Below are 286,371 nucleotides of genomic sequence, written 5' to 3'. Positions count from 1 at the left end.
TACTCTGATCAAATGGATAGGGCTTCCTGGAAGTGACTATTCTGTGAACGTTTAAACCAAGAGGACTTGTACAAGTCGCCCTTGCCACCAATGCAGGGCTTGTGCTAACTGTGAGATCATGACCTGACCCGAAGTCTGACACTTAACAAACTGAGCCACCAGGCACCCCAATAAATGATAATCTTAATGATAATTATTTCTAATAATTAATGGTTTTGTTCAAATAATAGCAAGATAAATGTTACAGAATAAATACACAATGGAATATGAATTATGTGTGTTTTAATTTTACCCTTATCCAAACATCATTAGATCACCAGTCAAAAATCTAGACAAATGGAATGTTTAAATTGTCATTTTTTACTGTTTATTTATTATTGAGAGAGAGAGAGAGTGTGTGTGTGTGTGTGAGAGAGAGAGAGAGAGAGAGAGCAGGGGAAGGGCAGAGAGAGAGAGACAGAGACAGAATTTGAAGCAAGCTCCAGGCTCTGAGCCATCAGTGCAGAGACCGACACAAGGCTCAAACTCACAAACTGCAAGATCATGACCTGAGCCAAAGTGGGATGCTTACCTGACTGAGCCACCTAGGCGCCCCTTAAATTTTCATTTTTGACCTTTCACTTCATTATAAAAACAATAGCATTGCTGGTATTTTCCCATTTGATTCTTATAAATGTTTATTTATTGAAGTAGAAGGATATGTTTTATTTGATAGTCTGTGTAAACTTGATTCATAAATTTTATTTTATTTAAAGATTTCATTTTTAAGTAATCTCTACACCCATCATGGGGCTCTAACTCACAACCTTGAGATCAAGAATCACATATTTCACAGACTAAGCCAGTCAGGTGCCCCTGATTTATAACTTTTAAAGGATTAAACTTAAGGCATGTGAGCTTTAATTTGTTCTTTGGTCCTCAATCCCACAAATGTTACCAGTGATCCTATACAGCATATGTCTTCTGCCTTGTTTACAGTATATAGATAACTGTAAACCACCTTCTCCAACTTCCCACATATACCGCACACACGCACAAATACACACATAACATTCTGTATTGCTTCTGAAGAACAGAGATGGTCTTACTGATTCTTGATTCCCCTATATAGTATCCATCACCGCGATTGTAGGCACCAATAAATAGGTTTTGAATTTAACTGAATCACGTGTATAGGAAGTAGGAGGTATACTTCAAGTGGTTTTCTTTAGATATGGTAGATTTAAGAAATCCAAAAGCAGGGATAGTTATGAAGAGTCAAGTCTTTTGTACTCAGGACATGTAAAGCATAAGCAATAGAGAACAAGTTTACTCAGTCTGCATCATTAATATGCATTCTTTGGCACAGTGAATAACTTCTATAGGTGAAAGTTTCACTGACTCGGAGTTGGGCTGGCCAGTGAGTGGTAATGAGACTTATGCCTTCTTGGTATGTTACTTAGAAAGAGGGGCAGGAAAACGTTAAACCTCATGCTCAGGGATAAAATCAACTCTCTAAAACTATATAAGATCCTCTATATAATATTCTAACTGTCCAGCTTTTATTTTCACTGGGAATCTAACTTTATAGAAATTATCAGTCAAAATTCAAGTAATAACTGCGGTGATTTTAGCCACCCACTAGGAATTTGACTAAGATTTCCTAATAGGTTCTTGGGGCTGAATTAATTTTAAATAATAAAAATAATATGAAACAACAACAAATTTCACTGATCAGCTATCAGTGCATGCTGTTACAGGATCAATATGAAACAATGGACGCAGGCCTTTACATTTCCTGTCAGAAGGCAGACTTGCACAAACAGAGGATTATCTCCCTTCTGCGGGAACAGAGAATGTAAATTAACATTGTGCTGGGTCTGGGCAAGAACAAATTGGCTTGTCATCTCCTCCATCTTACCAAGTCAATTTTTGGACTTGAAAGGTTTATATTGGAGATAATGGCAGGAGCAAAAGCATAGAATTCTGAAAACACACTATGTGTTGAAATAATGAGTAATCAAATAATGAGTAATCAAGATTCAGGGCTTCTCAACCTTTTCTGCCAAAAAATCTCTTGACAGAGAAAGAATAAACTTGTATGCCCCACTCACCAAGAAATCTAGGCGTTTGTCCCCATATCCTCACCCAATGTCTTTGATGTCTCATGTGTCATCTTTAAAATTAATGAGAATTGTGCATTGCATACCAGTCTATCATACCAGTGGTTTCCTATAAAATAATGTTTTAAAGATCTGTTGTCAGAGGAGAAAACAGGTTTCCTTTCTATCCTTGGCCAATAGACTTTCTTGGAAAAATAGGTTCCTACTGGTTTTACTCTGCCTTACACAATGACAAGGCTTTTATATAAATGCATATTTTTCTAATTTTGTGAGAATTATCATAATTACAAAAGTACCTATTCAATATAGGCATATGTTTTAAAGATTAATAATAAACTAAACGCTAAGTAACTAGCACTCAACGTAAGACATCCCAGAATCTTAAAGCTTCCAATATGCCCCTTCCAATATGCCTCTTTCTGCTTTATTCTCCACTCCTGAAGCCACTATCTTGACTTTTATATTAGCCATTTCTTTGTTTTTCTCTGTAATTTGCTGGTTTACCACAAATATAGATATTCCTAAACAGTATAACAAAGTAGCACAAACAGCTTTGTTTATTTGTGACTTTAATATAATATCAATAACATATGTATTCTAGAATTTGCTTTTTCAGTTCCACATTGTTTTTGTGATTAGTCCATGTCAATGGTGTGGCTAAAGTTCATTCATTTTCTTTTTTTATGTATCTATTCCAGTGTTATTTTCAGTTTTATGTAATTACAAAGTGATGTGTCTCCAGATGCTCCGGGGAAAGAATTTCCCTAGGGTAAATATCCAGAGGCGAAATTGTGAGTCACAAGGTATACACATCTTCTATCTTAGTAAATAGTGCCTAGGGCAGATACTATTTTCTAAAGGTGGCCACAAAAATATCTTCCGTCTGGGGTTCAGTTGGTGGAGTGTGCAACTCTTGATGTCAGGGTTGTGAGTTTGAGCCCCACGTTGGGTGTAGAGATTACTTAAAAAGAAAATCTTTAGGAATCTGGGGTCTCAGTGGGTTGCGTGTCTGACTTCGGCTCAGGTCACGATCTCACAGTTGTTGAGCTGGAGCCCCGCATCAGACTCACTGCTGACAGTGTGGAGCCTGCTTGGGATTCTTGCCTGCTTGGGATTCTCCCTCTCGCTCTCTCTCTCTCTCTCTCTCTGCCCCTCCCCTGCTCACGCTCACTCCCTTTCTCTCTCAAAAATAAATAAACATTAAAAAAATTATTTTTAGGGGCACCTGGGTGGATCAGTCGGTTAAGTGTCCGACTTCAGCTCAGGTCATGATCTCATGGTTCATGGTTCGAACCCCACATCAGGCTCTGTGCTGACAGCTCAGAGCCTGGGGCCTGCTTCGGAGTCCGTGTCTCCCTCACTCTCTGCCCCTGTCCCGCTCTCACTTCATCTGTCTCTCCCAAAAACAAATAAACATTAAATTTTTAAAAATTTTAATAAAATAAATTTTTTTTTTTAATCTTCCATGCTTTTTTTATAATGTGACCTTGACACACTTCCCATTAAGAAGTGGAGCCCATGTTCCCTTCCTGTGATAGTGGGTAAGCTTTTTAGCTGTTTCAACCAATAGAATATGGCAGAAGTAACAAGTCTAGTTCATAAAAGGCCACGCATCTTCTACATTGTTAACTCAGATACTTGCTCTTAAAAGACTTTAGCTTCTTGGGGTGCCTAGGTGGCTCAGTCAGTTAAGCTTCCAACTATTGGTTTCAGCTCAGGTCATGATCTCACATTTGGCGGGTTAAAGCCCTGCATCAGGCTCTCCGTGACAATGCATAGCCTGTTTAGGATTCTGTCTCTCCCTCTCTCTCTGCCCCTCTCTGTCCAAATAAATAAATTTTAAAAAATAATAAAGAAGCTAAATTCTTTTTTTGTTTGTTTGTTTATTTTGAGAGAGACAGAGACAGGGAGCGGGAGAGGGGCAGAAAGAGACGGAGAGAGACAGAATTCCAAGCAGGCTCCTCACTGTCAGCACAGAGCCCGATGTGGGGCTTAAACGCAAGAAATCGTGAGATAATGACCTGAACCAAAATTGAGAGTCAAGAGTCGGACGCTTAACTAAGCCGCCCAGGCACCTTGAATGTAGCTTCTTTACAAGCACTGTAGCCACCCTGAGGCCAGAGGCCACTATGCTCTGAGCTCAACCTAGCTACCCAGGAGTAGAGATCACATGGAGGGGCCCTGTGACACCATGAAGAGAGATCCTAGCCAGCTCCCAGGGGCCCCACCCCCCAGATGTCCCACTGTAACTAAAAGAATGATTCCAGAGCTGTCCAGCCAAGACTTCCAATTTGCTGACCCATAGAACCTTTGGAATGTTATTGTCAGTCCCTAACTTTGGGGTGGTTCCTATGCAGCAACAGAATACCAGAAAAACAACAAATTATCTTCCAAAGTGGTTGTACCAATTTACGCTAGTAGTTAATGAGAGCACCTGTTCTGTGTCTTCACTACCCTTTAGTTTTTGCATGTCTGATACATGTGATATGAAATATGATTAGGGTTTAGTTTAAATTTCTCTGATTGCTAGTGAATTTGAGCGTTTTCATATACTTAGTGGCCATCTGTGTTTTTTCTATCATAATATCAAGGCTTTTGCTTATATTTCTGTTAGATTTTCTTTGTAAGAGTTAAAAATATTATGAGTACTAGAAACAACAAGACTAAGGCAATCTACTGAATAGTAGATATTTGCAAATTACATATCCAATAAAAGATTAGTATCCAAAATATACAAAGAATTTCTACAACTCAACACCCAAAAAATAAGTAATCTAATTAAAATGGGCAGAAGACATGAACAGACATCTCTCCAAAGAAGATATGTAGATGGCCAACAGGCACATGAAAAGATGCTCAACATCACTCATCATCAGGGAAATGCAAATCGAAACCACGATGAGGTATCACCTCAAACCTGTCAGAATGACCCAGATCAAAAATACAAGCAACAACAAATGTTGATGAGGATGTGGAGAAAAAGGAACCCTTGTGCACTGTTGGTGGTAATGCAAATTAGTGCAATCTCTGTAGAAGACAGTATGAAGATTCCTCAAAAAGCTAGAAATAGAACTACCCTAAGATCCAATAATTGCACTACTGGGTATTTACCCCCGAATACAAAACACTAATTCAAAGGGATACATGCACCCTTACGTTTATTGCAGCAATATTTACAATAACCAAATATGGAAGCAGCCCAAGTATCCATCAACTGATGAAAGGATAAAGAAGATGTTGTGTGGGGCGCCTGGGTGGCTCAGTCAGTTAAGTGGCTGACTTCGGCTCAGGTCATGATCTCACAGCTTGTGAGTTCAAGCCCCGCATCGGGCTCTGTGCTGACAGCTTGGAGCCTGGAGCCTGCTTTGGATTCTGTGTCTCCCTCTCTCTCTCTCTGCCCCTCCCCTGCTCACACTCTGTCTCTCTCTCTCTCAAAAAATAAACATTAAAACATTAAAAAAAAAAAAAAGAAGATGTGTGTGTGTGTGTATACATATGTATATACATACACACACACACACACACACACACACACACACACACACACACACTGGAATATTATTCAGCCATGAAAAAGGAATGAAATCTTGTAATTTGCAATGACACGGATGGAGCTAGAGACTATAATGCCAAGGGAAATAACTCAGAGATTTCACTTATATGTGGAATATAAGAAACAAAACATTCAAACAAAGGAAAAAAGAGAGAGGAAGAGAGAGATTGACAAACCCAGGAATAGACTCATAACTATAGAGAACAAATTGATGCTTGCCAGAGAGGAAGTAGGTAGGGTGATGGGTGAAATAGGTGATGGGAATTAAAGAGGACACTTATCATGGTGTTCACTGAGTAAAGGATAGAATTGCTGAATCACTAAATTATATACCTGAAACTAATATAACACTGTATGTTAACTATATTAGAATTAAAATAAAAAACTTAATAAAAAATATTATGACTACTAATACTTTGTCAGTTATATACATTACAAATATCACTTCTGGTTGTTTCTTGCCTTTTGTGCTCTTCTTATAGTGTATTTTGATGAACAGGAGCAAGAAATATTTTCCTCAATGGTTTGAGTATTTTGTCTTAAATTCTTCCATCATGACATCACAGAGAGCTTCTGTAATTTATTTTAGGAGTTTTACAAGTTTTGTTTTTCACATTTAAGTGTTAAATCATCCATTCGGAATTTATTTTTGTTTGTTCAATATGAGGTATATATTTTATTTTTTTATTTTAAGTAAACTCTATGCCACCCATGGGGCTCAAACTCACAACCCCAAGATCAAGAGTCACATGCTCTACTGACTGAACCAGCCAGGTATCCCAACATGAGGTAAATTTTTAAAAATAAGTCCCATTGAGCATCTTTTCTCAACCAAAAGCCCTGTTGTACATCAAGGTGCCATAAAATGATCTGTTTCTGTGCTTACTTCTTTTTTTTAATATACTCTTTTTTTTTTTCTAGGTAATCTCCACACCCAATGTGGGGCTGGAACTCATGACCCCAAGATGAAAACTCACATGCTCCACCGACTGAACCTGCCAGGTGTCCCTGTTTCTGGACTCTCTTGGCAGTTCCATTAAGTTTATTTGTTAACCCTTTTGTCAATACCACTATTGACACTATTTCACCACTATTTCAACTATTACAACTGAATAATAAGATTTTTCTTAATCTAGTAGGGCATGACGCTATTGCCTGATTTTTCTTATTTGTTTTTTGTTTTTTTATGTTCACTGATTTTCAGAGAGACAGACAGAGCATGAGCAGGGGAGGGGCAGAGAGAGGGAGACACAGAATTCAAAGCAGGCTCCAAGCTCTGAGCTATCAGCACAGAGCCTGATGTGGGGTTCGAACCCATCAACCGTGAGATCATGACCTGAGCCGAAGTCAGACGTTTAACCGAATGAGCCACCCAGGTGCCCCTGATTTTTCTTGTTCATGATAGGCTATATCTCCCTATTTATTTAGTTTTCCTTAATGTCTTTCAGTAAACTTCTATAAATTTCTCTACCAAGATCTTGTACATTTTTGCCATATTTATTCCTGAATGTTTTACACTTTTTTGTTGCTACAATAAGGCTATCATTTTAAAATAAATGCTCTTATTTGTTGCTGGTATCATCTTATATCTGAGATCTTAATAATTGCTCTTATTAAGTTATCCATGGATTCTTTTCCAGTTTTTCACGTAGAAAATCATATTATCTCCAAAGAATTTCAGTCATAGCTTCCTTTCAAATTGTTACATATTTTATTTTTTATTTCTTGCCTTAACTTATTACACTGGCTAGAGCCTATAATACATTGGGGAGAAGAATGGGCATAGTGGGCATTTCTGCCTTGTTCCTGGATTTAAAGGGAACACTTTTTTTTTTTTAAGTTTTTTAAATTTATTTTGAGAGACAGAGAGAGACCAAGAAGGCGAGAGGCAGAGAGAATCCCAAGCGGGCTCCGACTGTCAACTCAGAGCCCAACAGGGGGCTCAAACCCATAAACCATGAGATCATGACTTAAGCTGAAATCAAGAGTCAGATGCTTGGGGTGCCTGGGTGGCTCAGTCGGTTGAGCGTCCGACTTCAGCTCAGGTCACGATCTCGAGGTCCGTGAGTTCGAGCCCCGCGTCGGGCTCTGGGCTGATGGCTCAGACCCTGGAGCCTGCTTCCGATTCTGTTGTCTCCCTCTCTCTCTGCCCCTCCCCGGTTCATGCTCTGTCTCTCTCTGTCTCAAAAATAAATAAATGTTAAAAAAAAAAAAAAAAAAAGAGTCAGATGCTTAACCACCTGAGCTACCCAGGTTCCCCTAAAGGGAACACTTTTATAATGACATTTCTTTTACTTCTTTGAAGGACAGAGAGAGGGTGCATCATGTGCAAAGGAGGGGCAGAAGAGAGGGGGAGAATTCCAAACAGGCTCTGCCCTGTCAGGGCAGAGCCCTATGAGGGACTTGATCTCACAACTGTGAGATCATGACCTGAGCCAAAATCAAGAGTCAGACGTTTAACTGACTAAACCACTCAGGCTTCATTAAAGGAAACACTTTTAATGTTTCACCATTAAACATGATGTTGAGGGTTCTGAAAGTAACCTTTATCATATTTTGAACTCCTTTTGTATTATTAAATTACTAAGAGCATATTTTTATGTATATTATATCACTATTATGTGGTATTTAGCCTCCAAACTGGCTCCAAATCATTCTTGCCTCCTACTTTTCACACCCTTAGGTAGTTTTTCCTGTATTGCACCAGGGATGACCCACGTAATCAATAGAACATGACAGAAGTGATAATACGCCACTAGATTACGTTATTAAAAATATTATGACATAAATTTAGACATAAAGGTCAATGGAATAAAATTGAGAGTCCATTAAAAAAAACCTTGGAGGGGCGCCTGGGTGGCGCGGTCGGTTAAGCGTCCGACTTCAGCCAGGTCACGATCTCGCGGTCCGTGAGTTCGAGCCCCGCGTCAGGCTCTGGGCTGATGGCTCGGAGCCTGGAGCCTGTTTCCGATTCTGTGTCTCCCTCTCTCTCTGCCCCTCCCCCGTTCATGCTCTGTCTCTCTCTGTCCCAAAAATAAATTAAAAAAAAAAAAACAAAAAAACGTTGAAAAAAAAAAAACCTTGGAGAAGGGTGCCAAATCATTTAAATGAGAAAGGAATACTCTCTTTCTTTTCTTTTTTTAAAAAATTTATCATTAAACTTTCTTTTTAAAATTTATTTTATTTCATTATTATTTTTTTAACTTGTTTTACTTTTTATTTTTTTAAATTTACGCCCAAATTAGTTAGCATATAGTGCAACAGTGATTTCAGGAGTAGATTCCTTAGTGCCCCTTACCCATTTAGCCCATCCCCCCTCCCACACCCCCTCCCGTAACCCTCAGCTTGTTCTCCATATTTATGAGCCTCTTCTGTTTTGTCCCCCTCCCTGTTTTTATATTATTTTTGTTTCCCTTCCCTTATGTTTATCTGTTTTGTTTCTTAGAGTCCTCATCATATGAGTGAAGTCATATGATTTTTGTCTTTCTCTGACTAATTTCACTTAGCATAATACCCTCCAGTTCCATTGACATAGTTGCAAATGGCAAGATTTCATTCTTTTTGATTGCTGAGTAATACTCCATTGTATATACATACCACATCTTTATCCATTCATCCATCGATGGACATTTGGGCTCTTTCCATACTTTGGCTATTGTCGATAGTGCTGCTATAAACATTGGGGTGCATGTGTCCCTTCAGAACAGCACACCTGTATCCCTTGGATAAATGCCTAGTAGTGCAATTGCTGAGTCGTAAGGTAGTTCTATTTTTAGTTTTTTGAAGAACCTCCATACTGTTTTCCAGAGTGGCTGCACCAGCTTGCCTTCCCATATTATTGTTTTTTTATTAAGCAATCTCTACACCCCACACAGGGCTCAAACTCATGACTCTGAGATCACGAGCTGGATGCTCTATCAACTGAGCCAGACAGGCACCCAAAGGAATGATGTTTTTCACCAAATGATGCTGAGACAACTGGACATCCACATGCAGAAGAATGAACTTGAACATCTACCTCACATCACATACAAAAACTCAATATCGATTAACTCAGTATAGACCAAAACCTAAACATAAGAGCTGAAACTATAAAACTCTTAGAAATAAACACAGGCCTAAATCTCTGTGAACTTCGGGGCTCCTGGCTGGCTCATTTAGAAGAGCATGTAACTCCAGGCACCTGGGTGGCTCAGTCAGTTAAGCGTCCGACTTTGGCTCAGGTCATGATCTCACAGTTCTTGAGTTTAAGCCCTGTATCAGGCTCTGTGCTGGCAGCTCAGAGCCTGCAGCCTGTTTCAGATTCTGTGTCTCCCTCTTTCTCTGTCCCTCCCCACCTCACACTCTGTCTATCTGTGTGTGTGTGTGTGTGTGTGTGTGTGTGTGTGTGTCTCTCTCTCTCTCTCAAAAATAAATAAACATTAAAAAAAAATTTTTTTTAAAGAAGAGCATGTGACTCTTGATCTTGGAGTCGGGAGCTCAAGCCCCATGTCGGGTGCAGAGATTACTTAAATAAACAAAAGTTTAAAAAGTAAATCTCTGTGACTTTACATCCAGCAATGGTTTCTTAGGGAGCCAAAGCACAAGCAGCAATAGAAAAAAGTAGATAAATTGTGCTTTTTCAGAAAGTAATAGTATTTAGAATATATAAAGAACCTTCAATGCAACAATAAAAAGAAAAATAACCCAATAAAAATGGGCTAGGGATTTGAATAGACATTTCCCCGAAGCCAAATAAATAGCAGGTAACACATGAAAAGATGCTCAACGTCATTAGTCATTATGGAAATGCAAATCAAAACCACCAAGCAATACTATTTCACACTGACTAGGATGTCTACAATAGAAAAGACAAATAATAAATATTGGCAAAGATGTAGAGAAATTGACGTCCTCCTACCTTATTGGTAGCAATGTAAAATGGAGTAGCCCCTTTGGAAAAGAGCTTGGAAGTTCTTCAAAAACTTAAAGTTACCATACGTACGCTCATATTCTTTGGGAAGTCTCCCAGACCGAGGTTTAAAGTGCATCCTTCCTGAGCGTATTTCAAATTGTTCTGCCCAGGGTTGCTCCCAGGTGGAGCCGGAAGAGTTCAAGGCCACTTTATTTTCTTTCCTTTTTTTTCAAGACCACCTTAAACTCCACGATTAGCTAGAGCCTTTTGTTTATTTTGTTTTTTGAATCGTCGGGAAATTCACAAGAGTCATTTTCCTCCGACAAAGCTCGGGTTGAGTCAGACAAAAGTCACTGGCAAATCCTGTGGAGTAAGTATTTCTTTTCCTAGTGTATATGCTGAAGAAAAGTACCTTTTGGGGGATTTCCAGAGTCACGTAGGAGTTTCTGTCCAGTGTTCCACTATAACAGGGCAAGTCTTCATTTTCTCCCCTGCTCACTACACCTTTTAGAACTCAAGCACTAGGCCGCCCATGTAGACAGATGCCTCCAGTTGCTGTCTGTATTTAAGAGACTCTTGTGGTTTGCCTCCCTCTCTGTTTTTTTTTATTGTGTTCTCCCTTCCCTTCCCCTATGTTCATCTGTTGTGTTTCTCAAATTTCACATATGAGTGAAATCATATATTTGTCTTTCTCCGACGGACTTATTTCGCTTAGCATAATATATTCTAGTTCTATCCATGTTGCTGCAAATGGCAACATTTCATTCTTTTTGATTGCTGAGTAATATTCCATTGTGTATATACACCACATCTTCTTTATCCATTCACCAGTCAATGGACATTTGGGTTCTTTCCATACTTTGGCTATTATTGATAGCACTGCTATAAGCTTTGTGGTGCATGTGTCCCTTAGAAGAAGCATTTTTGTATCCTTTGGTTAAATACCTAATAATACAATTGCTGAGTTGTAGGGTAGTTCTATTTTTAATTTTTTGAGGAACTTCCATACTGTTTTCCAGAGTGGCGGCACCAGTTTGCATTCCCGCCAACAGTGCAAATGTGTTCCTTGCCAAGATCTGCATGCATCCTCACCAATATCTGTTGTTTCCTGAGGTATTAATTTTAGCCATTCTGACAGGTGTGAGGTAGTATCTCATTGTAGTTTTGATTTGTATTTCTCTGATGATGAGGGATGTTGAGCATCTTTTAATGTGTCTGTTGGCCATCTAGATACCTTCTTTTGAAAAGTGTCTGTTCATATCGTTTGGCCAATTCTTCACTGGGTTATTCGTTCTCTAGGTATGACACATTCTCGATAGATTTAGGATATTAACCCTTTATCCCATATATCACTTGCAAATATCTTCTCCCATTCCATCAGTTGCTTTTTACTTTTGTTGATGTTTCCTTTCTTGTGCAAAAGCTTTTTATCTTGATGAGGTCCCAATAGTTCATTTTTGCTTCTGTTTCCCTTGCCTCCAGAGACATGCTTGGTAAGAAGTTGCTGCAGCCAAGGTCAATACTGCCTGTTTTTTCCTGTAGGATTTTGATGGTTTCCTGTCTCCCATTTAGGTCTTTCATCCATTTTGAATTTATGATTTTGTATGGTGTAAGAAAGTGGTCCAGGTTCATTCTTGTGCATGTTGCTATCCAGTTTTAGCAACACCATTTGCTAAAAGGGACTGTCTTTTTTCCATCGGATATTCTTTCCTCCTTTGTCGAAGATTAGTTGGTCATACATCTGTGGGTCCATTTCTGGGTTCTCTATTCTGTTCCATTGATCTATGTGTCTGTTTTTGTGCCAATACCATACTGTCTTGATGATTACAGCTTTGTAATGCAGGTTAAAGTCTGGGATTATGATGCCTCCGGCTTTGATTTTCTTGTTGAACATTACGTTGGCTATTCGGAGTCTTTTCTGGTTCCATACAAATTTTAGAATTCTTTGTTCCAGCTCTGTGAAGAATGCTGGTGTTATTTTGTTAGGCATTGCATTGAATGTGTAGATTACTTTAGTAGTATACACATTTTAACAATATTTGTTCTTCTAATCCATGAGAATGGAATGTTTTTCTCTTTCTTTGTGTCTTCTTCAATTGTTTGCATAAGCTTTCTATATTTTTAAGTGTACAGATCTTTTACCTCTTTGGTTAGGTTTATTCCTAGATATCTTATGGGTTTTGGTACAATTATAAATGGAATCAATTCCTTGATTTCTCTTTCTGCTGCTTCATTATTGGTGTATAGAAATGCCATAGATTTCCATACATTGATTTTATATTCTGTGACTTTGCTGAATTCATGTATCAGTTCTAGAACTTTTTTGGTGGAGTCTTTCAGGTTTCCCACATAGAGTGTCATGTTGTCTGTGAAGAGTGAAAGTTTTACTTCTTCCATGCCAATTTGTATGCCTTTTATCTCTCTCTCTCTCTCTCTCTCTCTCTCTCTCTCCTTTTATCTCTTTTTGTTGTCTGATTGCTTAGGCTAGGACTTCCAGTACTCTATTGAACAAAAGCGGTGAGAGTGGACATCTCTGTCATTTCCTGACCTTAGGGGGAAAGCTCTCAGTTTTTCCTTACTGAGGATGATATTAGCTATGGGTCTTTTGTATATGGCCTTTGTGATGTTGAGGTAGGTTCCTTCTATCCCCACTTTCATGAGGATTTTTATCAAGAAAGGATGCTGTATTTTGTCAAATGCTTTTTCTTCATCTATGTAGAGGATCATATGGTTCTTATCCTCTCTTCTTTCAATGTGGTGTATCACATTGATTGATTTGCAAATATTGAACCAGCGCTGCAGCCCAGGAATAAATCACACTTGATCATGGTGAATAATTCTTTTTTTTAAGGTTATTTATTTATTTCGAGAGAGAGAGAGCATGAGGAGGGAGGGGAAGAAAGAGAGGGAGAGAGAGAGAACTCACGAACTGTGAGATCATTATCTGAACTGAAAGCAAGAGTCGGACGCTTAACCAACTGAGCCACCTAGGCGACCTGTGAAGAATTCTTTTAATATACTGTTGAATTCAATTTGCTAGTATCTTGTTGAGAATTTTTGCATCCAATTTCATCAGGAACATTGGCCTGTAATTCTTCTTTTTAGTGGAGTCTCTGTCTGGTTTTGAAATCCTGGTAATATTGGCTTCAGAGAATGAGTCTGGCTTCATAGAATGAAATCACGGTAATACTGGCTTCATAATACTGGCTTCCATTTCTATATTTTGGGACAGCTTGAGAACAATAGGTATTAACTCTTCTTTAAATGTCTGGTAGAATTCCCCTGGGAAGCCATCTGGCCAAGGACTCTTGTTCGTTGGGAGATTTTTGATAAGTAATTCAATTTCTTTGCTGGTTATGGGCCTGCTCAAATTTTCTATTTCTTCCTGTTTCAGTTTTGGTAGTGTGTGAGTTTCTAGGAATTTGTCCATTTCCTCCAGATTGCCCAGTGTGTTGGCATATAATTTTTCATAGTATTCTCTTATAATTGCTTGTACTTCTGTGCTGTTGGTTGTGAGTTTTCCTCTTTCATTCGTGATTTTATCTATTTGGGTCCTTTGCCTTTTCTTTTTGATAAGTCTGGCTCAGGGTTTATCAATTTTGTTAATTCTTTCAAAGAACCAGCATTTAGTTTCATTGATCTGTTCTTTTTGTTTGTTTCTATAGAATTTATTTCTGCTCTAATCTTTATTGTGTCCCTTCTTCTGCTGGCTTTAGTCTTTATTTGCTGCCTGCTTTTCCAGCTCCTTTCGGTGTAAGAATAGATTGTGTATTTGTGACCTTTCTTACCTCTTGAGAAAGGCCTGAATTGCCATTTTCCTCTTAGGACTGCCTTTGCTGCATCTGAAAGGGTTTGGACTGTTGTGTTTTCACTTTCATTTGCTTCCATGTATTTTTTTTTTATTTCTTCTGTAATTTTCTGGTTAACCCATTCAATCTTAAGTAGGATGTTCTTTCACCTCCAGGTATTTGAGGGCTTTCCAAAATTTTTCTTGTGACCATTGCACTGTGGCCTGAAAATATGCATGGCATGATCTCAATCTTTTTGTACCTATTGAAGTCTGATTTGTGACCCAGTATGTGATCTATTCTGGAGAATGTTCCATGTGCACTTGAGAAGAATGTGTATTCTGCTGCTTTAGGATGAAATGTTCTGAATATATCTGTTAAGTCCAACTGGTCCAGTGGGTCATGCAGAGCTATTGTTTCCTTGTTGATATTCTGCTTACATGATTGGTCATTGCTATAAGTGGAGTATTAAAGTCCCCTACTATTATGATATTATTGCCAATGAGTTTCTTTATGTTTGTTTTTAATTGATTTATATATTTGGGTGTTTCCACATTGGGGACATAAATATTTATAATTGTTAGACATTCTTGATGGGTACACCCCTTAATTATGATATAATGCTCTTCTTCATCTTTTGTTACGGTCTGTGTTTTAAAATCTAATTCGTCTGGGGTGCCTGGGTGGCTCAGTCAGTCAAACATCTGGCTCTTGATTTCGGTTCAGATCATGATCTTGCTGTTGTTAGTGGGTTTGAGCCCTGCATCGGGCTCTCGCTGATGGTGAAGAGCCTGCCTGGGATCCTCTCTCTTTCTCGCTCTCTGTCTCTACCCCTGCTAACTCATGTTGTCCCTCTTTCTCTCTCAAAAATAAACTTTAAAACATAAATATCTAAAAAAAATAAAATCTAGTTTGTTGGATATAAGTACAGATATTCTAGCTTTCTTTTGACCTCCATTAGCATGATAGATAATTCCCACCCCTTCACTTTCAATCTGCAGGTGTCTTTAGGTCTAAAATGAGTCTTTCGTAGGTAGCATATAGATGGATCTTGGTCTTTTTATGCATCCAGATACCCTATGTCTCTTGATTGGAGCATTTAGTCCATTTACATTCAGAGTGGTTATTGAAAAATATGAATTTAATGCCATTGTGTGTAGACTTGGTGTTTCTGGTGGTGTTCTTTGGTCCTTTGTAGTCTTAGTTGCTTTGGTCTTGTTTGTTAATTTCCTCTACTCAGAGAGTCCTCCTTAAAATTTCTTGCTGGGCTGGTTTAGAGGTCATGAACTCCTTCAGTTTTTGTTTGTCCAGGTAATGCTTTATCTCTCCTTCTATTCTGAATGACAGTCTTGCTGGATAAAGGATTCTTGGCTGCAGATTTTTCCCATTCAGCACATTGAATACTTCCTGCCACTCTCTTCTGACCTGCGAAGTTTCAGTGGCTAGGTCTGCTACTAACCTTACGTGCCTAGCCTTGTAGGTTAATGACCTTTTATCCCTAGCTGCTTTCAGAATTCTCTTTATCTTTGCATTTTGCCAGTTTCACTATATGTCATGGTATTGACCTGTTTTTGATGATTTTGATGGGAGTTCTCTGTGCCTCTTGGACTTGGATGCCTGTTTCCTTCCCCATAGTAGGGAAGTTCTCCACTATAATTTGTTCAAATAAACCTTCTGCCCTTTTTTTCTGCTCTTCTCCTTCTCGGACTTCTATGATATGGATATTATTTCGTTTTATGGAATTACTAAGCTCTCTAAGTCTCCCCTCATGATCTAATATTTTCCTCTCCTTCTTCTTTTCACCTTCATTATTTTCCATAGTTTTATCTTCCATATCCCTTATTATCTCTTATCCTTCTCCAATCCTCATTGTGACTGTATCCAGTCAGTTTTGCATTTCAGTTGTAGCATTTTTTATTTCAGCCTGATTAAGTTTTAGGTCTTTGATCTCTACAACAAGCGTTTCTTCTAGGCTTTTTTTCAAGCCCGGCTAGCAGCCTTATGACTGTTGTTTTAAATTCCTATTCAGATACAGTGCTTACATCTGTTTTTTTTTTTACATTTTTTTTTAACGTTTATTTATTTTTGAGACAGAGAGAGACAGAGCATGAATGGGGGAGGGGCAGAGAGAGAGGGAGACACAGAATCAGAAGCAGGCTCCAGGCTCTGAGCCATCAGCCCAGAGCCCGACACGGGGCTCGAACTCACGGACCACGAGATCGCGACCTGAGCTGAAGTCGGACGCTTAACCGACTGAGCCACCCAGGCGCCCCTGCTTACATCTGTTTTGAGCAAGTCCCTGGTTGTGATTTCTTCTTGACTTTGCCTTTGGGGAAAATTCCTCTGTCTTGTCATTTTGGTTCAGTTTCTATCTTTTGCGTGTTTTAAAAGCTTGTTATGTTTCTTGTACCTGAGAGTAATGTTATGTTAAAAAGAGGTCATACACTGTCCAGGGCCTGGCACTCGAGGAAGTGTTTCTGGTGCATGCTGTGTGCACTCTGCTGTTGCCTTTTAGCTACTCTTTCCCACTGGTCAGGCCTCTGCAGAGCTCCTCCTTGCCTGCAGTGAGGGAGTGTTTGGACCATTAACTAGGCATGCTTTGATTTGTGGTTGAAGTTAGCCTCCTAGCTGCCATGCGGTCTCCCTCAAACTGTGGAGATCCTTCTGTCATATTGCAGATTGACTTTTGGGTGTTCCAAGTGACCTGACCTCAATACAGCTGTGCAGGGGACAAGGAAATCCCAGGGTCCCCCTACATCTCTGCCATCTTAATTCCTCCCCTCTGAGAGTCCGAGAATCTTAAGCAGGCTCCACACTCGGTACAGGGCCCAACACAGACTTGATCCCACTACCCTGGGATCATGACCTGAGCCAAAATCAAGGGTTGGATGCTCAACTGACCGAGCCACCCAGGTGGCCCAGCCATACATTTGAAAGCTATACGTACACAGACACACACACACACACACACACACACACACACATCCATGCATTTATGCACATATGTCTCTATGTGTGTATGCGTGTGTGTGTGTTTTAGCATTTTTAGATATTCTATACCTAGAGGATTTGTCTAGACGCTTAATCCGCCATAACACCCAATATGAAAAATCTGACAAAACCTATTTGTCCACAAGTTCACACTCCCCATTCCACCCCCATTCTAAAAAAAAGAAAGAAAGAAAGAAAGAAAGAAAAGAAAAGAGAAGAAAAACACTTTTAAAAAAAATTTTTTTTAACATTTATTTATTTTTGAGACCGAGAGAGACACAGCATGAACAGGGGAGGGTCAGAGAGAGGGAGATACAGAATCTGAAACAGGCTCCAGGCTCTGAGCCGTCAGCACAGAGCCCGACGCGGGGCTTGAACTCACGGACCGCGAGATCATGACCTGAGCCGAAGTTGGCTGCTTAACCAACTGAGCCACCCAGGCGCCCCAAGAAGAAAAACACTTTAAATAAACACTAGTCTCTGGGAAAATGTACCATATTCATTCTGTGATTTCATTTACCCCTGGACATTCTTGCATCAATCATGGATGAAAGAACACAGAGGAGTGAAAGATAAGATTTAAAAGTTAAGCTGCAGTCACATTCAAAGCAGTCTTAAATGCAGACGTAAGAATATTTGCCCTTCTAAATTGTCACTTTTGTGATTCCATAGATTGAAATTCACTGCCAGCTGTGCTTCGAAGTGGCAATAGTTGTTGACGTTGTTGTTGTTGTTGTTGTTTCAAATAGTTTCTTTCACTCAAAATGTTAAGTGGTTCCTGTGCATCTGACACTAGCTTCATGCTGTGAGTAGAGTGAAAGAAATTATAAAAGACAAGTTTTGCCCTTAGGTAATTCATAAGGAGCTCTGGGAAACATTTCTTGTACACAAAAAATTAACTGTGAAAAGCAAAACATGGCAGGTGCCGAATAAATGGTGAGAGTTGAGCAAGCTAAAGAAGTTCAAAGCAGGGAACCGAACGGCTAGCGTGGAGTGGGGGCAGGGTGACCAACGGTCCTGCTTTGCTGGAAGCTGGGGGGGCTTTCTCGGATGCCGAACCCTCAGAGAGAAAACAGGATAGTGCTGGGCGAACAGGACAGTTGGTCACCTTAACAAAGGCAATGTCGTAGGACGAGTCAGAGAAGGCCTCGTAGAGAACGAGAGACGAAAGTGGAAAAGGACCCTGTAAAGTTAGTTGGGTTGGATTGGCTACCCTCATAAAGTAACACCTGTAGCACAAATAGAGCTAACCCTCTTCTCCACTCTAGACAATAGGAGTTCCAGCAATCGTGTAGTGACTGTTTTCTTGTGAATACTTTGTTTTGATTGTCACAGGGATCAAAACCTTTCAGTCAACCATTGACTTCCACTTTTGCTACTCCAACTTGAGTATCCTACATGGTTTCCTGATTTCTGGTTGCTATACCTCCCTCCGAAGCTGTATGAAATGAGAGCTTTTTGTAATGCCTACTCCTCTCCAAATGTAGTCAGTCGCGGTGGAAAATTATTTGTGGCGGCAATGTCCTTGGGTCAACAATCTGAAGGAAGCCTGCTTAGAAGCATAAAACGGATCTCCTTTGGAACACCGATTCTCATAAGCAACAGGTGGCCGGCTTTAAACTACAGAGGGGAGAAGGTATTCACCTATGTGGAATCCTGTAAACCGGTGTTTCTCAAACTGCGCTATGCATCTGAACAAGTCCTCTTCTCTTGTTAAAAATGCAGGTTCTGACTAGTAGGGCTGACAGGGCCTGAGATTCTACGTTTCCAACAAACTCCCGGTGGATTCTGTTGCTGCTAGTCCTAGGATCGTACTTCGAGTAAGAAGGTCCCTGCTGCTGCTTGTACTTTCTGAAATTTCCCTCCATTCCCTAAAACTCTTTTACTTTGCCGCTGAATCTGAAATGTCACCAACTATCCTTTTCTGAAACGAGCTGCAGATTTGTTTATAACTTAATATTGACCCTTTCAATCCTACAGTTTTCCTCAATGTATCTGCTGAATTGGGAACTTTAAGAAGAGACATCGGTTTTTGTAAGCATGACAGAAGTTTTACAATGAGGGACCCTATCAAAGGATGAACACAAAGCCTGGGGCATGAGAAAGTTAGGAAAGGGAGGTGAGGTAGGCGTTGGGCAGCTGCGGGGTATTGAGAAAGCAGGGTCAGCTGGGATCAGACCAAAGGCAACATTAGGAGTAGGAGGAGGTGAAGAAAGAGGCGAGAGGCTACCCTGAACAAACCTCATGGTTTTAAAAGCCCCACCCGCCTCAGGCCAGTCTGAGGAAACTTGATCCTAATACAGTCCATAAATCTAATCCTTACTCTTCATAGAAAGATAACGTGACACCTACATAGGTCAGTACGATTCGTGGTCACTTCTTAATTTGTGAATGCGGTGACATGCAAGGAGTCGTTTCGGTAAATGCCCACGCCGGCTGAGACTGTCGGAAAGGTCTTTAATCAATATCAAAGATTCTGGGGTAGAATTTAGAGCAAAAGGTATGACGTGTGACTGACAACCCAGGATAATAGTGCTTAAATGAGTCAGAGATCACTCAGACCTTTTATTCTAGGAGGAAACTGAAAACTAGCAGGTTTAATTAGATTGCTCAATTTCATTCAGGTTGCTAATGAAAGAGCCTGGTTTTGAATACCAGGATTTTTGTTTCTCAATCAAGCGCTTTCTATAATACTATGTAAGAGTTGAAAACTCAGGTGAACATTTCCCTAACGGCTTCACATTAAAAAAGAAAAAAAATTTTTCAGGGCGCCTGGGTGGCTCAGTCGGTTAAGCGTCCGACTTCGGCCAGGTCACGATCTCGCGGTCCGTGAGTTCGAGCCCCGCGTCGGGCTCTGGGCTGATGGCTCGGAGCCTGGAGCCTGTTTCCGATTCTGTGTCTCCCTCTCTCTCTGCCCCTCCCCCGTTCATGCTCTGTCTCTCTCTGTCCCAAAAATAAATAAAAAAACGTTGGAAAAAAAATTAAAAAAAGAAAAAAAATTTTTAATGGTTATTTATTTTTGAGAGAGAAAGACAGAGCACAAGCAGGGGAGGGGCAGAGAGAGAGGGAGACACAGAATCGGAAGCAGGCTCCAGGCTCTTAGCTGTCAGCACAGAGCACGACACGGGGCTCAAACTCACAAACCATGAGATCATGACCTGAGCCACCCAGGTGACCCTAACAGCTTCACATTTTAATTTCAGTTAAGTTCTGTTTTTTAATGTCAAGATGCATTTTTGTGTTTAATGATCTTGTATTTAACACTTCAATTAATTCTGACTAACTTCCTTCTTTCTTTACTTTTTCATTTGTCTTTCATTTTTTCCCTTCCTTTCCTTCTTGCTTGTTTCTTGACACAAATCAAGAAAGAATCAAGAAACCTTGGCTCCATTTTTTATTTTTATTTTTATTTTTTTTTTAATTTTAATGTTTTATTTATTTTTGAGACAGAGAGAGACAGAGCATGAACGGGGGAGGGTCAGAGAGAGAGGGAGACACAGAATTTGAAGCAGGCTCCAGGCTCTGAGCTGTCAGCACAGAGCCCGACGCGGGGCTCGAACCCACGGACCGTGAGATCATGACCTGAGCCGAAGTCGGATGCTTAACCGACTGAGCCACCCAGGCCCCCTTGGCTCCATTTTTTAAAAATGGGGTCTGTTTTCATTTCTAGGAAACCCATACAATTCATTCTATTTTTCAATTTCTATTTATTCAATTGATCAATTCTCAATTTCTATTTATTCTATTTATTCAATTTATCCCAACTGAGATAAATCTGTTTATTTTCTGAACATATTCCATGGTGCCGAGAGCCCTCCTTTTGATAAAACAATAAAACCTACTTTCCTGTCCTGAAAATAAGCCCGGTTTTCTGCTGAAGTTTCCCCACCTGCTGTATACATACTCCACATCTGGATTTGAACAGCCAAAGGTAGACGTGAAACAGTAGAGCCAAACGAGATAACTTGCGAGTCCTGACCTCTGACATCACTCCGCCTACCCCTTTGGCCTACTTGACCAGAAATGTTCACACCTGGAAACATTTGGAAGGTAAACACTAAACAAATGAAAGGTAATACCACTTCACCACGAAGGTTGTCAAACAGTGAAATTTACTCCCAGAAAGGACACAAACTAATATGTTACCTTCCATATTCCCTCTTATCAAAAAGACATTACGATAATCAGACTCTTACACTCCCACATGAAGTTTACCCCAACTTACTGCATTTTCTAAAACAATTGGGATCTTACACCTCAGTGCTGCTCTGAGTAAGAGTGAGCAAAAGGTGAGGTCTCCAGTCTTACCTGTTGCTGCCATTGGTTTAGGGCAAGAAAGCATTGTTTTAACAGAAAAGCTTTCCGGAACCCCTGAAATCACATTGGGTGGAGACAGACTACGCTGGCATTACAGTTATAGTTCGTAGAAATCTTAGGAAGATTTACCATTTCACAGAAGATATGTCACTTCGTGTCCTTAGGAAAATCTGTCACTTCTTTTCTCTCTTTGATTAGCTTTCTCCCTTTAATTAGCTTTCAAATAGTGCTTATAGTTCAGAGAGTCCAACCCCCAGGAATCCTCTACTTCAGACACAGGGTTCAAATGGAAAAGAAAAATGCAGAATTCTTGCCAATTTCCAGGTAAACTTTCAGTTTTGCTTTCTAGGTATGATGAAAACGGTTCAAGTTGGCTCAGGGAGCTATTTTATGTTGATTAAAGAAATTGGATTTATTATAAAGAATTTTCTTGACTAACTTAAAAGAAAATTTACTTCGTGATACTTTAAAGACTTGTTAAGATAATTAGAATCTCACAATTAGAATCTCATTACCTTCTTGAAGTTAGGAAAGAAATCTGCTCACAAAACATCCTTTGGTGTCAATATTAGAATCAAAGCCAGCCTAAATGAGTCAGAAATGTTTCCATGATGGCAAATAAAATCATAGAATCATAGAGATTACCTAGTATAAACTTTTTTATAGATGATAAAGTTAACCCTTATGTTCTTGTGTACTTAATGTCCTACCATTAATGAAATAAAGAGGGGAAAATTAAATCTACACAAACCATAACAGAGAAAAAGAAGTCAGAACCCAGAGAAGTCAGAACCCAGAACGTTGTTATAGTCCACGTTTATTACATCTCTGTAATGCTTTTCACCCTATAAATTTCCAGGTAATTTTATAACCATTTAATTGCAAAGACCATTTTCAGTCTTTTTTGGAATTCAGCTTCAGCTGAGTTAATACACCTTAAAACCAAATTTGCTACACAGGACTCAATAGTGCCTTACCGTAGCTTAAGGGGAATATAAATAAAGAAAATAATAGGGGCGCCTGGGTGGCTCAGTCGGTTGAGGTTCCGACTTCACCTCAGGTCACCGTCTCGCACTTCATGGGTTCGAGCCCTGTGTCGGGCTCTGTGCTGACAGCTCAGAGCCTGGAGTCTGCTTGGGATTCTGTGTCTCCTTCTCTCTCTGTCCCTCCCCCACTCGCTGTCTCTCAAAAATGAATAAATGTTAAAAAAATAAAAAGAAAATGATCATATGTACCTGCCGAGGCTGGGACGAGTAAGAAGAGAAGCTATAAATATTATTTACATTGAAATTCATCAGCATCTCAATACGATCACATGTATTCCCTAAGAAATCGCAAAGCATAGGATGAGCCAAAGTGTTCAATAAAAAGTGAAAAAGAACTGGGGCGCCTGGGTGGCGCAGTCGGTTAAGCGTCCGACTTCAGCCAGGTCACGATCTCACGGTCCGTGAGTTCGAGCCCCGCGTCGGGCTCTGGGCTGATGGCTCGGAGCCTGGAGCCTGTTTCCAATTCTGTGTCTCCCTCTCTCTCTGCCCCTCCCCCGTTCATGCTCTGTCTCTCTCTGTCCCAAAAATAAATTTAAAAAAAAAAAAAAAAAAAGTGAAAAAGAATAGATCTGAGGAAAATCCATTATGTTTAAAAATCCACACTTTTTCCCAAAGCATAAGAGACTCTTAAAAAATGAGAACTGAGGGCTGAGGGGGGGTGGGAGGGAGGAGAGGGTGGGTGGTGGGTATTGAGGGGGGCATCTTTTGGGATGAGCCCTGGGTGTTGTATAGAAACCAATCTGACAATAAATTTCATATATTAAAAAAAAAAAAATCCACGCTCTTTTTGCCTCATAAAGGATAAAAATCACTTTTCTCTCGTTGATAAGGGCTCCCTGTAATTAGTGTTAAAAAATTTTTTTTAGTGTTTTATTTATTTTTGAGACAGAGAGAGACAGAGCATGAGCAGGGGAGGGGCAGAGAGAGAGGGAGACACAGAATCCGAAGTGGGCTCCAGGCTCCGAGCTGTCAGCACAGAGCCCGACGCGGGGCTCGAACTCACGGACCGCGAGATCATGACCCAAGCCGAAGTTGGACACTCAACCACTGAGCCACCCAGGCGCCCCTTAATTAGTGTTTAAACAGTGTTTATAGTTCAGAGAGTTAAATCCCCAGGAATCCTATACTTCAGACAGAGTTCAGATGGAAAAGAAAAATGCAGGGTTTTTGGCAATTTCTGGATGCACTTCCAGTTTTGCTTTCCAGGTACATTGGAAAACAGTTCAGGTTGGCTCAGGAATATATTTTGTGCAGACTGAAGAAAAGGGATTTATTATAAAATTTTCCTGAATGGTTGAAAAGGAAAAAAAAAAAGAGTTGCTAATTTCTAAAGATTATTTTCTCTTTATTTAATCAAATCTCTATGTAGCAAAATAATTTGTGCTCCCAACCGTGTAGAGCATTATAATAATGACAACCAAGAGTGTCACGAGCCCCTGTTTTCACAGTCTTTGGCAATGCATTGTTACCTCTCCTTCCATCAAAACACAGAGTCCATCATTCTACTCTCTAGAATTGGAATAGGTCTTGTGACTTGCTCTGACCAACAGAACATGCTGGAAGTGACTTGTGCATTCTGAAGCCTCTGCCTTTAGATGATTGCTGCTTCTGCCTTCATTCTTCTGGATCAAGGCTGCCATGGAAAGAAGCTTAAGCTGGCTACTGAATAATGAGAAACGACTGGAAGAGAAATGTTCCAGCCTTCCTGCTACCCCCTCAAGGTCAAGGAACAAATCCTATAATGAACCATGATCATGCATGATCTTTATGTTACATTTCTTGCTAAATGTGAAACAAATATATTGTAGAATACATATGTAAATAGAGAATAGATTTTTTTCCCACTCTCTTCTAGAGAATATCCATAGTATGTTAATAAGCCCGGAAGTTTTTCTGTAAAATGACCAGAGAGTAAAAGTCAATATTGTAACACCATCACTTAAAGCTGGTTAATTTAGGGGCGCTTAGGTGGCTCAGTTGGTTAGGTGTCCAACTTTGGTTCAGGTTATGATCTTGTGGTTCATGGGTTCGAGTCCTGCATTGGGCTCTGTGCTGACAGCTCAGAGTCTGGAGCCTGCTTGGGATTCTGTGTCTCCCTCTCTCTCTGCCCCTCACCCCACTTGCGCTCTGCCTCTCTGTCTCTCTCTCTGTCTCTCTCTCTCTCTCTCAAAAATAAATAAACATTAAAAAAAACTGGTTAATTTAATACAGATATGGTATAGCCAGGCATTAAAGAACTACTGACTTTTGACAACTCCAAAAAGAGACCAGAAAAGCCAGTTAGAGAGCAGGGGTTATGATTGTGCATGTAAGTGATGTAAGAAGCTAGTTTCTAAATAACATCTAAACTGAAGAGTCCCAGTAAAGAGAAAAGAGAAAATCAGTCTTTCTTAAGTTATGGTACTTGTTTTCTGGATATATTTAACTATTTTGTTTGTGATATCAATGTTTATGAGAATAAAATATTGGAAAATCAGATCATATGGATAAAGCCATGCCAAAGTAAAAATTAAAGAATACAGCCACTTGATGTTGGTGACATTCTCATGTACCTATTTCTTGCAAGGTTTGGATATAAACCAAGTACCTGTACCTGAAGGTTAGTTCTTGGGTAATCAAGCACAGAGTTCACTACAGTTCACCTATAAGGTGAACGTGAAATATTAGGTGTTCTTTTCTGAAGACAATGTATCTTTTTACAGGAGTTACTCAAATATAATAATGAGGTTTATGCTATACCAACAGGACTTTCTTTTCAGTACCTTATTCAATGGAATTTTATTTGGAATACTTCTGGATGGTAATTTATAATGCCTTTAGGATTTATGTTTGAACTGCATATTTTTAGATAGATTACCTTAGAGGCTGATGAGTTGGAATAACAGAAATACGTAATTCATTTTTGTAAAAATTTTTTTAACGTTTACTTATTATTGAGAGAGAGACACACAGAGCATGAGCAGGGAAGGGGCAGAGAGAGGGAGAGACACAGAAGTTGAAGCAGGCTCCAGGCTCCAAGCTGTCAGCATGGAGCCTGACGCGGGGCTCAAACTCACAAACTGTGAGATCATGACCTGAGCTGAAGTTGTTCACTCAACCAACTGAGCCACCCAGGCGCCCCAGGTACATTCATTTTTTCACAGGAAGGGCATTCGGTAAACCTGGAGTAATGTTCTTGTTTTTTTTTTTTTTTTTTTTAAGCTTGCTTTTTCTCTTCCTGGCTCAAGAAAACATATTTTATAACTTTCCGAATCTCTGTGAAAGTTTGGGTATCATTTCTCTATATTGAAATTTTAAGTCAGTTTTATTGAAATGTAATTTATATACAGCAAAACTGGCCCTTTTGGAGTGTACAGCTTGATGAGGCATAATAAATACAAAGGATAATCACCACGACAATAGAAATACAAAAGAGTTCAACAGGGGCACCTGGGTGGCTCGGTCGCTTAAGTGTTCGACTCTTGATTTCAGCTCAGGTCATGATCTCACTGTGCGTGAGATGGAGCCTTGCATCAGGCTCTGGGTTGGCAGCACAGAGCCTACTTGGGGTTCTCTCTCTCTCCCTCTCTTTCAGCCCCTTCCCTGCTCGTGCTCTCTCTTTCTCTCGAAAATAAAATAAAACTTAAAAAAAAAAATTGAAAACAGCCCTACAACTTCAAAAAGGTCCCTCGTTCTCTTTTGCAGTCAATCTCCTACCCCAAGCCCTGGCCGTTGCTGGTCTGATGTCTTTATCTATAGTTTCCCTTTCTCTAGAATGCCTTATAAATGACATGGCTTTTTTTTTTTTTAACATTATAAAATACTCTTGAGATTAACCTATATTGTTTCATACATCAGTTCATTCCATTTTATTGCCCAGTATGTATTTTTTTTGTGCAAATATGTCCCAGTTTGTTTAACCATTTACAGGTTGATAGATTACTCTTTTTTTTTTATTGTGGTAAATATACGTAGCATGAAATTTTGACCATTTTATTTTTTTTAATGTTTATTTATTTTGAGAGAAAGAGAGAGCATGCATGGGCAAGAACGCGAGCAGGGGATGAGGCGAGACTCCCAAGCAGATTCCGCGATGTCAGCACTGAGCCCAATGCGCAAACCCATGAACTGCGAGATCATGACCTAAGCCAAAATCAAGAGTTGGATGCTTAATTGACTGATCCACCCAGGCACCCCTTAACCATTTTATTTATTTACATATTTAACCTTTTTTTTAATGTTTTTTTGTTTTTGAGAGAGAGACAGAGTGTGAGCAGGGGAGGGGCAGAGAGAGAGGGAGACACAGAATCTGAAGCAGGCTCCAGACTCCGAACTGTCAGCACAGAGCCCTACATGGGGCTTGAACTCATGAACCGTGAGATCGTGACCCGAGCCGAAGTCAGACACGTAACCGACTGAGCCACCCAGGTGCCCCTTAACCATTTTAAAGTGTACCATTCAAGGGCCCTGGGTGGCTCAGTCAGTTACACGTCTGACTTTGGTTCAGGTCATGATCTAGCAGCAGTTTGTGAGCTTGAGCCCCGCATCAGGCTTTCTGTGGTCAGCACAGAACCTGCTTCAGATCCTCTGTCCCCCTCTCTCTCTGCCCCTCCCTTGCGTGTGGTCTCTCTGTCTCTCGAAAATAAAAATTAAAAAAAAAATAAGTGTGCAATTCAGTGCCACTTAACACATTCACAATGCCGTGCAACAATCACTCTCTACTTCCAGAGTATTTTCATCGCCACAGAAGGAAACCCTCTATCATTAAGCAATCACTCCCCATTCCTTGCTCTACTTAGCCCCTCATAATCACTAATCTGCCTTGTGTTTCGTGAATTTGCCTGTTTTTGATATTTTACATAAATGAAATCATACATTATGTGACTTCTTGTGTGTGGGCTATTTCACTTAGTATAATTTTCAAGGTCTGTCTATGTTGTAGCATGTGTCATTACCTCATTCCTTTTTTATGGCTAAATAATATTCCGTTATATGGAGATATTTAGTTTATCTATTCATCAGGTGACAGACCCTTGTTTATTTCCCCCTTTTGACTACTGTGAATGGTGCTATGATGAATGTTCTTATGTCAGCTTTTGTTGGAACACCTGGTTTCAATTCTTTTGGATAAATTACTGGGATGGAATGGGCGTATCACGTGTAATTCAGTGTTCGGCTTGTTGAGGAATTGCCAAACTGTTTTCCACAGAAGTTGCACCATTTTACCTTCCCACCAGGAATGTGTGAAGATTTCTCCACATCCTCACCAACACTTCTTATTTTCCCTTGTTTTGTTGTTGTCATCGTTGTCTTCAAGTGATCCTAGTGGTCTGAAGTAGTATGTCAATGTGGTCGTGGTTTGTGTTTTCCTAATGACATCGAGGACATTGAGAATCTTTCCGCGTGCTTATTAGCCATTTGTGTATCTTCTTTAGGAAAATATCTATTCAAGTCTCGCTCAGCTTTAAGCTGAGCTGTTTCTCTTTGTTTTGGAGTTGTGAGTGTTCTTTACGTATCCTGAATACAAACAAATTCTTTACAAGGTGTGTGATTCAAAACACTTTCCTTGGGGTACCTGGCTGGCTCAGTGGATAGAGCATGCAACTCTTGATCTCAGGGCTGTGAGTTTGAGTCCCACATTGGGTGTGGAGATTACTTGAAAATAAAATCGTTAAGGGAGCCTGGGTGGCTCAGTCATGATCCCACAGTTTGTGGGTTCAAGCCCTATGTCGGGCTCTGTGCTGATAGCTTAGAGCCTGGAGCCCACTTCAGATTCTGTGTCTCCCTTTTTCTCTGCCCCTCCCCCACTCATGCTCTGTCTCTCTCTCCTTCAAAAATAAATAAACATTAAAGATTTTTAATAAAAAAATAAATAAAATCTTTTAAAACAACAACAACAAAAAAGAGGGTGCCTGGGTGGCTCAATTGGTCAAGCATCTAACTCCTGATTCCAGCTCAGGTCATGATCTTATATTTGGGCTCCATGCTGACAGCACAGATCCTACCTGGCATTCTCTCTCATCTCTTTCTCTGTGCCTACTCTCTCTCTCTCTCTCTCTCTCTCTCTCAAAAAATAAGTAAATACACATTAAAAGAAAAAAGAAAATATTTTCCACCCTTTTCTGGATTGTCTTTTCACTCTTTTTGATAGTACCCTTTGATACACAAATGTTTCTAATTTTGACAAAATCCAATTTATCTATTTCTTTTCTTTTGCCGCATGTGTTTTTGGCGTCAAATCTAAGAAGCTATTGCCAAATGCATGGTCACGAAGATGTACTTCTATGTTTTTTCTAAGAGTTTATAGTTTTAGCTGGTATATTTAGGCCTTTGATCCATTCTGAATTCATTTTTTTTTTCTGTGGCGTGAGGTAAAAGGTCCAACTTCATTTTTTTGCTTGTGCCCATCCAGTTGTCCCAGCAAATGCTTTGTTTGTTTATATATTTATTCTTATTCATTCATTCATGCTATTAAGTGAATAATTTATGGTAATTTATGTCAAAAATATATTAATTAACAGTAATAATATATACAAATGGAGTAGAAAGTCAAGACAAAAACAACGAACACATATACATTGTAGTAACCAGTGTAGTTATCATCCCTGAAAATCAAATTTGACTTCAAACTCGCGGGCAGTCAAGTACAAAAGAAAAAGTAATCTTCTTAATGTCAATAATTCACTTAAACCACATTTTAACCCATCCGTTCATTCAGGGCTTAAAATATCTTTTGGCTATAGTTATTTAGAAAAAAGAAGTAAGGGCAAAAGATGTATTTTTCCATTCACTCAAAGCCCTTACAGACCGGGGGGGGGGGGGGGGGTGGAAATCAACCCAAGTTTAAAATACTGCTTCATTGCAAAAAAAGACCATTTAAGGAAATAATTCTTTGTAAGGTTTACAGAGCGCCTTTGCCTCTTCTGTAATGGAACATCCCCAAACCAAACCATGAAGTAGATGTGATTGATTTGTCTTTAGAATCTCCTCTCACCTGTCTGGGTTCCTCCTCCTAAGAAGCAAAAGCTTCCTCAAGAGTCCCTCATTCTCCTAACCCAGCACTTCAGAGATATTAGCTGTCTTGCAAATTGACCTGATAAACCAATCATTGCTAATGTTTTAACACGTCTGGATTTATCAATATGTTCCCTAATAGAATTTCGCTCTGGGAACTTTTTGAAACATTACCTCATCCGGAGTCAAGATTCTCCTAGAAGTGACTCCAAAGACATTGGCAGATCTGGGATCGGGGTATTTTAGAGACAACAGTTCTCAAAGAACTCTTACCACACAGACACTTAATTGCCCCTATGAAAAATTTCCCCGTAATAATAGAGGTAAGTGAGAATTCCCCTTTCTCATAACATAAGACCTTTTTATAGGTCAAGAATGAAATAGCATAAAACAAATCCCTTCAGTGTGAGAGCTGGACCATAGCATGTTGAAATCTGTTGAGTTTTCCTTTTTTAAAATAAGCCGCATATATTTTTACCAGAATATTTTCAAATACAATCATTTGGTAAATGCATGGATATTAACTGAGTACTTACTATGTGTCCAATACTGTACTATGTAGTTTCAAATGTGTAAGAGCATATTTCCTTATTCTTACTGTACCCATTTCTCCTTCTTATGAAGCCAATCCAGTGTTTACAGGATTCATAATCAAAACTCTAAATTTCATACATGTAAATATAGATAAAATGGTTGTATGATATATATCCATTAGACTGTACGCCTTGAGGAAAAAACTACCTGTTCACTTTTCTACCCTCTGAGCCTCTGAACTGCTCCAATGCCTGGAATTTAGTACATAGAATCTTGTTAAATCTTTTTTGAATAATTTTTTTAAGTTGTGTTTATTTAAGTAATCTGTACACCTAACATGGGGCTCGAACTCATGACCCTGAAACCAAGAGCCCTGTGCTCTTCTGACTGAGCCAGGCAGGTGTCCCATCTGTTTTGAATAATTCTTAAAGAAAATATGGAATGATTATTTGGATAGATCATTGTGATTAGTACTTCAATGAGTGGATCTTCTAATAGTATCAGTGTTCTGAGTTACTAGGATAAAAGGGATTAATATGTGAACTTGACCTCCCCCAAAAGTGCTTTGTACATAATAGGCATTCAGTAACGATTTAATTAAATGAAAAAATTTTAAAAGCATTGTGAGGGATACAGAGCTATATATGACAAACTTTTATAAAGATAGATGTAACCAGAGGCTCCACTCCCCTAGTCTCCAAGATTGGGGTTGACTCATGCCCTACTCTTTCCTCAGAGTATACACACTGGATCCCTGTAGTCTAGGACTCTTGGAGAATCCAGGGCACTCAGTACACAGAATTTATTGTGGACTCTGCTTGGGATTCTCTCTCTCTCTCCCTCCCTCTCTCTCTGCCCCTCCCCCTCTCATTTTCTCTCTCTCTCTCTCTCTCTCTCTCTCTCTCTCTTTCGCTCTCTCTCTCTCTCGCTCTCTCTCTCAAAATAAATAAACTTAAGACACACACACACACACACACACACACACACACACACACACACACAAAGGCGGCTGGCCTGTACAGAGTGCTGGGCTTTGTTCCGGCTTCTGCCAAGGCACTGGTAGGATGCCTGTTATTAAAAATCTCCTCCAACCATATGCACTGCTGCCTTATGGACCATAACCTGGCCCTGGACCCAGAATCAGGATGTGTTTAGGTATTTGCCACCTCATGGACCCAAAGCTCTGGTTAATTTTTCTCTTTTCCTCTTTGGGGACCTGGCACATTACTTTCAAATTCAGCTGTAAACAAAAAGACATGTTGATTTTCTAGCCTGAATATCCAGCCAAGTCTTCCTCATCCTCAGTTATCATCATCCCCTAAGTCTCTGAGCTCCACAGAAGGGAAGAAACAGCTCCTTATTTATACTTATGGGCCCTCCTTCCCATAATTTCCTTGGTTCCTGCCATGGGATTCAAAAAATGGACAATAACTACCTCTCAGGCGGCCAAATGGGAGGGGGTCTAGCTTGGATATGGCCAGTCCCCATATTTTCTATTGTTTTGTGAACATTCCAGCCTCTGTCTTCTCTGTCTTGGATCCTTTGCTACCCATGAAGGGAGGGAGAGCTGGTATCAGCCTTGCGATCCTCTTTTCTCTGGGTTTACCCTTGTTTTCTGAAAACTCCGTAACATACCCTTTGCTTCCATGTTCTTCTTTGTGCAGCCCCCTATAAAGACCCATCTTATCCAGACTGAATAAACACATGGACATAGCTGGAAAGTTCCTTCTGGCCTTAAGAGTCTTCGATGCTTACTCTCAAAGTTCTGAGCTGTATTTAACTGTTCCTAATTAGCTGCTAAGACCCTAGGGTGGGCCTTGAAGTCTCTTTCAAAAGGATTAGATCTTCTTTTCCTCTTTTAGAATTAGACTCCTTAATTCCAGAAATCTTAGAGGCAGTTTTTATAGCTTTAACCTTCATCTCTGTCCTTCATTGAGAGCAGTGTCTGTAATGACTATTTTTCTATGACATCCATTGAGGATAAGTTTTTGGAGCAAAGCCTCTAAATGTGGGTATTGTCTTAATATGCTTTAATTTGGGAATTCTCCTTTCTCTGGAGTCTAGTCTTAAATTTTTTTTTAAATGTTAATTTATTTTGAGAGAGAGAGAGAGAGAGAGACAGAGCACGAGCAGGAGAGGAGCAGACAGAGAGGGGGACACAGAATCCGCAGCAGGCTCCAGGCTCTGAGCCATCAGCACAGAGCCCGTTGCGGGGCTCGAAGTTATGAACGGTGAAATCATGCCCTGAGCCGAAGTTGGCCACTTAACTGACTGAGCCATGCAGGCACCCCTTAACGTTTTTGACTAGAGGTCTGATGATTCTCTGTACTCTGAGAAAAAAATTTAAGTTAAGGCCCCAAGTCCTAATACATGCAACAACATGAAAGAATCTCAAAAACATTCTCTAAGTGGAACAAGTCGCACTCACAACATTCCATACTATATGATTCCATCAATGTGACATTCTGAAAAAGGCAACGCCAGAGGGACTGAAAACATATCAGTGGATGCCAGAGAGTTGGTTTGGGGGGAGGGGGTGATTACAAAGGGACAGGGTAGTTTTTCGGGGAGATGGAACTGTTTCATGTCTTGCTTTTGATTTTTAAATGACTCAAAAACTCAAAGAACTATATTTAATGTATAATTTTAGTAAAGGGGGACTTTTAGTAAAGGGGGACTATATGTAATCATAGTTTTTAAAAAATGGAAAATATGGGGCACCTCAGTGGCTCAGTCGGTTAAATGCCCGACTCTTGATCTCAGCTCAAGTCTTGATCTCAAGGTCTTGAGTTCGAGCCCCATGCTGGGCTCCATGCTGGGCGTGATGCCTACTTAAAAAAAAAAATTGGAAAAAACTATTTTGCCCCAACCCTTTTAAGGACCTACAAACACTTCATAAAGGTATTTTCTAGCAAAGAGTCATTGATCACCTTTAGGTCACCACCACTAGAGCACTATGTCGATATCTGCCTCTTTTGCAGGACTTCCACAATTTGTCTGAACTTCTATTATCTTCTATTATCTGCCTCTTTTATAGGACTTCAACAATACGTCCCAATTAAAATGTTATTTGTTTCTTTCCTGGGGATGAGAAGGTCATTCCAGATAATACCCTCAGGTTCGGGAAAACATTATTTCCATCAGAGGCTGAATGGCCTTTCCCACAGACTATTGCAATATTACATGTTGGGCATGTCTCTCTCTGATGGGCTTGCCCAGGATTGAGATAATTGGGATTTTCTTGTGCACCAAGACTTGCTGCAGTCCATGTTTTAAGAAGAGTGCTGGTGTTTTTAGAAACTTCTAGAGTCTGAGTTAGTAATTTTGGAAACTATCTTCTCTATATCTACCTTATGCAAAATTCTCCAGGGATAGGGCTTACAAAAAAGAAGTTAATATTGTCATGTCTTCTCTCCTGCATCTTCTTCCAACCACTCTCTATCTACCTGGTTTTAAAGCATAGCATAGAATCTTTCAAACTCAAGCTCACCAGAGACTGCTAGTGTCTAGCGCCCGCATTAGCAGAGACTTTTGAGTATCTACAACCCCCCTTGTGTTCTAGCCTGTCTACAGCATCATAGCCTTTGTCTAAAAAATACCAAATACTTCCCATCTGAGCAGTTTGACTGGTCCATAATACAAGGATGTGCTAAATGGAAATTTATGCGTATCATAAATAAGACCCCTGGTCATGTAACGTATCGCCTCCATGAATACATGATACAGATATTGTCCCATCTCTTTATCTTCCCGAATAAATTGCTCTAGTCCCAATCCCCCTCATCAGGAAATCTAGAATATCCCCCTAGAGGCTTCCTTCTCCCCCTGAATTTGCAATCAACTCAAGGCCTTAAACAACTCCAAAGGGTCAGTCAGTGACAGAGACTCTTAGCTGATCAGCAAAGTAGGATTGCTAGAGTTAGCATATGAAAACACAGGATATCCAAATATTATATGGGACATACTTATACTACAAGATGCGTTGTTGTTTATCTGAGATTTAAATTTAACTGGTGTCTTATATTTTGTCTGGCAGCTCCTACATCAAACTCATTTCTTCTCTCTGGGCATACAGCTGTACTATACTTCCCAGCTCCTCTTACAGTTGAGTGGAATCACGTGACTGAGTTCTAGCCATAAAAATCTCTCAAACACATTCTTCCTTGCACTTTTTCTTGCTAGCCAGCTGGGGAATCTGTGTGCTAAGGATGAAGGAGTCACAAGATGGAAGGAACCTGGATACCTAGATTACTACCTGAGTGGGACTGCCCAGGAGATAACCCGTGAGAGCCATGTACCATGAACCCTGCATAAACTTATTTGAATAAGAAATAAGATTTCATTGTGGCAAGTCACTAGGTTAGGGGTTTATTTATTCTGGCAGGTAGCTTTGCCTTAACCAATACAGAACATTAATATCTTGAAATAGAGTGCCTTAGTCCATTTGGGCTGCTATAACAGAGTACCAGAGACTGGGTGGATTATAAACAACAAAAATTTATTTCTCACAATTCCGGAGGCTGGGAAGTCCAAGGTCAAGCCTCTAGCAGATACAATGTCTGGTGAGGGGCTGCTTCCAGGTGCATAGATGGCCATCTTTTTTGCTGTGTCTTCAAATAGCAGAAGAGACAAGGGATTTCTCTGGGGACTCTTGGTAGGGGGACAAATCTCTTCCATGAGGGCTCCACTCTCATGACTTAATCACCTCTCAAGGGTCTGATCTCCAAATACCATCACATTGGAGATTAGATTTCAACATATGAATTGTGGGAGGGACACAAATATTCAGTGGATAGCAGCTACCTGACAAAAACCTAAAATTTGTGACATCAGCTTAGTGGATCAGCAGGGGGAGGTAAGGAAACAGATCTCCAAACCTAGAGAAATGGAGACATGTAGTATGCAAAACACTTGATAAGATGTCACCTGAAATAACTTAGAAGGATGATAATGTGTCTAAATGAATTTACAGTTCCAGGGAAGACAGGTTAAACTTTTCTTTCTTCCTTCCTTTCTTTTCTTTCTTTTTGGTGCCATGTACCCCTTTGGCAGTTTGATGAAGTGTATGGACCCCATTTCAGAGTAATGTGCTTAAATGTATAAAATAAAATATATAAGACTACAAGGGAAACAACTGTATCAACAAATGCTTAGTAATATACTTTTAAAAAGCAAACACATGAGGGGCGCCTGGGTGGCTCAGTCGGTTAAGCATCCGACTTCAGCTGGGGTCATGATCTCTCAGTTCATGAGTTCGAGCCCCACATCAGGCCCTGTGCTGACAGCTTGAAGCCTGGAGCCTGCTTCAGATTCTGTGTCTCCCTCTGTCTCTGCCCCTTTCCTACTCATGCTCCGTCTCTCTCTCTCAAAAATAAACATTAAATAAATAAATAAATAAGGGCACCTGGGTGGCTCAGTTGGATAAGCATCTGACTTCAGCTCAGGTCATGATCTCATAGTTCATGGGTTTGAGCCCCACGTCAGGCTCTGTGCTGTCAGCTCGGAGCCTGGAGCCTGCTTCCAATTCTGTGTCTCCTTCTCTCTCTGCCCCTCCCTTGCTCATGCTCTCTCTCTCTCTCTCTCTCTCTCTCTCAAAAATAAACGTTAAAATTTTTTTTGTTTTAATGATGAAAATTTCTACCTGTCTTCAAGCTGGAACATTGGATCTTCTGATCTGGGACTCAGACCAAGACTGGAACTTTAGGTCACTGGCTCTCCTGGGTCTCAGGCCATCAAACTGAGACTAGAACTAAACCATCAGCTCTCCTGGGTCTCCAGTTTGCTGATTATAGACCTTGGGATTATCATAATTCCAAAGTAGTGATGTGGGTATGAGCATAAATGATATCTTGAGATATGTTGCAGTATGTGTGCAACTATAATATGCAAAATTGAGTGGAATCATTTTATAATATGCAAAAATATCTGTGACTTGTAATTCACAGGAACTGCTGGTACTACTATGATTTGCTGCCTACACTCAAAACTGAATGAAGTAAATGCTAAGTTTCAGCTGGGGGTTAGTAAAAATAAAGATGTAATTCATCCTCACTGTTGGTAGTCTGCCTGATCCTGTCTGATCCTTTCTAGGGCTTCATGTGCCAATCGTATGGCTTCTATTACCATTTCTTTACCAGCTCTCACCTGAGACTTACTTCAGAGGCCTGGCCCTGGGCTACTGTAGCTCTTTGTCTACTGATAAGAAAGTTTGAAAAGCATGGGTGTTTATGTCCTCAGAGGGCAGCCCATAGCCAATGACTGACTGGTGAGCATGTATGAAAACCCAGCTTCTTTGCCTTGGAATGAGGCCGAGCTTAGGAATTCGCCTAGAATTGCATCCTATCATTATTCTGCTTATCCCTTATTCCTGGTTACTCCTTGATAAATCACTTGCACAGGAGTCCTCATTTCAGAGTCTTTTTCCAGAAAACTTGACTTAATCCATGCTCCAAGTTATAGAACCCTTTCATCAAAACTCCTCGTGCTAGGGGCACCCTGGTAGCTTAGTTGGTTGAGTATCTGACTCTTGATTCTGGCTCAGGTCATGGGATTGAGACCCACGTTAGGCTCTGTACTAAGCATGGAACATGCTTAGGATTCCGTCTCTCTCTAAAATAAAAAACAGAAAGAATCCCTGTTCTAGGGGAAGTAGCTGGAAAGAGTTTGAGTGCTAGTGTGCTTGAGGTTTAAATTTCTGCTTTTAGCAAGTTATTACTAAGAGAAAGATAAATGTAGGCTACAGGTGAGCTGGACTCAATTGAAGCAGAGATTAGAAGGGATGAAGAAAACCCAGAGATCATGAGTTTTATAGGGCTGGAAAATCCTACTGCTTCTAGATTCCAAATTAAACAATTAGACAGAAAAAGCCTTGAGTGACAAAGGCTCATTAAGACTACTAAGTAAACAAAATCATAGCTATGTGGCAATTAGATTAAGGATATTCCCTTCTCTGCCAAGCCTTAAAGTAACCATCTTTTAGGTGAAACAGTAAATCGTGGGGTCAAGAAGCAAAGAAGTAAGACAGTCTTGAGAACCAGAACTAGACATGATTATCAAGTTTAGCAAATAAAAATATGGAACACTCAATATTTTATCTGGTAATTTTAGGTGAAAATATTTTGGGGCAGGGGGGTGCTTGGGTAGCTTAAGTAGGTTAAGCATTTTGACTCTTGATCTCAGCTCAGGTCATGATCTCATGGTTCATGAATTTGAGCCCCTAGTGGGACTCTGCTAACAACCCAGAGCTTGCTTGGGATTCTCTCCCTCCCTCTCTCTCTGCCCCTCCCATGACCGCATGCATTCTCTTTCTCTCTCTCTCTCTTTCTCTCTCTCAAAATCAATGTAAAAATACATATATTTTTGGCAGTAATTCCTGGCATTTGAATCTTTCGAAAGAAAACAAATAGGTGAGAAGCATCTGAGTTTTTTTGAGGGAATGGCATTGACAAAGAAGCCACAAGCCTAGTCTGTACAAACTTTTGCGTGTCCAGGGAACAAAAAAACAACCGTCAAGCTGTGAAGCGGTGACGAGCACTGGGTGTCGTATGGAAGTGTCGAATCACTATATTACACACCTGAAGCTAATGTTACACCGTATGTTAACAACTGGAATTTAAATAAAAACTTTATTATATTTTATTTTATTTTTTTAATGTTTATTTTTGAGAGAGAGATTGCGAGCGGGGGAGGGACATAGAAAGAGAAGGACAGAGGATATGAAGCAGGCTCTGTGCTGGCAGCAGAGAGCCTGACATGGGGTTCAAACTCACTCGCTGTGAGATCATGACCTGAGCCGAAGTTGGACACTTAACTGACTGAGCTACCCAGGTGCCCATTAAATGAAAACAAAAACAAAACAAAACAAAACAAAAAAAAAACCCAAACCAAACCAAAACAAAACAAAAAAACACAAAAAACATGGGGCGCCTGGGTGGCTCAGTCGGTTAAGCGTCCAACTTCGGCTCAGGTCACAATCTCACGGCTCGTGGGTTCGAGCCCCACATCAGGCTCTGTGCTGACAGCTCGGAGCCTGGAGCCTGCTTCCCATTCTGTGTCTCCCTCTCTCTCTGCCCCTAACCCACTCGCATTCTGTCTCTGTCTCTCTCAAAAATAAATAAACATTAAAAACAAAACAAAACAAAACTAACCTCAATCCTCCAAATTTGCGTGGGCAGGAAGCACACTACGGAAAGTCACCAAAGAAGACATGCTCTACAATGCCAACTTCAGATGGGGCCATGAAGGATAATGAAAAAGGAAGAGCCTCCGAGAAGTTGGAGCCAGGGTCTCCAGAGACAATGGTAACAGGAATTCTTCCCAAAGGGCGGGACCGGGTCTAATAAAGGAGATTCTCCCATCTCAAGACAGAGGTGGTCACAATGCCTGCCCAGCTGTTTTTCACAATTGCTACGGACTAGCAACTGTGTTATTTCTCTTGTTCTCCCTTTTCTTAACACGGAGTTTTGTTTCGTTGTTTCGTTGTCGATAGTGTGTCCTAGCTCTACCATTGTATGTGCAAGAGGGGAGATGGACAATTTACAGAAAACATTTTTTCCTAACTCCAAAGTGATCAGACCACTAGGCACTATCTCCAGACCTAATGCAGAAGACTATGTCGCCCAGAGATCCTAGGTTTTGAGCTTGATGTGACGACTGAAAAAGACTGCAGGGTGTTTCTTTTGGTGGAGAAAGAGTATTGTGTTCTATGTGTGGTAAAAAGGATGAGATGTGTATCTGATGACCAGGAGAGTGGGCTATGGCAGAGAACAAGCCCATGTTCTCTTTTTCCTGGGCACATGGCCGAACGGCATTTTCTAGCCTCCTTTGTCATTAGGTCTGGCCACGTGTCTCAGTGATATAGTGACTTCTAGACCTGGTCCATAAAAACTTCCCAGGAGTGACCCTTTATACTTCTCCCCCTTTTGAATGACTAGACGATGATGATTCCCATAGCCACCTTGGGGACACATATTGAAGACGGCAGAACCAACATGATGGAAGCTGGGTACGTGAATCACCACTCAGAGAAGAGCTGCCTAAGAGAAGCACCAACCACAAACATACGCTTTGGACGTTGGGTGAATGCTGATTACGTCAAACCACGGAGGTTTTGAGGGTTCACATGAGACAGTGGTTCTCAAAGTGTGGCCCCAGAGCAGCAGCATCAGTATCACCCGGCAACTTGTTAGAAATCCAAATTTTCAGTCTCTACCCCAGATCAGAACTCTGAGAGTGGGGCCCAGCAAGCCCTCCGGGTGATCCAGACACATAGTGAAGTTTGAGAACCACTGATCTAAGGAAACAGCTAGTGTTAACGGAACTAATAAAACAATTGAGTGGGGGAGCCCCTAAAGTTGACCAGTTTACCGTTCCTATTGTTTTTTACTGATAAAAGGTGATGCTGTTGACCTCTGGTCTAATTCTACCAACAGAAGATACCAACAGACTCCTGACCCTGATCTCCACACAGGCCATGATAGAACCTTGAGGGTGGATAACCCTTTTCACTTAGTGATAAGCTCATATGAGGTTGCTTTTCCAAGGGGTTCTGTTGGTGCCTGGTTTTATCAGATCCATCACGTCACCGGACACCACGGGAGCACTGTGTCAGTTGAGATAATCTACTTGTCTCAGTCTGTCCGGGACTTTTCTAGTTTTAGCACTGAAAGTCCCTCTTCCTAGTCCCAGGCCAGTCTGAGACATTTGGTCAACTTAGTGTGGGTTGAAATGTTCATCACTTGTGACCTTTTCTCTCACAAGGGTAATCCACAGTTCGACCGGTTAGGCAACTTTTTATTCCCAACTCCCAAACACAAAAGTCCTGATTACACTATCTATTCCAGATAATTGACCTACTCACCTTTGAAGCCAGATGCCCTGATTGCCTCCTGGTGTCTTCCCTTTTATGGACGTACGATGGAGGGTGAGGGAGGTCACTTTCAGGATCAATGGATAAAGGTGACCGAGGTAATTTTCTAGCACTTACTTCAGTAAAGGAAGGGAAAAGGGCCAGAGGCCCACATTTTCTGGTTAAACATTTACATATTTAAGGCTAAATAAAATGTTACCCTTGGTATGAATAATACACAGTAAAAGTTCGGGAAAAGGAAAGAGAAGGATTTCTTCTTTCCTTAATTTCCTTAGGACTCCTTCAGAGCACTGATTTTCAAAGGTGGGCCTGGGGTGCCTATCTAAAGTGGGCAAAATTTTTGTTTTTTGAGGTATAAATCTCCCATTGATATATCCTGGGTGGGGGAGGGGTAATGATGTATATTTTGAGAAAAAACCTCTCAGGTGATTTTGAGCCTTTTCTTTCGGAAACCATCATTTCAGAGCAGGGTTTCTCAACTTCAGCACTGTTGACATTTCAGGCCCAATAATTCTGTGTTTGGGGGGCTAATCCATGTGTTGTAGGATGTTTAGCAGCATCCCTGGCCTCTACCCACCAGATGCCAATAGCACACCCCTCCCCCCCCAAGTGATGACAGCCAAAAATGTCTCCAGGCATTATAAAATGTGGAGGTAAGGTTGCCAGAAAAACTACAACATGTAGGACGCATGCAGGGTGCGGGGAGTACTTCTACTAAAGAAAATCATGATTTGCCTGAAATCAAAATGAACTGGACAGCCTGTATTCCTATTGCTAAATCTGGCAACCCTACCTGGAAGACCGTATTTGTCCTAGCAAAGGAGCACTACATTGGAACAAGGCTGGAAATGGTTATGAAAGCCACACGTAAAAATGAAACCAAGTACAATTTAATATCATCTCACTAGAGACACATTTTAGACACAGGCTTTAAGAAAGACACATTTCCCTTGGGGCACCCGGGTGGCACAGTCGGTTCAGCATCAAACTCTTGATTTTGGCTCAGGTCATGGTTTCATGGTTCATGGGATCGAGCCCCATCTTGGGCTCTGCACTGACAGCGTGGAGCCTGCTTGGGATTCTCTCTCTCTCTCCCTCTCTTTCTCTGCCTCTCCCCTTTTTGTGCGTTCTCTCTCTCTCTCTCTGTCTCAAAAATAAACTTTATTTTTTTATGTTTATTTATTTTTGAGAGAAAGAGAGAAATAGAGTACATACACACATGAGCAGAGGAGGGGCAGAGAGAGAAGGAGACAGAGGATCTCAAGTGGGCTCTGTGTTGACAGCAGTGAGCCCGACGCAGGACTTGAACTCAAAACCTGTGAGATCATGACCTGAGCCAAAGTCAGACACTTAACTGACTGAGCCACCCAGGTGCCCCAATAAATAAACTTTAAAAAAAGAAAGAAAGACGTATTTTCCATATGCATTCTAAATAAACAACCAGAGAAAAATTGAATGTTAGAGACTCAAGAATGTAACTAGAGCCCATGAAACAACATATAGATTCTGTGAATGCAGGGATCTTTGTTTTGTTTACTGTCGTATCCCAGTTACCTTGAACACTGCCTGGCATGTAGTAACCAAACAATAAATATTTGTTCATTCAGAATGACTGAATGAAAGCATTGGTAGTGTTAGGTGTGGGATAAAAATGTCCATATGACTACATACTTCCCTGTAAATAATGGACACAGACATCCTTTCTCCAAGAAAAAGATGATTTTGTGTCATGTTCAGATGTTCTAGAAACAAACCAAAAGGACCATCATCTATTAGAACTGATCCAATCCTGGAGGGTACCTATCCTCTTTTTCTCTAAAACACAAATAGAGATCAAAGTAATTTGTTTTACTGTGATTTTAAGGAAAATAAATGTAACTTTTACTTTGGGACTTTAGAATATTTTCATCAGCAAGGGAAAGAATTCAGGCAGGTAAATGACAGTTCAACCAAGTCTGCCTCATTGCAAGCCCCTTCCTTCCTACTTCTCTGGAGTCCTCCCCCTTAGTGAGCTAGTACAGAGCACTGACTGGGTCTTAGATCCTGTCTTCTTCAAACTCATTAAAAAGCTGGGGCTGTTTTCCAAATGAGCTTCAGATTTGGGGATCAACTATACTTCAAATAAGAATCTTAATGTCCAAGTTTATATACAGTGACATGACATTTTGCCAATTTAAGAAAGGAAATTCTGAAAGGTGCCTGGGTGGGTCAGTTGGTTAAGTGTCCGACTCTTGATCTTGGCTCAGGTCTTAATCTCAGGATTGTGAGTTCAAGTTCCATGTTGGGCTATGCGCTGGGCATGAAGTCTACTTAAAAAAAAAAAAAAAAAAAAAAAGAGGCACTCAAATGGATTGGATTTATCCACCACTTAAAGATTTAGTGACCTCCCACACCATTCTATTCCTGTATTATGACTCTGTTATTCTAAGCATACCTTTACAGAAAAAAAAAAAAAATGATGCCATTTGAAGGTGAGCTCCTCACTTTGTAATGGCCTGGTAAGCATCATTACGAACTGGTCAAGTCCATGGACTCTAGAGCCAAAGTAGTGTGTTCAAATCTCAGCTCTGCTACTTACTAGGTATATGACCTTTGAGCAAGTAATTTAATCTCTCTGTGCCTCCATTTCCTTACCTGTAAAATAGGGATAACAATAGTACTACCTTGCAGGTTTATGACAAAGATTAAATAAATTAATATTTGTAAAAGACTGAACACTGCCTGGCAGCTAGTAAGCCCTATATAAATTCTTATTAAATGACAAAGCTAAAAATTAAAATCACTAAAGTGGATTAAATACCCTTTTGTGAGTATTTTTAGAAGCAGGATAGAAAACCTTAAGTTCCTAATAATTTAGATGAGAGAGATCATGGAGGAGGCGATGGGTACAGGAAGGTCGGGAGTCACTCTATCACCTCAGGAGTTCTCTTAGAACTTGTGATTCTGTTCCATGACCATCCCACACTTATAAAGGCATCTATAGCTAAAGGACTCAAAACTTTGTTGGGTCCCCTGGGGGGATCAGTCGTTGAGCATCTGACTCTTGATTTTGCCTCAGGTCATGATCTCACAGTTCACGAATTTGAGCCCTGCTAGGGCTCTGCACTTCCAGTGTGGAGCCTGCTTGGGATTCTCTGTCTCTCTCTCTGTCTCTGTCTCTCTCAAAATAAATCAAAATAAATCAAGAAGTAAAATCTTAAGAGAAAAAGAGCTCAAAACATTTTTTACACATAACCATTAGGTAGAGGGAGATTGTCAATAAAAATCATTCTTAAAAATGTGTAATACTTCTGGGCATGTGGGTGGCTCAGTCAGTTAAGTGTCTGACTCTAGATTTCATCTCGGGTCATGATCTCATGGTTTGTGGGATCAAGCCTCCAATTGGGCTCCACGCTCCCAACGTGCAACCTGCTTGGGATTTTCTCTCTCCCTTTCTCTCTGGCCCTCCTACTTGCTATCTCTCTCAAAATAAATAAATAAAACTTTTAAAAGAAATTTATAATACTTCCAATGACTGATTATTGGCATATAATTAACAGAAAAGAAAAATGTGTGCTTCCTCAGCCAATAGAAATGAGGGAAACAGGTAGTAACACTATGTGACAGGTACTCCTCTCCTTGTCCAAAGTCTCTTCCTTTCCCCAAGGACCGGGGAGCCTCGAATAGAGGTAACAGAGCAGATAGAACACGAGAATTCAAGGATGCGGAGAGCAACCAAAAAAGAAAAAGTGATATTTAAGGATGCTTTTTCAAGAGAGATGGGGTAGCACAAAATAATCATCTGTAAGGTCTCCAGAGCCAGACCTCAGCTCACATCTCAGCTCCAGCACTGCCCAGTTGTCTCATCTTGGGCCAAGGGGCCTCCTACATCTGGTAGCCAGCATGTAATGCATTATCTCACATTTCCTCACATTTTCACTTTCTCTTCTTCTGTCCTTGGCTGCCCCGGCTTTCCTTCTCCCAGGGAGAGCATGGGCGCTTAATCCTTCCCTTTGACTGCTTTCCAGGGATCCCAGGGTAAAATCAGGGCCACGGAGAAAAATAAAGCAGGGGTGCGGGGATACAGACAGCTTGATCTCTCTGGGCTTCAATTTGCTAATCTGTTGTGGGAATTACAGGATGTAATAAGCACAACCTCCTAGAACAGTGCCCGGCACGGGGCAGGAACAGTGTGCATTTTTATCATTATTAAAGATCTGGGAGGCTCTTGTTTCTGTTCTTGTAGAGGAGCTGGCCTACCTGAGGACTCTGCTCTCAGTCAGGCAGAGACTTGGGCTTGACCTGGGTTTGTGATGAGCAAAGAGTCAACTTCACTCTGATTTCATGGATTTCGCTCATGGATTTCATGCATCCCTACACTGGGCCTGTTAGTTTCCCTTCACTGCCGAAACAAATTTTAGAGGCCGTGGGGGAGAATCTGCTCTGGTCTTTTCCATCTTCTAGAGGCTACCCAAATTCTTTGCTTGTAGCTCTGCATTTTCCAACCTCTGCTTCCATCATCACATCTGTGACTCTCCTGCTGCTCCCTTATAAGACCTTTGTGATTATTTGGGGCCCTTTTGGATAATCTAGGAAAATTGCCCACCTCAGTACCCTTAATTTAATCACATCTGCAAAATCCTTTTTGCCGTGTGAGGTAACATATTCACAGGTTCCAGGGACTATGACATGGCCATCTTTGGGGAGGGGTAGGGATTATTTGCTTACCATGCTGAGCAAGGAATTTATTCCTTTTGTGGTGAGCACATTTTTCTGAATCATACATGGAGATGTAGGCCATTTTCTCACTGATGCTTTTTCCCAGAAAAGAACGGTGGGCAATCTAAAGTGCCTTGCTTTTGAGAGACAGAGGGTGGAGAGGAGAGGGAGGGAGAGGGAAAGAAAGGGAGGAAGAGAGATTGCTGGGGGGGGGGCAGTATACTGTCTGTCTTATATGAATGAGGAAGGGGTGACAGGAATGGCCATCTTCTAAGAACATGTAAGGACTTCCTAAAATCCTGCAAATGTTAAGGACTTGATGGCATGGAAGTCACAGTGGCAACTCCTGAGACAAATAGAATTTTGGCAAGCAGGGACCCAGATGCTAGAAGCGGGCTGCATGGCTACTTCATGCTTTCGCGCATGCATATGCACACAGCAGTGACAAATGACCCATGTTGTAGCAGAACACAGAAGAACACGGGTTCTGCAGTTAGAAAAGCCCAGAATTCTGGCTCTGCTGACTCTGCCATTGACTAACTACAGGAACTTGGATGATTTGCTTAACTTCCTTAAGCGTCAGTGCTCTTATCTGTAAATTGGGGTAATAATAGTTCACAAGTTTGTTACTAGGATTATGTGAGATAATGTGTCCCAAATGTTTGGCATGTGCCCGACACACAGTATTTGGTTTTCATTAACTAAGTAATATTATAATAAGTAACTCTTATTATAATAAATGCAATACATCTGAGCAAGATGTGAAAGTGGAATCACACCATCTGGGACGTAACAAAACACATTACAATACCATACAAATTTCTCCCCAAAGTCTTACTCATCATAGCAGCTACCCCTCAAGTTACTCTTTCTATCTCTTCAGAAACTCCCACCTTTTCTTGGTCCTTTCTCCTCTCCTCCTTAATCACTCCTGACGGTCATCTCCCCTATGGCTCTTTTTTGTTTGGTTGTTTTTTTTAAGATTTTTATTTTTAAGTAATCTCTACACCCAACGTGAGCCTTGAACTCATGACCCAGGGATCAAGAGTTGCAAGCTCTTCTGACTGAGCCAGCCAGGTGTCCCTCTCCTATGGCTTCTTATTGAGACCCATTCTATTTCTCTACCCATCTAACTGAGGAGTATAACAAAGGCACAATACTGAGCAATAAAAAGGTCCTTTTAAAAAAAGGCATGGGGGTGCCTGAGTGGCTCAGTCCGTTGGGCCTCTGACTTCAGCTCAAGTCATGATCTTGCCGTTCATGAGTTCGAGCCCTGTTTCCGGCTCTGTGCTGACAGCTCAGAGCCTGGAGCCTGCTTTGGGTTCTGGGTCTCCTTCCCTCTCTGCCCCTCCCCTGCTCAAACTCTGTCTCTCTGTCTCTCTGTCTCTCTGTCTCTCTCTCTCAAAAATAAACAATAAAAAAAATTGAAAAGACATGGAAGTAAGGAAAACATGTCTGTCACTACTTAACCTAGTTTATTTTTGCTCTGTCACTTTATTAACCTCACTCTCCCAGTTTGCTACCCAGTTCAGGTGTGCCCAATGTCGGGAGAACCAGATGAAGTGAGTTTATTTATGTGCTGTTTAGAATTCTGACACATTTATGAGACTCGTTGATCTACATTGACTAGAGACCAAGGAATCTCTTCAAATAGTGGCTGCTCCGGAAAAGTCTTCTGTAGAAACTAGCTACAGGTTTCCTCTGTCCAACGAGGACACCTAGAGGCTACCTGCGATGTGGTAGCCTGCCCTGACATACTTTCCAAATTGTTTTCTTCACAGATCCTATCGTAAATTACAGATCCCGAAGTTCAAGTAGAGTAAATGTTAATGTATGGCTAATCACTAAGGAGAGGAAACAGACCTACAGAGGTTATGTTCATTTTCTAGGCACAGAAGTACATCATAAGTACAGGAGAACTTTAAAAGATTTTCTTTAATGTTTACTCATTTAAAAAAAAAATTTTTTTTTTAACGTTTTATTTATTTTTGAGACAGAGAGAGACAGAGCATGAACAGGGGAGGGGCAGAGAGAGAGGGAGACACCGAATCGGAGGCAGGCTCCAGGCTCTGAGCCATCAGCCCAGAGCCCGACACAGGGCTCGGACTCACAGACTGCGAGATCGTGACCTGAGCTGAAGTCGGACGCTCAACCGACTGAGCCACCCAGGCGCCCCAATGTTCACTCATTTTTGAGAGAGAGAGAGAGAGAGAGAGAGAATGAGCAGGGAAGGGGCAGAGAGACAGGGAGACACAGAATCTGAAGAAGGCTCCAGGCTCCGAGCTGTCAGCACAGAGCCCGATGTGGGCCTCAAACCCGTGAACCACAAGATCATGACCTGAGCCAAGGTCGGACACTCAACCGACTAAGCCACCCAGGCGCCCCAGTACAGGAGAAGTTTTAAATGCGATAGGTGGGTGGAACATTCACAAAGGACATTTTGGGGACAGTTGGGGACATTTGAGTGTTGACCAAATGTTGTTTGATGTGATTGAGTTTGTGTTGATTTTCTTAGGTGTTAAGGCATTGTGCTTGTGTAGGAGATTCAGGCTAACATATAAGGGTGATATATATATAGGACGATGTTCTGGCAAAAGGAAAGTGTGTATACATACGGAGAGAGACAAGTAAGATGTTAACAGTGGGTGCATCTAGGTGGGGAGGAATATAAATTTTTTTAAAATAAACAAGTTAGAATGTGAAAGCATTAAACCAAGTCATGCATAACCTTAACTGAATTTGTATCTCAACCGTCATGATGTCTCTTGTGCTGTGATGTTGTTATGCTGAAATGTAACTTTTTTTTATATATAAATAATTTTATTTATGTTTGAGAGAGAGAGACAGACAGACAGAGACAGAGAGTGAGCTGGGAAGGGGCAGAGAGGGATAGGGAGATACAGAATTGAAAGCAGGCCCCAGGCTCCAAGCTGTCAGCACAGAGCCCGTCGCGGGCTTGAATCCACGGACCGTGAGATCATGACCTGAGCTGAAGTCGGACGCTCAACTGACTGAGCCACACAGGCGCCCCAAAATGTAACTTTTTGTACCTTACATTCCCGCCATGTTGTAATCCCTCCCATGAGTATTTGCTCCTCTTTGCATTTCCAATGGGGCACACAGTGAACACAAATATTTGCTGATGCTAGATTTAAAAAAAAAAAAAATGATAGAAAGCTTTGTAGCTCCCTGGTTGTGCTGTGATCTCACTGGCCTTACTCAGGGCCTGAAGGATGTTTCCTTGAGCCCTTTCCCCAACCCCCAGCTTCCCCTGGCTGACTCATATTCATCTTCCAGCTTCCCATCCTAGGAGAGGCCTTCCTTGACCTGCCTCTGTGCTCTTAGATCATTTCCCCTGCCTTAACACTTACCACACAGTGTATTGTAATATCTGTTATCTCAACTGAATACCCCATGAGACTATAGAGTTTTCTTGAGAAGGGAGTTTTCTTCTCCTTTTTATAGCTGTAAACTTAGTCCTTGATATAGTCTCTGGCACAGATAAGAACTTAACAAGTATTTAGTGAATGAATGCCCAGTACTAGGGTGACCAACTTTTTTTTAACGTTTATTTTTGAGAGAGAGAGACAGAGCACAAGTTGGGGGGGGGGGGCAGAGAGAGAGGGAGACACAGAATCTGAAACAGGCTCCAGGCTCCTACCTGTCAGCACAGAGCCTGACACAGGGCTTGAACTCACGAACCATGAGATCATGACCTGAGGTGAAGTCAGACACTTAACCGACTGAGCCACCCAGGTGCCCCAAGGGTGACTGAATTTTTAGAGAGCCAAACTGGAATATGGCCATACCAGACTCCCCCTGTCCCCAGATATATGTATATATATAATACATACTTAAAAATTATATATATATATATACATGCTGTTAGATATAAAATATGAAAAATAGGTGTTTATTTTATATCAAAGGATTTTTGTTAGGATTGTGGTAAACCAATTTCTTAGAAGTTATAATTTTGTAATATTCTTTCTCCCCAGGAAGAACTCTCTACATATTAATCTATGTGTTAATCTTTTTTATAATTAATCTTTTTATATTAATCCATTATAGAGAATCATTTATTGTTTATAATATTTACATCCTTTTCATTTTTAAAGAAAAAAATTTTTAAGTAACTCTATGCCCAATGTGGGTCTTGAACTCATGACTCTAAGATCAGGAGTCACATGCTCTACTGACTGAAACACCAGGCACCCCTTTATATTCTTTTTGTTTTTTAATATGAAATTTATTGTCAAATTGGTTTCCATACAACACCCAGTGCTCATCCCAACAGGTGCCCTCCTCAATGCCCATCACCCACCGTCCCTTCCCTCCCACCCCCCCATCAACCCTCAGTTTATTCTCAGTTTTTTAAGAGTCTCTTATGTTTTGGCTCCCTCCCTCTCTAACCTCTTTTTTTTTTTTCTTCCCCTCCCCCATGGTCTTCTGTTAAGTTTCTCAGGATCCACATAAGAGTGAAGACATATGGTATCTGTCTTTCTCTGTATGGCTTATTTCACTTAGCATAACACTCTCCAGTTCCATCCACGTTGCTACAAAATTATATTCTTTTTTTTTTTTTTTTTTTTTTTTTAATTTTTTTTTTCAACGTTTTGTATTTATTTTTGGGACAGAGAGAGACAGAGCATGAACGGGGGAGGGGCAGAGAGAGAGGGAGACACAGAATCGGAAACAGGCTCCAGGCTCCGAGCCATCAGCCCAGAGCCTGACGCGGGGCTCGAACTCACGGACCGCGAGATCGTGACCTGGCTGAAGTCGGACGCTTAACCGACTGCGCCACCCAGGCGCCCCCAAAATTATATTCTTAATTATAGTTTTCCACTTATTTCCCACTTCACACATTTTGAATCAACGTATTTCATACACATATATATGTGAATGTATATATTTCTCTATTTATCTGCAATTCTATTTTGAACTTGTTGTTACTCCTGTTAAGGCAAGTTGCTAAGTCTGTAAACCCCTACTTATCCGTAGCCATTTTAACTTACTGCATCAATTCTAAAACTCTTTCATGGAACACCTTAGGTTTTCTAAGGTTATGATTACAGGTGCAAATAATCAGTTTCCCAATATTTACGCCATTCCATTTTCCTATTACATTATCCAGAAGAATGGTCTTCAAAGCGACATACACAAACCTTGGGCGTAGGCCAAGACTTTGCCCGTGGCATACAGGCCGGGCAGCTTTATCAGTCTCTAAATCCTCAGCTTAGGTCGTTCTTTTCCCTAAAGCTGATGATCTTGTATTTCCTGTTCCCATACTTGGAAAGGTACTTTTTGGTATTGATAACCAGGATTGTAGTTAAATGTTCCAATCGTATATATATTCTAGCTGTCTAACCCATCTCATTTATAGTGCAAGAAACTGAGTCCCAGTGAGGCTGACATCTAACAGGTCATACAATTTCACATCACCTTCCTTTTATTTGGTGGAAGAATGTATGCATAATTTTTTCCAGCTTTACTGAGCTATAATTAACAAATAAAAATTATATATATTTAAGGTGTACAACATGATGTTTTGACATATGTTTGCATTACAAAATAGTTCCCACAGTCAAGTTAATTAACATGTCAGAAAAACTAAATGATTCTAGTTTTAAATCTGTAATTGGAATCAAGGAAATAAAATGAATGATTAGCATTCAGTAATCCCTTTTTCTTTGCTGTCTAACTTACCTAACTTTTTAGGATTATGGCATTTATTTCCTTATCACTGTCTTCATTCTATCTTATATTTCGATATGAGATTTCCATATTTTAATGTAGGTTATTATGCTAATCGTAGTAATTACTTAAGGAAATAATTGTGAAACTGATGGCCAATTTTCCCTTCCTAAGCTTTACAATTGACCTTTTCTGGTTTTTAAAAAAAATTTTTAATGTTTTTATCTATTTTTGAGACAGAGAGAGACAGCATGAGCAGGGGAGGGGCAGAGGGAGAGGGAGACAGAGAATCTGAAGCAGGCTCTGAACTGTCAGCGCAGAGCCTGATGTGGGGCTTGAACTCACAAACCATGAAATCATGACCTGAGCCCAAATCAGATGCATAACTGACTGAGCCACCCAGGAGCCCCAAGTACAGAGGTACTTTGAACATGTCAAATCAAAGTTGGATTTCAAATGGGTTACAGTTTTAGTAGTGAAATTGACAGTCTTGTTTAACTTGGCTATCCTTTTCTGGTGACTTTTGTTGTTGTTGTTCTGAAGCAGTCTTATTTCTAAAAATGAGTTTTTTCGTTCTTGTTGTCATTGCAACTTAACACATAACAGTGAACAACTCAGAATAGGCCATTTATTTTCTTTTTTTTTTTTTTTTAAGGCTCCTATGGCCTCTTTAAAAATCATCAAACAGAGGTGCCTGGGTGACCTAATTTCGGTTCAGGTCATTATCTCATGGTTGTGAGGTGGAACCCTACATGGCGGTCTGTGCCGAACGTGGAACCTGCTTAAGATTCTGTTTCCCTCTCTCTATCTCTCAAAAAAAAAAAAAAAAAAAAAAAAAAAAAAAAAAAAATCATCAGTTTTGGAGAAACAGCATATAAATCTCTGTTTTACTATAATCCCTTTCTCCATTCTCATCCTTAATATATTTGCAAATTACAGGAGGACATTCCTCTTGTCCCACACTTTGAAAACACGATAACAGGCCACCATCTTTTCAATGGCAAGCAACAATGATAGTCATCTTTTTTTTAAATTTTTTTTTTTTTTGAGAGAGAATGCAAGTCAGCGAGGGGCAGAGAGAGAATCCCACAAGGGGCAGAGAGAGAGAGAGAGAGAGAGAACCAGGGCTCCCTCAAAGTGGGGCTCAAGCTCACGAACCACAAGATCATGACCTGAGTCTGATGCTTAACCAACTGAGCCACCCAGGTGTCCCACAATGATAGTCATCTTGAAGGCATTTGTTCAAGGACACTATCTCTTTACATTTCTGTGAAGCAAACATCTCATATATCTCATTAAGTGCTTCTGCATGTTTTAAAGAAACTGAAAAGTCACCAGACACTTTTACAACAAAAGCCTCAACACACATGAAAACAAATCACTTTTTTTGTGTGTGTTGGGTACAAAGTATGCAATGAGGACACTTAGCAGGTGAACTTCTCTTCATTTTCTTTGGTAAGAAGTTTATAAACTGGGGCGCCTGGGTGATTCAGTCATTAAGTAACTAACTTCAGCTCTGGTCATGATCTCACAGTTTGTGAATTTGAGTCTCACATCTGGTGAGCACAAGCCCTGCTTCAGGTGAGTATGAGCCCCACTTCGGGTAAACAATGAGCCCTGGGGGAGCCCTGCTTCTCTCTCTCTCTGCCCCTGATTCGCTTATGTCCTCTCTGTCTCAAAAAAAAAAAAAAAAAAAAAAAAAAAAAAAAAAAATATATATATATATATATATATATATATATATATATATATATATATATAAACGAAATGGAATTTGCCAACATTTGCATTTACACTGTCTGCTGAAGATGGAGATACATGACCAAAGTGTAGTTTGCATTTAGACAAGATATAAACAATCTTTGATTTTATGTATTACACTGCTTCATTAAAATCTTCATCCAAATCGGGATGATCTTTTGAAACTCCTTGCTACAAACCAAAATGCCTAGCGGTGCCTGGCTGGCTTAGTCGGAAGAGCATGGGACTCTTGATCTCAGGGTCATCGGTTCAAGTCCCACGTGGGGGGTAGAGATGACTTAAATAAATAAGTATTGTAAAAACTCAAGATGCCTAAGAGCTAGAGAGAACATTTTTGTTGTTGCTCTGATTTGAGGCATCACTTGATAACTCTGGAGAAAGCATGACTGTTGGTAGGACCTGTCAGAATCAGCTGTACACTGAAAGGTTCCAACATATCTGTCATCAAAATTTCCCCTTGGTTTGCCAACAAGACATTTTAGTTGTAACCTCTGAATGGGAAATATGTATTTATTCAGTTTCATGAAACAATCAAAGAAAGATAGAGTAATGCATGCTAATCCAAGTTGGTTTGGGGTACCAATGCTAATTAAACATCAACTATTTTACACTGAATAATGGTGTCTTTTGAGGAGATGAAAAACTGTTAGATTTAGAAATACTTGCCTTTCTTATCCTGGGTCTGTGAGATTCTCCAAGCCATTACTTTCACTTGCTCTTCTCCAGGTTCAATCCCAAATTCTTTTCTGCAAATTGTGCAGTAGCCCTGATTTGGTTCTTCACCTCCTTAATCCTATTGTAATGGGTTCTCCTATCTGCTTCTCCTTAAAATAGTACAGGTGGTGAGCTTTCTTTTTCAGCGATGTGTAGGTCTTGCTGGTGTAGGTACTATAACTGTTCTTTTTCACTATCTGAATTATTAGAAAATATAGTCACAGTATTCACAATGTTAAAAATCAAACTAGCGCTATATTGATACAAAGCACAATAGTTAATCCATAGGCAAAACCAAAACCAGATTGTTACAAGGCATTTAAATTTTCCATTTAAATTGAATCACTAGGAATAAGGCAACAATGGATGATCTGTTACTGTGAATAGCTAATCAAGGTTGCCAACACCAGCCTCAGGGAAAAAACAGCAACCAGCGCTCCAGAAAGTGGATAACTTGTGTCCGAGCCCTTAGACACTAAAAACACTGTTGCTTTCAGCCTCTACGTTTGTGGGCTGCCTCATGGCTTTTGCACCTCTCCCTAAACCTACTGCAAGAGTGGGGAACAACCGGACTTTTCATGTGTCCATGAGGGGTTTCTCATAAAGTGGGACTTTCAGTGCTAGAATCAGGACATTCCCCAGCAAACCGGGAAGGTTGATCTCTGTAGCACTGGCAGCAATCTCTAAAATATCAGAGACATAAGCAGAGACTGGCAATGATAAATTTTTAGAAATATGTCCCTTGGAGACTGATATCTCAATCCCCAACCAAAAGCTAATTAATGAACTGTCAATATACATATGTGTGTTTTTATATACAGTATATATACAGTCTTTAGTAGCCACGAAAATCATGATGAGGGATGGAAGCAAAAAAATGTTCACCTTTAGCCCAGAAGGCTGAACTATAGCCTGAGCAGTTTCGATAAGGATCAAATACATGCTGGTTGCTACATTCTTAAAGGGTCTCATGACTGCCTGTATGTGTCACCCGTAGTTAATATCGAGCTGAATGATAAGCACCAGAGAAATCTTGCAAAAGTAGTTTATATATATATATATATAGAGAGAGAGAGAGAGAGAGAGAGAGAGAGAGAGAGAGAGAGAACCAGCAGAGGAGAGGGACAGAGGGACAGAGAATCCTAAGCAGGCTCCACACTCAGCACAGAGCCCTATGCGTGGCTCAATGGGGGGGTTGGAAGCAGGGCTCAACACAGGGCTTGACGAGGCCTCGATCTCTCGCCCCTGGGATCACAAACTGAGACGAAATTGAGTCTGTTGCTCAACTTACTGAGCCACCCAGACACCCCCCACCCCCAGTGGACACAGTTATTTATTTGTTTGTTTGTTTGTTTATTTAAAGGAATCTCTGCCCCCCGTGTGGGACTAGAACTCATTACCCCAAGACCAAGAGTTACATGCTCTACTGAGCCAGCCAGGCACCCTGCAAAAGTAGTTTTATGAGTAGAAATTTGAAGGAACATTTATGACCACATCATAAATGCACATCTCCCCCGTGAGCACTAAGCATATAACCCACCAGCTTCATAGAGCAAAAGTGCAGCCCTTTCTACCCATGGGTCCTGGCCCTTTGCTACTTAAATAGAGGTACTAAGTTGCACTTCAACAACCTGAAGACATTTTTGGTGACCGCACAGGGGGATTACAGAGTGAATCCATGAGGCTTGGTGTGACTTGGTAAGTCTCTTTTATTTCCTCAGCCTCTATTTCTTACTTGTTCTTTTCTGGAGATGTCCTGAATAGTATGATCCTTCAACCCAGTGTGATCCTTCAATGAACATAGAATCCAAGATAGGTCTGACAACGTGCTTCCAGAAAGGGACTGAGGAGGTGGGGGGGGACTATTACCCCATCGGGGCACTCACCCAACGGGGGACTGCTCCCTTGGGACTGGATCATGGATAAAGCTCAGGAGAAAGTTGCCCGGATTGGATAGGAGCTCCATACTTCATTTTCCATGTCTCTCATTTGTCCTTACCTGTGTGGGCTATTTTTGGCATTCCTGGTCTTGCTCTTAGATTGAAAGCACTTCTGGTTTAGATATATGACACTTAATATGATATAAAAGAGCTGCCCCTTCTTAACAAAGGCCGGGACCTCTGCCCCATCCATTACTATGAGGTACAGAGGCTTACAAAGGGTTTTGTTATGGGTCGTCAAATACATCAACTCCCTCAAAGTGTAAAGAGACAGCCCCAATCTCTGCCACGATTCAGTCCATTCACCAGCTCCTATGGTAATCTGGAATGCATGAGGGAAGATGAGGGAGGTCGAGTCCCTTCCCAGGTAGTACAAAGGTGTCGGAGCAGTTGACAAGAGGGACGCCTCCCCCTACTCTGAGCCCCAGGAAGCTTGGGCAATATTCCTGATGGGACACCATTCAGAAGCTGAAGGGGATTTTGGTAACGGACTCCCAGTTAATGTACTCTCCTCATTTTGTAGGCATTAACTATGGGATCAGTTTCATCAATCCCAGAGGATTCCCTCTTGGGCTATCTTCTAATATACTGGATTCAATTTGGATTTAGAGAAAAAGCACCAGGGGTGCCTGAGTGGCTCAGGCAGTTAAGTGTCCGACTTCGGCTCAGGTCATGATCTCATGGTTCATGAGTTCAAGCCTCGCGTTGAGCTCTGTGCTGACAGCTCGGAGCCTGGAGCCTGCAGCCTGCTTTGGATTCTGTGTCTCCCTCCCTCTCTCTCTCTGTTCCTCCCCTGCTCGCGCTGTCTCTCTCTGTCTCTCAAAAATAAATAAACGTTGAAAAAAAATTTTTGTAATTTAAAGAAAAAGCACTAAAGCTCACCTCCAACCCAAATAATAAATATTCTGCCCCCTAGTTAACAACTGTCAATAAAAGATAGAAACCCACCCCCCAGGGTGTACAGCTCTCTCTCTTCTTGAGCTCACCCATTCTCAGACCTTGAGGGTGTATTTTTTGCTTTAACAAACTTTCCCGCTTGTTACTCTTCTACTGTGCTGCCTGTCTTTCCTTGAATTTCTTCTCGTGACAAAAACAAGAACCTTCAGTGACTCCTTTGGGTCTGTCTGGGAAGAGGCTCCAGGGCCCGGGATCTTCCTGGTTCACTTAGCAACATCTTTTTGGCAGTCACAAAGGAACAAGGCAATCCATTGAGCGACCCTCTTCATCGGTAAGTCTCCAACTCCTGCTTTCTAAGAGTCGGACGTTCAACCAACTGAGCCACCCCCAGGCGCCCCTAGACTTTTTAAATTGACAATGTTGCATTAGTTCCAGGTGTATAACATACTGATTCAACAACTCTACATTATGCCGTGCTCACCACAAGTCACCATACAATGTTATTACAATAGCACTGACTTATTCCCTGTGCTGTACCTTTCGTCCCTGTGACTCATTCATTCAATAACTGGAAGCCTGTACCTCCCACTCCCCTTCACCCATTGTGTCCATTCCCTCACCCCCTTCCCCTCCGGCAACCATAAGTTTGTTCTCTGTATATAGGGGTCTGTTTCTGCTTGCTTGTTTGCTCAATTGATTTGTTTTTTCAGATTCCACAGATAAGTGAAACCATACAGTATTTGTCTTTCTCTGACTTATCTCACTTAGCTTTGTACCCTCCATATTGTATGTGTGCACACACACATACATGTTGCCACTTTTTTATCCATTCATCTATCAATGGACACTTAGGTTGCTTCCATATCTTGGCTATTGTAAATAATGCTAATGTGCATGTGTCTCTTTGAATTAGTGTTTTCATTTTCTGTGGGTAAATACCCAGCAGTGGAATTACTGGATTGTATGGTATTTCTATTTAAAAAAAAAAAATTTTTTTTTTAAGAGGGAGAGAGCACAAGAGGAGGAGAGGGGCAGAGGGAAAGAGAGAATCCCAAGCAGTCTCCATGCTCAGCACAGAGCCTGACATGGGGCTCAATCCCATGACCCTGGGATCACGACCTGAGCCAAAAACAAGAGTCAGACCATTAATTGACTGAGCCACCGGGCATCCCTCTATTTTTTTTTTTTTTTTTTTTGAGGTAATTCCACACTGTTTTTCACAGTGCTACACCAATTTACATTCCCATCAACAGGCGCAAGGGTTCCCTTTTCTCAACATCCTCACCAACACTTGTCATTTCTTATCATTTTCATTCCGACAGGTGTGAGGTGATAACTCATTGGGTGGCTTTGATTTGCATTTCCCTGATAATGAGTGATGTGGAGCATTTTTTCATGTGTCTGCTGGCCATCTGGATGTCTTCTTTGGAAAAATATCTATTTATGTCCTTTGCCCATTTTATTTATTTATTTTAAAAAAAAATTTTTTTAACGTTTATTTATTTTTGAGACAGAGAGAGACAGAGCATGAACAGGGGAGGGGCAGAAAGAGAGGAAGACACAGAATCTGAAGCAGGCTCCAGGCTCTGAGCTGTCAGCACAGAGCCCGACGCGGGGCTCGAACTCACGGACCGCAGATCATGACCTGAGCCGAAGTCGGACGCTTAACCGACAAAGCCACCCAGGCGCTCCTCCTTTGCCCATTTTAAATAAGATGATGATGAGGATGATGGTGATTCTTATTTTGGAGTTGAGTTGTAGAAGTTCCTTATACATTTTGGATATTAACCCCATATAAGATATATCATTTGCAAATATCTTCTGTCATTCAGTAGGTTACCTTTTAGTTTTGTGGATGATTTCTTTCACTGTGGAAAAGCTTTTTATTTTGGTGTAGTTGATGTAGTCCCAGTAGTTTATGCTTACTTTTGTTTCCTTTGCCTGAGGAGACATATCCACAATTATGTTGCTAAGGATGACCATCTTGAAATTCTTTTTTATTTTTTTAATGTTTTCATTCATTTTTGAGAGACAGAGAGAGACAGAGCACTAGCGAGGGAGGGGCAGAGAGAGAGGGAGACACAGAATCTGAAACAGGCTCCAGGCTCCGAGCTGTCAGCACAGAGCCCAACGCAGGGCTCGAACCCACGAACCATGAGATCATGACCTGAGCTGAAGTTGGACACTTAACTGACTGAGACAACCAGGCGCCCCAACCATCTTGAATTTTTTTTTTAATTTGTAAAATTATTATTATCATTATTACTTTTGAGAGAGAGGGACAGAGTGTGAGCAGGAGAGGGGCAAAGAGAGAGAGAGGGAGACACAGAATCCGAAGCAGATTCCGGGCTTGAACTCACAAACTGCAAGATCATCCGACCTGAAGTCAGATGCCCAACTGACTGAACCACCCAGGTGCCCCAATGTTGCTTTTAAGAAAGGAACACACAGGGGCGCCTGGGTGGCTCAGTGGGTTAAGCGTCCAACTTCAGCTCAGGTCACGATCTCGCGGTCCGTGAGTTCGAGCCCCGCGTCAGGCTCTGGGCTGATGGCTCAGAGCCTGGAGCCTGCTTCCGATTCTGTGTCTGCCTCTCTCTCTGCCCCTCCCCCGTTCATGCTCTCTCTCTGTCTCAAAAATAAATAAACATTTAAAAAAATAAAATAAATTAAATAAAAAAATAATAAAAAAATTTTAAAAAAAGAAAGGAACACACACCCACACCCCCCCCCCCCAACGGACCTATGTGAGGTGACAGATGTGTTAAGTTACTGTGCCAATCATTTCACAATATATACATATATCATCAAATCATCACTTTTAACAATTGGGAGGAGAGTTAAAGGACAACTTTCACTTTTTGATCTATGTCTTATGTTACTTTAATTCTTAAGACAGAGTAAGTTGTGTAATTTTTTTTTAATAACAAAAACTCAAATAAATGCATACGTATATATGCATAAAAGAAAAAAACTGAGAGGCAAACCACCAGAAATATTTATGGCTGAATGGTGAGATTATAGACAACATTATCATTCTTCTGGGTAATTTTCTGCATTTTTGAAATCTCCTAAAATGAGAATTTATTACTGTGATCGCTTTCCACTTAAATTTGCAAAAGAAATATTTTTGAAAAATTATTTGTAGGAAAGGTAGAAAGGAGAGATTCCTAATGTTCTATATTATTTAATAAATATTTAATGAGCACTTCGCGCATGCTAGACCTTGTACTCATTGCTGGCGTTACACTGGTGAATGAGACAGACACTCGCCCTGCCCTCATAGAGCTTAGAATCTAGTGAGGAAGACAGATACTCAACAAGGAATTACAGGAATGTGGGACATCGGTAGGGGATAATGAGTTGCTATGGAAGCTCTGTGAAGATGAGGCAATCTAACCTAGGCTAGGGGTTGGGAAGTCCTCCCAAGGACTAAGGCTAAAAGCTATTCACTTATTGGTAAAGCTTTCTCTTTAACTGTGAGGAAGGTTATTACTGATCACTTCAAAACATTTAACATGCTGGGAAAGGTCCGAATGAGGTTGCTCAGCTTATTTGCTCTACTGATAACCTTCTCCAAGTTACTGGTCATGCATGAGTAATTTGCATTAAGTAAACATGGTTATAGCAGAGCATTTACATTGATTGTATTGATTGTATCAGTAAGGATTATGAAAGTCAGCTCCAGCCAGCTGAAGCAAAAAATAGATCGCAAATATAAATACTTGGTTTTCTCCCTGCATACCAGTTCCCCCTTTTTCTCTACTCCAAATGAGGGGAAACATGGCTGCCAAAAGATTTTCTTCTTTATATCTCATGGTCTAAGTTCTTGAAGAGGGGCTGGCCCCTCTCAATATCAATGCCAAAATGTTTAGGGAGGGAAGGACTGTAATTTGTCAAACTTGGGTCATCTGGCCACCCCTAGACCAATCTCTTATGGCTGTTCTAAGAGCTTCACATGTATTAACTCCTCATACAACCCTTGAGAGTAGATGTTATTATTATTTGTTTTTTAATTTTTTTTTTAACGTTTATTTATTTTTGAGACAGGGAGAGACAGCATGAACGGGGGAGGGTCAGAGAGAGAGGGAGACACAGAATCTGAAACAGGCTCCAGGCTCTAAGCTGTCAGCACAGAGCCCGACGCGGGGCTTGAACTCACGGACCGTGAGATCAAGACCTGAGCCGAAGTCGGACGCTTAACCGACTGAGCCACCCAGGCGCCCCGTAGATGTTATTATTAACCTCATATGAAATGCGGTGGAAATGATGCTGTGAGTCTTGGAGCCTCGGCCTCAAGAAATCTTGCCCCTTCTACTGTTGCTGTCTTAAAATCTTGAGACCACCGTGCCATGAGGAAGTTCAACATTATGGGTTGAATGTTTCCCACGGATCCTTATGTTGAAGTCTTAATTCCCAGTACCTCAGAATATGAACTTATTTGGAAACAGGGTTTTTAGGGAGGTAATCAGGTTAACATCAGGTCATCAGGGTAGGCCCTAGCCCAATATGACTCACACCCTTAGAAAGGGGGGAAATGTAGATGTAGACACACACAGAAAGAACACCTCGTGAAGTTGCAGGCAGAACTGGGATGATGAAACACCAAAGATTACCAGCAAACCACCAGAAGCTAGGAGAGAGGCAGAGAACAGATTCTTCCTCACAGTCTTCAGAAAGATTCAACCCTGCTGACACTGTGACCTTGGAGTTCTAGCCTCAAGAACTGTGAGCAAATGAATTTCTGTTGTGTAAGTCACCTGGCTGTGGCATGTTGAATACATCTCTTATTCTCCAATAGATTAGATTGTATTAGTTTGCTAGTGTTGCCATAACAAAGTACAGAAGACTGGGTGAGTTAAACAACAGATGTTAATTTCCCTAAGGTATGGAAGGCTGGAAATATGAGATCAAGGTATCAGCAAGGTTGGGTCCTTGGTTTGTAGATGGCTGTCTTCTCCCTATGTCTTCACATGATCTTCCTCTGTGTGGTTTTTGTCCAAACTTTCTCTTCTTATAAGGACACCTTATAAGGTCGTGTCGGAATAGGGTTTACCCTAATAACCTCATTTTAACCTAATCACCTCTTTAAAGATCATACCTTTGAATACAGTCATGAGCCTCAACATATGAAGTTGGGGGAGGACATAGTTCAGCCCACAAGAGGCTGCACGGAGGAGAACAGAGATACTAACGGACGACAGCACCAACTGCCAGATATGTGAATGAGGCCATTGTGAACCTTCCAACTCAGCTGCCCCTCCCTCTGTCACATGAGTGAGCCTAGGTGCCATCAGGAGCAGAACCATCCAGCAAGCCATAGAATTGCAAGAAGTAGTAAATGACTCTTGTTGTAAGTAGTAGGTTTGGGGGTGGTATGTTATGCAATGGAAACAACCCCAGTACACGTGAATTCTAAACCAGGCTCAATTTCTCTACACTATAGTTACTGATAGGCTACATGTTAAGTGGATTGCTTAGTCAGTGATTTCATTATTACCACAGAAAAGGAGTAAATACTAATATATTAATTTACAACGAATGGATGTTATTATTGCTTCTCATAACATTTATATAGCACTTTGCTAATTGTTTGAAATAGTCCCTTAATAATTTATAAAGTTTGTTAATCAAAGAAACATTGAATCATAGACCCTTGGGGCTAAAAGGAACCCAAGAGGTCATTTAATCCAACTCCTTATCTTCAAAGAGAATGACTTTATCCCATCTAGATAAGAATACTCCTCCTCTTCATCATCATCCAAAAAAACTCTTAAAGTGTGGATCTATAAATGGAACTGTATTTGGCACTCTATAGCCCTTTAAAAATTTAATACAAGAATGAGGCAGAGACAAACCACACATAAACAAATCCAAAGTACTGTGTGCACATACAGCTTAAAAATAATGGGTAAAGATGTGACACACACATACACACACACGAATATTATTCAGCCATGAGAAAGAATAAAATCCTGCCATTTGCAACAACATAAATTGACCTGAGGGAATTATTATTATTATTTTTTTCTTGAGGGCATTGTTAAAGTGAAATAAGTCAGACAGAGAAAGACAAATACTGTATGTCACTTAAATGTGAAATCTAAAAAAGCCAAACTCACAGAAACAGAGAAGAGAGGTGCACCTGGGTGGCTCAGTCGGTTAAGTGTCCTACACTTGGTTTCGGCTCAGATCATGATCTCACGGTTTGTGAGCTCAAGTCCCACATCAGGCTCTGTGCTGACAGCGCAGAGCCTGCTTGGGATTCTCTCTCTCTCTCTCTCTCTCTCTCTCTCTCTCTCTCTCTCTCTCCCCTCTCTCTGCCCCTTCCCTGCTTGCTCTCTGTCTCTCTCAAAATAAATAAATAAAAAAGAAAAAAAAGAAATAGTCTAGAATGGTGGTTAGCAGGGGCGGGGGTGGGGAAAATGGGGAGATGTTTGACCAAGGGTACATATCTAGTTTGGGGATAAGCTCTGGGGATCTAATACACAGCATGGTGATTATATCTAATACTACTGTACTATATACTTCAAAGTTGCTGAAAGAGTAGGTCTTAAATGTTGTCAACACAAAAAAGAAATGGTTATTGTGTGACTTGACGGAAGTGTTAACTAAATCTATGTTGGTAATCATTCTGCAATATATGTGTCTCAAATCAACATCTTGTACAACTTAAAGTATGTTGTATGTCAATTACATCTCAATAAAGCTGGGGAAAAAAGGAAAAAATGCTACATATAAAATGACATTTTTTTCTTCCACTTTATCTACATAAACATTTTCCGCCCAGGTAGATAAAACCAATAGAGATAAACATAACTATACAAGCATATACATGTATACAAGTGGTAAAAGAAAAATTGGGGGAAACGTGACAGCTCTCAAATATTTGAAGGGCGGTTATGTAGAAGAAGAAAGATTTATTCTGTTCAGCTACTGCATAGAATTAGGACCAGGGTGAAGCAGGTAGAAGTTCAAGGATGCATGTGTCAGTTTAACTTTTGGATGGAATTTTCAACAATTAGAACTCCTCAAAATAAATGAGTTCCCTCACTGGAGTTATTGTAGAGGGAATTCCAGATTAGCCTAGGTGACTTCTAAGGGTCTTTCCCAAACCCTGTGATGCTGAGCCGCATGTCAAAATTAAACACATTTATCAGCCTGGAAATGCACACTGGTAAACACAGGGATCAGTGGAGCATTGCAACACCCGCCCCCACCCCGTCACCCCCACCCCCTCCCCTACCCCCTTCTGATTACCTTAGAGGAAGGCAATTGAATGTTATAGGCAAAGAATTGTTACCAGCTGTGGTTGTTTTAGGTAGGGACTGCGAAGGGTCCAGGGAAACTGCTAAGTCTGTGGATGAGTGTGAGATTCTCTTATGAAGGAGGCAGGATCTGAGTAGTCCTGAGTACTGTAAGAGGCGTCACTTGGGAGCCATATTGGGGAGAATATGATTATTGGCAAAGTCATAGCTAAGAAAGAATACACCATGAATTAGGCTAATTGGATAAAACATACATGCCTACAATAGGAGGAACAAGAGATGATGCCCATTAAGCAATTATAATCCAGGGTGTCCTGGAAAAATAATTTTGAAACATTAGGTGAAAAATGTTAACATTGTACACAATGAAGGGGAGCGGGAAGCACAGTCGGCAAAGTGATGAGAGGAAGAAACGTTTTTGTTTTAGTGAGTTGCTTGGTGCTGAAGGTCAGGAAGCTAGGCAAGAAAGGCTAATAGGAGAATCCAGCAGACATGACCTGAGTCGAAAGGAACACCGCGTTCATACAGATGTAGAGAAAGAAGTAGATATGAAAGACAATGTGAGAATGTGGCAATGGCCTGGAAATGTAGACTGGTAAAGACCGGGATCAGTGAAGTGTTGCTCCTGAGTCCCTTGCTTCTGGAAACAGTGGTATTGCTCCTATTACAGGGAAGGTAAAGATGATAAGCATCTGTCTTCGGTGTGCCTTGGTGATATGTCTGTCTGATCTTTCGTGCCAGCCCCTGGCTATTGGCTGGTTGAGGCTGGCCCTGTGCTACTATGTACCAGCCCTGCTGCTTTTTTTCACCTGGTTATTGCCCCCACCTGGAGCTCCCAGCTGCCCTCAGTTCGGTTTGAGACGGTACTACAGTACTACTTGGGATTGTTTTTAATGTTTAAAAAAATGTTTTTTAGTGTTTATTTATTTTTGAGAGAGACAGAGAGTGAGCGGGAGAGGCGTAGAGACAGAGGGACAGCCAGACTCCAAAGCAGGCTCCAGGCTCTGAGCGGTCAGCACAGAGCCCGACGCAGGGCTCAAACCCACAAACAGTGAGATCATGACCCGAGCGGAGGTCATGGCTCAATCGACTGAGCTACCCAGGCAGTCCACAAATGTTTTAAATGTTTAAATGTAATTGTCAGTCAAGTCACTTGGCTTTTGTTATATTGAGATGAAATAATTTCCCACACCTGATGAACTAGGTTTCTCCCTAGTCTTATCACCATCCCGCATTCTTAAAATTCCCATTTCACTTTGAAAATTAAAGAAAGGCAAATATCCACAAAATAAATGCACATATCCTAAGTCTCCACTTACAGGATACTTTAGTTTAGATAGGATCTTAAGAATCAATGGTAGAGGAATCTTCATATGCAAAACAAAGGTATTACATAACAGTGCCCATGTGCAAAACCACGTAGGAATGACTAATACAGTGATATATGATTCTACATGCTTTTTGGGGAGGGGTTTGTGTGTGTTTTTGTGGCTGGTGGCAAGTGGGGGTGTGGGGGGGCTCATCTGAACAAATACTGTAGAATTTGTTTCATAACCTAAGTTATACAACTTGAAAAAATTAGGTTTGGGAAAATCTTACTGACTTTGAAAACATTCATTTTTTTTGTACAAATAGTAAACGCTTATATGACACTTAATAAATGTCAAATACTGTTTTAAGTGTTTTATGTTGACCAATTTAATTCTAACCACATCCCTGTAAGATAGGTATTATTGTTATCATCACTTCACCGATGAGGAACTGGTGCACAAAAGGTGAAGTATTTGCCCAAGATTAAATAATTAATAAGTATCAGAGTCCAGTTTTGAACTCAGTCTGGCTTCAGAGTTCCTGCCCTTAACCACTGTACTATACTGTACTCATCTATTATGGAACATGCATGAATTAGCGGAGAGGCCATACCATTATCCTCAAATTAAAATTCTCTCAGATAGCAAAATCCAAACAAACCAAATTCTACTCTATGATAACCTTTATCCTGTGTCAATGATTTTTCCCCCTGTAGTTGCAAACACTTTGGGAATTAAAAGAAAAAAAAAGTATTTTAAACACAGGAAAACTTTGATACAAATGGAAAATTCACATTCTATCCAGTGCTAAAGCATAGTGCTTCTGTTCCCATTTGGGGGAGCAATTTCAGTCATTTCTGGTTACACCCTGGATGGCAATGGGATAATTCCATAGTGTTCTTAAAGTGGTATCAGTGTCAGGGGATGGTTCATCTAAGGTCATCCTGGTTCTCCGGAAGATGCAATAAGGAAAGCTGCATCCACCTTTCCCTCCAAACCTATCTTCCCAGTGGTTGTTCTGTTGCTTCTTTGCAATGCTTCCCATCCTGTCTGTTTTAATTTTAAGCAAAATTTCAGGGTGGTACCTGCAATAACTGATACTTTTTATCAAGGAAATACGGAAGTGAAGGGAATGGTAAGAGGGTAGTTATCAAGTTCTTTGAGAATTCAAAAAAACTGGATCAATATTAAGATGCAAGAATGTGCAGGGGCAGAATGATTAGTGGATATTTATACATACGTTATGTGTGTGCATGGATAAAAAACACTGCTGTTTTGCGTCACCCTCTTTAGACAATATAAGCTAATGATGAGTAAGTTCTGACTCAGAAACAGGGTCAAAGAGAAACATTTTTTTCCCCCTTTGTCATCAAAAGGAGACCTGACCACGTGCACGGTATATAAAGCATACCGGTGGGAAGATTAGCTTTACTGTCAAGCATTGTTAAGGGTAACAGGAACACACATGTGGTTAGACGGTAAAGGAGCTCAAGAGGAATTCATGGTAATATGAGGAGTGGGGCCACAACTGCTTCTCCAGTGAGAGACTTCAAAGTGCAGACAACCGAGGCGAGTGCAACTTAACATCATGAAATAATTTCAAAACACTACAATAAAATAATAATGTACCTTTTTTAGTATCTTCACGTAAATTTTGTATAATCTTAGACTCTAGGCCTGCTGCTGACAGTGGTGTTGAAAGGGAATCTCCTGGGCGTTTTAGGGAGCCTCACCTGGATGGCAAGCAGCAAAAGCCTCGTGCGTTTCTGTCCCGACTGTGCCTGCTAAAGAGCCATGCACCTGGGGCGCTCACCGCAACTGATTGATTTGACAGGTGGAGGTGGGACAGGGATGGCTTTAGACCGTCCATCCCCCAAAGGAGGTAGCATGTAGAGCCGAACTTGGGAGGGATCGCTAAGGCGGATTCAGACCTGGGAGGCCCAGGTGGCGCGGAGGCCCACCAAAAGACCCGAAGGAGCTGTGGACGTGCCAGCGAGGTGGGCTCTGGGGGGACCCACCCCGCGAGGAGGCGGGGGCGGGGCGGGCGGGGCGGGGCCGCCGGGAAGCCCTCCCTCCGAGTAGCGGAGGTGACTGGTCGGGCTGGGGGCGGGAGACGCTCTGTCCCACGCTCGCCCAGTGCTCGGTGGTTTAAAGATGGCGGCGGCGGCGACGGCGGCGTTGGGGGCGCGGAGCCGCGGGAGGAGGAGGGAGGAGAATCTGTGAGTCGCCCAGAGGCAGCGCAGCGGCTGCTGTGAGGAGTCCGCGTGCGGAGCCGCCGGCGGCCCGACCGCTCGGGGCCGGGGCCTGGTCTGGGAAGGAGAGGCCGGAGCAGCGCCGGGAGCCTGAGGCCGGAGCCGAGGAGGAATGTGACCTGGGGTCGGCGGGGGCGCGGGAGTACGCGAGCGCAGGGATGGGGCAGCAGGTGGGCCGCGTCGGGGAGGCTCCGGGGCTTCAGCAGCCGCAGCCTCGCGGGATCCGGGGCAGCAGTGCAGCCAGGCCCTCCGGCCGCAGGCGGGACCTGGCGGGGCGCACCACAGAGGCCGGCTTCAATATCTTCACCCAGCATGGTGAGTGTCCGGGAGCCGGCGTGAGGGCGTGGGGGAGGCTGGGGGTGGGGTTGGGGCGGGGTGGGAGGCAGACAGGCAGCTCTAGGGGGTCGAGGGGTGGCGGGGTGCCTGAGACTGGGGGCGGAATCCGCTGCCATCTGGGCCAGTCACGGGAGGCGAGTCACACCCCTCCCCCCCTCCCGTCTCCAGCCTGGCTGGCAGCTCCTGGGGGCGGAGAAGGAAAGAGAAGTGGTCTTAGGGACCGTGGATGGACTGTGCTGTATCTTGGGACACTGTGTGGCTCGGTGAAGACGGTGGATAGTATCCCCAGGGGAGGGAAGGATGCTGGGAGGTGTGGGCTCGATCCAGTAGGTGTTAGTGTAAATCGGTCGTTAGCGAAGGGAACGGGTTGTGCCTCAAGGGATTTGGAAATAGGAACTGAATCTCAGGAGATAGTGGCGTATAAAGTGTATATGTACGTATAAGTCAGACTAAGAGCAGTGTCAGAATAGTGAGCTGTGACCTGAAATACTATTCCGTGGCAAAGATAAGGGTAGTGTCTCAGTACTTTTGACGTCCCCACCCTCCCCACCCCCGCCCCAAACTGCACATGAAGGGCTTTGCTAGACCCTCCTATGTTCTGCTTTTTTTTGAGTAGGATACACTTCTGAGAAGCTGGTAGGGGTTAGAGGTTGGTGGTCATGGTTAGGACTTTGGATGTGAAGAAGAGTTTTCTTCCTTGTTCATATGCACATGTGTAACATGTATCCTGCGCTAGTCTGGAACCTATTGCTTTGGCTTCATTATCCAGGTATTTTTAGAATGGTTGTCTCCCAACTCTTTTGATCATACCCTCTTATCAGTAAAAGAGCATATACTCCAGGAACTTATGTATCTGTTAATTATATATGTACTTGTTCTGTACCGATATGTTATGTAACTTGTAAATGCACACAGAAATAGAATTTAAGAAAGGATGAGATGAAAAAACAAGTATAATGAGAATTCTGATATTTTTCTACCCTGCAGCCCACTGGATCCATTTGCACTTCCTCTGAGCTGCACCCACACCACTTTTGAGACCACTTTTCTAGAGGAAGGAAGAGTGGCGAAGGGGGAAAAACAATTGAGCTTCATGGGTTATCGTGAGATATCACAAGACCTTAGGCTGAAGAGATAGATGTCACATGGATAGATGTGACAAGGACTGCATAGTTGAGGTTGGATGAGAGGTTGGAATTTCATTAAGGAGGCATAAAGAAAATAATAAAGGATAAAAGATACAGGGTGTCTAAATTGAACAATATAGGGAGGAGAAGGAAGGAAAGGAAGTGTGACTGTTAGAAATGGAGTTTTGGAGGAAATAATGATTGTATGCATAGCATTATGCAAAGAAAAGAGATGAACCTGGGGAGCTGTGGCTGCTAGCTGAGTTGTATCATAGAGCTCTGGGTTTGGACTTTGTGAGCATGCTGAGTTGTTTCTCAGTGGAGGAGATACAAATTATTTTGGGCCATTCAAGTGTTACATGTCTACTATTAAAGATGTGAGTCAGCTTCTCTTCCAGGTATATGAACATTTTTATGAAAGTGCTATATGTGAGTTAGCTTTTATTGAAATCACTTTCTAAAACACAGGAGGAAAGAATGGATGAATAGTTTTCAAGGAAGATCATTCAAGTAGCCTCACTTTGTGGGAAGTGTTAGTAGGCATTAAACTTGGTCCAGTAGGGCAGCAGTGATTCTCTTCCTTTAGCATCTTACTGAGGACAGAAACTTTTCAGAGAAGGAGGAATGTCATGAAGAATGGAATGGGAAGAGATTTTGAAGGATGGATAGGACTTGGATCTATGGATCAAGAAAAAGAAGACAGGCTGGGCAGGAGAAAAGACTTGAGCATGAACAATGGGAATTAACATAATTTGCTGATGGGATAGTGAGGAGACACCTGTTTGGAGTGAAGCAAGTCCTCCAGGAGTAAATCTTAGAGCAAAAATGGCAAGAATCAAATTCTGGCCCTGGCTCCACCTGGCTGTGTGATTTAGTCACTTATCATCTTTGGGGTTCTCTATCTGCAAGATGTTGGATTGGATGAATGCTGAGGTACCTTCTGACTCTAAGATTTTATGATTCTAATTGAAGCAGTGGGAAGAAAGCTTTGAATATATTTGATTGGGCCTGGGTAATGGAAAATGTGGCAGAGGAGTTGATACCAGTTTACCTGATTGGCTAATTCATAGAATATATCATCAAGCCCAAGTGTGAAATGCTGAACAGTTGGCCTTAAGTGGATGCAATGGAAATGGGTGGGGGTGGGGGGGTGAGGGTGGGTAAGTTTGAGGGATATTTCATTCATTGAATAAACAAAAATTTTTTTGAGTACCTATTATGTAACTGGGCTCTGGGGATCTTGCTGTGAGCATAACAAGAGTCTCTGCCCTTGTAAAACTTAGAGGACTTCATGATTCAATATGGAGGATGAACAAGAGATCACTTTGGAATATTTATAGAGGGCATTAACTCTGGGGCCATTCTGCCTGGATTTGAAACCTGGCTCAGATGCTTATTATATATGTGACCCCTGGGCAAGTTATTTAACGTTTTTGTGCCTTGGATTCTCCTTTTGTAAAATGAGGATAAGAGCACCTAATAATAATAGTATGTAGATTAAATTAGTTAATATATGTAATGCATGATAAGAGCTAAATTTGTGTCAGCTGCTGCCATTACTAATATTATAAAAATAGGGGTGAGTCGAAGACTGTAAGGTTTTGAAATTGGCTGAGATGATGATTATTGACAAGTTTGGAAGTGAGAAGCTAATTGAAAGGATGGGAATAGGGTAAGTTTGTTGCCAAAGTCTAGTATGAAAAGAATGTCATTAGCAAATAATACAGGAAACAAAGGTGAAGTGAGTACTGTTTCTAGACAGATCAGTGTTTATAAACTTTTCTGTAGATCGGAGTTTCTCAGCCTTGGCAGTGTCGACATTTTGGGGTGGATGGTTCTTTGTTGTAGGGGGCTGTCATGTGCTTTGTAAGACATTTGGCAGCACACTGGCCTCTACTCACTAGATGCCAGTAGCAACACTGGCCTCCAGTTGGGACAACCAGAAAGGTTTACAGACATTACTAAATGGCCCCTGAGGCAGGGGGTAAAATTGCTCCTAGTTAAGAACTGCTTAGAAATACATGACACATTCTGAATTGAATGAATGAATGAATCAGATTCAAAAGCTCCTCAATCTATCATTTGACATTTACACAAAAAATTTGGATCCTGGAACGAGTATACAAATGGTGAGTTTCACGAGATATTAGCACATCATTTCATAGATGGAGTTGAAGTCTGGCAGGCTATTGAGTTTACATGTAGGTTTAAAGGTAGATCAAATGTTGTTTTGTAGTTAATCAGTAAAAATGTACAGATGTTATAGAAATGGCTTAATCGGAGTCCATGATTTTTCTTCTGTAGGAAGAAATATTTTCTCGTTTAAAATGAGAATGGTATTTTTATTGTTTTTTCTTTTTTTATTGTTAATGTATGGGTAAGTTGTTATAACTTGTCAAAAGTGATTTTTATGAAAATAATTTAGAAGGAATAAAAATAATAGGGCTGTTTTTGGTGTGAAAGGGGTGAGTGATATATGACTTTCCTGAACTCTGCTATTGGACCTTTTTGGTGAGCTGATGTTTTGTGACTAGCGATATGGGGTTGGATACTTACTTGTCTTTTTTTTTTTTTTTGGTATATTCTCCATTTATTTTTTAAATTTACATCCAAGTTAGCATATAGTGCAACGATGATTTCAGGAGTAGATTCCTTAATGCCCCTTACCCATTTAGCCCACAACCCCTCCAGTAATCCTCTGTTTGTTCTCCATATTTAAGAGTCTCTTATGTTTTGTCCCCCTCCCTGTTTTTATATTATTTTTGTTTCCCTTCCTTTATGTTCATCTGTTTTGTCTCCTAAAGTCCTCATATGAGTGAAGTCATATTTGTCTTTCTTTGACTAATTTCGCTTAGCATAATTCCACCCATGTAGTTGAAAATGGCAAGATCTCATTGTTTTTGATTGCCGAGTAATACTCCATTGTATATATATACCACATCTTCTTTATCCATTCATCTGTCGATGGACATTTGGGCTCTTTCCACACTTCGGTTATTGTTGATAGTGCTGCTATAAACATTGGGTGCATGTGTCCCTTTGAAACAGCATCCCTGTATCCTTGGATAAATACCTAGTAGTGCATTGCTGGGTTGTAGGGTAGTTCTGTTTTTAGTTTTTTGAGGAACCTCCATACTGTTTTCCAGAGTGGATGCACCAGCTTGCATTCCCACCAACAATGCAAAAGAGATCCTCTTTCTCTGCATCCTCACCAACATCTGTTGTTGCCTCAGTTAGTGTTAGCCATTCTGACAGGGGTGAGGTGGTAGCTCACTGTGGTTTTGATTTGTATTTCCCTGATGATGAGTGATATGGAGCATTTTTTCATATGTCGGTTGGCCATCTGGATGTCTTCTTTGAAGAAGTGTCTATTCATGTCTTTTGCCCATTTCTTCGCTGGATTATTTGTTTTTTGGATGTTGAGTTTGAAAAGTTCTTTATAGATTTTGGATACTAACCCTTTATCTGATAGGTCGTTTGCAAATATCTTCTCCCATTCTGTCGGTTGCCTTGTAGTGTTGCTGATTGTTTCCTTTGCTGTGCAGAAGCTTTTTATTTTGATGAGGTCCCAATAGTTCATTTTTGCTTTGATTTCCCTTGCCTCTGGAGACATGTTGAGTAAGAAGTTGCCGCGGCCAAGGTCAAAGGTTTTTGCCTGCTTTTCTCCTTGAGGATTTTGATGGCTTCCTCTTATTACATTTAGGTCTTTCATCCATTTGAGTTTATTTTTGTGTATGGTGTAAGAAAGCGGTCCAGGTTCATTTTTCTGCATGTCGCTGTCCAGTTTTCCCAGCACCACTTGCTGAAGAGACTGTCTTTTCTCCATTGGATATTCTTTCTTTCCTGCTTTGTCAAAGATTAGTTGGCCGTATGTTTGTGGGTCCGTTTCTGGGTTCTCTATTCTGTTCCATTGATCTGAGTGTTTTTGTGCCACTTATTGTCTTTTTAATATCTGACAGACCTTGGAATAGTTGAGGATTTCACTTCAGCTTTACTTTTCTCATTTGCTGAAAATACTATTAAAAATTAACCTTAAATTGTGACATTTTGAATAATAAAAATTTTCCCTTAAACTCATCAGTTTAAGTGAGCTGATTTGCTTATTTATTTTGGATCTGTACTTCATGTTTTAATGTTTGCAGAATGAAAGATTAGGCACCCCAGGTTGAAAATGATACTGTAGAAAGAATAGGAAGGCTGTTAAAAGGGAATTTTAATTATAGTGGCCTAGTCACTGATTGCTTGTGTATGTGTGTGTGTGTGTGGGGGGGGGGGGTCACTGATTTTTTTTTTTTTTTTTTTTTTAAGTAATCTCTATACTCTTCCTGGGGCTCAAAGTCATGACCCTCAGATAAAGAGTTGCATGCTCCAGGTGCCTGGGTGGCTCAGTTGGTTAAGCAAGCATCTGACTCTTGATTTTGGCTCTGGTCATGATCTCATGGTTCCTGAGGTTGAGCCTAGCCTTGGGCTCTGCACTTTGGGATTCTTTTTCTGCCTCACCCTGACTTGCCCTCTCTCTCTCAAAATAAATAAACATTTTGAAAAAAGAGTTGCATGCTCTTCTGACTGAGCCAGCCAGGTGCCCACTGTTGTGGCCACTGATTCTTAAGGGAACTAAACTTTTCCAAAGAAATAAACTGTTACATTTTTGTTAATCTCCAAATCTGCAGAAGTTACAGATGCATAACTGTGACTCTGCTTATAGCAAAATGACAAAATAAGTTGTGGTACAGATTCTCTTCTCACAACCCAATTGACAGTAAGGTCCCAGGTAAATTGTGAAGTCTGAAGTTCCTTATTTTATTTATTTATTTTTTAAGTTTGTTTTTGAAAGAAAAAGGATACAAGCAGGGCTGGTAGAGAGAGAGAGAGAGACAGAGACAGAACCTGAAGCAGGCTCCAAGCTCTGAGTTGTCAGTACAGAGCCCGACCTGGGGCTCAAACTCACAAACTGCGGGATCATGACCTGAGCTGAAGTCAGACTCTTAACCGAGTGAGCCACCAGGCTCCCCAGTCTGAGGTTCCTTCTTAAACGTCTTCAGCATGCTTAAAAAGAAGGCAAAAGCCAAACAACAGAAAAACCAGCGTCTTGCCCCCTCTAACCTCCTTTCAGTGTTTTTTGTTTTTTTTTTTTTTTTTTTTTTCCCTCATGTTCATTCTTTAATCGGGAATGATGATAATTATATTTGCATAGTTTTAGAGTTTATGAAGACATTTTATGTCCTTTATCTCATTTGAACTTTATAGCTACTCTGAAATAGGTGGGAGCAGGTATTGATCTTCCCATTTTACAGATGATGAAGAGTTAAAAGAATTAAATGACTTCCTAAGGTCAAGTAGCAGTGAAGTTATGGGATTGAAACTCAAGCTTTTGCCTCCAAATCTTTGTTCTAGTGTAGAAATTTAGAGAACATGTGTTTTAGAATTAGAATTGGATTAGTTTTATGTCTGACATTAGTAAAGTGTTTACAGCTCCCAACCTATAAAATTATATACTAAGTACTCAATAAGTAGCAGTGGGGTTATTTACCTGGAGATGGTTGTAGAGATTATATGAGTTGTGTGTGAAAATGTTTGTTTTGTAACCCATGTAAAACACTGCTCTTGTCTTTTTTTTTTTTTGCTCGTGTTGTCTTGAGGGTATGCTAAAATATAGAATTGTCTTACCATTTATATTTTAAGTCTCTGTGTTCTCTCTGTAAGTTCCTTCCCCCCCCCCCCCCCCAATGTTTTTTGATTATTAAAGAACTTTGAGAAAGCATCAAAAAGGTAGGGAAATTTTGGGGACTTGAAGTCACATTAGGCCTTCCTTTTTCTGAAAGTAAATGTCCTCTTCCCCTCCACACCGCGCCCCCCCCCCCCCCATTTGAATGTAGTTCACACACAACTATGAATTAGTTTCAGGTGTACAACATACTGATTCAACAATTTTAAACATTATGCTCTGTTCACCACAAGTGTAGCTACCATCTGTCACCATGCAGTACTATTGTGATACCAGTGAATATATTCCCTGTGCTGTGTTTTTTATTCCTGTGACTTACTCACTGCAAACTGGAAGTCTGGCTCTCCCACTGTCCTTCACTCATTTTGCTCATCCCTCCTCCTACTTCCCTCTGTTGTGGCAATATCAGTTCTCTGTTTATAGGTGTGATTCTACTTTTGTTCATTTTTTTGTTTTTTAGATTCCACATATAAGTGAAATCATATGGTATTTGTTTGACTTCTTTCACTTAGCATAATAGCGGCTAGGTCTGTCCTTGTTGCAAATGACAAGATCTTCTCTTTTTTTTTATGGCCGAATAATATTCTGTTGTTTGTGTATGTGTGTGTAATGTATATATGTGTACATCTGTATACACACCCCCACATATTTATCCATTAATTTATTGATGGACACTTATATTGCTTCTGTTTCTTGGCTATTGTAAATAATGCTGCAGTAAACATAGGGGTGCATATATATTTTTGAATTAGTGTTTTAAATGTTACCCTCTTAGAATGATTTGTCTTAGAGGCTGGTTCTCAGAGGACCCACAGTCCATGGTTATTTTTCACTCACTCTTTTCATAGGGTTGACGTTTTTTCTTCAGAGAAATTGAACCAGAAACACAGGCCAATGCAAATGTAACGTTTAGGTAGACATCTCCTAAGCTGGCACAGTTGTTTGCTGGTTAATATTTAATGACTTATCATAATGCAGCCTCCTTCATCTGATATCCTTTGAGACTTTTTTGTGCCTCTCTGTATTATTTTTACCTCTGGTTATAAAGTTTCTTATTAAAAGCATGTTTTAGTAGGACTTTTATATTGATTTTGTGAGTCATATGGGCTTTTTGTCATATACGTGAAATTTCAAAATACTTAAGAATGTTAACCTCATTAATATTAATAGGTTTCTTCTGGAATAGGTAAATTTGGAGTTTCACTGTAGATTCTTCACCAAATTATATAGAACAGATGTTCACAAACTTTAGTTTGCAGAGTTTGTTAAAACACAGGTTGCTGGGTCCCATCCTCACTGGTTCTGATTCAGGTCTGAGGTGGGGTTTAAGAATTTGCATTTCTGACAAATTTCCAGTTGTTGCTGACGCTGCTGGTTGAGGGGCACACTTTAAGAACTGTGAGAACACTTTGGGTAATGTGAGATTAAGAAGAGTAATGGATCAGCGTTATTCAAAGATTGTCAGTTGAGTCAGAAAACATAATGTATTGACTCTGTTTTACTTAAAACTGGTTTAAAAGACCATTTGTTCCAAGTCGAGTGTCCACATGCAGGTGTCCACTGTCTTTTACCATCTTTTGGTGGCAGGAAGAGAGGTCTTTTTGCTTTGGCCTTAACTTTTTTTAATCTCTGAGAGTTCATAGTTTAGAGGTCTGTTAAGAGATGCACTTTTGAAAGAACCTAGTGTGTGAGGGAAAAGAGAGGTAGGGCTAGGGTTTTGCTGACAGATTTAGGGCAGGCCTCAGTTACTGGAAGAAGTGGTGAAGAAATAGTTGCCATCTATTGAGTGAGGTGTGCCAGGCATGTTCTAGGCACTTAATATCTGTTTTTTCATTTAAACCCATAAAACCCTACTTGCCCAATTGAAAAATATTAGAGACCAAAGAAATTGTGTGTGTGTGTGTGCGTGCGCGCGCATACAGAGATTTTTAGGCTTTTAAATCTCTCTTGAGACCAGTGATGCAGTTTTCAGAATGGTAGGCAAGAGTTGATCTGTATACTCTGTGGCTGTGGATTGAGACTTGGATATTGCCTAACAAAGGGAGCAGTAGGCACTCATGCTATTTGGAATCTCATGGCAATGTTGAACTACTGTCCTAACTTCTAGACTTAGTGTTATTAATATTTCATCCTTAAAATTTATATTTTATATAATTTAACATATAAGTATATTAATAAATACATGTCTTATATATTTGTATAATTTTATACTTTCACCCTCTGATAGATTATAGCTCTCTTCTCTTGGCTTTTTAGACATGAAGAAGATTTAACAGGTATCAGTGATTGCCTATTAAAGGATGAATGCATTAAGCCCTGTTTCTCTATGAATGTGGAAGAGTATAAAATATTAGTCACATATACTCTCTGATATTTATAGTGGATTTAATTAAACCATACTGGTAGAAGTTCTTTAAAAAAACTACCAACTGACAATATTGTATACCAATTGCATAAATATTTGTGTAGATGACTCTTAGGTTCTAAGATACTAGGTTGTAAGAATTAATTCTTCTGCCACATAGTAGATGTCCTTGAGTAATTGTGGAATAATTTTTCTTATTCTACATTCTTTTATATATTTTTATAACAGTCATTGTCAATGAAAAACATTTTAAATGACAGTATGTCTAATTAGTAATAATTTTACTGATAAAACTATGTAGGTAACTATTTTTTTCTCTGTATCCAGATATACCCCTAGATATATAGAATATCCATATGTAAGAGCTAATACGCTAGGGTGTTTGAGTGTAAACAAATAATTTTAGGGGTGTATTATCTTACAAAATGTTAATGTTAAAAATGAAGTACTCCAGTGTTGTGGTATTGGAATATATATAGCCACTTAAAGTCATATATTTAAAATTTTTTTTTAATATTTATTATTTGTTTTTGAGAGAGATACAGAGTGTGAGCAGGGAAGGGGCAGAGAGAGAGAGGGACACACAGAATCCGAAGCAACTCCAGGCTCCGAGTTTGTTAGCGCAGAGCCCAATGCAGGGCTTGAAGTCACGTACTGTGAGATCATGACCTGAGCCAAAGTCGGATGCTCAACAGACTGAGCCACCTAGGTGCCCCTAAAGTCATATATTTCATTTATAGTTGGAATATGCAATTTATAAGGAGACTTTTTTTTTCTTTGTAGGTAATATGGCAGAATTAAGAAAAAAATTTAATCCTCCAGAGTACTTTCTGTTTCTTTACTCAATTCTATGGTAATTACCTATGTTAATGACTCAATTGTTAGGTATTATTTAGAACTGCTGCCCAAAAGAATGATGTTGCTTAAATAGATGTTGATGAACATCCTAATGAAAAAAAACTATAAAACTAGTTTTGTGTGTCCGCATGTATGGAAGTGTGATATTTTGCACAGTAACTCTTGGCTACTAATCGCTGCCTTTTGGGATTGGGTGCATGATTTCAGTATATAAATTTATGGTTATAACACTAATTAGAACAGTTTCTCTGTATTGTTTGTGCTTGAACTTCCACTCAAATTCATAGGTTGATACACATTAAATATAATACTATGCCAACTTTAATATTGGTTGCTAAAAACCTAGGAACCTATATTAAGCTCTCCCCCGCCCCTTTGCTTCATGTTGTGAATGTGCTGAGTCTCTGGTGGTGGGACTGCTGGCTTCTCCACAGTGAACTCTGCCAGTATTGGTTTTTGATCCAGCAGAACACAAAGCTCAGCAGGCCCAGGCGATTTATATTTCCTGGTTTGCTTTCCAAGGAGAGGGAGGGTTTAGAAACCTTTCACTTGATGTGGTCAAGGTCAAAGAAAATGATCTGTGGCTTAATATATTATGCAGTATGTACACATACAATTTGTTAACATGTTCCTCTCTCTACGCTAATTCCAGCAAATTAAAATAACAATATTGAGCCAGGACTAAAGATTGCTACTTAGCATTTTGTGGTTCTAGATAATTACTAAGACAACGTTTTCCTAAAACTAGCAGTACTAACAGGCACAGTTAGTATCACCCATCTGTTTCTTATAGGAAAGAAAGGATACATGAAGGCTTTTGTATGTGTATAACAAAACACACAAGCTTTCTTTTATTAATTTTGAAATTTGTATTTTTTAATTGTATAAAAATTTATGAAGAGATATCTCAATGTAAAAAAAAAAAAAGTCAGTACAGAAGCATATAGACAAGACGTGAAAGTCCCCTTTGATATTCCTGCCCATGATCCTATATTCCCTTGTTGGAGGTAACTAATGTTTATGGTTTGATGTGTATTTTCCCAGAACTTTCTATATATTTACATATATATGAGTATATGTATTAATAGTTCTCTTGTTATTATAAATAGCATTGTACTATGTGAATTTTTTTCTCCCAAATTTGTTTTTTGTACTTAGTGTATCTGGAAGACCCTTCTATACCAAATGTATAGATTTCTCATTCTTTTCTGTTTTTTTTAAATGCTTTTTAAAATTTTTTTAAGTTTGTTTGTTTATTTATTTATTTATTTATTTATTTATTTATTTATTTATTTTGAGACAGAGAGAGAGAGAGAGAGAGAGTGAGCAGAGGAGGGGCAGACAGAGAAGAAGGATAGAGAGTCCCAAGCAGACTCTGTGTTTGCTGTCGGTGCAGAACCCAGTGGTGAGGCTCGAACTCCCGAACTGTGAGATCGTGGCCTGAGCTGAAATCAAGAGTCGGGCACTTAATCGACTGAACCACCCAGGCACCCCTTTCTCATTCTTTTCAACAGCTCTATTGTGTTTCATGCTTCAGATATATCTATTAAGCATTTCATTTGGATATTAACCATTTTTTTTTATTGAGGAATATTTGTTTACAAGATTATCAAAGATTTCCTTTTTTCTTTTGGTATTTTTTCCCTTTCTATTACCAAATTGAACCTATGTGAAATATTCATTCATTCATTCACTGATGGTTGGAACCAATTTAATTTTCCATTGTGGAGCCCAAGGTGAGGCTTGTTCTCACGACCCTGGGATTATGACCTGAGCCAAAATCAAGAGTCGGACGCTCAACTGACTTAGCCACTCAGGCGCCCCAGTAATTTTTCCTTTAATTCTCTTCTAGGGAGGCAGTTATAATTTTTACATTAGTATCTTTCTACCAACAATTCTATTCTCTTAAAAATTTTTTTTAAGTTTAAAAATTTTTTTAAGTTTATTTATTTATTTTGAGAGAGAGACAGCGTGAGCAGGGGAAGGGTAGAGGTGGGGGGGAGAGAGAGAGAGAGAGAGAGCGAGCGAGCGCGAGAGAGGGAAAGAAAGAGAAAGAATCCCAAGCAGCCTCTGCACCGTCAGCACAGAGCCGGAAGCAGGGCTCAATCTCCCAAAACCGTGAAATCATGACCTCAGCCGAAACCGAGGGTCGGACACTTAACCAACTGAGCCACCCGGGTGCCCCGTAAAGTTTTTTTAAATTTTGATGGGGGGGGTACAGAGAGAGGGAGAGACAATCCCAAGCAGGCTTTGTGCTGTCAGAGCAGAGCCCAACGTGGGGCTCAAACTCCCTAACCACGAGATCATGACCCAAGCTGAAATCAGGAGTTGGATGCTTAACCATCCCAGCCACACATGTGCTCCCTGCCCATTTTTTAATAGAATTTTTTGTACTATTGGTTTGTATAAAATTCTTCTTCTTAAAGCTAAAGAACTTGATAGGTCTTTAAGAAGTCTGTCTTAAAGGATTATTTCTGAATTTTTTCATAATGTACCACTTATATCTTTGGATTTTGGTTTTCTTGCTAGTTTAGGAAGTTTTGACTATTTTCCTGGCTTTCACATTATTTGTCTTCTCTATTTCCTCTGATGTCCTTATATTTACATATTAGCATTCATTGATCTTTTTTCTATACCTCACCATTTTTATTATAAAATTTCACTGAATTTCTGATTTATTTACTAATTTATTTCAAATTTAATAGTGTTGAACTATTAGATTACTGTAGTTGAATCTTTTACATTAGCAGTTTTCTGTGAGTGATCTGTATGAGTAGGACTCTTGGTTAAAAGTAATTAGAGACTCCAGATTATGTAATCTATAGAAAATATTTATGGAGATAGTGGAGGCTCAAGGACAGGAATGCAGCTAGGCTGGCCTAGACAAAAGACAGGGAAGGTTGCTAGAAACTCAGGAAATATTTATTTTTTGACTTTTGTTTTGGCTGTTTGCTCACGTGATTCTTCTCTCTTAGACATTCAATTCATATCATACTTCCCATTTTTTAATGTCTTTTCTGATCAAGAGAATGGTTTATAGTAAACTTTCATTTCTTAGTTCCAAATTCTCAGGACAGTCATTGTGATTGATGCTCAGATCACCTATAACAGGGTTTCTCACGCTCCATAATATTGACATTTTAGGCTGGATGTTTCTTTGTTGTGGGGCTGGTATGTGCCTTGTAGGATGTTTAGGGGCATTTCTTGCTCCTACTAACTAAATGGTGACAACCAAAAAACTAACTAGTTGTGACAACCAAAAAATGTCTGTAGATAGTGCCAGTTTCTTCTTGGGGGTAGAATTACCCCTGGTTGAGAACCAGTGACCTAGAATGTGTTTGGCTGTTCGGGGCATACCATTGTGTGAGAAGGACTTTTTAGGAGAGGCATTGTGAGCTAGATAGGTACTCAAGACTCCTGATAAATATTTTTATGGTTTTTTTGGTAGTAATTTTAAATTAAGTGCTGTTTTCCATTATTGTTAGTCATTCCTTTTAAAAATATTTTTAGGGGCGCCTGGGTGGCTCAGTCGGTTGGGCGTCTGACTTCGGCTCAGGTCACGATCTCGCGGTCCGTGAGTTCGAGCCCTGCGTCAGGCTCTGGGCTGATGGCTCAGAGCCTGGAGCCTGCTTCCGATTCTGTGTCTCCCTCTCTCTCTGCCCTTCCCCCGTTCATGCTCTGTCTCTCTCTGTCTCAAAAATAAATAAAACGTTAAAAAAAAAAATAAATATTTTTAAAGTATTTGGCATGAACATGTTTCTTGTTAAAATCTTCAATTGGGGGACACCTGGGTGGCTCAGTTGGTTAAGTGTCTCTCTGACTCCTGGCTTCGGCTCGGGTCATGATCCTGTGAGTTTGTGAGTTCGAGCCTTGAGGCAGTCTCTGTGCTGACAATGCAGAGCCTGTTTGGGATTCTCTCTCTCCCCCTCTCTTTCTGCCTTACTCCGCTCATGATCTCTCTCTCACTTTCTTTCCCTCTCTCTCTCGCAAAATAATAGAAAAGTCAATCTTCAACTGGAGTTGTAGAACTTGCCATTTTTGGCCATTTCTCTGAATCTCAATTTCTCAATCTCCTGCTGATATGTTTTTCTTTTCCGTGAGAGTGTGTGTATATGTATGAGGGTGTTGGTTGTTACAAGATAAAATTTATGATTTTGGTAGCCAGACAGACATAGGTATGAAAATTTAGAACTGGGAGAGACCTGGGTGCCTGGGTGGCTCAGTAGGTTGAGCATCTGGCTTCGGCTCAGGTCATGATGTCATGGTCCATGAGTTTGGGCCCTGCGTCGGGCTCTGTGCTGACAGCTCAGAGCCTGGAGCCTGCTTCGGATTCTGTGTCTCCCTCTCTCTCTGCCCCTCCCCCACTCAAGCTCTGTCTCTCTCTCTCTCTCTCTCTCTCTCTCTGTCAAAAATAAATAAACTTAAAAAAAAATTTAGAACTGGGAGAGACCTTAGAAATCCTGTATTCTAATACACTTGGTTTACAGGTGGGTAAACTATGCTTTGAGAGATGAAACAAGTTGATTGTGGACACATAGTTTAGCAGTAGAGCACAGAAAGATTCAGGTCTAACTTATTTTTCTAGGTTTAATTTCTAGTTATCTTTTGTTGGCACTTAGTTTTTGCTTTTGGTATTATTATTTATATAATATTTAGCATTTGTATGCCAAACTCTGCTGTAAGAATCTCATTTAATCTTAATCCAGTAAATGATGAAAACGGGTCTCAAAATAAGGCATGTCTAACCCGAAAAGTTATGCTCTTAACCATTTTGCCTTAATACTAGCATAGTAGCATTGGGAGAGAATCAGGTGCTTGTGTGCCAGACACTGTATTCTGCTGTCTCACTTAATCCTCAAACAACCCTGAGAAAAAAATAAATAATCCAATTAAAAATGGGCAGAAGACATGAACAGACATTTCTCCAGAGACATCCAGATGGCCAACAGACACGTGAAAAGATGCTCAACATCACTCATCAGGGAGATACAAATCAAGACCACAATTAGATATCACCTCACACTGTCAGAGTGGCTAAAATCAAAAACATAAGAAACAAGTGTTGGTGAAGATGTGGAGAAAAAAAAAATTCTCATGCACTAATTGTGGGAATACAAACTGGTGCAGCTACTGTGGAAAACTGCATGGAAGTTCCTCAAAAAGGTAAAACTAGAACTACCCAATGATCCAGTAATTGCATTACCAGGTATTTACCCAAAGAATACAAAAGCACTAATTCAAAGGAATATACACACCCCTATGCTTATTGAAGCATTATTTACAATAGCCAAATTATGGAAGCAGCCCAAGTGTCCATCAATAGATGAATGGATAAAAAAGGTGTGGGTTGTGTTTGCACACATACACACACAGAATGGAATATTATTCAGCCATAAAAAAGAAATGAAGTCTTGCCATTTGCAACCACAGAGATGGAGCTAGAGAGTATTATGCTAAGTGAAATAAGTCAGACAAAGACAAATAGCATATGATGTCACACATAAGTGGACTTTAAGATTAACAAATGAACAGAGGGGGGAAAAAAAGACAAATCAAGAAACAGACTCTTAACTATAGAGAACAAACTGATGGTTACCAGAGGGGCATTGGTAGGGGGGATGGTGAATTGAGTGATGGGGATTAATGAGTACACTTATCATGATGGGCCCTGAGTAATGTGTAGAGTTGTGGAATCACTATATTGTACATCTGAAAGTTATATAACACTGTATGTTAGCTGGAATTATGTATACTGGAATTGAAAAACAATAAAAAATAAGTATGCAATGCATGGAAAAAAAACCCTGAGAGCTATACATACTTAATAGTTTTAGCTATGATGAAGATGATATTTAGTTGAGTTAGAGAGGTTAAGTCTCCTTTAAGACCACAGAGCTAGTAGGAAGCAGAGCTTGGGTTAAGTTTTATGGTTTTCCCGATTCTCTGTTGCACCTAGCAGGAGATATCCTGTACTCGTGCTCCACTGTCTTCCTAAAGCCCTCATGATAATGTAATAAAAAGAAAAAGAAAATATAATAAGTATAATTCACTTTAATAAATATTAATAAATATTACTATTTTGCTCATTTTGTGACTAATCTTTATCTACTGTTTTTATTTCTCAGGTATTTTTTGGAATTGATTTTGAAAGAAATAATAACAAAAGAAAGCTAGATAATTACTATTAGCAGGAAAATATTTCTTTAAAAAGTTTATATTTAAGAAGGATACCTGGCTGGCTCAGTTGGAAGAGCATGTGACTCTTGGTCTCAGAGTTATGAGTTTGAGCCCCACATTAGGTGTAGAGATTACTTAAAATAAATATGTTAAAGTTATATGAGATATTGATCTACCAAGAATGAGATTGTGTTTGCTCTCTCATCTTGATGTAAACAGTTTTTTTATACTTGGAATTCTTGAAGCATTTGGGTTTTCTAGTTGAGTGTTTTCAATTTTAAACATCTGTCAGAGCTGCAACCATTTATAAGTATGCAGTTAATAGCATAGGATTCTGGTGTTAAACTATGTGGGTTTAGAGCCTAGATTAAATTTGTGATTTTAGTATCTTGACATAGGTATGAAAAATTTAGAACTGTAAGAGACCTTAGAAATTAAGTATTTCTGGGCAAGTTACTTCTTTTCTGTGTGTTTCTTCATCTGTGAGATAGTCATGCTAATGGTACATACCTTAAAGAGTTGTGAAAATTAATTATTACATGTAAAATTCCCAGAGAGTGTATAGTGGATGATAAAAGTGTTCAAAAAGTGATTGATAAGTAACAGAGCGATAGAAAAAAGTGATAGACAGGGTCTATCCACCAGGAAGAGCTAACTATTATAAATGTCTATGCGCCAAATACCCGAGCCCCCAGATATATAAAACAATTACTCATAAACATAAGCAACCTCATTGATAAGAATGTGGTCATTGCAGGGGACTTTAACACCCCACTTACAGAAATGGATAGATCATCTAGACACACAGTCAATAAAGAAACAAGGGCCCTGAATGATACATTGGATCAGATGGACTTGACAGATATATTTAGAACTCTGCATCCCAAAGCAACAGAATATACTTTCTTCTCGAGTGCACATGGAACATTCTCCAAGATAGATCATATACTGGGTCACAAAACAGCCCTTCATAAGTTTACAAGAATTGAAATTATACCATGCATACTTTCAGACCACAATGCTATGAAGCTTGAAATCAACCACAGGAAAAAGTCTGGAAAACCTCCAAAAGCATGGAGGTTAAAGAACACCCTACTAACGAATGAGTGGGTCAACCAGGCAATTAGAGAAGAAATTAAAACATATATGGAAACAAACGAAAATGAAAATACAACAATCCAAACGCTCTGGGATGCAGCGAAGGCAGTCCTGAGAGGAAAATACATTGCAATCCAGGCCTATCTCAAGAAACAAGAAAAATCCCAAATACAAAATCTAACAGCACACCTAAAGGAAATAGAAGCAGAACAGCAAAGGCAGCCTAAACCCAGCAGAAGAAGAGAAATAATAAAGATCAGAGCAGAAATAAACAATATAGAATCTAAAAAAACTGTAGAGCAGATCAACGAAACCAAGAGTTGGTTTTTTGAAAAAATAAACAAAATTGACAAACCTCTAGCCAGGCTTCTCAAAAAGAAAAGGGAGATGACCCAAATAGATAAAATCATGAATGAAAATGGAATGATTACAACCAATCCCTCAGAGATACAAACAATTATCAGGGAATACTATGAAAAATTATATGCCAGCAAATTGGACAACCTGGAAGAAATGGACAAATTTCTAAACACCCACACTCTTCCAAAACTCAATCAGGAGGAAATAGAAAGCTTGAACAGACCCATAACCAGCGAAGAAATTGAATCGGTTATCAAAAATCTCCCAACAAATAAGAGTCCAGGACCAGATGGCTTCCCAGGGGAGTTCTACCAGACATTTAAAGCAGAGATAATACCTATCCTTCTCAAGCTATTCCAAGAAATAGAAAGGGAAGGAAAACTTCCAGACTCATTCTATGAAGCCAGTATTACTTTGATTCCTAAACCAGACAGAGACCCAGTAAAAAAAGAGAACTACAGGCCAATATCCCTGATGAATATGGATGCAAAAATTCTTAATAAGATACTAGCAAATCGAATTCAACAGCATATAAAAAGAATTATTCACCATGATCAAGTGGGATTCATTCCTGGGATGCAGGGCTGGTTCAACATTCGCAAATCGATCAACGTGATACATCACATTAACAAAAAAAAAAGAGAAGAACCATATGATCCTGTCAATCGATGCAGAAAAGGCCTTTGACAAAATCCAGCACCCTTTCTTAATAAAAACCCTTGAGAAAGTCGGGATAGAAGGAACATACTTAAAGATCATAAAGGCCATTTATGAAAAGCCCACAGCTAACATCATCCTCAACGGGGAAAAACTGAGAGCTTTTTCCCTGAGATCAGGAACACGACAGGGATGCCCACTGTCACCGCTGCTGTTTAATATAGTGCTGGAAGTTCTAGCATCAGCAATCAGACAACAAAAGGAAATCAAAGGCATCAAAATTGGCAAAGATGAAGTCAAGCTTTCGCTTTTTGCAGATGACATGATATTATACATGGAAAATCCGATAGACTCCACCAAAAGTCTGCTAGAACTGATCCATGAATTCAGCAAAGTTGCAGGATACAAAATCAACGTGCAGAAATCAGTTGCATTCTTATACACTAACAATGAAGCAACAGAAAGACAAATGAAGAAACTGATCCCATTCACAATTGCACCAAGAAGCATAAAATACCTAGGAATAAATCTAACCAAAGATGTAAAAGATCTGTATGCTGAAAACTATAGAAATCTTATGCAGGTAATTGAAGAAGATATAAAGAAATGGAAAGACATTCCCTGCTCATGGATTGGAAGAATAAATATTGTCAAAATGTCAATACTACCCAAAGCTATCTACACATTCAATGCAATCCCTATCAAAATTGCACCAGCATTCTTCTCGAAACTAGAACAAGCAATCCTAAAATTCATATGGAACCACAAAAGGCCCCGAATAGCCAAAGTAATTTTGAAGAAGAAGACCAAAGCAGGAGGCATCACAATCCCAGACTTTAGCCTCTACTACAAAGCTGTCATCATCAAGACAGCATGGTATTGGCATAAAAACAGACACATAGACCAATGGAATAGAATAGAAACCCCAGAACTAGACCCACAAACGTATGGCCAACTCATCTTTGACAAAGCAGGAAAGAACATCCAATGGAAAAAAGACAGTCTCTTTAACAAATGGTGCTGGGAGAACTGGACAGCAACATGCAGAAGGTTGAAACTAGACCACTTTCTCACACCATTCACAAAAATAAACTCAAAATGGATAAAGGACCTGAATGTGAGACAGGAAACCATCAAAACCTTAGAGGAGAAAGCAGGAAAAGACCTCTCTGACCTCAGCCGTAGCAATCTCTTACTCGGCACATCCCCAAAGGCAAGGGAATTAAAAGCAAAAGTGAATTACTGGGACCTTATGAAGGTAAAAAGCTTCTGCACAGCAAAGGAAACAACCAACAAAACTAAAAGGCAACCAACGGAATGGGAAAAGATATTTGCAAATGACACATCGGACAAAGGGCTAGTATCCAAAATCTATAAAGAGCTCATCAAACTCCACACCCGAAAAACAAATAACCCAGTGAAGAAATGGGCAGAAAACATGAATAGACACTTCTCTAAAGAAGACATCCGGATGGCCAACAGGCACATGAAAAGATGTTCAACGTCGCTCCTTATCAGGGAAATACAAATCAAAACCACACTCAGATACCACCTCACGCCAGTCAGAGTGGCCAAAATGAAGAAATCAGGAGACTCTAGATGCTGGAGAGGATGTGGAGAAACAGGAACCCTCTTGCACTGTTGGTGGGAATGCAAATTGGTGCAGCCGCTCTGGAAAGCAGTGTGGAGGTTCCTCAGAAAATTAAAAATAGACCTACCCTATGACCCAGCAATAGCACTGCTAGGAATTTATCCAAGGGATACAGGAGTACTGATGCATAGGGGCACCTGTACCCCAATGTTTATAGCGGCACTCTCAACAATAGCCAAATTATGGAAAGAGCCTAAATGTCCATCAACTGATGAATGGATAAAGAAATTGTGGTTTATATACACAATGGAATACTACGTGGCAATGAGAAAAAATGAAATATGGCCTTTTGTAGCAACATGGATGGAACTGGAGAGTGTGATGCTAAGTGAAATAAGCCATACAGAGAAAGACAGATACCATATGGTTTCACTCTTATGTGGATCCTGAGAAACATAACAGACACCCATGGGGGAGGGGAAGGAAAAAAAAAAAAAAAAAAAAAAAAAGAGGTTAGAGTGGGAGAGAGCCAAAGCATTAGAGACTGTTAAAAAACTGAGAACAAACTGAGGGTTGATGGGGGGTGGGAGGGAGGGCAGGGTGGGTGATGGGTATTGAGGAGGGCACCTTTTGGGATGAGCACTGGGTGTTGTATGGAAACCAATTTGACAGTAAATTTCATATATTAAAAAAAAAAAAAAAAAAAAAAAAGTGATAGAAAAAAAGCAACTTAAAAAAAAATAGAGAACATTTTTATTGGTTAATATATTTAAGTTTCAAAAGTTCTAAATATATTTAGTATTTAAATATATTGTATTTACGCTTGTTCTGTGCCTAGCTTCAATTACCAGATTTCATTGCTTCTGGATATATAGATAAGCATAATGTGTAGTTTTATTCTGTTTTGATACAATTATTACTTACGTTCTGACTGGACTTTTTTTTTTCTGATTGGATATTTCTAGCACTTAGGTAAATCATAATCTTTCCTCTTTCACAAAGGCACTTGGAAATCAAACTAAAGTACTTTCCTGTTGATCTACTATGTAGATAGAAAAGCTAGCCGAAGGTGCTGTAAGAAAAAAAGAAATGGCGAACCGATGGAGCTAACTCCATAAGGTGGTGGAAAGGAGCGTTGTATGTGTGTATGCTGGTGATCATGACACTCCATAGATAGGAATCATCGTACAGCGGGGCCTTAGGGAAACTGGAGCTGGTAAGCAATTAGAAATTAAGACTGCATGCTCCGTCTTTCTCTTTCAGAGGCTGCAAGGTTTTGGCATCTTTTTTTGCTGTGTACATCTGTTCGGTTTTCCTTTCTTCCAGCTGGCTTTCTCAGTTTTAGCTTGTATATGGAACATAATGGCTGTTCAGCTTCTCTTTATCATGAAAAGTCAGTATATTCTTTTGGTATATATCCCTGTTGCTAAATGGCTCAGTCTTTCTCTCTTAAAATTTAAATCATTTGTCTATTGAATGGTCAGTAACTTTACATAGTTTAAAATTCATATGGTACAGAAGTGTTTCTGCCACTTCCTTTCCCCTGGCCACTCAGATTTTGGCAATCCATTCACCAGTTTCTTGTGTCTACTTAAGAGATACATAGAGTGTGTGTGTGTGCGCGCATGGGCTATATATCTCCCCAGTCCTGTGTTTTTTTTTTTTTTGTTTTTTTTTTGTTTTTTTTTTTAAGACCCATCGAAGCATATTATATGCGCTGTTTTTTCACCTTGCCCTTTTCACTTAATTTAGCTTGGAAATTCCTCATGTTAGTAAATAAAGAACTTGTCTTTTTAAAAATTTTATTTATTTTTTTTTAATTTTATTTATTTTATTTTTTTTGAGACAGGGACAGAGCATGAGCAGGGCAGAAGCAGAGAGAGAGAGAGGGAGATACAGAATCCAAAGCAGGCTCCAGGCTCTGATCTGTCAGCACAGAGCCCGACGCAGGGCTTAAACTCTCAGACCGTGAGATCATGACCTGAGCCGAAGTCAGATGCTTAACCGACTGAGCGACCCAGGCACCCCATTTTTTTTTTTTTTTAAATGCATAGCATTTCTTTTTAAAAAAAAATTTTTTTTTAAAAATTTTTTTAAACGTTTATTTATTTTTGGGACAGAGAGAGACAGAGCATGAACGGGGGAGGGGCAGAGAGAGAGGGAGACACAGAATCGGAAGCAGGCTCCAGGCTCTGAGCCGTCAGCCCAGAGCCCGACGCGGGGCTCGAACGTTCCACCGAACGCGAGATCGTGACCTGAGCTGAAGTTGGACGCTCAACCGACTGAGCCACCCAGGCGCCCCCCAAAAATTTTTTTTTTAACGTTTATTTATTTTTGAGACAGAGACAGAGCATGAACGGGGGAGGGTCAGAGAGAGGGAGACACAGAATCTGAAACAGGCTCCAGGCTCTGAGCTGTCAGCACAGAGCCCGCTTTTTTTTTTTTTTTTTTTTTTTAAATTTTTTTTAACGTTTATTTATTTTTGAGACAGAGAGAGAGCATAAAATGCATAGCATTTCATTGTAGGGATGAATTCTATAATTAGGTTGTTTTCAAACAGTGAGAAACCTTATGTTTCATTTCAAATGTTTCATTCGTATTCAAACATATATGTAGTATAGGATAAATGCCCTAAATTGGGCTTGATGACAAGAAAGGATATAGGGATTTCAAATAACTATTTGTTGAATAAATCTCTTTTATTCACCTTTTTGTATACTAAAATCTTGTGTATGTTTAATTCTATTTGAGTTTTTTGTTCTGCTGATTTGCCTAAGTATGCGCTGGTATCATGCTGTTTTAATTTTGGTACTTTTTATAATGTTCAGGATAGCATGATGGTTAAGAATATGGACTTGTGCTAAACTGCCTTGCTTTGAAATCTTTTCTGTACCACTTTCTCAGCCGTATGACTTTTGCCAAGTTGCTTAAAATATCTGTAATTTAGTGTCCTCATTTGTAAATTGGAGATGATAACACCTATCAAATAAAGTTGTTAGGAAGATTAAGTGAGTTTATTTATATAAAGTGTTTAGAACAGTGTTTAATGTTTAATTAATGTTATAGTTGTTCTATTAGTTTATTGTTGCTGCTATCCAGTAGGGCTAGTTCTTCATTATTCTTTATTTTCAGAATATTCCTGGCTATTCTTGCTTGCCTATTTTTTTACATTAACTTCACGGTCAGTTGGTCTGTCTGGTTAGGGTAGAGTAGGTTATGGGTTGGTAACAATAGCCCCCTCCCCATCTCAGTGGAATAACACATTAAAGGTTTGTCACTCACACTACATGTTCAGAGTGGATCATTTGTGTGTATGTTGGAGGAGCTTGGGAGGAGGTGCGAGAGGGGCTGTGCCCATCTTTTGTCATCAAGAACCCAAAACTGATAGTCTTCGACTATATAATGTTGGCAGATGGCCATTGCAGGGGGAAAGGGAGTGAGAAATCAAGTACTAGTGGAAACTTTAAAAGTTGGAAGAGACATACATCACTTCTGCTTATTTTTTATTGGCCAAAGCAAGTTGTATGGCCTCAAATCATGACAAGGGGATGGGAAAGGTGCAGTTTTGCCATGCGCCTAGAAAGGCAGCTAGAAATATTTGATGGAGAGCAGTAATGACTACCATGGTTGGCTCTACTGTTTTGCTATATATTAATTCTGTGTTCTGTGTAACACACTAATCCCCCCCCCCCCATCCCCTGTGCCCACCCTTAGCCCAAATTTCTTTCTAGTAACTGTGTTGAGTTCAAATTCTAGAATCTCTGAGTGATGTTCAGAGTCTGTTCAATTCAGAGGAGATGCATCTTGGTCCAGACAGCTGTGAGTGAAACAGGTCAATTAGCTGGCCTATTAAAAGCATCCTATTAATGTTTTCTCTGGCTCCTTGGTGGGTGGTATGAGTGGAAATGTAAAGGGAACTTGTGCTTTTAACACTACACACTGTCTATATTATTTGAATTTCTTTTTTACAGTGAGCATGTATTTTGTAGAGAGATGTTAACACAACCTACCGTAAAAGGATCCTCTTATTTCAAATTGATAATAATTAAATCATGTATAATAAGTGGTATGGCCCGACCTGGAATGTAACTTAAGACTAACACACTGTGCTTTCTAGTATACCAAGATGCTTCCTTTAATGCATGGGCTTCTGTGTATAGCTTTCTAAAAACAGTGTAAGTGTAGTTTTTTGTTATTTGCAATGAACATTAAAAAAAAACAAACTTTACTTTGAAGAGGATGATCTTTGGGAAAATAACAGAAATGAAGAATGATCTAAAAGTTACCTTAAGGACCTCAGTGAGAAGCTGCGTGATCTCTACTAATAGGATAATAGTGTGACAAAACTGGTTTCTCACTTGAAGATCTTTCCTGGAATATTTAGCTTTATTTATTTTTGACTGACTTTTAAGGGACGGCTTACAAAGCCACAGGAGACTGACCAAGTGTAATATGTTTGTATTTTATATTATTATTTGTCCAAGTATAGCATGTTTATTAAAAATAAATCCCTTCCTTCATCTTTTAAACTAGAAAAAAGGAAAAAAAGCTGTATATTTAGTACTCCTTCATTTCTTCAAAGGGAAAGGAAAAATAATTTTTTGTTATTACAAAGCATATATTTCATTACAGGTAAAAAAAGAACATTAAAAAAGTAAAAAAAAACAAACCCCAAAAGCCACCTTCCTCTTTGGAGAATCATTAAAGTTTTGGTGTATATCCTTTTAAACCCTCTTTTATGCATATAGTTTATATTCTTAACCAAAACGTATACAAAACTTACATGCAATTTTTTGTTACTTTCTTCACTTTACGTTTGACCCTTGAACAATGTGGGGGTTAGGGGTACCAATCGCCCTACAGTTGAAAATCCATGTATAACTTTTGACTTCCCCAAAACTTAACTTCTAATAGCCTACTGTTGACCGGAAGCCTTACTGATTTGAGATAACACTGGTGGACCTAGAGGGTGTTGTGCTAAGTGAAATAAGTCAGACTGAGAAAGATAAATATCATATTATTTGACTCAATGTGGAATCTAAAAACCAAAAGAAATGAACAGACAAGAAGCAGAATCAGACCTATAAATACAGAGAACAATCTCATGGTTGCCAGAGCAGAGGGGAGATGGGAGGATTGTCAGAATGGGTGAGGGGGAGTGGGAGGTACTGCTCTCAGCTATGGAATGAATAATTGCTGGAATAGAAGGCACAGCATAGAGAATATAGTCAGTGATATTGTAATAGCATTACATGGTGACAAGTGGTAGCTGCACTTGTGAGCGCAGCATAATGTGTAGACTTGTAAAATCACTGTGTTGTGCACCTGAGACTAACATTGTGCTCCAACTATACTCAAAAAATTAAGGAAAATATATTTATAGTACTGTTCTGTATTTATTGGAAAGAATCCACATATAAGTGCATCTATGCAGTTCAATCCCATGTGGTTCAAAGGTCAACTGTATATATTTTGAACCTTATAAATCTTAAAGGAGAAAGGGTTTTTTGGGCCCTCTTTTTAGGACTTTTGTATTTACTTCTCTATTTAACATCCACACTTTTGTCGTACAATTTTTATTGTTTTTTCCTGTTTCCTCAGTTAAGTTCCTTGGAGGCTTCTGTATTCTTCATTCTGCTGAGCACATATTTTTATTTAAGGACAGGACGTACATTAATAGAAGAGATTGTAGGGAAACAAGTAGAAGACATTTCAGCAATTATTGCAGGGTAAAGATCAATCACTAATTCACTTAGAGTCCAGCATTGTTCAATTTGCTGACATAACCAAATAAGTACAAATTTGTCTACATATATTTAAAATCCTTTCCTTTTTTTTTAAGCCGGAGTAGAATATTCCTGTGATTACAGTTTTTTACATGACCCTTTGAACAGAACATACTTAGTCTGAAGCATTAACTCTTTTGAAAATGAAATGTGGAGGAGGACAGCAAGGTTATATTCCGTTCCTTTTAAATGTCATGAGTTGTTTAATTTCTTTTAAGAAGAAGGAAGAGTGGGTTTACTGCTAGTTTTTAGGTGGTGATTTAAAAAAGACTATCGTTCTCACAATGTTAACAGCTAATTTGTAAATGTGAGTATTAACTGGTAATACGTAGAAATCTTAGGGGACTGAGGCCTACTTAAAACTTTTTTAAAAGATATTAACAGTTATTGATTCTGTTACAGTATAGATCAATAATATGTATTGCATCAAATGATGTATATGCCATTGTGCTAAGATTATTTTTTGTTGTCTTTAAATCTTAAAAGGATTTTACCCCCCACAGGTATTCTCCCAAAGGATAGAATTTAAGCATACCATAGCGTGTGGCTTTTCAAACTTGGGCATAAGTAGCTGATAAGTTAGAAAAAACGTAAAATCTCAGAAAAGGAAATCTTGATTAAAATGATGAGAAATGGGGACCCATTTTGTATAGCAAATACAGATTGCTAAAAACAAAATGTTATTTCTAAAGGGAGCATCTCAGTTGTGCAGAAAAGAGTTACCTAGTGGGCTTGAGACTGTTACCTTAGAATGGCCTGCTTAATGGGGTTGGCTCTTGGCTGATATTTGGGAACTTGGGTTTTAGGAGGGTTCCCACCATTCCCACAACAGTGGCTCACTGTGCCTAAACTGTACAATGTGGTTTATGTGAAACACCTGCTTTCTATCTAGCAATCTGGAATTTTGGTACATGGTAGGCAGAGGGTACCTGCCTAACCAGCTCCCGAGAAAAACCTTGCCAAATCTCTAATGAGCTTACTTGTACACAACATTTTACGCATGTTGTTTTAATTCATTGCTAGAGGAATTAAGTGTGTCCTGTGTGACTACCCTGGGAAAAGACTTTTTGGAAGGGTATGTCTGATTTCCTCTAGACTTTGCCCCATCTGCCTTTTCTTTTTGCTGCTTTTGCTTTGTATCCTTTTGCTTTAATAATGAGTATGACAATGTAGAGAGTCCTCCGAATCTGCCTAGTGAATCATCGAAGCTGGGGGTGGAATGGGACCACCCCTCCTCAACACAACAGTGGATTGGATAAATTTATAACTGGAGTCACCATGCTCATATAAAGCCGGTAGACGCAGAAGTACCCAATAGGTAGATGACATTTTTTAGTTTAAGTTGTGTCTAAGTTGGATATAGATTGAACAAGTGAAACTAAAAGTGAGTTTGGGGTCTGTAGGAAAGGGAAAAAAACTCTGAATTTGTGACTGAGAAACTTCTCTCTAAGGTTCTGTTTTTGTGAAACTGGATCTTGGTGTCGGGCAGTGTGCTAAGGTTCTGTACTGTATGGAACTACGTTATGCTGAGCGGAGAACTGAAAATGGTACAGATGGGACTCCAGAATGCACTGTGATGGAGAAGGACACGGTTTTGGAACTTAGGCAGATTTGGGTTAGAATTCCGGTTTCGGGGCACCTGGGTGGCTTAGTCGGTTAAGTGCCCAACTTCGGCTCAGGTCATGATCTCACAGTATGTGAATTCAAGCCCTGAGTCAGGCTCCATGCTGACAGCTCAGAGCCTGGAGCCTGCTTCAGATTCTGTGTCTCCCTCTCTCTCTCTGCTCCTCCCCCACTTGCACTCTTGTCTCTTTCTCTGTCTCTCTCAAAAATAAATAATAAACATTAAGAAAAAAAGAATTCCGGTTTAACTGTGATTGAGCTTATTTTATTTCCTCATTATAAAATGAGGATAATACCTGCTGTATAGGGTAATTTGAGAATTAAATAAGATAATATATATAAAGTTTCTGCCATTATGTCTTATGCTTGATGACTAAAAAATTATTAGTATTTCTTTTTCTGCTCTTCAAGATATAAAGAGATAGGAGAAGTTTAAAGGGGAAAAAGAGAAGGTGAAGTTTGTGTTTCTCTTTTTATTGGTTTGATGTGAGATTGTGTAGGAAGGTTAGGAAAGAAGAGGAAGTTTTAGACGTTTAGAAGTTTAAAGGTTAGAGCATTAAGTTTTGGAAAATGGAATTTTAAATTTATCTCTAAAATTGCCCAGCGGAACTTTTCCTGATTTATTTTAAGAGCTATGAATATTTTAACTAAGAATACTGGGTGATGAGCACCAGGTAATGTATTAAACTATGAAATTACCATATTATACACATGAAACTAATATAATACTGTATGTTAACTAAGTGAAATTAAAATAAAAACTTTAAAAAAAGCCCTAAGAATATTGAAAGAACAAAATCAAGAAGGAGGTGCAGGACATAGAACCTTTATGAATGTTTTCCATACCTTCTGGTGAGGTTGTCATGAATTAGCTGACAGTTTTGTGTTTTAGTAACTGACCACATCTAACATCTATTCTTTTATCATGAATACTTCCAGGTAATGGACAACTTGAATTAATTTATGGGCATTTTATCTAATTAGAATTTTTAGAATCAGTGTTTAGAAAGAGAGTGGATTTTATTTTTATTTTTAATGTTTACTTATTTTGAGAGAGCACGTCTCTGTCTGTCACACCCACGCGCACACACACACATGTAAGAGCAGAGGAGGGACAGAGAGAAAGAGGGAAAGAGAGATTCCTAAGCAGGCTCTGTACTGTCAGTGCAGAACCCAACACAGGGCTTGATCCCATGAACTTTGAGATCATGATCTGAGTCGAAATCAGGAGTTGGGCACCTAACTGACTGAGCCACCCATGCATCCCCAGTATAATGGCATTTTAAAACAGAATTGTGTAATTCTGGGGTGTGTGTGTGTGTGTGTGTGTGTGTGTGTGTGTTTGTGTTTAAAAATAATTTTTAGAGGTGCCTTGCTGGCTCGGTAGAGCATGTGACTCTTGATATCAGGGTTGTGAACTCAAGCCCCATGTTAGTGGGTGTAGAGTTTACTTTAAAAATAATTTAAAAGTGGCACCTGCGTGGCTCAGTCGGTTAAGCGTCTGACTCTTGGTTTTGGCTCAGGTCTTTCTCATGATTTCGTGAGTTCGAACCCTGCGTCGGGCTCTGTGCTGACAGGACAGAGCCAGCTTGGAATTCTCTCTCTCTCCCTCTCTGCCCCTCCCCTACTCACACTGTCTCTGTCTCTCTCAAAATAAACTCTAAAAAAAATAATTAAAAATAAAATATCTTTTATTTTGAAAGTTTCAAGATTATAGAACAGTTGCAAGAAAAACATTAAGAATCTCATTTGCTCTTTGCCCAGATTCCCCCATTGTTAATACTTTGCCTCATTTGTTTTATCATATTTCCTTCCTCTCCTTCTCTCCCTCCACCTCTCCTTCTCTCCTTAACCAGAGTGTGCATCAAAATCATCTCTAGAACATTAAAAAAAATGTTGCTACTGAACCAAATAGGTATATTCTGAAGAAAAAAACACCCTCCCTTGGGATTTGGATATGCACATCAGGTGAAGAATTACAGATGGTCTCTGACTTATGATGGTTTGACTTAGAATTTTTCAACTTCACCATGGTGCAAAAGCGTATGATACCATTCAATAGAAACCATACTGTGAATTTTGAATTCGATACACAATATGATACTCTTGTGATGCTGGGCAGTGGCAGTGAGCCACAGGGTTCTATCAGCGATATGGCACAAGGGTAAGCAGTTGATACACACACAGCCATCTGTACCCATACAACCAATCTGTTTTTCACTTTCAGTATGTTATTCAATGAATTACATGAGTTATTCAGTACTTTATTATAAAATAGGCTTTGTGTTTGATGATTTTTTCTAACTGTAGCTAAAGTAAAGTAAGTGTTCTGAGCACCTTTAAGGTAGGCTAGGCTAAGCTACGATGTTCAGTAGGTTAAGTGCATTAAGTGCATTTTTATTTTACAATATTTCTACTTAACTGTGGGTTTATTGGGACATAACCCCATTGCAGTTGAGAGTTCATTATAACATGATGAGAGTTTATTCTCTTTTCGTGAGCGCATAGGGGCCCTTAAAGTCATAGTAGGCTAAATTGCACAGCTGTGAGGTCTATCCGATTTAGTGTTCAGCCTTTTCAGTACATTATTTTATTATCCTCTGGGTTTCATTATTGCTATTGAGAAGTTAGTTGTCAGTGTAATTATCCTTCTTGGACACGGTCTGTCATTTCTATGTACCGGTTTTACCAATCTTTTTGTCTTTAGTACTCTGCATTTTCACTACAAAGTATCTAGGTGTAGATTTCTTCCTGTTTATCCAGTAGTGATTATTTGTGCTTCCTGAAACTTCAGTTCTGGAAAAGTCTCAACAATTGCATCTTCAAATATTGCCTCTTTCCCATTTTCTCTGCTCTTTTCTTGAACATTGTTTAGACATATGTTGGACCTTTTGTTCTGTCCTCATGTTGCTTAACTGCTGTTCCGTGTTTTCATTTGCTGTATGACTGTGCTACATTTTGTGTGTTTCTTTAGTGTGGTCTTTAGCTGGTCTAATCTGCTGTTTATCAATTTAACTTCTGATTTCAGTTGCTATATTTTTCATTTCTGCATGTTCCATTTGATTCTCTTTAAAATGTCTGGTCTTTTTTAAAAAAAATTGTGAAATACACAGAATATAAAATTTACCATTTTAACCATTTAAAAATATACGGTTGAGGGGTGCCTGGGTGACTCAGTTAAGTGTCCGACTTTGGCCCAGGTCATGATCTCTTGGTTTGTGAGTTCGAGCCCTGCATCAGGCTCTGTGATGACAGCTTGGAGAATGGAGCCTGCTTTGGATTCTGTGTGTTTCTCTTTCTCTCTACCCCTACCCCGCTTCTATGCTCTTTCCCTCTCTCTCTGTCTCTCTCTCTCTCTGTCTCTCTCTCTCTCTGTCTCTCTCTCTCTCTGTCTCTCTCTTTCTCTCTCTCAAAAATAAACATTAAAAATAAATAAAAATATATACTTGAGTGGCATTAGTGTATTCACATTGTATATCCATCACCACCATCCATCCCCAGAACTCTTTTCATCTTGTAAAATTGAAACCCTGTACCTATTAAACAAACTAGTTCCCCATTTCCCCTTCCCCTGGCAACCATCATTCTACTTTCTGTCTCTATGAATTTGACGACACTAAGTACAGTATTTGTCTATTTATGATTGGCTTACTCCATTTAACATGATGACCTCAAGGTTCATCTATGTTGTAGCTTATGACAGAATTTCCTTCCTTTTTAAGGCTGAATGATATTTCATTGTATGTGTGTACCACATTTTATTTACTCATCTGTCAATGGACCATTTGGGTTACTTGCACATTTTGACTATTGTGAATAATGTTGCTATGAACTTAACGTTACACAGATATCTCTTTGAGCCCTGCTTTAATTTCTTTGGGGTATATATCCAGAAGTGGAATTATTGGGTCATATGGCAATTCTCTTTTTTTGTAAATTTTTTTTTTTTAACGTTTATTTATTTTTGAGACAGAGAGAGACAGAGCATGAATGGGGGAGGGTCAGAGAGAGAGGGAGACACAGAATCGGAAGCAGGCTCCAGGCTCTGAGCCGTCAGCACAGAGCCCGACGCAGGGCTCGAACTCACGGACCGTGAGATCGTGACCTGAGCCGAAGTCGGACGCTTAACCGACCAAGCCACCCAGGCGCCCCATATGGCAATTCTCTTTTAATCTTTTGAGGAACTGCCATACTTTTTTCTATAGTGGTTGCACCATTTTACATTCCTACCATTAGTGCACAAGGATTCCAATTTTACCACATCCTCATTAACACTTATTTTTTGTTTTTTTGATGGTAGCTTGGTGGGTGGGAGGTGGTATCTGATTGTGGGATTGATTTCCATTTCCCTGATGACTAGCGATGTTGAGCATCTCTGCATGTGCTTGTTGGCCATTGGTACATCCAGTTTGGAGAAATGTCTATTCAAATCCCTTGCCCATTTTTGAATTGGATTTATTTTGTTGTTGTTGGTCTTTTTTAGTAGTATCTGTTTCCTTTACTATCATTATTCCCTTTTTTTCCTTTACTATCATTATTCCCTTTTTTTTCTTTTTTTTAGAGTTTATTTTGAGAGAGAATGAGAATGAGCATGAGGGGGAGGGGCAGAGAGAGGGAATCCCAGACAGGGTCTGTACTGTGAGAGGGGCTCGATGCCACAGACTGTAAGACCACGACCTTATCCAAAATCAAGAGTCAGGTGCTAACCCACTGAGCCACCCAGGTGCCCCTCTCTTTTTTCTTTAAACATATTAAATACAATATATTTATTGGTGAGTAACTAGTTACCCTGAAGTTTAACAGGTTAAAATAACCGGTATTTATAATCTCACATGATTTCTCAGTGTAAGAAATCTGGAAGTTTCAGGGTGCCTGGGTGGGTCAGTCGGTTAAGCCTTTGACTGATTTCAGCTAGGTCATGATCTCATGGTCCATGAGTTTGAGCTCCATCTCGGGCTCTGCACTGGCAGTACGGAGTCTGCTTGAGATTCTCTCCCTCTTTCTCTCTCTGCCCCTCCTCCGTGTGTGTGCGCGCGTGCTCTCTCGCTCTCAAAAATAAATAAACATGAAAAAAAAAAATGAAATCCGGAAGTTTCTTATCTCAGTGATTGTGGCTCAGGGTGTCTTGGGAGGTTCCACTGAACCTGCCAACTGGAGCTGCAGTCATCTGAAGGCTTGTCTGGGGATGGAAGATCTGTTTTCAGGATGGTTGCCAGTGGGAGGTCTCAGTTCCTTGTCCCATGGATCGCTCTGATAGCACTGTTTGAGTACCCTCACAATATGGCAGCTGGCTTCCCCCAGAGCAAATAATTCTAGAGAGAGAGTGAACAGAATGCCACAGTACCTTTTAGGACCTAATCCCTAAGTCACACAAGTTTTCTTCCACCTTATTCTTTTTGTGAGAAGCAAGTTGCTAATTCTACTCACAGGGTAGGGAATTAAGCTCTACCGCTTGAAGAGAGGGATATCAAAGAATTTGACAATAAAGTAGAACTACTCTAGTACTGTGTTAATGCTGATAATAAAGGGATTTTTAACAACGAAACAAAACTGAAGAATAATCTTAGATGGCAGAAGCACTATCTCGGACCAGTTTAATGGGGCCACTAATAGCATTTACATGGTGGCTGGTATTATTAAAAGGTGGTTTATACAGGTATCACTTATTTGTCACAACAACCGGGTAAGATCATAGAACTATGTAAATAACCCGGTGATAAAATGAGCAGACATTTCTTAAATAAATCAGTAAAAATTGAGGTACATAATGCCATTAGAAGCAGAATAGTAGAATTGTACCTAGTTGGGGAAGTTAGTGTTGATTTAGTTGAGATTTGAAGGATGGGTAGGAATTAAATGGGTCAGTGGATAGGAGTGCGAAGAGTGTTTTAGATAGGGGGAACAGAAGGTGTTCTGTTCAGATGGTGTGGATGGAAGAAACAGGGTAGCATTGTTTTCAATGTGTTCAAGTATGATTGAGAAGATTTTGTATACTTTGTATTCAGTAGATTTTGCTTGATTGCAAAACATGAAATAGTCATTATTTTGTTTTCATTTGTGTATAGGGTGTTGATGCCTTAAAAATGGTTTTTTAGTCATTCTTCATATTCCGCATGTTGTCAGAAATTATATGGTATGTTGGGGCATCTGGGTGGCTCAGTTAAGTGTTCAACTCCTGGTTTCGGCTCAGGTCATGATCGCACAGTTCGTGGGTTCGGGCTGCGCTGACATTGTGGGACCTGCTTGGGATTCTCCCTCCCTCTGTCTGCCTCTCTTCTGCTTGTGTGTGCATGTGCTCTCTTTCAAAATAAATAAAAAAAAGAAAAGAAAAGAAATTACATGATATGTAAAAGAATCATTTTCAGGCCCTTTTCATAGTTTCTCAAATTCATTTTTGGCAGCTCCTGGCTCTTTAGGAAGCACTCTCCTTAATATTCATAATTTCGTTGTTGACATTTAGATCAGTGAGGTAGTTTGAGTAATTTCCGTAATGACTTCCCTTATTTTAAATTATATCATCAGGATATTATTAAAGAAGATTGGAAAATACATACTTTTTGGGTTAGTATTGTTAGTGAATCTGTTAAGATCTGAGACTTAACAAAGTTGAACTTAATAAGCACAAAAACCTGTTCCTTACCAGTCCACTAGGGGATACTCCAGTACTTACAAAATCCACTTGCCACTATATGTAGTTTTAAAATTATCTCCCACTTAAATAAAATTATTACTCCCACTTGCTTACATGAAAAAAAGACTTTTAGGTCTGGTTTGATCTATTAATTTGACAATAATAGTCACGTGTGGAAGAACTTGCAGCATTTTTTTCAGCTTTTTAAAGGTATAGTTGACAAATTGGAATTGTATACAGTTGATTAGAACATCAGGTTGTATATTTATATTTTGATGTATGCTGACAGATACCTGATGTTTTGGTATACATATGCAACATAATGTTTTGATATATGTATATGTTGTGAAGTGAATACAATCAAGCTAATCAACATTTTCTTTTTTTGGTATGGGAAAAACTCTTAAGATCTACTCTCAGCAGATTTCAGGTACACAACACTATTATTAACTGTAGTCACCATGCTGTTCATTAGGTCTCCAGAATTCATCTTGCCTGAGTGAAACTCTGTACTGTTTGACCAGCATCTCTTCATTTCCTCTCCCTCCCCAGCACAACCATCATTCTACACTCTCTCTGAGTTTGACTATTTTAGACTCCACAAATAAAGGAGGTCATGGGATTTGCTGCATTTTTAAAGTGTGGAAATTCACAGTGTGATTTTTTTGGCCAGTTTTTCTGACGGTAATGCCTTAAGCTTATTTATGTGAGCCTGTTAGAAAAACTGGTTATAGGGGCGCCTGGGTGGCTTGGTCGGTTAAGCTTCCGACTTCAGCTCAGGTCATGATCTCACGGTCTGTGAGTTCGAGCCCCGAGTCGGGCTCTGTGCTGACAGCTCAGAGCCTGGAGCCTGTTTCAGATTCTGTGTTTCCCTCTCTCTCTGCTCCTCCCCCGTTCATGCTCTGTCTCTCTCTGTCTCAAAAATAAAATAAAAAACGTTAAAAAAAATTAAAAAAAAAAAAAAAAAAAAAAAGAAAAACTGGTTATTTTTGTTTCTTAGTATGGGAAAGTAAGGATTCCCATTTATTTTCTCAGTTGTGTTTTTCCTTGGAAAGTCGGAAAGGCTCATATATGGTTTGAGTTTGTTAAAATTTTCTCCATTGTATCACGTGTGTTCTTTTAGACCTTTAACTTAGAAATATGAACTATGATCTTAGGTACACATAACAGGATCATTCATGCTGCTTCTAAAGGTAGTCAAGAGTTTAATATTATCTTGATTTCTTCCTGGTAATTTAAGTAGACAAAGTGCCATTAAATAATGCTTTAAAGAAAAATATATTAAAAAAGTGTTCTGTTTTTTAATTTTTTTTTTAATGTTTATTTATTTTTGAGAGAGAGACACACTGCGAGCAGGGGAGGGGCAGAGAGGAAGACACAGAATGTGAAGTAGCTCCAGGCTCCGAGCTGTCAGCACAGAGCCCAACGCGGGGCTCGAACTCACCGTGAGATCATGACCTGAACCAAAGTCGGACATTCAACCAACTGAGCCACCCAGGCACCCCAAGTTCTATTTTTAAAATAGCCAAGTTTCAAGAAATTTAGTCTTAGGAAAAAATTTAGTCTTTTGTATTAGTAAAAGGTTATCAGACTTAATGTTTCAGAAAATACTTTGGTTGACCAAAAATTTATTCTTTATTCTAGATAAATTCCTCATTAAAAAGTTTTTGTCTACTATATGAATGTACGAATTTTCTGCATAGCATATATTTAATATCTCTCTGCACATTACTTACAGATTGGCTTATCAGATTTAACTCCTCAATTCACCTGATTTCTGCTATTTATACATACAACAAATGGCTGAAATCCTGTGCCATTGCGACAACATAATTTGGAAAATGGAGAGTCAGGCAGTCTGGGATAAGAATAAGTATTTTATTGTTCATTGAAAATAAAGGTGGCATAAGAGTTACTCAGAATTTGTTTTAATTAGCGTTTAGGTGATAACTTTACAGGATATTATAGAGAAAACCGTGTTGGGTGGAAAGATTCCATTTGACATTCTAATAATACATTTTTTTATCTCTGTCTCCCTAGCGAAATGGGGAAAGAGTAGAGAGTGTGTTGTGATAATTAGCTTTTTGGTTGTGCATTTGGATTGGTGGACTGGCATGACTAGGATGCTAGCTGTACATACCTGTGGTGTAGTGAGAGCCAGAATAGTCCTCTCTGCCATTTTTCATAACTAGTTCTATGACTACTGAGTCTGGTTAAGTTCCCTTCTGTATACAATACAGTGACTAAATCAATAAATGAACGATGACTGGTTTGTGTTTTGTTATATTTTGACTATAGAGGAAAAGCAGAATTTCTGGTCCATAGAGTTATCACAGTTGCTGTTTTGTTTTTATACCTTTTTTGTTTGCGATAAATTATTTTTTTCTTTTAAAGAAAAGAAACAAAACAGAAGACCATTTATGGTGCTTTTGTGTAGGTCCAAACTGAATTTTATTTACTTACTTAAAGTATAGTTGAGCTTAATTTTTATATGATGGATTCCAATTGACTGTCAATTTTTTTTCTAATTTCAGTTTAGGGAGTAACTAATTGTAATTTCAGGGGAGAAGTCGTGTGTGTGTGTGTGTGTGTGTGTGTGTGTTTGTGTTTGTATGTGTTTGTGTGTTTGTTCAGTAGGCTCCACGCCCAGTGTGGGGCTCGAACTCATGACCCTGAGATCAAGAGTTGCATGCTCTACTGACTGAGCCAGCCAGGCACCCCTGTGTTTTGTTTTGTTTTTTTATCTTCATACTAGTAGAGATGATTTAAATGATGGGGGAATATGTGTATATGGTTAAAATGATTTCATACAGAAGATTCAGCTTGTCTCATATTTTTAATATATAGGAGTTGGAAAAGTATGCAGCATTATCTGAACTTGAAAATTAAGAAGTACAGTAGTCTGTTACCTTACAGCTGGCAGAAATCAGTGCTTAGTTTTTCAAGTTGGTTTTATAATTCTCATCCTTTGTGATACAAGTATAAAATAGGAAGGGCTTTAAGTCTAGTATTGGTTCATGAAGGAGTTCATTACTATCATGCTGGCTCCCCCCTCCCTGCTTTTTTTAAGTAAGCTCTATGTCCAATGTAGGGCATGAACTCATGACCCTGACATCTATAGGAGTCACATGCTATATGGACTGAGCCAGCCAGGCGCCCCTGGGTTTCCACTTTTGAAAGTGACCTTCTTCATGTGTCCTTCATGCCCTGTTGAGAGGAGCACTGTTTTCCAGAGAACTGGGAGTGACTTCCTGGCTAAATAGGGGATTGGCTGTGATGATAAGGGATAATGGAAAGTGACTGAAAAGCTACTTCCACTTTTCCTTTTCCAGTGCTCTTCCCACCCATTCCCATTACCAGAGCTGGGACCTTAAATTCTGGATGTACTAGAGCCTCTCCTGGAATATTTGTTAGTAACAAAGTTTCTGATAACCTTGTGCTTGGCACACAACTCTGTAATTAGTTAAAGGCATTATCATACTTACTGTTTGGCTCTTTTATCTTATGTGAATGAACTAGTGAATGTAGTTAACAACTTCCTAGTGACAAGGTGATTGCTATTTAATAGAAGACTATGGGAATATTAAAGAAGGAACATATAACTTCTTCTGCCCTGAGAAATTCCTGAAGAATCTTATTAAAACATCCCAGAACAACATAAAGAAAATCATATTTTTGCTACTAGTGTTCTATATCTTGAAAATGCAGGATTGGACTGGAACATTTTTGTAAATCCAGCAGTGATATTACTATTAAATTTTAAAATTTTATTAAAATTAAGAAAAAGCACATTAGTACAGTTCAGGATTTAAGTTAGCACGTTAATACAGTTAATGAAGTTATTAGCACATTAATATAGTGTTAACGCATTAATATAGCTCAAGATTTAAGAGGTATCTATTAAATTGCCCTACACCTCTCTCCCTTCAGCCACCCACTTCTCTTCCTTAGAGTCAAACGATATTCCCGGTTTAAATGACACTTTTAACATATATTATTTAAAGGATTTCTTTAGTATTTATGAATAATTAAAGTTGACAGCATGGCTTCTAGAGTCGTACATTTCGAATTTTCATTTACTTAGCAGTTAATGAGCACCAACCAGACACTTTGTTGGCACTGGGAATATGTTAGTGAACAAATGAAACTCCCTGCCTTCGTGGAGATTACATTGTAGTGGTGGAGACAGGCACTCAGTGTTTATTTATTTACTACATCATGTGGAGAGGACTTATTTTTTTAATTAATAAGTTTATTTTTAAATTTACATCCAAGTTAGCATATAGCACAACAACGATTTCAGGAGTAGATTCCAGTGATTGATCCCCTATATACCCAATCCTCAACCCAACAACTGTCTTCTTTAATGCCCCTCACCCATTTAGCCCATCCCCCCTCCTACAACCCCTCCAACAACTCTCTGCTCTCTGTGTTTAAGAGTCTCTTATGTTTTGTCTCCCACCCTGGTTTTATATTATTTTTTCTTCCCTTCCCTTATGTTCATCTGCTTTGTGTCTTAAATTCCTCATATGAGTGAAGTCATATGGTATTTGTTTTTCTCTAATTTCACTTAGCATAATATCCTCTAGTTACATCCATGTAGTTGTAAATGGTGATGACTTCTAGGACAGACCAATAGGGGAGGTGCTGTTTTAGATAGAATGGTCAGAGAAATCCTCTGGTAGGGTAACATTTCAGCAGAGAATTGAATGATCTGAAGAAATGAGACTTAAGGCTTTCAGAACAGCATTCTAGGAACAGGATCATCAAGGACAAAGTTTTGGAGAATATTTTCAAGGCAGAAGTATCCTTCTGGAGTGGCAGAGGTTAGACTGGCTAGAGAGGACTGACCTGGTGGGAGAATGTTGGGAGATAATATATAGAAGGTAAAAGAAGGTAAAAGTTGCGGGGGGGATGAGGGAGACTGCTGAGGGCCAGTTTATGGAAGGCTTGCATACCATCATAAGGAATTAGGACTTTATTCTGAGCAGGATGGGAATCTTGGACTGTGGGGGTTATATTTAAAAGGTTCAGTCTGACTTCTTTGTGGAGAATAAACTCTTGGGGACAAAGATGAAAGCAGAGAGACAAGTTATGAGTCTAAAATAGCCATAGACTATGTAGCACTGTACTAGATACAGTGAGTTTTTATCAAATCTAGTTAAGAATCATTTCTCTCTGGGATTTGACTTCTACCACTGAAGAAAGGAGTAAAAAAGTGAATTGATAGTATTTATATTTACAATTTTTTAAGATTTTATTTTTTCAATTAATCTCTATACCCAACCTGGGGCTCAAACTCATGACCCCGATATTGAGTCACATGTTCTTCCTACTTCGCCAATCACTTCAAGTATTTATATTTTTAAATGATAACTTTAGGGGGACACTTGGGTGGCTCATTTGGTTAATTGTCCCACTCTTGCATTCAGGTCATGATCTCATGGTTTGTGGGTTCAAGCCCTGCATCAGGCTCTGTGCTGGCAGCACAGAAGCCTGCTTGAGATTAATATTTATTTTCTCTCTCTCCCTCCCTCCCTCTCTCCCCCTCTCTCCCCCTCTCTCCCTCCTCCCCTCCCTCCCCCATCTGCCCCTCCCCTGAGTGCACCCTCGCTCTCTCAAAATAAATAAACTAAAAAAAAGAAAAGAAAAAAATGGTAACTTGAGGACTTAGAGTTAAATTCTGTAATCATTTAAATTTGTTTGTATAGATCCCCTAAGTATCACTTGCATCTTAAAGAAATGTGGTAAGATCCCAAAAGAAACTTCAATACCTTTTATAGTTATAGTATGCAATGAATTTTTTTCTTAGGCCTACCAAAAAAGACTGAGTGGCAGAGTTTTGACAAATTAAATATTGGGTGCTATTTTTTCCTCTCCACTTTTACTAGGTGACATTTTGAATTTGAAACTGGTTTGGTTTCTCCAGCATGCATCAGTATTCTAAAAAGTATTTAAAAGTCAAAATTCTTAGACTTTAAGCAAGCAGGTTGCTAGTGGTGAAAACACATGGAATATAAAAAATGTCAACATGTAAAATTTAAGTTTTGAATGACTGAATAATATGTGTGAATTTGCTAGCAAACGTCCTGTGTCTCTGATAGCGTGGAAATGAGTTGCAGCATAGAAAATAAATCTGAAATTTGAGGATCTCAGAACTCTTAATATCTAATTAGGTGAATAGAGGCAAATTTTTTTTGTTTTTTGGATTAGAGGCACTTCAAATCAAAAATGAAATCATGGATAGGGAAGACATAAAAACCAGATGTAGTAAAGGTGTAGGAAATAGGCAAAATGATCACTGTGAAAGCATACTAAAATATAAATAGTGTTGGAAGGAGAAGAGGAATAGAAAATGAAAGATAAAAGGAAAGCCTAGCACACTGAGAGTTTAGGAAAACTTTTAAATAAGGAATTGCTGGATCCAGTCAAGTTTAGGGAGTGCATTAAAATGACTAACGTACTCGAAAAGAACTCTGAAAATTAGTTCTAAAGCAATTTTACACATTGTGTAGTTGTATACTAGAAGGGCATCAATAATTTACTCTTAATTTCTATTAATTTGATCTGCTTGTCTAGAGTTCCTAAAATATGAAAACAAAATATGATATGCCTCAGTTATGATTCATGGAATCATAAGACTTTTGAGCTGAAAATAACTTTAGAGTGATCTCTTCCCCGGCCCTTTAATTTTACAGGTTGGAGAAATGGGAGCACAGTAGTAAATTCACCTATCTAGTTATGATGGAGGAAAGATTAGAACTTAGGTCTTCTGACTTCCAGTTCAGTACTCTTCCACAGTGTTTTTGCCTTAGGTTTGTTTTTTGTTGTAGTTTTTTGATTATTTAAGTTATATATTAACAAAGACAGCAGCTTTTTGTTGTTGAATTCCTGTTTTGTGATTAATCAACTTGAGTGAGTGCTTTACACATTCATATAAAGATGCTCTTCTCCTTATATTGAGAAGGTAACAGTGATTATCTGCTTCTAAGTGAAAGTCGACCTGTTATCTAAACTTTTCTTTTTTTTTTCTTTAAGGTAAAATAATATGTTTATTCGTTCCTGTTGATTATTTTAGTTCAAATTCAGGTCCACAGAGTTTGTGTGTGTGTGTGTGTGTGTGTGTGTGTGTGTGTGTGTGTTTATGAAATTTATTGTCAAATTGGTTTCCATACAATACCCAGTGCTCATCCCAACAGGTGCCCTCCTCAATACCCATCACCCACCCGCCCCTCCCTCCTACCCCCCATAAACCCTCAGTTTGTTCTCAGTTTTTAGGAGTCTCTTATGTTTTGGCTCCCTCCCTCTCTAACCATTTTTTTTTTCTTCCCCTCCCCCATGGTCTTCTGTTAAGTTTCTCAGGATCCACATAGGAGTGAAAACATATGGAATCTGTCCTTCTCTGTATGGCTTATTTCACTTAGCATCACACTCTCCAGTTCCACCCACGTTGCTACAAAGGGCCATATTTCATTTTTTCTCATTGCCACGTAGTACTCCATTGTGTATTTAAACCACAATTTCTTTATCCATTCATCAGTTGATGGACATTTAGGCTCTTTCCATACTTTGGCTATTGTTGAGAGTGCTGCTGTAAACATTGGGGTACAAGTGCCCCTATGCATCAGTACTCCTGTATCCCTTGGGTAAATTCCTAGCAGTGCTACTGCTGGGTCATAGGGTAGATCTATTTTTAATTTTTTGAGGAACCTCCACACTGTTTTCCAGAGTGGCTGCACCAGTTTGCATTCCCACCAACAGTGCAAGAGGGTTCCTGTTTCTCCACCTCCTCTCCAGCATCTATAGTCTCCTGTTTTGTTCATTTTGGCCACTCTGACTGGCGTGAGGTGATATCTGAGTGTGGTTTTGATTTGTATTTCCCTGTTATCTAAACTTTTCAAACTTAATTGCCAGCCTTATGGTTGTGTTTATTGCTTCCTTATTTATTTTGTTTTGAATTCATATTTTGCATAGTTAAATTTATTTAGAAGTGAAGTATGCAAAGTGTAAGTGGAAATTTATCTGTTAAAAGCTTATAGAACCCGGGCGCCTGGGTGGCACAGTTAAGCTCCCAGGCTCTTGATTTCACCTCAGGTCATGATCTCAAGGTAGGTAAGACCGATATTGGGCTGTACGCTGACAGCAAGGAGTTTGCTTGGGATTCTCTCCCTTTCTCTCTGCCCCAACCCTGCACGCGTGTGTGTGTTTTCTCTCTCTCTCAAAATAAGTAAAAACAAACATTAAAAAAATAATAAAGCTTATTTTTGTAAGAAGTTCCAGTTTGGTTATATAGGCTATCTGATTTATGGAATATTTTACGACTTCCATTGATATTTTTTTGAGGTACAAATAACTGGAAGTAGATGATCATGGTTTTGCTGATAAAAATCTTTGGGACACTTGGTTTTAACATATAGCTAAGGATGTTTTTAGTACCATTTTAATTTGCTTAAGAGTTTAAATAGAGAAAATGGCTTTACAACTAACTTTTAAATTTTATATAACTTTATCCCTAAAATCTTGTTGACATTATTATTTAGCAAGTGAAATTTTTACAGATGTGTAGACACAAATTTTATTAATTCATAACAAGCTACTTAGTTTCCAAAGCTTTGAGGTTATGAGGCTGTTAAAAATGGCTAAATTTTGATGCAGTAAATTTTCTTGTAAAAGCATACTTAAGAAAAAGATGACTGTAGTGGCCCCTGGGTGGCTCAGCTGGTTGAGCGCAGGACTCTTGATTTCAGCCAGGTCATGATCTGAGGGTCGTGAAATTGAGCCCCAAGTGGGGCTCCATGCTGCTCATAGAGCCTGCTTAAGATTCTCTCTGCCCTTTTCCCCCCGCTGGTGTGTGTGCGCTCTCTCTCAAAAACAAACCCCAAAAAACTATAAATGTAATATATATCCTGTGTATCTTTTTGTTTTGTAAGTTTTACCTCAATTCTGAACTTAGTATAGTTGTTTAAAAATACATTTTGGGGGCACCTGGCAGGCTCAATTGGTTAAGTGTCCCACTCTTGATTTTGACTCCGGTCATGATCTCACAGTTTGTGAGATCGAGCTCTGAGTTGGGCTCTGTGCTGACAATGAGGAGCCTGCTTGGGATTCTCTCCCTCCCTCTCTGCCGGCCCCTCTCTCAAAAGAAAGAAAAAAAAATTTTTTTTTGTGTGTGGATGTGTTTTAAATCACTGAATCTATCAGTTTCCCCTTTTGTAAACTGGGAATAATACTAACACTTAAGTCACAGCATTGTAAAGATTAAACAAGATACCATGTGTAAAGTGCTTGGCACATGGTAGATACTGCTTAAGAATGTAGATTTTCTCTTCAAGAAAACACCAAATGGTGGATGACACTCGTGCTGCAGGAGGGCCCTAAGGCCCAGGTCTCTGCATTGGGAGGTCGGGACAGGGTATCTGGGGTAGAGGCGGGCACGTGGAGCTCCTGCAGTCAAGGCCGATGACAAGGAGTCAAGGACATGAAGATAAAGTCCTTGGAGGAGATCTCTTCTCCCTGCCCATCAGGGAATCTGAGATCATTGACTTTTTCCTGGGGACATCCTCAGGATGAGGTTTTGAAGATTATGCCTGTGCAAAAGCAGATCCCTGCTGGCCAGTGGGCCAGCTTCAAGGCATTTGTTGTTATCGGAGATTACGATGAATGTGTCGGCCCAGATGTTAACGTGCTCCAAGGGGGTAGCCACTGCCATCCATGGGGCCCTGATCCTGGCTAAGCATTCCATCATACCAGTGCAGCGAGGCTCCCAGGAGAGCAAGATCGGCAAGGCCCACACTGTCCCATGTGGGGGTGACGAGCTGCTGTAGCTCTGTGCTTGTGCACCTCGTTCCTGCCCCTAGAGGCAAGGGCGTTGTCTTAGCCTCTTTGCCCAAGAAGCTGCTGCTGATGGCCGGTGTGGATGACTGCTGCACCTCGGGCAGGGGTTGCACTGCCACCCTAGGCAACTTTGCCAAGGCCCGCTTTTTTTTTTTTTTCTTTTCTTTTTTGGCCAAGACCGCTTGTGATGCCATTTCCAAGACCTGCAGCTATCTCACCCCAGACCTCTGGAAAGAAACTGTGTTCACCAAGTCTCCCTATCAGGGATTTATTGTCTTGTAAAGACCCATACCAGCATCTCCGTGCAGATGACCCAGACTCCAGCTGTGGCCACCACATAGTTTTATATAAGAAAAATCAGTGAATTAAAGCCTGGAAAGAAACGAAACAAAACAAGAATGTAGACTTTCTGAGTTAATATCCCAATTTTGCCACTTACTTAATTGTATGACCTTGTAAAAGTTATGTAGCCCTTCTTAGCTTCCTTTGTGCCGTCTTCTTGAGTCTTCCATACAGGAAGCTTATGTTTGCAGCAGAATCATCTTTTTTTTTAAGCCCGTTTCCTGTTCAGAGATGTGGGGATCCAAAGGGCAGTTTTCATTTTGCGTTGTATCTGTCTTTTTAGTTCAACCTGGCAGTATTTCTGCTAGTACAGCTTTTGTGATAGGAGTTCTAGTATTTTCATATGTATTTCATATGCTCAGGAAGTGATGTAGTAGAGACGGGGAGAAGGGAAGGAAAGAAGCTGATGATACGGTAGAGAAGAGGAGAATTTCTGGAGCTCATATCATTGAGTTGGTGGTAGGGATTGGAGCTCGTGCACGAGGGAAGGGATTGGATGGTGAAAAGAACAGATAGTTCATTTATTATAACAGGAAGGAAGGCAGAGCACATAGGTGCAGATAGATTCTGATACTGTTGGTGGATGTGATAATTCCTGGAAATCCTCTTCTGATGGCTTTAATTTTCTAGCAAGTCGTCAGCTGAGAGTGAGAAGGGGCATGGAAGAAGGCGTTAGAAGTTTGAGAAGAGAGGAGAGAACGTGTCATTGTTAAGAGAAGTGGGAGAGTGAATGGGCTTGGGAAATAGAATACCAGGCCGAATTCGGGACTCATTTGAGGTTAAAGGTCATGAGTTAAAAGTGGGGGCAGTCAGCTTGGTTGTGTGCCCTCTCCTTTAGTAGTAGGGGAATGGACAGAGAATTGAATTTAAGCAGGATTGTGGTTTTGCAAAGTGAGTATCTACGAGTGAGACAGGAGCGAGTGATGATAATGATGGATCATGGAACTTAAACTGGGTAAGGAGAGAAGAGAGGACTTCCAGGGGTGAGGGAGAGTGAAAAGATTGTTAGGTTAGTAGATTTAAGGTTCTGGTGGGATCAACTGTGATGGCAGAAGTTCATGTATGAAAAGGAAGGAGCTGCTAGTAGGATAGAACATGTATTCAAAAGTGGTTGCATAAAATTGAGATTATTGAGAAAGGGGCATTGTAGTGTGTGGCTGGGGTAGGGTTACATTTATTTCTTTGATCTTCACAAAGTTCATTTAGTTCTTTGATCATACAGCAACTGTGTGATGTAAATAGTGTAAGCATCATTATTCATGTTTTATGGATGAAAAAAACTGAAACTCAGAGAGGTTGGACAGTTGCCCCAAGATCACAAAGCTAGGACTCAGACTCTATTACTCTAATTCTCAATATTCACTCCTATACCATACTATATCAATTTTCTGAAAGTTAGTGACCTGTTACCCTCTCTTTGAAACTAAAGAGCAACCTCAAATCAAGACTTTTAAGAAATGTACAAGAACAAAACTGTTTGCTCTTCAGAAATCTTTGGAGACTTTGGGATAGGGGTGATGTTGAGGAGTTCATTGCTTCTGTTATTATCTAACTGACCTTATTAAACACACATACAAACACACACACTAGAGGCTTAAATATGACAGTTTTGTTTAAAATCCCGTATATAAGGAGACTGAAGGTGGGTGGGGGACAGGACAAATAGGAATGTACTATTCTTTCAGCAGCATGCCTGGACAGACAGCTGTGCTGTCAAATGTGTCTCCTCAAATCCATGTACATTCTTTATGGTGGCAATTTGCACCATTGCAAGTCTCTAGGAAAGCATAGCTGGCTATTGGATAATGTCCATTTGGATAGGATTGTCTCCTCTCCCCCAGCAAGATAGTAATTACGCTTTTTCTTTGTGTCTTTATACATTTGGCTTTATGTTTGTGGTAGACTTTGAAGAGTTCTTCAAATGTGAAGGAAGAATGAAGGAATTATAATTAAATATAATATGAACTTATATTTACCATTTTGAATGTTTGCCAGAGTACAAAAATAGGATGTCTAAATTTCAGATTATTTATTTATTTATTTTTTAATTTACATCCAAGTTAGCATATAGTGCAACAATGATTTCAGGAGTAGATTCCAGTGATTCATCCCCTATGTATAACGCCCAGTGCTCATCCCAAGTGTCTTCCTTAATACCCCTTCCCCATTTAGCCCATCCCCCCCACCCACAACCCTTCCGTCAACTCTGTTCTCTATATTTAAGAGTCTCTTATGTTTTCTCCTCCTCCCTGTTTTTATATTATTTTTGCTTCGCTTCCATTATGTTATCTGTTTTGTGTCTTAAATTTCTCATATGAATAAAGTCATATGATATTTGTCTTTTTCTGACTAATTTTACTTAGCATAATACCCTCTAGTTCCATCCATGTAGTTGCAAATGGCAAGATATCTTTTTTTTTTTTTTTTTAATTGCCGAGTAACATTCCATTGTGTATATATATATACCACATCATTGGGGCGCATGTGCCCCTTCAAAACAGCACACCTGTATCCCTTGGGTAAATACCTAGTAGTGCAATTGCTGGGTTGTAGGGTAGTTCTATTTTTAATTTTTTGAGGAACCTCCATACTGTTTTCCAGAGTGGCTACACCAGTTTGCATTCCCAGATTAATGTTGTTTTCATGCTTTCTGTTCCTAATTTTTCTTTCTTTTTTTTTTTTTTTTAAAGTTGTTTTCAATTGTGGCAAAATATACACAACATCAAACTCCTCGTCTTCTCAGATAATGCTTTAATATACTCAGGTATATTTTGTTCATATAATATTCTGTTTAAAGTAGGACTAGTTTTTTGCAACTACGTGGATGGAACTGGAGGGTATTATGCTAACTGAAATTAGAGACAAAAATCCTATGACTTCACTCATATGAGGACTTTAAGAGACAAAACAGATGAACATAAGGGAAGGGAAACAAAAATAATATAAAAACGGAGGGGGACAAAACAAAAGAGACTCATAAATATGGAGAACAAACTGAGGGTTGCTGGAGGGGTTGTGGAAGGGGGGATGGGCTAAGTGGGTAAGGGGGAATAAGGAATCTACTCCTGAAATCATTGCTTCACTGTATACTAATTAATTTGGATGTAAATTTAAAAAAAAGTTAAATTATAAAAAAAAAATAAAAAAAAAGAAACCTGATTTAGTAACTAAAAAAAAAATTAAAATAAATTAAAAAAATAAAGTAGGAGTAGTTTCCTGCGGATGACCCTTACACCCTTCGGCCAGCAGAACTTCCCTTTCCTATCTGTTACCAATCTTCTATCTCCTACGTGCTACTCTACTGAAACCTTTTACCCCAGTAGAATGGAGTCTCATGACAGAACAGGAGGTGGAGAAGTGGTAGACCTTCGCAGCTGATGCTCCCTCCTACAGTATCTGTGAAATGTGGGTCGTATCTGTTCCTTTCTTCCTTTCGCTCTAGAGCGTTCATGCCAGCTCCTCAGGGAGAATGTGTAGGAAAGCCTTTGGCTTGAGTGATACAGCTCTGATCTTGTGACTTCCTTAAGAGATTTCATTCATTTCTTACCATCTTCAGGGTGAGGTCTAAAGTCATTAGCAGAGCATCATTCAAGGCTTTCATGGTCTGGTGCCTGCCTAATCTCATACATGTTCTCTAGGTTCCAGACATACTAAATAAAACACATGCAGTTCCCTAAATACGGTTTGTGCCTGGCACATAGTAGATAGTCCAGAAATATTTCTGGAGAGAGAGAGCGTGCGTGAGTGAGCGTGTGTGTGTGTGTGTGTGTGTGTGTGTGTGTGTGTGTGTCGGTGTGTATAAGTTGTACTCTTTTACATGCTTTTATTCCACAGCTACCTCTTTAAGACTCAGGCCAAGAATCCTCTATCAGTAGGCCTCTGCTTTTGTCTATACTAGTAAGCACTCCTGCTCTGTGATGTCAAAACATTCAGGCCACATCACTGTATATGATAGCTGATTGACTTCTTGGTTTCTCTCGTTAGCATGTGAGATGCTTGAGGGCCAGGGACCATGTGTTATTTACCTTAGTACCCTGTAACTCTTCTATTCTTCATAGAGTTTCATATTCATATTCTTCATTTTTTGTTACTAAAAGCCTTTAAGTTAGCTGTTGCTCTTGTTTTCTGATGTTTACATTATATAATGTTATGTATTCAATATTTCTGACCTTTTAATTTCATTTCTTAGCCTTCCCCAGTGAAAATTACATGGACGCTTAACTTGTGAAATAATCAGTATTTTATTTATTTTTTTAATCAGTGTTTTAACAAGCGTATATCATACATCATAATTACCATAATGCTTATTATAGGATTGGGATGTTGGGTAGGAAAATTAGAATTGCACACTTCATTTCCTGCAGAGGAATTATCTGAGCGCTTTGAATAGTTAAGATTATATAAGCCTTATCCTTCTAGATCAGTACATTTGAGTTTGCATGTTTTAAATTGGTGACTTATTAAATTGTTGTTACTTAAGATGTAACTATTGTTAGTGCATTTGTGTTTCCTAATTTCCACTCTTTTATCAGTGTTGCTTTTCTTTCTCAATCTTAATGTCAACAGTTGTGTCATTCCTTAGAATTAATGACTTAGTGGGTGACACATTATTTGTTTATAGGAGAAGGCTTTATTTTAGATGTTCTTCCTTTTTAGAGTCCAGAATCTTAATCATTTTACCAGAAGGTTTACTCTCTCTCATTTGGGTGAAACAGTAGATAAAGAGACTGTAAGCATACTAAATAAACATGGGTTGAATTTTTTGGGGGCATGAACCTAAGTACAATAAAGATTTATCATATAGGGGCAACTGGGTGGCTCAGTCAGTTAAGCATCCAAGTCTTGATTTTGGTTCAGGTCATGTTCTCTCACAGTTTGTGAGATCGAGTCCCATGTTGGGTTCTGTGCTGACAGCATGGAGCCTGCTTGGGATTCTCTTTCTTTCTCTCTCTCTCTCTCAAAATAAATAAATAAACTTAAAAAAATATTATATAAACACCGTGAAACCCCAAGTTAATTAATTAAAAAAAAATTTTTTTTTAAGTAGGCCCCACACCCAGTGTGGAGCCCAGCGTGGGGCTTGAACTCACAACCCTGAAATCAAGACCTGAGCTGAGATCAAGAGTTGGACACTTAACCAACTGAGTCACCCATTTTATTTAGTTGTATTAAATTAAAACCAACTGAGTCACCCATTTTATTTGGTTGTATTAAATTAAAAAAAATTTTTTTAACATTTATTTGAGAGAACGAGTGAGCAGGGGAGGGGCAGAGAGAGATGGAGACACAGAATCCAAAGCAGGCTCCAGGCTCTGAGCCGTCAGTACAGAGCCCGACATGGGGCTCGAACTTACAAACTGTGAGATCATGACCTGAGCTGAAGTGAGACGCTTAACCAGCTTAGCCACCCAGGTACCCTAAGGCCTTTCTAACAATAATTTTTTTTCCTGTTGTAGGCCGACTTTTCCATGGCAGACCTACCTGCCTGCAGCAGATAAGTTTTTATGGGATCACTCTTCTAAAACATTTTTGTATTGTTGGAACATTTATGTAACATAAAATCTGTCATTTTAATCATTTTAGAGTGTACAATTCAGTGGCATCAAGTACATTTACAGTGTAATGCAGCTATCACCACTATCTACTTGCGAACCTTTTTAAACAACTCAAACAGAAAATGTGTCCCCATTCCTCTCTCCTCAGTCTCTGGTTACCTCTAATCTCCTTCTTTAAGAATTTGCCTATTCTAGATATTTCACATAAGTGTATTTAGTTTATTCCACTAGCACAGTGTTTTCAAGGTTCACTGTGTTATAGCATGTATCAGACCTTTGTTCCTTTTTTTTTTTTAATTTAAAGTTTTATTTACTTAAGTAATCTCTGCACTCAACAAGGGGTTTGAACTCACGACCCCAAGATGAAGTCAGCATGCTCTTCTGACTGAGCCAGCCAGGCGCCCCAGAACTTCATTCTCCCTGAGGTTAACTGTAGTTGGAAGGGGATGGTATGTCATGACTATTCTTGGAACTTGATTTGGCTGTTAACTGTGCTTCTCTGGCAGAAGCCAGAAGGGTTGGGTTGGATCTCAGGGCATCTTTGGAATAATCAAGATGCTTAGGGTGGCAGCTCGGCTTGCAACCAGAGTTCATTCCTCTTACAGTGTTTTTGTTTGTTTGTTTGTATGATTGATTGATTGATTTTTAATCTCTTACAGTGTTTTCAATCCTTTTCTTCTTGTCAGGAACAGAAATCTCCTTACTAGTCTCTCTCTTCCCCTGGCCTAGGCTATGGTGTGAAATTAAAGCTTATTTTTTCTATTGGCATGCTGACTCCTAAGCTTGGCTTATCAAAATCAGAGTTTTACTTCTAAAAAATGCTCACCTGCTTGTATTTTTCTTAGGACAGGAACATGTAACAACAGTAAAAATTAAAATTGGCTGCTGTTAATAACAGCCTTATTACTTCTGTTTTTTTGAATAGCGCTTCACTCTACCACATACTTGCCCTCATTTCCCAAGTGGAATACTCTCAGGATTTTAAAAAACTCTTATGCATATAATTAAAAAGGAGTGATTATTGATCTTGATTAATTTGTTATAACTTCTTTTGATTGTAGAGACTGTGGTAGGGGTTTGTGTAGCCTGGGATCTCCTTTATTAATTTACTTCATCATTCCCTTTCGTCAGCATGTATTTGTTACTGCCTGGGGCATGAGCTCACATTCCCACTTACTGGACTTACAAGACCATGGCATGCCAGACAGTAGTAAAACTTCCTAGCATATCTGTCTGCTAGGAGACTAAAATTAAGAGCTAGTTGTTTATTCCTTTAGGACATCCATTTAAGGAGAATAGTTCCTGCCATTCTAGCCCACTCCTCAAATAGCTAATTCATTTCTTTTAGGTAGCTTCACACTTGTCTGTGTTAATATTCTAAATACGCCACCAAATATTTATTAAGTTTCTGCTATTGTGAAACAGTCTTAGCAGTGGAAGTCTGGTTTCTACCAGCTTCAAGTGACTGCTGATGGCTTTTCTTCTTCTGAGTTGGACAGGGCACAGGAGGCCAATTCAGCGGGGTCCAGGGAATAGGGTCAAGAAGCTAGGTGAACACCTTGCAGCCTGGACTCACATCCTGTCCCTCTTTATTTTCTCTCTCTGGCTTTGACATCCTTCATTTTCTTGCTGCTGTGGCCACGTAGGCTTTCAACTTTGCCAGTCTGTGCCCAAAACAAACCAATACAAATCCATCTCCTATCTTTTTTCATCTTCCTGAGATAAAAAATGCTCTAGAAATTTCACAGGGAGTAACAAAAGTTTCAGGCACTAACATGACAGGGATAATCTAAGAAGGTTCTAAGCCTCCTTTCTCCTTTTTGCTTAGAACTGGTAGACAAGTTGAAGGGTATGAAGTTAGAGAAGGTTTTAAGACTGCACTGTGGACTGAATGAAATGATATTCATATATGAAAGTATTTCAGACCAGTTTTCAAGTGTACATACGGATGTGGAAATTTCCAGAGACAATATCAAAGAGGAACTATAGTATTGGAAAGGCTTTGCATCTCATCTGTCTGTAAGTATAGTGATAGGGTAAACTTTTTCCTGATCCAAGGTGAGGAGGTAGGAGAAGGGGAGGGAATCCTATGTTGCCAGGGCATGCAGGGAGGGAGAGGGAAAGTCAGAGGGAAACAAAGGAAGAGAAACCGTTAGGGGTGAAGGGAGGCTCTGCGACTGTTTTTACGGCATATACATAGGTCAGTCTGTACAGAATGTGAATTTTTTTTTTCCTCACATAAAATTTGAGATGCACATACACACACACAATAAGGGGAAACTGTAATAAAAATGCTTGTTTGCCAGTACGTTTTTTTTTCTCACAGGTAACAGTATGCTTCAGGGTTTTTTTTGAGAGCGTCATTGTAGTTTATACTTAAAAAAAAAACCATTTATTTGTTTTGCTTTTATGTAGTCACATTCACTTAGTGTTCAAATGTCATTCTTTGTCAGTTAATTTGGATTGATATCCAGGTAAGACCTATTTGTTACAATGATATATTTAATAATCGATATAATTATTTAATGATAAACTGTCTAATAGAACTAATACGTATCTCCTATCTCTGATCTGTAGGTTCTTTACCTTCATTCTTTGTTTTGCACAAAGGAAAGGGTTATTATTTCTAAAAAGCCATTAAAGCCTTTTGTAGCTTTAAAATTTGTTACTCTAATTATATCAGCTGTTTCCTAGAACATGCTTTCAAAGTATTTCCTAATGGTTTTGGAAGGATGCACATGGAAATTTTTCTTAAACTTTTCTTTATAATTTATGATTTTTAATAGTTTCTAAATGTCCAAATGGGGCTTGCTATATGCATATTTTACACTACAAATTTCCTCATAATATTCTGGGTAGACATTTGTCTACCCTGTTAATTTAGTATCTTCAATGGAGATTTGTTTGCTATATGGCTAGAGTTAAAACAGAGTTAGCAGGGCACCTGGGTGGCTCAATCGGTTAAGCGTCCGACTTCAACCCAGGTCATGATCTCAGTTGTTCGTGAGTTTGAGCCCTGTTTCAGACTCTGTCCTGACAGCTCAGAACTGGGAGCCTCCTTCGAATTTTGTGTCTCCCTCTCTCTCTCTCTGCCACTCCCCCACTTGTGCTCTCTCTCTTTCTCAAAAATAAAGAAACATAAAAAGAAAATAAAACAGCTAGCCTGTATGTCTGTCTAATCGGAAAAGAATATGCTTTATGACATGATTGGAAGAAAACCAGCAGTGTTTTTCTGCCTCCTTGTTAACGCTTAAAATTCTTTGGGGAAATTTCTTTTATTTTTAACTGTGTAACCTGTTAAAACATAAATATTACTATGTAGCTTTTGGGCAGGGTGGGATTCAGTGCCATTATTCTTTGTAAATGTTATTTATCAGGTTATCTTTAAATTTCATAGATTATCTTTAAATTCTAAGGCTCTAGAGCACAGTTGTTTGGCAGACCTTGCTTAGAGGAGTAAACACCTTTAGCTCTTTATTTATTAAAATAAGTGGAATCTAGTCTCTTCCTCCTATTACTACCTTCCAATCAGAGATAAAATAACTTCAGCTCTTTGGATAGAAAAAGACTGATTTGGGACAGTCTGTATGTGCATTCATGTATATGTGCACACAGAGTAGTTACATCGTGAGGGGTTAATTAAAGTCCTTGGCAGCTGGGAAGACAGGTCGGGAAAGGAGGGTACCTGCCTGTCAAGGCCTGCTTCACCATCTTCTCTAGGATAAGACCTGGTTAAGGAGTTAACCGTGTCTTGAAGTGTAGCATATACCAGCTTTTAATTCTCATCTATTTGAAAATGCAGATTACCTATTATTATTTTTAAGTTGAATTTGTTTTTCACTTTGCCATGAAATCTTTTGAGTTTTAACTCTGTGATCGGTTTTAGTGAGGAGAAAAGTGTTTGTGGTCTCTGTTGGGATTTTTTTCTTGGGGAAATAACAGCAATCAATAAGGGGCATTTGTGACCAGTGGTACTTAGGCTGATGATTTTATTGTTCCTTTTTTAGAAATGAGAGAATAAATTATGCAGGACTTGTCTGGGCACATGAAAACATGAACATGAAAACTCATTCTTTGAAGTTTCACAGAGTTCCTTCCTGAATTTTATTTCTCTTTCATTGTAGGTAAGGTATAGCATAATTAAGTACGTGTTGTACTTCCTAACTGTGAAATGAACTTAGTCTGTATCATCCTCTATGAGTGTTGTGGAGAAACTTAAGTCTTGATTGCAGTAAACTATGAGTCAAGGAGTTTATTAACCAGCTCAAGATTGATCGACTTGAATATATTATTTGGCCCACAGAGTAGATTTTACTATTGTTTATTGGATATTTTGGGCATTATTAGTATTACTAAATGAACTTGAATTTGGCTAAAAATTTGAAGCCTCCATAACTGGGGTAGTAAGTCATGCTAGTTAGTGTCATAGTGGTTTTCTTCAAACTTTGGTGTTCACATATTTCCTCAAAGGCTTATGAAAGATCTAGGTGAGAAGAGGATGTGGCCATGAAGGGATAGCATGAGGGGGATGATTGTTCTGTATCTTGTGTGTGTGTTCTGTATCTTATAGAAACAGGTGTTGATTACATGAATTTGTACATGTATTAAGATTCATAGAACTATACACCAAGAGAAAGAAAGTAGCTGCTCTCTTGCACGTGTTTTGGGTCATATCAGAAACCAGTTTCATCATAAGTTTAAATAATTGCAAATTATATAATTTTTTGTATTTTATAAATAGCTACATTTTAAAATAAAACATCATTATTTATTACTTATTAGTTACTTATGTTTCAGAGAGAGAGAGAGAGAGAGCGAGCATGTGAGTGAGCACGTGCATGGGAGAGGGGTAAAGGGAGGGAGTGAGAGAATCCCAAACAGGCTCCATGCTCAGTGCTGAGTCTGATGGGGGGCTCGATCCCACAACCCTGGGATCACGATCTGAGCCAAAATCAAGAGTCAGATTATCAACCAACTGAGCCACCTAGGTGCCCCTAAAGCAAAACATCATTTTAAAAAATGTATCTAGGAATCTAAATACTGTAGTGATTCATCATTACCATTATCCATTATTAGCATTATTTTATGAAGTATATAAACAGGCTCTTTTTTAACAGCTGAAAGTTGGAAATTATTCCTGTTGTTCTTTGAATTTGTGTTTCTATTCCACTTTCCTCATGGAAGTTTATCCTAATGTATTTTGACCACCTAAATACCATGTCCTAGTTCTCTTCACCTACGACAGATACATAAATTGAAATTATTTTCTTTTTAGTTTCTCTGTTTAAAACTTTTTATGATTGATTTAGGATTTTAACCTACTGGCACATAACCACAAAACAATGTAAGTATATATTTTGATAATTAAAAGTAAAATTTGGTTGGAAATACATTATATCAGTCATTGCTGCAAAAATGCTATGTAATAAATAATCTGGATCTCAGTAGCTTAAAAACGGCATTTCCTTTTTTTCCTTCTCATCAGTGTCTGGGTCAGCTGGGATTTTGTTGATCCCAGCTGAGCTTGCCTAGGTTCAGTGAGATTTGGCTCTGTGCCCACAGGTCTGCTCTGCATGTCCCACAGTCATCTAGTGCAGACAGCAGGAACACAAGAAGGGTGAGAAACAAACACACATGAAGGCTATTAAAGTCCCAGCTCCAAATTGGCATACTGCCCACACTGTTGGGCAGAGAAGGTTACATGACCAAGCCCAGCATCAGTGGGGAAGGGAGATCTACTTTGCCTATTCCAGTGGTAGGTAACCGCAAAGTCTTTAGCCAAGGATATGCATTATAATTCTATAATAGTGAGGAACTGAAAAATTTGGAACAATAATCAACTTCTTTTGTGCATTTTTTAATGAGATGTTTTTCTTGTGTCTGTGGATGTTATTTACTGGAACGAGACACTGGATTGAGATCTGAAGCAGTTGGAGTTAGCCAGGCAAAGTGGGAGTGGGGACAATGGGCAGAAAATATTTGGGGTCAAGGGAATAGTATTTGCCAAAATAAGAGACAATCTGTGAAACTAGAGTTGAGTATGTCCAAAGCATAGTGTGAGAGGCCAGGTGTTTATCAAAAAAGAGAATGGGGGGGCGCCTGGGTGGCGCAGTCGGGTAGGCGTCCGACTTCATCCAGGTCACGATCTCACGGTCCGTGAGTTCGAGCCCCGCGTCAGGCTCTGGGCTGATGGCTCGGAGCCTGGAGCCTGTTTCCGATTCTGTGTCTCCCTCTCTCTCTGCCCCTCCCCCGTTCATGCTCTGTCTCTCTCTGTCCCAAAAATAAATAAACGTTGAAAAAAAAAAAATTAAAAAAAAAAAAAATGGGCAGGAGAGGTAAGGCCTCAGTCACTGTGAAAGAGCCTTTTATGCCATGTGAGGGAAATTAGGCTTTAACTTGAATGCAATGGAGAAATCATTGGAATCTTTTAAACAGAGTATGTTGTGATCAGATTTTCTTGTGCTCAAGAAAAAAAAATCATCTTGGTTGTTTATGCATACTATAATGATGTTAGAGAAGTCCAGAGGTGGAGAGACCAGTGAGGAAACCATTGCAAAGACCTACGTGAAAAATGAAGATGGCCTAAACAAAAGGAGTGGAGTTAGGGCTGGAAAGAGATGGTAAGCCATAGAAGAACTAATTTGAAGTATTTTCAGCCAGTGAGTACATTGGTCACATTCTCTCATCTATATATAATTTTGATGTTAGAACAAGGGCAATGTTTCAATTAACATATGTCATCATTTTTTAGTTTATGAAACAGTGAATGTTAGCAATTTTTGTTTAAAATAATGTGTAGGGGCACCTGGTGGCTCAGTCAGTTAAGCGTCCGATTCGTGATTTCTGCTCAGGTAATGATCTCATCACGGTTGTGAGATCGAGTCCCATATTGGTCTTCCTGTTGGACACAGGGTTCCACGTTGGGTGTTGGGCTTAGCCTGGGCATGGAGCCTGCTTAAGATTCTCTCTCTCTTTTTTCCTCTGCCCCTCCCACGCTCTCTCAAAAAAATAATAAAATTTAAAATGATTTGTAAATAGTAAAGTTACAAATCCCAATTATTAATATTATGCAGGATGTTCTTTGAATAAGAACAGTATTTTGGGTTTTTTAAAGGGGGAGGGAAGGGTAGAGGGATAGAGAAAGAGAATATCCCAAGCAGGCTCTGCATGGACAGCGTGGAGCGCCACATGGGGCTTGAACCCACGAACCATGAGATCATGACCTGAGCCGAAACCAAGAGTTGGACCCTTAACTGACTTGAGCCCTTAGGTGCTCTGATAATATTGTTTTATTGAGGCTAGAGAAGCACTATTTATTATCTCTGACCTAGTGTGTGTAGTGTTTTTTTTAATTTCCTTGGTTTAACTATTTTCCCCCTCCCCCATAATCTGGAAAACTCAAAACACCTATTTGTCTGAAAGAAAAACTCTGGAAATTGTTACTCTTCAATGGTTTCTAATTGCCAGCAAGATAAATCTGAATTTTTTGTCATGGCATTCAAACTTCTCTAAGATCTGGTCCTTGCTTACCTCTCCTACTTTAATTTTCTTAGCACTTCATTTTATGCACATGTCCCCTCCGTTCAAAAAAAACAAACCTTGGGCCATAATCCTTTTTTTTCAGTTTGTAGAATGTACTATGCATCTTATTATCATTAATCACACTTTACTTGGAATGTCTTCATCTCATTCACTTCACCTGCTTCAGATGGTTGGTATAAAAATGACTTGTCTTTAAACTGGAGGTGATCGTGAGCACCAGATTTCTGAGGTGTATACATCTGAGCCAGATTTCATCTTTCCACTTTATTGATCTATTCCTGGTGCTTGTTACTAGTACTTGGTACAAAGTGGATGTTCAGTAAAGATTTCAATAGTAATTCATCAATGTATTAGTTACTTGGAGTTAGGCATTTCAGAATTTCTTGTGGATTGCGTTATTTTGTTCCTTTATGGGTACACAGACACATTCATAAACATTCCGTGCACAGAAAAGTGTGTGTGTGTTTGTGTGCATGCGTGCGTGAGCAGTTGTTGCATACTTCTAGTCTCGAACAGCTGACTGCTTGGATTACAGAGGATTGTATTGTAGATCTTTAGGAATGATGTAGGTTTATTTGTGAGTCCCTTCCTAGGAATGTCAGCTCTGAGCTTGCACTGAAGTCACTGTACCAGGTGCCAGCTACATGGACTTTGAGAATTCCACGAGGGAAAGAGGATTGGCACATTCCTTTCATCCCTGAGATATTTCATTTTCTTTTGCCTTAACAACATAGGCAATGATGTGTTTCTGCTAAGATGCAAAGATCTTGGAATTCTAAATTCCACAAATCTTATGTGTTTAGGAAGGCCCTTTCCTCTCAACTTGTGTCACGATTATGAACAAAAGGATATTTTTATCTAAAAATAAGTGTGGAAATTTTAAGTTCTTAAGCTGCAAATTCTTATCTGTAGGTATTGCTAAATTTTAGTGTTCTGTACATGTGGGAATGTATATATGGCATGGTTATGATTGTTTTCATTTAACTGGTGTGAAATGTGTATCAACCTATGTTTTGCCTTTTTTCTCTTTATTTTTAAAATTACCATACAGTAAAATTGTTTTTTTTTGTTTGTACAGTTGTATGCATTTTAACTTCTGTAGTTTTGTGTAAGCTCACAATCAGCAGAGCAATTACATTATCCCAACAAACTTTATTGTGCGTTCCCTCTGTATTCTCATCTTCTCCCCACCTTTTTAAAAATTATTTTGAGAGAGAGAAAGCGTGTGCATGCACACATGCGTGTGCAAGCAGGAGAGGGGCAGAGAGAGGAAGAGAGAGAATCCCAGGCAGGCTCCACTCTCAGCACAGAGCCCGACACGGGGCTCGATCCCATGACCCTGGGATCATGACCTGAGCTGAAATCGGCTCATTCAACCAACTGAACCACCCAGGTGCCCCTGCAGCATGTAACTTCTTGAGACTGGCTTCTCTTGGAAACTGAGAATATAATATCTTTGAGACTTATGCAAGTTGTTGTGTATATTAATAGTTCATTCTTTTTTTATTGCTACTTGTATTCCATTGTGTGGATGTACCATAGTTTGTTTATCCGCTCGTCTATTGAAGGACATTTAGGTTGTTTGCAGTTTGGGACAGTTAGAAATAGACCTGCCGTAAACATTTCTGTACAGGTCTTTGTGACTATAAGTTTTCATTTCTCCAGGGTAGATACCCACTAGTGGGATTGCTGGGTCATATGGTAATTGTGTGTTTTATTTTATAAGAAACTGCCGAACTGTTGACCAGAGTGACTGTATCACTTTGTGTTCTGCCTAGCAAAGTATGGGAGTTCCAGTTGGTCAACATCCTTGTCAGTGTTTTTTTATATTAGCCATTCTCATAAGCATGTAGTGGTATCTCGTGGTTGTAATTTGTATTTCCTTAATGTTTGTTGTCGTTGAGCATCTTTTCACGTACCTGTTTGCCATTCATATAACCTCTTTGGTGAAGTATTCAAGTTTTACCTTTTTTTTTTTTTTTTTTTTGTTTTAAGTGTGTTGTTTTCTTCGCGTCTCCTCCCATTTTTGTTGGGCCTTTTTATAACCTCATAAGTAATGTTTCTTGTTTTCCCGTCATTTTTCTTTTTTTCTCATTAAAAGACTGTGTCACAGGACTTTGGAGACAGACCAGCACCTGGGTTTTAAATGTGGGTTACTCTGCAGGTCTCCTTGTGATCTTGGACACATTATTTATCTGACAGGATTATTATGAAATTAGAAGATTCAGTTGATGTGCATGAAGTGCTCAACATGTAGCTATATCCATGCCTTTCTTTCCCCTCTCAACTCACATCTCTGCGTGCATTCCCTGGAATACTAGTCTTTGAGATGCTCAGTGAAAAATCTGAGATCTGCTATGTGATGTTGCTGCTTTTTGGAGGGCTACTGTGAACGTGAGTGTATTACTTGCTCTAATAAGTTAGACATTTCTTGTAGAACTAGTTTTATTTAGTATTTTCCAATCTTATTTAACTATAGAAATACTTGTCCTATGACATCTACGTAACCTACTCTGATGGAGCATGGTTCAGGAAATACTGACTTAGCATGTTATCCCAGAGTGTGGCACATATTAAATATTCATTATTTATCAACTACACACACACACACACACACACACACACACACACACACACATACCTACACATAATTCATTTAGTTTTAAGTCTTGAAATAAGTATTTAAAAATATATTAATCTTAGGTTGGGTTATGTAGATTATCATATCCTCTTTTTAAAATATTCTGTTTATGACTCCTTATACCCATTTCTTTTTTTTAATTCCAGCATAATTAATACACAGTGTTAAATTAGTTTCAGGTGTACAACAGTGATTCAACAATTCTGTACATTCAGTGCTCACCATGAAGGTGTACTCTTAATTGCCTTCACCAATTTCACCTATCTCCTTATCCCCGTTTTTTGTTTTTTTTTAATGTTTTTATTTATTTTAGAGAGAGAGAGAGCACAAGCAGGGGAGGGGCAGACAGAGAGAGAGAGAGAGAGACATACACACACAGAATCTGAAGTAGGCTTCAGGCTCTGAGCTGTCAGCACGGAGCCCAATGTGGGCTCAAACCTGTGAATTGCGAGATCATGACCTGAGCTGAAGTTGGACGCTCAACTGACTGAGCCATCCGGGTGCCTCTCCTTATCCTGGTTCTGAGAAAGTTCTGGGAAATGGTTTGAAAGTTTGATTCATAGACCATTAGTATCAATATTACTTCTGGGTGATATCAGAAATGCATATTCTCAGGTACCCACCCTTGGCCAGCTGAATCAGAAACTCAAGAGTTATGCCCTATAATCTGTGTTTTCCAGCTTGTCCTTCAGGTGATTTTCGTGTATGCTTACGTTGTAGAACCCACTCTAGGGAATCATTCAGTTTGGGTTTTTGTTGAAGAGCAACAAAATCTGAGAAAAGATTCAGATAGATCATCTAGATGGGACTTGGATTAACTAGAGCACCTTATTGTACTATCTCTTAATGTTGAAAAACTTTATAAAACACAGTAGAACACTAATACAACAGATTGGCTCATTTTATTGCCTTGGATAGTAGTTTTCCGATTGTAGGTTGTGAAATCAATTCACTGGGAAGCCACCAGCAGTTGAGAAGGTAGACAGGGAAGGGAGACCGAACATAAAAATGCATCACCTGTAGTAAAAATGTTTTATGACTCTGTCACTTGTACATGTTTGTATGCAGGGTCACACTATCACATATTTTCTTTACTGTTGGTTATGGGTGGGTGGATTTTCTTTACTGTGGAAGGGGAAGCAGATGTGGTATAGAGAAGGGTACATTGGCTTCAGAGTCTGAAAACTTGGGTTTGTATACGACTCAGTTGCTACTTTTGTCAAAGGTTTGTGTATCATACAAAGTTTTGTGTAAAGGTAAAATCAGTGGTTCTCAACTTGCCCTCCATGAGACTTTTGATAACCTTTGGAGACATTTTTGGTTGTCACAACTGAGGATAGAGTAGAACTGATGTTCAGTGAGTAGAGGCCAGGGATGCTGCTAAACATTCTACAATGCACAGGACAGCTTTCCAAAACAAAGAATTAGCTGACCCAGATGTCAGTAGTGTCATGGTTGAGAAATGCTGGATTAAGTGATTACATTTAAAAAATTGTGAATTGTCACATAAGGTACCTAGTACTTTTTTTTTTTTTTTTTTTTAATTTTATTGTTTGTTTATTTTTGAGAGAGACAGAGACAGAATGTGAGTGGGGTGGGGCGGGGCAGAGAGAGAGGGAGACACAGAATCTGAAGCAGGCTCCAGGGTCTGAGCTGTCAGCACAGAGCCTGATGCAGGGCTCGAACTCAGGAGCTGTGAGATCATGACCTGAGCCGAAGTTGGATGCTCAACCTACTGAGCCACCCAGGCGCCCCCCCCAGTACTTTTTATTAAGAATACATTTAAGTATTTAAAAAAAAATTTTTTTTTTAATGTTTTATTTATTTTTGAGACAGAGACAGACAGAACATGAACGGGGGAGGGTCAGAGAGAGGGAGACACAGAATCTGAAGCAGGCTCTAGGCTCTGAGCTGTCAGCACAGAGCCCGACGCGGGGCTTGAACTCACGGACCGCGAGATCATGACCTGAGCCGAAGTCGGCCACTCAACCGACTGAGCCACCCAGGCACCCCAAGAATACATTTAAGTATTTTTAAAGACCTGTATCTCAGTATTATCTTTCAAAGATGAATTTTTATAATGAAATATAGCGTGTAGGGAAGATGGAGGAAATTGGAGCAAATCTGTGTAATCTTGGCTCTTTACCTGGTAAGATTATTATGAGAATTTGACAATTAGATATATATCAATTAGATACACATTAATATGATAATTAGATATATACTAGTACATGTTTCAAAGCCTCATAATTGATTTTTAAATTTAATTAAATTTAATTTATTTTCATATTTGATTTAAGTAATGTTTATATAGGAGTGGTGCAGAAGGTAGAGTACTTGTATAAGAAGTGATTTTGTATCAATACAAGCAACTTCAGAGAAGCCTACATTTAAACATATTACATCAATTCAATTTAGATAATTTGAGAGATTAATATAATTCTGTGTTACTCTATGTTAGCCAAGTATTAAAAAGTGTAACTACCTGTGGCTTTTAATCAGATTTCCAGGAAGGCTGCAAGGTAATGATACAGAAAAAACCAATAACAGCAAATTTTGAAGGGATAGACATCGTTCCTGCTGTATTTTCTAGCACTTTCTAAAACAAATTAGTCTCTTGGGGTGCCTGGGTGGCTCAGCTGGTTAAGCGTCTGACTTCAGCTCAGGTCATGATCTCGCGGTCCGTGAGTTCGAGCCCCACGTCGGGCTCTGGGCTGATGGCTCAGAGCCTGGAGCCTGCTTCTGTATTCTGTGTCTCCCTCTCTCTCTCTGCCCCTCCCCTGTTCATGCTCTGTCGCTCTCTGTCTCAAAAATAAATAAACATTAAAAAAAATTTTTAAAACAGATTAGTCTCTTAAATTCATGGTCAGAAAATCAAGATAATCACCTGAACCAGAAATTCTATTATAAACAGTTGTTGCTAATAATTTATGAAACATCTGTCAGTATATTTGAGCCACTGTCTTTCTAGGACTACTTAGCACTCCTTCACCAGCAAGATGTGATAATCTTCATGTGCTCTGTGACTATTTTACCATTCAGGAAAGGATTAGTATAGACCCTCTCTGTGAATTGAAAAATCAATTGATCTTGGACATCAGGTTGTTAAGAGTGTGCATATTATCCACATTAAATTGGAACAAGGTTTCATCCAAGCATCCCACGCAATATGGTAGTTAGAAAAGGCAGAAACTTCATTGTTAAGGTTTGAAAGTAGGGCTTGGTGTACATTCCTTCTGTTCAGCCTTTTTGTCTTCATCAGCTAAATAACCAATATTTTATATAGCTCTTTATATCAGGCACTGTTTTAAGGTTTTTACATACAATCAACATTCAATTCTTACATCATTTCTAGAGGTAAGAATCTAGGTACTATTCTACTCTTTTTGGATTAAGAAATTAAAGTGCAGATAGGTTAAGTTGATCAAGGTCACACAGTTAGTAAGTGGTAGAACTAGGATTCAAACCCAGGGAATCTGGCTCCAGAGTCTGTGCTGTTAACTACTGTGTCCTTCCAGTTTATACTCCTGTAACAGCTACCTGGCAGGGTGGTTATAACTAAATCAGATTTCATGTACTGAACACTTCACATGTGTTAGGTACTCAATAATTAAGAGATGATATTAATATGTTCTTCTGTTAAACACAACTAGGAAGAGTATTGCAAAGCATCACTTTTAAACATCTCTTTTAAAAAATTACATATCTAAATCAGAAATGCATGCTTAAAAATTTTTTTCCACATAATGAGTTATATTGAGAGGATCATAGCTTTTTTCCCCTTCATTTTATTAACTTGGTATATTACATTGATTTTTGTGTGTTGAACCAACCTTGCATTCCTGGGATATATCATACATGGTATGGTGAATAGTCTTTTTATTTATTTTTTTTATTTTTGAGAGAGAGAGAGAGAGAGAGAGCGAGCGAGCGAGCGAGTGCCAGTTGGGGAGGAGTAGAGAGAGAAGGAGACACAGAAACCGAGAAGCAAGCTCCAGGCTCCAAGCAGTTCAGCACAGAGCCCGACACAGGGCTCAAACTCACAAACCTTGAGATCATGACCTGAGCTGAAGTCAGGGGCTTAATAACCCAACTGAGCCACCCAGGTGCCCTGAATAGTCCTTTGAATATACTCCTGGATTTGGTTTGCTAATAATTTATTGGGGATTTTTGCATCAATGTTTATAAGAGATACTGGTCTGTATTTTTCTTTTCTTGTGATATCTTTGTCTGGCTTTATTTCTTAAAGTCATTCTCCACCCTCTGTGCCCTCATCATAGAAGAGGCCTTACTTTACTCACCCGTTTCTAGCCTTAGGTCAGAGGTCAATTTCACAACATAAGTGCAGAAAGCCAAATAATCAGGCAGTTATGGGGGCCCTTAAAACCTTGTGGCTGTGATGGTTTAAGGCAAGTGATCCCTAGCATAGGAGGGTATTTAATAAGGTACATACGCTTTTGCAAGACTATTATGGTTCCGTTGTCCCTTGCTGGTAATAGGATGCCTTTGTTTTTAGGGTTATTAATTACCCACAATTTCAAGGCTTAAAGGTACCAGAGACAGAATTTCAAATCTTACTCCAAAATTGTTTGTCTGCATTATAGCACATGCCTATTCATGTGAGAAATGGGGTAATAGTTATTTACATTTGAGAGAGAGACAGAGACAGCATGAGTGGGGAAAGGGCAGAGAGAGGGGGAGACACAAAATCTGAAGCAGCCTCCAGGCTCTGAGCTGTCAGCACAGAGCCCAACGTGGGGCTTGAACCCATGAACCAGGAGATCATGACCTGAGCGAAAGTTGGACGCTTAACTGACTGAGCCACCCAACACCCCAAAAATAGTTTCTTTCTATCAGTGTTAAGATGAGAATTAGTGATAATTTATGTAAATTCCCTGGCATATAGAGAAGCAAGTATTCAACAATTGTTAGATGTTAATTTTCTATCTCTGACTTCTATTCTCTACTAGATGGTATGGTGCTCAATCAAAAGTCCAGACTTTAGTCTTGCTCCTATGGGGTTAGTATAACATTCCCCACCTGCCTCTTATTGATTCATTTCTGTCCTTTACTCCTTTACCTCACAATCTCGTTCACCATTCATGAAGAGTTTTGATGTCTGATTTATGTTCTTTCTTAGTCTGTCCTCTAAATGTTGTTGACACATTTTGCCCTTCTGCCATAACGATAGAATAAGTGAAAATCTAGCAAAACTGAAAACAAAATTGAAATTAGTCGTACTTTTGGGATAGTTTAAATACACAAAGCCACTCGTTTCTTGACCTGGGCCCAGCTATCTTGATAAAGAAACTTTGCTGGCTCCTGTTCTTAAGGATTTTGTATTTTGGGAGGCACCTGGGTGGCTCAGTCAGTTAAGCATCCAGCTCTTGATTTTGACTCAGGTCATGATCTCACGGTTTGTGAGATTGATCCCCACCCCACATCTGTCAGCGCAGAGCCTGCTTGGGATTCTCTCTTCCTCTCTCTGCCCCTCCCCAACTCATGATCGATCTCTCTCTCTCTCTCTCTCTCTCTCAAAATAAATAAACTTAAAAAAGATTCTGTATTTTTATCTTTAGATACCTCTGAAGTATTCATTTTCTTTCTTTTTAAAAATCCTCTATAGCTCTCACCCGATACTTGGACTAGTGGTCTAGAAAAACATTATTGGTAGTTGTGGTCATGTTAATGGTTTTTATCCCACATCATAAATTAAGCCAGTGATAATAGTGAACTTTACTATGAATCATAGTACACAGTCATGTAAATATATAATATACATAATAATGTGAATAGCATGTGTTCATATAATACTAGGGATTCACAGTTTGATACTGACAGATGTCCAAAAAAAAACACTTTAATAGAGAGCTTTATCAACAAAGATATTTGGTTAAAATTTTTCAGTACTTTTGTAGTTTTGGTGATAGTCTTGTTTTAAGCTGGGGATATAGAGTTTTGCAATGAAATCACAGAAGTTAAATCCTGAGCATGTATTTTATAGATTATTTGAACAAAAAATATATATTAATATGAGCACTAAGCCAAAATAATTTTGTAATTTGAACTATGACTTTATCTTTTTACCTCTTAACACTCATCCTGTAGGGAGGATTCTATTGCTTTGGACAGCTAATAGCTGCCAAAATAAGAATAATGAGTAAAGTTTTATTTCCCTCATTTAAGACAATTAGAAATACCTGAGTTCAGGAGGAAATAGCTTACAGCCAGGACCCAAGAATAGGGAGTGTGTGTGGTGTCTGCACATAGAAATGCCTCCTCATAGATATTAGAAAACTAACTCCATGGATGTGAAACAGGAAAAACAGCTCTTTTGATGTTGTTTTTTTTTTTTTTTTTTTAATCATTACATGAAAGGATTGTCGCTGAATTATCTACAGCGCAGTGACAGGTGTTCTAAATGGTCAGGTTAGAGAACTTTAAGATCTGTAAGAATCATTTCCTAATGAATACCCATATGTACATTACTTTTTGTGTGTGATGTTTGTGAGATGAGCCATATATTAAGGGAAGACTTTTTGTTCAGCTCTTCTTTTCTTTGAGGACATATCAAAAGAAAAGACACCATCCATTCCATTTTGGTCTAAATAAAATTGTTCAAAGAAGAGATGAAAATTGCCCAGTCAGAGCAGAGGTTGTATTTTTGCATGCCTTCTAGATTCTGGCATGATCTATACAAATATTTAGAACTCCTCCCTGAGTTATTGTGCATTAATTCTGGAAAAATCTGTGATTATTCTGCTGGGAATAAATGGCAGAAATTTCGAGTTTTCTGTGATGGAATGGACTAGGTTGGTAAGCACATGTATATTGCATTCTAATTAGTCTCTCAGGTTTGACCCTTAAATGTCATTTTATATATGGACAGAAGAATCAAAGTCATTTCACTTGGGGCATCTGTTTTGAAATTCTCTTCCAGAAGGTTAGAAGGACCAGTTTTTGTATCACTTTCTATGGAATGAGTGAGGCATCCTGAAATTGTGAAAGGAGCATGGGCTTTGAAGTTAGATGAGAGCTAGAGGTTTGTATAACTGGCTTCACCAGCTCTGGAACTTGGGTAAGTTACCTGACATTTCTGAGCATTTGTTGGTGACGGTAATGCCTGTCTTCCAGAGCTGTAGGAAATCATATTACAAATTATAATACATCAAAATCTGTAAAGTGCCTAGTACATATGTGCTCCATAAATGGTAACTTCATTATAGTCCTGTAGAGAGGGCTAGAATTGTTTTGAGTCTTATTTATTTATTTATTTATTTATTTATTTACAAAAAAATTTTTTAATGTTTTATTTATTTTTGAGAGAGAGAAAGAGAGAGCAAGCAGGGGAGGGGCAGAGAGAGAGGGAGACACAGAATCCAAAGCAGGCTCCAGGCTCCGAGCTGTCAGCACAGAGTCTGATGCGGGGCTTGAACTCACTAGCCGTGAGATCATGACCTAAGCTGAAATCAGACCCTTAACTGACTGAGCCACCCAGGCACCCCAACTTTGAGTCATTTTTAGTTTGCCTGGAAGCTGCATGTTGGTAGAGATTTGTGCACATTAATTTAAAAATAATTGAGTGCCTACTATGTACAAGATACAGGGATTAATACAGACAAAATTAGTGATCATATTGTTGAATGCAAACAGCTATCTGTTTAAAGAGTCTGATCTGACAATGGCCAGGTGACTCTTTCCCAAATGCATGTATCTTAATGTTCTCTCAAGACAGCTATACATTCAGGGATGCCTTGGGTGGCTTTGTCAGTTAAGCGTCGGACTCCTGGTTTCAGCTTGGGTCATGATCTCACAGTATATAGGATTGAGCCCCACACTGGGCTCTGTACTGACAGTGTGGAGCCTTCTTGGGATTCTCTCTCTACCCCTCCCTAGCTTGTGCTCTCTTTTTTTCTCTCTCAAATAAATAAATTTTAAAGAAAGGACAACTTATACCTTCAAAAAGAGGGTTATTATTATTATCATGTAATAAATAATGAGAAGTGGGTGCTTTTTAAAAATTTTTTTTTTAATGTTTTTATTTATTTTTGAGACAGAGCATGAGACAGAGGGGCAGAGAGGGAGACACAGAATCTGAAGCAGGCTCCAGCTGTCAGCACAGAGCCCGATGCGGGGCTCAAACTCACAGACTGTGAGATCATGACCTGAGCTGAAGTCGGACGCCCAACCGACTGAGCCACCCAGGCGCCCTGAGAAGAGGGTGCTTTTAGAGAGATGATATTAATGAGGTGCTCTTAGAACACAAGAATTCCTGAGTCCCCCGTTCATCTCACTCCCTTCATACAAGATCCTCTTTCAAGAATGACACCTGCACGTGGAACTAAGCAAGGCAGGATAACACTTTCTGTTAGCAAGAGTTTGGGCTTCAGACCCCATTGAAGAAATACAATTATCTAGGACCAAATTATAGATCTTACCTCTAGCTGCGTGAAAAGACCATACCTTCTAATAAACAGGAGGAAAATGCAAAAGACATGGGAAAAATGTGTCTCACTCATGTCTCTGAATATAATAAATTATAACATGCCTTCCATTTCCTTGAGGGTGGAGTTGAAAGCCAAACTTCTGATTCAACTTTGTGAGGAAATGAAGCTCTGAGAGGGAGTGGGGAGATTTCAATTTCTGTTTTATAAAGACCAGCACATGATTTAGCATGCCATTTAAAAATAAAATTATAAGCTCATTAGAATAAATTTCTGAAACACTTAGAAAACTCTGCAATTTAATTTTGGCAACCTGTGGGGACAGTTTATATTTTTGGGCACTTGGGTATTTTGGCCATAAAATGGGTAAAATACTTGAGGAATGGATCACAATGTGTGTTTTAAATTTTGTTCATCCTTGAAAATTAAAATTGTTTTATAAATGTATAAAAACTAATTACCTAGGGATGAAGTTTGCTTTGAAATTTCTTAAAAACGTATCACTTCTGCTGATCTTGGATCTTAGAGATCTGAATATCTAGAACAGAAATCTAAATGAAATAAATCAAATTTGCACATTTCCCAAACAAATCCAAGGACTAAATTCCTTCTGTTGCCAAATTCCAAATCTTAAATTATAGGAATTGGTAGGTTATATTTTAATATTGGCCTCAAGGCTAAAAATTGCTGTAAAAGTATGTATGAGAGAATATCTTTTTTTTTTTTTTTTTTTTTTTTAGATTTTTAAAAAAAGTTTATTTTATTTATTTTGAGGGAGATAGAGCACATGTGAGGGAGGAGCAGATCAGGGGCAGTGAGCAGGGGGTGTTGCTGGTAGAATCCCATGCTGTCAGTGAGGAGCCTGATGTGGGGCTCCAACTCACAAACTGTGAGATCATGACCTGAGCCAAAATCAAGAGCCAGATGCTTAACCAACTGAGCCACTCAGGCACTCCAGTATTAGAGAACATCTTTAAGAACAAGATAAAAAGACTGGATAAAAATGTTTGAAAAATAGGTCAGTAATTATTTCTGGATGATGGGATCATAACTGCTTTTAATTGTCTTCAGTACTGTGTCTTTTAGTCTAGAAAATGAGCAAGTATTGTTTCTATAATTAAGAAAAAATGATGTGTCGACAAATATTTATTGAATACATGTTCTAGGCAAATAGATATGAATAAGCCATAATCCCTGCCCTTAAGTGGGGTGAGGCTGGAGTCACACATTATAAATAATAGTACTTTGTATGTTTCTGTATTATGCAGTATTTCTCCCTCACAAATAACTACTAATAACAAAAATCTGTGTGATTATGACTTAGTGTAGAGTTATAAACTTTATTTTAGGTGAGAGAGAGTACTTTTGAGAACATTGAACAGAAGAGGTATGAATTGTGTTAAATGAGTTCACTAGGTACCTCGAAGGGAAGAATATTGTAGGAGAGAGTTAGCATGTACAAAGATCGGACAAAGTGAAATGTTCAGAGAACTACTGGGAGAGGTATAGATGAAGCATAAGATACAGGGAAGATGGGAGAAGAGAGGCTAGAGAGGCTGACAAGTGCCATACCATGGCAGATCTTTCTCATACCATGCTGAGGAATTTGGAATTTAACTGTGCAGTAGAGAGCCCAGACCCTTAGAAGTTTTAAGTAGGAACATAACTTGAGGTGGTCTTGCCCCTTCAAAACACCAATTTAGAGGCAGTGTGGGAATTAGACTGGAGCAGAGAGAAACTCAAGTCGGGAAGATCAGATAGATGAATATTGTAGCAGCTTAGGAAAGGAGATAAAGAGGGTGTAAAGTAAGACAGTGATAATGGAGTGGAATACATGGATTTGAGAGAGATTTGGGAGGTGGAATCTGTAGAATAATAGTGATAGAGGGAATCAGGGAAGGAAGAGGTTTCTAGAGTGCTGATGAGGTTTCTGGGTTGGATGCCTGGGTGAATGGGTATGCCATAAACAGCTATAAGAGTACACATATGCACGCATGTGAACACTACACTGAAAAATAAATGAAAGCAGAAGTAGAAACAGCGGGTTTTCAGTGCTCTCAGGGTGTCGAAGTGTATATACGATAGGCTATAGGCTGTCTCATGTATTTATCATAGGCTATAGGCTATATATCAACTGATCAGGAGAGTGGTTAGGGGTTGGTGGGATTTGGGAGCTTGTGGTAGGCTGAAAAGTGCCCCTTCAAAAGATACGGATGCCCTAATCCCTGGAAAGTGTAAATGTTTCATGGCAGAAAAGCAGGCAAGGGAGATATCTTTATAGATGGATGGGGAGATTATTTTGGAGTATCTCAGTGAGCCCTAAGTAGAATCACATGTTTCCTTATAAAAGGGAGATGGGGAGGTTTCACACACACAGGAGAAGATGATGTGAAGAGAGAGCTGAAGATGCTGGTCTCGAAGACTGCAGTGATGTGTCCACAAGCCCAGAGCGCTGGTAGCAACCAGAGACTAGAAGAGGCGAGGGATGGGTCCTCCCTTAGAGCTCTGAAGAGAGCCGAGGCCTTGTCACCACCTTGATTTTGTCCCGGTGATATCAATTTCTGACTTCTGGCCTCCAGAGTGCATATCTGGTGTTTTAAGTCATCCAATTTGTCACAGTTTGTTAATAGCAACCACAGGAAACTAATACAGGCGCCAGTAGCCTAGAGTTTATACTTAAAAGTGGTAGATGTGAATGATTTCACCTAGGGAGGATGCATGGAAGAAGGAAAGAGGAATGAGGATAGAAGTTTCTGTTATCTGGTACCATCCAGAAAGAAGTGATTTTGGATTAGAGAGTATTTAGGAAACTGAATACAAAACCCTGTAATTATTGCTACTTTTTTCAGTTGATAAAAAAATGTCTTGATGGAGTACTCAGAACTTTGTTCTTTGTATAAAAGATTGAACCAGTTTGATAACTCCTAAAGTAATGTCTTTAGTGAGTATACCTCATTGATATTCTAGTCTTATAACTCTGTCTTTGAAATCTGGATGTTACTACTTTATATTCATTTTACCCCAAACTAAAGAGAGACTTACTAGTTTCCTTTCCTATATCTACTTGGTTCCTAGATAATTATCAACTTTTTTCTTTAAAAGATTTCTTGGGGTGCCTGGGTGGCTCAGTCGGTTAAGTGTCTGACTCTTGATTTTGGCTCAGGTCATCATCTCATGGTTTGTGAGCTCAAACCCTGTGTTGGGCTCTGTGCTGAATGTGCAGAGCCTGCTTGGGATTCTCTCTTTCTCCCTATCTCTGCCCCTCCCCTGTGCTCACTCGCTCGCTCTCTGTCTCTCTCTCTCAAAATAAACATTAAAAAAAATTAAAAAAGATTTCTTGGGCAACCTGGCTGGCTCCAGTTGGTAGAGCATGCAGCTTATGATCTCAGGGGTTATGAGTTCAAGCCCCATGTCGGGTGTACAGGTTACTTAAAAATAAAATCTTTAAAAAAAGGATCTCTTGAATCGTCATTGTCCATTCCATGACCATGCCCTTATCATCCCTGCTTATCAGACTTTTAGTTATTCTCTTTAACTGCAGGGAGGTCCATCAGGAGCATTGGAGACCAGTCTTCTTTAAATACCACAATCAATGTGTTACTACTTCTCACAAATGTAGAATGATTACCTATTGTATCCCAATACAGTCTGAATTCTTTTGTCTGGATGTCCAGGTTGTCTGTCGTTGGGCCCACAAATATCTCATGTTACCCGACTAAGACACACATACATTTCCAGGCTTCTCTTCTCTTGTAATCAGGCCAAGTTTCTCATGCAGCAAAATCACTGAACTGGATTAAGGAATGGGCCAGCCAGGCTCCTCTCCAGTGTCACTTTCTAAAGGTTCACTGGAAATGTAACAGGGTGAAGAAATTGTTTTATAAAAAGCCTCTTATAAAGAGTATTATCTGTGGTGTTGGGGAATATTTTTATAAGATGTCTGGGCTAGAGCCTGAGACCACCAAAGGGCATGGGAAAGTGCCTGCTGAGGTGGGTAATTCTGATTCGCTGCAGGGCCTTTTGTGGAGTCAGGACTTGAATTATTCAGGACCACTTCTTCCTTTCTGCTTTCCCTTCTCCCTCAGGGCTAACTTCAGGCCTCTTGCTGAATAAATGTTGAACACATATTTAAGGAGTGTTTTTTTGAAGATGTATTAGTTATTAGCCTACCCAGGTTCCCCCATGTCTTAATTGGTCTTGTAAAACACAGTATTCAATCCTTTTTCTTCTCTTTGTTTAGAGTGTGTGTGTGTGTGTGTGTGTGTGTGTGTGTGTGTGTGTGTGTCCCGCTGCTTAGAAACTGTGCTCTTCCTTTCTCTGTAGTAGAAAATTTTAAATCCAAGTCTGTTGACATCTATGATTTTGTAATTAGAACAAGCCCCTACTCTAACAGGAACAAATGAATCCTCTTGGGACCTTCCAAGTGTTTGGAAGATTTGTCTAGGTGTAGAGCATGCGTTCTCAGCAGGGGTGATAATAACTTAGGTATTTACATTGGTTTGTAATCCTCCAAAGCTCAATGCTACCCTACAAAATCTTATCCTTTCAGTTTTTAATTTCTCTTGTTAGGGAGAAATTGAATTGAATTAAATTAAACTAGTTAATTTAAGTTAAATTTAATTTTAATCCTTGGAGTGGTGATAATGAAAAAAAAATTTGAGGAACACTGGTGTAGAGAAAGGGAAAAGATGCTGTTATAATAGGTTTTATTTTTGTGACAAGTCTCACACTGAATTTTGAGTTATTAAGCCTTGTTATTAATCACCCTGTTACTAATCCTTTCCCCTCAGCCTCCCAACATAGCAGCTGACTAGAAATCTAAGACAGCAGAACTCCAGTTCCACGTTGTACTACTTTACTCTTGGTATTCACCCCTTTACCTTTCCTTTTGTGAATGCAAGGCTTTAGTGTTAATCCTTTTTACCAATCATTATTTATTTGATGGGTTTCATTGGAGAGAGAAACATAATGGTTCTGTACCTGTAAAAACTTAATCTTATTGGAGGAAAAAAGACACACAAAAAAGGAATGAATAAATTATAGTAACTACACTATAGAAGATGTCCCATTATAGTATGACAGTTGCTGTTTTAGGCAAAGGAAGAGATTACTTAATTAGAAATGGTCAGAGGTTGGGTCCAGGGAGAATCTAGGAACTTGAACTACATTTTGAAAGATAATACAGGATTTGAATAGACAAAGGAAGAGCTTGAGCATAGTCCTGATTAAAACACCATTTTGATTTTTGTGACTTTTTGTGATGTATTCAAATGTGAGCTATATGGGAGCCAAGAAGATAATCTATACCTACTATTACTAACTGACCTAAAGAGAGTTACTCTTGGAAAAGTTTAGAGACCCTTCAGTTGCTTACTTTTATTTCTGTACCTTTTACATCTTGTTAGCCCTACAGATCTTTTAACTCGAGCCCAACAAATTTTTCTTACCTTTTAATAGATTTATTTTCCAAGCAGGAAGGTGCCCCTTTTAGACTACAGAAAGAACTAGTGTTCAGTTATGGTGTCAGATTCTCCCCCAAGCACTCTACATGAATTTAATCTCGTGTAAGAACTCCATAAAAGTACTTACCATTTTCCCCCTGTTGTACAAATGGAAATTGTACTCTCAAATATTTAAATAACCAGTGACACCTCACTTTTTGAATGGCAGAGCCCAGCGCTACTTAATATAGAGCCTGAGCTCTTGGATTAAAAAAAACACTAAAAAACCCTCAATATTAGGGATTGATTTTTGTAATGAGAGGCCACCTTTTTATTTCTAAAGCCTTGAGTTCACAAAAGGAAAGGTCAAGAGGTGAATGTAGGAGCAAAGTAGCACAGTGTGGGAGTGGTGTTCTCCTGTCTTAGAATTCTAGTCTGCTGCTGTGTTGGGAGGTTGAGGGGCAAGGGTTAATAATAACAGGCAGGGCTGGGGCAGCTGCCATCCTAGAGATCATCTGGTTCTGACACTAGCTTTGTTTCTTCAGCTCAATAATAATGGAATTGAACATGTTTAAAGGTCTACCATTAGATCCCGAAATAGTCGTTGAAAGACCCCTTGCAAATACTTCTGTGTGTAGGACTCTGTGATGCTGTTTCATGCTGATAGGAAAAAGGGATAGCGGTCTGTTTGGGGATAGGTATGGCTCTCCACTCCGAGAAATACATGCCGTTATAAAAACGACAGCTCCGGGAGTGCGTCAGTGGCTCAGTTGGTGAAGTGCCCAGCCCTTGATTTCAGCTCAGGTCATGATCTCATGGTTGTGAGATTGAGCCCTGCATCTCGTCAGGCTCTGCACTGGGCGTGGTGTCTGCTTGAGACGCTTCCTCTCCCTTTGCAGTAGTTCATTCCTTTTTTATTTGCTGAGTAGTATTCCCTTGTATGGATGTGCTGGAGTTTGTTTATCCACCCATCCACTGAAGGATGTTTAGATTAATTTCCAGTTTGGGGAAGTTAGGAATAGAGCTGCCATAAACATTCACATAACAGGTGTAGATATGAATATAAGTTTTCGTTCCTCCAGGACAAATCCTTAGGAGTGGTATTGCTGGATCATATGATAAGTGATGTTTTACAAGATTTTGCCAAATTGCTTTCTAGAATGGCTGTACCATTTTGCATTCTACTCAGCAATTTATGAGAGTTCCAGCTGGTTTGCATCCATAGTTAGTATTTGATATTCTTAGTATTTTTAGGTTACTCACTCCTAGTACATGTTTAGTGGTATCTTATTGTGGTTTTAATTTGCATTTCTTTAATGGTTGCTGATGTTGAACATCTTATTTGTTATTCCTGTATTATCTTTGGTGAAGAGAATTTTTATCCATTTTTTTAATTGAGTGATTTGTTTTCATACTTGTAAGTTTGAAAGTTCTTGATGTATTCTGGCTGTGTATCCTTTGTTAGAAATATAATTTGCAGGGGCACCTCGGTGGCTCAGTCGGTTAAGTGTCTGACTCTTGATTGTGGTTCAGGTCATGATCTCAGTTTGTGAGTTCAACCCCCACATTAGGCTCTGCCCCAACAGCGTGGTGCCTGCTTGGGGTTCTCTTTCTCCCTCTCTCTCTCCACCTCTCCCCTACTTGTACACATGTAGGTGCATGCGTGTACTTTCTCTCAAAATAAATAAACTTAAAAAAAATGTAATTTGTAGATGTTTTCTCCTGTTATGACTTATCTTTTGATTCTCTTAACAGTATCTTTCAGACAAAAGTCTGATTTTGCTTTTTGTTTATTAACCTTTGTGCTTTAAGAAAAACAGCTTTATTGAGCTTTTATTTGAGTTTTAAAAGATGTACAATTCAGTGATTTTTAAAAATGTACATCGTTGTGTAACATTCACCACAATCCAGTTTTAGAGCATTTTCATCACCCAAAAGGTTCCTTGTACTGTTTTATAGTCAGTCAGCATTCCTACGCGAGTCCCAGGTAACCACTAAATTGCTTTCTGTCTCTGTGTATGTGCTCTTTTGGGTATTTCATATGAATGGAATCATGCAATATGTAGACTTTAAATCTGGCCTTTTTCACATAGCGTAATGTTTTTAATGCTTTTATAGAGATATAAATCCACATATAAAATTCACCCATTTGAAGTATATGATTCAGTGGTTTGAGTATATTCAGAGTTTTTCAATCATCAGTACAACCTAATCTTAGAATATTTTCATCACCTCAAAAAGAAACCCCATAGCCAGTAGCAGTCATTCCATATTCCTCCCCACATCCTGACCCTAGGCTACCACTAATCTGCTTTCTTTCTGTATGGATTTACCAATTCTAGATGTTTCATCTAAATGGAATCACACAACATGTATTCATTTTGACTGACTTCCTTCTCTTGGCATGTTTTTAAGGTTCATTTGTGTATTAGTGCTTCTTTCTTATTGCTGAACAATTTTTATTTATACATTAATTAATTGATGGACATTTCAGTTAAAGTTTTCACTTTTGGCTATTATGAATATTGCTATAAATGGTCATTTACAGGTTTTTGTGTAAACATATGTTTTCATCCTTTCATTTTTAACCTACTTCTGTGGTTACAGTTGAAGTGGGTTTCTTTTAGATAGCCTGTAGTTGGATCAGACATTATCTATTTTGACAAACTGCCTTCTAATTGTATTTAGACCATTTTTATTTAATGCTAATCACTGATTTGTTTGGATTTATTTAGGTCTACCATTTAATTTTTTTCTGTTCTTCTATTTCCCCTTTCCTGCTTTCTCTTGGATTATTAACATGTTTCGCTTATCTGTTGTTTTTGGTTGTATCTCTTTGTATAGGTTTTCCAGTGGTTGCTCTATGGATTTCAATATACATACCAAACTTTTCACATTCTCCTTAGATTCAGTATTTGGCCACCTCACGTGAAATATGAAACCTTACCATCATAAGAGTTTTCTTTTCCCTGTGTTGTAGTTGTCATATATCCACGTGCATTGACAAGTCCCTACAGATTGCATTACACTGTTTGCTTCCAACTGTCAAATATTAAGAATTCAAGAGCAGAAGAGTGTTCTATTTACCATTTTTATTTCTCTTTTTTTATTCCTAATATTCGAAAATTTCTTTTTGGTATTATTTCCATTATGTCTGAATGGAATTTTTTGAGAGCGTATCTACTGACAACAAGTTATTCCCTTTAGCTGAGGATGTCTTTATTTCACTTTCATTTCTGAAGGATGTTTTCTGTGGACAGAGAATTTTGGGTTGACAGTTTTTTCTCTAAGCACTTAAGATCATGTTTTTTCCCTTCTTTGTAGCCTCCATGTTTCAAATGAGAAATCTGCAGTATTGAAGTCATCGTTCCCCCTCTAAGCATGATCCTGTACTTTCACCTAACTCTTGATTCCCTAAGTGATCTCATCCAGATTCATGGTTTTAGACACCATCTATATGCTGATGTCTGACACCCAAGATCTTCTCTGAGCCTCGGATTTGTAGATCAAGGTGCTTAGTTATATCCCTCACATTTACTTGTCTACAGTGGAACGTTTGATTTACAGCGCTCTTGGTTTCGAGTAAATTACATAGCCATCTGCCCACTTATTCAAGCCTGCAACTTGGCAGCTTTTCTTTATTTTCACCCTCATCTTACCTCGTATCTAAGTGATCTGTGAGCCCTGTCAGTTCCATCTGTAAACTGGATCTTTAAATTCTTCCACTTTTGTCTTCAGGACACCGTTCTTTTCCAAGCCAGTGTGAGTCCATTCTCGAACTGTTGCATATTTACCTATTTCTGATGTTATTTCTTATCTAATCCATTTTTTTCCCCGCCCGGTAGCCAGAGTGTTTGTCTTTTACAAAATGGAAGTCAGAACATACGACCTCCTGGCATAAAACTATTCAGTGAATTACCATTGTATTTGGAAAAGAATCCTAAACCCTTATGGGCTTGATCTGGTCATCCAGCCAGTCTACCCTACTAACTTCTTTTCATGCTTCTTTTCTGACTTTCTCAGTTACAGGCCACACTTTTCATTTCCTATAGGTTCTTTCCTACTTTTAGGTTTTTGCACTTGCTATATTCTCTCTGCTTAGATTCTTCTTTTGCTTTTGGCATTTACTTAAATGTCACCTTCTTTAAAGTAGTGAAATTCCTCCCCTCCCAGCCTGTTATCTTCATCTCTCATGGACTTTATTTCTTGCTTAGCATTAATAGATATTTCCTGTCTAGTAAAGTGCTTTGCACTTAGTAGGCACTCAGTAAATATTGGCTGAATGAATGAAACACTATGCAGATTAAAAGAGCCAAATGCAAAGGTATCAATGTTACTTTAATAATTCAACAAATGAGGATGTAGAAGTGGGTGATGTGCTGTTGCCTTTCTATTTATATATAGTTCTCAAATCTCCTATAATGAGCTATATCACTGTTATAAACTGAAAAAGAATTTTTAAAATGAGAACATGTCTTGGGGTGCCTGGGTGACTCAGTTGGTTAAGCATCCGACTTTGGCTCAGGTCATGATCTCACAGTTTGTGAGTTTGAGCCCCATATCGGACTCTGTGCTGATAGCTCAGAGCCAGGAGCCTGCTTCAGATTTTGGGTCCCCCTCTCTCTCTACCCCTCCCCTGCTCATGTTCTCTCTCTCTCTCTCTCTCTCTCTCTCTCTGCCCTTCCCTCCCTCCCTCTCTCCCTCAAAAATAAAAACACATTAAAATTAAAAAAAAAAAAAACGTGTCTTACTAATACTTTTGTTGAGTTTAATTTTCTTAGGCTTTCATGTATCATTTTTTGGTGATTAGTTTTGTATGCAGTCTTCATTTTATTCTTTAAAACGTTTAAAAGCTATTACATGGGTTAGATGGAAGCAGCATAGCAGCACAAAAATATTCGTTTTCTTTACATTATGCTTTTGTAGTTTCTTAATTTTTCTAGTTTCCTAAGTTGTAACTATTAATTATTGGTAAATTGAAGAGCAGATTTACTAACTGAATAGTAAATTACGTGGTATGGAATATAGATATGTTTAGAATATGGATTATGGAGCTCCTTTCTCTTATATTTTTTATAATCTAGGGAAGGAGAAATTCAACCTGGTGTTTGAACACTGAGTCATTAATTGAGGTAACCATTAGTCATTTAACTCTTGCTTTTTCTGTGATGTTAACAATACTGGTTTTATAAAGGGTCATTTTATTGAAAGTATAAGCTTTGTTTTTTTAAGCTATTAATAATTACCTATGTCAGAGACATTCTTTCTCTGAGGTGACATTATAATTTGTTTCAACTTCATGGAAGGCTATTTCAGTCCTGGTATCTTACAGTTTTACCCTGTTTCTTTTGTTGACCTGAAACCTAGCACAGTGGCTGGTACATAGTAGGTACTTAGTAAATGTTGATCAATGAGTGTTCTTAACTGTATAGTTACAAAAATTCTTGTGTTAATTTTGTAGATGACACCACTAAATAATTTAGTGTATTATTTGCAGATTTTCCTAGCTTAATTCTCAACAAGTTACTCTTATTTTCAGATTTTTACATTTTACTTAACTTTGTTCCTTATATTAATAAAGGCTAGCTTTTTACTTTTACAACTTTTAAAAGTTTGGGGGGGCCTGGGTGGCTCAGTCGGTTGAGCGTCTGACCTCAGCTCAGGTCGTTTGTGAGTTCCAGCCCTGCATCAGGCTCTGTGCTGACAGCTTGGAGCCTGCTTCATATTCTGTGTCTCCCTCTCTCTCTGACCCTCCCCTGCTCACTCTCAAAAGTAAACATTTAAAACAATTAAGGAAAAAAAAAACTTATAAGTGTTAACACTCAGAAGTTTTCAACATTATCGTGTCAGTTTTTTATTTTTTTAATGTTATTTTTATTTTTTTATTTTCAACGTTTTTATTTTATTTTTTGAGAGACAGAGCGCTAGTTGGGAAGGGGCAGAGAGAGAGGGACACACAGAATCTGAAGCAGGCTCCAGGCTCTGAGCTGTCAGCACAGAGCCCAGTATGGGGCTCGAACTCACAAACAGTGAGATCATGACCTGAGCCGAAGTCAGACGCTTAAACTGAGCCCCCCAGGTACCCTAAAATGTTATTTTTAAATTGAAGTATACTTAGCACAATGTTGTATTAGTTTCAGGTGTACAGACATAGTGATTTGACTGTGCTCACCATTAAATGTAGTCACCAGCTGACACAGTGCTGTCACAATACCGTTGAGTGTTCTCTCCTTATGCTGTGTCTTCCACCCCCATGACTTATTTCTTCCACCACTGGAAGCCTGTGTCTCCTACTCCCCTTCATCCAAATGCCCATCTGCCCACCCCCTTCTCCCTGACAACCATTGGTTCTCTGTATTTATGGGTCTGTTTCTGCTTTTTGTGTACTCATTTGTTTTTTAGATTCCACATATAAATAAAATCATGGTATTTGTCTTTCTCAGTCTATTTTCACTTACCACAATACCCTCTAGGTCCATCCGTGTTGCAATCATGCCATATATTTTTTTCATGCTGTATTTTTAACCGTATTAAGCTGTAGAGCCGAAATGTTAGTGAAGGCAGTCATTTCCTGGTTTCTTTGTTCATGAATCAGATTGTAACTATTTCTTTCACTTTGGATTTGTGGTTACTTGAGCTAATTTAAGTGATGCAAAAGATGAGTCTCCTTAGGGCGTTTCCTCTTTTAAAAGTGTATGTGGTGTTTTATTGTAAACAGGTTTCTTCCGAGGAAACTTTTCTCTACAGGCTTACTTCATCATCCATTTAGGAAAGAAATCCCATCTATATATACTAATCCCTACATATTTTTGTATTTGTTACTCATGTGTATGTTGGTTTTTACTTATTTTTCAAAACATTTCCAAAGGTTCTTCTGAAGTAACTCCGATCTGACTCAGTCTTTGCTGATTACTAGACACTTTCCTTTGGGTTACTCTCCGCCCACTTTGGGACTTGTAAATGCTTACCCTTCTATTGGTTTCCTCTGGCCACTGAGTATATGAGTAAATGTCACATGCATGTGGTATTGCTTGTCAGGGAGTGGAATTCTAAGACTTCCTCTACATAGAACAGTTTAACTTCTGTGCTTCTGGGCAGAGGAATGGTCCTTGGAACAGTCCTGCTTCCACCCAATAGTTATGGCAGAGATCAGGACACATCGCTTTGCTGCCTGTGCAGTAGTGAGGCCTCAGAAACTGCTCTATCCAACGTGACAGGTATGGTTCAAAGGTGATAGTTTGGGGGAGGGTTGATACTCACAATAATCAAACATGAATGGAGATTTCAAAAAATTTTCTCTACTCCTGTTACTGTCATCAGTTTCAACCAGTGAAGTTAATTTAAGTGATGCAAAAGATGAGTCTCCTTAGGGCGTTTCCCTCTTTTAAAAGCGTATGTGGTGGTTTATTGTAAACAGGTTTTCTCCAAGGAAACTTTTCTCTGCAGGTTTATACTTCATCATCCATTTAGGAACGATTTGCTTTTTTTCTGGTATTTCATAGTAGGATCTCAGTAAGTACTTACTGAAGGAAAGAATAAATGAGTGATATGTAGTATTTTGTGGTGTTAAGATACATATGGCTTGAGATGAAGTACTTAAGTTACCTTGAGAACTGTTGAATGATTTTTCCAACCACCTTACATAAACAGTATTAAAAAGTATTAGCTTTGGGGGCACCTGGGTGGCTCAGTTTGTTGATCATCTAACTCTTGATTTCGGCTCAGGATCCCTTAAGATTCTCATTCTCTCTGTCTGTCTGTCTCTCTCCCTCTCCCCCACTCGCATGCTCTTTCCAAAAAAAAAAAAAAAAAAAAAGTATTAGCTTCTCAGAGAATATGCAGTCAGGTAAAGTAGAATTCTGGCAAGATAAGGGTTTGTAAAATGCTTAGAAATGCCTCAACTGAAAATTTTGTATATTTATTTCTCCAGTTACTATCTGACAAGTTTCTTAAAATTTTTTTTTACCGTTTTATTTATTTTTGAGTGAGAGAGAGACAGAGTGTGAGCAGGGGAGGGGCAGAGAGAGAGGGAAACACAGAATCCAAAGCAGGCTCCAAGCTCCCAGCTGTCAGCACAGAGCCAGACATGGGGCTTGAACGCATGAACCGTGAGATCATGACCTGAGCCGAAGTTGGACGCTTAACCAGCTAAGCCACCCAGGTGCCCCACTATCTGACAATTTCTAATTAAACTGATAAAAGTTATTGAACGACTGATTGGTGAAAAGTGTTTTTTAATAAAATTAAACATTAAATTTAGGAATTTTCTCTGAATTTGAGTCTGAGTTTTATTCTAGATTTTAACTAGTTTAATCCTGATAATTTACTTTTTAAAAACTGCCGTTTCTATGTTTTGCCTTATTTTTATTGTCTTCTGCAAGTCTGTCAGTAGAAAAAAGTAATAAAATCAACCTTTACTTAACAACCCTATTTCTGCTCCCTGGGTCCTATATCGTTCTCTCATCTTAGCTCCATAATCTACCTCAAAAACCGTGATTAACGAAAAATTAACCCGTTATGTAATATAATGCATACCTAATATATAGTAGTGATTTCACATTTTTCAAAACTATTTCCAGCCTTCACACTTGCATTTGTATAGGCTCAGTACATCTGAATCATCCAGATGTGTCTTTTTTAAGCTGACGAGGAAAGTGACATAGACTGCGACCCGCTGGATACCACTGTTATTTACTTGCTCTTCCTATAGGCTTCCCCCCCCCCCCCCCCCACTGTTCCTTAGCTTGTTCTCCTGCATTTAGTTCTTTATGATTTAATACGTGTTCATTCTTGGCCTCAGGAAAATGTTAGGATGTTTTCTGTCTTTGGAACATTTTTCCTTTTGTTTGATGCTTAGCGGGTAGGATGGCGTTTAAATGGATATCCTGTGCAGACGGATTGTACAGGAAATTGACCCTTATTAGTTCTATGAGAACAAAAGAATGAGGGGGAAGAAAGAAGAAAGGAAGGAAATAAGATCTTTGACTTGACCAAAAAAATCATAAAAGTAGAGATGGGAAGAACCGGGGTGGGGAGTGAAAAGGATTGTTTTCCAAGTCATGGTTCTTTTAGTACTTTGGCCTCAAAAATAACTTTTATCCTGTGTTTGTTATTTTGTATATTTGAGAAAGGTACAGTATTGTTTGGCCACTATACATCTTATTAAGTTTGCATCAAATTGTGCTCTTTGCCATTTTTCAAAGAGTGTGGTTTTGAAGAAACTGAACTTCATGCCTTTAACAAACCTTTCAAGCTTGATGGAGCTTCTCTTCAGTTCAGATGAATCACATGTCATAGACCTGTCCTTGCACACTGACAGCCTGTGCACTGTGAGTGCACAGTTCCTGTTCACCTAATTTAAGTGCTTTCTCTTCTCTGAAACCTTTTCTGATCCAGAGTTTGGTTTTCTGTTCTGTCCTCTCATAGTGGTACAGTATGTGAGCATAACAGTACCCGTGATTCATTTATTCAACAAATGTGTTTTGAGAGACTCTTACATACATGCACTGTTCTGGGTGCTTGGAATTTATCAGTGGACAAAACATACAAAAATCCTTGTCCTCATAAAATTGATACTCTAGTTGGGGGCAGTTAAATAATATATATGAATGTAATAAGTATATAGTTTGTAGTAAGAGGAGTCTGGAGAGAAATAGGGAAGGAGACATGGGGAGGGGGGTATGTGGGAGTGCTGTCAGGAATAGCTGCATTTTAAAATAGAATAGTCAGAGAATGCTGTACCAGGAGGGTCACATTTGAGTTAAGTGTCATGTGAATGTCTGGGGAGGAATGTTTTAGAAGAAACAGCCAGGACAAACGTCCGGAGGCAGGAGTGTGCCTGCCTTGTTCGAGTAATAGCAGGGAGGCCAGTATGCAAAACGAGGTAAACTAGGGAGGAGTGTAGGCAGATGAACTGGGCAAGACAAGTTGCAAGGGACCTCGCAGGCTCTTGTAAGGACTTTCACATTTCACTCGAAGGTAGGGAGCTATCACAGAGTTTGGAGCAGAGAAGTCACATAATCTGACTTACGCTTTAAACACTGGCTGGTGTATTGAGAATAGACAGGAGAGAATAAGGATAGAGGCATGGAAATCAGGAGTGTGGGGAAATCTAGCTGAGAGATGATGGTGGTAACAAGGAAATAGTGGAGGGGGTGAGAAGTGGATAGATTCTGGGTATATTTTTGAAGGCAGCGCCAATAGGATTTCCTTATGGTTTGGTTGTAGTATGTGAGAGCAAAAAGGAGTCCATGGGGATTCCAAGGTTCTCTTCCCCCAGCTTTATTGATATAATTGACATTTAACATTGTGTAAGCTTAAGGTGTACAGTGTGTTGATTTGATACACTTACATATGGCATAGTGATTACCTCCATAGCATTAGCTGTACCTGCATCACATGTAATTATCATTTCTTATGTTGTGGTGAGAACATTTACTGTCTGCTGGCTTAGCAACTTTCAAGTATATAATACAGTATTATTAACTATAATCATATGTTAGATGCCCAGAACTTATTCATGTTATAGCTGGAAGTTTGTACTCAAACTTGAAGGCTTTTGGCCTGAGCAGCTGAAAAGAAGGAATTACTGTTGACTGAGACAGGGAATTCTTTGGGAGAGGCAGATTTGGGGGAAAGAAGGGAGAGTAGTCTTTTATAGTAAGTCCAAATGGTGTTATTAGTGATTTATAATCTTGATATTCTGAAGCTCAGCATGGTGTATGGTAGATGTTCACTAAAATTATTAATTTTGTAAACCTTAAGTGTTCATATATTGGGTTTTACAAAGTAAGGTATAATTGTATGGTTTTTGCTGGTTTTGGCTCGCTAGGATTTAAGAGTTGGCTTCAATATCTGCTTAATTATTATTTCTAAGTTGGTCATGGAGAGTACACAAGTTCTTGTTAACCTTGATTTTGTTCCTCTACCCTTTATCTCAAGCAAGGGGACTTCTATACAACAAGAAGAAAATGAACTTGAACTGTTTGATAATAATTAAACAGAATAATAGAGTAATAATCACAAAGCATTCTAATCTTGTTACCACCATTACTGGCAAGAAACGTTTGTCAGTGTGGATCATGTGGTACTCGCTATAGAACCTGATAAATATTACAAATATTCTCTATACTTTTCGGCAGTTCTTTTCATTTTAATAAAGGATTGGCATTTTGTAGCCCAATGGAAATTCCGCTAGAGTGGATGATTTCTTATTAGAATAAAGGAAACCCTAGTACATGTGATCAGTTTGAAGGATGTTTCATAGAATAGGGTGTTTTATTTGTTTGGTAATCCTAATTGGTTACTTTAGTACAGCTGTTTCCATTCCTTGTAACTGCATGTAAACAAGGAGCAATAATACATCCGACTCGCGTTAACTTTTCAGGACATCTGGACATAACTTCAGATTTGTCATAATCTTAATGTGGGACAAAATTTAATTAGCTCTGAAATTTTAAGAGACATTCCTCTTAGGAGGAAGGAATGTGAAGAAGTGAAGTAAACTCTAAAGCTATCAGGAAAATTACAGATCCAACCTACTACAGGAATTTCTGTAGACAGTTATGAAGCCATTTTTAAAACATTGGTTAATGCTATTCTAAGATTAAAATACATCTCACTATTTCCCGTCACTTATAGTTTTGTATAATTTGGTCATTCATTCAGTTAAAAGTTATTGAACACATCCTATGTAACTCTTGCTAGAAAAAGAGTTTTAATATCAAGGAATACATTGTAAAGTTTGGGATATAAAAATCAACTGAGGATATTATAAAGATAAAGGGTACAAATATAGCAAGTGTAATGCTTTTGAGAGTACGGGGAGGGGGAGCACGTGAGGCTTCCTAGGGGAGGTTATACACTGGAACTGAATGTTATAAAATGAGTAGAAGGCAGGCAGTCAAAGGAAGGGTGGGAGGAGATCACAGTCCAGGTAACCAGGACTCTGTGAATAAAGGCACAAAGAAGCAGGACGCATCTGTGTGTGTGTTCATGTTTAGAATTTGAGGTATGGAGTGGGGAGAGGTAAAGCTGGAGAAGTAGGTAGAGACCTAATCATAAAAGACCTCGGAGGCCATTGAGAAGATTTTAGCTTGATGGTGAACTGTTAAAGAATCTTAAGAAGAGTGACATGGTCAAATTTTTGTTTTAAATAGATCACTTTGCCAGCTGTGTGGAGGATGGCTTTGAGGGAGACAAGACTGGAGGCAGTAGTCCAGGTGAGAGATGATGGGGATCTGATCTGAGGCATTGGCAGTAGAGATGGAGAGGAGGGAATGTATTTGAAAAGAAATAAAACCACAGATTCCAGGATTTTTCTTCTTCAAATATAAGAAAGTCAACTTTACATGAAAAATGAGTAGAAGGAGAGAAAGACATAATAGAAAAGTGTTGTTATGTCACAATAGGTAGTTGGATAGTGGCAGACAGCCACTAAAAATAGTTTCTGTGATCGAGAAAATCACCTTTGAAGGCATAGTGTATTTTTTGTGTAAATGACCTGGGTTGTGAGAAGCAGGTGATCTTTGTAGGGATCACCTGTTTGTGTAGTGTGACTAAATTTAGGAACCATAAAGCCTGAGGAAGAAACCAGGTCTTACAAGGCTTCAACCATTACACGTGGTAGAAACTCAAATGTCCTTTGTTGGTGATATTTTCTAGAGCCTTCAATTAAGTTCTCGATTAAGATACTTACAGAAATGTACCATCTAAGAAAAGCAAATAAGATAAAACCTTTTTCATTAAAACAACGAACAATTGTTTGCTATTATATTATAGACAGTGCACAGTGATACAAAGGTATTTTGGAATGCCAAGAGTATTTTGTATTAAACCAAAATATTTTTCTATTGTTTAACAGATATTGTTAGTATTTTTTCTTTCTGGAAGCACTGTTTCTATAATTTTTCTATATGTAAATGGAGATCTGGGTTTATGCAATATGTACATATTTCTTAAAGTCTGTTATCTTTTCCAGAATTTGTTTTATGTGTAAAGAGCAAGGGAAGAAGAAGGGTAGCTTGGGAAGACTTATAAAACATAACTGTACTTTCTTAAAACCACCACCACCACAAAATATCTGATATGTTTTATGAAATGAATTGCCATTTCTTTTTGAGATTTCCTTTTTTCATTTTGAGAAAACCACTTTTTCTTTCTATTTCTGATTTTGGTGAATATGGATAAATTACAGCTAAATGCTCATTTTGGGATCTTTTGTCTTGTTATATTTTCAACAAATAGACTTTTCTCATACTTAGGAGACCATGCCATTTGCTCATTCTTCATGACTCCATATTATACAGTTCTTTTCCACCTTGGAACTTTCACTATACATATATGCCAGCAGCTAAAATACTATGTATGTACTGAATTCAAACGAATTTTTAATGGTTGAACTTAGTGTCAATTCCTTTCTCTTTTTATGTCTTTCAGAAGCCTTGCACCGCCCCTATGGTTGTGACGTTGAACCCCAGGCACTGAATGAAGCCATCAGGTGGAGCTCCAAGGAGAATTTACTTGGAGCTACTGAGAGTGACCCTAATCTCTTTGTTGCACTTTATGATTTTGTGGCGAGTGGTGATAATACACTCAGCATCACTAAAGGTGAGCTTCTGTGTAACATCTCCTCACTCTTCAGTTTTCATTAGTGCTTAAGAAATAAAGGGGTCTGTTCTAGATTCTGCCTCTGACTAAAATTAGGTGATTTAGGCCCAGATATTTTTGGTTCACTGGCTTGTTTGTTTATTTGTTTAAGCCTGTACATGGGATAATGTCACTTTGTCTACTTTATAGGGTTTATTAAGGAGAAGCAGAGATAAGGTACTTTAGAAAAAGCACATGTAGGGGCGCCTGGGTGGCTCAGTCGGTTAAGCATCCGACTTCGGCCCAGGTCATGATCTCACGGTTTGTGGGTTCGAGCCCCGCGTCGGGCTCTGTGCTGACAGGTCAGAGCCTGCAGCCTGCTTCAGATTTTGTCTCTGGCTCTCTCTGCCCCTCCTCCACTTGTGCTCTCTCTGTCTCTAAAATAAATAAACATTAAAAAAGAAAGAAAGAGAGAGAGAGAGAGAGAGAGAGAGAGAGGGAGAAAGAAAGAAAGAAAGAAAGAAAGAGCGAGCACCATGTGGTATATACATAAACTTTTCTCATTCTCAGAATTCAGTTCTATATGTAATATGCAGCATTCATGTTAGGTGGCACTAGGTTTACTATCCATCTCTTCTGTTTGAACTGTGGCTAAGATGAGTCATGTTGGCAGAGCCTGGTGCTACTCAAAGTGTTGTCCGTGGGCTGACTGCTTACCTGAGAATAGTTCATTACCAGTCCACATTGTTAAGATTAAGAACTTGGTCCCGATATGTAAGCCAACTATGTCACTAAGTATACTACATATTACTTAGTTCAGCTGACATTTTCTGGTTTTGGAGCAAGACTTTCCTTCTTTTCCCCTCCCCCTCCCCCCCTCCCCCTCCCCCCCTCCCCCTCCCCCCCTCCCCCTCCCCCCTCCCCCTCCCCCTCCCCCCTCCCCCTCCCCCCTCCCCCTCCCCCTCCCCCCTCCCCCTCCCCCCTCCCCCTCCCCCCTCCCCCTCCCCCCTCCCCCTCCCCCTCCCCCTCCCCCTCCCCCTTCCCCTTCCCCTTTCCTCTTCCCTCTTCCCCTTTCCTCTTCCCCTTTCCTTTCCATGTTTATTTTATTTTTGAAAGAGAGACAGAGTGCAAGCAAGGGAGGGGCATAGAGAGAGGAAGACACAGAATCTGAAGCAGGCTCCAGGCTCCGAGCTGTCAGCACAGAGCCCGACCTGAGATCGAACCCACGAACTGTGAGATCATGACCTGAGCCGAATTCGGACGCTTAACCTACTGAGCCACCTTGGTGCAAAGCAAGACTTTGAACAAGAAGGAAGTAGTCCAGTGATTCACATTCCAGCACAAGTGTCATATCTTATTGTGGACCTGCTTTGAGTAGCACTGGCCTAGACAAATCTCTCATTTGTGTTTATATGGGCTAGTGAAAGGAATAGTAGGAAGGATTTCTATTACAGTAATACTCTCAAGAGAATAGTCATTTATTTTAGTAGAAAGTTTATAAAAGGGAGCACTAAGAACATGACTAAGTAAAATCATTCATTATTAGTTTTTTGAATAAGGACAGAAAATATGGACCTTCTATGAGAAAGAGAGGTGCCTGGGACTCAGTGGGTAGAGCATGTGACTTTTAATCCTGGAGTTGTGAGTGAGCCCCACGTTGGGTGTAGAGATTACTTTAAAAAATAAAAAATAATAAAAATACAAAAAAAAATACAAAAAAGTAAAAAAAAGAAAGAAGCATGGGACATTCTTATTGTGTACATGAATTAGATTACTAATCTACCTAAGCTTGTTCCTCTGAATTTATGAAAGCCTCCTACTGGGAAAAATATATTTCAGGATAATTTTTTTTTTAATGTTTATTTATTATTGAGAAAGAGAGAGCATGAGCAAGGGAGGGGCAGAGAGAGAGGGAAACACAGAATCTGAAGCAGGCTCCAGGCTCTGAGCTGTCAGCACAGGCTCAAACCCATGAACCACGAGATCATGACCAGAGCCAAAGTCAGACACTTAATTGACTGAGCTACCCAGATGCCCCAAGGATAATTTTTAACTTAAATGAAACTAATTTAAACGATAATTTGCCAGACATACAGTTTTTATTTGTAAGGTTGATAATAAAACTTTAAATGGGAGTGAATAAACCAGATTAAGGCAGACCTCCACTCAGGGAATGTTACCCTTTTATAAAACTTTTACATGCATCAGTTTTTTAAATCCAGCCAGATTAACCAAAAGCAAAAGAAACCCTTAACTCAAACCTGGGGTATAGATGTGTCCCTGAGTGGGTGTAAGGGCACATTTATCTGTGCCAGGAGGCTTTAGAGGCATAGAAAAAGTAAAGCAGGTGATCTAGTGTCAAGTTACTTGAAGACTTTAGGTAGTTTTTGGGGAAGGGATGGTGATAATATTTCTGTGTGTATGAGGTTTATGCATGGGGGGAAACTTTTACATGAACTTTTAGGATAAAACAAAAGATTTCAAAGAATTTTATACTGTGCAGTAGTCTCTTCGGGCTACAACACACTTTTTTTTACCTTTATGGATACTTCAGTGGAGAAGTTGGTGAAGCAGTGACTCAGAACATTCTTTCTAGATAGACTTTTCATGTGAGGTTTTTCTAAGATAGTTCAGTCACCAAGGAAACATCGATAAAGAAAGTCTGTTGACTCCTCAGTTACCAGTTATGGCAATCGCTAGAGTGCAGCTCAGGGGGTGGGATTCTTGTTATCTCATGGCAAACAGGGATTTCTCATGAAACCCATGAGAAGCCAGATTTTTCTGTCAGGTTCTTATTAATATAAAATGATGTCATGCTAAAGCTATTTTATATTTTAAAGGAGAAGAAAATATATTTTAAAAATAAAATAATGACAACTTATTATAGTTCCTCCTTTGAATATTGTTTTTTGCTTGAGATAAAAAAACAGTTCTCCCAGCATTCCTCTGTCAGGAGAGCTCATGTTTACATCCCCACTAGTCCTATCGTCAATTTCCCTGGTGCTCAAAACTTCCAGAGTAGAAAATTCCCCTCCTAACTTCTAAAAGAGAGGAAAATAGACAAAAACAGGGTTTTTGACTGTATCCTGCTAATGATGACCCACCGTTAGCAGTTATTTGTAAGGAAGCAACAGTAATATACTAATTCTTTACGTTTCTAGTTCTTGTGGTACAATAGAGAACAGCAATAGAGGAACAAGTTCTATTTAGCTTTTCTAGGAGCACTGAGGTTTTTTACCTGCAGATATGGTTGGTGAGTATTTATCTGCGCATTCCCACCACCACACCACATGCTCCTATCTACTCATGTGTACATATGTATATTTTATGAGTACATACTCCTGTTTTTGTCATTGAATGTCACTTCCAGGTCAAAGATGAGATCGTAGGAGCTAATAAAGTTATCCTATGGTAGACGTTTCTGTGGGCTGCTGAAAATGTTCAGTGACTGCCAGAATAATGATTTTGAGTGTTTCCTCAGTGGCCTTTGCCTGATAACTAGTGGGCCATGTGCATGATCTCTCTTTCACCTTTCCTGTTTTGTCTGAGCTGTAAGTTTAGGGGCAAAATGTATATTAGGGAGTTTAAAGCTGAGGTTCACAACTTTAGTAGAGAAATTAAGGACATTGACGTTGACAGCAAAGACATTCTGAATAACTTGTCTTGGGTTCTGGCTTCAGTGGCGGCTTCCCTTCCCACACACTAATTTTAGAGGAATGAGTAGGACTGACTCATCTTCATAAGGAATGGGAGGGAAGTTGGGAAACTGTAACTGGTAAAACTTGAGTCCCAGACAAGATTGTGCTTTGGGAGTCCTAACCGCCCGCCTGCCCCCCAAGCAGTTTTTTTTTTCTGAAAACAGAAAGCTCTGTGGTTTGTGCTTCTATTTTGTTTTGTTGTTTTTTGTTTCTTACGTAGATGGTCTTGCTGCTTTGGTGCCAACTGAAATTTCAGAGTGACTTTGTATTTCACATTTCTCATCCCTAATCCTTGATTGTTGTTAACATTGAACCATATATAAGATACATTCCTTGACAAACTGTTTTGAGAAAAATGAACTTTTCTTTGAAGGGTGAGACTGTGTCATTTTCCAGAATAACCTGTCTTTTTTTAATTCAAGTATAGTTGACACACGATACTGCATTACTTCCAGGTGTACAACACTGTGATTTGCTCTATTTGTTGTGCTGTGCTCACCACAAGTGTAGCTACCGTCTGTCACCACACAACTCTATTACGATGCCACTGACTGTATTCTCTGTGCTGTACCATCTATCCCTGTGACTTGTTTATTCTCTGTAGGGAAGCCTGTATCTCCCACTCCCCTTCACCCATTTTGCACAATGCCACACCCTCTCCCCTCTGGCAATCAGCGGTGTATTCTCTGTGTTTATGGATTGGGAACCTTTCTGTGTTTGTATGCCACCATACTATACCACACGTGGAGTTTCCTAATGGCATTTTTTTAGTTGGTGTAAAAACCTTTAGTAAATACCAGAAGGTTATTTCTAACTGTGCTGCTTGTCTTTAAGCCACGAGCTAAAGAGATCAATCACGATATGATGAGCAGCCAAGTTTGTTTTCATTATTTTTTTTAAATGTTGGCGTAAAATTTCCTGATTGATTTTTCAGAGTTCAGAGTTTGATAATAGACTGCTGATATTTGAAGTTAAGTTCTCTTCTCTTCTCTTCTCTTCTCTTCTCTTCTCTTGTCTTCTCTTGTCTTCTCTTGTCTTCTCTTGTCTTCTCTTGTCTTCTCTTGTCTTCTCTTCTCTCTTCTCTCTTCTCTCTTCTCTTCTCTTCTCTTCTCTTCTCTTCTCTTCTCTTCTCTTCTCTTCTCTGATGATGTCATGGCCAGGTGAAAAGCTTCGAGTCCTTGGTTACAACCAGAATGGTGAGTGGAGTGAAGTTCGCTCTAAGAATGGCCAAGGTTGGGTGCCAAGCAACTACATCACCCCAGTGAACAGCTTGGAAAAACACTCCTGGTACCATGGGCCCGTGTCACGCAGCGCTGCGGAGTACCTGCTCAGCAGTCTGATCAATGGCAGCTTCCTGGTGCGGGAGAGTGAGAGCAGCCCTGGGCAGCTGTCCATCTCGCTCAGGTACGAGGGCCGTGTGTATCACTACAGGATCAACACCACCACAGACGGCAAGGTAAGACTGGCCGGTACCACCTTGGGCGTGGATGGGCTGTTCTTTAGAAAAAACACTCAGAATGACTAAAAAATAAGTTTTTATGACTCATATGAAATAAAATAATCACTGATGTGAATTTGGGCTGTTTGGCACATTAGAGCTTACACATAAGAATATGGTAATGGAAATGAAAAACACTATTATATCAATAGTTTAATGAGAGATTTGAAGGTGAATGGAAGAAACTGCTATTTAAGTTAGCTGTTCTAATCACCACCAGTGTACGGATATATATATATATACATCCAGTGTGTTGTACAGAATTGCTAGATTAAGCCTTCTGTCTTTGAAAATTGTAATAATCTCTGCCACAAAGTTCACAAAGTAAGAATCTGGGCTTCTGAGACGGAGACTGAGTATGAATGTGTGTTGATAGAAATAGGTCAGTCATTGAGCAGAGTGCACGTTGGGAAGACCAGTTGTTTCAGGGTGGCTGTCTTAGGAGTGGAACTGTTTTACTTCATAAACTGTGAGGCCTGCCTTTGTGTCAGTTCTGCTGAACAGTGAATTTATATGGAATCATTTGTTCTGCTCTTTCCCTCTGTGTGATATGCAGAGTAGGGGAAAGCCCAGGCTTTGGAGCAGGCAGACCTGGTTTGGTGCATAACTCCAACATGTCTATTTACTAACTTTGTGACCTTACATAAGCCTGTTTCTCATTGCACTTTATTGGGTCATCGTGAGGATTAAATGAAATAATTTCCTTAAAACATAATGGCTGTTACAAAGTAGGAAATAATTATGAATTCTCTCTTTTATATCACCGCACAGACCTACTGTCTCTTGATGAAACCAAATAGAACCAGATGAGTGGTAATGTGGGAGAGACGTAGCAGCTTTGCTTCTGGTTTACAGAAATGAGTGCATGTGTTGTAGACATAGGAGACATAGGAGACATAGAAGACATAGACATGTACAAGAATGTTCACAGTTGAATTATTTATAATAGCCCCAAGCTAGAAACACTTCATTGTCTAACAACAGAATGAATTAGTAAATTGTGGCATATTCATAAAATAGAATTTCATACAACAAAAAATGTACTGCTGTGCACACTCTCAAGAAAATCTGTGGGCCCACCAGTTGCCTATTTTTGTAAATAAAATTGTATTGAAATACAGACACGCCCATTTGTTTATATGTTGTCTATGGCTGCTTTCTCCTTGTTATGGCAGCTTTTAATAGTTGTGACAGAGGCATTATGGCCATAAGCCTGAAATATTTACTCTCTGGCCCTCTGCAGAAAAGTTTGTTGACCTGTGTCGTAGGTGAGTGCCACACATGGAAAACTGAGTGAAAGGCATTAGTGACTGTCAGGGATGGGCGTGAGGGGGTGGCAGTGTTATGGAGTCAGATAGTGGTGATGGTTGGACAACTTTGGGAATATATTAAAACCACTGAATTGTATCCTTGAAAACGGTGGATTTTATGGTATGCAAATTATATCACAATAAAGAAAAGTTGAGTGAAAGAAAGCAGACACAATAATACCTGTTGTATGACTCCATTTGTGTAAGTTCAGAAGCAGACAGAGCTAATCTAAGGTGTTCTAGAAGTCAGCAGAATGGTTATCTTCAAAGGGGTGAATAGCTTATTTGGGAGGGTGCTGGTAGTGTTACAATTCTTGGTGTGGGAGTGGTTTACATGGGTGAGTTCACCTTGTAAAAATCATCAATTCTGTATATATTGTGTATTATTCTATATACACCAAAAGTTTCATTAAAAAAAAAAAACTATAAACAAGCTCCTTTGGAAGATAGGGCTTGAAGACTACTCATCTTTTATACTTTTATTATTACAAATTAACTACTGTTTTGTTAACCACTCTGAAATAAAATTGTGGCCCTTTTTTTTAACTTATTTTTTTTAATGTTTTTTTTTTTTTTTTTGAGAAGGAGAGACAGACAGACACAGAGTGCAAGTGGGGGAGGGGCAGACAGAGAGGGAGACACAGAATCCGAAGCAGGCTCCAGGCTCTGAGCTGTCAGCACAGAGCCCAGCGTGGGGCTCGAACTCAGGAACTGTGAGATCATGACCTGAGCTGAAGTTGGTCACTTAACCAACTGAGCCACCCAGTTGCCCCTATTGTGGCCCTTTTTTAGTGGCCTGGATACTCAAAAACATATCCTGATTAAGTAAAAATTATAAGATACTTAAATACTCTCTCCCTACCAAAAAAATTGAACTCTGTGGTTCTCAGGTTTGGTGCTGTGCAAGATTCTGATGTGGTATTTCATAACCTTTTACAGGAGGCCAAGTTTCCTCTTGCCTCCTTTAATCAGAGCATCTCTGCTGCTAACATATTTGGGTTTCACAGTCTTGTTGCTTAAAACTACTTGAAGACCAATGATCTTGATGATTCAGAAAGATACGTTGGAAGCTTTTCCCCCAAAACTAGAGCTTATTTAGGAAGCCTAGGAAGAATGGTTTAAGGAGGATTAAATTGAAGTTCTGTTTCTCCTTACCATCATCATTTAATTTACCTCAATAAGATAGCCTCCTGTCTTTATATCTTCAGACCAGTGAAATAATGGGCTTTGAAAACAATTTTTCTGACCCTTTTCAAGTTGATGGAGCTTTTCTCCTGCCTTTCTCCTCAGGTGTATGTAACTGCCGAGAGCCGCTTTAGCACCCTGGCAGAGCTGGTTCATCATCACTCCACAGTGGCGGATGGGCTGGTGACAACATTACATTACCCAGCGCCCAAGTGCAATAAGCCAACAGTCTATGGCGTGTCCCCCATCCATGACAAATGGGAAATGGAACGAACAGATATTACCATGAAGCACAAACTTGGGGGTGGGCAGTATGGAGAAGTTTATGTCGGCGTCTGGAAGAAATATAGCCTTACGGTTGCTGTGAAAACATTGAAGGTGGGTTGCTAAGAATTACAGTTTCCAGGCATTTTTACATTTGTGCTGAATCACTTGGAAATATGAGCATGCCCTTCTTCAGCTTTGGAGCACTTTCCACCCACTGATGCCAAGCACATCAGCAAATTGATGATTAACTTTAGTGCCATTGCTGACAGCGCACGGGCAGATTATTCACTGCAACACAGCGAAACCCACATGTGGGGAAGGTTTGTCTCTGGAGGCTGTTGATGTAAGTCTTAGTGAAAGGTTAGGAGCAAATTATAAGTTATAAAGGCAAGACAAGCTGCTTTGCTTCCTGAGAAGGACCCCTGCTGGGTGGAATTGTTGGTGCAGTGTACAAGAATCATGGGCTGTCTCGTCTGTCCTTCAGCTTTCTGCCTCATGCTCCCCCCATCTCTATGAGATTAAATCCTTTTTTCTTGTTCCTAATAGTCCCAGAAATCTTCCTCATGCTGCTGTCTTCTTTAAGCATCCTAGTAACCAGTTGCACAGTTGTCACTCATTCCGTTCTCTGACGGTTCTCCTGTTTGCCTCCATAGCTCTGGCATATCACTTATAAGGGCTGCTCTGGCTATGAGTAGTAATCCATTCTGGTTAGCAAGCACTTATTAAGCCTACTGTGAGTGTGAGACAATATGCATGGCTTTGCACATGTGCATTGCTCCTTAAGGAATGTGTCAGGAAGACAAATGTGTAAACAGCTAACCCTTCTGTCTCCTGTTTCAAAGGCTGAGATGTGTAAGGAAGTAAACTGAGAACTGAGTTACCATCCAGGTCTGCCATGTTTCCCTTGTGATGGGATATGGGATAGGATATTCCGTTGCTTGCCCTGCTAATTTTCACTTTCGTTTCAAATACTGGATACATTTTAGGGACATTTTTGTTTCTAATTGGATGTGTCTTAGGTTCTGATAAAATTTCTTTAATATGCTAAAATATTCAAAAATATTTTTGAAAGAAGTTTTTTTAAAGCTGTAGGTTTAGGATTGTGAGTTGACTCAAATGATTAAAATGGGGGTTTGTCCCTCTTCTGTTTTTTTGTTTTGTTTTCTTCCGCCACCCCCGGCCTTTCCAGGAAGATACCATGGAGGTGGAAGAGTTCCTGAAAGAAGCTGCAGTGATGAAGGAGATCAAGCACCCTAATCTGGTACAGCTATTAGGTGAGGGAGCTTCTGAGCCATGGGTTTCCTTAGTGATGCTTGTCTCCCAACCCCATTGTCTCCACATACTCCTTTTGAATCACCATGGCAGAAGCTCCAAGTGCAAAACTACTTCAGTAAATAGTTGTCATTTTGGGGCGCCTGGGTGGCTCAGTCGGTTGAGCGTCCGACTTCGGCTCGGGTCATGATCTCACGGTCTGTGAGTTCGAGCCCCGCGTCGGGCTCTGTGCTGCCAGCTCAGAGCCTGGAGCCTGCTTCTGATTCTGTGTCTCCCTCTCTCTCTGACCCTCCCCCACTCATGCTCTGTCTCTCTCTGCCTCAGAAATAAGTAAACATTAAAAAAAATTAAAAAAAAAAAATAGTTGTCATTTTACTCAACAGACTCCTTAAAAATTGCCCAGCGGGGCGCCTGGGTGGCTCAGTTGGTTAAGCATACAACTTTGGCTTGGGTCATGATCCCGCGGTTCGTGGGTTTGAGCCCCATGTCGGGCTCTGTGCTGACAGCTCAGAGCCTGGAGCAGCCTGCTTTGGATTCAGTATGTCCCTCTCTCACTGACCCTTGCCCACTCACACTCTGTCCTTCTGTCTCTCAAAAATAAACATCAAAAAACAAAAATTTGCCCTGGAACGGGGTGCTGGCCGACTCAGTTAGTAGAGCATCTGACTCTTGATCTTGGGGTTGTGAGTTTGAGGTCCATGTTTGGTGTAGAGATTACATACATACATACATACATTAATTAAAAATTTTTTTTTAATTGCCCAGGAGAGAGTGGCCTAGATTGATTACAATATATAAAACTGCCCAGCTTGTGGTAATTGCCCCAGATTCAAGTTCAGAACCACTCAAAATGATGCCAAACCAAACATTGTCACAAAATATTTTTACAAGGTAGAGACATTAAATGAAAAGCTGTTGAAAAGAAGCAAATTAAAAATTGTGACCATACTCATCAGTTTACCTTGCTAAGCAGAATGTGCTATGCTGTGATAGAATGGCTATTCAGGTCACAAAGAAATTATTGCCTGAACTCTTTGCCCATTTTGAAGGAGGGCCAGTTTCTTTGGGTGTTCACGTTAAGATAAACCGTCCCAAAGGAAATAGCTTCTTGTTGATTCTTTTTTTTTTTTCTTAAATATATATATATGGGGGCGCCTGGGTGGCTCAGTCGGTCGGGCGTCCGACTTCAGCTCAGGTCACGATCTCGCGGTCCATGAGTTCGAGCCCCACGTCGGGCTCTGGGCTGATGGCTCAGAGCCTGGAGCCTGCTTCCGATTCTGTGTCTCCCGCTCTCTCTGCCCCTGCCCCGTTCATGCTCTGTCTCTCTCTGTCTCAAAAATAAATAAACGTTAAAAAAATTTTTTTTAAATAAAAAAATATATATATGTATTTTATTTATTTTACTTTATATTTACTTATATTTATTAATATATTTTATTGTTTGTTTGTTTGTTTATTTATTTATTTATTTATTTAGAGGGAGAGGGGGGAGAGAGAGAGAATCCCAGGCAGGCTCCGTGCTGTCAGCACAGAGCCTGATGTGACGCTCGAACTCACGAAACTGTGGGATCATGACCTGAGCCAAAACCGACAGTCAGACGCTTAACCAACTGAGCCGTGCAGGTGCCTCAGCTTCTTGTTGATTCTTTGTAAGGAATCTACCCTGGGTCAGTGAAATCCTTGACTATGGAAGCAGTCTTTTTACCAAGCTTTATACAGGCTGAACTCACACAGTTTTCAACATATACACAATTGCTGTTACTTTCAGATAAACATTGTTAGTGTGCAGGTGAGGCTCAGAATCTGGGGCACATACAGAACTCCAGAAATTTTGGTCTTCCAGACCCCTTATGGAATTAATGTAAGTAACTCTGCTTTTGCCCAAACAGGCAAATGCTCAAATGCATGTGGATTTCCAGAGAATGATGTAATGGAAGCTGAGACTCCCTTATCAACCAGCAACTTACCTTTGCTGTGTTACTTTCAGAGAATGTGATGGCAAGAAGGGAAAAGATTACTGCTGAACTAGACTTTAAAATTTGTCAACTATTCTTGACGAAGTGGTTTGGAATTTTTGAATCTATACTAATAAAACAAGCTCTATTCTTGAACTACCAGGTGTGTGTACTTTGGAGCCACCATTTTACATCGTGACTGAGTACATGCCCTACGGCAACTTGCTTGATTATCTCCGAGAGTGCAACCGAGACGAAGTGACTGCAGTCGTACTGCTCTATATGGCCACTCAGATCTCTTCTGCAATGGAGTATTTAGAGAAGAAGAATTTCATCCATAGGTGTGTAAAGCCCAATCATTGCTATTTCTAACCGTGAAGCTACCTTGCTTGATGTGCAAATGAAGAGAAGAATGTGAGGACCTTCCTGGAAATTTCCAGATGACCCAAGAAAGCAATTTTCTCTTTCACAGGCCCCACCCACTATAATATCATTTCCATCTTGTAAACCTACTGTATTCTGGCTAAAGTATTAATGAGGAGCCTTTGCTGTTCTTAAAACAGAATGCTCTTTATTTTGCCCAGGATTATATCCAAGAGCCTTTTGCTCCATCTAATGGCTTAATTTTAAAAAAAGCTTTCCGTCTCAGTTAAGAACTTAAAGCCTTGTAGAAAAGCATCTTTGCTCACCTCTGAAACCTAGCCCAGTGTACTTACAAATAGGAACCCATTTTCTGAAGTCTGCTTTCTTCTAGTATCACGTAACTGCCTCTTGATGACTACTCTCCAAGTGGTGGATAATTAGTGGCTTTCTACCATGTTAGCAGCTATCATAAAATACTACCATATCTGTCAGCACAGACTTACCAACTCTGCTTGTAGCACAAAGAACTAAGAATAGAGCATTTGTTCGTGACCATTTTCCTCACTGAGTGGAATCACATTAGGGTTCTCTTTCCCACAGAGATCTTGCAGCCCGTAACTGCCTAGTGGGAGAAAACCATGTGGTAAAAGTGGCTGACTTTGGCTTGAGTAGACTGATGACTGGAGACACCTATACTGCTCATGCGGGAGCCAAATTTCCTATTAAATGGACAGCACCAGAGAGTCTTGCCTACAATACCTTCTCAATTAAATCTGACGTTTGGGGTAAGGTTTGGAAGGGACTTTTTCTATGTCTTCTTTTTTTTTTTTTTTTTTTTTTTTTTTAGGTTTATTTTGAGAGAGAGAGACAGTGCATGCAGGGGTGGGGCAGAAAGAGAGGGAGAGACAGAATACTAAGCAGACTCCACACTGACAGCACAGAGGCTGACACAGGACTTGAACTCCCAAACCGGGAGATCATGCATGACCTCAGCCGAAATCAAGAGCCGGAAGCTTAAACGACTGAGCCTACCAGGCTCCCCTGTCATTTTATTTTTTTATAAATGTTCTTTAATTCTTCGGAATTTCTCTTTTATGTGACCAGTAAACTCTGCCTTACCCCCATCCTTTATCAGTCGTTCAGCAAGCATTTATTAAATCTCTACTGTCTGCCAGGCATTGTGCTAGGTACTTAGCATAGAAAGAAGTGTAGAGAAAGGGGTTAGAGCCCCACATTGGGTGTGGAGCCTACTTAAATTAAATAAATTTTTAAAAAGTGTAAAGAAGAAAGTGAAAAAAAAAGTCCTTTCAGAGAGCTCACAGTCTAGATCTTGGACTGCATTGGATTTTACTGATCCTTTCTCTGTAAAGTTTCCTGTTTTCCTTATTAGATTTTATTGCTTATTTCCAGAGTATCATGACGCAGAGTCACCTTCTCTTTTCAAGGAAGCGTGATGGAATTGCATCTAGAATTTGCTCTTGTAACTCATCTTGTTTCTGTTGCACTGAAAAGAATTCTGATTTAGTGGATGCTCAGTGGACTGAACAAGTCTAGAAATTTGGGTTGTAGGCCAGCAGAAATAGTTGTCACTTTTTATCTGCAACCGAGACGAAGTGACTTTTTATCAAGAATCTCAAACTCAGAAATAACCTGTGACCAAGTCCAGCAGTTTTTTTTTTTTCTAGCGTAATTTCTTTTCTGATTTTAAATGAATCCATTTTTATTTTACTCCCCTAATATTAGCTGATCTAAAAACTGAAACTCATTAAATAGATCATAGATTGTTCTAAGAGTAGTTCAGTTATGTCCTAGGCTTTTTATGATCATAATTTATTCTCCCTCACTGCAGTAAAGGAGATCTAAATAAAAGTCCTGAGGTTATACCTGAAGCATTCTTGTGGCAAATATCTTAGAAGGACAAATTCAGCTGTAAGAATCAGAATGCTAGAAGAATTAGAAGAGTATACTAATGTAACAGTGTGAATGTTACGCAGAATTTGAAAGAGAAGTTACCTGATGGTACATAATAAATAACAAATCAGAGAAGAAACATTCAGCTTTTTATTTCTTTTATCCCTTATGCAGCTTTTGGGGTACTGCTGTGGGAAATTGCTACGTATGGAATGTCACCATATCCAGGTATTGACCTGTCTCAGGTCTATGATCTACTGGAAAAAGGATATCGAATGGAACAACCTGAAGGATGCCCCCCTAAGGTTTATGAACTTATGAGAGCATGTGAGTGGTTTTCTTTTTTTTTCTTTATTTTAATTTTTAAAGGTTAAGGCAGTGATTTTAAAGGTTAAGGCAGTGATTCTTAGTGATACTAAGAAATAGTTTTCCTCTCAGTATTGTTAGAGTGACCAACCTCATGGCATATAAAGAGTTGGTCATTTATCAGCTAGTTGGCATATATGACAAACCATTGAGTTTTTTTTTTTTTAAGAGAATCTATCTATCTATCTATCTATCTATCTATCTATTTATCTATCTATCTTAGAGAGAGAGGGAGGGAGGGAGGGAGTGTGGGAGGAGGGGCAGAGAAGAGAGATAGAATACCAAGCAGGCTCTGTGCTCAGTGCAGAGCCCAATCAATGTGGGGCTCGATATCACAACCCTGAGATTGTGACCTGATCCGAAATCAAGAGTCAGATGCTTAACCAACTCAGCCACCCAGAAGGCCCAACCATTGTGTCTTTTTTTTTTTTTAATTTTTATTTAATTTATTTTTTAAATTAACATCCAGGTTAGTTAGCATATAGTGCAACAATGATTTCAGGAATAGATTCCTTAATGCCCCTTCCCCATTTAGCCCATCCCCCCTCCCACAACCCCTCCAGTAACCCTGTTTGTTCTCCCTATTTGAGAGTCTCTTATGTTTTTGTCCCTTCCCTGTTTTTACGTTATTTTTGTTTCCTTTCCCTTATGTTCATCTGTTTTGTCTCTTAAAGTCCTCATATGAGTGAAGTCCTATGATTTTTGTCTTTCTCTAATTTCACTTAGCATACTACCCTCCAGTTCCATCCACATAGTTGCAAATGGCAAGATTCCATTCTTTTTGATTGCCGAGTAATACTCCATTGTGTATATATATACCATATCCATTCATCCGTCATTGGACTTTTGGGCTCTTTCCATACTTTGGCTATTGTCGATAGTGCTGCTATAAACACTGGGGTGCATGTGCCCCTTCAAAACAGCACACCTGTATCCCTTGGATAAACACCTAGTAGTGCAATTGCTGAGTCGTAGGGTAGTTCTATTTTTAATTTTTTGAGGAGCTCCATACTGTTTTCCCAGAGTGGCTGCACCAGTTTGCATTTCCACCAATCATTGTGTCTTAATTGGAATCCTAAGAATAGTTTTCCATGGCCCACTTGCATATTTAATAGGATAATAAGCACTTGGGTTTGGAGATTAGATAGGGGAAGGCTGCTTTCAACTAGATAAAAACGATTCCTAAAGACTCTGGAGAATACCTGAAAGTAACCTCTGATGAGTAAACAGAAGCCTCTGACTTCTTACAGATGAGAGAGCTGGAAGGTGAGTAATGAATTAAATTGCATTTGTGTTTAAGCATAAGTCTTGTTATTTTCCTTACTGTCCTGTTTTTGTCAAAGTGGACTCTAAGTTCCTCCTGTCTGATGGCCTGTTATATTTCTGAATATGGATAGCTGATTTTAAGGTTAGAATGAGTTTGAAGACAGGTTTTACTTTTTTCATTTTTCCAGTAGAAGAAAACTTTCCATTTTAGAAACCATCTCCCCACCCCTCTTTATCCTTGTAGTAGAAAGGACAGAAGCTAAGGCTACATGGAAGGACCAGCCCTAGGATGTGGGCTCACTACACCTGTGAACATACTATGCCTCTGCTGTTGCCATGATGCACAGCACTCCCTCTCAGGTGTGCCACTGCATGGTTAATTTATAAAGAGCTTTCACTAGTTCCTTCTTTTGTTACATAGGCTGGAAGTGGAGCCCTGCCGACAGGCCGTCTTTTGCTGAAACACATCAGGCTTTTGAAACCATGTTCCATGACTCCAGCATTTCTGAAGGTGAGAATCTGGTGATTCATTGTTGGTGGCCAGTCATGGGTGGTGGTAGGGGTGGTAATAACATTAAAAATTATAGACTCCTGCAGTTTGGGACTCCATTTCAGGATACTGAATTAATTCGTGGCCTCTGTTATTCTTGTTTTGCTTTCTTTAAATGTGTCTTTATGTCTCTAGCTCATTTTTAATATTGAAATTTGGGGGCATCTGGGTGGCTCACTTGGTTAAGTGTCCGAGTCTTGATTTCGTCTCAGGTAGGTTATGGTCTTGTGGCTCATGAGTTCAAGCCCTACATTCTCTCTCTCTACCTCTCTCTGTCTCTGCTTGTGCTCTCCCTCTCTCTCTCTCAAAATAAATAAACAAACAAAAAAACCTCCCAATATCCAGAAAGTTATTTTCTGGGAGTAGATCTTAAGGAAATAAATAAGAGTATGAATAAAGACTTAGCTACAAGGATGTGTAGTTTATAATATTGAAAAATTAAAAACAATTTAAAAATCCAGTGGGCTGTTAATTACTATATGCTTATAATTGAATGTTTAAAATGACATTTTTAAATATGTTGACATGGAGAATACTTTAAAATGAGGATGTTAAGGTATGAACAGTGAGAGCCTTTTTCTTATCTGAAAAACAAGTGTATGGGTACATACATACATACATACATACAGGCAGTTTCCTGCTTTGGTATTACAGTGCTTCTAAAATTACATGCAAGAGTCAAACAGTAAACACTTGATATATAGTGAAGCTATTCCTAGAGAGCTAAAAACATAGAATTCTTAGTTATGTGTTGTTACTACAGTATTTTTTTCAGTATAGCTCCAGAATTTCGTACGTTTTTCAGATTTTTCCTTTCCTTCATAATTGAACATAGAGCTCACTACTGAAGTTCAGGTTTCAAAATATTAGAAGAGGAAATCAGGCAAGTTGAATTTTGTCTTCTTCCATTAGTGACTTATCATTTCAGATAAAATCAAAGGGAAAAGTAAATACTGAGGTTGAAAGCAAAGTATTTTCATCCTACTCCTTTGTAAGCTGAAGCTTGTGCACATACATCACAGAGCATACAGGCAGCCCTTTGGGCCACACTGAGCAGCTCCTTGGCCAGCTCTCTTCTTCCTCTGTGTGCTTTCCTTCGTGTGGAGTTGAAGTGGTAGAAGTCATAGGCTCCCATTTCTTTGGTGCTTTTGTGTCGCCTTTTAATTTCTGTTGAATCCTTCAATAGTTCTGTTTCCTTTGAAAGTGTTATATCCTTATAGAAAATCAACCATTATCAATTTTTGAAGTTAACTGCAGTTGAGAGTTGCTAAACCAGAAATTTAAGATTCTTTTAATCCACATTTTATTAATCATAGCATCTAATCTGTGGCTAGCATATACTGAAGACACAGAGCTAAGACACAGTTCCTACCTTAAAAGGATGTATTCATTAGTTAGTTGTGAGTGGAGGAAACCTAACTCAAACTTTCTTAAGCAGTGAAGGGAGGATTTATTGGCTCAAACCATGGGAAAGGAGGGATGGTGCTAACTCAGAGTCAGTAGAAGCCACAGAATCAATTAGCTTCAGGACTTCCTCCTTCTCACAGCCTCTCCCACCCAGTATCACTTTACTTTTGCTTCTAGGTTGATCTCATCCTCAGAATCTTCCAATAGGTATGGGACACAGTTGCTAGCCTCCTCGAGGTCATATCTTCACAGCTAATGTCTGTCTCCCAGCTGCTGTAGGCAGCAGCGTAAGAAAACAGTCTCGCTGGCATGACTTGGGTTATAGGCCATGTGCCCCTTCTTGTGGGGGAGTTGATTTTTTAAATAGTTACACCAAAATGTTGTAAAAAAAAAAAAAAAAAAGAAATCACAATATTTCACAGTTTAATCAGTCCTGCTTGCTTCATTTTTGTTAAGGGGTGAATAGTAAAGTATGTCTTTGCCCCAGCAGAAGCCCCAAAAACTCATAGCCACGTTGAATCAGCCGAGGCTTACTGATACAGTGAATGTTTTTTCAGGAGCCTCATTTGTTTTATGAATGAAATGCAGCATGACATGAAATGTGTCCACCCTCCTTCTTGGTGCAAGGTGCAATGTAAAAACTAAGTGCAGAAATCTGCTTTATTAAGCCTCTGAACGAGCACTCAGTAAACAAGGATATCCAAAATATGAAAGCATATGAATCCATGCTTACCATCATTACTCATCATCAGGGAAGTCCAGAATAGAACAGTAAGATGCCACTACATACCTACACCAGAATGGCTAAAATCAAAAACAAAAAGCCTGATAATATCAAACTTTGGCAAGCATGCAGAGTAATCAGAACTTTGATACAAGGCTAGTGGGAGTATAGATTGCTACAGCCATTTTGGGAGAGAGTTTGAGAGGACCCAGCAAAGCTGAATTGATGTGCACCCTGTAACCCACCGGTCCTGCTCCTAGGTATACACCCAGCAGACGTACATACAATTCTGAAGCAAAAGACATGTAGCAGGGTGTCGGTAGCAGCATATTCGTTTCCAGCCCCAAACTGGAAACAACCTAGATATCCACCAGAAGAAGGATGGGTTAATTTGGTATGCTCACACTTGGGAGAGGGAGCCTCTGCTACATGCAACAGCACGGAGGAATCGGCCGTCACAATGTTGAGCAAAAGAAGGCAGACGTAAAAGTACATGCTCTGTGATTCCATTTGTATATTTTAGTGCTCTTCTCTCCAGCTTCTTCCTCCGTTGTATACCTTTTCTGAAACAAAAACCTCCTTTTCTGTGTCATGAAATTGTTTTTGATCAGTCCCCTTGTCTTCCTCACAGAGGTAGCTGAGGAGCTTGGGAGGGCTGCCTCCTCCTCGTCTGTTGTTCCATACCTGCCCCGACTGCCTATACTTCCTTCTAAGACCCGAACGCTGAAGAAACAGGTGGAGAACAAGGAGAATATCGAAGGGACACAGGATGCCACAGAAAATTCTGCCTCTAGTTCAGCACCAGGTATGGATCCCTAGGCAGGTAGAATTAAACTGCCTTGTTTCAAGAACCTTGGGGTATGATGCCTTATTTCCGTTTTCCTGTCCGTGTTCCCTGAGGAGAGAATGGCTGGCGTCTGCTTTAGCTCCTGCTCTGGTCCGGGGCTCTGCAGTGCCAGCGTTGTTAGTCCTCATCTTTCCGTCTGCCATACAGCTCTGCCTCCCCCTCCGTTTTCTCAGCTCTCAAATCCCGGACCATTACCATCTGTGTAGTTCTGGCAAAAACTGCTTCCATGAGCCTGATAGTTGAGGCCAGCGTGTGCTATAGCGTTTAGAGAAAAGACGAATGCCGAGGTAGAAAGTAGGTTATTGCTTCCTATTTATTTCCCATGTTGTATTGGGAACACTCAGCAATGTGAAACGGTAACGTATTTATTAGTTTCCTCTGAGTCCTGCTAATACCTGATATCTAATAGATGCCGACAGAACTCTTGCAGTTAAATTAAACCTTAGTATTTCAAGTGTAATGGAGTCACTTTTTGTCTTTCACGTTAGTGATTGGCCGTTTCTCTTCAGGGTTCGTTAGAGGTGCACAGGCCCCCAGTGGGTCCCCAGCACTGCCTCGAAAACAAAGAGACAAGTCACCCAGCAGCCTCTTGGAAGATGCCAAAGAGACATGCTTCACCAGGGATAGGAAGGGAGGCTTCTTCAGCTCCTTCATGAAAAAGAGAAATGCTCCCACACCCCCTAAACGCAGCAGCTCCTTCCGAGAAATGGAGAATCAACCCCACAAGAAATATGAACTCACGGGTAACTTCTCATCTGTTGCTTCTCTACAGCATGCTGATGGGTTCTCTTTCACTCCTGCCCAGCAAGAGGCGAATCTGGTGCCACCCAAGTGCTATGGGGGGAGCTTTGCACAGAGGAACCTGTGTAATGACGATGGCGGTGGGGGCGGGGGCAGCGGCACTGCTGGGGGTGGGTGGTCTGGCATCACAGGCTTCTTTACACCACGCTTAATCAAAAAGACACTGGGCTTACGAGCGGGTAAACCCACAGCCAGTGATGACACTTCCAAGCCTTTTCCAAGGTCAAACTCTACATCTTCCATGTCCTCAGGGCTTCCAGAGCAGGATAGGATGGCAATGACCCTTCCCAGGAACTGCCAGAGGTCCAAACTCCAGCTGGAAAGGACAGTGTCCACCTCTTCTCAGCCAGAAGAGAATGTGGACAGGGCCAATGACATGCTTCCAAAAAAATCAGAGGAAGGTGCTGCTCCAAGCAGGGAGAGACCAAAAGCCAAACTTTTGCCTAGAGGAGCCACAGCTCTTCCTCTCAGAACCCCCTCTGGGGATCCAGCCATTACAGAGAAGGACTCTCCGGGGGTAGGGGTGGCTGGAGTGGCAGCTGCCCCAAAGAGCAAGGAGAGGAATGGCGGAGCACGACTTGGCATGGCTGGAGTCCCAGAGGATGGCGAGCAGACAGGCTGGTCTTCCCCGGCCAAGGCTGCAGCAGCCCTCCCGACCACTCACAACCACAAAGTGCCAGTCCTCATATCACCCACTCTGAAGCACACTCCAGCTGACGTGCAGCTCATTGGCACAGACTCTCAGGGCAATAAATTCAAACTCTTATCTGAGCATCAGGTCACATCCTCTGGAGACAAGGACCGACCCCGACGGGTAAAACCAAAGTGTGCCCCACCCCCACCACCCGTGATGAGACTACTGCAGCATCCGTCCGTGTGCTCAGACCCCACGGAAGAGCCGACCGCCCCCGCTGCAGGACAGCCCACGTCAGAGACACCGGAAGGAGGGAAGAAGGCAGCTCCAGGGGCAGTGCCCGTCAGTGGGAAAGCTGGGAGGCCAGCGATGCCTCCGCCTCAAGTGCCTCTGCCCACCTCTTCCATCTCGCCGGCCAAAATGGCTAATGGCACAGCAGGTACTAAAGTGGCTCTGAGAAAAACCAAACAGGCGGCTGAGAAAATCTCAGCAGACAAAATCAGCAAGGAGGCCCTGCTGGAATGTGCTGACCTACTGTCCAGTGCAATCACGGAACCCGTGCCCAACAGCCAGCTGGTGGACACCGGACACCAGCTGCTCGACTACTGCTCAGGCTATGTGGACTGCATCCCCCAGACTCGCAACAAATTCGCCTTCCGAGAGGCTGTGAGCAAACTGGAACTCAGCCTGCAGGAGCTGCAGGTGTCTTCAGCAGCTGCTGGTGTGCCCGGGGCAAACCCTGTCCTTAATAACTTATTGTCGTGTGTACAGGAGATCAGTGATGTGGTGCAGAGGTAGCCACTGTTAGCCTAGTGGGAAGGTGCTCACATTTCTGAGGGGAGAGGGAGAGGGGCTTGTTTTCCTGTGTTCTTGTTTTCAGAGAATGAAAGACTGATACTTGAGTGTGTTTATGTGAAGTACCTCAGATCTCTGAGTTCTCACGTTTACAGGTTCATCTCAAAAATAACAAAAAGCAGACACATAGGACAGGGAAGTCGGGCGGGGGCGGAGCAGCGGCAGACGGGAGTGGAAGCTGCACTGGCGCGTCAGGGGACGCGTGCGGGTCCCACCACGAAGAAGCGAGTGACGGGCTGTTCCCGGCAAGGCCGCGGGACCGCGCCAACATGGTGGATTGGCTCTGGCTCTCGCTCTGCACCACACAGAGGGGAATGGACGTGGGGCCCCTGGAGGTACTAATGGTGATTCTGCTCCAGCTCACCTAATGAATCGGGTGGGACAGAAGAGAAAGTTGGGGATGTACCAAGAGAAGTTTCGCCGAGGCTGTTGGAAGCCGCTCTTTCCACAAGGTCACTGCTGGAGTAAGAGCTGCAGACCCGGGTGCTGGAGCCTGCTCCGGTCCTGTTTTCCATTGGTGCGTTAGTCGGGGCAGGAAGTAACAAATGCTAGGAAGTGGTCAGAGTGAGACCTCCTCCTCGTGGCTTCACACCAATGAGAAGTCACTTCTCCCAGTCCGGTATGTCACTCCCTCATGGACCACGAGTGGCTTTCTGCTTGTTGGCGTCTGTCTATCAACAGCAGGCATAGGGGGCTCCTCAGTGGTTCTTCTCTGCTCTCTGCTGGGCGGGCCTTCTTCCTTCATCTCTGGCAGCATTCAGGGCATTAACCAGCGTTGGTTTTGAAAACAGCGGTCACCAGGTTCTCTTGGGAACCCTTTTCTGATACAGTGTCCCTGCACACCGACACCCCCGCCACGGGATTGAGCAGCTCTGTATTCCTTCTCCGGCTAAAATGCCAGGAGAGAGGTCTCTTCTTGGAATTCAGCCGCCAGGGCCAGAGGTCTGTGACTGAACGGAGAGGGTGGCTTGGTCCCAGTGGCCGTTTCTCTGTACCTTTCTCCTTCCTTATCACCTTAGAGCCAGGCTAGGTAGAGAGCAGGAAGAAACAGTCTCTCACTCTCTGTGGATTTCTGGTGAATTACCCCAGATCGCTCTCACGTGCTTTTCTCCTTTCACATGCCCCCTCCCCCTCATTGTTGTGCTTGTTTATAAATATCATATTGGGACTATTCTTTGATATTTATTTTGTCATTTCACCTCTATTTGAAGAATGCATAATCGAAGGGGCAGGTCATTCCCAGGAAACACTGATTAAATCCTAAAAATCTAGTGACTTAACCCTCCAATATGTTTTGCCCTTGAAAAATAAGCCTGTTCCTTCCCTATTCAGTTATAATCATGGAAGCTAATAGGATCATATGGTACCGAACCTAATTGATTAGAGGTTAATATTCTTGATATCAGGTCTAATTTTAATTAACATTTCATTCTTGTTTTAGAGCTTTATGACCACCACCCCCCACCCGCCCACGGAGAATAAATTTTTTTCCTCCTAAAGGAGTATTAACCTAGGAAGATAGGAATTGAACACTGATGAACTGTGAGTTCTCTTCCTAGCTCTGCGATCTGTCCACTGTCAGGCCATAGCCCCATCTCTTAATCTGTTAAGTGAAGGTAATGATACATCTTCTCAAGGGTGTTTTGCAAATAAGTATATAGCTATCCCCTGAGAGCCGCGTCAGTGCAGTGTCGTTACGGTGAATGGTCTTTGATTCTCTTTGCTCAGTGGCAGATAATGGAAATTTAGAACTGCTGAGAGTATGCTAACTGGGCTAGAATACTGAGGAGGAAAAACTATGTTTTGGACAGAATTTGTCATCTTTGACCGAGGAGGAAGTTTAGTTTTCATTAGGAAGAAAGAAAACTTTGATTTTTACTATGGCTGCTCCAAAGGAGGCCCAGGTCACGAGAAGGGTAAGGAGGGAGGAGATAGTCCTGGGCCTCCCTGGCTGGCTTGCGTGAGCCCCTTCTGTGTGTTACCTTCAGGTGCAGCGCAGGCAACTGGTGATCTGGCTCATCTTCTTGTAGTGGCTGGATGTGAAGACAGGGTTCCCTGTGGCCTGGATGGAGGCCCACGGTCCCCCCACCTTTTTCGTTGCCACTCCCCTTCATCGGTCATTTCCACAAACTTGAAATTGTTTTAGCAATTAGCCTTTTAAGGGTGGGGCAGGGAAAGCTAAAACTTTAGAATATTATGCTGCTTTTTAAGTTTATCTGTCATTGTGGGATGCAAGTTGAGGGATTAATTATGTAATTGTTTTTTCAGGGGATTTTTATTTTATTTTATTTTTTTAAAGCAGGGGGTCTTTCCTTGAGAGCTCTGAAAATAAGCCTTGGAGGAACACTACTGAGTGTATGTAAGCTCCCCGGTTTCCTCACCGCAGAACAGTCTTGAGGGTGGGGACTGTGTCTTACTCAGGGGCAGCACCTGGCTCTGTCTTGCCTATGGTCGGTGCTCGACAAGTTCATGAAATGGATTGCTTTTCCCCAACACTGTCAGGAGTAGCATTAACTATTGTAGCACACCCCATCCACACGGTGCTTGAACTGTGTGACTTCAGGAGTTGTGGGCTCAGGGCTCAGGTTAAAGAGGCACTGTCAACTTACTATGAAAGTATAATTTAGATTTTGTTCCTCTTTCTAATTGAAAAGGACCAGGTTTTAAAAATAACCTTACATAAATTTAAAAGTTTCAGTTCACAGCAGAGAAAACTGCTTCTAGAAACTAAAAAACGTTATCAAGTTTAAAAGCAAAGCAGGGGAGCGAGAGCCCTTCTTCAAGGTGTTGAAAACTTTCTAAAGTGGTTATATATATGCATACTTTTGGGCTGTCACAGCTTGGATCCTTTCATGTACAGATAATATGATTTCAGCTTAGATTTCTTACATTAAAATGCAGTGTTTTGTGTAGAATACATCTTGTGCTTTACATGAAGTATTTTCTTAAAAGGCTTTGTGTAATATTAAAGTGTGTATATTTTCCTACAGACTTGCATTGTGAATTTCAGAGATCTAGCCTTAAAAAAGATTGGCCCTACGAAATTCATCCAGTGTTTTTCCAGATGACCGCTATACATGGATGTCATTATAGTAGAGACCCTTTCCCAGCTCTAATTATGGGGGTTAAATTAGATTTTTTCTTACAATTCAATTGAAAATTGGCTAGTAAATAGTGCCCAGTTAATAAAACATGCTGACTGCTAAGGCACAGTCTGTGTTTATTTAACTAAAGTCATGGAGCTTTTGAGTTTTAAAGGATACAGTATAGATAGTGATTAAGAGTTGAGACTCTAAGCCAGTCTAGAAGGCAAGTCATTTAACCTTCCTGAGCCTTAGTTTCCACATTGGAAAACAGGGAATAATAATAGTAACTACCTCAGGGTTGTTTGTAAGGATTAAATGAGATAATGTGTGTAAGATACTTAGCTTGAGTGCCTGGCACATAATGAGCACTCCATAAATGCTAACTGCTACTACTATTAACAAACATTTAGTCCAGTCGAGTCTTAGCCAGGGATGTGTGGCAAAATCCCTGGGATTTAAAAAAGAGTCTGATGCATTGGCTCACCCCAGATCAGAATTCCCAGTGGGGCGAGGTCTCAGCAAATGTGCTTTCCAAGAATCCCTCCGTGTGTCTCAGATACCCAGCATTGCCTGAACACGATCAGTACCCCAACCCTTTTCTTCATAGCTTAAGAAATTGGAAGAGAGGATGGTTAAGTTCTTTGCCCATTTCCTCAATTAATTAGTGACAGAGCCTAGGCTAGGGTTCAGGTCTCTTGACTTTCTGGTTGTGGGGTCTTTCCACCATTCCTGCTGCCTTGTGAGACACTGCAGAAAAAGTGGCTCAGATAGACAATCAGCTTGCACAGTGCTGCACACGTTCTAAAGCACACGCTCCTGGCACTCTCTGACCTTAAGGGGCTTGAATGTTTAGTAATGGCAACACTAAAGCAGGCATTCAGTAGAGCTCAGTAATTTAAAAAATTACATGGGGTCGTTCTTTTGGACAGACCTCAGCAACACAGCAGTAGTCTGCACTTTGTAATAAATACCAACTTAAGTTTCAAAAAACCTAGTCCTACATTCCTTTTTCTTCAAAACAAAACAACTTTATTCCATATCATTTTAATGACTATGAGATAATGTATATGAAAGCACTTTGAGAAAAGTATCATATGTAATTTAACTGTAAGGTTGTATTGTCTGTTTAGAAGATCAAACAGTCGGTTAGATGCTGATTGACTTAATAGGCTTTTACCTGTGGGGGACCTGAAAATGCAAATATATAAATAATCACCCCTATAACTTATCGCATTTGTAAATATGAAACTGCTAAATGAATTATTGCAGGTATAGTGAGTGTTTTGCTAAAATTGTAGCTCAGTGCCGAATAATTTCAGAAAACTACGGACCAACTTTCTGGTTTAATTATACTCATTAAAAAGTAGTAATGTATACTCCAGAACAAAGCAGCTCTTCCGGGGACCTTGACTCAGGAAGAATTGAGGCCCTCTTATCTTTGAACATTTCTCCACTACATGTTCAGCCATTTAGCATCCTAAGTGTGGTGGGAGCAGACTCGTTACCTGTTGATGTTGACAGTGTCTTTTTTAACCCACGTCCAGTGTGGTTTTGTTGTTTTTGGGGGCTGGGTGGGGGTCGGGTGGGTGGGGGAAGGGTGGGGATCAGACGGCCGTAGAACCAGTGCACTTTGGGAATTAGTTTTCTAGGATTTCCTGCCAGTTAGAAATGAGCTTGATATTCATCTGTGTGTGGTTTTTCTTTTTCTTTTTTTCTTTTTTTTTTTTTTTTTGTCTAAAATGAGTAAACACTACTCTCCTGTTAAATCATAAAATACCCAAGAGGAAATTCCATTGGTGGCCACTTTTGAGTTATAGGCACACTGCATTCTGACCTCTCCTGTTCCCTTCCAGTTTTTGCTACTGACATCATTGTTACTATCAGGATAAGCCTCCACGAGAGTTCACATTGGGTTGACAGGGTTGTCTGCATTTTTATTCATAATGATTTTGGGGTTTCATCATCTTGTTTGGCATTAACTTGTTCTGCCTGGATTTGGGGTCCATCTCTGTGTCATAAGCATTTGTTTTCTTAAGTAGATGAGTCTCTGGATGTAAGTTTCTTATGAATTAATAGACCCCAGCTGTCTGTATCTCGGGCTCAGCTTCTGTCAAGCCAGTAGCTCAGTTCTTTTGTAAATGTCTGCTTCGGTTTGGAATGTGTGGGAGCAGGAAAGAAATAGGGCAGGGCAGCTCCAAGGGAGCTGATACGCCCTTCTGACAAAGGCAGGCAGGGGTGGCATCCGTACCTTCCGCATGACCCCCCAGGAAATTGCTGCCTGCCATAGCCTCACTAGACAGGGGGAGGCCGTGGGCTGGTTCTAAAACCTGTCCCGCTCTTAACAGTCAGGATATTTAAATCTTTTGGCTAGAGTTCCAGTTTTCCAACTACCAGAATTGAAAAAAACACATGCAAGGCTTGCTTTTGGTGAGTGCCTGGAGTAACCATTATTGTTACACCTGCTCTGTTGAAGCCAGAAGGTCACTGCCATTCCCTGCCGAGTAGTACCGGGAGGTATGGGTGGATTTCAGGGCTGTGGACCTGGCCACTGTGCAGAGCATCTGCCCAGGTGACTGTCTTAGCTCCAGTCTCTCTCGTGTGAAGTTTATGCAATGTACAAAAAGAGGAGTTTCTGCTCTGGGGCTGCTGTTTTTCATGCCATACCTGAGGTGTGTGTTTCATGGTGAGATGACACGCGTAAGATGATACTGCCTTCATTTCTGACTCCGTGTCCTAGATCCAAAGGAGAGGAAGTTAGGGAGGGCTCCACCCTGGGATAACCAGGGTGGGAAGGTTGCATGCTCCTCCCTGGGTGAGGAAGCCCAGGCAGGTCATCTTGACTCTAGGCTGGCTTGGAGTGGGAGAGGTCACTCTGAGGATTGTGCTTTCAGAGATGGGTTTTGTGTGTTTTGCGGAGGAAAGACTCATAAGCTGGGTTGATGTCGCACGATTAGTGAGCTAGAACTGGTAGGTGGGTGGCGGTGGCTGAAAGCCCCACCAGCAGCCAGAGTCCCTGCCTGAGATGTTCTCTCCGTACCGGGCGCTGATGTGGCGGACTGCACTTTCTCTGTTCCGCTTGGTGAGCTGGGGGAAGGTTGCTCTAACTGGACCCTTCCTGCCCCCAAGCGCACTTCTTTGCTCCTGTGTACAATTATAAATTTGAAATTGTTTACCTCTCTTAGAAAAATTACATCCTTTAATTTTCCCATTGCCGAGTAATCTACAGTAGCAAGGCCTGGTTAACAGCCCAAGGTCACAGATGGCATGCGAACAGATCTAACCTGCAGACCATCTAAGGGAAAGAGGGTGTCTGCTTTAAGTCACAAGTTCAGGCTCCACTTTGTCCTCAGACCACACCCCATATATCCTTCTGTGTTTGTTTTGTGAAATTCTCTGTTCATCATGTTACTCATAGGATCAGATTTCTGGGTCCTGCATGTTACTCCAGGCTACTGAGCTGTACACACAGGCCTTGAGGTCTTGGGAGCATTCCAGTTAACTCTTTAGGACATGGTGGAGGTGAACTGTCCAAAGCTAGCAGGTTTTAAGAAAGGAAATGGATGGTGTCGTTGGAGCTTGATTAGTTTCTGAGCCTTCGGATACAAGTTTTAAACATGAAATTAAGCCATTAAGTTCAACCATGAACTTCAGTTGGAGAACGGGACTTCTGACTAATAAAATTTTCACCTATAAGGATGGTTTTCATCAGCTGTAATAGCAGTAACACAGGTGTGCCAGATAAGTTATTCTCGATTAAGAAGATACTGTAGGATCCTGCAGTGCTTTAGTGCCATCCCTGGTGAATCCCAGATACTGCTCTGCACGGTTCAGAAGTACCATTCCATGCGTCGAGAGTGGCAAGGATGCCAAAAGACTGAGATGTTTCTGGTGGTTGAATGAAGGCCCGGTAAGCCAGCCTTCCTCCACTTTGACAAGCCGTTTTTCACTGTGGCCACTGTTCTTGGGATTCCGTTATGAGAAGTTTTCTGAGATCTGGAGAAATCACCTTGATTAGGGTGATTGTCTTTCAGAGAAATTAGGATTCAGACACTAGAAAGGACAATGAGGTACTCATCTCAGAGTTCATTAGGGCCTATGTTTGAAAACCCTCGTATCTCGGATCTATATAGAGGGTATGTGTTACGTCCACATTATGTACAGACCCCGTTGCCGTGCTGACAAAGGAGGGGAGTAGGTGAAAGAGGAGTTACTCAGATCTTTCCCTGTGGTGACTAGAAGCAGTGCCCTGGTTTGGTGTGTTTGCCGTGAACAGGCCGACCGAGCTGTTCATGCATACTCAGAACCGCCCCCCCCCCCCCCCCCCCCCCCCCGTCTCCTGGGTGGACCCCACACTTCCTTTTTGCAATCTGATTCTGTAATGACTATCAGTGGAGGAACCCAGTGCTATGCTCGCTTGGCAAAGATAAGTTTGAACCTTTCGCGGTGGTTGACAGAACTTTATCCTACAAAATATGATTCCGAGTCTTTAAAACTTGTTTAACGTTTATACCAAAGGTCACGCCCTACAGGTGTATGCGTGGTGGGTGCACAGAGAGTGAGGTCCAGAGGGCCTAGGGCTGTGTGCGTTGCTAAGGGGACACAGTGAGACAATATGGGATTTAATCGAAAACACATCAATCATGGGTCACACTACCAGTGTTGTCAGGTATTTGTTCTTGTAATATATTTTCAGGTGTTTTGTTTTTCTAATTTAATTATCTCACCCTGTTGTCTGACTGTGAACTGCTAACAGTGTTAAACTTGATGTAAATAAATGAGGCCCTTGAAAGGGGAATGCTGTCTGCCTGTTGTCTCACAAGGCTTGCCAACTTGTGTTTTATTTTAAATAAAGGTTGCAATATTTTATTGGCAAAGTAGGCTTGTGATTGGAGTGTTTCTCCCACAATTTTACCTGAGCGGATCTGCGCAGAGTTTATCCTTCTCTACAATAAAATAGATGTCTGTAAGGTAAAGAAGCCGATTTTAGTAACCTCCCTCTGGCACATTCTTCAGCATGTCCTCTCTGGGAGTGAATACTCATTCTTTGATGGATTACACTCTTTGGAAATGGCCAGAGGCATCATCTGGAGCCCAGCAGGTTCATAAGGTGGGTAACGTGTGTCCGTGCGTGCGTGTATCTAACATGAGGTGACCGTAAAGTGAGTTGAGCCTTCATTCTGTCAAAGTCCATTTTGAGGATAACTCCAAATAAATTCGAAAACGTCTTTCACAGGTCGTGTGGAATGTCACAGGTCTTCAGGTTTATTAAAAATGCGAGTCCTTGTTTGGATCAGGTAGGAGCAGGCTCGGTTCAAGGGGTGCACGTGTGGGGTCCAGGTACCGCGGCTGCTGAGCCTCTGCTTACGCGCCCTCACGCTCCGTCTTCAGTCCTTTTCTCCTGCCCGGTTTTGGTCAAGTTGGGAGATCTTGTTTGAGAATCCCAAGGAGAATCTTCCATTGGGATTCTTCCCTCTTGTGGAAGTTGTCACATTTTGCACAGCCGAAGATGTGGCATTGGCTGAGGAAAGCCGCTTTAGGGATGAGTCACGAAAGCATAGGAGCTGGAGTGGGACCGCCTGGGCCGAGCCCCTCCGGCGCACCTCTGTGCCCTCTCAGGGCCCGCGGTCCCTGTTTAGTAAACGAGGACAGCGGTCACTTAAGTTATGGTATTAAAGATTACGAGAGGGAACGGCTCCGAAGTGCTTAGCATAGGGCATCGTGGGCTGTTCTCAGACGTGAGTTTCCTAAAACTAGGACTAGGACCAGGCAAAGGCCCCGCCGTGGCTTTCAGTGTGGTGCCAGCTGATGGTGGTTTATTAGATTTTACTTTATCATTCTTAAACAGCAAGGCACTGTGTCCTGAGCACTTTATAAAGATTAACTCGTTTTATCCTGACAGCAACCCTGTGAGGTAAGTCCGGTTATGCACGTTTTTACACAAGTAGAAGCCAAAGTCTGACTGCAGTTCTCAGCTTTGTGTGGTCTCACGGTGGTGAGTGGCTGAGCCGCCGCACTCCGGCCCGGCCAGTGGCTCCAGAGAAGTGCTCAGAACCACCGCGTTCTGCCACCTGTCGTGGTCCCGGAGGTAGAAGAGGGTCAGAGCCTGTATCTACGACACCACGTGTGGCTAGTGTGATCCGTTCTGTGGCTCCAGAACCTGGAGAGTATGGCTTGTAAAGTGTAGAGCTGGGCTGCCAAGTCATCAGGTCGCCTGCATCTTCCTCCTGAGGTTCCAGACTGAGCCAGTGAGCCAGGGCGAAAACTGACCCCCCCCCCCCCCATTTTATTGTGCAGTGAGGTCCAGATCACTGCGGGCCCATAGGTGGTGAGAAAAAGTGGTTTTAGTCGTGTATTGGAGTACTGAGATTGTGATGTGGCTCAGGCTGGGTACTTCCGAGCCTTGAGTAAATGAGTGCAGTAAAGTGTTAAAGGGGAGAGAGACAGAAGCCGCCTGTTTCTCCAGGGCTAACGGTAAGACGGTTGCGGAGGGCTTTAAATAAGAGGGGCTACTTGAGGTGATGACAAATGTAAGAGCAAAGACCCGTGTGCAATTCCAGAAAAGCAAAGGAACCAAGAGAAGGGAAGAGACCCACAACTCACAGCCCCTGGGTGTCTAGAGGCACAGTGTATGCGTTTATACGTGGCCATTCAAACCTCAAAAAAGACTTTTTCTTTTTACAGCTGGGAGCCTGGGAGTGACGTTTTCATACACAAGAGCAAGACGCTGTGAAAGCGTCTTCAGTGAGAGGCTGAAGTAACTCGGTTCAGCTGACCAGGCAGTCGCCCTGTCAGCTCCGTGAGCACCAGCACGTCTCTATCAGTAGGACCCGGCTTTGGGAATGTTGCTGGGTGAGCATGATTACTAGGTCTCAGTAAGAAAGCAGGCTGAGGGTTCTAGAAAAATACAGAATTTTAATTTTTATATATATGACAGGCATGTCAAAGCCCCTAACTTAAATTTTTCTTTTAGATTTACAAGAGAATTAGTCATAACCTATGCTGACATGATTTATATATACATATGTATATAACTCTATGTACTTTTTCCTTTAGCCTCAGGCTCTTTGCTCATCTGCTCACAGAAGCTACCCAGCTTCCCTTGGGGAACAACTTGAAAACTAAGCCGCCCGTCCCGTAAACCTGAGCAGCTCCATTGTTCCATTCCCTGTCACCAGGAGTCCCACAGCCACAGGCGTCTGCAAGCAAGAGCTGAGATGTATCTTCCATGTGGCTTTCTCCGACCACCTGGCCCACATTTCAGAACGTGGCTTTTTAAGGCACCAAGTGACTGAAAGAACTGGCTCTGCTTCCGATTTGAGGCCCGCCTTCTTCCCACACCTTGTGTGGGTGAGTGACCGCGGGAGGCCAGCCTGCCCCGATGGGCCCTGTTAGAGGAGGGCAGGCGGCTTCAGGAAGTCCTCCTCTTGCAGTCAAGGCAGGAAATAGTTAATTCTCTGGGAAATAGATTTGCAGCCCTGAGAAGAGAAGAGTTGCTCCTCCTTGGGGACGTACACCATCATCTTGGCAATTTGGTCCAGTGCCTCTTCTGTGTACGGGAGCTCCTGGCTCAGGAAGGCGTCGCGTGCACACAGCCTCACGTGGCGATACTCCAGCGGCAGGAAGGGGACGAAGAAGTCAATCAGGTTTTCTTTGACAAGACGGCTCTGGCCAAAGCCACTGTCTGAAATCAAGACCAGAGTTACATGGCGTCTACCTGGGGCTGTCCCCAACCCTAAAACCTGTGTCCAGATCTACACAGCTGCGTCTTCTTTTAGGGAAAGTGTGTCCCGGGTGAAGGGGGCCCTGGGGCTAGGACTGCAGGTTTATAGTTTCATCTGACAGCAGAAAGCAGAAGGTGGCTGGAGGCATGAACCACTGAGCTCACAGACTCTTGCTCAGGGTCCACAGGCTTCTACCACTGCCTGGATTCCCAGGGCTGGGGGGGCAATTACTCTCTCTCACAGCATTTTCAGAAAAGGAGTTGGGCTTTCTTAGGCCCTCTTGTGCCTACTTGGAGTTGACAATGAGATGATTACAGCGTGTCCTCTGTGCCTTGTCAACCTCAGAAGCCCACATTCCCATACATACAGCTTCTGTGAGGCTGGGGGCCCGTTACCTGTGGACTTGGCAATCTTGGCCTTGAGCTGGGGCACCAAGTGGTCCAGCTTAATGTCTTCCCGGGACCATCCGGCCATAAGCAGATTCAGGACAGCCTCATTGATGACACTGCCTCCAAGGTTACTGGAAGAAACAAGGACTTGTTAACAAATACTAGTATTTTTATATTTATCTTCCAAATGGAGAACTTGATCACTGAAGCCTACGGGACTGGTGACTGGAGGTCAAGGAGCGTCTCCCCCTCCAAGGGATCTTGTCACAACCCAAAGTCTAAACAGAGGACCTTGTCCTGCTTTTCCAACCACCCTCCCTGTCTTGCTCCCTTTGACACATGCTCCCTGAGGCTGTGCTAGGTGCAGGGAGCAAAGCGATTGTGTGATGTGGTCCTTCCCCTTGACCTCTGTGGGGCAGGAGAGGCGTGTATGATGCCGGGACTGCGGCGCCAGTGCTGAGGGAGGCGCACCTAACACTTAAGAGGGAGCATGAGGCTTCTGAGCCCAAGCAGACCAGACGGGAAGGTGTGTGTCCAGGTGTGGACCAGAGGGCTTGCGGGCTTCAGGTTCCAGAGGAGCAGAGGCACGAAGGTAGGTGGAGGTTCGCGTGAGGAGGCGTCTGCCACAGACACGGAACTTGGCTCGTCGGCCGAGGAGAACCACTAAGGGGTTTGCGCTTGGGAGTGTAGGGTGGTGCGGTGACCTGATTTGCTTTCCTTCCTAATAAGATCATTCTAGGGCCACGGAGGTCGAATTGAAGACACATGGGATGGTCGCAGAAAGGTCAGGGAGCTGTTTGCGGTAGAAGGGTTTAAGAATTAGTTTAGGAGACCCAGCTGTCAAGACCCTGTGACTGACGGATGTGAGGGAAAGGAGGCCATCGAAGAACACGAGCATTTGCCGAGAGCTGCTTGCTATCCGCAACCCCCCCAGCTGCTGACAAGTGGAGTGAATGTGGGAGAAGGGTGGCGACAAAAGCCTGGTTCTACACCCGCGAGTGTTTTATATTCACCCTTGATCTCTCCAGGGGTTGGGATATCACCAGGTAACTGGAATTATGGGTCTGAAGCGGACTGGGTTAGAGAGATGAGGAAGGGAGGAAGAGGAGAGGATATGAGCACCACTGCCAGGGGAGCTGGGAGCACTTTCTCCGATCCCCCCAGCCCCGTGCCTACTTCCCTCCCCACGCACTCTCCCTTTGCTAGGCCGCAGCTTCCCAGGCCTTCCAACAGCTCCTTAACCCAAGCTCTGCCCCTGCTTATTGCTCAGGCCCAGCAGAGGGAGGGAGTGGCTCTGCCCCTCTCGCTCGCAGCCATATTAACCCCTTTGTTTTGCATTTGAGTGTGGCTCCTGTGCCAGGCTCCATGTGAGGCTCTGCGACAGAGGAGGAGCTGCGTGCTTCTCTCCCTGCCTGCCTCCACCCATGGGTAGGCCAGGACTGCCCAGTGACCCAGTGCCTCCTTCCTCAGAGGGCCCAGCAGTCCCTGAGTCCCAGGTGGAGGGCCCGGCAGGGACAAGGGTGGTCCCCACCCCTTGCTCAAGGTCAGACACAGCCAGACTTCCCCTGACCCCTTCATGTAGGGAAGCTGCCGCCCCACACCCTCCGGCTGGAGGAAGGCCTGCCAGGCAGGTCATCTACACACGCAAGTGATCACGATTGCATCAGCCAAGGCAAGAGCTGTTCCCTGCCAAGGGATTGCCCCATCCTGTGCTCCCCATGTGAGGCGAAGGCAGGTTTACACGTGCACGGGCTGGAGGGCAGGTACTGGGGACAGGAGTGGGATTTACTCACGGAGCCCCTGGAGCATGGAAATACCAGGTGCTCAATAAAGGTGTATTAACTACATGGACGTCTGTGCACATTTGTCTACACTGTTCCCATCTACCTTCTGAATTTCTCTTGTCCCATAGCCAGTGTTGTCTTCCTCTGTGTAACAGGCTTTTCTGTCACCCACCAAGACGTGACATGGGCCCCTTCTCTATGCACCATGTTCTCCCCTAGGCTTCAGCTCCTCAGGACCCACTCTGGCACCAGGATTGCACCGTTAGAGAGATGCTGCCTTCCTGGCTCGCTCCAGTTCTCTTCCACCTCCTCCCAGGCCACCGGTGGGCCCGTCCTCTCAGCTGGCTCAGGGGCAGGACAACAGGCCCTCGTACCAGCTCTAAGGCCCCTCCAGACCATTCCACCAAACCTAATTGCTAATAGGTCTTTCTTAAAGACAAGGGATAGGGGCACCTGGGTGGCTTAGTCAGTTGAGTGGCTGGGTTCAAGCCCTGCATCGGGCTCTGTGCTGACACCTCGGAGCCTGGACCCTGCTTCAGATTTTGTGTCTCCTTCTCTCTCTCTGCCCTTCCCCTACGTGCGCTCTCTCTCAAAAATAAACATTAAAAAAAAATTTTTATACTAAAAAAAGAGATATAAACAATTATTTATCTCTCAGAGCCTTAGTTTCCTCACTTGTGAAATAAGAGAATTGGACCAATTTAAGATTGCCTCCTTAGGTCACCCTAGATTCAACAGTCAACAAATACACATTTCTACAAGCATCTTCTGTGCACTGGGGTACAAGGCCCTTGATTCCATGAAAAATTCACATTCTTTTAATTCTTCAAAAAGCCCTTTCTGTTCTTTCCCTGACAATGTCTGTTCTCTTCTCTTTGGACTGTTAACTCCCCTTTCACCTCACAGCATCACCGAGAAGAGGCCAAGAGCTCCCATTAGAGCGCCATGACCCCACTCGAGGCGCGAGCTCCACTTGGTAGAAGAGAGTGAGAGTCATCAGCCCGACTCCAGCCTACCACCCAGGACACCCCGCCACCGCTCCCGCGGCCTCCCTGCTGCCGTCCGATGCCACCATAGGGCAGCCTGCAAAGCCACTGGCGCCTTGCTTCAAACAGCAGGCTGAGGAGTTTTTTCAGGATTCGGCTGCTGGCCTCAAACAGTGTAACTTGTCCCCACCAGCAGTTTATCAGCTGTGCCTTTCTGCCAAACCCAAGAGCCCTCAGCACACCAGTGAGGCCACTAGAGAAGTCAACTCCAGAGACTCCCATGCTGTCCCGACCCATTCCTGGAACACAGAGGGTCCCGGACTTCCAACTTTTCGACTTTACAATGGTGCAGATGCAGTAAGCATTCAGAAATCTTACTTTGAGTTTTGATCTTTCCCTGGGCTAGTGACGCGTGGTATGATCCTTAGCTGGGATGCTGGGCAGCAGCCACAGCTCCCAGCCAGCCACGTGATCATAAGGGCCAACGACCGATACCCTTACTGCCATTCTGCACCCACACAACCACGCTGTTTCTGTCAGTACGGTATTCATCAATCACACGAGCTGGTCAACGATTCATTGCCACGTGGGCTTCACCTTCGACGGTTTTCCCCACTGTAGGCTAATGCTCGTGTTGTGAGCACATTTGGTGTAGGCTGGGCTAAGCCACCATGTCCGGCGGGTCAGGTGTGTCAAACGTGTTTTCAATTTTCCACGAGCTTATTGGGACATAGTCCCATCGCAGGCTGAGGAAGATCTGTGCCCGGAAGCCTTCAGGGTGTAGAAGGGCTGCTTTCTGGACCCCCAGGGGCAGGAGTGGGGACAGCACTGAGCTGCGCTGCCAGCCTGGCTGACCTGAGGGCTCCAGGTGGTGAACGCCCAGGCCTGTCAAGGACCACTGACTCTCCCAGTGGGACACAGGCCGGCACCAGAACCGCTAGAGCTGGAGACCACGCCCTTGTCCCAGGTGTGCGCCCTCCTCCCCAGAGGGTTCCTTGATGGCCGGCATGGCCTCTCCATCCCCCAGCAAGTGGGGGCCCACACGGGGCTTTTCCCCCGGTGGCTCTCTCCCCAGGCCCCGCTGCCACCCCAGCATTACGTCCATTCACTGGTGACCGCATGGCCTCGGATGGTGCGTAAAGGCCAGGTCACTAGGGGAAAGGGCAGGGCTAGAGGGGACTGGGGCACCGCTGGTAGGTCAATGACCAAAATTCTATGAAGACAAATGTTTGCCTAGAGACTGCAAGGTCACTTGGGTCGTATGAGGAGATCCTAGCACTGGGGAGGGTTGTCCAGGCGGAGAACTGAGTGGGAAAGTCAGTGCCCTGGCACTGTGGCTCAGGTCAGAAAAACGTCCGCTTTTCTCTCTGCTTTTCTTTTAAAATCACCTTGGGAGCACCCACCCCCGGCTGCGTTTCTTCCCAGGGCACTGTAGTGTCCCATAAGCCTGAATTATAGACTAGGAAGGAAGGACTTGCCATCAACCACTGAAATCCCAACCTGGCGGCCGTTGCAACTGGTTCCATCTTGCCTTGCGGGTCCACAATGAAACAAGAGCTGCCTTCCACACCTTGCTCCCTGACATGCTCCAAGCAGGATGAAAAACCAGACTCCCTAGTTCTCCACCTTTAGGGTGCACCCAAAACTGAAGAAAATCCCCTAGCAAGCATGTACTGGCCTGCTGAGGGTGAGAAGTACCTTGTGCCTTGTATTGGCTGCTTGTGAAGCATTTCGGGTTGGGCCAGCAGGGACCCAAACCTGACTTCTAACAGACCTTGGGCAGGACTTTCCCAGCTGGAGCCACCATAAAAAGATAGGATCGAACAAGCTGATTTCTCAATTCTTCTTACAAAGCCATTTCCAGAGCATAAGGGCAAATCAAACAGGAAGTGCAGTATAATGGTCAAGAGTCCTGCATGGCCACGCTGCAAATCTCAACCAGGTGTGAAAGCGTGAGCTTTTCATTCAACACATCATACCCCGAATTTCAAGCCAGTGACTTCCCCTCGTGATCACAGAAGAACCAGACCTTCCAAAGCTGGAGAAAGAGCTAGCCATACTGGACTTGGTGGGAAACCACCCTCCACCTGGGTCTACCTTGGGAATTTTCAAAGGTACTTTGTACCTAATTTTCAACAAATGTGCTGATTTGAAAACATAATGCTCTTTTAAGAAGGGACTCGCAGTGTGTGAATTATATTCCAAGCTATATTACAAGGCCATAGTCATCAAAACAGCATGGTATTGGCATAAAAACAGACACATAAATCAGTGGAACAAAAGAGCCCAGAAATAAGCCCATACATATATGGTTAATTAATTTATGACAAAGGAGGCAAGAATATACAATGGGGAAAGAACAGTCTCTTCAATAAATGGTATTGGGAAAGCTGAACACCACATACAAAAGAATGAAAACTGGATAACTATCTTGCACCATACCCAAAAATTAACTCAGAATGGATTAGATGCAGCATGAGACCTGAAACCATCAAACTCTTAGAAAAGCTCTCGAACATCAGTCTTGGCAATGATTTTTTTGGATAGGACACCAAAAGCAAAAATAAGTGGGACTACATCAAACTAAAAAATTCTGCACAGTGAAGGAAACCAACAAAATGAAACAGCAACCTACTGAATGGGATAAAGTATTGTAAAGTTATATATCTGATAAGGGTTAATATCCAAAAAATACAAAAAGCTCATACAGGAGTACCTGGATGGCTCAGTCGATTAAGTGTCCAACTCTTGATTTTGGCTCAGGTCTTATGGTTCTTAAGATCTCATGGCTCTTAAGATCAAGCCCCGTATCAGGCTCTACACTATCAGCACAGAGCCTTGTTGGGATTCTCTCTCTCTTCCTCTCTCTCAAAAAGTAAACATTAAAGGGGCGCCTGGGTGGCTCAGTCGGTTAAATGTCTGACCTTGGCTCAGGTCATGATCTCGTGGTCTGTGAGTTCCAGCCCCGTGTTGGGCTCTGTGCTGACAGCTCAGAGCATGAAGCCTGCTTCAGATTCTGTGTCTCTCCATCTCTCGGCCCCTCCCCTGCTCATGCTGTCTCAAAAACAAAAACATTAAAAAAGTTTAAAAAAAAAGCTCATACAACCCAACAGCAAAAATAATCTGATTAAAAATGGGCAAAAGAGGGGCGCCTGGGTGGCGCAGTCGGTTAAGCGTCCGACTTCAGCCAGGTCACGATCTCACGGTCCGTGAGTTCGAGCCCCGCGTCAGGCTCTGGGCTGATGGCTCGGAGCCTGGAGCCTGTTTCCGATTCTGTGTCTCCCTCTCTCTCTGCCCCTCCCCCGTTCATGCTCTGTCTCTCTCTGTCCCAAAAATAAATAAAAAACGTTGAAAAAATAAAAAAAAATAAAAATGGGCAAAAGAACTGAAAAGACAGCTTTCAAAAGAAGACATACAGACAGCCAACAGGTACATGAAAAGGTGAATGATCACTCATCATCAGGAGAATGCGAATCAAAACCACAACGAGATGTCACTTCACATCTGTTAGAATGGCTATAACCAAAAAGACAGGCAATAACAAGTGTTACTGAGGATGTGGAGAAAAGGGAAGCCTTGTGCTCTGTTGGTGGGAATGTAAATTGATGCAGACGCTACCAGTAAACATGAGACTCTTCAAAAAGCTAAAGGTAGAATTACCATATGATCCAGCAATTACACTTCTGAGTATTTATCCAAAGATAATTAAAATACTCAAAAAGATATACATGCCCCCATGTTCACTGCAGCATTATTTACAACAGCCAAAATATGGAAACAACCTAAGTGTCCATCAATGGATGGATGACGAAAATGTGCTCCGCCCCACACACAATGGAGTATTGTGCATAAAATTCCATAAATTTCCTAACGAAATCTTGCCGTTTGCAACAACATGGATGGACCTTGAGGGCATCATGCTAAATGAAATAAGTCACAGAAAGACAAATACCGTATGATCTCACTCACGTGTGGAATCTTAAAACAACAAGAACAACAACAAACCAAGCTCACAAATACCAAGAACAGATGGGTGGTTGCCAGAGGTCAGGGGCAATTAGTTAACAATGCTGCACTGCATATCTGATAGGTGTTGGTGTTAGATCTTGAAAGTTCTCATCAGGAAAAAGTGTAATTGTGCATGGTGACGGGTGTTAACTAACTGCAACCATTTTGCAATACGGATATATACAAACAGCGAATCCCATTGAGCACCTGAAACTAATGCTCTGTGTCAATTATACGTCAAGAAAAACAAATCCCCAAAATGCCCTTCTGAGAGGGGATCCCCTGTGAGTGGTCCCTCCCTGAGGAGGCCATGTACTAACCGGGGGGTCGGAGGGGAGCCTCCCCACCCTAACACGGCCATGGGAGAGGACAGATGAGCGAAGGGTGGCCGGCGCCGGCGGTGGGGGTGAGGGTGGGAGGCAGAATCCCTCCTCAGCGGTAGGATCAGGGCAGGACCCGGGAGATGGAGGGCTCCCCACCCCTGCCCCCGCCCAAGAGGCTGGGCTTCTGTTTTCTCCACTGGGGTGTGTGGTTTCCCTTTGCGGAAAAGGGTCTGCAGCCTCGGAGAGCATGGAAGCCGCTCCCGCCAGCCGCTGGAGGAGCCTGGCAGGCGCGGCCCGGGGCCGAGTGCTCTCCCTGCCCTTACCCGGCCCTCCTGCCCTTGTTGCTCACACCTCACCTGAGAAAGAGAAAGATGGTTCTCGGGGACTCGACTCTGTGATTCTCGGGGGCCTGGCCTTCCAGGTGTGACCGGAGGGCCTCCAGCAGTCCTGGATGCAGCTTCTCGGCCTCGTCGAAAATGAACAGGGTCTGGGGGCAGCGCTCCTGTGTCTTCCTGATCTGACTTGTTAGCTGCTCCTGCACGGAATACGGGGAGCTGCTGGGAGCTGGGGAGCCGGGAAAGCACATCCCCACCCTACAGCCGCCAGGGCCCCAGGGAGCCCATCTGCAACGCATCACCATCACCGGCTTCCACCCCAGGCCTACCAATCCAAACCTCCAGGGGCGGGACGAGGGCCTACACCTCTAGGGAGCTTCCCAGGTGATTCTCATGCACCCACGGTTTGTGAAGAGGAATCAGGCCCCAGCCCTAGTCCTGCTCCCTGTGCTCCAGGACGAGGTCCCGTCCCAGCACGTCCAGGCACCCTCCCTGGGGGTGGGAGGCAGGCTCTACCATAGGAGAGATGGGCAGAGCAGGCTCAAGTGCCCAGTGTTGGCCACAGCCACCGGTCTTGAACTCCCAAGAGCAAGTGCTCATTGGTCCTCAGGCGAGGCTGACCTCTCAGAGGAGCCGCCCTGCAGGGCTCACCAGGAGAGCAGGGCCGGCTCCTGCCCGGGGTGGGTGTCAGCAGAGCCCACACTCAGTGTCCACCTCTAACATCCCTGGATTCTGCCTTCGGGCCCCTGTCACTGTGTGTGTGTGTGTGTGTGTGTGTGTGATGTGCACGGTGTGAGAGCGAGTGTGCACATGTCAGTTTTCACAGCGGAAAACAGATCCATAGCAGTTCTGCTCTTTCTGGGAAGACCTGGCCGACCAGCCACCAGTCGCCAGCCCTTGGGACACGTCACACCACCTCTGCCCTCCAAGACTGAGCTGAAGCTGCCAGGTGACTCAGGCAATCTCTGTCCGCAGAGGCTTACATCATCTTCCCAGGTTAACACACTGCAAATATAGCAACTAAAAGCCGAAAGAGATGTAGTAATTAGTAATCTCTGTCATGCTGCAATGCGGTTTGGGTCATCGTCTGGCTTATCTGAAATCCTACGTGTCTGAATGAAGAAACCCAAATCAGCAGAACGGCACGGACAATTTTTGGCCATCTGCTTATTGGTGTGTGATGAGCGATTTGAAGAAGACGTGGAAAATTTTATGTGATGTGCCTCTTTAAAAAAAAAAAAACCAGTATCTGCGACTTCCTGTCCAATATTAATCACAATGACATAAAACAGTACAGACGAAAGGCTACAAGAAAGTACACCAAAATGCCATGGTTGCATCTGGGTGTGGAGATTACGACAAAGCTTTTGCTTTTCTCTGCTGCACGTTTCCTACATTGCCACTATTTCTAGAACAATTAACACGTGGGTTTTCTGTTCAAGCTTAGCGTCTGGCTGATGAGACAGCTCGAGGCAGGTGGTGTTTGGGACAGAAACCTTCCTTCCACGTGTCCAGGACCTCACCTGTGTGGGGGGGAATGTCTGTGTGGCTTACAGCTTCTGTCACGGCGGCCACCTGCTCCCACACCTGGGCTTCTCCGAGGCCCACTTCCCGGCAGGGGATGGCTGGCTTCAGGGCCTCCCTCCCCCCCATGGAGGCCGGCCGCTCGGGCTGTCTGAGCGTCTTTCCGGCCTCCACCCGGCTGGCGAAGCTAGCCCTAGCACTGCCCAGCCTCACCTGGTACAGGTCCACGTACTTCGGGTGAGGAAAGTGGAAGGTGGCGATGAACACCTTGACACAGTCGCTCCTCAGCCCATCCCGGTAGAGGTTCTCCGCCAGCAGCCGCGCCACGAAGTTCTTGCCTGTGCCAGACCAGCCGTGGAACGACAGAGCCAGGGCCTTGTGTGGCTGCGGCGGCTCTAAGTAGCCCCTCACGGCTGTCAGGACCAGCTCCCGGGCCAGATGCTGGCCGTGCAGTCGTACACTCAGGTCCGATGCCAGGCCTGGGGGCAGGACAGAGGGAGCCATGGTCAGGTGCACGTGGGCACGGTCCCTGGGAGGCTGAGCCTCTGAACATCTCTAAGCAGGGATCACCCATCCAGACTTCCTGGCCTCAAAATAAGAAACCACCGTGAAGATCTTGCACCCCAAGGGATTCAAGGGCTATTTTCTGTTACAAACACTTTACTAGCTTGATATTTTATGGATGTGTATCTTGGATCCCTTTTTTTGTTTGTTTAATGTTGAGAGAGGTAGGGAGAGAGCATGAGCACGCCAGCAGAGGAGGGGCAGAGACAGAGGGGGGCGGCGGATCCAAGAGAACTCTGCACTGACAAAGGCAAGCCCGAATCAGGGCTCGAACTCATGGTCAGATCATGACCTGAGCCAAAGTCAGACACGCAACGTACTTCGGGTGAGGAAAGTGGAAGGTGAGCCACCCAGGAGTCCCTGTAATTTTAGTTTGTTTTATAGACTATTAGTTGAATTGCATTTAACATTTGTGAATAGCTGAAATTAACTAAATTTATAAATCCCCCCTCCTGCTTCCCCCCCACTTGTGCTGACCTCTGGCCAAGAGCACCAATATTAACTGCTGATTTTCTGCAGGAGGTGGGAGAACGAGCTCAAGGGCTATTTTCTGAAGAGCTGGAGAAATCAAGATTGAATTTAGGGAGAGAAGGAATCACCCTTTCTGAAGGCCCTGAAGACACCCCAGAATGGTTGGCAGAGTCCTGTCCGGAGGAGGGAACCCAGCCCCTAGGCCCATGAGGCTGCTTCCGCCCAGAAATTTCAGGACCCCGCCCCCCCCCCCCAATACTTTATGGAGACACCCTCAAATGAATAAATTCAATTCAGCAAACACTTGTTGAGGGCAGGGAGTGTGTTCAAAGTCCTCTGCTAGGCCTTAGTTCCTTCCAGCCATGAGGTTACAGGGTTTGGGGACAGGGGCTCCCGGGAGTCGGGGTGGAGCCAGGGAGGGTGTGCTGTCCGCCACAGAGAGGATGACGAAAGGTACCCTGCGCCCTAGCCGCTCCCCCCTCAATCGCCTCTCCTCCCCACAGATCCGAGCCCCTTCGCCCCCGCGAGGTCCGACCTGTGAGGTTGTTGGAGATCCTGCAGTCACCGCTGCCGCAGCAGTCCTGGAAGCTGCAGTACCAGGAGGTCAGGATGTCCAGGTACTGCCGGCCCAGCAGGGGAAGGCTCCAGCCTGGAAAGGGGGGCCTGTGAGACAGGCACGGGGCCTACGGCTTGGGGAAGGCGGACACTGCCTCCCTGCAACCAAGCAGAGCAGTCCTTCCGGTCCTCTGTCCCCGCTCCGGAGCTACCCCTCACTCCTCCCTGGGCCTTCCTTGCCCCTTTTTCAGGGCATGGGCCGGAGTGGGCACCCCGTCCACCCAGTTACCACCCAGCGGGGATACCGCTCCAGCAAAGGCTCAGTTCACTCAACAGATACGCCTTAAGCACTGGGTGCCAGACCTGCCCACAAGGAGCTGGCAGTCTCGGAGGGAGTCAAGCAGTAGCTGCTGATCATCATTCCTCCTGCTTGCTTCAAGATCCGAAATCATGTGAACCCCAAGGGCCTCTCAATTCCTTTGCCAAATGTCAACTTGAATACACCCAGCACGAGCAAAAACAAACCGAAAGCCACTCACTGGGATTTAGAAATCTTTTGATTTAAATGAAAGCTGTTTAGGGCACCACTGCAGGATTGCCATTACAATCGTTATTACAGGACCCAGAAGGATCTACAGAGACTGCAAGGGGCCTCAGAAGCCATCTCGTCCAGGGCAGTGAAGTGACAGCCCTGCCCCACGACTTGTCAGGGCCGGAGCCGGAGGGGGAACACAGGTCCAGGACTCCCGGCCCAGCTCCGCCCCCGTCGGCAGCCGAGGAGAGAAGGTGCTGGGGTTGGGGCCGACCGGGCGTTTTCCGTAAAGCCAAGACGGAGGTGGGAAAGAGCAGCTCCCGGGATGAGCCAGGGCGGGCTGGCAGACTCCAGGAAGTGTGAGCCGTCTGGAGGGGTCAGGGACGGGAGGCGTGGGCAGGGCAGCCAGGCCCTCCCGAGGGCATCAGGGGGCCGCGCCGGGGACAGGGGGACGGGCCGCCCGGTCCCCGGCGGCGCCCAGCTTCCCAGGCCGGCGCTCGTCCGGCCCCGCGGAGCCCCGGCGGCCGCTCTTACCCAGGGGCCCCGCGCGAGCCTCCTCGTCGCCGTCGCAGTCCTCGGGCCACACGCGGCAGCGCAGGAGCGCCCAGTAGCGCCGGGACAGGGCGGCGGCCTCCCTCAGCCGCTCCCGCAGGCCCGGGAGGGGCTCCTTCGCCCCGTCCGGCGGGCCCGCGTGGCTCGCGCCCGGGCGCGGCGGCAGCAGCAGCAGCAGCAGCGGCAGCAGCGGCAGCAGCAGGCGGAGGCGAGGCATGGCCCTCCCGCCGCCGGCCTCGCCCGGCTCTCGTCGGTCCGGGGACTGGCGCCGGCGCGGGAACCGAGGCCCAGGGCCGGGCGCCCGCAGGGCACCCCGAGGCCGCCTGCAGGCGCCGCCCACCGCGGGGCTCGCTTCCGGCCGCGCGCTGTTCCGGGGCGCCCGCGGTCTCAGAGCGCCGCTGGTACCGGCGGCAGCTCTGGGGCCCCTCCGAGGCCTGGCAAGGAAGGGCGCCCGCGTGTGCGCTGCCCCCGGCTGCACGGAGGCCTCGGCAGTCGTCTCACCGGGAGCTGGAGGCGGCCGGGTCCGCTGAGCGGGGACAGGCCCCGGGACGCCGGGGAAGTGAAACGGCGCGAGGAACGGCGGGTTTACACAGCTGGGAGCACACCCACGCAAGAGGAAGCCGGAGGGCTGCAGTCTGGAGATACTTGGCTTTTGGAAACTCCCGGTCGGGGGAAGAGCAAGTCTCATTACAAGGAAGTTAGGCTGAAGACTGTGGGCTCTCTCTTGGCTACGTTTGCAACTTTCAAGTGCTTGTGACACCCAGCGGCTTCTCGGACACCACTGGCAAGACTTGAGAGCCCCTTTCCTTTGGGACCCCTTTTCCACGACGTGAGAAGGCAACAAGCTTGTTAGATTTCGGAAGAGCTTGATGCGTTTTCCAAAATCACTGGAGTGACTGAAGCCACTGGCCTAATGGGAGACATCTTGTCCTTGTTAGAAAGTGCGGTCTAGGGATCCGGGGCCTTGGCTAATGGCCCAGGCTCACTGGCTTTGAGGGTGGGCTCAGCAGACAGTAAGGGGAGCCCTAGCACCGGGTCTCACAATGCCGCAGTCTCTTAGATCACACTCAGTGCCACTTCTGCTCCTTCCTCGACAGCTGGCCAAATGCGCCCTTTCGAACAGCTGCAGAAACCAGGGAAGGACCTTTGTTAGGACACCACCACGGTTAAGCTGGAAAGTGGTTATGGTATGCATATTGTATGTCTTAGCCTCATGAGGTCAACACTGAACCTAAACCTCCCACAGAGCGGGGCCAGGACACCGGCACTGCCCCTCCTGCAGTCAAGCTCAGCCAACCTTTCATGGAAGGAACACACCTTTACTATTTGGAAATTGAAAACGTGAACTCGTTCGGTAAATGGGCATGAATGGCAACCCAGTATAGGGATTAACTGAATGGCCCCTCCCATTTTCTATGTATGAGCTTGGGTATTAGCTGCCCTGTGCCTCAGTTTCCCCACCTACAGAATGGCATATTAGAAGTCGCTTGACAGGGAAGCTGTGAGTGTTCGTGAGCTCATTCAGCTACATGTTAACTGTTATTACATATGCCCCAGCCTGGTTGAAGCTGTGGATGGTTTATAGGGGAGGCTTGAATGATTTTATTTATACTAGTGATGTTTGTAAGTGGAGTTATGGTGATAAAATTACTAATATTAACACTAGTTTCTTTTAAAAAACCCAGGTTTTAAAACAAAATAACTCTGTCTCTGCTTGTAACTTTCATGTAGGACTAACTGCTAATTTCTGCAGTGTTTTAAGTTTAGCATTTAGTGGTAAATAAAGCAGGTAGCTGGAAAGTTCCTGGACAAACATCTTAATTTCAAGAAGACATTTTTTTCCTAAAAGGTAAACATTTTTCCCCCGCCTTTGTCAGTTCCACGTAGAAGCAACGGATCCAAACGCCGGTTTTTAGACAAGCTTCCAGTTTAAATAAATTGCTGACATTTTTCTCAGGGCTTGGAGGCGGTTTGGGGGCCAGCCTAGCAGCACGGGATCTCATAGTTGCCGGTGACATCTAGAGGCTGTTGTGAAAACTACAGGCAGCCACGACAAGTAGTAAGCAAACTCCTGCTTGGCTACTCAAGTGTGGTCCAGGGACCAGCAGCACTGGTGTCGTCCAGGAGCCTGTTAGAAATGCAGACTCAAACCTACTCAACCCAAATCTGCATTTCAACAAAGTCTAAGAGAAAATGGGCACTCAACACCTATACTGAGGTCACTGAAATGGGACCAAGCTTTGCAATAGACATCTTCCCGACCCTGCTGGAGACAGAACACGATCTGTCCCGAGACAATCTTTGAGTAAAACTCAAGCCTTTATCTCCAATTAAACTTGCATGTAAAAAGCAAACACTGAAACCATAAAATCGTTTCAGAGCTCACCTGTGCACCGATGGCTCCTCCATTTAAGGTCTATACTGAAGAGCACGTGACAACACAGCGGACTCAGAGTGTCCTCTCCAGAGACGGAGTGCACCTGATGAAAACCACAGGAAACCCCGAAACGGATAAAACAGTGCAGGCCCAGGAGGCTGTGCACTTCGGAAGTCGGGGTTGTACACACACGGCTAGCCTGGATCAGTCTCCACTTCCGCAGTGTAGGTTCTGCCTACCTCTCACCCCCCGCCCCCCGCCCCCGCCCCTCTGGGATTCGTTCCCGCTCCCGTTTGTCCTGTAATTCATTTCCATCGTTCCCGACACGCTCGAGGGCTTCAGTTCTCTTCTGTTGGGACTGTGAGTTCTAAGGGGTCACCCACAGCCCAGATGCCTGCCAGAGACCAAATAAAGCCTCCCTACTCCCAGTCGTCTTTTTCAAGCTTTAATACCAGTCTTTCTGACACGCTTGAGAACGAAGCCTGAATCTCACCAGGAAGAGGATCACATGCGGGGGGGGGGGGGGGGGGCAGTCAGTGACCGGGCCTCCCACTGCTATCCAAATGCACATGACAAAAACTGGCGCAAAACTGTAGCAAAGCAAGCAAAAAATCCTTAAAGCGTCTCCTCAGCTAGTTGAGGTTTATGATGCTGGATTTCTATTTCCCAAGTTAAAAACCTGGGTGTCCTAAGAATAATAATCAGGGGCCCTGGCTCTTCTCCGTGCCTCTATGGTACCATACTGACAAGTTCTTCAGGGTTTGTGATTCTTTACTTCCAAAGAAGCTGCAAGAGTGGACTGAACTACTAAGTATACAAATAGCGCCTACGAATTATCTAATGGGACCTTCTGGTAGAGTCACAACCTGCTATGGGCCTTCTGAAGACTGGTAAGGAAGTGCACAGGTCTCACTCGTCGGATGTCGTGCAACAGCCCCCGCGGAAGTTTCCGTGGGTGTAGAAGATGTAATCTTTTTCTGTCCCCTAACAAAACAGGAAATTGGAACAGAAAAACACTGAAAGTATCCTGAAACAAGGGGAAAAAAGGAATCAGAGGAAAAGATGCTACATCAATACTTAATAAAATCTTTATTTCTTTCTTTTTCAGAATTGAAACCCATAGAACACATTAGAAATTTAGGTGCATATCTGTCTTGTTTGGTGTCTTCCCAAGCCCCACCTCTGTTTGTGCAACAGCTCTGAGAGGAAATCCTTGGCAGATCAAAACGGAGGGTACTGGTTCCCACACCTCCTCTTTAGCAAATAAATTAGCTTCCCAGTAAGTTATTCCCAGTTCCCCGCCCCCCCACCGCAATCATTTTGTACTTGTAACACCTTGGTTCCTTAGAAACCTGTGGCAGTAGAGTCCCTGGCCCCTGCCTTTGCAACCCAGACTTGAGGAATCGAAGGGAGAAAACCTGGCCTTCCCCGGACAATAGGTTTCACGAAGTCAGGTCTGTGTGGCTCGCTCGTGTGCCTAGCCACGGCTGGCTCAGCGGAGCGGCTCAGCGGGCGCCTGCTCAGTGAATGGTCTTTGTCACTTGGGGTCCACTCTCAGAGACTGAGAAGAGAACCTTTCACTAGCTTCAAGTTCTTCAGCAACATAAGTCAGTGCTTCCCTGTGTCAAAATAAATACATTTTTTTCTTGCTACAATACATCTACGATTATATACATACGTACGCCTTTACTCATGTTTCCTGAAGCTCCAGCTCATAAGGTAACTCTTACCAGACAGCTCCGTGACAGATGCTGTTTTCCTGTCACTGGTCAAACAAGAATACAGGGACCATTGAGAACGGAAGCTGAAGGATATGGTGGATGGGAAGGGAAAGCCAGAAGTCTTTTTTTTTTTTTTTTCGTTTCTTTTAAGAAAAAGAAAAGATGAATTTCCTTGGGAGAATTCGTTGTTCAGGTGACACTGGAAAATTGCCACGTACACAGGATTCATCTTTTCTAAAATAATATGCAATGGATGTACCTGAATTCTTCCATTTCCTCCTTAAATTTCATTTGACACATCAGTCCTCAGTGCAACAGGGAGAAATGCCTTATTAATATATTATTGAACAAAACTCTGAGCAAATCAGATCCTATTAATTTGTTTTGCACAGACAATTATTTACATCCGAACCCACAACATAACCTCATATTAAAGAATAATTTAGAATGTAACTTCCATACCCATATTTCCCCAAACTCTGGAAGAAACGTATTTAGGAAGTGGGAGGAGGTAAGGAAATGGCAGGCAGTCCTGATTCTCCTCATCTGACAATATTAAAACGTACCCATGTCTACCTTTTACACGTTCCCCCAGGCACGCTCAACCTCGGGCTGTCCGAGAACACTTCCAGCAACTTGTCTGAGTATGATAGCGCTAAATAAACCACAAAGAGGACAGGGTCACAGAACTTGAAAAGATATCTACCTCCATTTTCAAAGAGAATTTAGTTTTTCTGAATTTTAGGGCTATAAGCCTATGCTTGGTTTTTTCCAAGATGTGCCTAAACATGCTTTCCTAGCTTAATCCAATCCTGATTAGAACATAAATCTGTTCTAAGAGTCTTGTCACGACCACCCTATTAGCATATGACTTCAACCACGATAGATCTGAACACCTCTTAAGATCATGAAGTTTAAAACAGTAGAAAAGAGAATGAAATTAAACATTTCTGCAATGTTTTGAAAAAAAAGGATGTGACATTTTCAAAGCAGCTCTCCCTCCTGCTTTTTTCCTTAGCAGTATCTTCTACCCTCAACATTATGAATGAAGTTCCCAGTTCGAGATCAATTCTCGCCCATCCCACTGGGACACACTCCCGGTGCCACGTGTCTGCAGGAGCACCGATCCGTCATTTAGTTCGACTAACATTCACCCACGCGGGCGGCGCCGGCCTCCTCCTGCCATCTGCCTCCGGCCAGCTCCCTGATACTCTGGGTCAGCACTACCCAAGGTGTTCTCAGGCTCAACTGTGAATTTCACTTGATACACACTGTAAATGGCCTTAAAAATCGGAATCTAAGGCCTCCTTTTGTTGACCCGACTTCAGTGTTTTGTGCTAATACCTGTCTTCTTAAATTCCTTTTTTAAGGAGCCCAACCCATTCTTGTGTCTGTTTCGAAACGTACATACAAAGCACAAAAGCATCCTGACCTCATGCTGTTAAGTGGTGACAGGTTACTTAGCGGCCTTTCAATGCGAGAAAATCAGGGCATACATTCTAGGCTGTTTTCGAAAGGGTGGCTGCCTGACACCGGTCTCCGATGGCTGGCATTAAATCGGCTCGCCCACACGCTTTAAGTACCAGTCCCTGCTTGACAGAAGTGAGAAGCTGGACCGGCACCCGGACAAGAGGCAGGAGAGATGGGTCCCCCGGTGGGCGGGCGCACCGAGCCTGTCCCCCTCGGGCCCTGTGCTTTACCGCAACTGCTTACGGGTCCAAGTCGCTCTGCAGGAACACAGACCGCACTGAGCCTGGGTCTTGGGCAATGAGAGGACACGGGAAAACGATCCTACACCACCGGTTTAGAACGCCCGATGAAATGAAATGAGGACGTTAAGGCTTGATATAAATCAAAATCTTAAGGCCCTCCCTGGTGACCTCCTTAATTTTAAGGCTCAGAATGCTTAAAATTTTTGTTCCCAATCTTCTGCTAGGCCCAAGTCACAGGACAGGTCCAGCCGCCAGCAGGACGAGCACCGTCTGCTCCGGGAGCAAGCTGGTCGTTCTCATGAGAAAGGCACAAACAGCATTGCCATTCTCTCGGGAACAGAGGCTTCGGTGACCAAATGCCTTAAAGGCTGAGGTGGAAATTCATTTCCGAAAAGAAATCAGGATGGCAGAGATCACAGGCAACTTCACTCTTATTCAAGGTATCACCTCAATTCGCTTTGTTAATTTAGAAAAGATGTGCCTGCTTGGGGCAAAAGGGAAAAAGAAAGTCTCCGTGAGAGAATCACGCCTGGACAACTTCCGGGTTAACTGGGACACCACTGTGGGAATGCGGGTCTCGCTGAGGTTCGAGTCACGTCTGCGTTTACGCACCTGCCAGGGGGGCTTCTCCGATTCTGATTCTGCCCCTTCTTCCCTCCTCTAAACTATCCCGAAGAACACTACCACCCAATCACTTAGGAAGGAGCCCGAGCGTCTTTCCTGCCTTTGTCTTTCCCACTAATTCTATCCTAAAAACATACCCCTCCCAGGAGAGCATGCTATTTGGGCTCAACAGAACGCCAGGTCTTACTGGCTGCTACTCCTCAGGAGGCAGGAAAACTCCCAACTGGACTAGTCCTGGTTACAAAAGGACTCAAGAGATTATAAGGTGGTCTCAGAAAATCCACAGGTGTGGAGAAAGGGTTAGAAGATGAACTCAAACTACACGCTCCAGAACCAGCCCCAGCATCAACCCATCCAGGCGCCACACCTCGATCCACCCTTTGGCACGTGAGTTAGGATGGACCAAGCAGGAGGCCCACCGCGGGGGTGCGCAGATGCCGAGGGGGTCGGGTGGTCTGGCGGGAAGGCTCCTGGGGTCTGCAACCTGTCGTCTCTGCTTTAGTTTCTCCTACAGAAATCACCAAAGGAATCCAAGGCCACCCTGTCCCCTGTCACCCAGAGCTTGCCGCTGGCCGTTTCCAATCCATCTCATACCATTTGGAAGTGATTGTGCTGTTTCTCTAGCTTTGTAAAAAGTAGTTTCACTTATTTTGTGTGGCGAATTACAAGTGGGAAAGAGGCATCCTGTCTTCCACCAGCACAGCGTCCGCCCCAAACTGGTCAGTGCACTGCTTCACGGTGGCCAGGACGCTCAGGAGCCGCTGGTCCACGGCGTCCAGGTGAGGCTCAGACAGCACGGGGGAGATGGGGTCATGGGCCATGGCGGATTTTAAGGCAGACTTCAGCACACCATTCTTTAGGTAGTTCAGTCTGTTCCAGGTAGAAACCCGAATGCTGCAAGAAAGTTTTAAGGCAGATTACATAAAACCGCTTACTATCAAAAGGAGTTTAAAGCTGGCTTGGTAGGCAAAAGTCAAGAAATAACTGGGGCGCCTGGGGGGCTCCGTCGGTTGAGAGTCCGACTCTCGGTTTCAGCTCAGGTCATGATCTCGAGGTTTCGTGAGATCGAGCCCCGCGCCGAATTCTGCACTGGCAGCGCGGAGCCTGCTTGGGATTTTGTCTCCCTCTCTCTGCTCCTCCCCGACTCGTGCTGTCTCTGCCCCTGCCCCTCTCAAGGTGAATAGATAAAAATTAAAAAAAAAAAAAATTATGTAGAGACACCTGGGTGGCTCAGTCAGTTAAGCATTGGATTCTTGATTTTGGCTCAGGTCGTGATCTCATGGTTGGTAGATTGAGCCCTGCATCAGGCTCTGTGCGGACAGCGTGGAGCCTGCTTGGGATTCTCTCTCTCTCTCCCCGTCTCTGCACCTCCCCTGCTTGTGTGCTCTCTCTCAAAATAAATAAAAAAACTTAATAAAATAAAATAAAATAAAATAAAATAAAATAAAATAAAATAATAAAATAATACCAGCAATAATAATCTGAAACGGAGCTCTGAGAGCCTGGTTCTTTCTTTCATTTTGATTTACCTTTTAATTTCTTTGTTTTCTAATACAGACTTAAAAAAAAAATAAATTACTAAGTGACTATGAAAAAGTTACTTCTGGTTTACACAACTTCAAATCGAGATTTGCAGGGGCGCCTGGGTGGCTCAGCCGGTTAAGCGTCCGACTTCGGCTCAGGTCATGATCTCGCAGTCCGTGAGTTCGAGCCCCGCGTCGGGCTCTGTGCTGACAGCACAGAGCCTGGAGCCTGTTTCAGATTCTGTGTCTCCCTCTCTCTGACCCTCCCTTGTTCATGCTCTGTCTCTCTCTGTCTCAAAAATAAACATTAAAAAAAAAAAAAACAAATCGAGATATGCAAACTTCAGGTGGTCTGTAGTGAGGAAGTGAGAGGACCTCAAACCCCAAGGTAAACAATACAGCAGCCAGGGATGCAGACTGTACTAGATTTTTGCTGGACAGAGGACTATTTTCTGATAGTAAAACAAATGTGAATATATATCATTGAACAGACTGAAAATTTCTATTCATACAAAATTTGCAATGACTTTTGAATTCCAGGGGTTCTGGGTTGGAAAAGCATAAAAAGCACTTGGTCAGGTATTAGGAAGTCTTAAGGCCAAGGAAATTACTGTACTGTTCCCTGAGCCTGGAGAGGAAGACAACACTGGCCGATGTATTTGATGTGTGTAACTTACATGCAACACTGATAGAGGGGGGCAAGAATGCTTCTCTCATCCAGAGACGGGTTCCCAAAGCTGAAAATTAAATTAAAACTTAGTGAATTAGTTAGTGGCACCAGTTCCCCGCTCAGCATCAGGGCAAGAGCAAATTCTCTAAGAAAACCCAAATGTGATCCTAGATAATTTCATGCTCCCACGGCTCAAATCACTTAAATTAAAAATAAACAGGGCATGACCAATTAGACATGGGATCCCTAACAGCCTGTACCGCAGTATCCAACAACAAACGCGCTCATTTACAAGGCTCCTCTCTTCTAGAAGCCAGCTACGGCAAGGTGCTGAGGCATAACCACATAACACAGGGTGGAGCCCGGGGACCAAAGGGAGGGCCTGAAGACCCCGAAACCTAGAAAGGCTTTAAGGGTGGGAAGAGAAATAAACGCTGGTCACATGATTCCCACTTGCTCTACTTCAAATCACCAGTCAGAGCAGAGCTGGCTCATCTATTCCTACAAGAAAGCAGATGGCCAGATTCAGACAGGAGAAGCTGCTCGGAAGGCTGACAGTGATTCCAAGCAGATGTAAAAATGATCTTAGCAGTAATTCAGAATGAATGAGAAGTGGTTCTGGAAAAACCCCCCTGTTGTCCCGCAGTCTGTGTTGAGAATCATAGTCTTTGCCTCCTACGGAAAAACCCCACTTCTCCACTTTTTAAAGCCCTCAGACCCCTGAGGGTGGAGGGCGTACAGATGGAAGGATGGGCGCCAAGGGCGAAGACCCTGACCAAAAACGGGAAGGACGCCTTCTGGCGACCGCGTTCCGGACGTTTTCCAGGGCACCCGCGAACGCGCCCTTGTACGCGCAGACTCCCCGAACTGATGAGGATAGCCGCGTGGCCCTACCTTTTGGCATTATCGAGAAGGATGAGCATGCTAGCGCCTTCGTCGTCTTGAAAACTCTCATAGTGATGGCGGTCAGCGTTGCCGATCAGGTAATCGAAGACTGCGGTGTCGATGATGTCCAGGAGGCGCGGGCCGGAGTCGTAAGGGGACGTTTTCTTCACGGCGTCGCAGTAGCTCTCGTCGTACTCCCACCTGGAGGCGAGGGGCACCGCCGGGGGTATTTACCGGGCGCCCGCGCTCTACCTGGCACCGTTTCAAACACAGAGAAGAGACGTCCCCGCCTGGCGGGCTGCCCCCAACCCTAACCTCCCAGCCCTGTGTGGTCCTGGACGGAAGCCCCGGCTCCTACACGGCGCGGCGGCTGGCCGGGCACAGGCCAGAACGAGGTGGCGGCCCGGCCACAGGAGCACGCACCTGGCCAGTTTGCCCTCTCGGTAAGTCCTGCCCCAGGGGTGTCGGTGTTTCTGCAGAGGCCACACATCCGGAAGCCACAGCGTGACAGACCCCTCCATTGTGTCTCCATCGGCACAAGCTGGCTCTGTTTCTCGGCAGTAGTAACACTTCCCGTAGAAACAAGTGTTATTTCCTAAAGCGGAGAAAGGAGGCAAATACACTTAAGGAAGAAAGGAAGACTCCAAGTTCTCCCCGACGATGTCAAAGGGAGCAGCTAAGTGAACAAATACTGTGAGAACAATGATCCTGAATGATATTTAAACATCGATTTATTTTCTATACAGGTAATAAAGGCACACGGTGAGAAAACAATGTCGGAAGGCACAAAAGGACGTCTTTGAAACAGTTCCTTGCCCTCTGTGTCCCTGCTAGCCAGTCCCTCTCCCAGGAGTCAAGTGGTGTCACAAGTATCTTTCCGAACTCACTTTAAGTAAAGAAAAGTCATGCCCTCTTCTCTTCGGTCAGGGCTGACACTGGCCGGAGCGCCCAGGGGAGGGGGAGTGGGCCTGCACGGGGTCAGGCTATGGGCTGGGAGTCTGGGTACATGGGGGTGGGAGTGGGGTGTAGCACAAATAAATACACTGAGGATAATGGGAACCAGGGTTCTCAGATGGAGAAGGGAGATTAACACACAGAAAGGGAGAAAACCAGAATAAATCTTGTGGTGTTGAATCAGAATTGGAACTCCTGGTTTGAGAGCTTTAACACACAGGTATAGAAAAACACACAGATGTTTGTGAGTGTATACATGCATATTTACACAGACGTGTGTGTGTACACAGCTTTCCGACCTCTGCCCCTCAAGAGAAAAAACCTGGAAACGATAAGCAAGCAGTAATGAGCACACTTAGCACTCCCATACTAGTTTCTAAATACCATTTTACTACTATCTTAAAAGGACCAAGGGCTCCTTGGAGAAACAGGTGACTCTAGGGTGGGGGCAGGGAAAGTACGAGACGGATCTGGGTCATGTTGCTATGCCAGGTGTAAGGAAGCACTCAGAGAATGATGGGGACATTCCAAAACCCACTGGTCAAATCTGGGACAGTTGGAGCATCAAAGAAGTAACAACAAATTATAACTCTGAGTAAATTAAGAGTCTGAGAGTTCATAGTAATATCAACAAATAACTAAATCAATGTTGGTCACCGGGGGAGAATTCTGCCCTTTAACAGAATGGAGACTATTAAGTCTAGAAAGAATGATAAAATTAGCAAATAACTATTTGACAACTATCACAGTAGTAACTGATTCAGGCAAGAACTATCAATGAATGTCAAACAAAACTGGTGGGTAAAAGTTCGATGAGGATAGAATATTTACAGTTCTAGAGCACCTCACAATAAAGTATTCAGTAATTGCTAATAAGTATAAAATACTAACTTTACACTGGAGGAAGCTTACAGATGCCTACCATCAAGTGATAAAAGTTAACATCACCGGGGCGCCTGGGTGGTTCAGTCGGTTAAGTGTCCAACTTTGGCTTAGGTCATGATCTCACGGTTCGTGAGTTCAAACCCTACCTCCGGCTTTCTGCTGTCAGCGCAGAGCCTGCTTGGGATCCTCTATCCCCCTCTCTCTGCCCCGTTCACACATGTTCTCTCTCTCTGCTCTCTCAAAAATAAACATTAAAAAAGTTAACCTCACCTGTAATGGGGCACAGCAACAAATCTACATCATGTGCCTCCCGATACGATGTACCGAGAAGAGCACAATAGCACTTCTCTGGTATTCCCACCCAAACTTTTAAATCATGAGGAAATATCAGACAAACTCAAATTAAGAGATACTCTATAGGAACACCTAGGTGGCTCAGTCAGTTAAATGTCTGGCTCTTGATCTTAGCTCAGGTCATGATCTCAGGGTTCGTGAGTTCAAACCCCGCATTGGGCTCTGCGCTGGAGATGCGGAGCCTGCTTAGGATTCTCTCTCTTTCTCTGTCCCTCTCCAGCTCGTGTGCGTGGGTGCTCCCTCTCAAAATAAATAAACAAACATTAAAAAAAGAGAGAGATTCTATAAAGTAACTGGCCTGCACTGTTACCAAATGTTCAAAGTCATGAAAAAACAAGAAGAGTGAAGCTAAAATGACAACTAACACAACACACGATCCTAGACGGAGTTCTGGACATTACAGGGAAAGTGGCGAAATGTGAACAACGTCTGTGTGTTAGACGCTGATGCCGCATCAACGGCAAATAATCTGATGTTGCCGACTGAATGCAGCTGTGTAGGAGGGTGTTCTGGTGCTTGGGAAATACTGAAGTCCTCATTCACTAGCGTATTCATGTCTGCACCCTATTCTCCAATGGTTGAAAAGTGTTTAAGGAATCTAGGGGACTCTGGACCATCTCTGCAACCTTTGTATAAATCTAAAATTATTTCAAAATAAGAAGTTTAGGGGCACCGGGGTGGCTCAGTTGGCTAGGCGTCTGACTCTTGACTTCAGCTCAGGTCATGATCTCATGCTTTGTGAGTTCGAGCCCCACATCAGGCTCTGTGCTGAGCGTGCAGAGCCTGCTGGGGATTGTCTCTCTCTCCCTCTCTCTGACCCTGCCCCACTTGCTCTCCTTCTCTCTCTCAAAATAAATAAACTTAAAACAAAATTATTAAAAAGTAAATAAATAAAAAGTTTAGGGGCACTTGGGTGGCTCAGTCAGTTGAGCGTCCGACTTCGGCTCAGGTCATGATCTCGCGGTCCGTGAGTTCGAGCCCCACGTCGGGCTCTGCGCTGACAGCTCAGGGCCTGGAGCCTGCTTGGGATTCTCTGTCTCCCTCTCTCTCTGCCGCTCCCCTGCTGGCACGCGCTCTCTCTCTCCCTCTCTCTTTCAAAAATAAGTAAACATTAAAGAAAATATTTTTAAAAAGTTTAAAACACCAAATCTAAAAGGTAAGTGATGTTTTCTTGGCCCTCCATCACTATTAAATATAGCCATCAAATGAGCTAATTTCCTCCATGTAGCCCCTTCACATACTCCTTCAATAACTGTTCATGTTCTCACGCACACGTGTCCCTAAAGAGATGGAAAGCAATCAAACATTCTGGTAATTCCAGCCCCCAGCACAGCACACACTCCATAGAAATAAAACCACTCCACGCCCACCCACAAAGCTGATTATATCACTCTTGTACCTTAAAAACATCTCTAGGTAAAGAATAGTTGAATTACTTGAACAATATACCACATATATAATGTTTATAATTATAAAAATATAAACTTATAAATTTAACTTGATCCCATCAGAAATACGAGCAGATCAGGGCACCTAGGTGGCTCAGCTGGTTAAGTGTCCAACTCTTGATTTTGGCTCAGGCCATGATCTCACGGTTCATGAGATCAAGTCCCATGTCGGGTTCTGTGCTGGCAGCCCGGAGCCTGCTTGGGGTTCTCTCCCTCCTTTTCCCTGCCCCTCCCCCACTTGCACGCTCATGCTCTCTTGTGTGCTCTTCTCTCTCCAAACAAAACAAAACAAAACAAAATAAGGAAATACCAACAGATCTTTTAGAGGGTAACTGGATAAGACGATTTTTAAGGTAATAAGGAAAAAGAAAAAAACTATTAGCAAACTCTTAAAATAAATCTCGAAGAGCGGGACTAACCCTCTCAAAACATACCATGACACCTCAATAATTAAACCAAAGATCAACTCATGAACAGACAGGAACAGAACAGGAAGTCCAGAAACTGAAACACATACAAACGAAAATTTATTTCGGGGGAAAAAGACCACCGCTGTAGTAAGCTGGGATAACTAATGGGACAAGTGACAGCCACCCAGAAAAATGACACAAACAGCTGGGGCCATACTTCATCCACACACCAGGGTAAATTCTAACTATGTCAAAAAGTTAAATGTGAAAAATAAAACTATAAAAGTACTTAAAATTAAAAAGGCGGAATTCTTCCATAATCTTCGAGCAAGCAAGGCTAACTATGATTCAAAATCAGAAAATCTGTAAGAAAAGATGGATCGATCACATTAAAAACAAACAAAAAATTTCTATAACGCAAAATGATACCATAAGCAAAGTCAAAAAAAAAGAACTGGGAAAAATATTTATATCTCGTATCACAAAGGGCTGTCTTCCCTATGTATGAGCTCCGATAATTTGGTAAGAGCAGTGGCAGAGCTGAAAATGAGCAAAGGATACACAAAGACAGCTAAAAGAAAATACAAACGGCTCTTAAGCAAATGAAAAGATGACACACAAGCCAAAGCTCGGTAACATGCTGTTGCTGATGCTAATGGAAAAGAGGGGTTCTCACGCATCACTACTGGGAACGTAAACTGGTCAACATCTATGTAAAAGTACATGTGCCCTTTGACCCGGCGCTTTCGCTTCTGGATATATTTGATCACGTATGAAGTTATACATGTGTACATGTTAATTCTGGGCAACACTGGTTGTAAAAAAATACTGGAACTTGTATGTCCAATAAAGGTCTGCTTAAATGAGTCATGGCAGATCCATACAACAGAGCACTGTACAGCTGGTAAAGCAACAAAAGAATGAAGAAGCTCTTTATATGATAATAGATTTCTAAGACATATCAGGTAAAAGAAGAGGATGCAAAAGTACGTACAGTATGACATATGTATTATAAAGTGGCAGAGTTAAATAAAAATATACATTCGTATTGATACAAAAAAGGACATAAAGAAATTACTAACAGAGATGACCACTGGGAGGAAGGAGAAGGAATGGAGAGATGAGGGGGAAACTTTTCTTATAATCTTTCTAATATTTTTTAAAAATTGTGAGTTGTGTGAATGTCTTACTGATTTGAAAATTTTTTTAAAAACAAGCAGAACACTGCAGCAAAGCCTGCTTGCCTCTCTGACAAAACCCAAACTCCTGGGTTTGCTAAGACCCTTTGTAACTGAATGGAGTATGGTGTACTGGCTGAGTGCGAAGTAGGGTCAGGTTTCTGGGGTTAAAATATGGACCGCAATTAGACGTGAGACTTAGACGTCATTAGACGTGAGACTTTGGGCACGTAATCTCACCTCTCTGAGCTTCCTCTGTAAAATGGAGAGAGCAGCCCTCTTCCACTGGGTTGTGAAAAGTAAATGGGATAACCCACAGTCATGCTCACCACGGAGCCTGACACAGTGTCAGAGACCAATCAATGTCATCTACTTGTTATTAATAATCTGCCCTCCAATCTACCTTTCCAGACTTCAATATCCCTGTTCACTGCCATGAACCTAGGCTCTGAATCTTTTACTATTTCCTGGATGCATCGAGCTTTTACAACTGGTTTTCTGATCACCTTCGTCTCCATGTTCTCCTTGAATGAACCTGTAATAATCAAATCCATACTTCCGGTCCATACTTCTCTCCTAGGCTGTAGACTTCAGCACCTAAATGACCGGTCAACATTTACCCCTGGATGTTCCTGTCAAGGTAAGACTTTGTATCAAATTCCACTGTGTAGAACTGTAATTCTTGGGACACTGGCTGGGTATTCTACAATTCAACTCAGTTCTGACACTATCTACCCAGAGACAGCACCAGACTCCAAAAGTTAAAGTCTCAGTCCCACAAGAACGCAAACTTGTGCAGCCACTCTGGAAAATGGTATGGAGGTTCCTCAAAAAACTAAAAATAAAACTACCCTACGACCCAGCAATTGCATTTCTAGGCATTTATCCAAGGGATACAACTGTGCTGTTTCAAAGGGACACATGCACCCCCATGTTTATAGCAGCACTATCAACAATAGCCAAAGTATGGAAAGAGCCCAAATGTCCATCGATGGATGAATGGATAAAGAAGATGTGGTGTGTATATACACACAATGGAGTATTACTCGGCAATCAAAAAGAATGAAATCTTAAAAAAAAAAAAAAAAGAATGAAATCTTGCCATTTGCAACTACGCGGATGGAACTAGAGAGTATTATGCTAAGTCAAATTAGTCAGAGAAAGACAAATATCATATGACTTCACTCATAGGAGGACTTTAAGACACAGACAGATGAACACAAGGGAAGGGAAACAAAAATAATATAAAAACAGGGAGGGGGACAAAACATAAGAGACTCTTAAATATGGAGAACAGAGGGTTACTGGAGGGGTTGTGGGAGAGGGGATGGGCTAAATGGGTAAGGGGATTAAGGAATCTACTCCTGAAATCATTGTTGCACTATATGCCAACTAATTTGGATGTAAATTTAAAAAATAAAATTAGAAATAAAAAAATAAATAAGAAAGATTAAGGGAGCCTGGCTGGCTCAGTTTGTACAGCATGTGACATCTTGATCTTGGGGTTGTAAATTCAAGCCCCATATTGGGTATAGAGATTACTTAAAAATAGAATCTCAAAAAAGTAAAATAAATAAAATAAAATTAGAAAGATTAAAAACTTAAGGGGAAAAAAAGTCTTAGTCCCACAAGACTGTGCTCCAATTCACATGCCAGTTGTAAGTCTAGGTGGTCACCTGGGCTTCTCATGGACTGGCTTAAAACTCAAGAGGTTTCTATAAGCCCTTCCTGGGGTCTGACTAATTTGCTAGGGCAGAAGAATATACACTGTGGAAAGGACAGTCTCTTCCATAAATGCTGTTGGGAGAACTAGACAGCCACATGCAGAAGAATGAAACTGGACCACTTCCTTTTACCATACACAAAATTAACTCAAAATGGATTAAAGACTTGAACCTAAGACCTGAAACCATAAAATGCCTAGAAGAACAGGAGGAGAAGAACATATAGGCAGTAAGCTCCCTGACATCAGTCTGGGTGATGATTTTTTTTGGATCTGACACCAAAAGCAAAAGCAACAAAAGTGAAAATGAACAAATGGGACTACATCAAACTAAAAGCTTCTGCACAGCAAAAGAAACCATCAACAAAATGAAAAGGGGCTGATATCCAAAATAAGTAAAGAACTCCTACAATTCAATAGCAAAAAAAACCCCGAATTTAAAAAGTGAGAAGATCTGAATCCACAGCTTTCCAAAGAAGACATACAAGTGGCCAATAGGTACACGAAAGGTATTTCACCAATCAACAAAACTAAAATGCAAAATGGGAGAAGACATTTGCTAATGACATCTCTGATAAAGGGTTAATACCCCAAATTAATAAAGAACTTAACAAACTCAACACCCAAAAAACAATCCAGTGAAGAAATGGGCAAAAGACATGAATAGACATTTTTCCAACGAAGACATCCAGATGGCTAACAGACACATGAAAAGATGCTCAACATCACTTATCATCAAGGAAAATACAAATCAAAACCACAATGAGATACCACCTCACACCTGTCAGAATGGCTAAAAAGAACAACTCAGGAAACAACATGTTGGTGAGGATGTGGAGAAAGGGGAACACTTTTGCACTGCTGGTGGGAATGCACACTGGTGCAGCCCCTCTGGAAAACAGTATGGAGGTTCCTCAAAAAGTTAAAGTAGAACTACCCTACGATCCTGCAACTGCACTACCAGGTATTTACCCAAAGTATTCAAAAATACAGATTTGAAGGGGCACATGCACCACCCCATTGTTTACAGCCGTGCTATCAACAATAGCCAAACTATGGAAAGAGCCCGAGTGCCCATCAACTGAAGAATGGATAAAAAAGATGTGGTATACATACACAACAGAATATTAGTCAGCCGTCAAAAAGAATGAAATCTTGCCATTTGCAACGATGCGGATGGAGCTAGAGTGAAGTCAGTCAGAGAAAGACAAATACCATGTGACTTCACTCATATGTGGAATTTAAGAAACAAAACACATGAACATATGGGAGGACGAAAAAAAGAGAGAGGAAACAAACCATAAGATTCTTAAAGATAGAGAACAAACTGAGGGTTGATGGAGGGAGGTGGGTGGGGAATGGGCTAGATGAGTGATGCGTACTAAGGAGGGCACCTGTGATGAGCACTGGGTGTTGTATCTAAGTGACGAATCACTAAATTGTACTCCTGAAACCAATATTGCACTGTATGTTAGTTAACTAACTAAAATCCAAATGAAAATCTGAAAAGGGGAGCCTGGGTGGCTCAGTCAGTTGAGCATCTGTCTCTTGACTTCAGCTCAAGTCATGATCTCATGGTTGTGAGACTGAGCCTGGTGTTGGGCTCCATGCTGGGTGTAAAGCCTGCTTACAATCCTCTCTCCTCCCTCTGCACCACCCACCCCCGCCACCATTCATGTTCTCTCCCTCTCTCAAAAGAATTTTTTAAAAAGAAAAAAGGTGTTTCACATCATTAATCACGAGAGAAATGCAAATCAAAACCACAATGAGATATCATCTCACACCTGTTAGAATAGGTATAATCAAAAGACAAAGTGTTGGTGAGGATACGGAGCAAAGGGAACCCTTGTGTACTGGGTGGGAATGTGAACTGATGTAGCCACCACGGTAAACACTATGGAGGTTTCTCAAAAACTTAAAAAATGGAACTAACGTATGATCTAACAATTCTGAGTATTTACTGGAAAAAAAACCCCACCAACTTGAGGGGTTGGCGCCTCAACGTTCCCTGTGGCATTATTTACAATAGCCAAGATACGGAAACAACCTAAGTGTCCACCGATGAATGACTATTGCTGTATGTGTATGTATATGTGTGTGTGTGTGTGTGTGTGTGTGTGTATGTATATATGTATATATATATACGTATATGTATATATACGTATATATGTATACATATGTACATACATACGTATGTATATATGGATGTATATGTATATATGTATATATATGTATATATATACATACATGTATATATGTATACACACACACACACACACACACACACACACACACACACACAATGAAATATTATTTGGCCATAAAAAATAAAGAATGAAATCTTGCCATTTGCAACAACATGGATGGACTTTGAGGGCATTATGCTAAATGAAAGAAGCCAGACAGAGAAAGACAAATACCATCTGATCTCACTTACGTGTAGAATCTAAAAACAAAACCAAAAAACAATCCAAAACTAAGTTCTCAGATACAGAGAACAGACTGGTAGTTGCTAGAGGCGGTGGGGTGTACGGTGGGCGAAATGGAATAAAGTGGGTCAAAAGGTACAAACTCCCAGTTATGAAATAGGTTGTTCCTGGGGGTGTAAAGCACAGCATGGCGACTATAGTTAATAATACTATAATGAAACTTGCTAAGCGAATAGATCTTAAAAGTCCTCATCACAAGAAAACATTCTGTAACTACGTATGGCGATGGATGTTAACTAGACATTGTGGTGATAAAATGTGAAGCCACTGCGATGTATACCTGAAACTAAGATAAATGTTGTATGCCAATTATAGCTCAATAAAAAAAAAAATTCCTGGAGAGGCTCATAGGAAACCAGTTTACTCACTAGACTACTGGTTTATTACAAAGGATACAAAGCAAAAACCTGATGGAGATAAACAGGGCAAGGTTTCCAACAAAGGAGCTTCTGTCCTCATGGGGCCCGGCCAGTGGCATATGGAAGCATTCTGGTTCACTAATCTGGAAATTCCCAAATCCCATACTGCTGGCATTTTCATGGAGGGCTTTCTCAGAGAAGAATGGTCAATTATTAACTCTATTTTCAACACCCCTCTCCTCCCCGGAGAATGGGAGGTGGAGGGTCGGGTGGTGGTGAAAATTCAAGCTTCCAATTGTGGCTTGTCTCTTTGGTGACCAGCTCCCGTCCAGGAGGCATCCGGAAGCCCACGTGGCGTCACCTCAAGAGAACAAGAGACACCCCTGTGCTGTTATTGCTTAGGAATCCACCAGGGTTTTAGGAGCTCTGTGCAGGCACTGGGGGCAGAGCCAAATATACCTATTTCTTATTATTTCACACAAGGAAACGAAATGTCCAAAATTTGATTCACTGTCTTCCTCCTCTTCACCTCCCCAGGTCTGCTCCTTTGCATACATTCCTACGACAGCTAACAGCTTTGTTATACCCTGAGTCATCCAATCCAGGAACTTGGGAGTCATTCTTAATTTTTTCTTCTCTCTCAATTGTCCCACTCAGCCCAAATGTTCACAAATCCGTTCCATTTTAATTCTCGAGTGTGTCTTAACTCTTCCTCTCTGCCGTCCTTGCTCCAGCTTTGGCTCGTACCACACACGCGGTTCGTACACAGCCTCTATGTGCTCTCATCGCTCATCTCATCCCCTTCCCAACCTCATCCCCATCCTCCACGAAGCCGCCACAGTTGGGTTTCCAAAATTACATTCCAATCTTCCCGTGCTCCAGCTTTTTTAACGGCCTCCCACCGCCTAGGCAAAACGTCACCACTTCTAACCCTGGTGCGCAAGGACCCTCAGCGACATCGTTCGGATCACCTGCCTTCCCCCTCACCGGCACCACACCCCCCTTCACTTTAGCTAAATTACACAGTCTCCTTAGCTTGCCACAGGCTTCTCTCACTTCTCGTCACCTTGTCCATGCACCGCCCGCCACTTGGAACACGGTTAACTCAGGGAGCCCGTGCACCGGATGGGAACAAAACTACATTTTTATTTTCATTAGCTTCTATCTGAAACTTAGCATTTCCGTCAGTTATGATGGCAGGGAGCAAACCAGGGTGGTATTAGCATCACCTGTGACTTTTTCACAGAAGAAATTAGACTTTTTGTTTCATATTAGCACTGTTGCAGACAGCACAAAGTATCATTCATACACAGTCTGAGATTATGATTATGATCTTGTTATTTCGTGTGTTAAGTAATAACAAAACACATACTAGTATATCACAAACTTGCTTTTTCTAATTTTTGATAACAAAACTATATTTCAATATTATTGGTTTCATTTAGAATTCTGTGTATCCTAATTTATGTATTTAAAAACATTGTTTTGAGAAAAGCTCCTCTCTAGCACGCCAAGAGTCTATAGTACAGAAAAGGTTAGAGTCCAGACACCCAGGATGTGCCTTCCCACTCTGCCTTCCTGGAGGATTGCTATTCTCCCTATGAGACTTGAATGAAATACCACCTTCGCTAACGGACTGTCACCTTGACCCTCACATCTGCCCTTCCCTTCCACACACTCACAGGCCCTCTGTACGTGTCTGGCTTCCCTGTTAGACGAAACTCCTGGAAGACAGGAAGGTGTCATTCATTCTTGTATATTCAGCACCTGGTTCAGAGCCTACCACACAGAAGTGAAACAGAATTTTGTTGAAAGAATGTCATTTTTTAAATGTTTATTTTTGAGAGAAAGAGAGGCAGCGGGGAGGGGCAGAGACAGAGTGGGGGACCCAGAATCCAAAGCAGGCTCCAGGCTCTGAGCTGTCAGCACACAGCCCGATGCGGGGCTCACAGCTTGTGTCACAAGCTGCGAGATCATGACCTGAGCCAAAGTCAGAAGCTTAACCGACTGAGCCACCCAGGCACCCCTGAAAGACTGTAAAAGAATATAAGCGGATGAAATATTTGAGAGTCTGAAAATCCGGGTCTGAGTCCTGGCTAACAAGTAGTAGCTATGTGACTTTGGGGAAGTCCTCTAATTCCTTCCAGCCTCTTTCTCAGGTGTGAAATATAGGTAAATCTCCCTTACTTACTTCATTCTTTTGTCAACACGATCAAAATAAGGTAACTGTGTGTAAGTGCTCTGTCGAGCTGCAAGGGTCACACAGAACTTAGTTGCTATTATATGAAGTTATCTAATAACATATTTTTAAAAATTGTGCTAAGGTCAGCTCATTATTTAAAATCTACCTCCAGCCAAATCCGTCTACCTGCTGCTACGGATTGAATGTTTCTGTACCCCCAAGTTCATACGTTGAACCCCTAATCCCCAGTGTGCTGGCATTTGAAGGTGGGACTTCCAGGAGGAGCCCTCATGACGGGGTTCACGCCCTCGTAAGAAGAGACAGCAGAGATGATTCCTCTCTCATTCTCTCTGCCGTGTGAGGACACAGCAAGACGGTGGCTGACTATAAACCAGGAAGAGTGTCCTCACCAGAACCCAACTGTGCCGGCACCCTCATCTCGGACTTCCAGCCTCCACGACTGGGAGAAACAAATCTCCACTGTTTAAGCCACGTGGTCCATGAGATCTTCCGGCAGCGCCACTGAGACGCTGCTCTGTGCTGAGGGTGCGTCCAGAAGCTCATTCCCCAAGTGTGCCAACCCCACGCACTGGCCCATCTCTATGCCCTCGCTCCGTTCTTCCTTTCTGTTACTTCGCCTGATGCCCAGCGAAGACGCTGCCTGGGCGGCTCCTACCGATGCTTCAATACTCAGTCTCAGTGACAATAACCTCCTCTACAAACCTTTTTCTGGCCTCTCCCTCTCCCACCCCTCGCACCGTGTCTGAGAGTTAACCTTCTGTGAGTCTCCAGAGAGCAGAGGCTCTGGCCTATTCTTGACCTCCTCTCATCCAGCAGGAATCTGTGTTTGCCTGAGCATAAAATTGGACAGGCAAAGATGATTAGAAAATATATGAAACAAATCATGACACTGTGTGTTTTTGCTTATTTGTAAGAACAGTGTAGCTTGGCCTTCTATGTTTAAATTCTGAATGATGAATCTGTCATAAGCCCTTTAAATACTCAATTTCACCTCACTGGAAATATAAATCCATTCATTCTAGCCAAGCAAGCTGAAATTCATCTCGCAATGCTGTTTCGATAGTCATATCATAATGCAGAGCACTGTGTCATTGAAAATGTCACCACGATGAGGCTGAAACAAGAGCCCCCAGCACCTCTGAATCCCTCCCGTTCTCACTGTGCCCACAAGGAGAACTGGAGTGAGAATTTAGCTCAGATTCCTCACCCTGGAGTGAGACGACGGAGAACGGAGACCAGAGGGACCACAGCCAGTTCCATGCACAGTGAGTTATAGGCTGACCCTTTCAGAGCTGAAGGCAGCGGTGATCTTTCAGGCCCACACGCAACCCTACAAGGGCATTTCTGACCCTCTTACAGGCTTGCCTTAGGGTTTCCTCAGTTCTAAGGAGATAGTTCCCAAGAAAGGACATGTATAGGAAAAACACCGCCAAGTCAATAATACACATTCAGGCTAAAATTTAAGTTTGAGATTTACTTTGAGATCAAGCAGAAGGAAGTTATCACCTGCTTACACTATCAGTAAACTATGTCACTTCCTACTTCACAGACACAACAAAGCACACATCAGGGAAAACTTTCGCCTTCTGGCCACCTGCCGTTAGATCCATTTCCCCCAGTGACCTGAGAACAAGTTACCTGATTTGGTTTTGTGCTCCCTTGAGTTCCTCAGTTCCTGAAAGTCACAAACCAGCTTGCGCCATGATAGTTAATAACTTATTAACTACTCCTCTATTTAAATGTCCTCTATAATCTTCTTACCTACGGTTAGGAAGGTGCTCAACAGCTGCTCCGTGGCAACAGGCTTGATCTCTGTCCGCAGATTAACAAATCTGCCAACCACTAAGGGCGCTCGGCGGAAACCCAGGATCCTGGTTTGGGAGGTTGAAGAACAGAAGAGAAAAATCTGTGGGGGTGTATTTGACAAAGTAGTCTTAAAAAGATATTGTTGTTTCATAGGTAAATATATATATTTTGAAGATTTTATTTGTAAGTAATCTCTACCCCCAACATGGGATCGAACTCATGACCCCAAGATCAAGGGTCGCATGCTCTACTGACTGAGCCAGTCCAGTGCCCCTGCGGGTCAGTCTATTTTAAAGGTACCTATATTTATGAGCTTAATATCAAGATGTAGGTCATTTACTTTAATATGTACTTCAGCAAAAGGGATAAGGCAAATCTGGCCAAATGTGAACAATTGCTAAATCGGGGAAATAGATAACACGGGTTCACTATACTGTTCTAATTTGTTAGAAATTTTTCATAATAAAAAATTTTAAATAAATTTTAACAAAGCATTAAAAAAATGGGCTTAAATCCATACATAGGTTCAAAGCTTTGGGTAAAACAGCACACTGGCAGGAAACTATCAGATTAATCTGAAGGATTAACCCATAGGACAACTTAAATACAGATACATGCGAAGGTAACTTCTCTCTAATGGTCTAAAGTATAACCTTATGGTTGAGCAAAATCATTTTTTAAAAAATGAAATTTACTGGCAAAAAAATACACACTCACTGAAGAAAGTTGGAGGGGCAGGACTTGGAGCACACAGAATCGTTATGATGAAGAAAATAAAGATCACCCATAATTCCACAGCCCAGAAATAACTATTGGACTTTTGGCATATGAGCATTTTTTCCTTTACACATATATAGAAAAACATATACACTCTTGTGTATATACACAACGGAGATTATACTATACCCAATTTTGTATCCTGCTTTGCATTCATCATTATACCATGAGCCTTTTCTCATGTCATTATAAAACTTTTAAAAACAGCTGTGTAGGGGAGCCTGGGGTGGCTCAGTCGGTTAAGTGTCCAACTTCAGCTCAGGTCATGATCTCACAGTTTGTGGGTTCGAGCCCCGCATCAGGCTCTGTGCCGACAGCTCGGAGCCTGGAGCCTGTTTCGGATTCTGCATCTCCCTCCCTCTCTGCCCCTCCCCCACTCGCACTCTGTCTCTGTCTCTCTCAAAAATAAATATTGAAAAGAATTTTCTTAAGTAGCTGCGTAAATAAAGAATCCACTGTTTGGGGTTGCTGACTGACTCTGTCTTAATCTTAGAAAAGCCGCAAAAGCAAGTTAATCAACTGAGGTGTCAAAATAACAAACATCGAGAGGACCTCCCAAGGCCAGAGAAGGTGGTCAAATCCTAACGTAGTAGAGAAATAGCAACCCAGAGCAGAGACATGTCGGGAGCCATGGATGGGAAAGAAGAGTTGGAAAGTACTTTTCCTCCCTACTGACCAGTGCCAGGCCAAAGAACAGCAGCCAGTTTAGTGCGGAGGGGCCACATCACAGCGGCAGTTAACAACACGGGTGGGGGTACTGGCTAGAGAATAACTTGCAGGCTTTGAGGTAGGGAAGGACTTTTAAATACAAGGCCCCCAAAGCACAAGTCATGAATTGGAACATTAGTGTATTTAATTAACACCAAAGGCAGTGATTTCTGCACAAAGACAACTTCACTTGAAGTTAACATACAGGCGGTTGTGCCGTGAAAAGGTAAGGAGACGTTCAATTTTGCTGATAACTGGGGAAAAACAAAAATAAGTAACAATGATGTACCACTTTATTTGAGTGGATTAACACAAATTAGTGTGTTGGATGCTATGAAGTACTGGTATAGATATGGGAAAATGACCTTCACACACGGCTGGTGTCCATCAGTAGGCAAACAGGAAGGGGTTTGGGAATGAAGAAAATGGAAACAAATGAGGTCTTGGAAAGACTGATTCCAGAATGTCATTTAGTGAGAAGCAGGATTTACCTAACTCTCTACTGCTAGGTCTTAAAAGAGGCAGTGAAAATTCATGGTGTTGTGAACATTTATTTAACCTTTTCCGTATCACTGGATGTTTGGATTGCTACCAGTTTTTCACTACTGAAAATGCTCCAGCTAAGATCGTGGGTATAGGTCTTTGAATTTCATTACTTCTCCACGGTACTTCCTAGAAACACCTTCCTAGAAATATCTTAGATAATTGCGTGAAAAGGTAGTTATGTTACTCATCCAAAGAATAGGAACATTAAGGTTTCTGATACATGACAGAGTTCCTAAAAAGAAAAACTGAACCGATTTAACAATGCCACAAGCTGCATATGAATCTCAATCCATTCCTGCCAATAAAGTACTACCCTCTTAAAAAAAATACTGGCCATTTTCAGCAGAAGAAAGTAGTATCCCATGGTTTCAACTGGATTTTTTTTTTAAGTTTATTTATTTATTTTGAGAGAGAAAGAGACAGTACAAGTTGGGGAGGGGCAGAGAAAGAGGGAAAGAGAGAGAATCCCAAGCAGGCTCTGCATGGCCAGCGCAGGGCTCAATGCAGGGCTCGAACCCATGAAGCCACGAGATCACGACCTGAGCTGAGACTGAGTCGGACGCTTAACCGACTAAGCCACTCAGTGCCCTTCAACTGGATTTGCTGTTACTGGTGAGGATGACCCCCTGCCATATTTATTAGCAACCGATCATTTCTATTCAGTCAACTGTGTCCTTAGACCATTTTCTATTAGGGTTTTAGCACATATTTGGATTTGTATAAACATTTATAATATTAAGGCTATTAATGCTTGGATTACATTAGGTTCAAGTATTATCTCCTAGTTTGATTTTAAATTTTGTTTGATGTTTCCTGACATATGAGTTAACTTTATTTAGCTGAGCCTACCGAATAGCTTTTCCTTTGCGATTTTTCGATTATTGCTTTTGTGCCTAGAAAATCCTTCGTAATCCAGAAAAAGACAAAAGTCCATCTTTGTTTTCTTCTGGTTTCCTTTACACATTCGTTTAAAAAATACTGTGAATATTTCTTTTAAAGTCTGTCAATATGCCCTGAAGAGGGGCGCCTGGGTAGCTCAGTCAGTTAAGCATCCGGCTCTCAGTTTTGGCTCAAGTCATGATCTCGCGGTTAGTGGGTTTGAGCCCCGTGCCGGGCTCTGTGCTGACAGCTCAGAGTCTGGAGCCTGCTTTGGATTCTGTGTCTCCTGCTCTGTCCCTCTCTCTCTCTCTCAAAAGTAAACATTTAAAAAAAAAAAAAAAAGCCCTGAGGAAAGAGCTGATCAGAAGAACAAGTGAGATACAGGCAGTTCAGTTACAATACTCCTAAACTAGCTACCTGCTGAAAAAATATTAATTTTCCTAGTTAGCTTATACCTTTAGAATTTACATCTATTTTTCTTTTAGAATTATTCTGGTTATTGAAGCCATGTGTTTTTTGTATGAAGGACCATAAAATTCATTATATATGTCATGCTATGTGCTTCAAGCATATGGGGATAAGTCAGTATTACCTACTTTAAACAAAAATAAGACAAAAAACCAGTACTGTCAGGTCTAATTAACAATCAATTCAATTTAGGGACTTGAGTTCCAACTCTGGTTTTCATCCTGCCCTCTTATTTACCAAGAACACCTGCGCTCATGACGACAGGAGGCATACCAGAATGAAATGATCTTAACAAGCGTAGAGTGAAGATATTTACCCTGGTATTCCTAGAACCAACCAGATTATGAGGGACTCATACAAATTTAACAGACTCTGTCGGTCAGCTATCTAAAGTAGGTACCAAGTCAAAGCCATTAGCGTTGCTCCCTTTAGAAGGAGGCCACGGGCCCTCTCCAAGATATTTTTAAAAGGAAACAAAACAAACGTAGCCCTCCATGATGGCACGTACCTGTCCAAATGAAAGGCTGCGACCTCTGCATTGTGTCTATCATAGCCAGCATACGGCTCCCCTTCTACCACATAGTCTCGGTTATACCTGCAGAGTGAATGGGAAGCACACACGGAGACGTGAATTACATCAGCACCAGAGGAGACAGCACAACAGAAACTTCAGCAGGCCTGATTCTGCTCTGCAGACACGTTCTCAGTCAAAGCTGAGAAGAGCTGTGGATTAGGACAAATCTCCGGTAGGTAGGGTAAAGATAGAGAAGGAAACTGGAATTCTCTCCCTGCCTCAGCAATCGTTCTATGAATAAAACACGGAAGAGGTTATTTCTACCCCTCTGAAATACTTCCAGTGTAGTTTAAGTAACACTACAAGGTCATTTTCTGGAAGGCAAGGACCATCTCTGTATCTCTAGCACAATGTTAAGCCTATAGTTGGTGCTTAATAAACGTTTACTAAAATGTTTACTAGACTGAACTAAAGAAATGAAGGGAAACGTACAACTAAAATGTCTCTTTACCGGAATGACTATGGCAAGGCTTGTAAGAGAAGTTTAAATTTCTTGGGGAAAAAAACGGTCTGGATGTGCCTCAGCTTTTGTTGAGGAGCAGGCAAAGGTGCATGTGAAAAGCGTTGTTTGAACAACCATCCTCTTTTTCTTTTTAGGTTTATGATGACGTGTGGAGGGAATACTGGCCTGGCACGAGAGCTACATATATAGTTCTGTCATTACCTTCTGGGTAACCTTCAACAAAACCAGTCTCTTCTCTGGGTCTTAGATTCTTCATCTACAATATGTGAGGAGCCGGACCAGAAGGCAATTTCCAAGATATCATTCATCTCAAATTCCATTCTGATTATTTTACATTACATGCATGACATAAACAAAGGACAATAAAAGCTAGAGTATTTCTTTCGACGAATCATAAAAAAAGATACCATTTAACTGTTAACTAGGAAGAAAGGGACACTAAATTCACCTATAACCTCTACTGTTTGCATGCATTTCCTGAGTCAAAAGGCCTATTTATTAGGCTTTACAGGCAATAGTAAGATAGAAATGAATGGAGACTGAAGCAGAGTGGAGCTGTTCCACCGAGGACACTTGCATCGGGGAAGTGGGAAACACTGCGATAAAAAGCAGTGAACTTCAACATAAGTGACCTCGGAATCTAAAGGGAAACCATATCCACAGAACACATTTTCCAGGCAAAGTACGGAACATACACGCCAGAAGACAGCCATGCGTCACCACCTGGTTGGAAGCCAGTTTCTTCTTGGCCTGGTCAAAATACTCACATGTAGTTCTTACGTTTCTAGCGTCAAAGCATTATTCAGGCTACTTAGGATTATGCGGCTACCTCCCAAATAAGTCTCCAATTTTATTATTTTTTTTATTATTATTTTTTTTAACGTTTATTTATTTTTGAGACAGAGAGAGACAGAGCATGAACGGGGGAGGGGCAGAGAGAGAGGGAGACACAGAACCGGAAGCAGGCTCCAGGCTCTGAGCCATCAGCCCAGAGTCCGACGCGGGGCTCGAACTCACGGACCGTGAGGTCGTGACCTGAGCCGAAGTCGGACGCCCAAACGACTGAGCCACCCAGGCGCCCCATGAGTCTCCATTTTTAAATAGAACTGCAGTAAAAGCTAACACTCCTCAAGCACTTCTCTTCCCGCTATAGCCGCAGGCCGTCCATACAGCCGGGGGACAGTCCTGGAATACTTTCTTTGCTGGGGCCCCAGTCGGGCCTCCACACACAGGGAGGTACGTGCAGTCCACTCCTCCCAGTGAAACGTCAGAGACCTTTCCAATACATGGAAAGGCTGCTCTAAGTGAAATGTAAAACCCTAAAGGAATCCAGAAACATCGGGGGTGGCCTGGAGAGGAAGGGAGGGAAAGAAAAGGGAAAGGAGTAAGAATCACAGAGCTGCCCGCAGAGTCAGGAGGTCTGAATCCCTGGCTCACGTTTTGGCTGTGCGAAACACAGCAAGCCAGAACTCCGCGTCTCACCCGTCCAATGAGCAGTTGGACCGGGCGTTCTCCGAGGTCCCTGCCAGCACTTCCTAGGACCACTCACTCACTTCTACCCACTCCTAGGCTCCTGCCACCTTGTTGCTTTCCCACCAGAACTGCAGCCTTCGCCCGGGGAAAGCCAATTTACTTCCAGAATGGGTAGAGCTACACTGAAAAAAAAAAAAAAAAAAAAAAAATCACGTTTCTAACGTAAGGCAAAATGTGCAAATAAAAGCATCACTGTCTTCCCATAAATTGCACCCACCGCACATGTGTCCTATCTCTGACAGGAGGACATGGCCAACCAGGCTCCGGAAGTGCGGAAACCACAAGTGGCTGTTAAAGAAAGGTGCGTGTGTCGCCTTAGCAGCAGGGGCGCAGAGCCTCCTCTCAGCAGAGAGCGATCCATCTTAAGTCACTGACAGAGCAGCAAAATTCATAGAGTAACTGCCAATAAATCACTCCTATCCTTCTGGGGAAGGACATCAGAGTCTGACCAAGGACATTAATTTGCGCTTACACCAGGACTAAATAGCCTCTGAGGCCCCCAGGGTCAGAACAGCAATTTGCTAGGCATCTCGAGACCAGAGTCAATTTCCACAGGCACTTGAACGTACACCCACGTTCCGCAGCCTGCGACAGTGCCAGGTGTCACCAGCACAGGTTGGGTGCGTGCAGTGACTGAGAGCGGGATCCCCCAGGGCAGGTGGGGCCCAGGCACCTTGCAGGTGGGGGAGGAGAGTCCCCGGGGGCTGCGAGTGGACAGGGGCAGTTGGGGGTCGGGGACTAGTTTGGCAGGAATAAAGAGCAGGGTGCAGAGAGGAGGGCCGGACGGCCAGGGGTTGACCATTAGGCTGCGGAGGCTGCGCTTCGCCCGGTGAACAATGGGACGTCCCTGAATGTTTTCAAGCTGGGAACACCGAGCCAATATGGGCGTCTGAAGGAGGAATGACAGCAGCCTTCAGGAAGGTGAAGGGAAGGCTGCAGTGGCGGTAGAGAAAGGGGATGAAGCACAGTGACTAGGTGAGTTGGTGCGGTTATCGGCTGCCACCTCCCCCAGTCACCAGCCGGGCGGCCCCTCCCTCAACTTCTACCTTGGGGCGGCCCCTCCCTCCACTTCTACCTTGACCGAGCACCTCGGGCCTTCCTGCACAACACCTGGACCAACGCTAACAGTGCCACTACCAGGAATACCTGCTCCTCCCACTTCCTGCTGGCGCATCTTACCCCCAATTCCCCAGTGTGGGAACGGAGGGCTGGGTACAGAGGGGACATCCTCTTATTTAGACGTGAAATGCTCACAACTCACCTCTATACACCAATGTCATTTGTTTTTAGTCTGCCTTTTTTCCATTACTCTGCTCACACTGCTGATCACCCAGGCCACAAACCAAGAGGTCGAGGACTACATTTCAAAACTAAACTAGGGATTTCTGCTGACGGGTGCTCAGGAAGGCAGGCAAACAGAAGAGAATCACACGTGCGTGGCAGAACACCGCCACTCTTACTCAGATCCAAACGCCAGTTACTGCGAGGTGACCTTGTCAAGTCAGTTACTCTCTCTCAGCCTCAGTTTCTTATTCTAGAAGTAAGAAGTGTAGGGACATTTGGGTGGCTCAGTCGGTTGGGCATCCACCCCTTGGTTGCAGTTCAGGTTTATGATCTCATGGTTCGTGGGTTCGAGCTCTGTTGGGCACTGTACTGACAGCATGGAGCCTGCTTGGGATCCTCTCTGTCTCTTCCTCTCTGCCCCACCCCTGCTAGCACTCTCTCTCTCAAAATAAATAAACTTAAGTGTTACTGCCCACAGTCGTGGTAAAAGCTAAAAGCATTGACAGATACAAAAGTACTTAGTGTAGAGCCTGGAGAATGGTGTGCATTCAATGGAAATTATGTCGCAGGGTCCACGGAACCATACTTTTTCCATATCACCTGCCAATCAGACTTTTCTATTCTCCAAAGGCATGCCCTATGTTTCCCTTCCTAATTGCCACATCTTCCATACATCACACTTCCCAGTTCCAGGCAAATACAGATTTCTTCCATTTCTGGGATCCCAATGTATTTGTTCTCTGGCTGTATATTATCTATTGATGGTTGGGTCATGAAGACAGCTAGGCTAACTACTCTTATCACAGTTGAATTCTGTACATCTTTACCCCACATTTCTCCCACCGGCAAGAGATCCAAAGGTATCGGTTATAATTCTCTCAAAAGCCCTATTAAGGAATGAGAAAAATGTTTAGTACATAGAAAATTCACTGGTAACTAACTCCTGGCAAAAGAATATGAATCACCGTCATGTTAACCTATTTCAAAATCATATACTCACAGGAAACTTTTAAAAATATTAATTATACTATAGAATTGCCAAACAAATGATCTCTGTAGAGCCTTGGAGAAGTCTCCAAGGGATCATCATCTAACGACATATAATTCAGCCCACTTTTTCAGATTTTGGACTGAAGTAACTAGAATGGCCCAGTTCTCTCCTTAAAACAGGTAAACACACACACACACACACACACACACACACCCCAAAACAATGAGGCATCACTACACACCTATCAGAACGGCCAAAACCCCCAACACTGACAGCACCAAATGCTGGTGAGGCACCTAATGCCGCTCATTCACTGCTGGTGGGAATATAAATAGCACAGCTACTTAGGAAGGCAGTTTGGCAGTTTCTTGCAAAATTAAACATCCTCTTACCATATGATCCAGCAAACGTGCTCCTTGGTAGTTACCCAAATGAGCTGAAAACTTACTTCTACACAAAACCTGCACATGAACGTTTGTAGCAGCTTCATCCATAATTGCCAAAATGTGGAAGCAACTAAGATGTCCTCCAGTAGGTAACTGGAGAAACAAACTGTGGTACAACCGGACGATGGAATATTACTCAGTAATAAAAAGAAATGAGCTATCGAACCACAAAAAGACATGGAGGAAACTGAAATGCATTTTGCTAAGTGAGAGAATTCACCCTGAAAGGCTACAAAGGTAGGATTCCAATTATATGGCATTCTGGAAAAGGTAAAACTATGGAGACAGTAAAAAGATCAGTGGTTGCTAGGAGTCTGAGGGAGGAAGGGGAGGATGAACATGTGGAGCATGGGATTTTTAGGATGGGAAAGCCATTCTGTGTGATACCGTAATGGTGGATACTTGTCATTAGAGGTTTATCAAAATCCACAGAATGTACCACACAGAGCATGAACCTTACTGCGAACAGTGAACTTTAGCTAATAAATTCCTACTGGCTCATCAACTGCAATAAATGTACTACACTAGTGGAAAACGTTAATTATAGGGAAACTGAGGCGGGGGGGGGCGGGGGGACAAACTCTCTGAACTTACACCCTCGACTTTTCTGTAAACCTGAAACTGCTCCAAAAAATAAAGTTTATTAATTAAAATGAAATCAAAACAAAACCTATGTGAAAGAATCACAGCTTCAGTCCTTAGACTTCAGTCACCTGTCCAAACCCACTCCAGCTGTGGGTAATTCCTACTCCACCACACCCCTGGTGTGTGCTTGGTTATCCGGCCTCTAACCGCACACTTCTGGTGACAAGTTGCTGATTTCCCAACCAATTCATTTTGTATCTCTAACATTTGGCACACAGAACATATCTGATAAATTTAGAAATCAAGGAGAGCTCTAAGTGTAAAACGCTCAGTCTTATACAGAGCCAAAATATGTTCCTACAAATCTGCCCCAGAGAATCACAGAACACTAAGAGCTGGAAAATACTTCAGAGGTCTTGTAGTCTATTCCGCTCATGTTGTTGGAGAGAAGACTAAGAGAAGGTGATGAACAGTCTTCTATAAACTTCGAGCTACTTGAATCGACCAACTAGCACAATATAACTAACTCCTGAGAAGGAGACTTACCGCTTAGGTTTGAAGACGACTTTCTGTCCTCCTTCAAGTATCAGTAAGGCTTTCAGTTGTGTCCCTTTATAACCCACATCAGCTTTAATGATCTTCTTGGTGGCCATGGCATGCATGATCGCCCCCAGCTCTGGTGTCTCTTCTGGGTACACTTCCCGCGGAACCACCCACTGGGCTGCAATCTCCCAGGGAGACTGCAAGGTGTGGTCCAGCTTGGGCACCAGCTCTACCCGCAAGCCAGCCATCATTCTGTGAAAAGCCCTCTGGTCCTCTCGGTTTGCTGCTGATGTGTCTAAGTTGTCAATCAGGAAAACTTTGGTGAAGATAAAGATGACAAGAAGAATTGCTAACAGCACGACTCGCTGCTTTAGCTTCATGTTGACCTCTTTTCCTTCTCCCCGACCCACTCTCTCTCTCACTTCTCAAGGAGAGCCGGTTAGCAAGGAGATTCCATGATTACGCACACTGGTCCATTTCTTCACAGGAGCGCCTCCCACAATTCCTGTAAGCCCAAGTATAAAGCAAAATTAAGTCAGAAATTCTGTCCTTCCAGCCTTGAATGGTTTGCAAGCCTCAAATATATAACTCACCCTTTTATCCTTGCTATTCCTAAAGCCTGAGAAGACCCAATAATTTCAAATCGACTGGTCTGGGGAAGGACCTCACAAGTAAACACCAGGTACAATGAAAATTTTAAAGCAAATACTCCCGTCTTAAGAGGGTGCAGACCCATCTAGGAGCCATTTGAATGGCTACAAATGCCAAAACACCAAAACAATGGGAAAGAGCACAACAAAAGTAAAACACTAAGATATGTGTAACTCCTTAACTTTCATTTTTACCTTTCAAAATCCATAAAGGATTTCTGAACATCCAAAACCACCAGTATTTGGTAACTTTCCAGTCCTCATCTTCTCTAAATGTAAGTTTTATGACATGTTATAAGTCAGGAACTCCTAAAAATGCCAAAGAGGATACAGAGGAGAGCAGTAACTCCTCCGAATCCAAACCCCCAGCAAGCCTGGATGTGTCATTATCTGTTGCTCACGTAGTTAAACACAACGCCCAGACACGCATCTCTGCTTCATCAGTCTTCCACTAATTATTTTTCAAAATTAAAATCCCTGTAAAAGAGGGATAATGAAATCTGGACAAATTAAGTAAAGGAAAAACATATCCCTTTGCCATCTGGCTATTAGTAGAACATGACCAGAAAACTAATGAAAGGTGGTACTATGGCAACATTATGAAGTCTGGACCGGTCGGGCATGTAACAAAGAGATGGGCGCCACAGATATGGACAAGCACTGCTTCCGGCATGGGGCTGACCACGCTCTGGTCGATCCCCAGCGAACAGATCCCACACACAAGATTTCTGCAAGAACATACAGTGCGGTCTCATTTGCATGCGGACAGGTTGCTTTCCACTCCACGGGGCCATTTAAAAACACGCGCAAGCCTGCCAGCTGGACGCCTACTGACAGCACAGCGCTGGCTAAGACAAATGTGACAAGAAGATAGCAGGGTGTGGCTTCACCCTCCAATTCATCTAACAACTCAAACCATCAATCGAAGAAATCACGCCAATACAAAAGGGCGAACGTCGGGCTGAGACCCTCCCGCTGAAACTGGAGACTGCTCTCCTAGGAACAGCTGGAAACCCCTCCAAACACAGTCGACCAGGGCAACGGCGTGTTCTGAGGGCATCACCTTGCCGTGAGCCTGCCGCCAGGCAGTTCATGCTTGGTGATTAACCTCCCGTTTGCGGTTCGTTTTGGTGACAAAGAGGAAAGGGAGAGTCAAATTCAAATTCTAATTAACTCCAGCCACCTGTTTTGTTTCAGCATCCTTCTCCCAGGGAGCACGTAACACTGTCAGCTGAGGCAAAGGCAATTCAAGTGCATCCAAAATGTAATTGTGACCGTACGGAGTTTGGTGTGAAACTCAGTAAGATGGTTCTCTGTGATTACGGTGAAGAGCGAGCGCTAGTCTGAGAGCAGGTTCCAGAGACCGCTGGTTCCAGCACGACCCACGCACCACACAACTCCTTCACTGATTCTCCGCTCCTCCAGTGATCTGTTCAACGGCACCCGTCTCGGCTGCAGTGACAAAAGGGAACGTGGAAATCTGGCCACTATGCCAGATTTCTCAGTACCGCTTCCTCAGTACCCCCAGCCGCAACCACCCACGGGCCTGGCACCACTGGCACGAGGGGCAGGCGCAGAGGGGCAAGCAGGGCGGCTGTCTGCCAGGACTGACTCTGGTTAACCCCCAAACTTCCAGGGCCGCTGCTCATTTCATTTGGGCTAAGTTCCTCCCTCGTGCTGTATAAACCTATCATATCTAAACATTCGGCATAAAGGCCACGGATATTGAGGTGTGTTTGTTTTTAATCACTAAAGCAACAGGAAGTTCCAGCAGCTCCAAAATTCAGACCAAACGGTCCCATTCCACAGTCTTTGTGCGCTTTTAAAATGGGAAATCTCATTACCTTTTGAATAGGCCTCAGAAGCACCCATTCAGCAATTCGGGGCTGCAAACAATTCACCCACTCAACTAGGAGAGGGGTTTACGTGAAGTAAACGAAGGAAGAGTTCAACTGCTAAGTTATTTCACCATTTACCTCTGCAGATCGGGAGTGAGCACGGGGTGCAAGAGGCCAAACAAGTTTCCGTGTTTGTGATCAATCACCAGCCACATCCTGGCAGAGCAGGAAAGACAGGTGCCCTTCGTTCCCACAGCCACCAACGTAACCTAGTGCTCATCCCCTTCTGCTGAATCACGGAAAGAACTGTGTTCCAGGCCTCCAGGTTCTCCAGCGCAGACCAGATGATGCGCCACAGTCGCCCGCCTCATCACACACCGCTTCTGATTTCCCCACGTTCCTTAGCCAGGCATCAGAGCCGCCCTCTGCATGGGCTTCCGAGGTCTGCTCTGCCAGGCGGCACCGTTCCTCAGTTTCAACTCAGACGGACCATGACCAGGCTCTGCCCTGGTGTGGGGCTGACCTCTGCCCTGTCATTCCTCACACGGGGACTCCCTCAAAAGACCTCTTGCTCTTACCCTTTGTCCCCATTTTCTGCTGTTTAAAGCCTAATCTATCTTTCAAGGGCCATCTCCGAGGCCATTTCCAGCCCCTCTTCACACCCTACAGAAACCTCTGTCCATTAGAGCATGCCTTCACCACACTCTGCCTTGTCCAGTATCTTCTGCTACGTAGTTCTCAACTGCCCTCTCCGAAACTTGGCTCCTTGGTGATCTTAACTGTCTTTGCGATCCCTATGGTACCTCGCATAGTAAGGTGGATGCTTTATTCACCTACACTGAACAAACCACTACAAAGATCTTGGGACTGTGGCGTTAATCTCCTTTGACATTCAGAATCACGTGAGTGTGCGGCACTTAATGCTGGCTCTCCTTTATCTGCTTATCCTCTTTGGGCAATCTACTTCTCTAACGACACGACACTCTGCTAGGTTTAGCTGGTAGTTTCAGGGTATTGTTTCTTTTTCTGAAGAAACATGGACAGTTCAGAAAGAGGTTTTCTTTAGCTGGAGAGTTGCCGTTCCTTCAGTGCACAGGGTAAGCCAAAGATATTTAAGAAATCGACAATGTAGAGATCACAGTGGAATTTCTACAAAAAAGTCTCTCCTATTCCAGAAAAATCTATGAGATGCAGGATACGGTATCATACCATCCTCTAGTGACGGCATACTTCTTAGTCTTTAAGATGATCCCCTTTATGCCTGCATGCTTGAGAGGGTAGGAGACCCAAGACAGGGTTTCCGTGCCGTATTATCTTCTTCTCTTGCTGGAAACAACGGCACACTTACCATACTCTCCGCAAACTGGGTTTCTAAGAAGATACCCCATTTCGAAGGAAATTATACCAAACTCACTGGCTACATTCCAAATTATTCATGAAAACTTCACTTGCATTCCCAGAGGAGTCTGCCTGCTCTATTTTATGCCTTCACCTCCTCTCAGAAATGCTTCCAACAGTGTAACACTGTCCAGTTTATATTATGGTCATTTATTTTAATGGTTCTGTTATGTGGAACAGAGCCTACCTCACAGAACAAACAGACTCAAGGCAATAACATAACTCAAAAAACGTTAAATATAAAAAAGGCAATGTAAATGGTCGTCTTCACACTAAAAGCTGGCATAAGCTCTTAAATTGGAGTTCTGGAAGGTAGACCTTTATAAGAAATTTTCCTCCTGAACCCTGGTTTCATCTGCAGCTCCATCAGCTAAATGAGGCTTGCTATGGAGGCTCATTTACTTTCATTCTTCTCTCTCTCTCTCTCTCACACACACACACACACACACACACACACATCATCCTACATATGTGACAAGTGTTTTATAAGGACAAACTCAGGACTATTAAGTTGCTTGGGGGAGAAGAGATACAGATTCTGCAGAAAATGCAGAAAAAAAGGGAGGTCTTAGTATGAAGTCTTCCACTCAAGAATCTAGCTGATGTCTGGAGGGACATATGCAGAAAAACATGGCAGTGCACAGGTCTAACTCATGGTGTGATAACATTCAATTTATGCAGCTGCTGAGGAACCTGTGAACACCCGGCCCCTCACTTACTACTTTAGGAGGAACTCCCACAAGCCACCAGTGAGGTTCCAAGTCTCACTGGCAGCTGTGCACCCTAGAATCTCCCTTGGATCAACTGACATCCTTACACTATTTCTCCTCAAGTCATGGAGAAGAAATCCCAATGTTTGTGCAGAGTAACTAAAAGTGAAAGTTTCAGTAAGAAGTTTTTCTTATGTTTTCAATTCAATGGTCAAATAACATTCTTTCCACATAAATGGAACGTAACATGCCTGTGAGTATAAAGTGCTCACAATGTTCAGTATGAACATTTCATGCAGAAGGCTATTAACAAAGCAGATTTCAGGCAAAGTAGGAGGAATTTATTATATACTTTATAATCATAGTTACTCACATAACCTCCCACCCTTGATCCTGAGTAGGACTTACAGGGACCGTTTTACAAACTTCTTTAGTAACTGGGTTTCAGCAAAGCTCTGAAGGTCTGGTGGGGATAAGAAGAGGTAAGACCTGAATCTACTTAAGAGTTTTTGGTTGATTATCTACAAAGACAGATACCAACAATTCCTCCCATCACAAAGTAGAATCTATTTTTTCTCCTCCTGGAACCTGGGCTGGCTCTGTAACTTGCTTTGGCCAACAGAATGCAATGGAATGACTGTGTGCCAGGTCTGGGCCCAGCCCTTAAAAGACCTGGCAGCTTCCGATTGGGACCCAGCCACCATGCAAAGAAGCTTGGGCTAGACTACTGAATGAGGAGGGACTGAGATGGAGAGGGGCCTGGCCAGCACCTACCCATTCTGGCCACCTCAGCTCAAGTGCCCGACACAGAAGTGAAGCCACCCCAGTTCTAATAGAGGTCCCAGTCAAATGGGGTCACACGTGTGATCCCAGTCTATAAACCATTTGGGCAGAACAACCAACCAGCTGAGCCCAGCTGACTTACACAATGGTGAGAAAGAACAAATCACTATTTTAAACCACTAAATTTTGGGGTGATTTGTCAAATACAACATTTTCGCATATAGTCTGCCCTTGTCAACTATTTTGGAGACATTAAAAATATTGAGGGAGAAGACACGGAAATAAATCATGTGACTAAAAACAATTCTCTCAGGAAGAGGGAAACATTAAATTAACCATTAAATATAAACACTGGAATAATCAATTGTTAGGTCATATTTGTAAATAATTACTAATGCCTTCCACAGAGCAGTAAACTCACTGTGAAATGAAATGTTACACACCATTTCTGTCTTCATGGTAGACGCTTAGGAAGATAGAGAATTAAGGTCCCTTTAAGGTAGCACAAGAAAAAACGGACTCTGAACTGGACCATTTACTAAAATCCATTTACATACTTTAGAACAATGGAGACTAACCTCACACCCTCACACAACTACATATGCCCAGTTTATAAAACCTGCCATTCATACTTCAGCCAAAGCCTAAATAATAGCAAAAATCACAACCTTTTAGTACAAAAAGTATTAGAAACACACACACTTTCACCCTGAGCTAAGTCTGATATAATGTCCTTTTGTTTTTTAATGGGTAGCGGCATCAGAGCATTGGGCTACATTATTATTACCCACCCCCTAGAAATAAACGCAGTTTCTCCTGCTGGTTACTGGCAATTCTGAGGAAAATCAAGAGCATTCAGAAATCATCCCACCTAGCACTGTGTGCTTCCTTCTTTCCAGGAAGTCAAAACCACCAATACCAAAGAGCATCACGTGTTTATTACCCGGCTAAATCCTGAGTATCCCCCAGGAAACCAGCCCATTCTTGCATTGCCATGCACTGCCTACCACGAGAGCATACTCTTCTTTTTCACCTTCAAATAGCAGTCTTCCACGAAACCAAAAATATCAAATAATATTAATCAGTATCTACATCTAGTTTTCCTTTTCCTGCTAATTCTCTGCTTAAGAAATAGCTTCTTAAAGACAAATACCCTACGATTTCACTTGGATGTGGAATTTAAGAAACAAAACAAAACAAAACAAAACAAAACAAAACAAATGAATGGGGAGGGGGGACAAAAAACCCAGACTCTTAACTATAAAGAACAAACTGGTGGTTAACAGAGGGGAGGCGGGTGGGGGTGGGTGGGTGACACAGGTGATGGGGATTAGGAGTCCTTATCTTAAGGAGCACTGAGTAATGTATAGAATTGTTGAATCACTATATTGTATACCTGAAACTAATATAACACTGTGTTAACTACACTGGAATTAAAATAAAATAAAATAGGAAATAGCTGCTTATTCTAAATGTAAACTCTTTTGAGGCAGAAAGGTTAAGAGTTTGTGGTCTGGATTCCGACTACCTGCTTTACCACCTACTGTGGCTCTTGGGAAAGCGATTTAATGCCTAACCTCCCTGGGCCTCAGTTTTTTCATATGAAAAGTGAAGTAAGAACACTATTGCCTAACTCACAGAGTTGCTAAAAATGAACATTACCACATTCACTGTGTTAAAGTTAGTGCCTGGGCAACCCATAGTGATCACTTGTTAGTCATTACTATAAGATCAAAAACCCAAAGATGACCTCCTGAAAGGAGAAAGAATGACAAAGAAAATAATCCTCAATGATTGTATTGTCTTCTGAGCCAAATCCTTTCCTAAGTTTGAAGAGCAGCGAAGACTATAAGCAAGTAGGTATCTTCAAAGTGGGTACCATGTGAAGTAGAAGACTGGGAGGCCATGTCACTAACTGGACCCACCTATTTCTCTTCTCTACAAAGTTCACATCTACCCCGTTCAACAATGGGAAGCATTAAGTGATTCTATTCTACAAAAAAGGTGCAAATAAAATGCCTTCACAATCCTTTTTTAAAAAAAAAAAATTTTTTTTAATGTTTTATTTATTTTTGAGAGAGGGAGAGACAGAGCATGAACAGGGGAGGGTCAGAGAGAGGGAGACACAGAATCTGAAACAGGCTCCAGGCTCTGAGCTGTCAGCACAGAGCCCGATGCAGGGCTTGAACTCACGGACCGCAAGATCATGACCTGAGCCGAAGTCGGCCGCTTAACCGACTGAGCCACCCAGATGCCCCTTCACAATCCTTTTTAATTTGGAAAATTAGCTCTCTGTTTTAAAGACGATAGCTTTGGGGGCACCGGGTGGCTCAGCCAGTTGAGCATGTGACTCTTAATTTTGGCTCAGGTCGTGATCCCAGGGCCATGGGATTGAGCCCTGTGTCAGGCTCAATGCTGAGCATGGAGCCTGCTTAAGATTCTCTCTTTCTCCTCCTTCTCCCCTTCTCCCCCACTCATGCCCTCTCTCTAAAAATTAAGGGGAGCCTAGGTGGCTCAGTTGGTTAAGCATACGACTCGATTTTGGCTCAGGTCATGATCTCACAGTTCATGACCCCGTGTTGGGTCCTTTGCTGTGTCAGCATGAAGCCTGCTTGGAATTCTCTCTCCCTCTCTCTCTACCCCTTCCCCACTTACGCACGCTCTCTCTCTCAAAATAAATAAATAAACTTAAAAAAAAAAAGGATGATAGTTTTACACGTCCTAAAGCTCTTAAGATAGGCCTTAAGAGTAACTTAAAAGCTATAGGTATAGAAAATCCAATTCCCACATAGTCCAAATTACTCTGAGTATTACTTTTCCCCCCACTGTTCTCACTTCAACATTTGTTCAGATCTATAAACTCACAATCCCTTACGTGATTGTGTCCCATGAAGGAAGGTAACTAAAAATGATCACTAGGCGTTAAGGAAATGTTAAGGTAGCCTTTCTTCTGGGCTGTAAGAGCAAAAATGAAATAGGCAATAGAGAGTGTTTGTGCCCTCCGGAAAAAATTCAATTCCTGCAAACCTGTGCCATTTAAACCTTGATCTGGGGCAACTCTTTAACCCTATTCCTTGAAAAAGGAAAAGAAAAAAATCTTTAGCTCATACTGCTAGTGAGCTTTGTTCTAAAAAACCAACTCAGGCAGTGTTCCCTGATCCAGAAACTCTGGAAATGCCTGAGAATTTGCATTCTGTTTCAAGTGGGCCAGGTAAAACGAAACTTCCCAAGTTCTAGGTATTTATTTCACTGCTCAATTGTCAGTATATAACCACCATTGAAAGCTATATTATAGAACGTAATTCCCAGAATAGTGTGGAAATATGGAATTTCAAAGAATATAATATTATCCTTCAGATTTTCCTGTTTTCCGTCTATATTGCTCCATTCACTACAGTTCTGGAAAGGTATATTAGCTTTATGCAACAATAACACCTCACATTATTAACCTTACGCTCTGGGTGTGTCAAGCTGACGGGCCACAGATCACTCTAGAAACACCAGAACCCCAAGCAGGTCTGGGGTGAATTGAGGCTGAGTGGCTCCAGGCACGATCCCTTTGTTAAAATATGAATATAAACACACACACACACACACACACACACACACACACACACACACACACTTTTGGGCATGCCTATCTCCTCTCCTATTCTGTGAGCTCCTCAAGGAAAGGGGATGTATTTTACTCTTTGTACTTCCCCATAAGCTGGCACAGTGCAGGGTGCGGGAGAGCCACTCAATAGATGCCCACCAAATAAAAGGAGTGAAGAACAAGGGAGGGAAACCTGCATGGTTATAAAAATGTCTTCAGCTCCTTGGTCTAAAGATGGCCTCTTTTACAGACACAGAGAAACTAGGTCCTGTGATGAATTCAGATACATAGCACAGTAAAACAATGCAGAAATATCAAATAGGTATACGTATACGTATTATGCACCCAATTTTAAATTGTTGCCGCCGTGTGCCCTACTTCCACCTTTCAAGGCCACTGCTACTGCCAAGCCTGTTCCTACCATTGGCTGGGACTGGGAGCAAAGGCGATCTGCAAATGCTAAGAGGAAGACTGGAGACGGCCCAAGACACTGCCCGAGAATGACACCAGACAGGGCTGGAGCCCGATCTTCAGGTATCACTGGCGATGCTTTCCGAAATGAGAACCACCGCTGGTACCTTCCTATCATTTTCTCTTTTCTGCCGAAGAACTACACAAACATAAATGCACCTCAACAGGGTGCACGTCTGTTATCTAAACCAAGGGTAAGAAACGAGGCGTCCACAAAAGGTGTTTGGGCAGCCAACTCATGGTTCCAAAGTCCATCCACTAACGGAGAGGCGCGGCAGACCCTCGCAAAGCCCACCTGGCTGCTTCATGTCCCATCGGGAAGCAGAGTTACCGGGGCTGCTACTCCACAGAAGACCAGAAGCCGCTAATGTAAAAGAGGGCGGCAGGGACACGAACAACAGCAAAAGCACGACTTCCCCCCTGTGAAAGAAGAGGCAGGCTATTATTAAAGGCAGAGTCAGGAATTCAAAAAGCAGAGGACGGCAAACATACATATCTCAATCGCTTCGAAGCCCGGCTCCATCACGGTCAGTAACGGATGCCAGTACCACAACCTCAAGTCAATAAAAGAAACACGAAACTATATTGTTTAAAAAGCAAACAAAGCACCGAACACATTATAAAAATTTCCCCACAGTAAGTAGAAAACAAGAATCTTCACAGGTAAGACTTATTCCCTAAACAAATAAGATAAGGGAGGCACTGCTATGTACATACGGCAGAAAGCATTGGAGGGAATGGTATGACGGACTCACCCCTGTACTTGGTTCTGTTACACGTTCCTAATTTCATATGCCCTCACCTCCGTTTATCACGTACCCAAATTAGTATCCTCCCCTCCACTGGACTGTCACCTTGCCAGAAAGGACAGACCTCTAGACACACACCAAAGCTATCTCTTTTCTGTATCAGGCTCCACTTCTTATCTCATACTGGGATGACACCTGCAGCCCCAAGACTCATCAAGCCGGGTGCTAGGCCTCTCTTTCCTCTTTTGCTTTTGGGTAGGAAAGACAAAATCACAAGTCAGATCTCTGCATTATATTCTCTCCTAGAGGACTCCAGCAGTCCGGCTGACATCAGAAGCTGGTCAGAAGCTGCCTTCAGTTGCAAAGTAAGGTCTTCCATTCCCCAGGTCTGTGCTAATGAATTCATTAGTCCTTAGGGGTCACAGAGGCAGCTCAAGGAAGGAAAAGAGGGAGAAATAACATAGGTTTGGAATAAGGAGCTGCTGGAGAAGCACTTCCGGGAGGGACAGCTCTCCTTTCCCGTGACCCTCCGTAAGGGATGAGAAGGATGGGACAATCAGGATCAATGATAATGGTGAGGCCATCGCCAAGAGCTCCAGTTCTTCCATTAAAGCAAAAATACTGACTACCAATCCAACTGCTCCGTTAGTCTAGCCAGAGAAGGCTGCAGGAGCAAGTATGCGAAGCTGCACCTGACCAGGGCACCAACGGCTGCCCGGAGGCTGCAGGTGGCTACAACAGCATACAATCACAGAATCAAATCTCAAGGCCGCTCTGGCAAGTAACACCCCGTACAGATACCCATCTTCACGGCAATTTTCAACAGTAATCTGAAACACACTTTCTTGTCTTTTCCTTAACAAAAACAGGAACTCAACAATTTATACACTAGAGTATTTCCCCTTCCTTCATACTGTTTGCCATTCATTCGTTCAACCACCAAGTATTTCTTGCACATCTACTGCGCGCTGTTAGGTGCAGAGAGAAAAGTATGCCAATTATCATCACTATTACGACAAACTGTAGTGCCTCATTGTAACTATACTTCCTACCTCAATCTACAAAACCACATGGCACTTAGTCCCCGGGTGACCAGACATCAGCTTCAGAAGGCTGTCTCCTTTTTATTGTTTGCAACTGTGGCCACGGAATACAAAGAGCGGCCTCTGCTTCTATTATGAGACTGCACCAATCATCAAGAGACAACCACTGTGGCTGCTATTTTTAAAAGTTATCAGTTCAAGAGCTGCAGTATCTGACTTCAGGGTTTACACCATGGAAATGATGGTCACACCAAGTGTGGGAAGTTCAAGTCTGCCCTGCAAACAAACAAACGAACAATTTCATTTAGAAATTCAATATTCAAAAAAGATAAACAGAAGAAGCTTTAAGGGCATGTGAGAGAGCTGGATTCTACAGATGGAAATCAAGAGAATGGACTAAAAGTCAAAGAACTAGGAACTCAACATCAAATAATGAGAAGACATCTAAGATTAGATGATAGAAACAGTGATGTTTGTTCCCTAATTCAGAGTACCCAGAAAGAAAAGCAGGACATGTGTTTTCAAGTTTTCACTCTTTAACCCAATAGTAGCTATTTTCCTACTAGGTTCAGAGAAACAACAGAACAAATCAATGACACGTTTTCACAAGGCACACTGAAAGAGAAGCTGTGAGCTCCGAGATTTCCTGATCATCTTTTGCCATGACCATTCTATCACCACACTTTATCGTGAGCGAGGTTGAGAATCTGAATTACTTGCTTGTGCTTTTTTATTCTCCTCTGATAAGCACTTTGAAATCTGGAAACCCTTCCCGTTGACTGATTCCATTGTATGGTTCCAGGGATCAAAGTCCAACAACTTCGTAAACTTCAGAAAAGTTATCAATTTAACACAGAACATTAATTTCAAATCTACCTTAGGCTGGCTCTGAGTCTAGGCAAATAATTTAGCATTTTTAACACCTGTACCTCAGTTTCCCAAAGACATGTCTTGCTGATAAATAATATATGTGGAAGTGCTCTAAGGCTTAGCTCAAAGGTTCTGCATAAACTCAAGGATTATAAGCACACTGAGGTCTCTAACTCAATTTTTAAAAGCAACCCCAATGAAATTTATGCATTAATTTATAACACGATAGGAAATATCAATCTTAATCACCCGATTCATGTATAAACGTATGAAGTCCTACAATTTAAAAGCTAAAAGATCCCACGTTCCTCTTCCCCTTTCAAGGTGAGAAATCAAATCTCCACAGGGAAACTGGGTGGAGAGGATACTGACACCTGGCCCTACCTAGCCTCAAAGTCGCAGTATCAAGCATCTCTAATTTTCCTAAATTACATACTCCTCACCCATCCAAGTGATAATATAGCCATTTAAAGGATTAAAATTCCATAACGACCAATCATGCCCCGTCGTCTCCACTTTCCCTCCAACATCCTTCCACCCCTTCTCTTCCTACCGGAAGACTTGCAGACAACAGAAGCCTGCTTAGAACGAAACTCTTTATCAGATCCCACAATCAAGGGCGCAGCTTGACAACTGCTCACATCCATCAAGAAAGGCAACGTTTAGGTTCGCTTTTAATCGCGGGGCCCACACACCCGGAAATGAAATCTCAAGCGCAACCCACTTTGGACTACCGTATCATTTCCTTAAGTTGTGCCCGAGTGCGAGTGCGGGGTGCACGATCCCGAGAGACCGCGGAGCCCCGGCACGGTTACCCTGCCTCCCGCCTCGGGCCTGGTGGTCACTTGCGCTTCTCGGCCACGAGGTGGGCCCGCGGGCGCGCGATCCTCCCCGGGCCGCCGCAACGGGCGCTCGGCGGGACGCGAGGGCGGCACTGGCACCAGTCTCCTCTAGGGACCGCGCCGGGGCGCGAGGGGTGGTCATTAGAAAGACCCCCGGCGGCCCCAGGTAAGGCCGCGCCTCAGGCGGGCCGAGCGGGCGCTCCTCCAGCCGCGCCCGCCCGCAGGAGTCCGCCGGGGGGGCCAGCAAGGCGGGGCGCGCGGCCCGGGTCGGTCTCCAAGGCAGCAGTGGGGCCAGATCCGGGACCCGCCAGCGGCCGCTCGGGAACCGCTCCGGGTACCGGCGCCCGGCCCCTCGGGGAGGCGCCCCGCCCCCAAGCGGCCCCCGCCCGGCGCGCGCCACGCACCGCGCCCCGCCCGCGAGCCAGCCCGCACTTTCCCGCCCGCCGCGCCGGGGGCGGGGGTCGCGCGCCCTCCCCGCCCCCACGCCGCTCACCTGCCGAGCCCTAGGCTCGCTCCATGGCCGCCCGCGCGGTGCGGTGCGGTGCGGCCCGGCCACCCCCGCCGCCTCCCGGGAGGGGCAGCCCCACGCCGCGCTCACCGCCCCCAGCCTCCGCCGCCACTGCGGCTCCCGCCCACCCCCGGCCCGGCCATTCCCTGGCCACTCTCCCCGCGCTAAGCCGGCGGTCCCACACCCACCCCCCCCCCCCCCGCCTCCGCAGCCCCCGACTGTTGGTACCGTCCTAGCGTAACGCCTTCCCCGCGACCAATCCAAGGGCTCACTCTGAGAGGCCCCGCCCCCGCCCTCCGGTGGGCGGGCCTACCGGGCTCGCTCCGGACGGCCCCCCTTAACCCTTCCCTTCCCGGGTCGGCCCCGCTTAACTCCCTCGGCGCCGCCTCCCCTCTGTCCTCCGCCTCCCTACCGCCCGCCCCACTTGCAGAAACTGACCTCGAACTTCTCTCTTGCCTTCTCTTTTTTCTTTCCTGATTTTCACAAGCAGGTAGGAGGCCAGGCAGTGGGACTGGAGAGTTGGGGTCCTTTAGGTCCACTTCTACTTGTGAGAAGCAATTTCCCTACGCCTTTTGCCCATTTGATTTGCCTCGACTGATGCTTCTATCTTAAGTGTATCCCCCTCGCCCAAAAGAGGCCAACCTTCCTACATCGAGCGCCAGTCGCTCTTCCTTGGGACCAGAGCAACCCCCCCCCCCCTGCTACATTTAGTAGCATTTAGCAAAACTGTGCTTAGTTTACTGTGGTATTAGTTGTTTAACGTCTATCTCCTGCAGTGGACTGTAGGCGCCATGAGGGCAGAACAGTGGCGTCCTGTTTTCCAATACCCGACACCCAGTAGACTCCCTGTAAATGGTTTGCATGAAAGATTCTCCCTCCCCTTAAGTTGCTTCTTTTCCATGGATTGCGTGCAGATCATCTGTTGTATAATGCACCATTTCATTTATTCAGCATAGACTGAGCTTAGACTTAGTGTATGTCCAAGGCACGTTGTGTATATAAGGCAAGTTGATTTGCGGGATAAGATGTGTGAGATGGGGAAAGACTGAGCCGATGCTTTGTTCAGGCTGTATAGTTCATTCAAGCAGTAGGATGCAGTGGAAAGAACTCCTTACTGACTGTGTGACATTGGGTGGGCCAATATCTAGAAAATGCCCTTATCTGGAAAATGGGAGTTAATCAAGGTACCTTATTTCACAAGATTGTTGTGAGGACCAAATTAGTAAAAGTGTGGGGAAAGTGCTTTCACGTTATTGTATAATGGTAATGATTATTCGTGTGTGTATTTACTGAGCACTTGCCATCAGGAAAGCCTGAAGAAATAATGATGCCGGACACCAGCCCCAGACAATCTAGTGAGGGAGGCAGAAAACAATCAGTGCCAGAAGGAACACACTGTCAAATACAGAAGGAGTTGTGTCAGCTTTTTACTGGATGTAGTCGAAAGGGTTTGGGGTCGTTTTTCTGACCACGGGATACATCATTCTTAGGAAAATGAGCTGGATGGATACAGGGGTCTACTTAATTTCTCTGACATCCATCTGCCTGCAATTGGGTAATCTTGAACTTTGTTTACTACATCAGGAGACCATTAAACAAAAGGGCAAAGCAACACTTCCTCTAAGATACTTTACCCCAAAGGACTTTCCTTTCGTGCCTAGAACTCTCACAAAGATAGTGAGGGTAGATTGTCCGTCACTGCTCAGGAGAGCACATCCTGTAGCTTCAGTTTCATGCTGATCCCTTCTGTCATTAAGGACATTCACAAGGGGGGGGGGGGGCGGATCTCATGGCCTCTCTAGGCAATCCACTCCAGTGTTTAATTTCACATCCATTAGATCCTTCCATCCACCCCATATGCTGCAGGACAGACACACTTTCTCTAATTCTGTCTTCAGAGATGAGAAGCCAGGGATTCAGGGCCTTCATGCTTTCAGACAGCAAAATTGTCCCCCACCCCCACCCCCGGCCGCCCCATCTTCCCCTCGCTAGACCACATTATTCAGGCTCTTTGTGACTGTATGCACAGCACCAGCACAGTCCTGATACAGCACGATGTTAGTATCTGCCCTCTTCTTCCTGCAGTGCGCCTTGCTTCCCAACCAATCAACAGTCAATATATTCTAGGTACTGTGGGGGATGCAGTCATTTAAGAAGGGGATTCTGCCTTCAAAGAGTTTACATGACTAGCACACAGGAAGCAGCTGCAAGAGATACGGGGGACTTAAATTATGCAGCACATAGTCTGTGATCACTGAAAGAATCAGGGTCCAGGAAGATAGTGTGGGCCGGTATTGCCAGCGAAGGAGGATTAAAGTGAGCAAAATATGGGTGGGAGAAGAGACGGACGATATGAACCAAAGTTAGGTACTGCCGTGTGCACTCAACGACAGACGTCCTCAGCCAATGATACACGGTGGGAGACTTCTGTCTGTCCTTCGGTGAATGTCTACCAAGTGCCACGCGCTGAGCTAGACCCAGCTCATGCAAAGGCCAAAGAAAGCCTGGTTCTCATGCTTGAGAAGCTGATAGTCTAGTATTGAGAAATAGAACGGAAAGTCAGGCAGAACCCCCATAGGAAGGTCTGAGTCCTTTGCCAAAGTCCTAGGCATCCCTGTCTAATCTCCCCCTTTGCCCCTCTCTTCCCTGTCCCCAAACTGCAAGGCCCTTAAAGACACAGACTGACTTTATTTCATCTTTCTTTCCATCTGTGGAGAGCCTCCCGGAGAGTACTTTCTCTGCATTGACGTGTTGAAGTGCATCGAGGTTAAATCAGAGAACAAATTTGGCCGTGTCCCCTCTAGCCAGGGACAGTGCCCATATGTCCTCAGTGGAGGAGTCTTTAGTAGCCCAGTGCAGCATCCCCCAGTGGCTTGTCCACGGCCTGCAGAATTCAATAACAACTCCTCTGCTTGGCATTTCCAGGCCCAGTCCACCTTACTGGGCCCATTTTCTGCTAATGTCTTACCTTCTACCCTAAATGATTCACTTGCTCTGAGGACATCCCCTTTTCTGCACCCCTGGTTGTGATCATACAGATTCTTCCTCTGGGACTCCCGCCTCGCCCCATCCCCCTCTCTACTTGTGAAACTGTTGTGTATCTCCCAAATACCATTTGCTCATGAAGCCTTTCCTGACCTCTGCAGCTGTGCATGTACTCCTGGGCCTCAAAGACTCAGAACTTTCTACCTCCTTTGCGGTATGGTTTGCAGTGATATCTTTGGGGATATGTCTGACTCCTTCCCCTGGATTGTAAACCCTTCATGGTCAAGGACAGTGTTCTATTCACATCTGCATCTTCCTTAGTGCTAATACTGTGCCTGGCCCATGGTGAACACTCAACACTTGAAAGAGAAGTTTTAGAACAGGTCCTGTAGGCATGAGAAATCAGAGATCTCTTTCTTGGCCTCCTCATCATTGTGTTTTCCTTTACCTGTTTCAGAATTTCCAGGTGCTTGCCAATTTGCCAAGCCCCAGGACTCAAATAACAGTCCAGCAATGCGAAGGTATAAGGGGAGGATTGTCTTAAGGTGACTATACACCAGCCCCAGCAGAACACACATGCTCGCTCGTTCTCTCTCCTGTTAAGAGAATACACCCACAATGATGGATCGATCCTACTGAAACTAATTAAGTTATTTCTACATGAAGAAACTTGAAGGGAGCTGGAGGAGAGCTCTCGCTGTTCCAAGGTGCTGGGAGCCAGGGAGAGGGAGATGGAAGGATTATTGAGTGAAGGAGCATAGGTGTCCCTGCCAGGGGCAGGGGCAGGGGCAGGGGCAGGAGCTCGAGCTCTGCCTCCACTGCCTCCGTCTCTGGGCAGGATTGTTCTTTGCACGGGGCTCTCTGCCGACCTGCCGCTTCTGCACTTCTTTCCCGGCTGGGCAAACTCTTTTCTCTCATTTAGCCACTGGCTCTCCACAGCTGCTCCTAGTAGCTCACACCCCTTGCTCCCAGCACTGGGACTGCCCACTTCACCCCCCTCGTGGCACATGTGGCAATGCCATCTGAACAAAACTTGCAAGTCCCAGGGACGCATTATAAACCGCACACAGCACCCACTCAGCCTCTCTGCCAAGGAATTGTCCGGGATGCATGTATCTGAAAGTGATGGAAACCTTTCAGTTATTTCTTTCCATTCTCATTTTTTTTTTAAAGCAGCTTTATGGAGATATAACTTACATACCATAAAACTCACCTGCTTACTTTGTACAATTCAGTGGTTTTCAGTATATTTACAGAGCTGAACAATTATCACCATAGTCGAATTTTAGAGCATTTCATCACCCCCAAAAGTAATATGGGCTATTTTCTCTCTTATTCTGAAAATATGTTTGTCTATTCGTTTCGTTTTGGGTTTTTTTTTTTTTTTCATTTGCTTATTACAGGCAAAAAGAAAAATACCTCAAGGGGACAGTGAACTCCTAGAATTACTAAGAATGCAAAGGAGTTATAGCTCTCAAAGCTGCATTTCACTTAACTTCCACGGATGGCTGTAGTCGTTTAATTAGCCACTCCAAGATGTACACTTTGTTGTGGTATATCCTCCGGAGTGAATGGCCAGGGCCACGTCTTTGGACATCTTCCAGCTTGTTGTGCCTTTCTCTGATGCCAGTGGGCTCTCCAGCGGTTCTGGCAGAGACAATATTGCAAATTCCAGATTGCTAATTCCCACAAGGCAGTCATTGTGTAATAAGCTCAGGATGGTACCACATGCACATGGGTATTTAATACACATTTTTTTTTCTTTTTGCCGTGATGGAAGCTCTTTAGTTTTTATTAGCTCAATTTAACGCATGAAGTAATTGCATTGATTACTGCATGTGGTAATTGCAGCCACCTGGAAGTTCTGGGGTCCTCAAATTCGGCTCCCCTCCCCCACAGGTAATGTGCAAGAAGTTAAGCGGAAGGCTCTCTGAGCCTCTCTCACGACTGATCCAGGGGTGTGCGCTGACTGCACAGGGACTTTCAAAACATCCCTACGCCTGCCCCACCTCCTCGAAGACTTGAGTTTAATTGTCTAACGGGGAAGGCCTCGCAAGGATATTTTTTCTTAAATATCCTTGCCGTTAAAATATTTTTTATTTATTTTCGAGAGAGATAGTGCAAGCTGGGGAGGGGCAGAGAGAGAGAGAGAGAGAGTGGGAGTCAGAGAATCTCAAGAAGACTCCACGCTGTCAGCGCAGATCCTGACACGGGGCTGGAACCCACGAACCGTGAGACCGTGACCTGTGCCGTGAGACGATGACCTGAGCCAAAATCAAGAGTTGGGCGCTTAACCAACCGAGCCACCCGGGTGCCCTTAGCAAGGTTTTTTGTTTGTTTGTTTGTTTTTTAACAAAGCTCCCAGCTTATTTTAATTTGCAACCCAGGCTGAGAACCACTCCTCTCCTAGTGACTAAGCCAGGATCGTGTTGAACCATGTGTAATTGCCATCTTAGTAAGGCAAAAAGAGTTGAATATTGGCAATTTCATGTGATTCGATCTAATATTCAGGTAATTCGTTTTACTTTTATTTTTTTAAGTTTATTTATTTATTTATTATTTATTTATTTATTATTAAGTTTATATATTTTGAGAGAGAGAGAGCAAGAGAGCATGCAAGGGACAGGGAGAGAGAGAGAATGAATCCCAAGCAGGCTCTGCACTGTCAAGAAGGAGCCTGATACAGGGCTTGAACCCACAAACTGTGAGATCATGACCTGAGCTGAAGTCAAGAGTCAGGCGCTTAACTGACTGAGCCACCCAGGCACTCCAACTGGTTTTTATTTTTGAGTGGGAGGAAAGATTGGTCTTTTGGAAGGTATTCCACAGGAAACCAGTCATTTCTCTACAAACCCCTGATCTGCAGCGCATGAGGGTGAGAAAGGTGTGGCAGGGAAGCCAATGACCTCTGTGATCAAGGTGCTGCATCTGGGTGGACTAGACCCTCTGCATCTCTTCTTCCAGTGCAGCTGAAGCATTCAGAAGCCCATGGCTGCCGTGCAAGGAGGGAAACGAGCAGGGCTGGCCAAGGGTGAGACAAGCAGAAGTGTTGAGGGAACGTGACAAGGAGAGCATCTGGTCCTCCTTCAAAGGCATTTACGGTTAAGAATATATACAGTTTAAATACAGGGCAGGCCAAATGAAACGCTTGGATAAAGAAAATCTGGTGCTCAGGCCTGCAGCTTGTGACGGTGACCTAGAAGACAGATGTTCATGGCACAGAGAGGTGGCTCAGAACAGGGGAGGACAAGACATGTGACACGGTAGAACTAGGAACCCAGGGAGAAAGGAGCCAGCACGTCACAGCCGTCCATGTTGTATATAGATCATTGATTCGTGTTGATGAATAGAATTCCTTTGGGAGACCATGTCATGATTTATTTGTCCATTTCTACTCTCAATGGACGTGTGAGTAGTTTCCAGGTCTGGGCTGTTACAGATAGCGTTGCATTCCTCTGCCATGACGGGTGTTTGGGTTTACCTAGGAGTGGAGGTGCTAGGTCATGGGGGATGCTTGCGTTCAGCATTAGTAGAAAGTGCCGGTTTCCCAAAACGTGGAACCAGTTTACCTATATCAGCAGTGCATGAGTGGCGGCATAGCTCCACATTCTTGCCCCCTGAGTGCTTTCTGGGCCACTGAATTAACCAAACCTGGAACTGTCTACTTCCAACTTAAGTGTTTAAGCGACGACTAGTCAGAGTTTCTGTTACGTGCAGCCCAGAGCTTCCAAAGGCACTCTACAGGGGCAAGTCAGGGTGCTCAGCTCTGAAAGGCATCTTTCCTTTAAAGGCCAACCATTTTCTGGCATGTGGGTCCCCCACCACCACTGGAGCAGAGCCTTTGTCTCTCCATAGGGAGCAGCTCGTAGGTTCCCTCATTGTCGTTACCGGTTCCACCACTTATCTAGGCCTTCCTCGTTTCTGTCCTAAACTCTGCTAGTGGGTGTTCTCCTCTGAGTCTCTCCCACTCCAGTCCATCCTTCCTACACGTGCAGTAGACTTCTGAGGTCTTCTGGATAATCCGGAAACAACTGAAATTATTTTCTTCGATATCCCATTTGGCTGCCCAAGAATATACCAAATGGCTTCTTTGCTAACAGCCAACTTACCACCCAGCCTAGCAACTATCGTTAACTGAGAACTCCTTTTGTTTGCCAAGCCTGGGGCTAAGAGCACCACACATTATCTCATTTTATTCTCACAACGATCTCAAGAATATCTTTGTGCCAGTTACAATGGATGGCCTCTCAGCTCCAAGCCACCCTTCATTGCCTGCTCTGGGAAACACAGACTGGACCTTTTAAAGATTTTTCTTTTGCTGGTGGCACACTGTCGAGCCTCGTCAGTAGAGAGTGCTGGCGAGGCACCTCAAGGTGGCAGGGCTTTCCTTCCCGGTGCTGGTGTGCCCCATTCAGATGGCCAGACTCCCGTAGAGCAGCGGGGCCAGCCGCTTCACCCAGCGCGGCTCCTGGTGGCCCCTGCATAAATGACAGCATCCTAGAGGGTGGGTTTTGAGCAAGTTAAGAGATTTCTAGCAAGTCCTCCATTGTAGCACTGCCACGACTTCTTTGCTGCTACCTCATGAGCCACAGCAACACCCCAGGAGTAGAGTCTGGATCTCAGCCCTGGGGGAGGAGGGGCTTCCCTGGCGCTCTGGCTCAGCTGGACAGGGTGGTGGCTACTCTTCTTGTACTCTTGTATTCTGTAGAGTACTGTTCACATTTTCCTAGCCAATCCCTCCTCACTCCAACCCACTGTCACAGTTCATAATTCTTCATGTTAAACTTTCTCTGCTCCAATCCCTGTCTAGTTTCTACCCCTGATTGGACCCTGATGGATATATCCCCTCTCTGATTGCGCTTTTGGGTTTGTTTGTTTGTTTGTTTTGGAGTTAATGATATATAGTTTTTCATTTTCTTTAGTTTTATCTACTATTATTATTTCAATCCAAATATCTCACCAGTATACTCAGTCTCCTCGTTGTAAACACAAACATGTTGGTTATTCTAAATTTCATCTTCTTTAAGAAATCTTTCCTTAGAATTCTCTTCCTCATTCCCACACCACCTTTCGTCCTTTTTATCTGGTCTGTCTGCAACATCATGTTGGGAATCTCCCATCTCCCTGGACCGTGTGTGTGGATCACTCAGCCACATGCTTCCAAATTTTGTCATTTTGTCTGTTTCTTCCTCTCTGTCTTTGCAGGTATACGTCTTTCAAAACACCCACTGAGGCTTTCCTTACAGGCCCATGTTTATGTTTCTTTTGTCTTGCTTTAAAGGAGATTTTCATTTTACTTGCTATCCTTTGTACAGAGTTTATGTTTATTAATATCACTGCTAAGGTTCTAATAAAGAGCTTATTTTATTCAGGAAAAAATCCTTTCAGTTGTTATTGTAATAGGGTTGGGGGAAACCAAACAAGCACACACGTGTTTATTCTTTCCCCAGACTCTTTGCAGATATTCTTTTGAAGTCTGTTTTTTATTTTGAACTCCACAAGGTATCATGAATAGCTTCCCACATTATTATATATTGTTTTACTACAACATTTCCTTAAGTTACTACAATATCTTAAAAGATCTTTGGTATTCCCCACTGAGGATATACTGTAATTTATTTAGCAGGTCCCCCCCTTGTGGGATATTTAGGCTGTTTGCATTTGTGACCAAGAAATGTTTAAAAGGTTCCTGGAGCCTAACAGAGATTGGAGGTACGCACCCAGGACCCTGACAGACACAACACAGAGGCATCCCTTCACGTAAGCAATGCAGTTACACTCCCTGGGGCTCTCGAGAATCTGTAAACAATGAGCATTTTCTTTGATGGCCATCCAGCTCCCAAGGACAGGACACCCCAGTGTGCCTTCTTAGCTAGCTGCCTGCTACTCAGCAGCTTACCTGAGAAAGGGCAAAGTTCATTATTTTAAACTTGTTTTCAGTTTTTCCTTCTCCCCTTTCTCCTCTATTTCTCATTGAACTCCTAACTTTGCCTTCAATATATGAAATAAATGTATTACTGGCTTCCCTTGCATCTAAGGAAACAGTGTGTGAATAATTTAATGTCTTTGAATTAGTCTTTGACACTTACACATACAATGTTCCTAGCTAAATCAGTGCGCGTGTCCGGGGTGGTCTTCCACGGATAAATTAGGCCCTTCTAACTTCTGGTGGCCTCTGGGCCGCCATCTTGGCCCATCGGACCTCAGCACATAATGTGGGGTAGAGAACTTTCAGCATCTCCAGTTGGAAAATGCACCAAATAATGGCACGATTGCACAGAAATAAATACAGGATGCTCAGTGAAAAGCGAAGTTATGGAGAAACTTGCAAGGAAAATGAAAATAAGTTTGTTCCTTCAAGTTTTTACCCTGCTCCGTACGCAAACACAGACCAGCAATTCACAAGTAAATGCAAGGTTTTCAACATCCAACAGTTTGGAGTAATGAAGGAAAAAAAAAAGTCAGGAGTAAAACACTTTATACAGTGCCTTTCCTTGTCCTTTTTAAAACTCAAAAGAGGCTCAAGCAACAACATTCTTCTTCTGGGTTGAAACCAGCAGGGGCTGGGGCTGCTCTGGGACACTGCTCCTTTCATGAACTGGGAGTGAAGACTGGGCTCATTCATAGAACTTGCTGGGCAGTTAGACCACTCACTCCCTTGTGGGCTGCTGTGTGCACCGGTGCCTTAGCTGGGCCTCAATGGTATTGCTGACCTCCAGAGGGCAATATGGGGTCTGCTTCTAGAGTAACCTTCCCGTGGTGCGCGGTGGAAGCTTTAACGTCCGCCCTGATCTGTTGCTCTTGATAGTTAGCCTTTCGGCCCACATTTCCTGAGTTGCTGCCACATGCTGGGCCTGGGAAAGACAGAGGGCACCAGTGTGGTGGGGAGAGAGACCTGTACATCCAGAATCACAAGACGGTCTGTGCATGCTGTCCGCTCCTGTAACAAACACTGACCCTCGAGCCGTTTGTGCCCAATCTCAACAGAGGAGGGGTTTGGGGGAGCCCGTTTGGTTGGAAGCGGGTAGCCAGGGAACAGGAAGGAAGACTGTCTTTTTAGAGCCCAAGCTACACACTAATAAACTTAGCAAAGATTTCCAAAGATGCTTTCGTGGGCCTGAGATGGAAAAAATGTTTGTTTTCCATATTACATATGTCCCCACCTTTAAAAATGTTTTTCTTATTTTGTTATTCCACGGGGAAATAGAGGCACTGGTGCAAAGTGTAGGAGGCAGTGAAAGCCCGCCGAAGCCACCCCCCCGGCTGCTTCCAGCCAGGCCCTGTGTTAGAAACGAAGAATGGCATCCGACACCATCCCCATTGCCGCTGCTGAGTGGGTTAACCTGTGGCAGGGAGTCACCATGCAAATAAAAAGATGCAACGCAGGGTAATGAGTGCTGCTCATAAATCCATTTACTGGATCATTCTTTCATTGTTTATGGAGTACTCGCTGTGAGCCAGCTACAGTGCTGAGTCCTGAGGATACGAGAACCTAGGAACTGGGTTGCCTGCTAAAACACAGGTGGCCAATTACATTTGAATTTCAGATCAACAAAGCACATGCTTTTAGTGTAAGTACGTCCCGTGCAATAATTTGATTTGCTAAGTCTGGCAGCCCTTCCTGGGAGAGGCCAGAAAGAACGCCAAGTGCTCAGGAGCACGGAGGGGTAAGGACCTCCTTTGGGCCCCTGCGGCTGAGGCGTCTCCTGGTGAGGCCTCCGCGACCAGCCCGGCACCGTCCCGCCCGGCACCTTCGTGCCTCTGACACCGCAGTGTGCCTGACTGCAGTGCTCATCGGTCTTGCCCAGGAAGCTCCTCCAGGGCGGGGTCCTTGTCCGGCCTGTTCAGTCCTAATGCCCAGTAAGCGGGTGTGCAGCAACTTCTTGTTGAATCCAGGAAATGTTCTCTGGAGATGGAAGGAGGGCATGGTGGTCTGGGGACGCCTCATGGGGGAGGCGGTACTGGAGTTGGGCTTTACAGAAGTGCATGCTCGGGGGGCGGGTGATAGGCTACAACCTTGTGGGCAAGGGTGGTGCTCTGTATGACCAAGGCAGACTGACCGTGAGGGCTCTGCCCTGTGGTTCTCTCCGTGGGGATGAGTGACAGCTCATGCTTGCCCCGCCCCACCAGCTGGGAGGAGGCCTGCATCATGAGCAAGATGGATCCAGCGGCAGATACGTTTTCCTTTCCCCAAAAGGACTCTGTGTCGGCCATGACCTCAGAGAATAAATTCTCCCTTAGGGAGGCATGGAGGCAGCCTAGCAGTTTCTGAGTGGTAGGGTCTAAGCACTAAAGAGCAGACACATAGAGGGGCATCTGGGTGACTTAGTCAGTTAAGCATCTGACTTCGGCTCAGGTCATGATCTCATGGTTCGTGAGTTCGAGCCCCACATGGGGCTCTGTGCTGACAGCTTGGAGTCTGGAGCCTGCCTTCGATTCTCTGTCTCCCTCTCTCTCTACTCCTCCCCAACTGGCACTCTGTCTTTCTCTCTCTCTCAAAAATAAACATTAAAAATAATTTTTTTTAAAGTAGACGCATAAGGATGGACAGTAAGCTAATGGCATTTCAAAGGACAGTGATAATTCTTTTTTTTTAAATTTTTTTTAACATTTATTTATTTTTTGAGACAGAGAGAGACAGAGCATGAACGGGGGAGGGTCGGAGAGAGAGGGAGACACAGAATCTGAAACAGGCTCCAGGCTCTGAGCAGTCAGCACAGAGCCCGACACGGGGCTCGAACCCACGGACAGTGAGATCGTGACCTGAGCCGAAGTCGGATGCTTAACCGATTGAGCCACCCAGGCGCCCCTTTTTTAAAATTTTTTAAAAAAAAATTTTTTTTAACATTTATTTATTTTTGAGACAGAGAGAGACAGAGCATGAACGGGGGAGGGTCGGAGAGAGAGGGAGACACAGAATCTGAAACAGGACAGTGATAATTCTAAACCACATGAATGGTAGGATAGGAAATTAGCTCATGAATGTCTGCTCTAAGTCAGGCCCTGTGCTAGTCCTTGAAGGCCTCTGCCCATCTTTTTTTCTTTTTTAAGTTTATTTATTTTGAGGGGGGGAGGGGGAGGGGCAGAGAGAGAAGGAGAGAGAGAATCCCAAGCAAGCTCTGCACTGTCAGCTCAGAGCCCAACGTGGGGCTCGATCTCACAAACTGTGAGATCATGACCTGAGATGAAACCAAAAGTTGGACACTTAAACGACAGTCACCCAGGTGCTCCCCCCCTTTTTTTTTTAAAGGGAGAGGGAGTCTCAAGCAGGATGCAGGGTTCAAACCCACAAACCGTGAGATCAGGATCTGAGCCAAAGTCGGACGCTTACCTGAGCCACCCAGGTGCCCTTATTGTGGGCTTTTCTTGTTTGGTTTTTGTTTTTGCTCCTGTTAACATTTTTTATTTACATGTAATAAAAGTCACCTTTATTTGGTGTACAGTTTATGCTTTTTTGCATACATATATATTCTCATAACCACTGCTTCAGACTGGACACAGCTCCCTTCCAATACCCTATGTCTCCTATGTTGCCCCTTTTGTATTCGGACCTTTTCCCCTATCCCTCAGCTCTGGCCCCTACTGATCTGTTCTCTGCTCCTACATTTTGTCTTTTCCAGAATGTTCTGTAAATGGAATCATGTAGCATGTAACCTTTGAGACCGGGTTTTCACTCAGCATAACGCACTTGAGATTCACCCATGTTGTCGCATGTGTCCGTAGCCCATCCCTTTGTATTGCTCAGAAGTATTTCATTGTGTGGATGTAACAGTTTGCCCGTTCGTCATTCAGAGGTATTTTGTTGTCTCCAGTTTTTGGGCATTGTGAATAATGCTGCTATCAACATTCGCATATAGGGTTTGGTGTGAAATAAATTCTCATTTCTCTAGGATAAACACCTAAAAGTGGATTGTTAGGTCACATGATAGGTGAAGGTTCAACTTCTTGAGAAGTTGCCTGTGTTCCAGAATGGCTGCATTTTGCATTGGAGAGGGCAGCGTTTAGATGATCCTTCCTTCATTCATCCCTTCTTTTCTACTTTCCTTCCTTTGTTTTTTTCTTTCTTTCACATTTTTCCTGAAATGTAACTTACATGCCGTCTTTGGTGTAAAAGTAGATACACAGTTACATTCATGTAACTACCACCCAGATCAAGATATGGAACATTTCCAGCCTTCCTCCCTGTAAATACCCGCCAATCCCACAAAGGAATTGCTATCCTGACTTCTGTCATCACAGATTAGCACGGCTTGTTTTAGAATGGCACTTACGGGGCACCTGGGTGGCTCAGTCGGTTAAGGGTCTGACTCCTGATTTTGGCTCAGATCATGATTTCATGGTTTGTGAGACTGAGCCCCGTGTAGGTTCTGCGGGGGCAGTGCAGAGCCTTCTTGGGATCCTCTCCCTCTCTCTCTTCCCCTCCCCTGCTCATGCTTGCTCTCTCTTTCAAAATAAATAAATAAACATTTTTAGAAAAGAACTGCATTTACATGGGATCATACAGTATATGATCTGTGACTGCCTTCTCTTCACTGAACACTATCTGAAATTCGCTCAGGTCCACGCGTGGTGCAGCATCTGTCTTTTCTACAATGCTGCGTGATGTTGCATTGTATGAATATGCTTCAAACATTTACTCACTCTCCAATGACAGACATTTATGAGTGATCCAGTTTTTGGCTGGTAGGAAGAAAGCTGCTCTGAATATTCTTGTCTGTACATTTCTATGTTGCTGGTGGACACAAGCACTCATTTCCGTTGGGTATATACCCAGGAGTATAATGATTGGGTATGTGTAGTATTCGTAGAAACTGCCAAACAGTTGTCCGAAGGGTGGACTTATTGACAGTCCCAGCAGCAGTGTGGAAGAGTGGCTTGTGTCCTGATAATTGGCATTGTTGGGTCTTCATTTCAGCCATCCTGGGGGAAGGACGGCGGGATCTCATTGTGGGTTTAATTCTCATTACCCTGATGACTAGGGATGCTGAGCATCTTGATCTGTTTATCTGCCATTTGGATTTCCTCTTTTGTGAGATGCCTGTTTAAATCTTTTGTCTATTTTGAAAATTAAGTTATCTATAGGGCGCCTGGGTGGCTCAGTTGGTTAAATGTCCTACTCCGGCTCAGGTCACCATCTCACGGTTCGTGGGTTCGAGCCTCATATCGGGCTCTGGGCTGACAGCTCAAAGCCTGGAGCCTGCTTCGGATTCTGGGTCTCCCTCTCTCTACTCCTCCCCCATTCGTGTTCTGTCTGTCTCTGTCTCAAAAATAAACATTAAAAACTTAAGTTATCTGTGTTGACCTTTCTTTGCAGGAGAAGGGAAGCTGTATAAAGTATCTAAACTTAGCTCGTGATTACCTCAGAAAGAAAATTGACATTGGTCCAGGTGCAAATCATGCTTTTTGTGGTGAGTGGAATTACCACCATAGATGAATTTTGCCTGTTTTTGAACTTTATATGCAGATATGTAAGCGGAACCATGCCGTTGTCTTTCTCCTCCGTCTGACCTTTTCACTCAACACTGTATTGACTAAGTCATCCACCTGTTTACATGTGGTTGCAGATCATTTATTCTTCTTGCGGTAGAGCACTCCTCCGAGTGACTACACCCCCGAGTTGTTATCCTACTGCGGCTGGACATGTGGGCTATTTCCAGTTGGGTTCTTACAGAAAGCGCTGCCGTGAACCTTCCTGCACGCGTCTTTTCACACACATATTCACGCACTTCATATGGATCTGTAGATCCTCGGTGCACCGAGGTGTGAGATTGCTGGCTCATGAGGTGTGCGTGTGTTCACCCCCCATGAATACGGCCAAAGGGTCATCAACGTGAATGTCCCAATTTACCCTCCGGTCAGCGGAGGTTCACGAGCGCTTCTTTTGCTCCTCTTACCATGATTAATTTCCAAACTTTAGCTATTCTGGTGGGAATCGTGGTTTTTAAATTTTTTTTTTAACGTTTATTCATTTTTGAGACAGAGAGAGACAGAGCATGAACAGGGGAGGAGCAGAGAGAGAGGGAGACACAGAATCGGAAGCAGGCTCCAGGCTCTGAGCTGTCAGCACAGAGCCCGATGTGGGGCTCGAACTCACGGACCATGAGATCATGACCTGAGCTGAAGTCGGACGCTTAACCGACCGAGCCACCCAGGCGCCCCGAATCGTGGTTTTTAAACATTCCAATTGTGACAACTAGTGGAGGCGGGTCAGAAGACCAACCCAGATCCATCTACAGAGGGTTCTTGAAGATAAAGGTGGGGCTCAGAGGAAGGTAGCTGGAGCTTTTTTAAATGTTTACTTATTTTGAGAGACTGAGAGAGAGCAAGGGGCAGAGAGAGAGGGAGACAAAGAATCCCAAGCAGGCTCTGCACTGTCAGCACAGAGCCCGATGCAGGCCTCAAACTCATGAACTGTGAGATCATGACCTGAGCCAAAACCAAGAGCCAAAACCAAGAGTTGGCTTAACCAACTGAGCCCCCAGGCGCCCCATAGTTGGAGCTCTTTCAAAAGCCACTCCCATGGTACTCCTCTCCTTGGTTCTCTTCTCTCTGCAGAAGTTGTGGGATGTTCAGGCTCACTTGTATTAAATATCATCTAGCTATTCCAGCTACCAATGAGCAGTGGCCTTGAAATTGTAATTTATAAACACAGCACAACTATAAGTAATACAGCTAAAAACATTGGATTCAGAGCTTGGCAGGCTGTCTTTAAAGTCAGGTTGGCCTTTCCCAAAGACAACATGTAATTCATATTTAAGGGGGCCCAACACAGAGATTTGAACGTAGGAGATGGTCAGTATTGGTTTCCATGAGCAAAAATAGCATCTTAAATTATTCTAGAAGGGATATGATAGCTGCTGCAAGTAACTGACACTGCCCCTACAGTCACTAAGCAGACTAGTCCCAACAACATGGTCATCAGCCTGTCACCTGAGTGCCTTTCTCTCTTCCCAGCTTTAGGAAGAAGGATTAGCAAAGGCTGCAGAGAAGGAGATGGTGTTGGCCATGAGTTCTGGGTGTAAAGCTCGAGGAACATGTGTGCATCTGTGCTTCTGCACACACACACACACACACACACACACACACACACACACCAGTGGTTTAGGATGGAGGGGAAGAAATTGGGCCATCAGTACTCTCCTCTCTCCCCCCTCCCCCCTAGAGCATTTCTTTCACCATTTCAGCACTGCACAGCATCTCTTGATGAGATAAGTTTCCTTTTCTGTGCCTGGGAAGCGGAGCAGAAAAGCAAATACGTGAGTGCTGCCTCCAGGCTGCTCAGGTTCAAATCTCAGATCTGCCAAATGCTAGTCATGGTTATGGTGGTTACTATGGCAGTGGCTCACATGGATCAGGCTTCATCTGCTTAATGTTGCTGGTGAGGGGGGGTGCTGGAGTAAATGCTCTGCTTGTAGGGATGCACCTCTCAGTGCACGCTGCTGCAGAAAGTTTGGGGCATGCTCATTTGTTCAGCAATAATACAGCATCCTCCCCCTCCCCCGCTCCACTGGCACGTAAACTGTATGAGGTTGGGGATTTCGTCTATCTTGCTTACTGCTCTACTCCCAGTGCCTAGAACAGTGCTTGATAAATATTTGTTGAATGAGTGAACATCTTTCTAAGGGCACCAGTCTGTCACTGCCCCTAAACGTGAAGTCCATAGACCTGGATGTGGAGTAAAATCACGTGGCTGGGAGTCAGATGAGCGAACAGCAAAGCCCAGAGAGGAATGAGAGCAAATCGGGACCAGAGACCCCAGGAGGCAGCACGAAGAGAGAACGGAGCAGCCAGCCAGGCAGATCCCAAGCCCACATCGGAAAGGCCCCAGACAGGTGTGGTCTCCGAGGTGACGTTCACACCTGATTCCCACTCCTCCTTCTAGCCCCAGGGTCTCCCCTCACCCTGACACAGCCTGACCCAAACAGCAGGAGTCTCTCACTGCCTCCCTAAACCAGAGTCCTAACCAGAGTCCAGAGGGGACTAAAGTTCCTCTTAATGGGAAGACGGGGAGGCTCCGTTTCTTTAAGGTCTGGACCTAGCGGGCAGAAGGAGAAATACAAGATCCCACTGGCAGTGAGGACTCCGCACAGACCACCAGATGTGAGCTGAGGCTGACTTCCCACAGAAAGCCATCAGGTGGAGGTTTCCCTCATTCCCGGAGCTTCAATGTCCCTGAAGTTTGGGGGAACAGGGGAGTTATTGGATGCTATATATACACGGTAACCAGGACAATAATGACAAGGAATACGAGTGAGCTCAATTGATCATTCTAGCTTGGAGGTGGAGCTAAAGTCAATACCATTCCAAGCGCATTCCTGTCAATCACTAATTTTTCAAACATTGACTCGGCACCTACTTTGAGGTAGACATTGTGCTGGGGCTTGTTGTACAGAAATGGATAAGACATTGGGGCTGGCCTCAAAAATTGCATGGGCAGCCAAACAGCTTCCAAACGCAAGATCTTTTTTTTTTTTTTTTTTTTTTTTTTTTAATTTTTAATGTTCATTTGTGACAGAGAGAGAGAGAGAGAGAGCACACCAGGGGAGGAGCAGGGAGAGAGGGACAGAGGATCCGAAGCTGTGCTGACAGCAGAGAGCCCGATGTGGGGCTCGAACCCACGAACTGCGAGATCATGACCTGAGCTGAAGTCAGACACTTGTCCAGTGCCTTTCTTACTGTCTACTTCCGAAGTTTTAAACTTGCATTGAATGCATCCTAATTCCCCTAAGCTCTGTCTCTCCTGACTCTTGGATCCACCCACCTTTTGTGACTCTGTTTGTAGCCCCAGCCTCTGACCCTGCCTCTTAGGGTGATGAGTCGTGGAAGCTGGCTCCTTGTTAGGGAACCAGGTAAACTCCTCTCTAGGTCCCCCACCCCCAGCGTCCAGGTGTGGACTTGCCATGTTTCCTTCAAGCTTGCTCTTCCCACTGTGTTTCTTGTGCTTTTGAATGAATGGCATAATTCACCCCGTTGTTCAAGCCAGAAAACTGAGGTAATGCTCCCCTATTGACCCCTGCTGCTAATGGCTGCCATGAGACCTCAGAGTATTAGAGCAGCATTGGGTCTGAGCAGATGACTACAGGAGATGGAATGGAGGAGAATGGCTCATCAGCTGTGCTGACACTCAGCGTCCTACAAAGACAAGTCTTCAACCTCCAGCCCTAACTTACTCCTTTAGTCTGATTGGAATGGGGCCCAGAGATCCCACCATCCACCCCCGCCCCCGCCATTTTCTCTTCTTTCTTTTTAGGTTCCCCTGCACAAAACATCACCTCTCCTGCCTCCAACACCCCCCGCGCCTCCACATCTGCCTTTTTCATTCGGCCAAAACACAAGCTTCTGTTAAAAACAACAGGCTCAAAATGGAGTTGCGTATGCCAAGCCCGACATCACCAAACTGAGACTTAACTACAATTTCACCTCTCCCAGAAATGGAATCTTTTTTTTTTAATGTTTGTTCATTTTTGAGACAGAGACAGAGCATGAGCTGGGAGGGGCAGAGAGAGAGGGAGAGAGAGAGAGAGAGAGAGAGAGAGAGAGAGAGAATCCCAAGCAGGCTCCACACTGCCAGCATGGAGCCTGATGTGGGGCTCGACGTGAGGCTCAAACTCACCAACCGTGAGATCATGACCTGCACCAAAGTCGGACGCTTAACCCACTGAGCCACCCAGGCACCCTCAGTTGATTTTTTTTTTTTTTAACACTTCCATTCATATAAACTCATGTGAGTCAGTTCTTTGGAGAAGAGTGCCACCAACATGCAGACACTCTGACACTGAACTAGTATTTGGGATTGAATAAATGAACCTGTACTGTTCATGTTCCAACAGCTTTGAGATCCATGTTCACACTGAAGAGCTCCAGTGTCCACATTTGCTTTCTTCTTCCCCCTTTAAATGGATTCTCTCGAGTGCTGTTAAGTTGTTCTCAGCCTTCACAGAGGCCTCCCGGAGCAGACGGCAGGCTCTACATTAGGCAGAACAATATGCATTGTTTTGTTTCAACATATATTTTTTTTTAACAATTTGCTTCCTTTCTGCCAACTAACACAAACCGGCAGGATTTTCCGGTCATTCGACAAAAGTATGTTGAGAATTGATGCACAAAAGCGAACAAAACCCAGCCCAATCTCAGCCCTTGAAACAAGTATGCAACTGACAATGCAATGCAGCTGGCCGGGTGTGGACTGGGGAACGTGGCCAGGCAGGGGCAGGAGTGGGGAGGCAGAGGACAGAGCCCCCTAGCCCAGGCCTTGTTTTTTAAAACTTTTCTTTTTGGGAACTTCCAAACAGGTACAAGGGCTGAGAGGACGGTACAATGAGCCCTCACGTATCCATCACCCAGCTTCAACAATTATCAATATCCTGTCATTTCATTTATTTATTTATTGGGGGGGGAGAGGGAGAGAGAGAGTGGGGGAGGGGCAGAGAGAGACTCCCAAGCAGGTTCCACACTGTCGGTGCCAGAGCCCCATGCAGGGCTGGAACTCACAAACTGTGAGATCGTGACCTGAGCTGCAGTTGGACACCCAACTGAGCCACCCAGGCGCCCCAACACTCTGCCATTATTTCATCTCCTGCCCCTACTTTTTTTCTTGAGTAGTTTAAAACCAATCCCAGATATCATATCATTTCACTTATTTCAGATTTCTGTTTGTAGCTTGAAAGAGCATGAGGCACGCCTTACCCAGTCTCAAAAGGGAGGCTGGAAAGCTTCCTGGAGGTGGTGGCATCTAAACTGAGGCCTGGAGAAGGAGGCGGATTAGCAGCCAGGTAAAAGTGATAGTGGGGAGGAAAGGTTTGAGACCCCCCACCCCCCCAAAAAAAAAGTTTATGTAGAGGTTGAAGGTAAGAGGTCAAAGGTAAGGGGAATATGCTGTGCTTAGCACCTTGTCACTCAGCTGTGGCCTATCGACCAGCAGAATTGACGTGACCTGGGAGTTGTTCGAAATTTAGAAGCCAGAGCCCCACCCCAGGCCTAGTGAATCAGAATCTGCGTTTTATTTATTTATTAAATGCTTATTTTTTGGGACACCTGGGTGGCTCAGTTGGTTAAGTATCTAACTTGGGCTCAGGTCATGATCTTACAGTTCACAAGTTCGAGCCCCACATCGGGCTCTGTGCTGACAGCTCAGAGCCTGGAGCCTGCTTCCGATTCTGTGTCTCCCTCTCCCTCTCTGCCCCTCCCCTGCTCATGCTCTGTCTCTCTCTCTCTCTCTCTCAAAAATAAACAAAACATTAAAAAAATTTTTTTTAATTGTTTATTTTGAGAGTGTGCATGTGCTCACACATACACACACACAATCAGGAGGAAAAGCAGGGGAGAGGGAGAGGGAGAGACAGAGCATGGAGTTAGATGCATTGGAGACCATGACCTGAGCCGACATCAAGAGCCAGACACTTAACCAACTGAGCTACCCAGGCGCCCCCAGAATCTGCATTTTAATCAAAATCCCCAGGTGATTTGTTTGCACATCCAGATCTGAGAGGTGGTGGGTTACAGGGCTGCCTGAGGGCTCTTGCCGCTGGGAAGAAGGATGGAGTGATGTGGCCAGAGCAGGGGACATGGGAAGAAACGCAGACAAATGCTCAGGCTCTCCCCTGACGCCAAGGAAGCGTTGCCAACCATTGGGCAGAAGTGATATGATCGCGTGAGTGATGTGAGAGTTTCACGGCAACTCCGCTGCAGTAGAGAGTGGATTTTTTTTTTTTTTTTGAAGTTGTCATTTTATTTCCAGTTAGTTAACAGTGTTATAGTAGTTCCTGGTGTCCGGTATAGCGGGTCAACATTTCCGTATGTCGCTGAGGGCTCATCACAAGCGCACGTCTTTATCCCCATCACTTGTTTTACCCATCCCCCCCCACCCCCACCCCCCTGGTCACCATCGGTTTGTTCTCTATAGCTAAATGTCTGTTTCTTGCCTTGCCTCCCTCCCCTTCCTTGTTTTGTTTATTAAATTCCACATATAAGTGAAATCATTTGGTATATGTCTTTCTCTGACTTATTTCACTTAGCATTATACTCTCTAGCTCCCATCCATGTCATTGCAAATGGCAAGATTTCATTCTTTTTTATGGCTGGAGAGAGTGGATTGAGTGGGGGCGACAGAAGCCGTGGACACCAGTTGGGTTCTTGTTCCCGTAGAAGCTACAAGGTGCGGGGGGGCTGGGCATGGACCCAGGAGCCCAACAGCCTCGCCTGTGTTGTCTTTTTATTGTATTGTGCAAACCCCAGCGTGACTGCTTACAAACGGAGTGGCTTTGACTTTAGGAACAGCTCTTCAACTTTTCTGAGCCTCTCCTTCCTCGGCTGTCCCACGCATGGCACTTTCTTTTTATGGGCCCTTGATGGCGGTGTCAGTGAAGAATGAGTGCCTAGAATTAGAACCTCACTTGGATATATTAGGATGCAAAATGGAATCGGAGAGGCTACAACTGCCGGGTTCTACACTCATCCGCCCGCCTAACCCAGATCGAAGCACCCAGGCCCTTTGCCCCCCGGAGCCCTTCGCAGAGATGCAGTTCACTGGCCAGGCTTCCAAGCACGTTCCCATACCTGCCTGTCTGCCTCAGCTCAGGCCAGTTCCCGCACCTAGAATGCGAGTGTACACGCGTCTGTGTATTCCACATTACTAAGTGAGCACTCGTGATGTCTGGGACATTGCTCGGTGCTTGGGGCCTGAGGATGTGAGATACAGGACTCTCTGCTCCCCTCCCTCTGTCAAAATTCTCCCAGTTCTTTGGGCTCATGCCTGCCCCCTCGATGGCACCCCCCCAGCCCCCTGCTGAGCTCAAATGGTCCACGAACACAGCCCCAAATAGCACAAAGAGAGTGCCTCGTGGGGACATGTCACCAGAGGAGAAGAGTCAGGGGGTCCTGAGAAGGCCAGATCCCTCCTCGAGGGTCCTGTGCTGCGAGTAGAGACAGGGAGGGCATCAAGGGGTCCCTGCTGAGGTCAAAGGGCCACAGGACCACATTGGTGCCAAATCTCCGCATCATTTCTCTTCTGGTGCTGCACCTCCACAAATGGCCACACGGGGTCAGTGTCCTTTCATGCTTGGGTTGGCGCAGCTGGTCTGGGACATCGCTGGACACCATAGCTCTTCTCTCTGCAGTCTTTCTGCAGAGTTCTGGCTAATTGAGAACATTTCCCCGAGGCTGGGAGCAACCTTAGGTGGCCCATTAGGCTAGAGGGACCCCATGGTCTGGGTGAGGAGGAAGAGCGCAGATTATTTCCACAGTCACATTGTTTCACTGAGAGGCGACGAGGGGTGGGGTGGGGTGGGGTGGGGTGGGGGTGGGGCGCTGCCCAGATTCCGGCCCAAGCTGGCTTGGTGCTCATTTATGAACAGTAGGTGCTCATTTGGACTGATGTGAGGGCAGGAAGATCTGCGAGAACAGGGACGAAGTCTGAATTACTTGAGGTTAGAAAGATAGGGTATCATATGCCCCTCAGGAACACTGGGAGATCTAATCAACTGCAGACCACCTCTGCTGGTCCTGCCCTTACTAACTACAGGACACTCAGGCCAGGCCACAGGGCCCACGATTCTCACCCTGCACCAGGAGGGTGGCTGACCACCGTGCCGGGCAGGGTTGTGCTGGGGGCAAACCCCCAGGGATCGAATCCGGCAAATGCACGCGTCACTGGCTCATGTACCTTCCCACTCTCCAAAGGGATTCCTTGGCCTCAGCTTGTTGATGGCTCCCAGGGCCTAAGAGATGAATGGCAGGATGGAGACTTTGAGGGTGGGAGTGGGTCAGGGACCCCAGGGAAGCCTGAGGGCCAGGACTGGCCGGTATAAACCTCTGAGCCCCAAACCTAGACCCAGGCCCAGATCTAGGTTTTTTTGTGGCCTGAAGCTTATACCATTTGAAGATCTTTTCAAGAAAAATAATATAAAATTACAAATACAGTAAAACCTTGTACTGCTGTGAGTAATTTGTTCTGTGAGTGTTCCACAAGACAAGCAAACGTTTCTAATGAATTTTAACTTGGTGAACGAGCGAGGTCTTGGAATACGAGTAGTACCTGGCACCAAGTGTCACATGATCACAACTGAGCCAATGGCTCGTTCGTTCTCTCTCTCTCTCTCTCTCTCTCTCACTGAGGGATTGTAGGATTGTGGGTGATTGTCTCCATGCTTGGATGCTCGGTCTCAGGCTGCGGTGTTTGGCAGAAATCAGTGATTTTTCAGAACGTTGGAAGGTGCCCACAACTGGTTACTAGTGTATTTTTTGTCACTTCAAAGCACCTATGGACAGTCCTTTGCTTTTCCGTACAAGAGTAAGCTTAGGAATTCTTTGCTTCACGGTAGGTCAGGCTGCATGCATTAAGAGACCCTTTCCTCTGCCGCCTTATTGCCGGTTACATTAAATACAGTAGATGACAAGAGTTTATTAATACTGCACTGTAGTCAACATCCGTTAGTGATAGTGCAAGTCGTCCTACACAATAGCCCCCCTCTCTCTGGTCTCCCTCACTCCAGCCACAAAGGTTTTCAAAGGTAAGTGCAGGTTAGTTGATTTTTCTTTAGATTTTGTATTTTCTTTGTTATTTTGTATTATATCTTAATATCGTAACCATTAAAATTTTTTTTTAATGTTTATTTATGTTTGAGAGAGAGAGACAGAGCATGAGCAGGGGAGGGGCAGAGAGAGAGGGGGAGACACAAAATGTGAAACAGGCTCCAGGCTCTGAGCTGTCAGCACAGAGCCTGACACAGGGCTCGGACTCGGGAACGGTGAGATCACGACCTCGGCCAAAGTTGGACGCTTAGTGGACTGAGCCACCCAGGCGCCCCTGTAATCATTTTATATGAATATTTTTGGGTTGTGGAATGAATCATCTCAGTTTCCATTATTTCTTACAGGGAAATTTGCTTGGATATACAAGTGCTTTGGATTACAAGCATGTTTCCAGAACAAATTAGGCTCGCAAGCCAAGGCTTTACTGTATAAAATTTGGAACAAAAGTAACTATTTACTAAGAATGAGAAAATAGGTCACATCAAATAATAAATGTTTAAAAGCTGACAAATAGTACAGATATCACAAAACCCGGAAAAATAACATTTTCATTAACCACCCGACACACCTCTAGAATATTTTTCCGGGTGTGCCGGGCTGCAGGGTCTTTGATGACCATTTGCCAATGATTTGGTAACACCATTTCCTCTAGGAAGAATAGAAAGATAACTCAGCTGTTCTAGTATGGGCATCCAAAATTTCATGTACTGTTGCTACAGGCCTGTGCTTACAGACTCGGGAATTTGCTATATTCTATTTTGTCAATCCCAACAAAGAGAAGAGAATATGCTGTGCTTATAACTGTACACTCTGCGTTATGAAGTCTGCCCCTGACAGGAGAGAACCTCCCGGCAGAAGAAAACCGGGACGTCAATGGGCACGACCCCTGCTTGTACATTTACGGTGATTGAAAGGAGTTCCCCAGACTAGCTTCTGACTCTGGGCCTGTTAAGCCTTTCTTCTCTTACACTTCCCAACTACTTTGGGGGCCAGGTGCCACAGGTCACATTTGTACTGCCATGTGACCTCTGGTCATGAGTTAGTGCAGGGGATGGTAGGGATGACTTTCTTTTTTTTCTTTTTCTTTTTAAATTTCCATCCAAGTTCGTTCACATACAGTGCAATAATGATTTCAGGAGGAGATTCCAGGGATTCATCCCCTACCCGTAACTCCCAGGGCTCATCCCAACAAGTGTCTTCCTTCATGCCCCTTACCCATTGAGCCCGTCCCCCCACCCATAACCCCTCCAGCAACTCTCTGTTTGTTCTCTATATTTAAGAGTCTCTTATGTTTTGTCCCCCTGTTCTTATATTATTTTTGCTTCCCTTCCCTTATGTTCATCTGTTTTGTATCTTAAATTCCACATATGAGTGAAGTCATATGATATTTGTCTTTTTCTGACTGACCTATTTAGCTTAGCATAATACACTCTAGTTCTATTCACGTCGCTGCAAATGGCAAGATTTCATTCTTTTTGATTGCTGAGTTATACTCCAGTGTGTGTGTGTGTGTGTGTGTGTGTGTGTGTGTATGTATATATATATATATACATATACATATATATATATATATACATATACATATATATATATATATATATATATATATATACACATACACACACACACCACATCTTCTTTATCCACTCATCCATCGATGGACATTTGGGCTCTTTCCATACTTTGACTATTGTTGATAGTGCTGCTGTAAACATTGGGGTGCATGTGCCCCTTCGAAACAGCATCCCTGTAGCCTTGGATAAATACCTAGTAGTGCAATTGCTGGGTTGTAGGGTACTTCTATTTTTAATTTTTTGAGGAACCTCCATACTGTTTTCCAAAGTGGCTGCACCAGCTTGCATTCCCACCAACAATGCAAAAGAGATCCTCTTTCTCCGCATCCTTGCCAACATCTGTTGCCTGAATTGTTAACTTTAGCCATTCTGGCAGATGTGAGGTGGTGTCTCATTGTGGTTTTGATTTGTATTTTCCCTGATGATGAGTGATGTTGAACATTTTTTTATGTGTCTGTTAGCCATCTGGATGTCTTCTTTGGAAAATTGTCAATTCATGTCTTTTGCTTATTTGTTCGCTGGATTATTTGTTTTTTGGGTGTTGATTTTGATAAGTTCTTTACAGATTTTGGATACTAACCCCTTATCTGATATGTCATTTGCAAATATCTTCTCCCATTCTATCGGTTGCCTTTTAGTTTTGCTGATTGTTTTCCTTTGCTGGGCAGAGCTTTTTATCTTGAGGCAATCCCAATAGTTCATTTTTGTTTTTGTTTCCCTTGCCTCTGGAGTATCTTCTTCTTCTTCTTTTTTTTTTTTTTTTTTTTTTTTAATGCTTATTTTTGAGAGAGAGAGAGAGCACACAAGCAGAGGAGGGGCAGGGGGGAGGTACAGAGGATTTGAAGCTGGCTATGCTCTGACAGCAGAGAGCCCAATGAGGGGCTCGAATTCACAAACCTTGAGATGATGACCTGAGCCAAAGTTGGACACTTAACCGACGGAGCCACCTAGGCGCCCTGGTAGGGACATCCTAAAGCCATTCCTACACTGGAGGAAGGGTTGTATGTAGAAAGTATTTAACTGTACTAGGAAGTGACTGAAGATCACGTATATATATGCACTCTTAACTCGGTTTCCCCTCAGCCAGACTATACTCATAATGCCACAGCCACTCCAAACACTACCCAACATGAAAGGAAGTGTGACCAAAGAACGTCAGAGTGGGAAAGCACTATTGTCTTAATTATGGTTTATCTATGCCACACTTTTCCCAATTTTCCCAATTTTCAGCAATCGCTACGGGCCTCTCCCAGGAACTTGGATGAGGTCCTCGCCAGTGAGGGGTCCTAAAGCTTAAGTTTTGTCAGTTTCCTGCTAAGCTCACCCTTGTCTGTAACCCATCACTCTTTCCTCCCTCCCTGCCTCCTTTGCTCTCCCCACCCAACTTGTATCGCTTCTGGTGGAGGAAAGTTTCCCTTCCAGGTGGAAGGCAGGACAGGTCTCAGTCCCCGGCCTTTCTGGAGCCTCTCTGGGGCCTTCCCTTCCTTCCAGTACACACACAGCCCTTCTAAGCTTTCCAGTGACTTGACAGCTAGAGACGACAGACATGAGGAATAAAGCAGATTCTTCAAGCCTGACTTACCTTCTCTCCACTGGCTGCCCCAGAGAGACAGAGCCCCACACAGGTGTGCTGGTGCACCTGCAGCTACGGCCAGAGGGCTGAAGTGAGTACTCTGATTTCCAAGGAAAACAGAGTTAGGATCTCCTGGGGGCTTTTATCCCTGGAGGTAGGGTTGAAGCTCTGGATGGACCAATGGGATAGAGGCTGCAGCAACTGATGGCCAAGGCTGGGGTCACTGCCACCTCCCCCGCTTGGCTTCACCAGACCCCATCCCTGAGCTGTCCCCTGGATGACAGCAGGCCTCCCGAGGGCAGAGGCTGTGTCTCCTGCACCTGGCATAGTTCTTGGTACACAGTTGGTGCTCAATGAATGCCGAATTTGAAGAGCAGAATGGGGCTGGGGGCTCTGACTGCTCCCAGGTGGCCCTGAGGGAATGACAAAGGCTGCATCAGGCATGAGTGGCCAAACTCTCCGTGTTCCCTCCTTCCGTGCATGCTCTCACTTATGACGCCATTTTGTTGAACAAGGCTCTTCCTCTGGAAATCAGGCAAAGACCAACTGCAGCCTGGTGTTTGCATGCAGGGAATTCTTCTGAACATTCCTTGGGAGATCAGCAGGTTTTTCCAAATCATGAATCCTGAGGAAAAGCCATCGGGAAAACAGGAAAAATGCTATCATTCTTCCGTGAGAATCGAAGTTTAACAATCAACATAGAGACTGACTGGTTTGAAGGGTTCCATTGATGTCAAGCGAAACCAGGAGCGGAAAGTGCCGACAACACCAAGCTGAAGTTAAGGCTGACGTTTTGGAGAACAGGAACAGGAAGACAGAGGAGGGGTGTGCTCATCATATAGCCGCTCTTGCTTGTAGTTGTTTTAATAGGTTGTGTGTGTGCGTGTGTGTGGCCCTGTTCTGGTGCTGAGCTGTGTTGCCAACAAAATAAATATTAATAGGTCAGTATACCTCTTACAAATCTTATGAGTGGTGTTCCAAGAAAAAACAAGATTTGAAAGCAAAAATAAATCCCTAAATTGGCAATTTCCACACATGATTGTGTGTCACGCTATTCACTTCGCTAAAAGATCTGAATGTTACATATCCAAATGTTACCCAACAACACGCACCGGCGTTTTCCAGTGTTTGAGTATTCACTGTGGGCAGTGGTGCTCTGTGAACACCACCAAACTTAGCATTTCTTATCTGTTAAACAAAAATTTTAAGATGTATGTAATAACAAGTACAGAATATGAAGAAAGTTGGAAGTGTTTTAAGAATAACTTAGGATTGGGGGAATTTCCAAGAATTCCCAGGGATTCCAATTTCTTATTCTTGAATTCTAAAATGGAACATCTGTTCAAAAATCTGGAAACACGATTCCAGCCTCAGGGAGGATCCAGGGGACTGAGTGGGTCAAGTTTGGGGGGCTAGGATACTGGTGGGGGAATTGTTAAGTTTACGTCGATGTCTCTTTGGTCCGTATCACTCCGGGGGAAAAATCTCAGCCCTGAGTGCATGATATGTGTTTGGGTTGGTGGGTTGCACAGAATTAAAGAATTGAGAATCAGAAGGCATCTGAGTGGTTCTCCAGTGACCTCGCATTGGTAGAGCACCCATGACAGATGACCATTTACCCACTGTCTCCTTTATGTGACCCCCCAGAGTCCCCACTGTGCCTACCCTGCAGAGGGCAGTGCTCATCTTTTCTCTGGGGGAGTTAAAGTTTCTCTTGTCCTGTCCAAGTCAGAGGCTTGCAAGGCAGTATATGAATCTTTAACTTGGCCTCTTGTGTGGAAAGAGCTCTGGGTCTGATTCAAAAACCCAGATTTGAGTCCTGCATCTATCGATGACGAGCCTTATCAAGTTGGCCTCTAACTGGTCTGTTTACATGAGTATTCCGCCGGGCTCTGTGGCTGGGGTGGGGCACCAAAACCAGACAACAGTTAAACAAACAGATAGATAAGTAAATGGATGGGGAGTTGAGAAGGCTTTTGGGAAGAGGCTGGCACCGAATAGGCACAATCTCACGATTGCAAAAGACCAGTGAAAACTTTCAGTTAAACCAGATGGACTCAAAACATTTGTATCTCTCTCTTCCTTCTCCAAACTGCATTTAAGAAGTTTTATTAAGAGGGGCTTTAAGAAGTTTAATTAAGAGGGGCACCTAGGTGGCTCAGCCGGCTAAGTGGCTGACTCTTGGTTTCAGCTCAGGTCATGACCTCACGGGTGTGTGAGTTCAAGCCCGAGTTGGGCTCTGTGTGGAGTCTTGCTTGGGATTCTCTGTCTCTCTCTCTCTGCCCCTCCCCTGGTCGAGCTCTATCTCTCTCTCAAAATAAATAAACATTTTTTTATTAAAATTTTTTTTGAATGTTTATTTTTGAAGGAGAAAGAGAGAGAGAGAGAGTGAGTGGGGGAGGGTCAGAGAGGGAGACACAGATTCCGAAGCAGGCTCCAGGCTCTGAGCTGTCAGCACAGAGCCCAACATGGGCTCGAACTTATGAGCTGTGAGATCATGACCTGAGACAAAGTCAGATGCTTCACTGACTGAACCACCCAGGCTCCCCAACAATTTTTTTTTTTTAAAGAAGCTTTGTTAAAAAATACAAAACATGTACATTCCCAAGGACAAAGATAAGAGTACCCCTGACAGACAACCTTAGAAGACTGAATAATTGGAATTGTCCTGTCAGGGCCTAGGAGGCTATAGTGAACACAAGCTTCCTCAGAAGGTCAGGGGAGAGGTGGCACAGAGGACACAGGGACAGTAAGAACCCATCTTCCTTCCCCTCACCCTGCTAGGAGATAGGAAGTTCACTCTCTGCAGAGACAGACCAGACAGACTCAGATTCTAGGTCACCAAGCCCAGCAGATGGGGGACAAAGGCACACAATGAGGTCGAGGCAATGGAGTTGGGAGTCCCAGCCTGTGCCCTGAGACCCCGGGGGCCCTTTTCCACCTGATCTGAGCAAGCCTGGCGGCTACCTCCCAGATGAGCAATTGGAGGATTCTTCGCTGGAAAAACGGACCAGCTCAAGAGAAATGACCTACAGTTACTGAAATTTGGGCCCTCCCATCAAAATATGCAAGTCTCAAACTGGTCCCTCTGTAGAGAAGCTCTGCAGTCCCCATGCCCAGAGGTGCCCCAAACAACCACCCACAGACAGCCCAGGGTCATCAGAGTGGGAGAAAATCATTGGTAAGCCAAACACACACAAACTCTGCCTTGTGTTCAACTTTTAGGGAAAATGCTGAGAAAACACTATCTTTAAAAACAACCACCCCTCTACTGCAAAAGAGAACAAGTAGAGAATTATTCTTATCTGCTAGGGGTTTGTGCTGAGTTTGGAAAACTTTGTTTCTTATGAAAAAAGGCTTACATCAACTTTGAGTTGTGAAAATAAAAGGGAACCTCATTTGAAATGAAGTCAGGAGGCCAGAAGGAGGAGCTCTCACACCCAAGTATTTGTCATCAATTGTGAACCCAACAGGAAGAGAGGTGCCTTGTAAATTGATACTGCTTAAGCTATTTCTATACTACCCCAGGGGGAGGAAGGTTTTTCTCCTCCCCCGGCAACAGCCCAGCCAATGAGAAGCCACTGTACTTGGAAGCCCCAGTGGCTCCAATGGATTTTTTTGTCTTTCCTCTATGAAAGACATTTCATAGAGGAAACATTTCCTCTTTGTTCTCCAGACTTGCCTCTGGTTTGGCCGTAGCTTGCTTGTCCCAAATTGCAATTCTCTGCTATTTCTGAATAGACCCATTTTTTTTCTGTTAAAATAATGGATGAGGTTTTAGTTTGGTTTGGTTATTTGAAAGAGAGATTGCACCCGCTGCGAGTCGGGGAGAGGGCAGAGGGAGAGAGAGTCTTGAGCACGCTCCACACTCAGCTCAGGGTCCAATGCGGGGCTTGAACCCATGACCCTGGGAGCCACGACCTGAACCGAAATCAAAAGTTGGATGCTGAACTGACCGAGCTACCCAGGTGCCCCCAGGACAGTTTTATTTGCAGGATTAACAGCACTTGGTGATCTAAAGTTGGATCCAGAGAAGACTCCCCTACCCCCAACAACTTCAAGGCTGGTAAACAAACAGTTGCTTGCACCCCTATGGCCAGTTGAGCTCACTGCTTCTTGTCAACACTGGGGTTTGAGAGTTAAGTTTTCTCCTCGGTTTTAAGCCCTACTTTGTGTTTTGAGCCTCTAGGCTTGATTCAGAACCTGTCTCAGTTCTTGTCCTTCCTGAGAATACTTGTTTGACCTTTGGTCTGATTCCTTTTGAGATCAGGCTGTTCCTATTGAAACTGTACTGTTTAGGAATTTTTCCTTTTTACCCTGGAGAAAAATCCCTAAGAAATGGGATACCAGTCATCGAAATGCTTTGAGAGTGTACCCCCTCCCACCCCCTCTTCTGAGGTCCAGGCTGGTTTTATGAGTAAAAACTGTGGTCCTTACTCAAGCACATTTTTTTTTTTCAGACAAAGTAACATGTTTTGTTTTAAATAACTAAGTAGAAGACTAACATATTATATTTACCCAGATAGTTACCATTTTGAATGCTCTTTAATTTCTGATATCCAGGTTTCTTTTCCAGTATCGTTTTTTTCAGTCTATAGAACTTCTCTTAGTATGTTTTGCTTTTTGCTACATCTTTTTTTTAATTTAATTTTTTAAAATTTACATCCAAGTTAGCATATAGTGCAACAGTGATTTCAGGGGTAGATTCCTTAATGCCCCTTACCCATTTTGCCCATCCCCTCTCCCATAACCCCTCCAGTAACCCTCTGTTTGTTCTCTTTATTTAAGAGTCTTTTATGTTTTGTCCCCTCCATGTTTCTATGTTATTTTTGCTTCCCTTCCCTTGTGTTTATCAGTTCTGTGCCTTAAAGTCCTCATATGAGTGAAGTCATATGATTTTTGTCCTTCTCTGACTAATTTCACTTAGCATGATACCCTCCAGTTCCATCCACGTAGATGCAAATGGCAAGATTTCATTCTTTTTGATTGCCGAGTAATGCTCCAGTGTATATACATACCACATCTTCTTTATCCGTTCATCCATCGATGGACATTTGGGCTCTTTCCATACTTTAACTGTTGTTGATAGTGCTGCTATAAACATTGGGTTGCATGTGTCCCTTCGAAACAGCACACCTGTATCCCTTGGATAAATGCCTAGTAGTGCCATTGCTGGGTCGTAGGGTAGTTGCATTTTTAATTTTTTGAGGAACCTCCATACTGTTTTCCAGAGTGGCTGCACCAGCTTGCATTCCAGCTCAAGCACATTTCTAACTAAATGGACCAACTTAACCAAAAGCAGTTCAGAATTTCATAGTTCATGTCCATTATGAGACGTTTTTGATCTCTCCAAGTTTGTTTTACTTAAAAGTAAATTAGAAAGCTGCAGCTCCAAAAAAGCAAAAACAAAAAACTGAATGGGATGCCTATTTTAATTGGTACCTTGAGGCTTCCAAACGTTTTTAGGATTCTAAGTTTGCTTCTTTGCAAAATACTATTTTAAGTTTATTTATCTTGAGAGAGAGAGAGAGAGAGAGAGAGAGAGAGAGAGAGAGAATCCCAAGCAGGCTCCGCAATGCCAGCACAGAGTCCAACATGGGACTCGAACCCATGAATGGTGAAATCATGACCTGAGCCCAAAACCAAAAGTGAAATGCTTAGCCAACTAAGCCATCCTGGTGCCCCTCTTTGCAAAATACCCTTTCTGACTTATCTGAGGCAAACAAACAATTGAAATAAATAAAAATGGCTTCTGAGACCTCTTTTCCCCTCTGCTGTCCTCTTTGTCTGCTCATGCACCGCTGCCTTCTATTCAGGCCCCACCTCCAGGCACCATGTTCCTCTTTTCCCTCTTCATCCCTGCCCCCTTTGCACCCCCCCCCCCCCCGTCTTCTCATTTCTCCTCTTTTCACCGAATTTCCCTTTTCCTCTGAACCTCTCCCCACTCCCTCTTCTCCTGAATCTATTAAAACCTGCCTCTTTATTTTTAATTTTTTTTTTTGAGAGAGAGAGTGTATAAGCAAGGGAGAGGGGCAGAGGGACTGGGAGAGAGAATCTTTAGTGGCCTCCACGCTGACTCTGGGCTCCATCTCGTGACCCAGGGATCATGACCAGAGCCAAAATCAAGCGTCCGATGCTCAACCAACTGAGCCACCGAGGCACTGCAAAACCTGCCTCTTTAAAGTTAAGTCTACTGAGGACTCAAATAAACCCCAAATTTCTTATGTTCTCTAGATTAAGGATGAATTTTGAGCCACAGTTTCCTAAACGGAGGATCCCCATAGGTTTGCTGAAGAATTTAACTTATTCAAATTTAACGACCTGGTTTCTCAGATTTATATCCATTAGCCCACATGGGATGGTTGATGAGGAGCAGGTCAAACACTGCATGAAAAGATCCTGATGGGAACATCCTGAAAGGGATAGAGAGAAACAGACTCCCTAACTTTTGGCAAGATGCTAGGACACTTGCTGGAAATCTCCACCAAGCAACTGTAGTAGCTTTTTCTTAAGCCTGTTGATTGGACCAAAATTGAGGCTTGTATACAAAAGCCTGATGAACCTATTCGTGACTAATATTACTGACTCCAAATTGTCTTCAAAGAAAATTCTGGTCTTCCTTTAGATATTGAATTCACCTGGGTAGCATTTAACTCTGTTTATTAAATGACTGAACCAGGATCTGTCTCTGTTAAAACAACAACAACAACAGAAACAAAAACACCCCAAGAAAACCCCAGGATGGAATGGGAAGCCATGTCCACTTCAGATGTAGTTAATTTGGCCAGCAAGCTCTCTGGCACCCTAGATGGGTCACCTAAAAGAAAGACTGCTAAAATTCTCAACTTTCAACTCCAGCAAATAAAGCTCCCCAAGCAAAACCAAAAGTTTCTTCTATTACTGCAAAGAGCCAGGGTGGCAAAAAAAAAAAAAAAAAAAAAAAATCATACAAATTCAAGCACTCAGACACCTCCGGCCCTCTGGCCAGCCTTTCCAGTGTCCGAGAGAGATGGGGCTCTGAGGAGCTACAGGGGCTCCTCCCAATCTTCCCTCTTAACCGGCTCAGAGAAACCACTCCCCAGACTGGGAATGAACCCCTTTCCTTTCATTGAAACCAGAGCTACGCTCTTGGTGCTCAGCCCGACTGCCATAAAGTAGCCTCTGCCTTGAAGTGCTAAACCAGTTCAAGAGGTGGGAGTCTCTAATAAACCTCAGCAGATTCCTGTCTCTGAACCTTTTCCCAGAATCCACAGGGCATCGTCCATCAGGATTCAAATAGGTCCCTCAAAACCTCTCCCCTGAACTAATCAACACCCTCCAAATAAAGAAGCCCTTCAAGGCATCAAGCCCATAATAGACGATTACAAGGCTCAGGCCCTCGTTACCCCCTGCCCTAGTTCCTGTAATACCTCTCTTTTACCCATGAGAAAACCCAATGGCTGAGGATGGAGGTCTGTCCAGGACAAATAAATAATGCTGTTACCCCTCTGTATCCTGTTGTTCCTGTAACCCCCATGTGCTACGGGACACCCATTCTCCCTGGTAGCAAATTTTTCACTGTAATGGCTCTAGGCACTGCTTGTTTAGTATTCCAGTTGAAAAGGATGGTCGATATCTTCCTGCCTTCACTTGGGAAGAATGGAAATACACCTGGACAGTAATGCCCCAGGATTACAGAGTCCTCACTTTTCACAAACCTTAAAGGCTGAAATGGATGGGGACGCCTGGGTGGCTTAGTCGTCAAGCATCTGACTCTGGCTCAGGTCATGATCTCAAAGTTCGTGAGCTCGAGCCCTGGTTCAGGTGAACATGAGCCCTGGGTGAGCCCCGCTTCTCTCTCTCTCTCTCTCTCTCTGCCCCTTGCTCACTTGCGCCCTCTCTCTCTCTCTCTCTCAAAAAAAAAACCAAACAAACAAACAAAAAACAACACTGGAAATGGTTGATATGAAAGAAGTTTTTCGGTAGGTTCTACTTTGTTAGAATATGTAGATGATTTGCTTCTCTGATCCCTTCTCAAACCTCTTCACAGGTGACAGCATTCATCTGTTAACACTTTTGGCCTTAAAGGGACCTAAAGTCTCCAAAGAAAGATTGCAGTTTGCTCATATGGGTGTTCAATACTTAGGACATCTGATCTGAGAACAAGGGCTAGGAGGATGCACATGAAATCCCTCCCTACTGCTTAATGCTGACAGATCACCGTTTGACCACCCTGAGGCAATTCAATTTTTTACCGAAAGCTCCCCTACCCAATGCAGATTTTTTGTGGTTTCCCAATTGTTCTTATTTAAAGGACAAAAGTGGTAAATAAGTGCTGGATGCTACTGCAACTCCTTTTGAAGTCACTGAGATAGCAGTTTACCTCTGGCTACTCCTGCTCAACAGGCTGAGTCAGCATATGCCCTTACTTGAGCTCGTACCTTAGCCAAGGGTAAAACCACAAGCATTTTACTGATAGTCAGTATGCCTTTGGGGTAGCTCATGACTTTGGAAGATTATGGAAACAACTAGATGTCTTTACCTCCAATGGGGATAAAATTTAAAATGGCTCCTATGTTCAAAAGTTAGTAGATGCCATAGTTTTGCTGGCTGCTCTGGCTATTATTAAGGTCTCTGGGCATTCCAGACTTGACTCGCTGGAGGCCAAAGGAAACCACCTTCCTCATATTTCTGCCAAAAAAAATAAATAAATAAAATCCTGCTTTCAAGGGACCCAATAGCCAAACCTCTGTCATGTTCCAAAGGGATGTTCTCCCAAAAGGTAATTAGGAAAACTGAACAGAGACACCCAACAATTGGCCCCATTAAAGGAAAAACAATATGGGAAATCTAATCATTGTTGGTTTAATAAAAAGAGAGAACTCTGGTTTAGATCAAATAACAATCTGGCCTTCTCAGAAATTCTAAAATTCCCACCACTTATGACTGTACATGCATTAAACCATTGGTCTGCTGACAAAATGATAGTGTTCATGAACCAGCATCTTTACCTGGGGGTCCCTTTTGCACTTCCTTAGTGATTGGGGGACCTATTTCACCACTCAGGTGCTTCAGTGAGTCTGTGCTGTTTTGCTGGCTTTACAACATTTTCATCGTGCACACGATCCTCAGGCCTCAGGGTTAGTTGAATGCAGTAACGGCAATATATTGTGTGACTTAATTGGCAAGATTTGTAGAGACCTGCCAAATACCTTGGCTGAAATCATCACTCTTAGTCCTTCTAAATCTCAGACCCACCCCCTTTGGAACTCCTAGGCTGTCAGGCTTTGAGACAGTCACAGGACATCCAATGCACTGGCCTCTGTCTCCTTTGATCCACAGTTGATAAAAGGAGACATACTTAATATTGTGAAGGCCTAATTGCTTCTATCAGAAATAACCATGCTTTCGTAGAGCAATCTTTTCACACTGCGTCCGTGGGGGACAAAGACCCTATACATCTCACTTTGCAACCTGGAGAGTTTGTCTATTGGAAGAGACACCACCAGAAAGACTCCCTTCAACCTCGCTGGAAAGGCCCTTATCAGGTACTGTTAGCCAACCCTTGTGCCTCCAAATTCCAGGGAATAGACTCTTGGGTTCGCATGACACCTCCAAAGAAAGCATCAAAACCAGACCTGACCTGCACACCATCTGGTGACCTGAAAGGAAAGATTTCCTGGAATTGAAGCAGATGACATATGAGGAGACAGCTTTCCCAAGATGTCCGGACCAGGCCTGTATAACTTTTGGAATTACGGTCTTCTTCATGATCCTGTAAACTTTTTGAAGGGTTAGAAGGTTCAGAATTCAAAAAAGTCTTTCCTTCATCTGAACTATTAACTGACTTTGGATTCTTATCCAAAATCATGGTCTCTGAATTTGCAACCTGGTAGGCAGTATTGTTGGTAACATTTGGTTCTAAATGGTTCTTTTGAGGTAACAGTACTGTTTCATTTTATTTTAGAGAGGGAGAGAATGTGTGAGCAGGGAAGAGGGGCAGAGGGAGAGAGAAATTTTTTTTTTAAGTTTCATTTATTTTTGAGAGAGAGAGAGAGCACGCGCGCAAGCTCAAGCGGGGGAGGGACAGGAAGAAAGAGAGGGAGACACAGAATCCAAAGCAGGCACCAGGCTCTGAGCTGTCAAGTGCAGAGCCGAATGCAGGGCTTGAACCCACAAACTGAGAGATCATGGCCTGAGTCACAGTCAGTCGCTTGACTAAGGTCCCCAGGCACCCTGAGGGAGAGAATCTCGAGCAGGCTCCACACTCAGTGCAGAGTGACACAGGGCTCCATCCCTGGGATGGACCTGAGGATCATGACCTGAGCTGAAATCAAGAGTTGGATGCTCAACTGACTGAGCCATCCAAGCACCCCAGGAGCAGTGCTGTTTCAAAATACCTTTGAATTTTGCTGTTTGACAAAAAGTTAATCAGGTATCGCTTCATGTTTATACCTGCACTGTATCTTCCCAAATGCACTTGATTAACTCTTTCAGTGTGCTCCTATAGTATTCACTATTCTGCTTTTGTAAGTGGGGACTTCCAGGAGGCGTATGTGACTCTGGGTTTGCCTCCATAAGGACAACTTTTCTCCCCAAAGGTAGAATAAGTGACAGTAAATATTTCAGTTGGCTACTCTCAGACCTAGGGTCCTGGTTTAGAACCATCATTCACTTTGGAATTGTCTTGTTATTTCTTCTGTCTCGTATAATCATTTTAAGGTTTGCATTTTATTGTCTGTCAAAACACTTTTGCAAAAATGACGTACCCAGCAAGATGATCTCCAGTGCTTACAATCTTGTATAAGTGGGAAGTGCCTGAGAGTTTTCCCTCTCCTAACCTTCTCTGTTACTCAAATGTGGCCTTAAGTGATTCCCAACTGCCTTGTACTTGCCCTCCTATGCAGGACATGACAACCAGGAAAGGTCCTTCCTCGCACCGAGAAATAAAACTACTAAATACGGAAAACCTGAGTCTTGATCAGTGATGTTTTCAAAGACAGATCTTGATCAAAAGGGGGAAATATATATTTCCCCTTTTTAAAATAAAGTTGATTTATTTATTTTGAGAGAGAGAGAGCACAGGCAGAGAGGAAGAGAATCCCAAGCAGGCTCTGCACCATCGGCGCAGAGCTTGATGTGGGGGCTTGAACTCACGAACTGTGAGATCATGACCTGAGCAGAAATCAAGAGTTGGATGCTTAACTGACTGAGCCACCCAGGCATACCTATATTTCCCCCCCTTTTGATCAAGATCTTTGAAGAATGAAAGGAAACCTCACTTAAAATGGAGTCAGGAGGCCAGAAGTGGGAGCTCTCACACCCTACCACTTGTCATCCATTGCAGACCCAACGGGAGGAGAGGTGCCTGGTAAGTTGATATGACTGTACTGCCTTAGCAGGAGGAAAGGAAGGCTTTCCTTCTGCCCCAGCAACAGCTCAGCCAACGAGAAGCCACTATACTTCGAGAAGCAACTATCCTTCAAACTCCCCGTTTACACCAATGAACTTTTTGTTTACAACAGCCCCTCCCAACTTCCCTCTTTCCTCTATGAAAGCACATCCCTCTTCTTTGTTCTCTGAACTTACCTATGGTTTAGCTGTAGCTTGCTTGTTCCGGATTGCAATTCTTTGCTATTCCTGATTATTGCTATTAAAATAGCTGACAGTTTATTTTTAAGGTCTACAGAATCATTAATATTATTGACATAGCCTGAGATGTATGATTAATGTAATAATTACCTAAAGTTTCACAAATCTGGTGACTGATTCAAGAGTAGGAAGTGTTTTCTGTGCATTTCTTATATTAAAAACAAGTTTTAATGCAAATTCATTTTCTTATTTTTTATTCTTTGGATGTCAGGAGTTTTTAAGAAGAGGAAATATAGTATATAGCAAAATGCAATCTAATTTGGGATTGTAAATTTTACACCAGTGACTTTACCTAGCAAAGCATTTTGTTGAATAAAAACCCGGTATTTTTTCTTAACAGGGGAGCTTATATGTTTTTTATTATATTTCTAAAGGGAGGCTTTTTTTTTTTCTTAAGTAGTTTTCATCCATACCAGACAACCCCCAACATTAAAGACTGAGCCAAAACTAAAAAAAAAAGAAAAAATTTAGGAAACCAAGATAATGTATGGAAGAAAAAAACAATTATAATGATTTTCAGAAAGATCCATAAAAAAGGAGGGTGATACATATATAAAAGAATACTCAGGAAGAAACAGCTCTTGAAAATTTATAATGGTCATTAAAAATTCAGTAGGAAGGATAGAACATAAACTCACGAGTATCTCTCAGAAAATAGAAAAAGAGATGGAAAATAAGAAGGTAAATATACTCATGAAGTTTCAGGGACAGGGGCACCTGGGTGACTCAGTCGGTTAGTGTCCAACTTTGTCTCAGTAGAACTCACGGATCTCATGGTCCATAGGTTCAAGCCCCACATTGGGCTCTGTGCTGACAGGCTCTGTGGCTCAGAGCCCAGAGGCTGCTTCAGATTCTGTGTCTCCTTCAGCACGGAGGATGTAAATTGCCGGTTTGAAAGGACCCACAGTGTATCAGAAGAATGAAAATAGACCCACACCAAGGTACTTAATCTTGAATTGTCTAAATGTCAAGAATAAGGAGATGATCTTATCAGTGGTGCAGCAGAGGAGGAAAGCCACAAACAAGGGTCAGTAACAAGAGGGGGATGAGGTTTCTCACCAGGAGCGCTGGCAACTCGAAGACAAGGAATCGTGCCTCCAAAATAATGGGAGAAATGACTTTCAATCTCAAATTGTCTTTCCAGCCAAACTCTTCATCTTGGGAGGGCAGACTAAAGGCACTTTTAGGCGTGCATGGCTTTAAGACAATTTACCTTTCACACACCCTTTTCTTAGGAAGCTCGTGGAGAGGGAGCGCCACCAAAATGAGGGAGTGAACCAAGGAAGAGAAAGATGGGCATGGAAGGAACCCAGGAGAGAAGGGACAGGAATCTCCAGGCTTAGGTTGAAAGAAGCCGTGGAAGAGTGCTCTGAGCTCTCCCAGGCTCAGATAAGAGCAGGAGGCTGAGCTGGGGGACCGAAGTCTCGGGGAAAAAACAAAAAGGGCCCATTACCTGGATCACACACACACACAGAGGGGTTCCGGAGAAAAATTAATGATAGGTATGTAGAGAATAAAACCAACAAAACAAGGCAGTTGTTAACGTGGGGGTGAGACAGAGGCAAGGAAGATGCACAGGGAGAGAAATCTAATCTGGTGCCAGGATGCTCAGCTGGGAACAGCGTTTACCTACTCATAATACAAATACTGAACATTCTGTTTTATTTATGAAAAAAAAACTTTTTAATTTATTTACTTAGAGCACAAATGGGAGGGGCAGCAAGAGGGAGAGAGAGAATTCCAAGCAAGCTCCACACTGTCAGTGCGGAGCTGGACACAGGGCTCGAGTTCATAAACCCCGGGATCATGACCTGAGCCGAAATCCAGAGTCCGATGCTCAACCGGCTGAGCCACCCCTGAGTGTTGTGCTTTAAATGTCACTGTACAACTCCCTGTGAGGTGGGAGAGTGGAAGTATGTGTATGTGTGTGCAAGAGAGACCAATCCTTATCTTGCACGGTAGAAGTCAATAATGCCTACAATGATATTGAAAAATAGTATTGTAAATACGGAGGTAAATTGTTATCAAATAGCTAAAGGAAATAAACGTGGATGCCCCTGGGGTTGGGGCTCGGAGGACAGGAGCCTTGAAGTCCTATTGAACTTTGAAAAACACATACCCCGTATTATGATGTTAAAAACAAAAATGGCAGTTCCCCAAAACTCTGCCTCTGTAATTTTCCACTGTTCCCACCAGGCCCCCTGCACTCAGAAGCCAGTTCACCAGGCACCCAAGGAAGGGCCGAGCCCCCAGACCCCACCGGGGTCACCTAACTGCAGAAGCCGGCCCTGTGCTCGCTCCTGAGAAACCCAGCCCTCGGCCCACCGGCGGGCCAACTCTGCCCCTGTCCCCCCACCTTCTTTCCAGGCTGTTGGCCTCCCGCCAGGACTCCGTGCTTCACGAAATCAAAGCTGCAGACCCTAAATCTCCTGCCCCACCCCCACCCCAGATCCCGCCAAACTGACTCTGCGGGAGGATTTATTAAACCGGAGGAACCTACAAAGGAGGAAAACACACCCCTCCTCCCCCAACCACAAGACATCTTCAGCTGCTCTGTCCTCTGGAGAGAGCCGAGGGGGTGGGCTGCCCCGGGAGACCCGCAGGCGGGAAACTCGTTACAGATGTGAGCTTCGGAGCAAGAGGGGCACTGGAGACCTGCACGTTTCAGGGGTTTGGGGGTGCTCATGTGTTGCCTGGAAACCAGAGACCAAATAGGAAACAGGAAGCCCCAGGAGAGAGGCTGAAATATTTCAGCATCATTTCCAGAGGCGAAGGCTCCTTGCCAGGGCCTGGGAGCAGCTCTGGTCCTTTCTCCTCTCGCTCAGATCATCGGAACCCTCCCACCCCACCGCAGCCCACCCCACCTCACTCTCACCGCTTGGGGTAGAGGTGGCTTCTTAAAGGGTGCTGGGGTCCGTGTACACAGGCACACACACGTGTGCACACACACAGCCGTGAAGCCAGTTTCTGGCACTGATTTCTGATGAAGCTGACAGTTTAACAGAAATATCGTCTCACACCTCCGAGTTTCCTGCAGCTGCAGTGGCTGCCTGAGCAGGGCATTGACTTCTTGCTTCCTCTGGAGCGACCGTGGGTGAGGCTGGGACTGAGCCCGTCCTAGAATCTGTAGCCGGAGCTGAGTCTGGCCAGGCCAGGAGAGCTCCTGGGACATGAGTCCAGAGCCCGAAACACAAGCGGCTCCCAGCTGAACACCCCAACCGTGTCTTTCTCGGCTGCAGACACAGGTCTGGCCACAGGGGTCCCCTTTACCGTGCCCTGCTGGGGCCCTGCATCTCTCTCTGTCACTGAGAACTTTCTCACAGGGAACATGTATGGAACCTGCTCTTACTTGTCCCCTGATGATGTCCTGGGAGGCCCATGTTTCAGTGCTCACCCCTCCTCTATGCCCCATATCTCTCTGACTGCAA

General features: G+C 42.5%; 3 protein-coding genes and 1 pseudogene across 18 annotated transcripts; 2 read left to right on the top strand and 2 right to left on the bottom strand.

Moving 5' to 3' along the window:
- Positions 1 to 66,465: 66,465 nt before the first annotated feature.
- On the top strand, positions 66,466 to 183,206 carry ABL2 (ABL proto-oncogene 2, non-receptor tyrosine kinase). 8 transcript variants are annotated; one of them, XM_060643648.3, is made up of 13 exons: positions 66,466 to 66,932; positions 152,909 to 152,971; positions 154,188 to 154,358; positions 159,196 to 159,491; positions 162,134 to 162,406; positions 163,485 to 163,569; positions 165,686 to 165,863; positions 166,486 to 166,670; positions 167,971 to 168,123; positions 169,850 to 169,939; positions 172,741 to 172,914; positions 173,466 to 173,699; positions 174,009 to 183,206. In XM_060643648.3, exons 1-13 carry the CDS (start codon positions 66,776 to 66,778, stop codon positions 175,187 to 175,189), a joined length of 3,240 nt encoding a protein of 1,079 aa, XP_060499631.1. In that variant the 5' UTR covers positions 66,466 to 66,775; the 3' UTR covers positions 175,190 to 183,206. The 8 variants fall into 8 exon arrangements, with proteins under 8 accessions (XP_060499631.1, XP_060499633.1, XP_060499627.1 ...); XM_060643649.3 differs by lacking the exon at positions 66,466 to 66,932 and adding an exon at positions 147,446 to 147,967; XM_060643650.3 differs by lacking the exon at positions 152,909 to 152,971.
- Positions 109,612 to 113,017, top strand: LOC132674461 (small ribosomal subunit protein uS5 pseudogene; annotated as a pseudogene).
- A 2,018-nt stretch (positions 183,207 to 185,224) lies between the features above and the next one.
- Positions 185,225 to 198,764, bottom strand: TOR3A (torsin family 3 member A). The gene is made up of 6 exons (XM_060643634.3): positions 198,059 to 198,764; positions 196,973 to 197,086; positions 195,616 to 195,881; positions 193,900 to 194,078; positions 186,449 to 186,573; positions 185,225 to 186,013 (listed from the first exon to the last, which is right to left on the bottom strand). Exons 1-6 carry the CDS (start codon positions 198,762 to 198,764, stop codon positions 185,763 to 185,765), a joined length of 1,641 nt encoding a protein of 546 aa, XP_060499617.2. The 3' UTR covers positions 185,225 to 185,762.
- A 2,763-nt stretch (positions 198,765 to 201,527) lies between these two features.
- Positions 201,528 to 244,901, bottom strand: FAM20B (FAM20B glycosaminoglycan xylosylkinase). 9 transcript variants are annotated; one of them, XM_060643639.3, is made up of 9 exons: positions 244,637 to 244,825; positions 240,935 to 241,059; positions 231,198 to 231,699; positions 225,284 to 225,370; positions 221,353 to 221,462; positions 208,012 to 208,183; positions 207,598 to 207,789; positions 206,711 to 206,770; positions 201,528 to 205,404 (listed from the first exon to the last, which is right to left on the bottom strand). In XM_060643639.3, exons 3-9 carry the CDS (start codon positions 231,572 to 231,574, stop codon positions 205,173 to 205,175), a joined length of 1,230 nt encoding a protein of 409 aa, XP_060499622.1. In that variant the 5' UTR covers positions 231,575 to 231,699; positions 240,935 to 241,059; positions 244,637 to 244,825; the 3' UTR covers positions 201,528 to 205,172. The 9 variants fall into 9 exon arrangements, with proteins under 9 accessions (XP_060499622.1, XP_060499626.1, XP_060499620.1 ...); XM_060643643.3 differs by lacking the exon at positions 240,935 to 241,059 and adding an exon at positions 233,028 to 233,296; XM_060643637.3 differs by lacking the exon at positions 244,637 to 244,825 and adding an exon at positions 244,026 to 244,116.
- Positions 244,902 to 286,371: the final 41,470 nt, after the last annotated feature.

The sequence above is a fragment of the Panthera onca genome, chromosome F1, assembly GCF_046562875.1.
Source record: "Panthera onca isolate mPanOnc1 chromosome F1, mPanOnc1 haplotype 2, whole genome shotgun sequence".
In the NCBI taxonomy this organism is placed as follows: domain Eukaryota; kingdom Metazoa; phylum Chordata; class Mammalia; order Carnivora; family Felidae; genus Panthera; species Panthera onca.
The sequence above is the reverse complement of the archived record's forward strand: the minus strand, read 5'-3'. Positions and strand labels throughout refer to the sequence as shown.

Bases quoted from the DNA above. Each gene is read 5' to 3' on its own strand.
- ABL2 (XM_060643644.3), top strand. From the start codon at position 66,776: ATGGGGCAGCAGGTGGGCCGCGTCGGGGAGGCTCCGGGGCTTCAGCAG. The intron at 152,972-154,187 runs GTGAGAGATGAT...TATGTCTTTCAG, and splicing joins GACTGGAGGCAGTAGTCCAG to AAGCCTTGCACCGCCCCTAT. The intron at 166,671-167,970 runs GTAAGGTTTGGA...TCCCTTATGCAG, and splicing joins AATTAAATCTGACGTTTGGG to CTTTTGGGGTACTGCTGTGG.
- TOR3A (XM_060643634.3), bottom strand. From the start codon at position 198,764: ATGAGACTTGCTCTTCCCCCGACCGGGAGTTTCCAAAAGCCAAGTATC. The intron at 195,882-196,972 runs GTCGGACCTCGC...TCCTGCCCCCAG, and splicing joins GATCTCCAACAACCTCACAG to GCCTGGCATCGGACCTGAGT. The intron at 186,574-193,899 runs GTGAGGTGTGAG...TGTTTCTTCCAG, and splicing joins ACCATCTTTCTCTTTCTCAG to TAACCTTGGAGGCAGTGTCA.
- FAM20B (XM_078440581.2), bottom strand. From the start codon at position 231,574: ATGAAGCTAAAGCAGCGAGTCGTGCTGTTAGCAATTCTTCTTGTCATC. The intron at 208,184-221,352 runs GTAAGAAGATTA...TCTCCGCTTTAG, and splicing joins GAGCACCTTCCTAACCGTAG to GAAATAACACTTGTTTCTAC. The intron at 205,405-206,710 runs GTAAGTTACACA...ACTTTCTTGCAG, and splicing joins CCCCTCTATCAGTGTTGCAT to CATTCGGGTTTCTACCTGGA.